At 38.7% G+C, this 288,358-nt stretch overlaps 3 protein-coding genes across 14 annotated transcripts; all 3 read right to left on the bottom strand.

Annotated features, from left to right (window-relative positions):
• Positions 1 to 2,549: 2,549 nt before the first annotated feature.
• Positions 2,550 to 45,888, bottom strand: LOC311078686 (uncharacterized protein). Of its 8 annotated transcripts, none has more exons than XM_084107657.1 (12): positions 45,631 to 45,888; positions 36,813 to 36,899; positions 24,374 to 24,421; positions 23,800 to 23,823; positions 22,005 to 22,118; positions 20,790 to 20,837; positions 18,338 to 18,385; positions 17,579 to 17,692; positions 8,704 to 8,802; positions 8,586 to 8,610; positions 8,131 to 8,213; positions 2,550 to 3,536 (listed from the first exon to the last, which is right to left on the bottom strand). In XM_084107657.1, exons 1-12 carry the CDS (start codon positions 45,683 to 45,685, stop codon positions 3,523 to 3,525), a joined length of 759 nt encoding a protein of 252 aa, XP_083963783.1. In that variant the 5' UTR covers positions 45,686 to 45,888; the 3' UTR covers positions 2,550 to 3,522. The 8 variants fall into 8 exon arrangements, with proteins under 8 accessions (XP_083963783.1, XP_083963782.1, XP_083963787.1 ...); XM_084107656.1 differs by having other exon boundaries at positions 2,551 to 3,536; positions 36,804 to 36,899; XM_084107661.1 differs by having other exon boundaries at positions 2,551 to 3,536; positions 36,813 to 36,894; positions 45,631 to 45,799.
• On the bottom strand, positions 12,912 to 16,224 carry LOC311078687 (uncharacterized protein). 2 transcript variants are annotated; one of them, XM_084107665.1, is made up of 5 exons: positions 16,186 to 16,224; positions 15,947 to 16,028; positions 15,783 to 15,844; positions 15,119 to 15,283; positions 12,912 to 13,207 (listed from the first exon to the last, which is right to left on the bottom strand). In XM_084107665.1, exons 3-5 carry the CDS (start codon positions 15,833 to 15,835, stop codon positions 13,060 to 13,062), a joined length of 366 nt encoding a protein of 121 aa, XP_083963791.1. In that variant the 5' UTR covers positions 15,836 to 15,844; positions 15,947 to 16,028; positions 16,186 to 16,224; the 3' UTR covers positions 12,912 to 13,059. The 2 variants fall into 2 exon arrangements, with proteins under 2 accessions (XP_083963791.1, XP_083963790.1); XM_084107664.1 differs by lacking the exons at positions 15,947 to 16,028; positions 16,186 to 16,224 and having other exon boundaries at positions 15,783 to 15,938.
• Positions 45,889 to 78,463: 32,575 nt separating the features above from the next.
• Positions 78,464 to 264,406, bottom strand: LOC311079576 (protein phosphatase 3 catalytic subunit alpha). Of its 4 annotated transcripts, XM_084109130.1 has the most exons (15): positions 264,123 to 264,406; positions 140,835 to 141,035; positions 127,947 to 128,071; positions 127,650 to 127,761; positions 127,073 to 127,218; positions 125,396 to 125,535; positions 112,795 to 112,872; positions 105,061 to 105,155; positions 96,109 to 96,234; positions 95,948 to 96,019; positions 90,972 to 90,998; positions 89,190 to 89,274; positions 86,433 to 86,530; positions 83,723 to 83,752; positions 78,464 to 80,266 (listed from the first exon to the last, which is right to left on the bottom strand). In XM_084109130.1, the coding sequence occupies exons 1-15, from the start codon at positions 264,181 to 264,183 to the stop codon at positions 80,067 to 80,069; spliced, it is 1,596 nt and encodes a 531-aa protein (XP_083965256.1). In that variant the 5' UTR covers positions 264,184 to 264,406; the 3' UTR covers positions 78,464 to 80,066. The 4 variants fall into 4 exon arrangements, with proteins under 4 accessions (XP_083965256.1, XP_083965258.1, XP_083965257.1 ...); XM_084109132.1 differs by lacking the exon at positions 83,723 to 83,752; XM_084109131.1 differs by lacking the exon at positions 90,972 to 90,998.
• Between the last annotated feature and the right edge of the window lie 23,952 nt (positions 264,407 to 288,358).

The raw sequence follows: 288,358 nt of genomic DNA, 5'->3' as shown, positions 1-288,358 counted from the left end.
AGTTGTGCCATGCGGCGGGAGCGTAGATCACCCTGACGGTTGTGTACGCAACGGTCACAGTGCTGTCCGTACGGACCAGTACATGCTTGCCTAGTAGCGGCATTTTGAAGTACTGCTAACAACTCGAGGCAGTTGATGTGCCAATGCAGTTGAGGCCCCGTCCACAGACCTGAAGCTGCATGCCCGTTGTACGTGGCCCCCCAGCCAGTGGCAGAGGCATCTGTGGTGACCACAGAATGCTACTTGTTCTAGGGGAACACCTGCCCGCAGGAACGAAGGGTCTGACCACAAGCTGAGAGTTTGGCGATAGTGCAGGGTCACTTGGACCCAGCACGAGCCACTCTGCCACGCCCATCTCGGGACTCGATCGTGGAGCCAGTGTTGGAGCGGCCTCATATGAAGCAATCCGAGCGGCGTTACCGCGGCTGCAGATGCCATATGTCCCAGGAGCTTCTGAAAAAGTTTCAGTGGTGTCGCTGTTCTGCATCTGAGCGAGCTCACGCAGTTCAACACTGACTGGACACGGGCCTCAGTGAGGCGTGCTGTCATGTTGATTTAGTCCAACTCCACCGAGAAAAGACATCCTCTGCCCGGGGGTGAGTTTGCTCTTTTCCCAGTTGACCCGAAGCCCTAGGTGGCTGAGGTGACTGAGCACCATGTCACAGTGTTCACACAACTGCACTCTCGACTGGGCCAGGATAAGCCAGTCGTCGAGGTAGTCGAGGATACAAACACCATGCTCGCACATGGGAGCAATGGCCGCCTCTGCGACTTTTGTGAAGACACGAGGCGACAGGGCCAGCCCGAAGGGTAAGACTTTTTGCTGATATGCCCATCCCTCAAACGCAAAGCGAAGAAATGGTCTGTGTTGAGGGAGAATCGAGACATGAAAGTACGCGTCCTTCAGGTCGATCGCTGAAAATCAATCTTGGGGACGGATGCACTTGAAAATGCGTTTCTGCATAAGCATCTTGAACGGCAGCCTGTGAAGGGACCGGTTCAGGACACGCAGGTCCAAGATTGGTCATAACCCACCGCATTTCTTGGGTACAATGAAGTACGGGCTGTAGAAGACGGTCTTCATATCGGCTGGAGGGACCGGCTCGATCACGTCCTTCGCCAGTAGAACTGCGATCTCTGCCCTGAGCACAGGGGCATTGTCCGCCAGAATACGGGTGAACAGAATGCCTCTGAAGGCAGGAGGATGCCGGGCGAACTGAATCGCATAACTGAGTCTGATAGTACGGATGAGCCAGCGAGACGGGCTGGGAAGTGCTAGCCAGGCTCCCAGACACCGTGCAAGCGGGACCAACGGCACCACGTACCCGGGGTGGGGCAGCGCGGCGGAATGCAAGCGGGACCAATGGCACCATGTACCCGGGGTGGGGTAGCGCGGCGGAATGCAGGGACCCGACTCGGACGGCATAGTGGCCCGGAGTGGGGTCTGAGTGTGTGGTGCAACATGTACCTGCTTCCGTCGAAGGGCAGAGTGAGTGTGAGGAGGCGACAGTGCCTTCGCCATCTCCAGAAGAACAGTCTGATCCACCTCTGGGTCGCCCGTCTCACGGTCGTTTGCACCTTCGCTTGCCTCCTGGTTTGGCAGCGGCCTGGACGGACGGGGTCGACTTCCTGCTGCTTGCTCCACGCTGAGACCTAGGTGGTTGCTGCTGCTGAGGTTTTGCGGGAGTGGAGGACGTATATACGTAAATAACGTGAGCGACTGAAAGGGAACTGTATTATTCAACATAACACAGTGTCATAGATCATTATTTTAGCATCAAACCTGAAACAGAAATGCTACCAAATCTTAAACCACAACAGTCCTAAATAGAGTTGTTCCAAAGTGGTGGCTGTAAATTGGGAAAGTGGCTGTCAGAGGGAAAGTCAGTAATTATCATATCATTTATGAAGTAGTTCACAAGCTGCTACTTTTTTGTATAAAGGAAATTGTTTAGTTTTACCAAATATACATCTTCAAATATAATTCTGTCTTCTACTTGTGTTTGACTTGGGGTCAACTTACCCCAGTAGGGGCCATCTTATCCCTGTTTTAATATTTGACATTTTGTGCTATAAGAATTACATGACCAAATGCTTGTATTTATTTCCTATAATAACACATTGGCTGAAGCACCATCATACTGCACATGCTAAACTTATATCTAAATATGTTACAATTTAAAAGTAAATCCACATTGTTCTTAAGGAGAGCAACTTCCCCCGTTACCCTACATCAACACGTAGGTCTATGTGATAAAAATTAAGCTAATTATCCTTTATAATTCAATAAATATTAATATATATAACTAAGAACTGATCAAATCCTTGGCTTGTAATGATTAAACTATGTCGATAAAACCATTATATTCTATAGCATGCTATATTAACAATAATCTGGCCTTCAATAAGTTTGGCACTACTTGTGTATATTATATCCATAATAGCTCACATTGGTAAAAATATCTGCTAAAACAACCCAGGCAGTCAGTTTTAGAAACCAATAAACCAATGTGTCTTTAACTGGAAATAAAATAACAATGACCCCATCATCAGTTTCTCTAATTTATTTTAATGACCCTAAATAATAAGTGCAGTCAGTCACAGTGCATTAAGAACTCAGTGGCAGTAGTGAAAACCCAGGTCCATTTGAAGTTCTAAACTTCCTTTAATCTTTCAAAATCTTAGCAGTACATACAAAAGGTACAAAAACAGTATTATTCGCTTAAAAATTCAGACTATCAAATACTTAAAACAATTTAAAAATGAGTAATAGTATATTGAACAGCATCAAACAGAACAGTCAGTTTATACTAAATGCCCAACAAAGGAGTCAAGGAACAAATTACACTGACCAAAAAATAATAATTGTTATGCACTATTTTATCAAAAATATACAATACTTCAGTAACTTGCTGAAATTAATAATAACAAAAAAGCTAAAATAATGACCAATCAGTTAGTTCAAGATATAAATGCTAAAACAATGGATATGATGATATAAATGCCCAACAATTGGAGTCAAGGAACAAATTACACTGACCAAAAATAATAATAATTGTTAAGCACAATTTTATCAAAAATATACAATACTTCAGTAACTTGCTGAAAATAATAATAACAAAAAAGCTAAAATAATGACCAATCAGTTAGTTCAAGATATAAATGCTAAACCAGGCAATTTTTAATTGTCACAAACTAGTTAAAATTACAAACTAGGAAATTAATGTGTAAAAAGTACTGCATGTATATGACCAACTTTTCTTTACAGCAAAGTTGCAAAGGTGTGAAGAATTAGAGTTTACAATCCTATTCAAATAATGGAGTATGTCCAAACACAATATTTCCTGTTTGCTGTCCTGAAACACAAACACTTATCTTAAAGTAAGAAATCATTTGTTTGTGGGAAGCACTCCTTCATCACTCCTTTCCTCTTCAGTTCCTTTGTCATTATTCTTCATTATTCAGAGTAAGTGAGTGTGGATTCATGGCTAATGTTGAGCCTCTCCTCCTGCAGAACTCCACTTATCTTGCTGCAGCTGTATTAAATGGTGATAGAGACAATAAAAATGTAGAAACAAAAACCCAAATTGCCCAAATCATTGAAGGAACAGTGATAAGTGTATAGCAAACCCGGAACACTTTACAGAGGGGTAACTTTTCCCTTTGGGACATAAGTGTAGTATTTTTAATTTAGTCTTTTAAGAATTTTTTTTTTCAACAACTGTTATCACTGTAGGTACACCGTTAACTAACAGAAAAGTTATATTTTTGTTGCTGTAGGCTTTATAATCTTGAAATAAATTGTCTTTGTATTGAAAGTATTAATTGCAATACAATAATATAATTATTATAAATGAATTGCAAGCAAACCATAAATTAACAGAAAATTTAATTTAATTTAAAGGGATAGTTCGCCCAAAAATGATATTTAAGCCATGATTTACTCACCCTCAAGCTGTTCGAGATGCATATGTCAATCTTTTTTCAGACGAACACATTTTCAGTTATTTTAGAAAATGTCTTAGATCTTTCAGTGGTTATAATGTGAGGCAATGGGGTCCAGCTGATTCACGTTCGAAAATGTACATGCATCCTTCTCAAAAATAATCCATCCGGCTCCAGGGGGATAAACGAAGGCCTTCTGAGGGTAATCCGTGCGGTTTTGTCGTAAAAATATACATATTTAAAACTTTATAAACTAAAATAACTGGCTTCCGGTGGCGGTCGGCAGGGCCGTGCACAGACATTTTGAGGGGCAGTGGCTTAAACCAAAAAAGGGGGCACTATAAGGAGTTTGAATGAGGCAGTATCATCTTAATACAGAAAATTAAAAACAACTCTTTTATATGAGCAATAAGATTACAATTAGGATTTAGTGCAAAATCAAGTTATGTTGTTATAATTACTCTTCCAAATAAATAATTCAATGTCAATGCCAGTTTAACTGTCTGATGCTCAGTGGGCTCTCACTCTCTGAGCTGCCTCATCCTATGGAAGTAGTATAGACATTTAATTTAATATTATACACTTAAAGTATAAATTGAAATGATATACAGGTTACAACAGTTATAAAGTCACACCGGGGTAAAATGCGCATTTGACTTAATTCTCTTTTATACCACTCAATGGCACAAATTCTGCTCAGCACTTTTTTTCATAAACGCTTTTGATGAAATTTGGCTGATCGTTGACTTGATCAAAGTTGATTCTGTGCTAATTTAATCTACTATTTTATGTATATTTTTTTATGTTTTAGACTTATGTAGCAATTTAAATACAAAGATCTCAAGAATCTTGTTTCTGTATTTTTAAAATGAAAATTATGACAGATAGCCTATATTTATTGAACAAACATTTATTATTTAATTGATCAAAATAACTCCAAAATTGTTATAAACTTTACTAAAGTGATTGGTTTGAACAAGTATCAACTTAGACATTATTAAAAGCATATTAATTTAGCTTAAGTATTTTTATCAATACTGTGTGTCTTACCATGCTGGTTTTACCCCGTGTGTAGCCTACCTCCTTGCCACCTCATACATTAATAAGATTTTTAAACAAACCACCTTTCTGATTTATTTTCACACAAAATCTGTTGCTCCATAAATTTTCAAACATATATTGTTCTGCAATCATACACCGGGAGTAGTGAAAATTAGAATTCTTGTTCAATCAAATTATTTAACCTGATCTAATCTAATATAAATAACACTAATAAATAAATCATGAATAAATAAATAACATTTTCTGTTGTTTGCAGATTTTGTAGACAAAAAAACAATGCCTTCACAAAATTAGAAGAACAGAGTGAGAAAGAGCAAAGACAAAGCCTATTCAACATTGCAAAAAATTGAATCAAAGTTCTAGAAAGCCAGAGGGTAAATCATTATAGAATATTTAGCAGACAGTTTTTCTAATCTAAATGAATAGTACTTTAGTATAGTAGGTTACAAGGTGGCTAACGGCACAAAACACATTTGCTTTTCTTCCAAGAACATGGATGTTGCACGAGTTGTAACTTGTTAGCACTATTTGAAGACCAGGAGCAAAACATTTTGCGACAGAAATACAAAAACATATTACCAAAATACTAATTTTGTGGATCGACTACTGTCTGTAATGTGGATTGTAATTTGTAATCGACCTGTGAATGGGACGAAAATCTATTCTGAAACTGTCGTCGGAGAGCGGGCACATGCTTGTCTACGAGTGACGCTGCGGAGCAAGCAGGAAAACACGGAGCGGATTAGCGGAATCAGTGGATCTTTAGCGGAGCGATAACAGAACGTTTTTATGGGAATCTTCTGGAGGGTTAGGGAGGGGGGCGAGAGGGGCACCTCAGCTGATGAGGGCAGAAGGGCAGTGGCTCTAGCCACCGGGCCACCCCCCTGTGCACGGCCCTGGCGGTCGGTGCACGTTCACAGAGATGGATGCTGGCGTATGACGTAAGACGTAGCGTAGGAAGCGTCGTGACGTAGAACGAACGTGACAGCGCAGCCAGAGAGCAGAGCAAAACAAAACTCAACGTTCGTTCTACGTCACGACGCTTTCCATCTCTGTGAACGTAAAGTTATAAAGTTTTAAATATGTATATTTTACGACAAAACCGCACGGATTACCCTCAGAAGGCCTTCGTTTATCCCCCTGGAGCCGGATGGATTATTTTTGAGAAGGATGCATGTACATTTTCGAACGTGAATCAGCTGGACCCCATTGCCTCACATTATAACCACTGAAAGATCTAAGACATTTTCTAAAATAACTGAAAATGTGTTCGTCTGAAAAAAGATTGACATATGCATCTCGAACGGCTTGAGGGTGAGTAAATCATGGCTTAAATATCATTTTTGGGCGAACTATCCCTTTAATTACAGGACAAAGTCAGAGTAATGAGTTGCCAGTATATCTTCTATTATTTTACGGATTTATTTAACATTTGCAGTTTTTATAGGCTACCATTAAATAACAGAAAGTGTCCTGTTTTTTATTGCACTTATATGTATATATACAGAAAGTCAAATTAACAGAAAATTAAAAATGTTTTAACTACAAGACCAAATCCGAGTAATGAGCTGCCAGTACTTAGAGTGATAAGACTGAATAGTTGTAATAAATCATTTACCCACTAGAGAGAGGAATTGCGCCTTAAAGTTGACAAATTCATTGCTTTAAAAAACAAACACAAACATCAAGCTACACACAAACATTCATTAGCTCATTGCAGAAGAGCCTTTCTCAGGAATTGTTTCTGAGGTTTATGAGAAAATGTTCAAAAATAATGTCTGACCATTCTCAAGTTTAATGATAATTAGAATTAGACAGATTTTTTTTTTAACAGAATTTTATATCCCAAAAAGAAAAAACATCTTTTTGAGGAGGTTTGGGTTGTTCATATTGTTTTTTCTTTGTCTATAATATTCTATAGTTTTTGTCTATTATGTATTCTATATAAAATCTCTGTGTTTAACATTTTCATGTGGTAAACACAGACGTAAATTGCACTACATAATGATAATTTTTTTCACATTTATACTTGTATAAAACTATTATGCCAGACATTGGGTAAATAGGAACAAACCACATTGTCGCATTGACATACTAGACACAATAGCTGTTCAAACTCACAGCACTCATTCAAATGTTCTTTTCAACAAAACAATCGACAGCATTTCCTTCATCGTAATCATGGTTTGAAGCATGCAGGGACTAAGTCAAATGAAATTGCACAATTTTAACCGCACACTAGACTAGATCTGAGCTTGCAGAGAAAAATATTTCCATATTAAAAAAGTCTGTGTTTATACACAATGGCATTGCAGGTCTCTAGGGTCACAGTGTTAGTGATAGTGTTTTGCAGTGGAAATGCCTATCTTTGATCTCCCTATTATCTTTACTGGGTGGCGGTTAGGGAAAAGGGGACAGAGGCAGGGGAATACTGGCGTTGTGGAGGTGCGATAAATAGGAGGAAGCACCTTCTATTGCATCCACAATGAGATATTCAAAGCCCTCGGCTTCCTCTGAGTGTTTGGAGATGGGGAATGCGATGGAATGCCAAGAAGGGAAGGGTGTGGACAGATTAAAGCGAGAACAATCTGGGTATGAAAAATGGGATTGGATCTGTCTTATTGCCTGTGAGAGGCTTTTGAACCAAACAGCCGAGTCTCACTACATCTAATCTGGGATTGTTTGCACTACACACTAGCAATAAAAACATATAGCGACCATGCCAAACACACGGGTGAAGAGTGAAGTTATGTAATAATAAATATCCAGGCTTTTGATAGAAATGCTTTTATGTATTAAAGGGACAGTACTCCCAAAAATGAACATTTTGTCATCTTTCTTTTAAGATCATGTTGTTCCAAACCTGACTGTATTTCTAGAACACAAAATTGGATATTCTGAACAGTATTTTCATCAGTTTTTGTCAAAAAAGCTTTTGACAATTTTCATAATATCTTCTTGTGCTTCACAGTGAAGAAAGATAATATGTGCATGGTTTGGAACAAACACATTTGTTTAGTAGAAAATACATCCCCATTATAAACAAGACTATCTAAAGTCTTATTCCTGTGTTCTCAAACATTTATGCAGTGATTATCACAGACAGAGAAGTAAGTGACATACCATTGTCCTCTCCAACTGATGTCTTACTGACTCCTAACAGCATAACACCGTCTTTGTTACTGTCTGTCCTCTGGAAAGAAGCACTGAGTGCCCGCAACAACATAAAAGAACACCAATAAAAACGATAACGTGAGCCATCAAAATATAACAATACATCATACACTTACTGTTAATAATTTTCATATTCAATCAGCAATTTAGTAAAATTAATATTTTTGACAAGGGTAAAGAATTGAATACTATCATACTCTACTGCGGCTACACTGTATTCAACCCACCCAAAACTTAATTTAGAGTTCACGTTTAATACAGGGCGTGGCATTCGCATTTTTTAATCCAGATTTGTGTAAAAAAATATGCAAATAAAATGACTTCCAGTTCAATCAAACTTTTTACAATAACAGCTAACTGGCTGTACATTATCAGATTGAGATTCTGTAAACATATACACTCACTTCTCTGTTCCATTGTCAGCCATTTCTGAAAAGAGGGAAAATATATGATTATCATTTATGGAGTTACTGACAGAAATAAAGGAAGTATTGCATATAGGATTCATTCAGATTTAGTCACCTGGCCGATGCTGGACTTTTTTACACTTGAATTTCAAGTATATCATTGCTGCCAGAACAATACACAGAACAGGCAACAGAATCCACAGATATCTGTTTTCTATGAAGAGAATGATGATTATGATTATCAGGGTTCTTGCAGGTTTCAATAAGTCAAATTTAAGACCTTTTTAAGACATTTTAAGACCATAAAGATTGAAATTTAAGACCTACACAACGCATTACCAAATAAATATTCAAATCAAAGAATTAATTTTATTTCAATGAATTCAGTAATTGAAAAAGCATTAATTTAATTTACAGATAAATCACATTAGTAACCTTCCACACCCAACAACACGTGTCAGAGAAAAGAACAGAATCAGATATAAATTTTTTATAGAAAATTGCATATTATACTGTAAAAAAACACATAATTAGTTGATTTTAGTTGATCATAACTAGAGATGAAATGGCATGAACATTTAATTTAATTATTATAGTGACAAAAATGATCACGGTTATCACAGAATCATGCTCAAAAAGTATTAATACTATACAATGAAATCAATTCACCAAGTTTTATGTCGAAAACCAGCAAATAAATAAATTTAGCATCAATATGCACTTTTTGTTTACATAAACATTAAAATAATACCATTAAAAATGAACATTTTTAAAGTGTCTTGCATGTTATATACTAACATGTACAAGTTAAAATAAAGGTTTGACAAAAAAAGGTTTTAGAAAAAGATAAACCTCACATATTTCAGACTTTAAATCATTTTTTATAAAAAGAATGAGTCAAAAAAGATAAATTACTGACATTTACAATGCACTTTAGCTTATCTTTTATTATTAATAGTAAAATTCGGTCCTATTTTCCCGTCTGGCGTCTGTCGTTGCTATGCAACCATGCCCTGCGTCTCCACAATGACAAAGAAGTTGTAGTAGCTAATGGATTTTCCACCACCGAAAAACGCTTGCTGTAGCTCTGCCACAAGATTTATTTACGGAGAAGAGAAAAACACCCGTAGTGTTTGGGTGCACCCCCATCCTTCCTGTTGACTGAGCTTTCAGACAGCGCCTGGAAAAAACGAGCGCGTCGCTTCACAGGGTGTCTACAGATATAAACAAGTTAAATTTAAGACTTTTTAAGACCTTTTTAATGCCACTTTGAATGAAATTTAAGACCAAACCTGTGATGGAAATACACATTATATAACATGCGTATATGTAATATTTAACCCAAGTAATTGAAATAATTGAATATTCATTACTTGTTTATTGAACTAAAATCAATGTAACATTTGCAATTGTGAGAATATTCAGCAAAATAGCTCCTTTCATGTTATGTTACTCAGGGTTTTTCCTGGCTCAAAATGAGGCGGAGGTGGTAAAATCCTAATAATGTATTTTAATAATAAGATAATTAAATTTGTATTTTTTGTAGATCATCATATAGCCTTATGTGTTTCCCACATTATTTTTGTGGGTGGAGCTTGTGGGTGGAAATTTTGTAAATTTTAAAGATAAATTCATTAATCTGGTGCACTTTGAGTCACCCGAATCCACTGTTAAAAATAGATAATCCACCCGCAAACCGCCTATATTCTTTTATTTAGATATCTGCATCTGATCATCACATTACAATTATTCAAATTCTCAGTGTTAAGCATGATAATATGGTAACATATCACATTGAAGTTAGCTGATTTAAAATTAACATTTATTTAAAATAAAAGTTCTTCTTTTGGCAAAATTACATTTCCTTAATAGCCTAAACAGAGGCTTTACTCCCTTCAAACTTAAATTGTCAATATTTCATTACATCACTGTTTGAAAACACTAATTTTTTGTACCTTTTATAAAGGGCATTTTTCCCCTAATTTTATTAAATGTTTGTTCCATCTTTCATTTCAAATTCTTAAATTTGATCAATATATTCAATTAAAATAATAAGACACTAGGCTGTTATCAATCAAATTAAATGATTTACATTGAAAAATTATAACTGTATTAAATTAGATTATTTTAAATATTTCTGAATATACAAATAAGGAATGTTGGAAAGAATGATACTTTATGAAACTAAACCGCCAGTAGGAGGCGGCAGGCGACCGTCTTAATGAGCGAGTCATTGAGTCATTCATTCAAACGATTCATTCAAACGGCTGATTTATTCAGAATGAGGCAGTTTATGAATGGGTAATTGAATCTTTGACTCAACCGATTCGTTCAAAACGCTGAATCATTCAGTAATGCTGCTGCAACAAGTGTTGCTGTGAGATGTTACGGTTCTGCTGTGATCTTTGTTTGGAACTATTTTCGCTGCTGAAACAGAACAAAAACAGTCATTGCGTCTAAAATGTAAGTGCCTTAATTTTAACTATTTGTTTATTGAACTGTTATGAAATCAGTCTCGGTTTCAATCTTGATGGCATTCAGGAAAACAGCTCTCTGGTCGCGTGTAGCCTAGGCTATAGGCTATATTGTTTCTTAACTATAATATGTTATAAATAACTGCGCGAGCCTCAACAGCGCAACATTGTTACCGCCAGTACATTAGGTAGGACTATATTATTATCAACTATAGGCTATCAATCGCCACTTACATTAAATGAAATAAAACAGAATCATCCTCACGTTTTCGGTGATTCCCATAGTTATTTGTCATTGTCGAGAGCCGGAGGCGGCACGAAATTTGACAGAATATATGCAGGAAAAACCCTGTTACTTAACTATATCACATGTTATAAATAAAAAACTCAACATTTTGAATTTTTACCTCAGTTTGTTTCTTTATGTTTGCCGTTATGCTCATTTGTTTTGATTTCTTCCTTTAAAATCTATCACAGACACAGAGACAAGCAGCGCGAGCCTCAACAGCGTTACCAGAAAAAGCCTACATTATCATTATCAATAGCTGTTTATGTAATAAAATCTGAATCATTCTGGCGATTCAATGCTTTACTGCTTATTTGACGGACATTAAGTCCGTCAGACTGGAGACATTTTTGCGGTAACGTGACCAGAAATATTTAAGACCTATCGAATATGAATTTAAGACATTTTAATACTTTTTAAGGCCTTTTATTAGGAAAACTTTATTTAAGACATTTTAAGACTTTTTAAGGACCCGCGGCCACCCTGCTTCAATTATGAGCACGCTTACCGCGCGCCTACATTTGAATGAACTTGAGCGCGCAAAAGACGCGATATGTGAACGGCCTCTTGGCGAGCGACCTCCAATCAGGCCGCGAGCGACGTGTTGGAGACCCCAGTACTAGAGCTCCGCTTTGTAGGCTACGACTCCATACTTTTTTGCTACTTTGTAATAACTTTCTGCGCGTTTCTGGAAATAAACGAGGGTAAACCCTTTTTAAGACCTGACTAAATGAAATTTAAAAATGAAAATCTGCGGATGAAAATCTGTCCGTTTTTAAGACGTTTTAAGGCCTTAAATTTAAAGTTCAGAATTTTAGACTTTTTAAGACTTTTTAAGACCCCGCGGGAACCCTGGATTATATTCTCACCAAAGATTTTCAATTGAGCTTAAATATAATGGAATTTAATATACCTGAATTATCTGCAAGTTGACCTTACTGTAAAACTTTTCACTGTAAATTTACAGTAAAATACTGGCAGCTGGGTTGCCAGCCACATACTGTATTTTTACAGAACTAGTACTGTAAACAGCATTTACAGTATTGTACTGTAAAACGTTGTACTGTAAATTTACAGTAAAATACTGGCAGCTGGGTTTCCAGCCACATACTGTATTTTTACAGAACTAGTACTGTAAACAGCATTTACAGTATTGTACTGTAAAACGTTGTACTGTAAATTTACAGTAAAATACTGGCAGCTGGGTTGCCAGCCACATACTGTATTTTTACAGCACTAGTACAGTAAACAGCATTTACAGTACTCCACTGTAATTACCAAATACAGTATATATACCACATACTTTTACAATATTAAACTTGTCTACAGCAATAAATTGTATAGTAGTCACACTAGGAAAAAGAAAACAAAATTTTCTGGGTTTTAAAACATTTATTTTGGTTAAAAGCAAAGATCAGAAAATTGCCTTCTGTGAACATGTTGGCTGAATGTTTTTTAAACATAAAATGCAATTTTAACACTTAACAACAAACAGGTAACACTTAGCACTTAATTAAAGGGATAGTTCACCCAAAAATTTAAATTAGCTCATGATTTACTCACCCTCAAGTCATCCTAGGTCTATACGACATTCTTCTTTCAGACGAATACAATCGGAGTTATATTAAAAAATGTCCTGGCTCTTCCAAGCTTTATAATGACAGTGAATTGCTGTTTCTGTTTTGAAGTCCATACAAGTGCAAACGAAATCCTATTCAAAGTCTTCAAGTTTTCGCAGAAGTGAGGACACCTGTAGGCTTACAGTGTTCTTTTTTTGCACAACTTGGCCAGTTTTCTTTGAAGTTACTTGTCCTTTCTTTGTTTTTGATCCACGTTCAGGATTGATGTCAGGAAATCGTCTAAAAGGCAGAAAAGAAAGGAAAAAAAAACAATGAAATATTATGGACTGAGTTTATATATTTTGACATAGAGAGACAGCACAAAAGATGTGTAAATAAAAAACAGATATCGGTTTTAACGACTAATCTGTTTGGATAAAACTGAACATGAAAAAAAAAATGCAATGTTGGATGTTGTGATCAATAACTGATATTTTTTCTGCCCTGGTTAAAATACATCAACTCAATGTGTCTGTTTACATGTGCACTGTCAACTAACTAAACTTTTGGAAGTGGGGTTGCCAGATTTAAAGTTTTATTCTACAACTTTTAATATCATCCCCTCATCAGGTCCCATCAGAGTATCAGTGGAAAGGCAGCCATAGACTCTGTTTATATAGAGCACACATTGCCAGAATGCAGCCCAAACCTTTGTGACAGAAATAATTTAACTTTAATTGCAAGCCTTGCAATGTTTATTGCATACATGACTACATGATAATGTTAAACATGACATTTACCAGACTAAAATGCATGTTTGCACCCAAAAATCACCCTTAAGACTTTCGTTCATCTTGGGAACACAAATTAAGATATTTTTGATGAAATCTGGGAGGTTTCTGTCCCTCCATTGACATCAATGTCATTGCAACTGTCAAAGCCCAGAAAGGTGGTAAAAACATGTAAAAAAGTGACGAGAATACTTTTTGTGCGCAAAATAACCCTAAAATAACGACATTGTTGAATAATCTCTTCTTTTACATGTCATTCTCCTACACTGATTTGTGAGGATGAGTGGGCCGGAGTGTATTAAAGGATAACTCTCGCCAAAATGCAACCTAGGGTCTTTTTGTTAATCTACCTGAGGCAAACTTTTGTTTAAAAGCATAATTAGGATGGAAACGCCACTTTTAAGTTTGACCGTATTTTCGTTTTTGGTCAAATTGCCTTTTGAATGGGAGTGCATGGGGCACTACTATGATAGCATTAAAAATCGCTATTTTTGAAAACACTAAGAAGGCTCGACACAACATGAAACTGTGCTTGAAGTATCACCAGGGGCTCTACACATGAACTCCAGCATTGAGAACATTGTTTGTGTACACAGAGTTTACCAAAAATAAAGATTTTGAACAACTCACGGAAGCTGTGTCCGCCTGCATTTTGACAGTCAAAAATAGTTGATCTAATAACTTTATTCTAGAGCTGCTGTAAAGCCAAAATAATCTATGGTACTGTAATTTCCTATTATCACTGTAAAGCTGCTTTGAAACAATCTATATTGTTAAAAGCGATATATAAATGAATATATAAATGCTGTTCACTACGTCAACAGCGTAGGAGAATGACGTGAAAGAGTAGAGATTGTCGAATAATGTCGTTATTTTGTTTTTTTTTGTGCACAAAAGGTATTCTCATCGCTTCATAATATTAAGGTTGCACCACTGTAGTTACATGGATTATTTAAACAATGTTTTTACTACCTTTCTGGGCCTTGAAAGTTGCAAAGACGTTTCTGTCTATGGCTGGTTCAGAAACCTCTCAGATTTCATCAAAAATATCTTCATTTGTGTTCTGAAGATTAACAAAGGTCTTACAGGTTTGGAACAACATGATGGTGAGTAATTAATGATAGAATTTTCACTAATCCTTCAACTGAAAACAACTTGCACTGACATATCTTAAATATGTGACTGCCACTGTTTTGTCTCAAGATGCACACCAGTAATGTTTTTTTTTTTTATTAGACATTTTTATAAAAGCTGCTTAAATACCCTAATTTTATTAAGGCCTAGACCTGTCTTAAGCTAAGCCCTGTATGGAAACCAGGGCCATATTGTTCATACCAGTAGTCAGCTTAATAAATACTGTCAAGACAAGTCACAATTCAGTCTAATACTTATATGAATGGCAAATATGCTAATGACTAACCTCTGAACAAACTCAAGGTGCTGCCTCTTCCTGTACTGCAAGCTGAAGTTATAGGAGGAGGCAAACAACGCTTCCAGGCCAGTGATGAAGTTAGGCTGTGATCCTTTCCACACACACCTTGACCTTCCAAACGTAATGTCCAGCACTGGTTGCTTAGAGATTGACCTGTAATTGAAAAAAATAAAAAATAAAATGAATTAATAAATAATATTAATAATTAAAATAACTATTGTGGGTTCCACTGTGGTTCGATGTAGTTGTCTATCTATTCCTATAAATTAAATTTTTCACCTAAATATTAAAATTGATTAGGGTTAGAACACTAAAACGCACTGCCATATTATTTTGCTTGTTTTAAGCATAAACTCATTAGTGTTTTTTTCTTGTTTCCAGTCCAGATATCTAAAATTCTTACATGAAGAAGCATTTAATTGACAAGTAAAAATTGTCTTGTTTTCTGAAAGAATAAGTCAAAATTACTTATTCTTTCAGAAAACAAGACAATTTTTACTTGTCAATTAAATGCTTCTTCATGTAAGAATTTTAGATATCTGGACTGGAAACAAGAAAAAAACACTAATTAAGAAAAACATATTTTGCAGTGGAGTGAGTAAATGATGGCTTTTCATTTTAGGTTTAAACTACCCGTTTAATGTTTACATACCAGGAAATAAGGCGTGGACTCTCTGGCAAATGTAGATTGCTGGACATCAGCATTGCAAATTCCTGAAACAATTTTTAAAAAGGACAGCACAACCATGATCAACAGAACCAAAACATAAAACATATTACAGATTAATGAGATTTGTTGAATATCATCTAGCCTACTTATCTGCTTGAAGGATAACACTGTCTAACTTCTCTTTGAATTGTTAGTTGTAGGACCATGGCATCATGGCAATCAGGAATACTAACGTACATTTGAAAACAGCATTAGGAACAAGGATTTTCTTGTGCTAGCAAAATTCTGACAACGATTCAAAAGCACGATCACAGAACTGACAGCATTTGATAGCATTTTTTTTTTACCATAGACTATAACTGTAACACTACTTAAAAGCACTTACATTAGCACTGGACCGTCATCAGATTACAAAGCCTGAAACGAAAAATATATCAAAAGCAGGTCATGCAAATAACATGGTATATGTTGCCTATTATGTGAAATATCGAAATTAACGTTAACGTTACTTGGTAAACAGGTGGAACAGAGTGAATTGTATGCGCGGCCGCGGTAGAAAACCGCGTTCGCAAAATCAAAACAAATAACGTTAAGCATTTGTGAAAACAATGTAGAAATGCGAACGCAAAAAAAACAAAATATATTGGCTTACCGTATCACTCAGTTGAACAATTTTCCATCTTCTCAAACTCTAAATCCCACTAATCGTCACAGGCGCAGGTTATTCAGATGACAAATTCTTCCATCCGTCTTCATGTAACGTTACTGTAGCACGTTAATGTCGCCCATTTTCTGTTGCGTCGCAGGCAACTAATGTTTGAAACACGAACCGAAGCTCACAAAAGCTTAAAAATTGCTCACAGATTCACAGGCACTGTTTATCTTGTTAACAGAAATGATTATTCTGTTCAGTTGAATCCCGCTGACAAATCAAGTTTGCCTGTAGTAGCTACTGTCTGCTCGCATCACATTTGAACTGAATTGAGCGCGAAAAAAATCAATCCCACAATGCAGTGCTTTTACAGTATGATACTGTATTACGAATTTATCGGGTTGAAAACAGAAATGTGCTGTATATTTACAGCTGTTCTGTAAAATATACAGCCTAATACTGTATTATGGAAATACAGTACAATTCTGTAGGAAATTCGCTGTAAATTTACAGTAAAGTTTTACAGTGGTCCTTTAATTGGAAAATAAACACATTTTTACACACAAGTCTATTGTACAAAGCATTAAAGCAGTCACAGACACACAAATTGTTGTATTTTAATTACTGCTGTCATTTAGCTTCTTGTGTGTTGGATAAGAAAGGAAACCATGCTTATCTGATCTACATGCATTAAAATATAGTACATGAAAAACAATGTTAGATTTTTGTAGATCAAAAAGTAGATCATGGTGCTAGCAATGCCAAGATATTGGCTTCAGTGCCCAGAGAATGCAAGCCTTATAAAGTATACCTGCAATTCAATGTAAATTACTTTGGATAAAAGTGTCTGCATCAATTTTCCTCCACAAACATTTGTAAAGATATATAAATGGCATTGAATTAGATACCAAAATTTCAAACTATTCAACCATTTCAAAGTGTGGATTAAGTATCCAAATCGTTTTTGGGGTGAATGTATTAATAGTTGGAGCTCCAAAAGTTGTATTTATAGCAGAAAGAGTGTTTAGAACATTTCATTCAGGAATATTCCCTTTACGAAAGCCATGATTGCAAAACCTACATTTGATTGTCCTTGAAAACTTGCAAATTGTGAAGAAATGCTCACCAGAAGATGCTTTGCTTGATGTTGCACTAATGGTTGGTTGTGGTTGTGAAGAAAGATGGCTGGTAAGAGTGTTGATGTGATTTTGTTTTGTAGTTGTGTTTGGCTCTAGAGTTGCTGATGAGGAAACAATACAACATATATTAAATATTACTTCATAATAGAATAAGTAGAAAAAAAATTCTTACTGGTAGTCAGATTGTTTACAGGAACTGGATTTTGTTTTAATGGTATTGTATTTGTGGAAGAAACAAAAAAGAATTATATATTGACAGAAATTAGAAAACAAATAAAAAATCTAAAGCATATTTCAGAAATGTCATTGTTGCCTACACATTAGCGTCAAATATATAACAGAAGTATATTTTAGCTGAGTTGGTTAAATGAATGACATGAAGAATCAAATTATACAATAAAGACAGAAACCACCATTGTAACTTTTCTGAGAGAAATCAAAATTGATTCACTCTTACGTGAGAATTTATAAACAAAGATGAAACAGTGGTGTACTGCTCCTTCTGCTGAGCAAAGAAACAGTGTCTATCTGCATTTACACATTTAGAAGACATGTGCATTTACATATGTTCCTCAATTTTAAAACTCTGATGCAATAATCTCTGCTTCCAATTATAGAAAACATGTACATTTTAAATTATTTATCAATAAAGAACCAGTGTGGATAAGCCATCATTTCACAAAATCAGACTCAATCAGTGGAAAGAACGATTTTATTAATCTGTGACAAATCAAACAAAAACTCACTGTTGGATGGTAAAGCAGTGGTGTAAGGACTTGGTGCTACACTTGAAGCTGCAAAGAAACAGATATAAACCACACTCTAATGGTCACTGACACCATTTATTGAACATTTTCAAACTGAGCATGTTAGAAACATACTCAAACAGAACATGTTGTTATGTTCATGTCTTTAAACTATTTATTAACTGTGTTTAAAACAATTGTGTATAACAACAAATGTGTATACAAAAGTTCACCAGGTCTGCAAAGTGGTGTACTGTCTCTGTGTTGATTTCTGCTATAGCAGTTTACCGTAGGCTATATTTTTAAGTATGATTTGACTTGTGAAAAAGCTATTTTGCTATAGAGACACCGTTAGTGCCAAATTACTGTTGCTCTAGCGATAAGAGAGGACTAGCCTAATCCATGATGATGCAATGCAACAATCTCTGCTGCTAATAACAAAAACAGAAAACAAGGATCTGAGATTATATGCATGTAGAAGTATGATTCTGTCTTCATCTTCTGTGATATCCACAGAAGATGAAGATAATAATCCAAGTACCAACAAGAGAGCCAACATGCGAAACAGAGTGTCAAACACAAACAACAACCGACAATGAACAGAACTGAGAGGAACTTAAATACACAGTGATATTTAACTAAAAGATGAACAGCTGTGATGAATGGTGTTAGTGTCCATGGTGACAGATTGTAGTGGGAAAATAGAACAAAGGGAGACACAAACTGAAGAAATACAAACTAAAAGTCCTTGAACTGAACTAAACTGAACATAATGGTTGGTGACAGATGCTGCATGTCCTTTCTCTGGTTTTCCATTATTTTTAAAGTCTGTGTTTGAATAAGCTATACACATACACACACACACACACACACACACACACACACACACACACATACACCTAGTTTCTGCCTCACATGACATGCCAACAAACCACCCTCGGACCAGTAACCCTCTGATGCATTCTGCACTCACCAAATGCACAAAATCTAATTGGTTGACTTTAAACAACTTCTGGCAGTTAGGGCACACCATTTTTATGTACAAGGTAACAGACTGATATTATGCATCCATTCGAGGAAAAACTAATCGCTGGATTTGTCAAAGTTCATCACTCTTAAAAGATTTTAAGGGTTGTGTTGAAGGTATTAAGCAAGTTAACTAGATATTTAAACAATGAATTCAATTAGGATGTTTCACAACTGTCTAGCTTAACTAGCATGGATACACTTCTTAAGGAAGGTCTGGTCAATAGTATCAAATAGATGACACACTTACTGATGAATGATGAATTTGGGCAACATTTTTGCCCAGGTTTTGGATAGTAATGAATCAAGTGTTACTACATCTTTATAAAGGAACTACTAATTATTTGGATCAGTATTCTAAAGTGAAGATCATGGGAACACACTAGTAATGACTAAAGTGTTACCAGATCCATAGAAGGAATTGATATTCAAAATCTTACAAAAATCTCAAAAGTTTACAATGACTTCAGTCAATATTAGGTTGTTATCATGTTTTTCACTTTAGAATACTGATCCAAATAATTAGTAGTTCCTTTAAAATGATGTCGTAATACTTGAGTCATTACTAATGGGTTACCATTACCTTTTATTATAAATTGTGCATTATTCATGTTAATTATGAACCTGTAGATAGTAGTTCTCTGGGAGGTATGAAAAAAATAGTAGTTATTGATTAGCTAATAATGAACTACTACATTCATCTGAGCGCGATTACTTACTAATTCGTTAATCAGAGTTTCTTGTTAGTTAATAGTAGTTACGGTACTAGAGTGTTACTAATGCATTACTCATTTGTTCCTGTGTAGTTATTCATTAATGAAGGAACAGTATTCTAAAGTGTTACCGATCTGTCTTATCACTGACTACAGTTACTGAAAATTTTCAAGCAGAGCATAGTAGAAACACATGAAGATCTGTTTTTATATCCATGCCTTTGAACTATTTATAAGATGTCTGAGCAATAATTAGAAAAGTGGTCCTTCTGTGGCTTTCTGCTAGCAGTTACATTAGCAACTTGTCACTTGTTCAATATGGCAGCTGGGTATATTCTGATGTTGTGCCAAATCCTTTCCCCTGTCCTCGCAAGACTACAAGGAGAAGCTATCACATCATATCCTGTTTTTGGTAATCAAGTTGAACCAGTTGTGTTTGATTAGAAAAAAAAAGTTTACTAGTTGGTGTGCCTCCAGAAAAAGGGTTGAGAAACAATGGTTTAGCTTACTAACCATAAACCTTGATTTTATGCGATAAAATCTCTGATGTGATAATCTCTGCTTCCAATTACATAACATTTACAAAAAACATTTACAAAAACATACTTGTACATCTTAAGTTATTTCTCAATAAAAGAACCAGTGTGGGTTAGCCTCAATAAGCGGAAAGAAAACGATTTTATTAATCTGTGAAAAATCAAACACAAACTCACTGTTGGATGGTAAAGGAGTGATGGTAGGACTTGGTGCTACACTTGAAGCTGCAAAGAAACAGATATAAACCAAAGCACAGTGTAACAGTCACTGGCACCATTTATTTCACATAAGCTGAGCATAGTAGAAACATACTCAAACAGAACATGTTGTAAAGTCTTTGAACTATTTGGTAGAAACATGTTGTGATGTTCATTTCTTTAAACTATTTATTAAATGTGTTTAAAACATTTGTGTATAACAACAAATGTGTATAAAATAATGCATCATGTCTGAAGTGGTGTACTGTGTGTAGGTTTCTGCCATAGCAGGCGCTCTGGTTTTCCACTATTTGCAAAGTCTGTGTTAGAATAAGCTACACACAAGTAAGTTAATATTTAAACAATGAATGCCTTTAGCATGATTTGCATAACTGTGTAGCTTAACTAGCATGGATACACATCTTAGATCTGGTGAATATTATCAAATAGATGACACTGTTACTGATGAATGATGAATTTGGGCAACATTTTTATGAATAAAAAAATCTGGGGGAAAAAATTTCCCCCCAGAGCAAGCAGAGCATAGTAGAAACATTGCTACTAATTTTCAAGCAGAGCATAGTAGAAACACATGAATATTTTTCTTGTCATTTTCATGCATTTGAACTATTTATAAGATGTCGGAGCAATTATTCATTATGCCTAGAAAGTGGTCCATGTGTGTCTTTCTGCTAGCAGTTACATTAGCAACTTGTTACTTGTTCAATATGGCAACTGTGTTTATTCTGATGTTGTGCCAAATCCTTTCCCCTGTCAGAACCCCACCCCACAAGACTATAAGGAGAAGCTATCACATAATGTCCTGTTCTAGGTAATCAAAATGCCCTTCTTATTTTCTAATACCATTAATCATTAGTCTATTAAGATGTCTATGTCAGCTGGATAGCTCAGTCTTTCCCAATTCTGTCACATCTCCCTTATCTGACCCATCCATTTTAATCTCTACTAATCTTGGTATTGAAGTCTCTACTAATGAGCTGATGAGTTGAACCAGTTGTGTTTGATTAGAAAGAAAAATAAAATAATGTTTACTGTTGGTTTTTCCCTTAAAAAGGGAAGCAGAAAGAGTGTTTAGAACATTTCATTCAGGAATATTCCCTTTACGAAAGCCATGATTGCAAAACCTACATTTGATTGTCCTTGAAAACTTGCAAATTGTGAAGAAATGCTCACCAGAAGATGCTTTGCTTGATGTTGCACTAATGGTTGGTTGTGGTTGTGAAGAAGGATGGCTGGTAAAAGTGTTGATGTGATTTTGTTTTGTAGTTGTGTTTGGCTCTAGAGTTGCTGATGAGGAAACAATACAACATATACAGTGAGGAAAATAAGTATTTGAACACCCTGCTATTTTGCAAGTTCTCCCACTTGGAAATCATGGAGGCGTCTGAAATTGTCATCGTAGGTGCATGTCCACTGTGAGAGACATAATCTAAAAAAAAAAAAATCCAGAAATCACAATATATGATTTTTTAACAATTTATTTGTATGATACAGCTGCAAATAAGTATTTGAACACCTGAGAAAATCAATGTTAATATTTGGTACAGTAGCCTTTGTTTGCAATTACAGAGGTCAAACGTTTCCTGTAGTTGTTCACCAGGTTTGCACACACTGCAGGAGGGATTTTGGCCCACTCCTCCACACAGATCTTCTCTAGATCAGTCAGGTTTCTGGGCTGTCGCTGAGAAACACAGAGTTTGAGCTCCCTCCAAAGATTCTCTATTGGGTTTAGGTCTGGAGACTGGCTAGGCCACGCCAGAACCTTGATATGCTTCTTACAGAGCCATTCCTTGGTTATCCTGGCTGTGTGCTTCGGGTCATTGTCATGTTGGAAGACCCAGCCTCGACCCATCTTCAATGCTCTAACTGAGGAAAGGAGGTTGTTCCCCAAAATCTCGCAATACATGGCCCCGGTCATCCTCTCCTTAATACAGTGCAGTCGCCCTGTCCCATGTGCAGAAAAACACCCCCAAAGCATGATGCTACCACCCCCATGCTTCACAGTAGGGATGGTGTTCTTGGGATGGTACTCATCATTCTTCTTCCTCCAAACACCTTTTAGTGGAATTATGACCAAAAAGTTCTATTTTGGTCTCATCTGACCACATGACTTTCTCCCATGACTCCTCTGGATCATCCAAATGGTCATTGGCAAACTTAAGACGGGCCTTGACATGTGCTGGTTTAAGCAGGGGAACCTTCCGTGCCATGCATGATTTCAAACCATGACGTCTTAGTGTATTACCAACAGTAACCTTGAAAACGGTGGTCCCAGCTCTTTTCAGGTCATTGACCAGCTCCTCCCGTGTAGTTCTGGGCTGATTTCTCACCTTTCTTAGGATCATTGAGACCCCACGAGGTGAGATCTTGCATGGAGCCCCAGTCCGAGGGAGATTGACAGTCATGTTTAGCTTCTTCCATTTTCTAATGATTGCTCCAACAGTGGACCTTTTTTCACCAAGCTGCTTGGCAATTTCCCTGTAGCCCTTTCCAGCCTTGTGGAGGTGTACAATTTTGTCTCTAGTGTCTTTGGACAGCTCTTTGGTCTTGGCCATGTTAGTAGTTGGATTCTTACTGATTGTATGGGGTGGACAGGTGTCTTTATGCAGCTAACGAACTCAAACAGGTGCATCTAATTTAGGATAATAAATGGAGTGGAGGTGGACATTTTAAAGGCAGACTAACAGGTCTTTGAGGGTCAGAATTCTAGCTGATAGACAGGTGTTCAAATACTTATTTGCAGCTGTATCATACAAATAAATAGTTAAAAAATCATATATTGTGATTTCTGGATTTCTTTTTTTAGATTATGTCTCTCACAGTGGACATGCACCTACGATGACAATTTCAGACCCCTCCATGATTTCCAAGTGGGAGAACTTGCAAAATAGCAGGGTGTTCAAATACTTATTTTCCTCACTGTATTAAATATTACTTCATAATAGAATAAATAGAAAAAAATTCTTACTGGTAGTCAGATTGTTTACAGGAACTGGATTTTGTTTTAATGGTATTGTATTTGTGGAAGAAACAAAAAAGAATTATATATTGACAGAAATTAGAAAACAAATAAAAAATCTAAAGCATATTTCAGAAATGTCATTGTTGCCTACACATTAGCGTCAAATATATAACAGAAGTATATTTTAGCTGAGTTGGTTAAATGAATGACATGAAGAATCAAATTATACAATAAAGACAGAAACCACCATTGTAACTTTTCTGAGAGAAATCAAAATTGATTCACTCTTACGTGAGAATTTATAAACAACGATGAAACAGTGGTGTACTGCTCCTTCTGCTGAGCAAAGAAACAGTGTCTATCTGCATTTACACATTTAGAAGACATATGCATTTACATATGTTCCTCAATTTTAAAACTCTGATGCAATAATCTCTGCTTCCAATTATAGAAAACATGTACATTTTAAATTATTTCTCAATAAAGAACCAGTGTGGATAAGCCATCATTTCACAAAATCAGACTCAATCAGTGGAAAGAACGATTTTATTAATCTGTGACAAATCAAACAAAAACTCACTGTTGGATGGTAAAGCAGTGGTGGAAGGACTTGGTGCTACACTTGAAGCTGCAAAGAAACAGATATAAACCACACTCTAATGGTCACTGACACCATTGATTGAACATGTTCAAACTGAGCATGTTAGAAACATACTCAAACAGAACATGTTGTTATGTTCATGTCTTTAAACTATTTATTAACTGTGTTAAAAACAATTGTGTATAACAACAAATGTGTATACAAAAGTTCACCAGGTCTGCAAAGTGGTGTACTGTCTCTGTGTTGATTTCTGCTATAGCAGTTTACTGTAGGCTATATTTTTAAGTATGATTTGACTTGTACTCAAGTCTGAACTCAGACTTTATATGAAAAAATTGCTTACTGGTAGTCAGATTGTTTACAGGAACTGGATTTTGTTTTAATGGTATTGTATTTGTGGAAGAAACAAAAAAGAATTATGTATTGACAGAAATTAGAAAACAAATAAAAAATCTAAAGCATATTTCAGAAATGTCATTGTTGCTTACACATTAGCGTCAAATATATAACAGAAGTATATTTTAGCTGAGTTGGTTAAATGAATGACATGAAGAATCAAATTATACAATAAAGACAGAAACCACCATTGTAACTTTTCTGAGAGAAATCAAAATTATCTGATTGGGTTGAGAAACACTTGATAAGCTTACTAACCGTAAGTAACAGAAAACAAGAGAAAATCAATTTGTAAACTGGCAACTTGTAACTTATACAGAGATTAACAAGTAACATTTATGGACATAATGCTTCTAATTATATAATGCTCTTCCCAAAAGAGTTCCATCCAAATGAATTGCTTGGAAAGACTTGACAAGACATTGGTTAGACACTTGGATGTGACTTTTCTCTCACATGTGAATAGACACATGTGAATAGTTGCATCCTGTGTCTGACTCTCTGGGGGATTGGGCTACTTTCCTGCTGACATTTCCTGTTCAGCCCTGCTCTCTGCTTGTCTGTGTTTGTGGCCCTTTGCATGACTCAAGGCTCTTAACACAACTGGTGAAAGAAAGATGAGTAGTCAAAGTCTAATAAACTAATACAATCATCCCTTTGTGAAAAAGAAGTACACTTTTACCTACTTTTAAAAAGAGTACTTGTATTATTTATATTTATTATTATATAATATATGGGGGCAGTCATGGTCTAATGGTTCCTGGTTCAATTAATATATATATGTTACCGGCAAAGTGTGAAATCCCGGTATTGTATAGAATGCCTTAGGCAATGTATAGAATTCCTGATGTTTTGTGCAAAAAATACATTACCTAATTCTATACATTACCTAGGCATTCTATAGAATGCCGGATTACACACTTTGCCGGTAACACACACACACATATATATATATATATATATATATATATACATACATACATACATACATACATATATATATATATATATATATATATATATATATATATATATATATATATATATATATATATATATATATATATATATATATATATAACCCCATTTCCAGAAAAGGAAATAAAATGCCAGAAAATGCACAATACGTGATTTGTTAATTCTCTTGAACTTTTTTAACTGACAAAAGTACAAAGAAAAGTTTTCCAATGTTTTCACTGACCAACATAATTGTATTTTGTAAATATAAACAAATTTTGATATTGATGGCTGCAACACACTACAAAAATTTGGGACAGATGCAAAATAAAAGTGAAAAGATTATAAAGATTAGATTATCCCCCTCCTTGAACTGCCACCTTACCGTGCTGGAGGGGTTTGAGTACCTGAATGACCCTAGGAGCTATGTTGTCTGGGGCTATATGCCCCTGGTAGGGTCTCCCAAGGCAAACAGGTTCTAGGTGACGGGTCAGACTAAGAGCGGTTCAAAAACCCTTTATGATGGCATTAAATCTAAGGACCTGAGATTGTGTGTGAGGTTCAGAGATTCCGACTAGAGATAGTTGGGATCACCTCCACGCACGGCTTGGGCTCTGGAACCACACTCCTCGAGAGAGGATGGACTCTTCACCACTCTGGAGTTGCCCATGGTGAGAGGCGGCGGGCTGGTGTGGGTTTGCTTATAGCCCCCCAGCTCAGCCGCCATGTGTTGGAGTTCACCCCGGTGAACGAGAGGGTCGCTTCCCTGCGCCTTCGGGTCGGGGATAGGTATCTCACTGTCGTGTGCGCCTATGGGCCAAACAGCAGTGCAGAGTACCCGGCCTTCTTGGGGTCTCTGGGAGGGGTGCTGGAAAGTGCTCCGACTGGGGACTCCGTCGTTCTACTGGGCAACGCCCATGTGGGCAGCGACAGTGACACCTGGAGGGGCGTGATTGGGAGGAACGGCCCCCCTGATCTGAACCCGAGTGGTGTTCTGTTATTGGATTTCTGTGCTAGTTACGGCTTGTCCATAACGAACACCATGTTCAAGAATAAGGGTGTCCATCAGTGCACATGGCACCAGGACACCCTAGGCCGGAGGTCGATGATCGACATTGTGGTTGTTTCATCTGACCTCCGGCTGTATGTATTGGACACTCGGGTGAAGAGAGGGGCGGAGCTGTCAACTGATCACCACCTGGTGGTGAGTTGGATCCGATGGCGGGGGAGGAAGCTGGACAGACTCGGCAGACCCAAACGTACTGTGAGGGTCTGTTGGGAACGTTTGGCCGAATCCCCTGTCAGAGAGATCTTGAACTTCCCTTATTATTGCTAAGAAGGCTGCAGGGACCTTTTCCTGACGCCCGAGGGCTCAGGCCAGTGAGGGCAGTTCCCCCCGAAGTAGAGCGGTCAACACCTCTTTTTATGGTGCCCATCTCCCTTCGGTGCCCTCAGGGGACCGTTCTGCCAACCCTGCCACCTCGTGTGCTTCAGGGCGCAGCGGTCTCCGGCGAGCACATATCTCAAGGACCACCTGGAAACGTAGTGGCCTCGGGATGCCCGCCCCCTCTGAGGAGGGTCCCAGAGCAGTCTGTTCAGTCGTTCCCTGCCGGTCCACTGTTACAGGGCGACGGACTGACTACTTAATAGGGATGGGAACGACACGGGATTTGGGAAATCGACTGTCGAGGCCCATGTGTCGACTTTTTGTCGGATTGTCGGCCTTTCTTTTTTTTTTTTTAAAGGGGGGGTGAAATGCTCATTTTCACTCAATCTCCTGTTAATCTTGAGTACCTATAGAGTAGTATTGCATCCTTCATATCTCCAAAAAGTCTTTAATTGTATTATATTTATAAAAGACAGATAGGCTGTCCCGAGTCTTTCCGCAAAAAAACGAGCGTCTGGAGGCGGGCCGTGTGGGCGGTATGCTATAGCTGTGCTAACCGAGCTAACAACACACAGAGACATTTTTTTTAAGCAGTTTACTCACTGAATGCGATCGCGAACCTTTATCATTGTGACTGCTCGATCCGCATTAGACGATCTGCAAATCCGTCGATCTGGGCTTTGTTTATAAAACAATCATCGTCAAAATGCAGGGAACAAACAGTCTTACACAGCTCCGTTGATGCTCTGAAAAAACAAACTCCATCCACTGGTCCACTTAACGCTGGGTTCTTTGGGAATCTGTGCAGGGTTGTCTTGCCCTGGCATACAAAAACACTTCTTTGGTGACATTGACTTCCAAAACCCGAGCACACAGCGCTTTGATGGCGTACTGCTTTCGCTATCTTGCTCTGGTCTACGAGTGCGCGCGCGCGTCTTTCCGGGAGAAGTGGGGTCAACGGTCAAGTGGCGATCCCATTTAGAAAAAATGGATTGTTTTATTTAAAATGTTTTATTTCATTATGGGAAAAGTGGCACTTTATGATGTGTATTTGAATAGGAAATGTAATAAATTAAAAGCCAAAAAAATAAATAATGCAATTTGGAAATCCCACAAGCCCCGCCCCCTCGACATGTCGACACTCTATTTTTTTTGTCGAGTGGAGCATGTGTCGAATGTCGGTCGTTTTGTCGAGAAAAAGTCCCATCCCTACTACTTAACAACAACTAAATCCAGAAGCCAGTCTCGAGAGACTGGTACCTCTAGTAGAATCTTTGGCAGCGTGGAAGCTACTGCCAAATGTTTCTCATTGGGTCCTGCAGACCATAGAAAAAGGGTATCAAATACAGTTTGGGTCTCGCCCGCCTCGGTTTATGGGGGTCCTACCCACCGTGGTGAACCCCGAGCAGGTTCTGGTTATGGATCAAGAAGTGAAGACCCTGTTAGAGAAAGGGGCCATAGAATATGTACCTCCCTCCAACAGGGAAACCGGGTTATACAGCTGGTATTTCATAGTTCCAAAGAAGCATGGTGGGTTGCGTCCCATTTTGGATCTTCGAGTTCTAAATGAGTCTGTTATGCAACTAAAGTTCAAAATGTTAACACTGAGACAAATCGTACCACAGATCAGATCCGAGGACTGGTTTGTCATGCTAGATCTCAAGGACGCATACTTCCACATTTCCATCCTTCCATGTCAGGATCCCATGCGCCTTCAGGGTATTCACATTATGAACTACATCGACGATTCTAGCTCAGTCGCATCAGTTGGCGGTTCGGCATCAAGATGTTGTTCTCGCCCACATGAAAGAGTTGGGGTTACGGCTAAACGCCAAAAAGAGTGTGCTTTCTCCACTACAGAGGACCACTTTTCTAGGCGTGGTTTGGGACTCAATGTCAATGCAGGCACGCCTGTCACCGGCACGAGTCCATCCCTTCGGCTGTGAAAAGTATAAAGCTAGGCCAGTCACTCACTGTCAAACAGTTCCAGAGACTGTTGGGCCTGATGGCAGCAGCATCCAACGTGATACCTTTTGGACTGCTGTACATGAGACCCCTGCAGTGGTGGCTCAGGACCAGGGGGTTTTCCCTGAGGTGCAACCTCTTTCGCACGATCAGGGTCACGCAGCGGTGCTTACGTGCCCTGGTTATGTGGAAGAAACCGTGGTTCCTGTCCCAAGGCCCCGTGCTGGGAGCTTCTTGTCGTCACAAGTTGCTAATGACGGATGCCTCCCTCAAGGGCTGGGGAGCGGTCCTAGAGGGGCGCTCAACTCAAGGTCTGTGGAGGGACCACCATCTTTCATGGCACATCAACCGTCTGGAGATGTTGGCTGTATTTCTTGCTCTAAAGAATTTCCTCACAGATCTCAGGGGACACCATGTTCTTGTCCACACAGACAACACATCGGTAGTCGCCTATATAAATTATCAGGGGGGTTTGCACTCACATCCACTATGCAAACTGGCACGCCAAATCCTCCTGTGGTCCAGAATTTAGGAGCAGACATCCTGTCGAGACAGGGGCTGAGGCCCGGGGAATGGAGGCTCCACCCCGAGGTGGTGGAGCAGATATGGAGGGTGTTCGGCCAAGCACAAGTGGATCTGTTTGCGTCTCGAGAGACGTCTCACTGTCCACTTTGGTTCTCCCTCACACATCCAGCTCCTCTGGGACTGGATGCTATGGTACAGACGTGGCAGAGGCTACGTTTGTATGCTTTTCCCCCGATCGCTCTGTCCCAAGCAGGGTGCTCGATATTTCACCCCCGACCAGAACTGTGGAACCTGTGGGCTTGGCCTCTGAGGGGGCCCAGCTCATAGGGACAGGTCTCTCAACTGAGGTTGTAGAGACCATTCTACATTCCAGAGCTCCTTCCACAAGGAAACTTTATGCCTTGAAGTGGAGAGTTTTCACTTCATGGTGTAGTGACCGCCAGTTGGACCCAGTTAACTGCCCGGTTGGTACAGTGCTGGAGTTCCTGCAAGAGTGGTTCACTGCAGGTCTAACCCCGTCCACTTTAAAGGTCTATGTGGCGGCCATAGGTGCTTACCATATTCCTTTGGGTGGAATGTCTTTGGGAAAGGACCCTTTGGTATCTCGTTTCCTCCGTGGTACTCTGAGGCTGAGGCCTGCAGCTCGAACCAGGGTGCCGACTTGGGATTTGGCCATTGTTCTTCAAGGCCTTTCCCTGGCTCCCTTCGAGCTGATAGAGGAGGTTCCTGACAAGTTCTTGACCTTGAAAGCCTTGTTCCTCCTCGCCATATCTTCTCTTAAAAGAATAGGAGATTTGCAAGCACTGTCGGTTGCTCCCTCGTGCTTGGAATTTGCACCTGGCATGGTTAAAGCGTTCCTTCATCCTAGACCAGGCTATGTTCCTAAGGTCCCCACTAATGTGGTCAGACCTATTATTCTGCAGGCCTTTTGTCCTCCTCCCTTCCAGAATTCGGACCAGGAAAAGAATAATCTGCTTTGCCCAGTTTGGGCGATAGATGCTTATGTCCACAGGGCTGCCCTGTGGTGTAAAACTGAACACTTGTTTGTATGTTTCGGGCCCCCTAACAAAGGGTACCCCGCATCTAAGCAGAGTATAAGCAAGTGGGTGGTTGAGGCTATCTCGCTTGCTTATGAGTCGGCCGGACAGCCTTCCCCTATGGCTGTTCGTTCTCACTCTACTAGGAGTGTGGCGGCCTCCAAGGCCCTTATATCAGGAGTTTCTCTTCAAGACGTGTGTGATGCGGCAGGATGGTCCTCACTGCACACTTTCATCAGATTTTACTCTTTGGACTTGGACTCTACACCAGGGTCGCAGGTGCTGTCGTCCTAAGTGCTGCTCGCTTGATTTCACACTGGATAGACACTCGTAGCTATGGTGGCGTTGGTATAGACGTTCCCATAGCGTCAATCTCGGCGCAATGCGAGTTCCCTTGAAAGGGAACGCCTAGGTTACGACTGTAACCTCGGTTCCCTGAAGAGGGAACGAGCGTTGCGTCACCTTGCCATATCTCCTTCATGCCTGTCAGCGACTACTTCAGACTTTTATGAAGCTGGCGCTCTGTTTTCAAGCAGGCTTTATAGCTTCCTGGTTCGTGATGTCACCCGCATCTGACGTTCCGCCACACCATTGGACTGATTTTACATGTGCTTCAAGACGTCATCACGCGAAGCGTTCCCATAGTGTCAGTCTCGACGCAACGCTCGTTCCCTCTTCAGGGAACCGAGGTTACAGTCGTAACCTAGGCGTTTTTTCACCTTTCTACTGTATAGACCTTATGTAGCCCCGCCCCTTTTCAGCGCTGCGCTCGTTGTCTTTTGACTTCCGGTCTGTATTTTCACAGTGATATTGCGTTTTTACGAATGAACGGCTCATTTTAAAATCTTCCCGGTCTACTGACATTTGTTAAGACATCTGCTTTAAACATTACAATCCTCATGATAACTTTCGTTAACTTTACATTAAGTAAATACACTTCAAAAGCTAATTTACTCCTGGACAGCAATGCCATAGGAATATACAGAGCGACTGCAAAAACGGAAGTTCAAAGACAATATTCTAAAGATGGCGGCGCCCTCGTTTCTCTGGCGCATAAGGTCTATAGGCAGCCAAGTTTTATTGAATGCCCATTTTGCCAGCAATGAAGCACCCCTTTAAGTACACTTAAGTGTCATTTTATTTCCGTAATATTACATTATCTGCAAGTACAACTTTTTAAAAATATACTTTTAAGACTTGAAGTACACTACAAGTGCACATTCAACACAATTAAGTACACTTCTTTTTCACAAAGGTCATTCCTGGAGAAAAAAAAGGAAGAACAGGAAAAGCATGAAGATGTTTTAGCATTTCTTCTACACAACATAACTAGGTGTTGCCTTCACTTTTTTAAATCATAAAACAAAACAAACATAGACTTACATGAAGAAACAGGTGCCTCAGAACCCCTATTTGCACCAGCATAAAACAAATATAAACCAAGTCTTATGATCTAAGGACCATTTATTGAACATGCAAGATAAGCATTGTAAAAACATACTTCAACAGAACATTTTTTCATGCCTTACAGTGTGTGGGTTTACATCTGTGTGGGTTTCTGATATAGCAGTTACAGATATCTGCAGATAGCAGATATTATTGTTACTTGCTTTCAGTATGGCAGCTTCACATCCGTTTAGCCAGTAATACATTATACTCTGATGTTATACATGATTAGACTTTTGAAACGCTTTCTCTGTCAGACATCTGTCTGCTGGGGGATTGTGTGGGACCTTTCTGCTGACATTTCCTGTCCTGGCCAAACACAGTTTCTGCTCTCACTCTGTCTGATTTTGTAACCCCTTGCTTGACTTCTGCCTCTTAACAGCTAAAAGAAAAGCTGACACTTGCTGTGGTGTCCTGTCTGCTAAACAACACACAGCATTCACATATCTAGACATATACTCTCACTAAAGTTACCACTTTAGGAGAATTAGCCAGCTCCTATCAAAATTAAATCACATCTTTATTATAAATTATCAGGGTTTGCGTAATAAAAAATGATATCTTTGATAGAGCAAAGGAGTAATTAACTTATAAAGTACGGTGGACAAGAGAGCTCAACGCGCTGCAACTGAAGAAAACACATGCAAATAGAAAAACACCTGCAAATTAATAAAACATCTTTAACAGTTTCACAACACATGTGAAACTCACAACACAACCAAATACAGAAACGTGCTGCAAAAGTTCACAACACAATCAAATACAGAAACGCGCTGCAAATAGCACAGACCACAATGGAAATGTTTCCAGGGGATCCCAATAAGTGACGAACCCGGCTGGGACATGCTTATTGCTCTTGAACATCCCTATGCCCTACTCCCTTCGAAGGGCAGAGCCATCATGTAGCTGTTTGGAACGCACTTGGTGAAGGGAGCAACGAAAGACAACGTAATTTCCTCATTATTTTCACCTGGGATGTTCCCATGACAACGCAGCACCGTGTCCATCAGCTGAATAGCTGTTCTTACGACAGGAATTTCTTATTATTGCTGTTAACATAACTGTTTCAAATAAATATACATTTTATAATAAAAAAAAGTTTTAGTGTTATATATCTGTGTGTGAGTGTCTCAACTTTAAAACGTGCCTTCTCATCTTTACCCTGGACCCTGCATTATTACCTAACATTTCTTATGAAACTTATTTAAACATAACATGACAAAATTTGCACATTGCACGATTTTCAAAGTCGTCAGATCACTGTTCTTTTCACACTGCACGACTATCTGGGGTAGCATTCAGTTGCTGCTGTGTGCACATTGCATGATGGATCAGCGACAGGGGCTTACAGATTGCATGACTTTACAAAAGGAAGAATCACAGACAACTCTGCCTGGTCCGCAACCAAACACGCGAGAAGTCATAAAGAAAAAAAGCAAGATCACACGAGATGGGAATTCTCGAGCGAGACTGGAATTGTTATTATTGAAACAACAAATAGACATGGGTGCTCCTGCCAAAGTTCGACTAAACTTTCCTTCATTTTCTTGTGTCCAAATAGACAGAGAAGGAGCCTTTTTTGGGATCGAAGCCATGCTTGCTGATATTCTGGTCTATAACTCCTCCCTGAACTTCCTGTTGCCCTGTAACTTGCTCTCTCATTGGCTGTAGGTCATCACCGATGTAATTTTTAGTCAGAACACATTTCACACAGTAGGATATTGTATTGCAGACAGGTCCAGAAATTTAGCATGCCAAATATCTCAGGGGTGTCTGCGACGCATCGTTGATTCTCTCAGATCGCGTCTTTGATAATGCACACTGCGTGACTGTCACTCGCACGAACGTGCACAAATTTGCCTCCGATTTCAGACATTTGTCTGCGATTTCACAAAATCTGTCGGCGAGTGAGGATTGGGGCTAAAATTGTGCAGTGTGAACTTGTCATCAGAAAAACAAAATTGTCTGGTAGAAGCCATGCACTTCTACATCTACATTCATCACAAAGGAACCCCAGTAGAATTTAATCTTTCTTTTATTTTTTTGCAACTATGCTCACTACATTTCCATTCTAAGGGTGTGTTCACACTTGGTATGTTTGGTTCGATTAAAACAAACCCTGGAGTGATTGCTTTGTTAAATCGATTCATTTGAATCAGTGTGAACGCTACCATCCGAACCCTGGTGCGCACCAAACAAGCGGACTGAGACCGCTGGAAAGATGGGTCTAGGTCCAGATCGAAATCTGGTGCGGTTCGAATGAAATGTGAACACAACACGGACCAAAGACGGGACATGATGTCACAAGATGCGACCCTAAAAAGGACAGAATGCTCAAGCATACCTGTTTTTTCTCGTCATAGTCATGATTTTGCCCACCACAGTTCAGTATAGGTATCAGAACTGCGTCTCCTCACAGCAGATCTTTGTTTGTATGTGTGACGGAGGGATTACTGCCGCTGTTTTGACTCCTTTACACATTTTATAAGCTCTTTGCGAGTTCTTAGCTGGTCAAAATACTATCATGTGTAGGCTATGCACATACAACAAGCGCGTTTATCTCAGCACACAGCATTGTTTTGGATGTTTGGTAAGTTCCATCATGAAATATACGTAACAAAAGCCAACCAATCAGGTTTTGAACATATCCCTATGCCTTTAGGTTCGGTGTTAAAATGCCAATGTGAAAGCTAAGCAGACCAGGGGCTGGTTGCATAAACCGCTAAGACTAGACTTACAAAGTTAGACATCAAATTTTTTCTTTAAGACTGTTCATAGCTTTTTTAAATCAGTTACATAAAAACATAGATTGGCCTAATTTGAAACCGAAAAGTAAGACTGACTGCCCCTGGCTAACTGCCAGTGGGTCATACTAGAACTTAAGACACTCTCTTAACATAATGGCTATGTTTATGCAGACAGCCCCAGGACTAAATGTTTTTTTTTTTTTTTTTTTTTTTTAACACATCCAAAGAGATCAATGCCACCTAAAGCAGAATGCATAACATTCTCCTGAGTCCCCTTACTAAACATCAGGTGACTTTTAATAATTTAAAAACAATGATGTAAGTTTAGTCATGGGACGCATATTGTACCAATAGGCTATTTAAGTTATACTGGTATTGCGCCTGTTATGTGCTATTCACTTTCACGCTGTTGCTAAAATATGTTACTTTGCAAACTCTTCATATCACTGTCCTGCAAAGATGACAGAAAATTTACTCACATTTGCTGTCCTGCGGCAATACATGAGAGCAGTTGCGTTTTAGACCAAACATATGGTGACTGAGTGCGACCTGGATGCATCAGTGAATAGTGAGATATTTTGCTTAATAAAATTATCCTGCCAGAAGAATTGTGCAATAACTTTATTATTTATTTTTCCATCTGTATTATCTCAGTGAGCTTTTGTGAGGTTTTACGCATGCGCAGTAGAGTGAATTTAGCATTTTACGACTTTTCAGTGTGGATGGGTTTAGGAAAACGGTATACTTAGAATCAGTATTCTAAAGTAAAAAACATGATAACTACTGTACCTAATATTGACTGAAGTCATTGTAAGCTTTTGAGGTTTTTGTAAGATTTTGGAGTAGCTAATGACTCAAGTGTTACTACATCTTTCAAAAGGAACTACAAATTTTTTGGATCAGTATTCTAAAGTGAAGATCATGGGAACACACTAGTAATGACTAAAGTATTACCAAATCCATTGGAAGAAATTACAATTCAAAATCTTACAAAAACCTCAAAAGCTTACAATGACTTGGCTTAATAGCCAGTCAATATTAGGCAGTTATCATGTTTTTCACTTTAGAATACTAATCCAAATAATTAGTAATTCCTTTAGAAGGATGTAGTAACACTTGAGTCATTACTTTTACCGTTACCTTTTATTATGCATTATTCATGTTAATTATAAACCTGTATAGTAGTTCTCTGGGAGGTATGAAAAAAATTGTAGCTACTGATTAGATAATAGTGAACTATACCACATTCAAATGAGCGCTATTACTTACTCATTTGTTAATCAGAGTTTCTTGTTAGTTAATAGTAGTTACTAGAATGTTAATAGTGCGTTACTCATTTGTTCCTGTGTAGTTATTCATTAATAAAGGAACAGTATTCTTAAGTGTTACCCTAGTTTTTTTTGTAATCTGATGCAAAGGTGATACAAAGTAATGTTATACATGTACATACATTTTTAAAAAATGAAAATATAAAAAACTTTGCAGGATTTCTGATGCTGATGACCGTTAAAACACGGCATCACAGTCTGTGAAAAGGGTCCATCAAGGTATTATATTCCTTTAATGGAACTGGGAAGCCATAGAGACTGATAAATCTCTCATAGGTTAGAATATTCCCAGAAGCATCAAATTCAGATAAAATTGTAGCGGCTGGACCAATCAGACACACAATTATTTGTTATATTTAATGAATAATTCAACAGACCCCCTCACCCAACAACACAACTATGTGCCTAGGTGTGTGTGAACAACCCCCAAAAAGCAGAACAGGCCCCTGGTTATCATGGAAACAGAGATAAGACTGATTTTATGGCCCAAAGGAATGTATGGAGAGTTTGTTTTCAACTGCATTTCCAATTGAAACAGACACATAGCCTAAAATTATACCCATTGTTATTGGTCAAGCCAATTTGAGAGGTGTGACTGCAAAAGGTAAAAGGGCCTCTAACCCCAGTGACCTTGGCTCTGCGCTCTTCTTGTTGCTGTTTGTGTGGAAAAGGCTGGAGACATCCGGTCCGACTGCAACATCGCGGGACCTCCCTGCGCTGGTGAAACAAAGTACAATAAGCAATGTTGCAACTTTCCACCTGGGAGAGAACACTCTCCCAATAACAACCAAGTCAGATTGAAGTTCGCCATTCTTCACTAATCCTGGAAGAACCTGAATGCATCTTCACTGCCATTGAACTATCAAACCATTAATCAACTAAACAGATGCTTAGTGTAAGCTGTAGACCCCTTGTTGCCAAAGTGCTTTAAATTAAGAAATTGATGTTTTGGGTGGTTACCTGACTCTTCCATTTCCATAGCTTCATTCTCCTGTTTCTGTTTTGGTTTAATTCATTCACTTACCATTTTACCCATGTATGCATGACTGTATGTATGCGTTTGTTTAGACTAGTTTGTGATTTAGTTAAATAAAACTTTTGTGCACATTCACATGAGTGATGATTCTGTGGCCACTGCGTGCAAAACAAAGTCCCTTTAAAGATGCGATCACAGCAACATGCTCTGTAGCAGGGGCGCGGTAAGATGTTTTAGGTTAGGTTGTTATTTTGACATTACTGATACTGCTTACAATCGTAATTGCATGGACCGGTCTACGGGACATAAATTCAGCAGCTTTACAGTGATAAACAGGAAAATAACGATACTATAATGGAAACAGAATTCCATTTTGCTGTTAAGCAGCTCTAAAAAGACAATAGTAATCAGTCCTTATATTTAGTTGAAATCATTTCAGTTCAATAACTGTGTACATACATTTTGAAATTAGTTCACATCAGCTATAAAGCAGCTTTTCAGAAAACAGTGATGTTTTTATACAGCTAAGTTGAGTTCTTATCCAATAGTGTCAGTGCAGTCAAATCAGTAATAATGTTGAACATTAATATTAATTTTATGGCACAGGAAAGTACACCATTTTTTAATGTGTAGGGTTTATTTTTCCAAATAAAGTCTAAACACATTTTGATATCCTTTATAGCTTTGTCATTAACAAACACACACACACAGAGAGAGAGAGAGAGAGAGAGCTGGATATACAAAATGGGAAAACCCCATAACTCTGCCATACATGGAAAGATCTCTCTGAAGCCAAATATCAAGTAGGTTTTTGTTTTTATCATTTTATCAGAGAAGTTCAAATTATGTTTTGCTATTAGGTTTTTCACAATATAAAAGCCTAAATACTTAACCTTGTTTCTAACTGGAATTAAACAGGCAACGTGAACCGCGAGTTACATAGTTTTTATTGTCTTTTTTGGGGCATAAGAACGATTTTTTCATCAAATCCTTTTATCACTTATCACAGCCTGGTCTGTCTTGAGTATGCTGGTCACATGATTTGCTTCAATTGTTTTGTGATAAATTAGTCAGCCTGACCTAAATCCAACATGGCTACCGGTGGTGCAGGTCATTCAGATTTTGAGGAAAGTAAATATATATTAAACTTACTTTTCTTCTGGAAAAATAATAATAATACTGCAAACATTAATTGTGAACATTGTCTTAAGGTGCTGAAGAAGAAAATTAATTAATATGTTGTTCATGTTGTTATTTAGCACGTTTTGAAATATATGTGACTCCTGAGTCACGTTGCCTATTTAGGGTATAAAAAAAGGATTAACCCTAATTTTGACTATCTTTGTATTTTGAGGTATTTTTTAAAAAAATTTTTTTTTACAAATTATACATTTTACAGGTTAAACTGATATTAGCATGTCTAGGTGACTATATCTTAGTAATTTTAACTGGATATTTTCTTTCAGGGCTTCACACCTAGCTCCTTTTACGGTAGAAGGAATGAGTAGAGAAACGAGGATGCAAGTTATAGAGCAGATACCAGAAAACTCTTCAGATTCTGTGATAAAGTGATAAAACCCACAAAATTGTTTTCAAAACTTCCATGAGAAAATGGAATAAAATGGAAATTTTGTAATAAGAAACCTGACACCACCCACTAGGTGAGGAGCTCGCTAAAATAATTTAAAGTACCATTTTTATGGTAATGCAAAGATCAGGTTAAGTATAGGATTTAATTGTTTTAAACATGCAGTGGCAAGTGAGCCAGTAACAGTTAACAGATTAATGACTTGGTTCTTTTTTATACCCTAATCAGGCAATGTGAACTGGGAGTCACAACTCATAAAATCCAAAATATTATAATCCATATATCAAATATTTAAAAAATTCTTTTGGATATGTTTTACTTAAGTCCAGATGATATAAAAAAAATAACATGAAATGATTTTTTGCTTATCATTTTCCACTCTTGCCTGTTTAAGGGTTAAAGATGTATCGTCAAAATAGTGTTGGGGAGGTTACTTTGGAAATGTAAGCCCAAATAGGAAATAAAACAGTTAACGAATAAGCATGTGTCCTATTCTGTGTGTTGTTATTATGCTACACTCTCAGAAAATAAAGTACATAATTGTACCTTTAGGGGTACAACGGCTTGTCACTGGGGCTGTACCCTCAAGGGTACAATATTGTACCTTAACCTTTAGAAGAAACTATATTTGACACATCTTTCCACCAATCAAAAGTAGTGAGCTGGCAGTCTCCGTTCCCGTCCCAGTAAATTAGGGATAATGTACTCAGGCTATGCAATACAAAAATGTTTCTGATGAAATACACTATAACAGTGAGAATCAGCCATTTGTGTGTTTATGTGTGTTGTTTTTCATTTACATAATCAATATAATATCATAATTTCATCAGCTGGATAATTAATGATTTAATATCAACAAATTGACTTACAAAACTTGTATTTCCTTTATTTCAAGGCTACTCAAATATAGTGATAAGTTAAAATCTACCTTAAATAATTAAGGTATCATTAAAACCTTTAAACAACAACTTTTACAAAAAAAAATTGGCTTAGCAGAGGCTGTCTCTTGATATTGTACCTTAACCTTTAAAAGAAACGGTACATATATGTACCTTTTAATACTTGGGAAAATATATGTACCTTTTTGACCCTCAAAAAGGTACATATATGTACCTTGAGGTCCAATAATAAGCCCTATGGGGTACGCAGTGTTGGGGGTAACGAGTTACAAAGTAACGGATTACAGTAACTATGTTACTTTTTTGGGTAACAAAATAAAGTAACGCATTACACTAAAAATATCGGTAACTACACTACTTTACTAGACTATAGGAACGCGCTTTCCTGCGTTACCCAAGCCGTGTTTGCCTGCGTGTAAGCTCTGATCTGTTTGTGGTGCGTGCATGTCTGTCTGTGTGTGTGTGTGCGCGCGCTTGCACCGTTGTCATAGAGATCGATTTGAGTGACGTAGCTGCTGGTGCGAAGGGGAGCAGGAAATGGAGACGGAGACAGGGGGTTTCGGCCAAAATTACTTTAAGTTTATTGTGTGTGCCAGGGCCAGTCGCGTTTCCACTGTCACTTCCGGGGCTTGATCGGGGCTTACTCGGGGCCAACGGCCAGGATTTCTGGCCTATCGAATACCTTGGGCCAAAGCGGGCCAGCTCGGGCTAGAGGAGTGGTTACCAACAGAGGCGGAGCTTACCGTCGGGAGACGGCAGCGCCGGATGATTCTGTCAGCATTAAACTTTTAAAATAATTTAACTCGCGTTCATGTTTGAATGCCTTCTGTTTGTGATGCAAAAGACTATGCGCGCTAATCATACCATAGTAAACGCTTGAAGATACGCATAGTAAAAAAAAAATATAGTGAACGCTTGAAGAAATCAGACCAATCATAAAGGCTATCACAGTCATGTTTTTATTTTATCTGTCAGTAGCTAACGTCTCGTCTCTTTATACCGGACTATCATAAAATAAAGCAACTTTTTTTCCGGGAGCTTCCTCTGTTTCTCTGACAGAAAATATCTGTATGGGAGTCGAGAGAGTGCTAAAGCTCCTCAGGTCGTATTTTTGGTGGCATAGCCTATATTTGTAGAAATTATCATTCTTTCTAAATGTGATGTAAATATGTCCTGTAACTACCAGATAAACATAAACAGACGTGACTGAAGTAGTAAGTGTGTCCTCTTTCTTTTGTGAAATAGACCTAACGGTAATTTATTTCTGAGTGACTAATGTTCAATTTTGACATAAATTAATTATGATCAATGTATCACGTTTTATTGTAAACCTGTGGTAAAACATCGATGCTTGGGTTTAAATATTCAAGTAAACAACAAAAATGCCAGCAAACGGCCGCTTTTATCATGTTTGTTTTCAACACTGTTTCCAGTGATTTCTGATTAGTTTTCTGATAAAACTTCCATTTGTTGGTGAAATGATGGGTTAGTGTGACGTTGTTCCAGAGAGGCGTGTTACGGGCGTGTTTTAGTGAAGCGCTGTGGAGCTTCTGGCCCGACAGTGGAAATGCAGGCCCGGTGCTATTAGCCCGAGGCTATTAGCCCGGCACGGCCTGTTTAAAGCCCTGGCTCGCACTGGCCCGACAGTGGAAACGCGGCTAGTGTGTATCTGTCAAAATAGTCTGAGAGATGGAGAAGAAACGCAAGGAATGTGCAGAGAAATAGCGTGAAAAATAGACACAGGCCCTTCAAGCAGGCCCTCCAGTATTCTACTGACTACAAGTAACTTTGCAACTACATGTCAACAGTGGACATTTAGGTGCAACGTTACTTATAGTCAACAGAATGTGTTAAAGGGACCATCAAAATAAAGTGAAACCCTAATATTAGATCTGGCATGGTTACCAACTTTATTCCAAAAATAAAATATAGATACATTTATTTTATGCGAAGTATACTACAAATAGACAATATTAATACCCTGCAATTGTACTTTTTGGTATACTAAACTGAAATACATAAAAGTCTGCTAAATTGGAACTAATTTTGTACTAAATGTACTTTATTTATCCGGAAATAGTATTATCTATTAAATGTTACATTCTCCAACCCTAGACAACATATGTAGTCGTAACAATGGCAAATGTAGTATGTCCGGATTACATTCATACTACACACATTCATACTATATAGAACATACTTTTTTAGCGGTCGTGAAGAAATTACTTATTCAAAATAAGTACCTTCTCAAGAGAGTATGATGGGATTCTCCCATCTAGCGGTGAAATTGTTTATGACTACCAACTGAATATTACTTTCTAGCCCCTCCCATTCCGAGGGCGTTTTAACTCCTACGGTGGCCATATTATTTCAAATCTGCCGGCAGTCGCGAGTAATCTCCCCCTCGCATTCGTCACGGTGCCACTGAGTGTAAAAACGCGAAAGGCGAAGCTTGAATTTCCAGGTATGTCCCTCTTTGGCTAATGTATTTTCAAGATGGAGGCCCAACATGGCTGCCGCCATTCGAGCGACTCGCTTGTGTGTATTCTAAATGGCAGATTCTACGCTTACGAGAATACTTGATTAGTTGGTAGAAGTAATTACATATTAATGAGCACATGTCATTTTGAAAGAACAAAGTGTTTTTTGCTAAGAATCAACTTAAAAAATTACACAGTGTAGCTTTAAAACAGAGGCTTGGCTGTACCCAAGGAGCCGCACCTTAAAACAGATAATTTCAGATAGAGGGTCAGAATGAGGGTTGAAAATAGTCGCTTTTCTGCATATATACAGTATATTTATATTTTCTTTTTGTGCAAAAAAACTTTATTACCGTTATACATAAGGAACCTTAACCCTCTGGGGTCGACAAACGCGCCCGCGCGTTTTGCTGGATTTTCGTCACATTGTAGCACAATAAACTTAAATTACTCCGTCATTTATGGTCATACAGAAAAAATATAAAAAAAGAATCTGTGATATTTCTACTTTTGTATGTGTCCACTTACAATCAAATCAAAACATTGTGCTTTTTTGTAAAATAAAGAAAATAAACAGGGTGTGCTTTCTGCCTCCCCGTCGCGGTGAACTTTTTTTTCTTGAGCACGTCTATAAACTGAAACCAAACTCAGCGAATACTTGTCACACATTTATGAGCCATATACCTTTATAAACATTTAAGTGTGTACTTTTAAATGATCGGATTCAAACTGAAAACAAATATTCTCTGTTTAAGTAATTTGTATAAAACCAACAAGATGTCCAGTATCTCAAACGCTTGCTCATTAGTTTTAATTTGACCACGCCCACGCGCGCAAAAGAGTTTCACATGCAAATCTCCACATGGAACGCGAACGCGCTTGTTACCTCAAAAACAAAGCACGAAAAAACTTCACAAGTCTCTGCTTTTCGTTGAGTTTGAAAGACGCGCCGTGAGCTTACATTGGATTTACCTCAGAAGAAGAAGAGCGCGATTTGAAGACAAGAAAGATGTAAGGTAAGAAATTCTTACATATTAGTTTGTTATTGTTGCATACATTTCACATTGCAGTTGAACTGTTGCTAGATATATGGTGAATATTATAATATTTAGACCCGTGTTTACTGTTACTGTGTTTGTGGATATCTGCTCAAACGTAGATATCTATATGGTAACCATAATGTTTCATATTTTGCAGCGCGATCACGTTTGAATGTATCATATTTTGGAACGCGATAGCGTTTGAAAAGCAAAACGCACCAAACGGCTTCATGTTTTTACTATTATCTCATTTCATATCATCATAACGAATGGAAACATTTGAAGTAACATGATAATCAATATATTTTTCTCTAGCTTAGTTGTTACTGAAATCTTTTGGAAGATTTACAGGCTGCTATAGGTTATTGTTATTATTATTTTATGCAGCACTGCGCATACCCTATGCCTACAAGGCACAACAAACCTGGTGTTCATTATATTATATATTGTTGGAAACATTTGTGTGTGTGTGTGTGTGTGTGTATTCTGTGAATTTTAAAAAGCAATTTTAACCAGAAAAATCTAAAATTTATTCCCAAAATCGTGCAGGCCTTTCTCTTTATATCAGTATGTTCACTTTTTTTTTTTTTTTCAGGGCCCAGATGCCACTGAGTCCTGCTGACTTCAACATTCACATGAGTCTCTGTACATGAACATGGTAAAGTGAAAATCAAACACCTTGGAAATGAAAGGTATATACAATGTTTTTAGGAATGGCACAAAGGTCTCTGTCTTTGGATCATTGTTTTCAATAAGTGCTTTTTTGTCATTTGTTTTGTATCTTTGGATTATGTTGTGTTGTAAATAAATCCAAACAATCAAAAAGCCATTCTTTTTTAAATCTCCTCATTCTTTGTGCAAGGTTGCTCAGAATGATAGGGCCTGATAGCTCCTAATAGGGCCGTTAGGGGAGGGTCTTTGTCTTTCTCAGGTGTGAAATATCAATATATTGTCTTATCTGAATGAGCAGTCAGGGTGATTTTCACATAGTTTTGGTGCAAATATTCTAGGCTACGTGATACAATTTTCAAAAGTCTTGTGAAGAAATAATCAGTATGGGTTTCATGGCCTTATTTCAGTGAGAATTTTTTTTTGTATTTTCACAAACCATGCATAAATGTCATTATCTCAAAACTACAAACTTTTACATACATGCTGCTGATATATTATTGTAGCAGAGTTTGTGCTGAATACAGTGTAATCAGACTTTAGCCATGAAAATGTCACAAGTAACAGAAATAAGCACAAAGAGCATGTCAGAACACCTCCTGGGCCCAGAAAACAGCTCAGACCTCAGAGGGTTAAGGATCATATTAAAATAATTAAAAAATCCATGTCATGACCCCTTTATATCCTACACAGCTTCACTCTGATTCTAACTTTTAGTTAGCTTAATTCTCAAATTCTCAAATTGATGCTTCCTTTTCTTTGCCGCTCTGTCCTCCAGCATGTGACCCGGAAACTGATCAAAGAAATCATCTTGAAGGACATCTCAATTCTCTAATTGCACCACGAGGATGCATGGGAAATTCTTTCTTGTTTACTCTGATGCACATATAAATTCTCCTCCCTCTTCACACGTCACAATTGTAATTTATGCTTTACCTTTGCTGTTTAAATAAACCATACATCTAACATAGTTCAAGAGGGCATCTTGCTTTATTATCATTTATTATGAATTTCTTAAATGACCAAAATTCAAATGCTTCAGGACAGTTCCCTTAAGTGCTGATGATACTTTGAAGTGATGGCTTAGCGATATATAGAAGAATATTCCAATAAACAAACAAGATTTCCTTTAATTCCTGCATTCTCATTTTCTTTCCTCGCGTCCTACCCACGCATGCTAACGGGGGTTGAGCTGAGATGCAACAAAGAAAGGAAACAAGGATGCACAAACTAGAAATAAGAAGCACCCTAGTAATCAGTTTTCTTTTAGGTTGGCATGGTATGCATACAAATCCATACATATTTAGATTCAGTAATATCGTCTAATGCTTATGTCACAGTTCTGTGCATGCATCACTGAACAAAAATATGTAAAAGTACATTTTCTGCATTAAAATAAAGTATGTCTGATTCAGGTCTAACAAATAAAATGCAGATTAATTTAAAGGGGGTAATTAAGTGAGAAGGTTTGATTAAGATTAAATTAATTTTAAAATTAAATCAATTAAAACTAAATTTAACATGGATAAATAATGTGAAACATATTAAATATGAACCCTGCTCAGCATTAGCACAACAAACTTTGTATCATGTACAAAATGTTATAATAGCTAAAAAGTTGTTTTATATACCATGTCAAATCATTTGCAACTTTTATAAAGAAAGACCATCATTTAGAGACACCATATGTACATCATCATATAAAAATCACAGCGATCAAACTCAAAACCACCCAGGCACTTTACACAACACCCACTAATCTTTACAGCATGCTATAAAGGAAAAGTTTATTTCACCTGTCCAGTGGAGGAGGATACAAGACCAGATGAAGAATGAAATCCTTCTAACCATGGTGTAGTTCTTCTCTAATTACAAAAAACAACCAGAAAACCAGAGTGTTGAGCGGAGCACTAAAGTGATGAGAAAGAGATGTGTATCCAGCTATTCCAATGCTTATTTTAGAACTTCCCTTAGACAAAGAGGTACAGGAAACAGCAGCTACTGAGGGTGGAGGACCAAGAACCGGGAGATGTGGCGTAGCTTTGGAAGTGGGTAGTGTTTGAGTATTGGTGCTCAGCTAAGGGCTGACATTCCTTTTTTGTCAGGAACTTCTCTACAAGTCTATGTTAGTGTTTTCTACTCTAGCCGCTGACCTGTTTTCTCTGGAGGGACAACCTTAATCCAAAAGAAATGTTCTACTTTTTTTCTGAATGGCTGTGTTAGAATTAAGTAAGTTAGGCAGCATTAGGTAAACTCTCGGATACATGATGTCCACTGCTGTAAACAGAACTTAAAGTAATTTAACTGTTTAGGGTATGATTCCAGACAGTCTAAGACTTTCTTTCTTTCTTTCTTTCTTTCTTTCTTTCTGTCAGGAGTTCTGAGAGGGAGGACCCAGATACAGAATAAGCAAGGATGATGTTTATTAACAGAGCACAGCACAAGAAAGGGTGAGGCAGGAATAGTCCAAACAAAATGGCCAATGGTAAACAGTGACAGGACATCTGTGGGGGACTGCTGGAACCAACTCCAATCTGACTTCTGACCTGTAATGCTGCCTGGATCATAATCATACGCTGTTTGCTCGTTGGCCAGAGGAGAACTGGCCCCCTGACTCAGCTTGGTTTCTCCTAAAAAAATGTCTCCATTCTGTCACCTGATGGAGTTTTGGTTCCTTGCCACTGTTGCCTTGGCTTTTGGCTTGCTTAGTTGGGGACATTTAATATTAATTAATTTTTTCATTAATTTCAATTTTCATTAATTAAAATTTCATTAATTTTTTCCCTTGGTTGAACATTTTTAAAGTTAGAGCTTATTTCGAGATATCAGCCAGATGGCTTAGTGCTAATGGCTCCAAATTTGTATCTCGTAAATTACCCCACTAATAATGCCCAGTAAAATGTAAAACTCCTGGCAGAAAGCGATGCATAAAGATATAGTGTAACGAAACCCAGTTCCAGGAATGCACTAATATTTTGTTGGTAGTACCAGTTTATAACAATTATTAGTAAACACTAAGTTGTCAACACTTCGGAGAAAATAATAATTCGACGTTACACTACATCCTTATGCATCGCTTTCTCAACTTAGTGAAGTGACGTCGGTGTCCGGCTTAGCAGTAGCATGAGCCGTCAGGCAAGTGTTATATAAATAAACTCCTGATGTACTTACAAACTTTCCAATGCCTCGTTTTATGAGTACAGAACCTATTTGTACTACTGTAGAAGTTTGGTACCATTCTGGGCATTATTAGTGGGGTAATTTACGAGATACAAATTTGGAGCCAATAGCGCCTGCACTGATATCTCGAAATAAGCTCTAACTTTAATAATGTTCAACCAAGGGAAAAAATACTTCTGGGGGGGTGGGGGGTTGGGGGGTGTTTGGCTCGATGTCATGGTGCAAAGGACCCTAGGTTGATTTTACTCCGAACCATCCCTTTAAGGTGGACGATGACACAATTTTCTTCTAGAAACAAACTTTGTTGTATTATTTTCATGTTATCACTGTGAAGCTGCTTTGATACAATCTGTATTGTAAAAAGCGGTATATAAATAAAGGTGACTTGACTTGACTTGACAACAGGTCGAAGAACTGCTGTGGACGTGACCGGGCCAGGGAGATGGTTGTGGTGAAGACAGGGCAAGGCACCATGAAGCAGAGATCTGATATTTGCTGCACACAGACTCTGAACCAGGCTAACGGCCAGGCAGAAGGAACCAGCAGGCAGGGATTCTCAGGGAGGAACCAACACACAAGAGCAAAATCAAAACTGGCAAAACTAGACCACCAGAAAACGAAATAAGAAACTAAATAGGTAAAATAAAATAAAAGAAAAAGTTTTTTTTATTTTTTATAAATGAATAACTGGAAATAGCAAACAAAGAAATAAAACAAGACTGCAACCATGCAGGGAAGCTAAAGTGAAAAGAAATAAAAGATTAGTTAACGATAAAAGCAACAACAAGAGAAACTAAAAATAAAGCTTTGGAGAGCTAGAACAAAATAAAGACTAGAACTTGACTGGACTAAAAACAAAGAAAAAACAGAAAAAAATCAAAAGAAAATAAATACAAAGCTATAACTGACAAAGAAACTAAATCTAGCACTGACTGACAAGATAAGTGAGAAATGAACGAACACAATGAATGCACACATTGAACCAGCAAAGACATGAGGGAAAGAGGCACAATATAAAGGGAACATCACATGAGGTTCAGGTGAACACAACCAAGCAAACAAGGACTAGACAATAGGCTTGTTCCACTTGAACCGGCGCTGGACAGACCGATCGGTTCAAGCGCCGGTTCAAGTCGAACAAGCCTAAGGACTAAACAAGGAGGGGGAACAAGAGGAGAACATGGCAAACACAAACAAAGACAAAGCCATGTGCTGACACACATCACAAACATAGGGTGCTTCTCATTTCTAATTTTTGCATCCTCATTTCCTTTCCTTGCTTCCTTTCCTCGCGTCTCACCTGAGTCAGCTCCACCCCCTGAAAGATGCGAGGGAAGGCTGCAAGGAAAGAAAATGAGGACAGAGTCGAAGGAAAGTGTAACAATATTAGCTCAAAGGGGAAATATTAATAATAATCCATAATTACCAATTATGATTAATTATTAATATTTGGGTCAGTTAATTAGATTAACTTTGAGGTAAGCCAAATTAATATTACAATCAATTAATCAGTTCCAACGAACTCTTCGATTATTCATTTATTCTAAGAAAAGTGTATCTTTCAGGGTCACTGAAAAATAATTATTCCTTATCGTGTACAGCAATTAGAGCATGTAACTGGATCAAGATCGTAAAAGGGACTTTGTATGCAAACAGAGGATCAGAAATCAAATTCATAATTGTGCAAAAGTTTTATTAACTAAATCACAAACATAACTAACACTAAACAAACATACATACATTCATACATACATACATACATGCAGGTAAAGGGGTGAGTGATGTGGAACCGGAAACAGGAAATAGAACTATGGAACAAGATCTATTTCAGTATGAAAAGAACCATCAGCTGATCATTTTCAGAACACCTCATTAAATTGATATACTTGCATGGTCAGTTGCAATCGTGGACAATTCTTGAAGTGGTTGAAAAATGGTTGGTGGGTCTGTGAGGGTAAAAAGTCATGGTGCAAGTTGCAATCGTTTCTTCTCTGTTGGATGAAGAAGATAGGATGAACTTGCATTGTCGCTGTTCTCATGGCTGGAGTGCAGATTGTGGCCTACACGCTCTGGGCCGGCAGGACACAAAGAGCACATGGTGCATACCTGCCAACCTTGCAAAAAAAATTTGCGTACCGACGACGGGGTGGGGGTGGGGGGGTTGATTGTATGGGCGGTTTGGACGACGACACACATGCATTATATAATTGCATTGAATATAATGTGTGCTGGTCAACTAGTCTAAAATTAAGAAACCCCTAGAACACAGTAAAAAAAAAATATATATAAAAAAAGATAAAAACATAGGAACATTGTGTACAAATAAGATAGGCTAATTAATTTATTTTTCAATATCCAAATATGATACTAAATAGCACAGGGAAAAGGGCTTCTATTTGTGACGTGCTGTCTTTGCATTTAAACATTGCACATTTTAAACAGGACACGCATTAGCTGAATAAATGTTAGCCAATACAAACATATTTATAGAAAACAGTTGACAATGAATAGACAGGAGTCCAATAATAGCATAACGAATCACTTATTCTAAAAATAATATAAAGTAGCCTATGGGCCCTATCTTGCACCCAGCGCAATTGACTTTTTACACTGACGCATGTATCATTCCTATTTTGCACCCGCGCAAAGCGCGCTTTTCCCTCCACAGAAGCACGTCGCTAAACTAGTGAATGAACTTGCGCTCCCTGGGCGGTTCAGCGCAAAAAAGGAGGCGTGTTCCGGCGCAAACGTTCCTTCATGCTATTTTGCAGGTTTAGAAAACAATTGCGCCACTAACCAGGAAAAAATAGTTTAAAGTCAGTGGCGCGTTGCGTATGTTATTCAGATGCTATTTTAAGGGCGCATGCTTGGCCATAATCAATGTAGCGTGTGCACAACGCGCATACACTTTGATTCTCTCATCTACACAGAAGCAGCAGTTTTCATTTTTGCAAATCATACATTATTATGATAGATAGATAGATAGATAGATAGATAGATAGATAGATAGATAGATAGACAATTTATTATAAAAGCATACATCTAGCTTACACATTTACCCAAATTATCATACACCTTTTTAACCGAAGTTAATTTGGGTGGGTTTCTCCATCCCCAACGTCCCTGACGAGAGCGTTGCTCTCCTTGGCTGTGAACCGCTCCTGGCGCGCGTCTGGCAAATACGCCGTTATAATAGGAATCCGCTTTAGAACAAAGCGCGTCTGCTCTTAAAGGGAATGTGAGATGACGCTCTGATTGGTTTATTTCACGTTACGCCCAAACCACACCTATGAATAATGAAGCTACTTCAGACCAACCCATTTTAGATTTTCGCCTGGCGCAAGAGTCATTTATCCGCTGGGAAAATAGCAACAGCGCCAAGACCCGCCCACAAAGTTACTTGCGCTTTGCGCTTTGACACTTGCGTTTCAGATCGTTAAAATAGGGCCCTATAAGTTCCGAATCCGACATAATGAGGGCTGTGTTAACAGTAAAACGTACGTCATTTAACGAATTTTAAAAGCAGGGATGGATAATACAAAATGCTTTTTGACAAAAAAATCAAGCAAGAACAAAATTTAAACTTAGCCCGTCAATTTTCATTTTACAATTATCTTCTCTCTCTGTGTGCGCGCGTTAGTGAGAGAGAGCTCGCGCAGCACTGATACAACGGTACTTTTTAATCCATAAGTAACTAACGCGCTAGTTTTCATACAAAATAAATATGTAACATAATTAACACAATAACGTAACACATACGTTTCTCAACACTGAGAATGAATGAATAAATAAACGCCTGTTTCTCCAGACTTGCGCTTAGGCTAATCCACAAATCACAGCACTTTCATAATCACTAAGCCATAGCGATTTCAAGATTTATAGTTCAGCATTACTTGAGCATTTTATTATTTGCATGACTGAATGATGTCTTCCTCTTTTCTGAGTGACCATGAATAACTTATTTATAGTATTTTAAGATAATCTATTCGATCTGTGTGATAATCGAATCCACAAGATTAAGTTAACTCAACAATCAACTTTCCACATCGACCCCAGGCCGTTTACCTTCAGGAGTCAGAAGTACCGTACTTTACTGTCCTCGCTTATGAAATCAGTCAGACGGCGCGCCGCGGGAGTGGAAGGGGGATCGAGCGGGAATCTTTATTGGTGTCGATTTTCAGTCTCTTTTTAATGATATGCCTTACGCATCTGTCAATCATCCCAGCTTGCTATTTGGGGAATGAACCCAGCGCTATGATAGGTCGAACTCTTCTTCTTTTGCTGTTGCTTGATTTGAGGACAGCGCGTGCACAGAGGCGTCACCAGGTTTTTGCGTAGTTTAGAGTGACAAATCGTACCAGCGTACTTTGAAGTCAAAATGCGTATCCGCTACGCAAAATGCGTACAGGTTGGCAGGTCTGCATGGTGAGAGTTGCGAGGGACTTCGTCCGTGTTGAATGAAGTCACTGAACTCCTGAGGTTGTCCTTGATGCTGGAGTGAGCACATGTCCTGGATGCTTCGAAGCCTCCTGAAGTGCCGAGAAGGCAAGGAGTTGATTGTTGGAGGATGCGGTGATGGTAGGTTTGCAGTTTTGCAGTCTCCCTTTTTGGTAGCATGAAAGCATGGCAGGCAGTGCTTAGGCCTGTTGGATCCAGGGCCATGGGCCCCAGTGGTGGGGGAGGGGTCCCCCCAACGTGAGGAGTACGGTGGAGGCCAGCAGCACAAACACAAGAAAGTGGGCTGATCTAGTGAAAAGGCCTTTTTAAAGCTTGACAAAGGACAGCCCTATGCAGGCTGGTTCACCCAATGAGAAGGGTAGAATTTCTGGCGGGAGTTTCCTCTGTCACCAGGATTTACAAGCCTTTGTCTTAAGCGTGCTAACTCGGACTGGCATGCTGAATTCGTGTTTGATGACACAACTATGAAAGATTCTTGTAATACTAATATGTTGCACAGCTATTGGCATATCATGTACACAATCATTTCGATCTTCAGAGTACCAATTTATCGAGACCAAACATGGTATAAGTGGGTTACATTGACCGTTGGTCCTGTAATAACTACATAGTTTCAAAGAGATCATAGTATCAACAGAATTATTAAAAGACAAAACACACAACAGTAAATCATTCTCAAAATGTTCTGGAATGCATGTTAATTTCATGTTAGTCAATTCATCAATAAATGAATGCAGGAGAGTCTGTTTTGCAGATTGTTTCCATCTTTCCATGGTCTCTCTCTTGCATTTGGCCACATTCTTTAACACCCATAAAACATTATCTGATTGTGGTCATGACAACTAGGACCATCTTGGCCGGTTTGGGGGATGGGACACAGATCCCAGAGAAGTTTGAAAGTTTTTATGGTACATGTACCAACAATTGTGTCTGATTTGGTCTCATTCGCTACAAAAGCTTATTTGTATATTGGAATATTCTTGATCACTCGAGCTTCACCTCAAAGCATCATCAGCTGTGCTCAAAGGATCCCATATGTTGTTAAAGTTTGGTCATTTAATAAATTAATAAATTAATAAACATAAATCAAGATGCCCTGTTGATATTTGTTCATAGCTCCTCTGGAAGCTTCCTCACTTGTTCCTCGCCTCCTCGCTGTGCAATTCGAGAATTGAGATGTCCTTTAAGATGGCTGAATTCGATCGGTTTCCGGGTCATGGGCTGGAGGACGGAGGAGTGAGGAAGCATCAATTTGAGTATTGAGAAGCACCCATAGAGACATGAAACAAAGACAACACAGACATGCCCGCCAGGGCAGAACCCAGACACTTTCTTTCTTCCTTTATTTATTTATAAAGTACGGTGGCCGAGAGAGCTCAACGCACTGCAACTGAAGAAAACACATGCAAATATAAAAACACCCGCAAATTAGGTGGACGAGAGAGCTCAACGCGCTGCAACTGAAGAAAACACCTGCAAATTAAGAAAACATCTTCATCAGTTTTACAACACACATGTGCTCCAAATACTCACAACACAACCAAATACAGAAACGCGCTGCAAAAGTTCACAACACAGCCAAATGCACAGACAACAACGGAAAGGTTTCCAGGGGGACCTCAATAAGTGACGAACCCGGCTGGAACTGCTTAATGCGCAATGGGCAAATACCAAACGGAAGTGAGCATACCTATGCCCTACTCCCTTCGAAGGGCAGAGCCCTTGAAGTGGGGACTTTAGAGTGAGCAGGACACTTGTGTGCCATTATGTAGCCGTTTGGAACGCACTTTTTTTTTTGAAAGACACAGTAATTTCCTCATTATTTTCAACAAGGATGTTCCCATGACAACGCAGCACGGTGTCCATCAGCTGAATAGATGTTTTTAAGACAGAAATTTCTTATTATTGCTGTTAACATAACTGTTGCAAATAAATATACATTTTATACAAAAAAGTTTTTAAACTATGGGTTAAATATATCTGTGTGTGAGTGTCTCAACTTTAAAACTTGCCATCTTATCTTTGGACCCTGCATTACCTAACATTTCTTACCTATTCTTACCTGTAATTAAGGTTATTCTTACCTGTTAATATTCTTACCTGTTATTATTCTTACCTTCTTCTTCTTACCTATCTTACTTTTTTAAACATAACATGACAAATTGTACAATGTAACTGATGTATAGATTAATATCTTACCCTCATTATCTTTTTCTCTATCTGTTTTTAATTTTAACTTTTTTTTAGTTTTCAGCTCTTCTTTTCTCGTTTGTATTCTGATGACACTGAACATATTAATAATACATTTTGTATATTGTATACAAAGTTGTATGTCATAAACATGTCAAAAAAAGTAAAAATATATAAAATCAAATAAAGTAGATGTCAAGTCAAATCACCTTCATTTATATAGCGCTTTTAACAATATGAATTGTTTCAAAGCAGCTTTACAGTGATAATAGGAAATTACAGTAACAGAGATTGTTTTGGCTTTACAGCAGCTCTAGGATAAAGTTATTGTCCAGCTAAAGTTAGTTTTGATTGATTAATTCACTTCCGTTGCGAAGATCATTAGTTATTAACTTAGGGGCAGCTAACACGACACCATTCTAACAGAAAACCCTCAACACGCTACGGCCGCCCATCCGCACAAAACAGTGCCTGGTGGCTCGAGATTGCACTCCCGGAAATAGGTTCCAAGGTGCAAACGATTATCAGTTATCTCTGCGCAAACACTCTACGCAACCTCTGCGCAAACCTCTGCGCAAACACCGACGCCGCGTTTGAATATATATGTGCGCAGGCGTGCAGTCCTTCTTTACAAATCAACCCTCAACAAACTACTTGTCTGGCCTTAAAAATGTATAACACAGAATTATTTATCGCGTCCGCGTAGCCACGTGGTGACTCTGTACAGATAAAACAACAACGTTTTATCTGTACAGAGGTAAAGGGAAGGGAAGGAGGTCTTCACAGGGGAGAACCTAGTTGACACTTCAGGACGTAGACGCTATCCTTCTTATGATGTAACAAGTACATCAGGATTTATGCGAAGTGTTCCTGGTTCCGGCTGACCTAAACTATGCAGCCTAACATTGAATTACATTGATAATAACCTTAAATTTGAAAAGCAGATATGTGCTATGGTAAAATCTTGTTTCTTTCACCTCCGTCTTTTAGCTAAGGTTAAGCCATTCCTGTCTGCTAAACACTTTGAGATTGCTATGCATGCATTTGTAACATCCAGATTGGACTATTGTAATTCTCTATACATCGGTATTTCGCAGAAATGCATCACCCGTCTACAACTAGTCCAAAATGCAGCCGCACGCCTCCTCAAAGGATAGCGTAAATTCGAACACATCACACCAGTCCTGATGTCGCTACACTGGCTACCGGTCAAATTTAGAATTGATTTTAAAGTTCTGTTTTTTGTTTTTAAGTCGCTACAGAAACAGGCTCCACTGTACTTATCTGAATTGCTCCATCCAGTATCTCAATCAAGATCACTAAGATCGGGGGATTCAAACTCTCTGTCTGTCCCACGAACCAGACTAAAAAATAGGGGTGATCGTGCATTTGCAGCCTATGGACCCAAGCTATTGAATAGCTTAACGCCGCATATCAGATCTGCACAAACTTTGTCACTTTTTAAATCTTCCTTGAAAACACATTTATTTTCATTAGCTTTTAAAATATCTTGATATGTGTATTTTCTGTGTGTATCTCTTGTGTACTATGTTGATATTGTGCTTGCTTTCTATATCTTTTGCCTTGTTAAGCACTTTGGTCAACGCTAGTTGTTTTTAAATGTGCTATACAAATAAAATTGTATTGTATTGTATTGTATTATAGAAGTCTATAATGTGTTATGTGTATACTAGGCCAAAGATATGTTTTTAGTCTAGATCTCAACTGACAGAGTGTATCTGCTTCCCGGACAATGTTACAAACACTGTTCCAAAGTTTCCCTTCGTCAGCTCACTATGACGTGAGTCAGAAGTGATTCTGACGAATGAGGATCGCTTGCGAGAGCCTATCTACTTTGAGTGAAACTAAACGAGCCAATACACAATGGCATGTGATAATTGCACCAGCTGCTGTGCATCGCCGCGCAAGCATATAACGAGCAGCAGGTGCGCTCGCATCCTTGTCTTTCGCTTCGGAGCCAGATGGTGAATGCTGTTCCTGCTCTGGATTTCTTATCTGAGAGTGTTTTAACTTCAAAAGACGAGTCTGCTTCTTCAAGCTGGTGCTGGTGTTACAGTGCTGACAGCGCTGGCCGCGATCTCACAGAGAGCAAAACAGCTGTTTTTCACAGCTCAGAATGTTGCACCTTCAATGAGAATGTGAGTGCTCACATCAGGCTTGCACTATTGTCCTGTTTGTGTAGCCGCGGTCATCCCTGGGTGCTTCAGCAACAGAGAGAGCAGTTTCCTGACAGAGCATACACGGTTTGACTGCGTCTTTTTCCAAGATGTCATTCAAACCGTGTGTTTCTGGATGCAGTCATTTCCTGTCCTGATTTGACGGCCACGATCACTGTTTCACATGCCTGGGCTTAAGCGTGTTGAGACTGCGTTCGTGGGTGGTTCATGTTCTCTCATGGAGTTTGACCACGTCGGCACGTTGTTCATCTCCCCTTTCTCGTAAAGGCTTGAGCTCCTCAGTGTGCCGTGTGCCGTCGAGCTGCCGGCTGACAGCGCCGGTTTTCACGCCAACCCAGCGCACGTCGTTTGGCGCTCTAGATGCGTGGTCGAGACTCAAGTGCCTCAAATGAGGTGGAGTCCCTTTGCCTATTCCCCGATCTAGTTCCTCTTCTGGTGGCCACCAGAAAAGGGCTACTTTGGCTAATAGCACTGGTGATCTGAGGATTACAGTGAGAGGTGGTCTCGTCGGGGAAGCATAACCACCTGAGAGCATAACCACGTCGGCACGTTGTTTGTCTTGGCTTTCTCATGAGGGTTTGATCGCTCAGCGTGCGTCATCGAGTTTGATGGCCACGTTCACTGTCTCGCATGCCTGGCAGCTTTCGGATGGGATTACTGGTCCTTCTCATGAGGGACCAAGCATTTCATTCGGGGTTCCAGGGAGGATCAGATGTCGATCGCTGCATCGGAGAGAGGGCTGTTACACTCTGGAAATGAAGATGATGCTGAGTTCCCACTATAATGGTGTGTGTGCTCATGGTGTGTGTGCTCATGCTGAATCAGATTCAGACTTGACAGCCACACTTTCCCGGGCTACTCTGGGGGCGCTGTGCGACACTTAATCGCCTTGCACCACCCCCGTGCCTGCCCGGATGTGTGTGAAAAACTTTGGCAGTATGGAAGCATATTGATGCCAATATGGCAAGCCAAACATGCCAAAATCTGCAGAAAACGTTTTTCCTCTCTCACTACTCTTGGTGGTGGGGCAGCTTTGCTAATTGCAGACCGCCTCTTCCCTGCATGTGATGGCCACCCTGCAAATCTGTGGAAGGCCAAAACACTATGCATGGAGGTAGTTCTGAGTCAGGGTTGAGCTGCGCATAGTGACTACCGTGGTTAAGTCACAGCGCTGGCCCTCGGTCAGACGATGTCCATGCTGGTGGTCCAGAAGTGCCCCAGGACTAAACCTTGCTGAGGTGCGAGACATCGCCAAAGTTCGCTTTCTCGATGCTCCCATCTCACAAGGTGGCCTTTTTCGGCGACACTGTTGGAGACTGTGCCCAGCGGTTCTCCACAGTTCAGAAGCAGGCTGAGGTAACCAAGAGCTTGTGCTGATTTGCTACCAGAGTCACTCATGGGCTTCCCCTCAGTCTGTTTGTCGCCAAGGGTGTCAGTCCCCTGTAAAAAAAAAAAAAAAAAACTCTGTCGCACACAGCTCTACTGTGACGTCAAGCCTTTGCAGGAAGACAGCACCACCTGTCTCAGCAGCCCTGAGACGGGCGACCCAGAGTCAGCTGCTCTTCCCTGGTGGAGGGCCGGCCGGAGAATCTTTTGTTTGATCAAATTCTGTTCCGCTGCTGGTGTGCACTTTGGGAACGCCACCAGGCCTTCCCACGCACCCTCTGCCCCACCCTGGAACCAGGTAAGTGTTACGTGGCACACTCAGACTCCGCTTCAGGTCTTCTCAGTGCCTCCCGAGCCGAGTCCCTGTGTTCCACCTCGCTGCCCCACCCCGGGTACGTCTGTGGTCCCGTTGGTCCCGCTTGCACGGTGTCTGGGAGCCTGGCTAGCGCTCCGCAGCCCGTCTTGCTGGCTCATCTGTGCCATCAGACTCGGCTACGCGATTCAGTTTGCCCGGCGCCCACCAAGTTCAGGGGCATCCATTTCACCTCTGTGCGGAGTTGCGATGCCCCGGTCTTGCGGGCAGAAGTCTATGTCCTACTGGCGAAGGACGCGATCGAGCCGGTCCCTCCAGCCGATATGAAGACCAGCTTCTCAGCCCATACTTCATTGTACCCAAGAAAAGGGGTGGGTTACGGCCAATCTTAGAACTGCGAACCTTGAATCGGGCCCTGCACAAGCTTCCATTCAAGATACTAACGCAGAAACGCATTTTCGAATGCATCCGTCCCCGAGATTGGTTTGCAGCGATCGACTTGAAGGTAGCGTACTTTCATGTCTCGATTCTTTCTCGACTCAGACCACTCCTGCGGTTTCCATTCGAGGGACGGGTATATCAGTACAAATTCCTGCCCTTTGGGCTGTCCCTGTCACCCCGCATCTTCACGAAAGTCGTGGAGGCAGCCATTGTTCCACTCCGAGAACGCGGCATTCGTATTCTCAACTATCTCGACAACGTCTCGAGATCAGTTGTGCGAACACAGGGACATGGTGCTCCGTCACCTCAGCCTGTTGGGCCTTCGGGTCAACTGGGACAAGAGCAAACTCTCTCCTGCGCAGAGGATCTCTTATCTCGGTATGGAGCTGGACTCGGTCAACCAGACTGCGCGACTCACAGAAGAGCACGTCCGGTCAGTGTTGAGCTGCTTGAGTACAATCAAGAGCAGGACGGCGGTCCCACTCTACTGGGGCATGTGGCATCCACAGCCGCAGTAACGCCACTCGGATTGCTTCATATGAGACCGCTTCAGCACTGGCTTCATGGCCGAGTCCCGAGACGGGTGTGGATGTGCATGTCACCCCGCACTGCCTCCAAACTTTCATCTCGTGGTCGGACACTTCGTTTCTACGGGCAGGTGTTCCCCTAGAACAAATGTCCAGGCATGCTGTGGTCTTCACGGATGCCTCTGCCACCGGCTGGGGGGCCACGTACAACGGGCATGCAGTTTCAGGTCTGTGGACAGGGCCTCAACTGCATTGGTACATCAATTGCCTCGAGTTGCTCACAGTACGCCTGGCGCTGGGCCGCCTCAAAGGGCCGCTACATGGCAAGCACGTACTGGTCCGTATGGACAGCACTGCGACCCTTGCGTACATCAACCGTCAAGGTGGTCTACGCACGCCGTCTCTTATGGAGTCAGAAGCATCTAGAGCAACCATGCTAGAGCCCCCTCAACAAGGTGCCTCTATGCTCTGAAGTGGAACCTATTCGTTGAATGGTGTTCTTCCCACCGGGAAGACCCCCGAAGATGTCTGATCAGAGTCGTGCTTTCCTTCCTGCAAGATGGGTTGGAGCAAAGGCTGTCTCCCTCCACCCTCAAAGTGTATGTTGCCGCTATTGTTGCACATCATGATGCAGTTGAAGGTAAGTCGTTGGGGAAGCATGACCTGATCGTCAGGTTCCTGAGGGGTGCGAGGAGACTGAATCCGCCTCGCCCCCCCTCTATACCCTCTTTGGACCGGTCTCTGGTGCTCAGCGCACTGCAGAGACCTCCCTTTGAACCACTGCAGTCAGCTGAGTTAAAGATCTTGTCACTAAAGACAGTGCTCCATCAAGAGGGTAGGGGTCCTGCAAGCATTTTCGGTCAACAAATCGTGCCTAGAATTCGGGCTGCCAACTCTCACATTATCCTGAGACCCCGGTTTGGATATGTGCCCAAGGTTCCTACCACTCCCTTCAGGGATCAGGTAGTGAACCTGCACGCTCTGCCTTCGGAGGAGCTTTTCTCCCTAGCTTTTCTCTGTCCCGTCCGCTCTTTGCGGTTATACATGGACAGAACGTAAAGCTTCAGGACCTCAGATCAGCTCTTCGTCTGTTACGGAGGCCAGCAGAAGGGAAAGGCTGTCTCCAAGCAGAGGATGGCCCACTGGAAAGTGGATGTCATCACCTTAGCTTATTGAAGCCCAAGGCATGCCTTGCCCAAGAGTTGCTTCCTCCTGGGCGCTGGCTCAAGGCACCTCGCTAACAGATATATGTAGAGTGTTGTGGTTTAATTCTTTTCAGGGAAATGACTTCAGAGATATTTGATATCAGAAATATTAGACTTTATAACAAACAAAGCCGAGTGCCCCTCTGCAGAAAGACCCCTGCAGAAAGACCCTGCTGCAAAATTGTCCAGCTAACATATATACTACATCCTTGTCCCAAATATGGTAATGCATTCTATAGATTATTTTGAGAAATAGTTTGTACCATGTGACATTACTGAAATAGAATTCTCTGCTGTAACAACACAGCTCTCAGGTTGCAAAGTCAATTCAAAGTCACCCTCAGACAAAAAGGAAATAATAGTGTACAAAAAATAGTCAAATTACTTATTTTCTAAATAATAAAATCTTCAACATTCCCTCCTCCGGGGCTTATCTAAGCCCCACATTCACTATCATTTTCCAGAGTGTAGTTTCAAAATCCCTCCGTTATACTACCTTAGTGACTAAATTAAATCACTCATTCTTATTTTCAATGACTGAAATTATGCCACCACACTCCTGGAGGAGCAATCGAGCCAAACATCTTTCTCCATACATTTTTCTTTCTTTCAGTTGTTTATTCTTTTTCTTTCATTGGAGAAAGTAAAAGACTCGAATCCTCCCTAATCAAAAATCAAACATTGTTACAAGTGTGTTGATGAAATTGGTTCAGCATTGTCTTATTGTCACAGTTATGTAAAATATTTCAAACATTCCCTTATACAATTAAAAGTTTTCTTGAGGTGTAGATATCCTCTTCGACCCAAACACCCAGGATCTGGCTCATTTATAATCGTCTTCATCCTCATTCGAGGTACTTCAATCAACGTCCAATGATTGTAAATCTCAATTTGGTATATAAGCTCAATCTTAACAATATATGATTTAGTTGCCCTCTAAAATTAGTTTTCATTATCGTCTTAATATGGGAAGTACACAACAGAATAATAACCCCCTTTCAATATTGCAACTCCAAAAACATTTCTAATTCTTTAAATCAATTTTGCCTTAAATTTTTGACTCAATCGTATTTGCTAAATTAATCTCCAAACATAAGTCCTTTTACTTTTTTCATGTAATTGTTTTCATTATAATAAAGGCAAATCATTATAATAAATCTCTGCTGATTATTAGTAGAATAATTGATTTAGTTTGCGTTTTTATTTTGCATAATCCATATCAATTTTGATTTAAAATAGGTCTGGGTAAAAATAACTTTCTCTCTTTTTTATTCACTTCATATTTTTATGAAGGAATATCAATTCTTAAATTTGAAGAATCAATCTTTTAGTCAGCCATTTTTAGTTGATGAACGAACATAACACTGTAGTGCATCTTCTATCCATTAAATCGCAATATGTTTCATTATAAAGTTTTACATTTCAAATTCTGTCTACTTTATTACCAAATTTAAACAATAAATACCATTTTTAAAATGTTTAATCTCACGTGTTGCAGCTCCTTTTCATTATAACTCCTCAGCTCAAGCACACCTTAACTGAATACCTTTTCTTCCTTTCTACTAATTTCTAAATGAACTATCATGAATAAACTTAATTATGTCACATGTAATCACTCAAACTAAGAAAGCTTCAAGAACAATGTTACATTTACTTCATAAAAGTCATTCAATAACCTCATTAGACAATTAGAAAAAATACTCTCGAAAATAACTTTTTATACTATCTCACATATTCATTGTATGGTCATTTCTTCTTTCTCAACCATTTCAAACATAAAGCATTATAACTTAATTATTGTTAAAACTTCCTTTCTGTAATTTAAGTTTTTGCATATAATTAATTTTAATCTTCAATTTTTCTGGAATGACTGCTGACCCATTATCTAAACTTATTTATGATAGAATTTCAAATCTAAGGAATACTTCTCTGGTAATATTTAATTACTTCTCCTGACCCCCTCTGCTGATTTCATTGCCTTTACCCATCTCTATCTTGTTCATATAATTCATTACCAAGTGTTTTATTAGTGCTTCTGGTACTGATATATGGCCTGTTTGTGTCACTGTTCCTTTCCTACCTTTATTTTTGTCGCAAATTTCACTTGTGTAGTCAAAAATTGCAAAAAATTCCTTTTATTTTTCCTTATTCTTAATTTAGCCTTTTAATTTTTTCCTTATTCTTAATCCCTCCTTACTCCCCCCTTGCGCACTGGTGAAAACCATGCGCATCTGGATTGTGAATATTCAAAAGTATGTTTTTGTGCAATAACCTGTCATTCTTACCCTCCTCTGGTACCATATAACTTGTTCATAATGCCTGTTTGTTATTGAATTCGAACAACTTACAACTGAGGTGGTCGTTCTATTAGCACCATTTAAAATACATTTAATTAGTCAATAGCATATTGAATCAAATCATAATCTTAGAAATTCAAATATTTGTTAATAGTCAGTGTTAATATTTTATTTAATTTTCAACTGCAGCCTTAAATTATGTATACCCCTTTATTGACTAATTACATTAGAGTACCCATTATGATCTATTTTAAAATGTCATTTAGTTCTATTTTCCTTCATGACTTGTCTTAATTCTTACTGTGCTATGACAATTACTTGAGTTAGTCACTTATCATTCATTACTTTCATTTCTTTTCTGATTTTTCATTATCGCTTCTACATTGTTTTTAATATATTCCTTCTGTGGGGTTATTATTAAGTTGCTAGAATATTCAAGGGTTTTAACATTAAATTTAAAGAAAGTTTGGTAGATGTTGACTATTGTTTGAACTTGTACTCATCTCTGTTGATTCTTTCTTCTTTGCACAACTCCTTGTAAGTTTCCCACATTCTGCAACTTTTCATTCATGTGTTCCTGGTTGTTTGTCTTCTCTTTATCACTCTGTTCATTCAGTTTCACCAGGGTGACTCTTTACGAGCCGTTGCATGGACTTTCCATCGGTGGCAAGGGGGGCTGTTACTAGCACGAGCCCTCTTGATCCCTCACTTCCTGTTGTGGAGAGTAGAGGCTTGTTGGTGTATTTTAAGTTGAGAGGCATGGACTTAAATGTCAGTTTGCTGATCAATGTTTAAGCCTCTTCTGAGATGACAGCACTGTCACTGGTTCTTTTTTTTTTTTTTTTTAACTGTCCCAGAAACCTTCCTGGAATTGAACTGTTCCCATCTGTGAATGAAACCTTCATTATTTATTTTAGTTCTGTTAGTGACAACAACATATATTAGATCATCTGCTCATCTGCTCCATTTTCCTTCTTGGTGTCACCTGTAAAATGATCATGTGGGCTGAGTGGTGTTCTGGCCTCTTTTGTGTGTTTTCTGCTCATTAGCAGCAGGGCTTTACCCCTATATTACTTTTTACAATTAGTCAATTCAGCTCAGTTATCTCATTGTTTTGAGTCCCACTATCAGCATACTAGTTATCAGGCATCTTGGACAACACTCAACCCACTTTGCAACAAGAAAAAAAGTTACAATGCAAGATTTCATACTTTTGACAAAATGTCAGTTCCTTCATGATATGCTGAAAAGAAAGTCAGATGTGTTATGCTCCTTCATATTCTGAAAGGAAAGTCAAATGTGTTAGGCGCTGCGCAAATGTGGTACTGTTTTTTCTTTTCTTTTTTTTTCTTTCTTTTTTTTTTTCTCTATTGCCACTACAGTTTTGACCAGGGTATTAAGCAAATCCATCCATGGTCATTATTTTATTGGGCAGAATATGCCCTGTGGGCCCACATATGAAATTTAGATACAGCTGTAGGCAAAATAATTGTTTTGCCTTGGTGTACACCATCTTTCACTCATTCGTACTCAGTCACTCATTGGCCATCACACATTCTTCTTCCGCAGATTGTGCTCTAAATACGGAACTTACAAATTTAGCTGTGGAATTCCAAAGGTCTGACGGACAACGTCACAACAGCTATTCAAACACTATTCAGAAGTGTCAGTGATCTTAATGCTTAGTTTACCACTGTTGTTATAAACCAATTTTTCTTTTTACAAACTCTAATAGATTAAATATTTTTAGAATAATAGGCCTTAGCATGGTGCAGTTGAGAGTAAGGCAGCCAATTGTAATTTCTCAAATGCATTTTACTTTTTCATATTCTTTTATTTCTGCTCATGAGCTGCTTTAAGAAGAACATTGGAGATCTCTACTTAATCTTGGATCCATGGCCAATAACATTTCCATCTCATTATCCCAGATTCGACAGCATTTCTGATTTCATAAGTTTGGACTTTTGGAGTTATTTTTCCTTCCCCAATCTATCTCTAGAAAATTATTAAAACAAGATGGAGTGACCAGTATCAGTTTTGTAAACAAAAATAATAATTCTTTGACATTTTTTTGTCTATCTTTTTCTTTGCCAGATAATAATTCTATCATGCTTTTAGCCCTATTGTTGTCTAATTTAATAGCCCTCACTATACCAAATCCAGCCTCAGTTTTAACTATTTGGTGAGTTGAGCACCCACTTCTCTGTTTCTTTTTCTTATAGAGCTGGACTTGTATTGAAAAAGCAGAGAGGGTTAGTTTAGCAGAGAATATAAAGAATTGCTATGAGACCAGTGAATCATCAGAATAAATGAAGTTAATATAATAATTAACCAAATTTGACGCAGTCTCTAGAGTGATCATAGGTTTTGTCACACCTGTGTGCCCTGTAAGGGTCTGTTCTTCTGTTTTCAGCTTGGTTGTCGCTCTGCATGTTTTGCCAGCCTAGCTGTCACTCAAAGGCCATTGAGTGGAGAATAGGCTCTGTTGTTTCTCTGTCTCTTCTCAGTTTGGGCTTTTGATCAATCCTGTAACAGTTTTGCATCTCAGGATTTCTCTTTGTTCTCAGGAAAAGTCTCAAGTGAAAGATTCACCTTTTCCCGCATTAATTCAGTCTTTCTGAGTCTTTTTGAGTGGTCAACTTCAGGAGGGGAGCTGAGAACCCCTCATCCACTCTCTGTTCTTCTCTCTGCATTTGTGTCTCTGCATTTGTGTCTTTGCCCTTTGCCCTCTTGTTGCTTCCACAGGACATTGAAGCCATCTGCAATTTGAACACTCAGAGATCTGCATGAATCAGATTGAACTTTTACATATAAGCTATTAGCTCTTTATCTACATTCCACTTTTTAACCTGCATCTTTTCACTATTTCTTTTATATAAAAATCTCACTGGTTGACCATAGCATTTCCCTCATTCTATTAGTAAGCAGTTCTTCATTGCAAGAAAAAGCAAGCTAGTTCTGTTTTTCTATATCAGCAATGATATAACTCTAATGATCTGAGAATAATTCAATTAAATAATTTTCCCTATCATAAAATCAGACTTCAATCTTTCTTCTATATTTGCATGCTGTGTTCACAATAATCTAGTATGTTTCTCAACAAACATCAAGGAATTCCTCTTATTATTTACTCTCATCAACTTCTGTAAAGTATTTTTGACTTTTGAAACTTGATCACTCAATCTTGCTAACCTTCAGCACTGCACCAGTTATTTTTTTCTTAACACAAACTTATTCATCTGCAATAGAATACTTTTTCCTCTCTGTCTTCAGGGATAATGAGATGCAAATTTTAGACGTCTTCAGATATAATATACTGTATAATATATTAAGCATGTGCAATCTTATTTATATTCATCTATTAATATTTATCATTACATTTATTGATTAAATATATATCTTATTATTTTAACTTATTTTATACTACAATATTCTTTATAGTTAATATCTTGAAACAATTGTTTTCCCTTACTTTTCTTTCTTTTTTTCTAATACACACCATTTCAGTCCCTTCATTCACAGGTCATTCACACATTCTCTGTCCCTTCAAGCAACCAGGGTCAGAGGTCACTTATTTTCAACCACAGGCACAGGATCCTACAGGCACACCAACATGATCTCACACACTCTTTTTTCTCTACTCTGTCAGATCTGAACAATACATTAAAATATTCACTCCTCAACACAATGACACTTTTAACTATCCTATTCCATAGGATTTAGGTAACCTGAGCAGACCCTTGCACATGCACTCAAGGCGCTTACCGCTACCTAAACCTATACACTTTTAAAACCTCTATTTTCCCAGCTTCACCCGAGCAGACTTTTGTTAAAACTTTGTTTAACAAAATGGTAACCGTGAGCTAACCATCTGTGCACATGCTATACTTAAAGTAAACACAGATAAACCACTGATATCCTTATCAGTGCACTTGCCATCCTCAAGGCCCTCTTGACAAGTAAACTCAAATTAACTTATATCCTTATAAATCCTCTGTGTGCATGCTTTTTGCTTTATCATCCTTCAAGGCCCTCTTGATAAGCGCAAACACAGATCCTTACGTACGTACGTCAAAACTCTTAGCGCTAAATCAGCATCACCAGTAGTTATAGAATCCACTCAGGATTAAACAAGCACTAGCAAACACTATCGGGAGCTCCCCCGCGCTATTACCAACTACTTGACATTTACAAAGACAATGCATGCAATTATTTCTGGCATCAAACATCTCACTTTTTAAGTTCTTTAAATTTGGAGAAGCTTTTTCTTACCACATCCGGGCCACCGGTGACTAACACATACCTTATTCAAAAGCAAAAACTGCTCACCTCAAAGTACAGCGGCCACTGTTGTCTGTGTCAGTCACCAGCGATCCCTTCGTGGCTCCTTCAGCTCCTAAGCCACGTCCCATCTGGGTCACCATTTGTTGTGGTTTAATTCTTTTCAGGGAAATGACTTCAGAGATATTTGATATCAGAAATATTAGACTTTATTAACAAACAAAGCCGAGTGCCCCTCTGCAGAAAGACCCCTGCAGAAAGACCCTGCTGCAAAATTGTCCAGCTAACATATATACTACATCCTTGTCCCAAATATGGTAATGCATCTATAGATTATTTTGAGAAATAGTTTGTACCATGTGACATTACTGAAATAGAATTCTCTGCTGTAACAACACAGCTCTCAGGTTCCAAAGTCAATTCAAAGTCACCCTCAGACAAAAAGGAAATAATAGTGTACAAAAAATAGTTAAATTACTTATTTTCTAAATAATAAAATCTTCAACAAGCGCTGCGGGCTGGGCGACACCTAACACATTCGCTAGATTCTATAGCCTCTGTGTAGAGCCGGTATCTTTCCGTATACTCGCCCCCAGTGGCCAGTAGCGCAAGGGACCCGTTCTTAGTGTCGGCTTGCAACGGCACTCCCACCCCATGGGCCGGATACGTGCGTCTATTGCTCCAGTAGTGTTCCCCAGAAATGGTTAACCCTGCGAGTTCCTCCGTCAACCTTGTGGCAGTCAAACGTTGCGGAGCGTCTGACGCCAGGCCTACACTCGTATGCATTGTGGAACCTGTGTTAGGCTGGGTGTCCATATGTATCGGTCCTTACGGCGACCCCATACTGTATGTGTATTCCTCCACGATCAGCTCCTCTGCCAACGAGCCCGTGTCTTTCCCTCGACAGAGCCCACTCTGTCGTCTCTGCTGGTGTTCTTCCCCCCTATAACTAAGCTGGAACCACCCCAGAGACCACCACCTGCCATATGTTGTACTACCCTGCTCGGCTAGTCCATATGTGTAACCGTCACAGTGCCTCCCTCCGGGGTAGGATGTGGCTTCCGCAGCGTTCCAACACCATCATGCATATTGAGTAGTTCACACCTGAGGAGACAATGGGGCCCGCATACTTAATGAGCCATTCATTCAGGTGTGTCACTGAGCCACAAGAAAGAATGCAAGAGCTGTATGTATGTATGTATGTATGTATGTGTATATATATATATATAAAAAAAAAAAAAAATATATATATATATATATATATATATTTTTTTTTTTTCTACCAAATTGGTTCACAGTTGGAAGCATCTCTTTTTTTTCTTTTTTTTACAAATTGTGCTTGCAAATTGTATAATATCCAAGGAAAACATGTCTAGTAATTGTGCAGTTAATTCTCATACTGTATTTTCAGTTTTGGAATATGTATCCTCTCCCCAAATTTGTCACTAATAAAACACAATAAAAATTATTTAAAGAAAAGGCTTATATTTACCTTTTAATAGTTTGTTTACATCTACCTTGTTAAATATATTTTTTTTATTAAAAAGGTTACAATTACAACAACAATTCAAGTGTAATCTTTCTTTGTAAAAACTAAAGTATACATTTTATCATACATATTTCAAAGTTAAGGATTCATTACTTTGAATATAGCCTAGGCTACATTGGAACAAACACATAATAACATATTATTTGATTACTTTATTTTTGACAAAACATACTATATTTAACATATGAGCAAACATTGGCAAACAAAAGCTTATTTGAGGTGGCAGATATTTTACAGTAAAAATGTATAATCTATCCAAAACTAGTCAAAGAAATGTTGTCTTTCATATGTCTGTAACATAGGTCTTTCGTTTATATAAGAAATATAAATGTTAATTTGCAGTTTAATACGTTGCTTATACAAATACATTTTATTTCAACATATTTCAGTCGATTTTTACTCATCTCAGTATAGCAAAATAGTTTGCTAAAAGCGGATCATTCATTCACACACAGAAACGCGATTCAAATTTAAACCGTCTTTTTGCGAGTTGTGGTAAACAGCGCGCATCTCTGCCGTTCATTCATTCACACACAGAAACGCGATTCACTTGAGAATGAAAAAACTTACTACAGTATTCCATAGCTCAGGATCCCTTGCTCCTCGAAATACCCGCACTTCTGAGGTACATTTTCCATTATTATTATTACGATAGTATTATTCCTCACAGCGCCGCGAGACGGTGTAAACAAGTACAATGATCTGATTAAACTTGATGTGTTTTCTCGAGCTGATATGGGGGCGTTCACAGTTTGCATGGATTGCCTCAGTCATTTGCGTTTGAATAGCTCCGTGGGCGGGGTCACATTAAAACTTAATGAGCTGAGATGAGAACGACTGACATCTCTCTCTTTTCATACAGATTACATAAACTGAGAATATTTGTTTTTTATAAAAATTACTTCATTTAAAAGAAGAGAATTCAAGCTTCATGCCTGTGTGTCTGTATGCCTGTTTGACTGAGTATTCGCTGAGTTATTGTTCATTTTCGGACGCGTTTCAGAATTGACTTCATTGACAGAGAGAAAGCAGAACTCACATCATGTTTATTTTTCTTTATTTGGCAAAAAGCACAACACTGTTTTTATTGTGAGTATACACAAAAATAATACACACTTAACAGGATCGATTGATGTATGAAACTGGTTTGTAAGATCGAAGTCGACAGAGTATTTGGAGTCTCGTTTGAACTGATAAGAAAAAAAGCGAGCAAATCACGCCGGCGCGATTGTCGACCCCAGGGGGTTAACAATGTAGATTGTTCCAAAGCGGCTTTACATTGATAATAGGAAATTAAAGTAACAGAGATTGTTTTGGCTTTATAGCAGCTCTAGAATAAAGTTATTGTCCAGCTAAAGTTAGTTTGATTGATTCACTTCTTAGGGGCCGCTAACACAACACCGTTTTAACAGAAAACTCTTAAGTTCTTTCTGCGCAAACTTCAAAAACACAAACCAGTGAGAACGCCAATGGTGTGCACATGCACATTACAAGTTCAGTCTATAGGTATGCGTGTTTGAATATATGTGCGCAGGCGTGTAGTCCTTCCCTACAAATCAACCCTCAAAATACTACTTGTCTGGCCTTAAAATTTATAATATAGAATTTTAATCGCTTCCGTGTAGCCACGCGAACCGAAATTATCCTGACAACGCTTTATCTGTAGAGAGGTAAAGGGAGGCCTTCACAGGGGAGATACTAGTTGACATTTCAGGACTGTGCTGTCGTCGCATCTAGGCGCAGGTCCTTCATCAGATCTGGATACAGCCTGGATCCGGCGGACTGCGGTAAACCTCAGGATAAACCGAGAGACTAATATTAGTGTAGCCAATGCAGTGTTGACAGAAATGGGCTAATATGGTCATACTTCCTGGTCCTGGTAAGAACTCGAGCTGCTGCGTTTTGGACCAGCTGTAATTTGTTTATTAAGCGTGCAGGGCAACCACCCATAATAGCATTACAATAATCTAGCCTTGATGTCATGAACGCATGGACTAATTGTTCCGTATTTGTCAATGAGAGCATATGACGTCATTTAGATATATTTTTAAGATGGAAAAATGCGATTTTACAGATACTAGACACTTTCAAATTAAAGATTGGTATCAAAGAGCACACCCAGGTTCCTAACAGACGACGAAAACTTGACAGAGCAGCCATCAAGTGTTGTATGACAGTATTCTAGATTACTACGTGAGGAAGTTTTTTGTCCAATAATTAAAATCTTTTTTTCAGAATTAAGAAGTAGGAAATTACTAGTCATCCAATTTTTTATATCACCTATGCATTCCGTTCATTTTGTGAATTGAAATTAAAGAAATATAGAGCCGAGTATCATCAGCATAACAGTGAAAACTAATTCCATGCTTCCTAATGATATCTCCCAAGGGTAGCATGTACAGAGTGAAAAGCAACGGTCCTAGTACTGAGCCTTGTTGGTACGCCATACTGAACTTGTGATCGATGAGACATCTCTCCATTTACTGCTACAAACTGATAACGGTCAGATAAGTATGATTTAAACCATGCTATTGTAATTCCACTAATGCCAACATAATTTTTGAGTCTATTTAAAAGAATGTTGTGGTCAATAGTATCAACATCAGTGTCTGACCTTCTCTGCTTAGAGCTCCTACTCATTATCTGTATTAACTGCACCTGTTTGAACTTGTTACCTGTATAAAAGACACCTGTCCATACACTCAATCAAACAGACTCCAACCTCTCCACAATGGCCAAGACCAGAGAGCTGTGTAAGGACATCAGGGATAAAATTGTAGACCTGCACAAGGCTGGGATGGGCTACAGGACAATAGGCAAGCAGCTTGGTGAGAAGGCAACAACTGTTGGCGTAATTATTAGAAAATGGAAGAAGTTCAAGATGACGGTCAATCTCCCTCAGTCTGGGGCACCATGCAAGATCTCACCTCGTGGGGCATCAATGATCATGAGGAAGGTGAGGGATCAGCCCAGAACAACACGGAAGGACCTGGTCAATGACCTGAAGAGAGCTGTGACCACAGTCTCAAAGAAAACCATTAGTAACACACTACGCCGTCATGGATTAAAATCCTGCAGCGCACGCAAGGTCCCCCTGCTCAAGCCAGCGCATGTCCAGGCCCGTCTGAAGTTTGCCAATGACCATCTGGATGATCCAGAGGGGGAATGGGAGAAGGTCATGTGGTCTGATAAAACAAAAATAGAGCTTTTTGGTCTTAACTCCACTCGCCGTGTTTGGAGGAAGAAGAAGGATGAGTACAACCCCAAGAACACCATCCCAACTGTGAAGCATGGAGGTGGAAACATCATTCTTTGGGGATGCTTTTCTGCAAAGGGGACCGGACGACTGCACCGTATTGAGGGGAGGATGGATGGGGCCATGTATCGCGAGATCTTGGCCAACAACCTCCTTCCCTCAGTAAGAGCATTGAAGATGGGTCGTGGCTGGGTCTTCCAGCATGACAACGACCCGAAACACACAGCCAGGGCAACTAAGGAGTGGCTCCGTAAGAAGCATCTCAAGGTCCTGGAGTGGCCTAGCCAGTCTCCAGACCTGAACAAAATAGAAAATCTTTGGAGGGAGCTGAAAGTCCGTATTGCCCAGCGACAGCCCCGAAACCTGAAGGATCTGGAGAAGGTCTGTATGGCCAAAATCCCTGCTGCAGTGTGTGCAAACCTGGTCAAGAACTACAGGAAACGTATGATCTCTGTAATTGCAAACAAAGGTTTCTGTACCAAATATTAAGTTCTGCTTTTCTGATGCATCAAATACTTATGTCATGCAATAAAATGCAAATTAATTACTTAAAAAAAATCATACAATGTGATTTTCTGGATTTTTGTTTTAGATTCCGTCACTCACAGTTGAAGAGTACCTATGATAACAATTACAGACTTCTACATGCTTTGTAAATGGGAAAACCTGCAAAATCGACTTGTTCTCCCCACTGTGTGTGTGTGTGTATATATATATATATATATATATATATATAAAACTACATAATTAGATTAATGTGGTGTGGATTAATTTCATTGTGTTGTGGCTTAAAGGTCCCGTTCTTCGTGATCCCATGTTTCAAACTTTAGTTAGTGTGTAATGTTGCTGTTAGAGCATAAATAATATCTGTAAAATTATAAAGCTCAAAGTTCAATGCCAAGCGAGATATTTTATTTAACAGAAGTCGCCTACATCGAACGGCCCGTTTGGACTACATCCCTCTACTTCCTTCTTTAATGACGTCACTAGAACCGTTTTTTGACTAACCTCCGCCCACAGGAATGCTCCCTCAACTCTATCGAAATTCGTTTATGTACTTGCACACTTCTTATAACTTACTGTGTTTACTCAGCTCTTACGGTGATTTTCTGAAGTAAAACTGACGCTTCATCTTTTGTGTGATGTACAATAAACTTTATTAAACTCATCAGTATATGTTTGATCATCATTCAGACAGCAGACTTGTAGGCTATTAATAAATAATGGATACATACAAGCAGATGACAAATACGTTATAATAACCGTAATTAAACTACTAAACTATACCCGTTTCATCTCTATACAGCACTCTGACTCTGTAGGCATTATTGTCCGACTCGAAATGAACACAGTTACTGAGAGTTTCTGATATTATCATCATTCCGTGAGATGAAATTGTCCTGACAGACTGAGTGCGAGCTCATGAAGCTCCGCCCCCTGGGTCGTCCAGCAGCAGCTTATTTGCATTTAAAGGGCACACACTAAAACAGCACGTTTTTCTGTGCCCCAAAAAATGACAATTTAAACATGCTGTAAAAAATGATCTGTTGGGTATTTTGAGCTGAAACTTCACATACACACTCTGGGGACCATCAGAGACTTATTTTACATCTTGTGAAAAGGGGCATAATACGGGTTGTTGTCAAACAACAATAACAATAATGCGCGTTTACGACAGAGAAACGCTCGTCACTTCGAATCAACAGTGGGGCAAGAAAACAGCTATTTGCCGATGTGCCTAAGGAATTACAAAGACCGCGGGGGTATCGATGGCGAGACAGCCAGCCCGAGAACGTGGAAAGGCCACGGAGACAACGGCGAAGTTTGTGTTTTTTTGTTAATGATAAGTGGTGTAGGCAATATACTGTACCACACGAGAGACTATCTGTAACCCGGATGTTGAGCTATTATGCTCAAGTCTCAGGCCGTTCTTCTTCCGAGAGAGTTTGGGAACATTGTGATGTGTGTTGTTTATGTGCCCCCAAGTGGAAACGCAGGGAGAGCTGCGGCCCAAGTGGTGGATTGTGTACATAGACATCTTCAACGTACACCAGATGCTCCCGTGCTTATTTTGGCGGATTTCAGTCATTGCAAACTTGAAATGTTTTTACCTGGGTTTGAACAGTACATTAAATGTGAAACTAGAAACAGTAAAACTCTTGATAAATGCTATGAAAACATCAAGAACGCATATACAGCCAGAGCTAAACCACCGCTGTCCAATTCTGATCATAATACTGTTCAGCTCATCCCCATCTATTGCTCAGCCCTTAAGAGAAGCAAACCTCTTATAAAAACTGTTAAAGTCTGGTCCACCGACAGTATTAAAACTTCGAAGGGGTGTTACTTGAGTACAGACTGGGATATCTTCCATGATTCAGATTTGAACAAATCCACAGAAGTCATCACAGCTTATATTAACTTCTGTGTGGACGCTGTGATACCCCAAAAGACAATAAAGCTGTATCCCAACAACAAGTCCTACATTACTAAAGACGTCAAGGACTGTATTAAGTGCAAGAGGCTTGCTTTTAGGAATAAGGACCAAGTGCAATTAAGATCAGCAAAGAGGGAGCTAAAAAAGAAGCTCAGCACAGCTAAAAATCAATACAGGGAATCCATAGAAAAGGACTTCTGTGCAAATAATAATAATAAAAAAAATTGTGGGCCACCATGAAATCCATTACAAATATGACTTCCACCAGGAAACCACTGCACACAATAGACGAAAATACTATGGCAAATGATTTGAATAACTTTTACATTAGGCTCGATTCAGATGATTTCTCTTTATAATGGGACAGTGTCATTAACACCATGACAACTGATGATGGTGTTCCACGGATAGACGTTAGTCCCAGGGAAGTGACAAGACTTTTTAAAGGAACAAACACTAATAAGGCAACAGGCACTGATGGGGTCTCGGCTTACTTTTGAAGACATGTGCAGAGGAACTTATACCAGCCTGGGTCCCTGTTTTTCAAAGGTCTGTTGATTCACATTCAGTTCCATCTCTCTGGAAAACGGCAATCATTACTCCTATTCCAAAAAAAATCTGTTCCCCAAGAAAATAATGATTATAGACCAGTAGCCCTGACTTCTATTATAATGAAGTGTCTGGAAAAGCTAATGGTGGGGAAGCTGAAGTCAAACATAAAGGGACAGCTAGATCAGTATCAGTTTGACTATAAAGACAATCGTGGCACTGATGATGCTATACTAACTACAGTAGACTCTATTTTGCAACATCTTGAAAACCCCAAGGCATACGCTAGACTACTATTTGTAGTTCTACCAGAAAGACTCGGGAGAATAAATACCGTAACAAGTATAAATTTTTTAACAGCTCAGCAAGCAAGTTCTTTGGCGTAGCTCGCATTCCGAGGGTACGGAATCTGCATTTCCTGCCTGAAGATGAAGGCAGGGGCGCAGCCGACCCCCTGTGAGGTATGGGAAGGGACCATCCTGGTGGTGGTGGGGAGGATGGTGGGGAGGATGGAGGGGAAGGGACCATCCTGGTGGTGGTGGGGAGGATGGAGGGGAAGGAACCATCTTGGTGGTGGTGGGGAGGATGCGGTGAATGAAAGCGTCAGTTTCTGCAAACTCAGACATGTAAAAGTACCGCTCTTTTATACTACAAGTATTAGAACATAATTGGATAGATGAGAAGGTAATAAGTGACGTAATAATATAGTCTTCCCGGCAGAACTTACGCTAAAGCTTTCATATTTCAGCTCTGCTTTTAATACTCTGCAGCCACACATCCTTCTCAGTAAACTCAGACAGATGTCTGTTAACCCCTACATCATCAGGTGTCATCACTCATTTTTGTCCAACAGGACTCAGCAGGTCCGAGTGAACCAGACATTATCTGAGTTGAAAGTCATCAACACAGGTGTTCCTCAAGGATGTGTAAGTTCGCCCATTTTGTTTACATTATACACAAACGATTGTACAAGCAGTCATCTGAGCACTTTTATTGTTAAGTTTTCGGATGGCACTGCCATCTTGGGACTAATGGATTCAGACACTGACATTTCTGGCTATTGTTTGGAGGTTAAAAAGTTTGTACAATGGTGTGAGGACCATCATCTCATTGTAAATACTAAGAAAGCAGAAGCAATTATTTTTGATCCAGGACATCTGGGAGATTCTTCTCCATTACTGGTCCATAACATTTGTATTACCCAGGTTTATTCTTACAAATACTTGTGTGTACATACTGGCTGTAATCGGTCTTGGAATGTCCATGTGAGTTCCGTATGCACTAGGATACAACAGCAACTTTACTTTTTGCGAAGACTGTGTTTGGGTGTTCGACAGAGGGTAATGATGTTATTTTATCATGCTGTGATAGAGAGTGTATTACATTACGGAATTGTAGCCTGGTTTGGTAACATATCAGTTAAGTTAAAATCACAAATAAATAGACTGGTTCATACAGCAATGAAAGTGATAGGGGTGAGGGAGCATCCCTCCTTCCAAATTCTTTTTGAGAAGACCATAGTTAAACAGGCTAGGAAAATTATAGCAGACCCCTCTCATGTCCTGCATTCAGAGTATGAACTGCTCCCATCAGGTAGACGCCATAGGGTTCCAATTAAAAACAGGAAAATATATCTGAATAGGTATAAACATTATTTTATCCCTTTATCACTGAATCTCTTAAACTCAGGACATAAGGTGGGTGTGAAATGAGGGGCTGTGTTGTAGGTGCTGAATGCACTTATGTCTGTATTTGTTTTGTGTTTGTTAATGCACTATAACTGTATGTATTTTTATGTGGCAGCCTGTGTGTCCAAGACAAATTTCCCAAGGGACAAATAAATTAATCTTGAATCTTAAGCGGGGTCCCAAGACATGCTCCCTCATGCAGTTTTTTTTTTATTTGTTTGTTTGTTTATTTATTTATTTATTTTTGCAAAAATGGTATCCACACATGAAAAGTTGGTTGATACATAACTGCAAAAAAATAATAGCCGAGTTAACAATTACTTGCTTTCATATCATTTAAAGGCACAATATGTAGTTTTTCGCCGTTAGAGGTCGCCTATTCAAAACAAAGGCGTAGCTTGACGACGCCGCGATTGAGCCTGGAATCATGGGAGTTGTTGTCTTCACTTTACAGCCGGTGGAAAATAATCCGACGGGATTTGGGCAGAAATCATATTCATGGATGAGATTGTTCATCATGAGTATTATGTAGTATGAAGCAGAGCAGGGCCGAGTGCTGTGGGAGCGGAACGAGGCTGCTGGAGCGATTGCTAATGAGAGATGAGCGTGAGACACGGCTCGAGAGCAGCAAAACTTTTATTATGCCGCAGATGCCGCTGCTGCTTCTTCAGGTCTGCGTACTGTGTGTTGAAAATTATGTTATAATGTTACTCTTTGCGTTCGCTCGCCGGCTGCTATGAGACCCTTGTTGCACATTGCAGTAAGCTAGATCAATATTAGAATATCATATTAATAAATGCTGGATGGTTTGTGTTGCTAAATGACATGCAATTAATTTTAAAACATATTGTATGATTGAGAAAATGCTGCATTACTGTTACTAAAAATAAAGCTGCATCTGATTATGCTATGTTAGCCACTTGACAAAATAGTGTTTTTCTCTGGGACATGGTAAAAACATGGTACTCGTGGAAAATCAAGAAAACAAGCGATTCAAACAATAAGACGAACAGTGTTGAACTATTTAACAATTATTCGTTTTCTGTCTATAAATGTATCCAAACAGTTGTTCCCTTGTCTATTATACCTATTAAAGCATCTTTGGTGTTTCCATGGTTTCTGCAAAATAAAACCGGAAATCGAGGGTAACTCAGGTATGACGTCACTGATAAGGCGACGCAATGACACGGTCCGTAAAATAGCTTATTTCTCTGGATTTAAACATTCTTGGAAACATCTGGGATGATAGAAGTACACAAGTCAACAACATATATTACACTGTTCTAGTGGTTTTTGGATATTTGAATCCAAAAATCTTACATATTGTGCCTTTAAGCACCTGGAACCTTATCAGTTTGACAGAATGTTCTAATTCAAAGTACAATGAGAAGTCAAACTACCTTCACGTAACATTTTCTTATTTTGAAATTGTTTATTTTCCTGAATTACTAATTGTTTATTTCCTACAGTTCATCAGGCTCTTAATGATTTCATCTATGTCATCTCTTGTGCAGCTCTTGAAATATCTGCAGGCCAGGGTTTTCCTATCAGTCATCATTAGAACACATTTTACTCATTGTTCTATATCTTGTAGGCTTCTTGCCCTTATGAAAATGTATGACCAATGATGCCTCCTCAGTACAGTGCTGGTTGGGTTGTACTTGATTACCTGCTGATATTTGCAACAGCATGATTGTTAGTGTCATATTGGTTAAAATACTATCTAATTTAATGTTAAATCAAAGCCAGAAAATATAGGAAAGAAATAAATTAATTTTACTTAAAGATTGCAATTCTACAACCATCCATTTAATCCATTAAACGACCACATCACCAATCCTAGGAAGACAAGGTTGGCTCCTTAGCAGAACTTTGCTTAATTCCATCTTATCCCAAAACAGGATGTGATAATCTATTTCCTTCCTACTCTATTGTGCCTCACAAATATACAGGAAAGGGAAATTCAAAAACACACTTCTTCAGAGTAAACAGTTAATGTTCTGCAAAGCCTGAATTCATTTGATACAATAAGTCCAAAGCATATCATCAATATTAATATTTTCACAAGAACACCTTTCAGATGAAAGATAATCCAAGGTTAGGCTCCCATGAAATCACATTACATGCCTTACTTGATGCCATTTATTAAAAAAAAATAATTACTGAAAATTAAAGCACATTCACTGATGTTACGTTCAGCAATTGTTTTTAAAGGAAACAGACTGCACTACCTCACATAAACTTCCTTTCCACCTATTCAGGTGTTTTCATAATGGCTTGAAATGCATCCTCTTGTGTTGCCAGATTTTTATCAAAGAACTTAATCATGTCCTTCGAAGGAAACACCTTATGGTAATGTGGCTGCCAAGTACTCATTTCCTAATCGGTTGTTATTCCTTGTCCAATATTCATGGCCTCCAGGCTCCAGCTTCCGGAGTGTTTTTGTGGACCCTGAGCCAAATTTGTTTCTGTTTGGCAGATGCAAAATCCATCACATGAATGCATTATATATATATATAATTTATTTTTGCTGGAAACTCAGACCAATATCAAAAAGGCAAAAGTCTGCTAAATATTAGTTTAAGTGCATTACAGAAATGCTTTCATGGCAAAAATACCAAGAATGTCCACAATCATTCCTAGTCAAAAAACTCACACAAGCTGTTGACAAGACTGAATTTCATGCACAATTTTATTGAACAGTAATATAAAATACCTTTTTTTCATAGTTGCGAGTGCATGCGTCATCTGCCAACAGTTTGAAAGTTAAATTATAAAAGCAAGGCTTCATTTTGTGTAGTGAATTACTTGGGCACTTAAGCATTTGTTTAAAAAAAAAAAAAAACAGTGATGGAGTTTATTTTTTGTGAAGTATTTAGCAACAATAAAACTGATATACAAAGCAGAATTAATCATAATAATAATATGAAAATTACACTTTTGTCTGTGGCAACTTTACAAAAAAAAAAAAAAAAGAGAAAGAAAGAAAATAAATAATCTAAACCTAACAGCTATCATGCATTTTAAGTTTGACATTAGAGAAGCACAAACCTAGTTTACGTGACACCTAAACATGCTAATTCAGACTACTGGTCTACATGCAAGCATTTGTTTAAAACCATGATTCCTCATCCATATTAATAGTAGATGCTTTGATTACAAAACAAGTTAAAGGCCTGAAGCTTTTCCAAGCGTAATAGCTAAGAATGGCGGTACATTTCCAGGACTTGACCACTAAGGTCACTACAGGTAAAAACAGGCCTTGGCAGCCAAGGTAATTCAAATTTTCTTAGTTAAGTCTTATAAAACATGCATAGGCAGATCAATCACCTTTTACTCTCGCTTTCCTTCTCATTCTTTTTTTCTGTTTCTTTCTTTTTTTTTTTTTTTTTTTTTTTACAGAACATAGGTGCTTTATATATATTTTTTTTGTTTGATCTCATTGTTTGAAAAGCAGAAAAAATAATAATAATAAAATCACACATTTTCCAGCAAGCCACAATAAATCTACCCCCAGATTTACCCAATGAAAACAAAGACATATATGCAAATGATAAATGTAAATTCCAGTTTTTAACTCCAAGAAAATCCATATTCAGCAAGCTAGCTTGCAATTACACAAAAAGTAGGATCCAAGCACACACCAAAGAAACCTGAGGTAAGCATAATCTGTACAAAACCATAAAACGTTCCATTTTTGGCATTATAACAATGTTGCAACATTCTTTTAAGACTGCCTAATTTACTATAGAGCTAGTTTATAAGAGTAGCAAAAAATGTATCAATAAATTATCCTTACTTAGTTTGTACACCCTTTTTGTTAAAAACTTTTTTTACGTTCTGTCCATTTTTAGTGCTGTATTTTTGTAAACGTACAATATTTAGTAAGAAGTTACACACAAAAAGAGAAACTAACAAAAATCTTATATCCAGTAAGTAAAGGTCTTTTCACATAAGATCTCTCTGACACCTGCTGTAATTCTTTATGCCGAAACCCAGATAATCCCCTCTCCCAGGACAACTTTTTATAGTTTTTATGCCCCACCCTCCAAAAAAATTAAAAATTAAAGGCATATCCAAAGTGTCACTCTGTATTATGTTTGAAATGCTGCTCTCCCCCTCACCTCCACTCTCCTTTATCTCTCTTGTCCTTCTTCCTTTTTTCCTTTCCTCTAACTCTACACTCCAAATCCTTCCTTTCCCTCCATCATATATGGCATGGAAAAAGATAGGGAGGGGCTTAATCGCTGTGGCGACCGTGTGGGATTGATGCAGGATCACTGTATATTGTCGCTGCCACTGCTGGTCTTGCCCTCAGTGCCGTTGGTCTCGGACGACAAAGCCTTATTAAGAGAGTTGAGGCTGGCGTCACAGGGCATGGCATTTCGGCGGGGTGGCATTCGTTCATTGATGCGGTCCAGCCCTTTAGCCTCCGCGAAGCTGCTGATCTTGTGCTGAGGTGAGAAACCTTTGATTGCTGTAGCAGAAAAGAAGGAAGATGGTTCAACAAGTACACATTCATTAGTTTATTTAGTAATTTAACTGCTTGAAGTTCACACAGTACTTGAGCAAAGTTGAACTGCAATAATATTTGAGCCAATGGCACAAAGTTTCACTCAAGCCAAGTTGCAATTTTCTAACAAATTTTTTACAAAAAATGTGATATTTTATAACTCTAATTCAACATTCAGTATACTACATTGTGCATATGAATACTTCACAAATCATATATACACACACAATGTCTATGTCACATAGAGAGACCAATATTGAGAAAAAGCAAAACTTCTTGCAAAGTACTTGAAGCAAGGTGTTATAATATATAAGATATATGAAGAGAAAACAAAATATCCACACTGGTCACCAATTGTAGGATTACTGGGGCAGTGCTGGGTGATCTCGGTTCTGGAGGGCCTTCGAATGAAGTAGCATTCTTTGCATCACTCAATGAGGCACTGAACGTTTTCAAGATATCCTGCACAAACCTGAGCATTCACTGGCTATCTAGAACAGAGCTTCCCACCACTCTCAAAAACAAAAGTTCAAGGAGGATGTATAAATGAAAAGCTAGAGGATGAAATCATTTGAATAACCAAATAAAACTCTTGATAAAAGACAAAAAAAAAGGACACAAAATAAATAACTGACTTAGCAAAATACACTAACAAGGAACTTGGTGCTAAGCTAACGTCTTATTATGACTTTAACCCTGATTTCCTGAGTAGGGAACGAGACGCTGCATCAGAATGTTGACAGCTGGTAATTTAATGCGTGTTTACTGATCGGACAGCTACTGTATCTGATTTGTTAAAACAGTTACGTTTACACTTGCCCACTTAAATGTATCTCTGCAAAATGGATATAAATCCGATCTTCAATTCCCGTGAATTTAGTTCACGTCAGCGAATGCAACAGATATGAGCTGCATTTTATTTATCATCAGCTAATTTCAAGATCAAAGACCGCAATAGGAGAGAGAGCAGCATCAGACCATTTAGTCTCACTACTTTTAATGAAGATGATTGTGTTTTGAGCATCTGCGACTTACTTTCTATTTTATTTGCGGCAGTTTGCGCATGGGCTTGCTGAAAAGATACACAGATTCATTTGCAGCGATGTGTGTTGCAGTAGCGCCGTAATATCTGGCTATAATATGTCATATAGCTTATAAGACGCTCTCACACGTTTATTTTCTAACATTTTGGGAGCAGTAAAATTTAAATATGTGGTTTCAACAACCAGATGCATTTAGACTTTGCGGCCGAGACCACCTCCTGATGTGGTTTGAGAGATCGGCAATTTACAATTGGCAAGATCAGGGCATTTACACCTGGTCTTTTCACGATCTGATGGCTATTCAATCTGAGAAAACGCATGAAGTGGACAGGTGTAAACAGGCACTATAGGAACGCTTCCTTATGACCGGTCTCTGAAGCACATGTGAAATCACACTAATTCTATTGACTGCCGGTAGTCATATGACGTAAAATTACTTAAAGTGGCATGACTATAAAATGGCAACTGCATTGAACATCATCAGCTTCTGATTGGCTGATAGAAGACACTCAGGCATGCAGGAATTATGGTAACGAGACACAGCATCTCGTTCACTACTCAGGGAACAAGAATATACTCAGGGTTATAGTCAAAACAAGAGACGTTCCCTTTTGAGAGAACGCAACACAATTGAATGTTGATGCTAAGGGAACGTCAATACCCACTATGCCTCACTGAAAGGATGCCTGCTCTAAGGAAGTGACAAACATAAAGAGCAAGAACCTAAGAACCCATAGAACTAATATTGAGGAACTAATATTGAATATTGAAGGTATTTCACACACCCCATAAGCCTCAGAAATAGCCTGCACAATCTAGTGTGCTAAAGATTGCTTAGAAGCCGCAGAGCCCCTGCTGCGTGATCCAAAACAGACAAACAGTTGTTCTGATTTACGCCACTGGCCTGAGTGGTGGACATAAATACTAAGGGCCCAAAAAGGGCATAAAATATTCAGCCTATCCTGATCTGCAGATTGAAAAAGCGGAGGACAGAAGGCCTGAAGAACCACTGATCGTGGAACTGAGGAAGGTAACATTGGAACATAATCAGGCCTAGGATGTAGAATAGTTTAGACTCCACACTGAGCAAACTCAGAACAGGAGAAAGCAACAGACAGGGCCTGAAAATCCCCTACTCTCTTTAGCGAAGTAATCACTAGGAGAAAACAACAATAAGAGGTTTGTTTTGAGGATTCTTCTGATCTGCAAGGCTAAACTGTGCTAAGCACACACAGCGAATCCTGAAGACAAAAAACTGATAAGGGTTCAATGCAGGCACCATTTGGAGTCATGCGACGAGCCATTTCACATCATATGACTACCGGCAGCCAATAGAATTAACTTGATTTCATATGCTTCAGAAACCAGTCATGCAGAAGCGTTTCCATAGCGTCAACATTCTGATGCAGCATTGAGTTCTTTCGAAAGGTAACCACGTTACACCTGTTGAAAACATGCAGCAAACTACAGGGAAATACAAAGATCAAATTGTTTTTTGTGAATTGTGTAACTTTCCAGTTATTTAGCAGAGGGTCTCCTATGTACAATGAACACGATTTGTGTAGAGGTCAGACGTAGGTTATTAGCGGTAAAGAAACACAAGGACATGACACAGTCACAGAGTAACCACAAATAGAAAAAAAATATGGATGAGAGTATCAACACAGTTGGCACCTCTTCCTCTAGGAGAAATGTTCAAGAACAACCACAGAACACTTAGGCTGTAAATAGCAGTTACAAACCTGCTATTTAGCAAGCAGCTGACATTGTTCTTGCTGAGGATTTTATTTTTTTTAACTGAGGGAGACCCACAAATGTGTGAGTGTTTTGAGTCTAGAGCTAATGTTTAGCAATTTAAATGGAAAATTTGTGCAAGAACAAAGGACAACTACATCAACTCATTGTTTTACAGGGGTCCAGACAGTTTTAGGGTTATAAAAATGCAATTTTACATTAATTAGACTTGTGAATAGGCCAAAATGGTGTTTGTGCCACATTTAAGCACTCTGTGTTTTCAGAAAATATATTCTTATTGTAAATAAACCAATATTGTCAATTGGAACTATTTTGAAATATAACTTATTGTGATTTCAATCTGATGCATTATGTTACCGTGATTTGACTGACCACAGCTTTTTCAACAAAACCTGTGTTTTCCGGAACGGTTTGATCCCCTTTAAAACAATCAAAGCATTTTTCTGTGTGTGTTTCGTCTTTTCTTTTCCTACTTCTGCTCAACACACTAACAGTACAGTGTAATCTGGCCAAACACCCAAAACACTACACAAGCTACATTGACATGAATGAACCCTGTGGAACCCTTTATCTGTTGCACAGATGCAACAGAAAGAGGGGAAGGGGCTGTAGACCTATTTACCTTCATCTGCCTCTATAGCCTCAACAGTAGCTGAAGAGAAGAAGAAGGGGGATTGCAAAACGAGTGAGAACAGGTTACATTTGTCCAGTCAGATGAACAGCAAAAGAGCCCAAATAGACACACAACATCATTATAATTACACTAGGCCCACTACAAGGCCAGGACGGAGGGAAATAATAGGGTAGAGAGAGAGAGAGAGAGAGAGAGAGAGAGAGAGAGAGAGAGAGCAAGACAAATGATGGGTAGTTAGTTGCAGATGAGGCAATGTGACACAGAGATTTGACTTTTACTATGAGAGATGAGTTTGGGAGACATGACATAAATTGGAAATTAACGACGAAGCCAAAGTACATCAGACTTAATGGTCAGTCAAAGCAATCAAAGGGATATGAAGGAGATCAATGATTGTGTCTTCCATTGCTTTGTTTTAAAATCTGTATAATATACCAGGAGAACTACATTTCATTATTTATTGTGAATGGCAACACCAAAGCAAGGGGAAGAAGTGACCCAAAAGCTGGGTTCAAGGGTTTTTAACAGCCACTTGTAAGACTTTGATTTTGTGTTTTGTTGGTAAAAACAATGGCATTCTTTGAAGTTCTATCAGCTTACAGAACAAGAAAATCCACCATCCTTGCATTGTGTATGATTATTTTCAACTTACCTCATTCTACATTCACCTTAGCACAATCATCACAAGTAATCATATAAAACTACAAGAATACACTTTAAAAAGTTCAGAACAGCACACACACACATACATATACACAAAACACATTAAAGCTAAACGCTAAAGACATCAGCTTTGATGGGGGCACAACATTGAAGTAAAAGCACAATGATGTCCATGTACAAGGGTGGGGCATCTGTTGTGATTCTACCAATGCTGTAGCAGAACATCGCTGACATCACTCTGTCTCTGGCATGTTCCCAGACCAGATAGCCACATGCAAACATGGCCACTCACATCAAATTTGGCTTACATGTTGTGTTGTTTAAGTAAAACTAGTATTTAAAACTAAAGCAAAACCTAATAGAAAACATAAGCAATGAAATAACTGCATAGGATCAAGTGTTTCCAAATGAAGTAATATACAGAACATGCCAGTACGACAAGAGCAAGTTTGATTTCTGCCTTGATTTGTGAAAGACAAGACCAATTAAATTTAATTGACATCTTGTCAGTTTTGTGTATTCTGTGTAAAGGGGCATGATGTTACAGATATAAGGTAAGACTTAATGAAGTATCACTAGACAATGTGCTAAAATTACACATTTATTCATGCCTCTTTATGTAATGATGACAAAACAGCATTAAAATGCTTAATTGTGTTATTTTAGGTACATTCTTCCCTTTCTGATTCACTATGTCCAGCATCACAACACTGTCATTTATTTAAATGATTACAAGGAGACCCCATGAAATCAAAAGCAGCTATGTGTTTTTAGTTCCTATCTGTTAGCATGTCTATAAGCTATTGCACTCCAAAAAGTGGAAAAGGTATTTAAATAAAACAAAGATTAATTTAACAATTAAAATTTTGGTCTTTCACTTTCTCTGGAAATTGGAACAAAAATATTCATAACCAATCCTGCATTCTGCATCTAAATTTGTGTAAAATAAATAATTTTCTCTAGAGTGAGAATGTCCTCTTCCTCTAATACCACCTCCAACAACTATCAATAGCAATCAGCAAATCATGTTTGTTTTTTTTTTATTGAGAAAAAAGGGACAGGCACTTCTATTTGTACTGTCCCAAATTCCAGTTTCAGCAGAAATGACAGTTCCGTTCAAAATGTTCAGTAAAAAGAGTAATATGGTAACATATTATCACAATTTGAGACAATTGGTCTCAATATATGAGAAATCAAATTGCATCCATTAACTAATTTAATTTTAATATTGTGGCCTTTAAGAGTCTTGTTCTTATAAAGCAATTAATAAATCTAAATGTGCTAGTTGTGCTGCTAATTTTGCAGCCAAATTCTGTGATCTTTAAGACATCTTCAGTCTTTAAGATTCCTTACGGATATCCTGTCCACCAAAAGCATTGTTAAATCTGGACATAGTAAATCTAAGGTTAAAACATGTTCCCTGAGTCATTATTCGTTCTTGTACAAAAGCATTTATGTTGATTCACTTGGGGCTCCTTTGAATAAATGGTGGCAAAGAGTGAAACTATGTTTCTTAAGAAAAGATGATCGGAATTATACTTGCACAACTGATTATACCTGCAGTTTCTAGGGAGACAGGAGAATGAAGAAGAGGCAATATTTGAAAAAGATTGGAGAGAGAGAGAGAGAAGAGAGAGAGAGAGAGAGAGAGAGAGAGAGAGAGAGAGAGAGAGAGAGAGAGAGAGAGAGAGAGAGAGAGAGAGAGAGAGAGAGAGAGAGAAGCCAAAGGAAAAGAAGCAAAGAGGAAAGAATATAAGTTTCACAACACAACCACCAGGGGGTGCAGAGACTTTACATTGAATAAACCTACCAGACTGTGCATATTTGTACATTACATATTTGTTAAGCTGAAATAGAGTAGACTCGGCTGTAAATGTGAAAACACTACCTGGGGAAATTAAAAGATGTAAATCATCTCTAAATGTACTGATCGATACTGTGAAAATAACAGCCATGGAAAGAGCTCTGATTTAGAAAGAAATATTAAAGTGATTTACATATTCCTGACCACAAAACGAGTGTGTGAGATTCTTACCATTCTGGAGTTTCTCTTTGCCTCCAGATAGAACGCCACTGGGCAGCATGCCAGTTGGAGTGAGACCTTTCAGCGTCAGAACGCTCTCACTCTCTTCTCTGCAACAGAAACATGTTGTTATCTACAATACTAACACACAAAGATAAAAAAAAAAAAAAAAAAAGGCAAAGTAAAAAACACACAATAACTGCCAATGACAAAATAATTTACTTTACCCTCTATAACACACAATTAAGTACAAATTAATTATTTTGCAGATTATTTGATGATCTTTTATTTATCATATTTTATTGTTTGTATCATATTTTATGGTTAAACAAACAAACAAACAAAAAAAAACCTTACTAGATAAATTTCTGATAATAAAGATGCCTTTTCACTATCTCTGACAAATGACAGAGCAGAAGTCATTAATTCCCAATGCAGAGTAGTACAGAATCTGTGTAGAGTTCCGACCAAATGCATATGCGGGAAATTCTGATGCGATTTGAACTTAGGGTGGTCTAAAGTATTAAAGCTTTTGTGGCTTGAACTTCTGCGATCACCCCAACAAATGTGATGTATTCTTCTCAAAACTATGAGCACAAGGTGAACATTACCAATATTTTCCACTTAAATAATTTTTTAACACTATTTCAGTAAAAATGCCGGTTATGAATAATTATGTCCTAAATAACCATTTTATAATTACTGCCAATTATTGCACAAATTGACAGTAATTTGTTTTAAATAAGTGGAGGGTAACAGCTGATTCGCAACCAATTTGAAAGTTCAATGCAAGCCACTAGTGGTCGAAACAATTGTACCTGATTGTCCGAGATAGTAGGCAAGATTAATAGGAAAGGCAGATTAACTCTTCAACAATGGTAAAAGCTGTGACAGATGTTTTCTTTAGTAGATGGTTTGCAGGTCTTTGACTTCACTTACATAAGCAAGAGTCAGATTTTTTTTTTTTTTTTTGGTGCAGTTCCATATGACGTTATTAGCTACTAGCTACTAGCTACTAGTTATTAACTACTACTAAAGCTAAACTACTGTATATGACCTAATGTGTTTCTACTCACGATTGACACTTGTTCTACTAGTTTTCATTTTGCATTTGTACAAAAGGAAAAATTTGGCACACCATAGCTCCATAAATACAGAAATTATTTATTGTAGATTTATCACCAAAAGTGATGTTTCGAACCATATGGCTCTTTGTCAGACAATTAAATGATTAGGCCCTAATACACATAACATATTAGACAACATGACTACATCACCTGATAAAAATAAAATAAATTACAAACATATAATATGTATACATGCAGTACCATAATGATCTCAACAATAGCATTTAAATGAAAGGGCAAAAAACAAAGAAAGTGAAAACATCAAAATTTACTTACAAAACACAAACCTTTAAATCAATCTGGGAAGATATTTAAGATCCGAGGAATGATTTCCTGTAAGACTTGCCCTTGTGGACTTTGCTACATTGGCAAAACTAGCACACAGCTTAAAATCCATATCTCTGAACATCAAAGTGCCATCAGGCCTCATGACCCTAAGGAATCCAGTAGCAAAATATTTTTTTTAGGTTGAGACATTCGGATTCCACAAGTCTGTATATTGGCATAGAAGCAGTAAAATTGCCTTGAAGAGGGTGTGAAATTAACAATTTGGTTTTAAAGCATGAAACTTACTGTACACTTTGGACACAGTATAACCTAATGGTCTTAGTGAACAGTTTGATATTCACTCTTCTCTTTAATAATTTATTATGGCTTTTTTGTGATATTCTGTTCAGGTGCAGTAATATTTCAGTAAGTTGTTTATTGTAACTGCCATAGTAACATCCAACTCAGTCACTTGCATTTATCAATCTTTTTGCACGTTATCCATTCAGTAGTTGTTAGTTACTCTTGTCTATCCTTTTGTTAATTCCGTGTGATAAGGTAAGAGGCTCTACAAGTTAACAATATCTCACAAATCCTTCAGATTGGTAAGATGACGAACTTCCTCCAATTTATATAACTCTAATTCAGTCAACAATCTTCCATGATTGTTCTTTATTTTAAAGGAGAAATTCCTTTGCTGGTGCCCCGTAAAAGACGAAGGACACTCTCACACTCACCTTAAGTTACGTGTGACCAAAAACTCAATATTAATATTGATACTAAATATTAATATTAATATTTAAGACCATAAATCACTACAACCATATAAAGAAACGCATTGCAAATAGCAAAGACCACACTGGAAATGTTTCAAGGGGACCCCAACATGTGACGAACCTGGCTGGGACATGCTTATTGTTCAATGTCTACTCGTCAGTGGTCTTGTTGATGACCCGAAAGCTGAGATTTTTTTTGAGATCCTGATTGTATGTTCGTTGTGAGTATTTGCAGAGCGTTTCGGTATTTGGTTGCATTGTGAGTATTTGCAGCACATGTATTGTGTCAAACTAAAGAAGATATTTTCTTAATTTGCTGGTGTTTTTTCGATTTGCATGTGTCTTCTTCAGTTGCAGCGCATTGAGCTCTCTCGGCCACCATACATATGGCTCGAAACGTCACTTTTGTTGAGAACATGCAATGATTTTTTTATGTTTATTTATGGAGCTTTGGTGTGCCAACCTTTTCCCATTTTGTTACTGTTTTATTTTTTTTATTTTTTTTTGTGTGATTGAGCACCCTTAATGAGCTTTTTGCCTGCAGGATGTGCGCACTTTTGTCTAATTCCATTTTGCACATGTACACAAAGTCATCTTACCGAAGAACCGAGAAAACTCGAGCCATCTTTCCAATGGCACGGATCTTGTTTCGGATTACCTCCTTGCGCGCAGAAGCTGTGGCACCTGTGTGACACACACACACACACACACACACACACACACACACACACACACACACACACACACACACACACACACACACACACACACACACACACACACACACACACACACACACACACACACACACACACACATAAATATACATATGTCAGTGTTACATAACTGTATACAAACAAAAACAAACATGCTTGAAGAGTCCCTTACAAACATGCTTGAAGAGTCACTTCATTAAAACACAACCAGCAACTTAATCTCCAAACCTCACAATTTCAAACGTTCACAAGCCATAATTACATCCTGTCTTTAATGTCCAGAAAGACAAATTAATACATTGGGTGAACACTTCCTTTGGACTATAATTACCCAGACTGTTGACTGCAGGGGAAACTCAGTTGGCAGAACGTGCTGTTTCAGCACACTAAGGGCAGATCAATAGAAATCCTCACAGTGGCCCACATCTCAGGGCTGAAATGCATGCTAAGCATTCTGTTAGCCTGCTATCGATCCTTACAGTCATGGATATGGATATGGTTAGGTTAATCATAGTGCCATACTATACAGATGCTAAAGAAAAGAACCTTGTTGGTTTTAATTGAGAATCTACCTAGTTCGTCAAGGTAAGATTATAGAAAACAGTGTGATGAGAAAATAACAATACAAGGGAGTGTCTTGCATACGAACAGGTTGCAGCACAGAGATTTTTGAGTGTTTGAATAAATGTTATATTTCTTTAAGCTTTGGTGATACAGTGGCCCTAAAATGTAGTCAACTGTTAAAACTATCTCACTTTTAAGTGTGGCTTCTGTGTCCAAATTAGGAGTTACATCCTTCAAAAAATGACTTTTGATTAGTGAGGTCAATTCACTTTAGAGTCTTAGATAGTTTCGAAATTTTAAGCAGAGGTTACAGCCCCTGATCACATAATGATCAGAAAGGCATCTTAGACTGCTTACGACAAATGTCAACTTTATTGTGTTGAGTTAAAAAGAGTTCCACTCTTTAGAGCCCCACATTCTGTTACATACTGTTAAGCTCTGTCCAGCTTTTTTGTACATAAGAACTTATGCAAAGGACCCCTAGGAACCATGGTCGACCACGCTAGTTATCCAGGGCTTGTTTAAAGGTGGGCTTGTTTAAATTAGTTTACCAGTCATTCAAGATTTTTTTTTTAAAGTATGTTATTTTGCACATCACTAGTTTAAATACATTTTGGGATCACTGTATTCATACAGAGGTGGAAAACATGGAAAATGGCAAAAAATGGTAGGGAATGATGACAATTTGATGTGAATTGGTATGAGAGATATAAAAGATGAAGGCACTGTTGAGGTTCTGAGAACTGCAAAGCAATTTATAAGGTTCACATTCTCTTATACTCACATCGGTGTGTTCTATTTTCAGAAAAATGTTAGTGGTCTGCCTGATTGCATACTCACCCCACTTAGTAAACAAAATTCTTGTCTTTTCAAACAGTACAGAGTTCACACGCAACAAGCAATGGCCTTTTAATAGTTTGAAAAACAATGTCAACTACTCATCCAGTTCATGGTGACCAGGGTGCATGAAACATAAGAATTAGTACCTATGGATATTATAAGTAGGTTCATTAGTGAATTTTTGGTGTTAGCTTAATCAACCAACTAGAAAAAGGTACAAACAAGAGGCATGACACCGCATTGGATTGTCGGAGGTTGTACCTTTCTTGGGCCCATATATTAGCTGTCCTTCTCAAGATACACCCCCAGAAGAAACAGAAAAAGAACAGAAGAATGATCAATGAATGGCTGAGGAATGACAGGGAGAGAAAGAGAGAGAAAAGTGGCAAAAAAGTGCATCCATCAAAGAAACAAAAGAGAAGAAATGCTTTAAAGAACTCTGAAAAAAGAGAAAGAGATTCATTAGATGAAGCAACAGAAGTAATATTTGAGAGGGAAAGAGATGGACAAAATGAGTGAGAAAAAGAAAAGACAAAAGAGAAACAAAATAAAGATTATTAAATGGATATAAAAAATAAATAAATAAAAAAAACTGTCGGAGAGAGTGATAGTGTAGCATCAGAGCATGATGAGATGTTAGTGTTTATAATTTTGTGCTCTACCAAAGCTTGAACTCTTTAAATATTTCTGGTCAATCGTTTATTTGTCATCTGACAGTTTATGTTTATTTGGAATGGCAATTAATTGCATTTTTTTCTTACCATGGCTGTATGGTAGAAAAAGATCAAAACAAAATTTTATATTTAATGTAATAATCCAAGTCTTTGCTCTTTGATTATTTCATTCAAAAGTCTGAGACCACACAAAAAAATCTGAATAATCTTTTTAATTTGTAATTAAAAAATGTAAACAAAGTAATGTTATGATAAGAAAATTAATAAGAAATATAAAAAATTCTGCACTAACATTTCTAACTTAGATGTTCTTGCTTCCACACGCTCTGCTGTCAATAAAGCAAAAATATATTCTGAAATGAATACATTTTCAAACCAAATTTTCACTTTGACAAAATTATGTATTGAAAAAAATTCAATTATGAATAAAGTTCAAGATATTTGGAACCCACTATATGTGTTTATTACATACTAAATATTATCATATTCTGTTCCTGTTTTAACATCTGTCCTATTGAATCTTATTTTGCTTGTACCTTAAAGGGATGGTTCGGAGTAAAATCAACCTAGGGTCCTTTGCACCATGACCTTGAGCCAAACACCCCCCCAGAAGCCTTTTTCCCCTTGGTTGAACATTATTAAAGTTAGAGCTTATTTAGAGAAATCAGCCGAATGGCTTAGTGCAGGTGCTAATGGATCCTATGATGTATCTTGTAAATTACCCCACTAATAATGCCCAGAATGGTACCAAACGTATACAGTAGTACAAATAGGTTCTGTAACGAGGCATTGGAAAGTTTGTAAGTACATCAGGAGTTAATTTAAATAACACTTGCCTAACGGCCCATGCTATTGCTAACCCGGACGTCGACGTCACTTCAGTGGTTTGGGAAAAGCACGTAAAAGTCATGGCAGAAAGCGATGCATAAGGATGTAGTGTAACGACGAATTATTATTTTTTCCAAAGTGTTAACAACTTAGTGTTAACTAATAATTGTTGCAAACTGGTACTACCAACAAAATATTTGTGCATTCCTGGAACTGGTCGTCGTTGCACTCAGGCCTGAAGTTAACTTTTTTGACCACCAGCCACTGTGGCAGGTGGATTTAAAAATCCACCCGCCACAGTGACTTTTTACCAGCCAGTTTTTTGTTTTGTTTTTGGCCTCATAAAAGGTGAAAAAAAAAAGGAATTGCACAAACATTTGTTCTTTAACTTGTAAGAATACACATTTAAGTGCTGTCAAGTTATTAACGAGATCCTTACAAGTAATAATGACTCTTAGAATACAGATATAGACCTAGTGCAGCTCGTATGTAAACAAATCACACGCGGCTGTGTTGATGGCTGGGCAGCTGTTAGTTACAGCGTTCAGGAACCGTTAAGCAGAACTAAATTAATATTGTTATTACTGGTAAAGTTACCGGGTAGGCATTTTCTCACCGGTTCCCAACTCCCAACATCTGTGCAACTGTCATTGTAATGTAGCTTATGTCAGCGTTGCATTATCTCATCTCATCTCACCAACAGTTTAATACTTAACTCACATATTATTCAAACGTAGTCAGAGAAGGGCCTCATCGTTCTCTCCGATCACATATACGTTCCGAAACACTCAAACTGCGCTGCTTTCACAGATGCTTTCTGTACTCCAGTAATGTGCCGCCACATTTTTAGCTAAAATCCAACGAAATGGCTGACTTCGTTTAAATGTCAAAGAACAACAGTTAAAAAAAAAAAAAAAAAACGCAAAGACCCGGCCCCTTTAGTTACTGTTGCTATGTCCGACAAGCTACACCGCGCTCACGCCATGAAACCATGATCTCATGCAATGAAAAACACATCGCGCAGCAGAGACACTGACAACACGCTGACAGACAAGACAGTCCAGGTTACTTTTGATATTAAACAAAGTCTCAACGTTAAAATTTGGTAATTTTTAAAGAAATTTAGACAATACCGTTTTTTGGCTCTGTAATGTGTCTTGACAGATCGCTGTGGTGCCTCAGTTAAAGCTGCTCGTGAACCGATCATCTCTTCCTTCTAGTTAATTTATAGCATCAAATAAACATGAATGAACATAAGAAGGAATGTAGTTTTAACTGCGGAAAGATGTCAGTAGGCCTACTCAGTACACTCCGTTTTTTCAAGTTCAAATCATCCAACGTTGAACTCTCCTGACTGCTTTGTCGGACAAAAAAAGGCGGATTCGGCGGATTATGATTTGCCAGATCGCCGTCAATCAAACTCCCCGCGAAGGGTCGATTCTCATTGGCTACCTGCCAATGTGGCAGGTAGATTGACAGTGTTACCCGCCAATTGCAGAATTCACCCGCATTTGGCGTGTGGTCGGGTGTTAATTTCAGGCCCTGGTTGCACTACATCCTTATGCATTGCTTTCTGCCAGGACTTTTACGTGTAAGGGGGGGGGGGGGAGGGGGGGATGGTTTACTCCGAACCATCCCTTTAAAGGTACTGTATGTCATTTTTGTATGCAATATGTTTGCTGAGATCTAGGAAACGTTTCGTCTTATCATTCCGGCAACCCGAGTGTGCACTGAATCTGAGGAGGGCGCGGTAGAAACAACTCTCCAAAATTTTTAATTTTGACTTCGTATCCATTTCAACCACTAGCTGTCAATATTACATACTGCACCTTTAAAATTTGACATAAAAGCTGTTAGGAACAGAAAGGTGCTCCATAAGGTGCATTTCATACTGATGTGTATAAGTAAGTCTATTAAAGGGTCACGACACCCTAAACCAAAATTTCTGAGATTTTAACAGAGGTATGTGTGTTGAACACCATTGAAGACAAAGTTCAGGCGTGTTCCGGCGCAAACGTTCCTTCATGCTATTTTGCAGATTTAGAAAACAATTGCGCCACTAACCAGGAAAAAATAGTTTAAAGTCAGTGGCGCGTTGCGCATGTTATTCATATGCTATTTTAAGGGCGCATGCTTGGCCATAATCAATGTAGCGTGTGCATTCTCATCTACACAGAAGCAGCAGTTTTCATTTTTGCAAATCATACATTATTACGATAGATAGATAGATAGATAGATAGATAGATAGATAGATAGACAATTTATTATAAAAGCATACATCTAGCTTACACATTTACCCAAATTATCATACGCCTTTTTAACCGAAGTTAATTTGGGTGGGTTTCTCCATCCCCAACGTCCCTGACAAGAGCGTTGCTCTCCTCGGCTGTGAACCGCTCCTGGCGCGCGTCTGGCAAATCCGCCGTTATAATAGGAATCCGCTTTAGAACAAAGCGCGTCTGCTCTTAAAGGGAATGTGAGATGACGCGCTGATTGGTTTATTTCACGTTACGCCCAAACCACACCTATGAATAATGAAGCTACTTCAGACCAACCCATTTTAGATTTGCGCCTGGCGCAAGAGTCATTTATCCCGCTGGGAAAATAGCAACAGCGCCAAGACCCGCCCACAAAGTTACTTGCGCTTTGCGCTTTGACACTTGCGTTTCAGATCGTTAAAATAGGGCCCCTAATGTGTGTGTAGCAACCATTCAACGGGAGAATGGTGGACTTCGACCTTGTACACCAATACAAGTTTCGTCTTGCGCGTGATGCGGTCCCGAGGACTTTTCTATCGCTTCAGAGGTGTGTGTGTGTGTGTGTCTAAAATGTAACCCTGACCGTTTTACTTGCCTTTTGTTAAATAATCACTCGTTATTAAAATTAAGATATTTCGATAATACCTCAATTGTATGGAACGTATGCTTAATTTGTGCAAATTTCTATGTCACTATCCATCTTTATTATGTGGGTTTAGGGGGCGCGTAGATCTAGGCTATGTACGGAACGTTTTTTTTTTAAGCGAATTTTTTTTTATTTTCAAATATATGCATTTATAGTGTGTATATAAACAAATATATATTTTATAATGACATAATTATACATACATGTGCATTTATATGTTTTAAATACAATTATAAGGTATCAGTATATTTCATTAGACTATAACTTTGCCAGCTATAAAAAAATCTAGCATTTCCTCACGTGTTACCACTGATTTTTAGTGACAGTCGGTATGCATGCATGGGCCACTGGCGATGACAGTCCCCCCTCTCCCCTGCCGTGCCACACCACACCCACTCCCCTCCCTTCTTCTCACAGCCACCACGCCCAATTAAGTTGCATTTTTCAAAAAGATTGTGAGCTAGACTTGAGCTGAAAGAGGGGGGTGTCGTGACCCTTTAATGTCTAACATTTTGTTGGTATGCTTTGCACAGGATTTAAACATCAGCTAGCTACTGACTGTCATTTAGCAGACACTTTTCCCTGAAAGTAAATACTTCTCTCCAACATGGAGATCATAAAATAATCATGTCCCTTTGAGTGGTAAGATCAGTAGCATCTAAATAACTTAAGGGCAAAAGGTTCAGTAATATTCCAGATTTATTTAGAAGGAATAGATGTAGGGCACCCCCATGTGAACCCAACCATGCACTTTAATTTCAAACTTTTTGTAATGTTATATAGAAACAGGACGATGCATGTGCTTGCTTTGCGTATGACTGAATTTCTTACCATCTATCTCTTCATCAGTGGTCAGCTCATCATTGGAGCAGATGCTCAAGACATTTACCAGCATCTCAGTCACTACGGGAACAAGAAAAATAGAGAGTTTGTTTGCTGCATTTATTAAGGATTTTATGCCACATAAAATCTGTTGAAGGCAAATGGTTTACCTTTCTCCCCAACGAAGGGCAAAGACCAAGTGAAGACATCCATGAAGTTAGGCAGCCAGTAAGGATGAGGAGAACAGTTAAACTGTCGAATGTTCATGACATTATTCTCATATTTCAGCACAGCAGCTGTATAAGGAAGAGAGGTACAAAAAAAGAGAATACATAAAGAGAGAGTATGGGAAAGTGGTGTAAATGATACAGCTGGATTCTGCCAAACGCTACATCAGATCTCAACACTGTCTCAGATGTACAACAGACTCCCTCCCTCCCTCCCTCCCTCCCTCACTCACTCACTCACTCACGTTTAAATGCCAAAAAACTATAATGGATGTGGAACTCCATCTTCAAAACATATTTTGAGGTTGAATGATTTTTCTAGAACTACCAAAACAAAGGAATTTGAATCTCTTAAAATAATGAAAACAGTACCATCAAGCACAAGCTATTATCATCAATGCTTCAAGGTACAGCCACACTATGTTTTTAAGGGGAAATACTATAAAGATCTCCACATATCATTTGACTAACAAGAATATGAATTTTACTTTTAGCTCACATGTCATGTATTTTTAATGAAAACTTCCTGGAGATGGCTAACTCCATGTGATCAATCCTGTCGATGTGGCGACCAATGTGCGCATGTCCTAGATCAGTCGAAAGTTGACACCACACATTACAACTCACGGAGGGGGACTTTCCTGTCCCATCATCTTAGTGGTGTTTGAGAATAGCAGGTCATCAAACATGGAGTGGCAAGCAGGTGTCAATCACATGTCAAATACCAGACATAAAAGACCTGAAGATACAGTACGCTGAACATAAACACGCCTTAAATGTCACTCACGGTCCACGGCCCATACATCTTAGCGATATATTTATTATTAGATAATGCAACATTGCTATTAATTAATTAAAAATCCACACCATAAATGCCTCTGAAAAGCTGACCTTTAAAGTCCACCCACAGAAACTGCAGAGGTTGTGCCTGACAGAGTTAGAGAAACACCTAACTTCCCTCCAAACAACACAAACTTTAAAAATGAATATGTTTCCATGGAATAAACTAGAAGGGAAGAGGAAAAGGGGAAAAGTCAAATTAAAGGATTTTATATACGTATGCAGTCCACTACCACTAGATGTCTCTCCACATTTTAAATCACAAACCAACTTTGTTTATGCACCATTTTAATCACCACTCAGTGTTTTTTGCAATTCACTTACGTTGCGCAGTGATATATATATATATATATATATATTGTGACGAGCGTCCTTGGAGGAATCAGCGTCGCCCTGGCAACCAACACAAAACACCTGCACGTCCTCACCGCCGGCTGATCGGTCACAGCTGCTCCCAATCAGCCCACAGCAACATAAGCAGCACATGCTGAGCAAACAGACAGACTCTGGTCTCGAGCCGAATGAAACGCTGGTCTAACCTTTCTCTCTGTTCTCCCGAGAAAGCAGCGAGTGACCGACAGCCCACCACTTTGGAGCACGTTTTGGACACCCACTTTCGTTTGGATTGAGCACCGCAGAGCACTTAGAGCACCAGCCATCACGCACCGGCTTGCCTTCTTTCACCAGTTTTATTTTATTGTAAATAAATCCACCCTCCGGGGCCTTTTCACGAAGCCTGCCTTGTCGAGTGATTCTTCACCCCGTGACTATATATATATACAGTGAGGAAAATAAGTATTTGAACACACTGCTATTTTGCAAGTTCTCCCACTTAGAAATCATGGAGGGGTCTGAAATTGTCATCGTAGGTGCATGTCCACTGTGAGAGACATAATCTAAAAAAAAAAAATCCAGAAATCACAATGTATGATTTTTTAACTATTTATTTGTATGATACAGCTGCAAATAAGTATCTGAACACCTGTCTATCAGCTAGAATTCTGACCCTCAAAGACCTGTTAGTCTGCCTTTAAAATGTCCACCTCCACTCCATTTATTATCCTAAATTAGATGTACCTGTTTGAGGTCGTTAGCTGCATAAAGACACCTGTCCACCCCATACAATCAGTAAGAATCCAACTACTAACATGGCCAAGACCAAAGAGCTGTCCAAAGACACTAGAGACAAAATTGTACACCTCCACAAGGCTGGAAAGGGCTACGGGGAAATTGCCAAGCAGCTTGGTGAAAAAAGGTCCACTGTTGGAGCAATCATTAGAAAATGGAAGAAGCTAAACATGACTGTCAATCTCCCTCGGACTGGGGCTCCATGCAAGATCTCACCTCGTGGGGTCTCAATGATCCTAAGAAAGGTGAGAAATCAGCCCAGAACTACACGGGAGGAGCTGGTCAATGACCTGAAAAGAGCTGGGACCACCGTTTCCAAGGTTACTGTTGGTAATACACTAAGACGTCATGGTTTGAAATCATACATGGCACGGAAGGTTCCCCTGCTTAAACCAGCGCATGTCAAGGCCCGTCTTAAGTTTGCCAATGACCATTTGGATGATCCAGAGGAGTCATGGGAGAAAGTCATGTGGTCAGATGAGACCAAAATATAACTTTTTGGTCATAATTCCACTAAACGTGTTTGGAGGAAGAAGAATGATGAGTACCATCCCAAGAACACCATCCCTACTGTGAAGCATGGGGGTGGTAGCATCATGCTTTGGGGGTGTTTTTCTGCTCATGGGACGGGGCGACTGCACTGTATTAAGGAGAGGATGACCGGGGCCATGTATTGCGAGATTTTGGGGAACAACCTCCTTCCCTCAGTTAGAGCATTGAAGATGGGTCGAGGCTGGGTCTTCCAACATGACAATGACCCGAAGCACACAGCCAGGATAACCAAGGAGTGGCTCTGTAAGAAGCATATCAAGGTTCTGGCGTGGCCTAGCCAGTCTCCAGACCTAAACCCAATAGAGAATCTTTGGAGGGAGCTCAAACTCCGTGTTTCTCAGCAACAGCCCAGAAACCTGACTGATCTAGAGAAGATCTGTGTGGAGGAGTGGGCCAAAATTCCTCCTGCAGTGTGTGCAAACCTGGTGAAAAACTACAGGAAACGTTTGACCTCTGTAATTGCAACCAAAGGCTACTGTACCAAATATTAACATTGATTTTCTCAGGTGTTCAAATACTTATTTGCAGCTGTATCATACAAATAAATAGTTAAAAAATCATACATTGTGATTTCTGGATTTTTTTTTTAGATTGTCTCTCACAGTGGACATGCACCTACGATGACAATTTCAGACCCCTCCATGATTTCTAAGTGGGAGAACTTGCAAAATAGCAGGGTGTTCAAATACTTATTTTCCTCACTGTATATATATATATATATATATATATATATATATATATATATATATTATTATTATTATATATTTTTTTATATATATATATATTTTTTTTAATGATACATATTCTGTTTAGCAACTCGGTTAATAAAACTACATGTAGAAAGACTATTTAAAAAAAAGTTTTTCAGATTAAGAATAGCATGTAATACCACTGTCACAATTGAATGTGATGTCATGTTTTAAATATACACTTACTGAAAGATGTCCATGGTTGATGAAATTTACAGACTGAAATCTAGAGATGTCATAAAGAGACGGCCGGCCATAGGCTATATTTTAATTATTTCATGATGAAATTTTAAGAAAAATGAAGAATAAATTTAGGCTCCACTTTAAATTTCTTACATATAAGATCAACATGACTTTAAATGATCAGTTAGATTACCGCATAGCTTCATAAAAAACAGGGTTGCTGAAATCTGTTCCTATAGGGGAAATCACTGGTGTGAGGAGCTCCCACTTCAGAGCAACAATCAGAATGAGGACGAGAGTTCTCCTCTCTTTCATCTGGCATCTTCACTTTATCCTTACCTTCATTCCTGCATACGAGTAACAACCGACCCTGCTGTGCCAAAACCTTCCAGGCCCACACAAACTTTACCAGTGATCCATGACCTGCTACACTGTCATGGTAACATGACCTATGCATTGATAAATGCTTTAAGCAATAGTAATGAAATCAAAATCATGAAATACAGAACCATGACATTCGGATCATGTTCCCCTACAGCTTTCTTCAATATCCTACATCTGGCAATTTCAACAAAAATGATCAAAGGAAGGAATCTGCAAAATTTCTTATTTGGATTTGTCAGGACTGTGCCATCAACAGATGAAGGAACCCTCTGCATTGTAATCAATACTCAGAATAAGCTCAGCGGGCCAGCAGAGACAGTGTCCATCACCCTGCTGCTTTCTATTATATTCTCCATTATGAGACCCAAACAACGGTTACGTGTTCAACAACGCTAAAAAACCTTGCCAGAGCAGTGAAGAGCTGACTGTCATTTGTCATTTGTTCTTGCCGCAGAAATGTTTTGTGCCGTGTCAGGGGTTGCTTGATTGACTCTATTTGCACAGTCAGGACTGTGGTGCTCATGGTCAGCAGATGATGGACGGCTGGTGCTCAATCTGGCAACCCTTTGGAGTGATGGATATCCCGGGCTTCCCCCCACCGTGCTCGAGTTACAGCGCCAGTCGATTGGCCATCAATCTCCTCACACGCTCGTGTCCAGACTTCATTTGGTGTATAAAAAGGTTCAATCTTCACCCCTCCTCCACACTCATCTACTTAATTCAGGCTTGAAGGAATTATGCTGGTCCAACTTAGCCTTGAAATCCAGACCTAAATCTGAAAGATTAATAGTCTGGCATCGACTAATGAAAATCGGCCAGCTCGAGGGGCGGCAACAAGCATGCATTTGAAAATCTCACTGCACGCAATTGGATAACACTACGACCAATCACAACAAGTCCCATACGCTTAGCTACCAGCGGAGCTAACAGGTAGATTAGACTCTTGCCGTATCCGGTCGGCAAAACGGCAAAAACACCCTTCTTGCAAAGGAACGATTCGAGCGCCGTCTTCTGTTCCTCTTTTAGATAAAAAGCCAAGTCTAACTCGTTCATTGTAGCAGCCAAAGCCGTTTCAAACAACTGGTGTTCATCCATAGCCATCTTGCAATGTTTACTAATGACTTCGACGTCACAGTGCTGTCGTCATCTGTTTAGCTCGCCTCTGGCCCGCCTATCTTAGATAACCCGATGTGATTGGTGCAGCTCGGATACAAGGGCATATTTAAAGAGCATCATTACTCGACGCCAGAGTAAACTCGCTGAGCAAATTCAACTTGTGCTCTCGCGAGAACTCTGGATTTCCATGGTAGGTCCAACTGGCCTTCAGAGAGGAAAATCGAGGGAATAGCAGACCAAAAACGCAGCGAAAACACTGAAATGCACATATCTTTGCTTATAATCCATCTATAAAAATGAAGAATGGTTGAACGAATTGGGGTTTTCAACCCATGATGCATGATGTATCTAAACAAAATAGGGGTGGATAAATAAAATGTATACACTGTTTAAATAAATTTTAAAAATGCTGTTGTTTTGAACTTCATATTCATCAAAGAATCATGAAAAAACTATCACGGTTTCCACAAAAATAATAAGCAGCAAAGGTTTCAACATTGATAATAATAATACATGTTATTTGAGCACCAAATCAGCATATCAGAATGATTTCTACTGTAAAAGATTGTGTGACACTGAAGACTGGAGTAATTGTTGTGTAAACTTACCCTTATATACTGTAGGTTTGATGAGATGTGTTAAAAGGGCTGTCAATGTTAACGCGTTAAAGCATGCAATTAATAAAAAATCTGTGTTAAACGCGTTAAAACAATTTAATGCAAATAAATTACTGAAGCACGTGAAATTGCATCATTAATGTAATTTATGGCACACAGTTGCTGGTCAGGAGTTTATCGCAGCGTCAACAATGCACCTGTTACCCTGGTAGGCGGAAATTTCTATTCTGACCCTTTAACTCAATTTCACTTCTCTGTTGCGACCAGATCATTTTAAGCAGCTAAACTCCAGGAAAGTTTTCAGTCCAATGATCCAGTACAATCCAAAACAATCTGTCCAAAACAGCACTAATGTAAAGAAAACCTAGAGAATGGAGAATAGAGAATCACTTTGCAATTTGCTTCCAGGGGTCATAGATCCTCTTCTTAATATCATTAATTAATCTTTGTCATTAGGATACGAACCAAAAACATTTAAGCTGGCTATGATTAAACCGCTTGTTAAAAAAACACAACTTGATCCTACAGAATTAGTCAATTACAGGTCGATCTCGAATCTACCTTTTCTGTCAAAGATACTAGAAAAGGCAGTATCTTCACAACTATGTTCCTTTTTAGAAAGAAATTATATCTGCGAAGATTTTCACAAATGATTTGTTCTTATCATCCGATCGTGGTTGTATCTCTCTATTAGTGTTACTTGATCTTAGTGCTGCATTTGACAACATTCTTTTAAATAGACTTGAAAATTATGTTGGCATTAGTGGAATTGCATTAGCATGGTTTAAATCATACTTATCTGTCCGTTATCAGTTTGTAGCAGTAAATGAAGAGATGTCTTATTGATCACAAGTTCAGTATGGTGTACCACAAGACTAGAAGTCTTGAACCGTTGCTTTTCACTCTGTACATGCTACCCTTGGGAGATATCATTAGGAAGCATGGCATTAGTTTTCACTGTTATGCTGATGATACGCAGCTCTATATTTCTTCACACCCTGACGAAACTTACCAAAAAAAGTTGGATGATTAGTAATTTCCTACTACTTAATTCTGAAAAAACAGAGATTCTAATTATTGGACAAAAAACGTCCTCACGTAATAATCTAGAATACTGTCTAACACTTGATGGCTGCTCTGTCAAGTCTTCGTCGTCGGTTAGGAACCTGGGTGTGCCCTTTGATACCAATCTTTCATTTAAAAGTCACGTGTCTAGCATCTGTAAAACCGCATTCTTTCATCTTAAAAATATATCTAAATTACGTCATATGCTCTCAATGAAAAATGCAGAACAATTAGTCCATGCATTCATGACATCAAGGCTAGATTATTGTAATGCTATTATGGGTGGTTGCACTGCACGCTTAATAAACAAACTACAGCTGGTCCAAAACACAGCAGCTAGAGTTCTTACCAGAACCAGGAAGTATGACCATATTAGCCCGGTTCTGTCAACACTGCATTGGCTCCCTATTAAACATTGTATACATTTTAAAATATTGCTGATCACTTACAAAGCACTAAATGGTTTAGCTCCCCAGTACTTGAGTGAGCTCTTAACACATTATAGTCCTTCACGTCTATTGTGATCTCAAAATTCTGGCCAGTTGATAATACCTAGAATATCAAAATCGACTGCTGGCGGTAGATCCTTTTCCTATTTAGCACCAAAACTTTGGAACAATCTTCCTAACATTGTCCAAGAAGCAGACACACTCTGTCAGTTCAAATCTAGACTAAAAACACATCTCTTTGACAGCATACACATAACACATTATAGACTTCTATAATTCAATATTAGGCTGCATAGTTTAGGTCAGCCGGAACCAGGAACACTCCTCATAAATCCTGATGTACTTGTTACATCATAAGAAGGATGGAGTGGAGTCCGCCGGATCCAGGCCGTATCCAGATCTGATGAAGGACCTGCACCTGGACACGATGACAACGCAGTCCTGAAGTGTCAACCAGTCCCTCCCTGTTTACCGAAGTCAGCTGGATCCCGGGCCGTATCCAGATCAGATGGTGGACCTTCACCTGGACCCATCCATGAAGTGCCAGCCTCATCAGCCCTATGAGGTCGATCATCCTCATCAGCCCAGATTGGTTGATCATCGACATGACCAATCTGACTTCTGACCTGTAATGCTGCCTGGATCATAATCATACACTGTTCGCTTGTTGGCCAGAGGAGAACTGGCCCCCAACTGAGCCTGGGTTCTCCCAAGGTTTTTTTCTCCATTCTGTCACCTGATGGAGTTTTGGTTCCTTGCCACTGTTGCCTTGGCTTTTTGGCTTGCTTAGTTGGGGACATTTAATATTCAACAATATTATTGATCTGCCTTACTTAGGGTGGACGATGACACAATTTTCTTCTAGAAACAAACTTTGTTGTATTATTTTCATGTTATCACTGTGAAGCTGCTTTGATACAATCTGTATTGTAAAAAGCACTATATAAATAAAGGTGACTTGACTTGACTTGACTTGACAATTTCAGTGAATTATTCATTCCAGTGTGTTTCATTTTAAAACAAGCTGTCATATTCTGTGATTGTTTCACAGTAAGTGTGCGATTAACCGTGATTAAAATTTTTAATCTATTGACAGCCCTAGTTAAAAGTAATATTTAAGTGTTTATTTATGTGTGTACATTTTGATTTTAGACTGTATAAGGGGCAGAAGCAGTGACAACTCTTTATTATATAATTTTTTTGAAGTTTCTTTCCTTTATGTTTTGGTTTATTTTTTGGTTGGGTTGCAACTGCAACACATTTTGTGAGTTCCTGTCTTGAAAATAACCCCCTAAAATGTTGTTTTGCAACACTTTGCTGCCTGTGTCCTTTTCCACCCATACACAAAAGAAATATATTTGAAATATATTTTCAGGATATATTTTGGAATATATGCAAATATTTGAAATTGGCCCAATAAATATATCTCATACTTATATTTCATATATTTTTGTTATATTTCAGAATATATTTCAATGTATTTTTTTCTGTATGGGTCCCCAAAAGTGTCAAAAATATATGTGGCATATATTCCAAATACATTGAAATATATTCTGAAATATAACCAAAATATATGAAATATAAGTATGAAATATATTTATTGGGCCAATTTCAAATATTTGCATATATTCCAAAATATATCCTGAAAATATATTTCAAATATATTTCTTTTGTGTATGGGCATACTGGCCACAACCATCACACTGACTAACTTGTGTCTGTCCATCTTGTAGCTCAGCAGAGACACTGCATGCCACATTTGGACATCTGACCTGCTGTCACGCACCATTCAGAGAGATGTGTGCATAATACCTTTGTTATTGTAGACATCTAAGTAGTTGGGAGCTGAGAAGATAGTGATGAGAGAGGGGAAGCCCGTAGTTTGACTCTTTCTGTACATGCGATAACTGTGGGCAAAAAAAGAAAACATCATCATCACCATCACTTTTCTCAGAATAAACATCAAGACAATGATTACATTTCTTCATTAGGTCCACGCACCTAACGTGTAAGGGCATCAGAGACCGTAAATTGTGTAGACCCCCAAACTTGGCAGGATGGTCCCAAGCGTGCACCACTACTCAGGCGCATAGACACACACCTGTCTGACACTTGGTGGTGCTATAACATGGTGATTTGCATTTTGGGTCATAACTTTGAACCATAAGGGCTAGAAATTTTTTGAGTGGTCGAGTGGTTACGTCAAGTCCGTAAACAGAAAGAAGACTACTATATGGCGTGCTGAGGATACAGTTGCTTGAAAAAAGATGGTACCTCTAGGTCAGGGGTGAGGAACGTTGGTCCTGGAGAGCCACTGTCCTGCAGAGTTTAGATCCAACCCTGAAAAAAAACCCTCACCTGATTGTAGCCTAGTGAACCTGAATACATTGATTAGCTGGTTCAGGTGTGTTTGATTAGGGTTGGAATTAAACTCTGCAGGACAGTGACTCTCCAGGACTAACGTTCCCCACCCCTGCTCTAGGTGGTTTCATACGGATTACATAATTAGAGAATATTTGTTTTTGTTTTAAGTTGGTTAATTTTAAAGTATACATACATATTTATCATGTCTGTGAGGCACGTATACACTGGGTTTCAGTTCATTTTTATGAGACACTCCAGAAAGAAGTTCACGGACACCGAGACGGAAGAGAGCGCACTTTTTATTTTATTTTACAAAAGCACAACATTTGTTATTGTGAGTGTGCACAAATAAAAGTACAGTTTTGAATGATGTCTTACTCTTAACTGAATGACCAAAAATGAGTTTTTTTCTTTTTTTACGTTTTTTACACAGTCAGGAAAGAAACCAAATGATTGCGCAGGTGTGTTTGTCTACCCCAAGGGGTTAAACTTGTCATCTAGATGGCTGATTTTAATCTAGAAAGGTCAAAACAGCAATCATTGTTGACATCTGAGGAATCACCTATAGTCAAAAAGGGAAAGCGACAGAGCCCGTGCTAAAATGAGAATAAATATCGCCATGGCTTTTGAGAGGTAGTAACAACTCCTAGATCTGAAGGGATTGAAGAAGAGTAATGCAGAGACGGCTTTTCCCCCCATGAACAGGTAAGACATTTCAGTAGCCGCATTTCCATTACCCTTCAAATTGCGAATTGAAAATACACCCAATGGAAACACGTCAATTTCGTAAAAACTCCCATTTATCGCAAAAAAGTTTTTGCGCTCGCATGAGGTGGTTTTTCAGGCAATTCGAAAAAGAAGTATTTCGCGAAACTGCAATGGAAACAGTTTTTGCGCATTTACAGGTCACCTGACATAGATGACACGGTATGCTTGGACAGAATAAGAGACAGAGTTATTTATTAAATTCATAAAAGACAGAAGAATTACAGGAATACTGGTTTCTAAACCTCAAAGAAATGCCACAATCAAGACCTCGAAGCAGAAATGAGGGAGAAACACCCAGAAACACCTCATATGTGCCGCTCTCAAGTAGCCTATAAGGGTCTTTCCTTGCCATTAATGATTGGATAACACACATACGTCTCCTTTGATTAATAATAACTGAATAATTATTATTCAGTTATTGGTGGCTGAGATACATAAACCTACCAACGTCAGTTGCTATGATTTTTGGAATGACTTATCGTGAGAGGAAAAAAATAAGTTTTAGTCGCATAACATCGGTTAATGGAAATGCCGTCATTTCGCAATAGTTTTTTGTCAATATTTAGAAAAAAAAAAAAATCGCAAGAGTTTTGCGCAAATCTGTAATGGAAACATGCTTACTGTCTCAATTGGCAGCTAATTTGCAATGTGTGAACTGATATATATGATCAAATGCTAGATCTAAACAATCAGTAAAATGCTTTATTTTAAAACATTTATGCTTTCATTTGGTCAGAAGAAAACTTAAGAAGTACTTATTGTCATGTTGATATGATAGATCCGCACTGATGTGGTGGATCAGATTCATTCACGCAGAGAAGCAGTCCGAAACACATACGAATACACAAATACAAATACACCCCACGTAAAAAAAATAAAAAAATAAAAAAACTCACAAGTAACTTGCAATTTCATTAGCGGCCCCTAATTTAATAACAAATGATCGTTGCGACGGAAGCGAATCAATCAAAACTAACTTTAGCTGGAAAATAACTTTATTAAAGAACCGCTATAAAGCCAAAACAATCTCTGTTACCCTAAATTATACGTTTGTCTCTGTAAAGCTGCTTTGAAACAATCTACATTGTTAAAAGCGCTATATAAATGAGGATGACTTGACTTGACTATAATTTCAACAAAAAATATTACATGATTTAATTATTAAATTGTTTACTTGGTTTTAGTTTCAGTTCTACAAAACTTTTCACATTAGAGTGAAAAGCTTAAAGCACAAAGAAAAAGGTTATACACTTTTACACTATAGGTATATAAACAATACACATTATAAAAATAAATGATAAAAAATAAAAAAAGCCCTGAAGATAAATGCCTCAGCTGCAGATGATAACTTCAAATTTATTTGAAATTGTCCTGTAACTTCTTATGAAGTTTACACAAGTTTACACAACCAGTTGCATTTTTATTAACTCACAAAGGCATAACCAAAATATATAACATGAACGTTTAATTAAACTCTTTGAAAATTGCACACCCTCTCCCATTTGGGACATTAACAACAGATAGTCCGTGAGGCGGGCAGAAAATTGGTATCAAAAAGGGCACCAATTCTAATGTTTATTTTTCAAAACAGGCATGCCCCCTGACCACAAAAATGCATGATAGCAGTGCCATGTAGGTAGCTTAAGGTATGAAAATTACCAATTTTACATTTAAACGTGCTGAAAAATTCAAATTATGCAAAATAAATCTCAACATTGATAAACTATGTTATATTGACATATCTATTGCTTTAGATCTTCTCTTTTATGATGAAATATCAAATATCACTGTGAAATGAAATAAAGTAAAATAAAATCATTTATAGGATTATAGTTTCTCTTTAGGACAGAAAATATACAAAAAACTAAGGAAAATATAATATTTTGAATATGAAATATGAAAATAATATTTTGTGCAAATATGGTTCAATCTATCTCCCTAAATTTTTAGGAAAATATTTTCATGAACATCCACCTAGTTGGATGTTAGCCCCAAGAATAACTTTTAAAGAAAACTAAACCACAAGTCCAGTGTATCAAATCCTAGAGTGTACAAATGAGCAGCTTTAAGAACCCCTTAGTCTAAGAGTTTATTCACTGTTTCCTCCGCAGCCTGGTCAACAGGAATACGACCAAATGGGTTTTCTGATTTTATCTGCACTGAGAATCCACCATTCAGAAGGTATTCTTCTGCGCCTGGATGATCCCTGTGGAGTAATTGCATTTGTGCATAATATACTGGCAAATATCTGCCATAATTTAAGTGGTCATAGGCCACACCCATGGAATCATTCTCCTTATTGATGCCAAATGAAGATGACAGTCCCCTTCCCTTGAGGTTCTGAGTGTTGGCAGTAAAATTTATACCATGTCAATGTACGACATCCAGAATTTGGAGAGATTACCATTTGTGTGCCGCTGTATGTCCATGTACTTAAATTCATCAAACAGCAGGATCAATGATGGGCTTTGGACAACCATCTCATATGTGTCTGGTGAAATGTCATCAGTGAGGTCTTTCAGTAACTTGAGTGCCTCTTGCTCTTCAGAATTTAGGTTTTCCTGTTCACTGAAACGTCTCCAAAGTATTCTCAAGAAGGCCTCATAAACCAGTTTATGAACTCTTACACCTCTGTTGTAGCTTCGCCCTTCCAGTGTTTTTGAAGCTGAGCCTTCCGCAATCAAACTTGCTTCAATGCATAAATCTCTCAAACCTGCATCCTGAAAGCATTCCCACTAAACTTGTCCTCATGCTTCCACTTAATTTCCATAGCCTTGGCATATAAGGCCTGGTCGAATACAAGTATTATCTCTTTCAGATCGAGGGTTTTCATGATTTTGTGAGACTGCACAAATATCTCATGTACGGTTTCCATATCAGAGGCAGGGCCATTGATGGTAGGAATATATCCAATGCTACTTTGAGTAACTGTCATATTCTGTCTAGTACGTATGTTGAAGCCAGTCCACCCAGGAATAGGTTGATTCTGCTGAGCATGCAGTCTGGTGACTAACCATTCTAAATTCTTCATTCTGGCCTTGTTCCAGCATTCTTGATAATCTACTTCTTCATAGACCATGGTAGGAGCTGAGGCCATAGCGACGGCATTGTACACAAGTAGATTCTCAGGCATGACATCTTTGATACTTCTTTGCCTTTTGGGCACTTCATAGGACATTGGACACGTGGAAGTGATGGACCCTCTGTCAAAGGCTGGACTGCAATTCCATTGATCCTATGTGACGTTCCCTGTCCAGTCAATGTCTCTTCGTTTCTGTCTATGTTGTCCCAACCTAATGTCGTAGGCGCATTGGGCTTTATGTTGCTAGGAAGAACAGCCAAACCTGCAGTATCTGCCATGGTTAATTTCTGCAGGCACAAGGCTATATCTATCTCCTCTAACAAAGTGTAAGATACAGAGTGTCCCTGGCGATTCATCATTTGGATCAATTTGACATTTGCTGTAAGCGCCTTAATAGCATAAGAAATCAAAACATAAAGGGTCATACATAAAATTGCTGATTTTTGTATCTTAAGCTACCCACTAAGAATTGCTATCATGCATTTTTGTGGTCCAGGGACATCCCTCTGTTGGATAAAAAAAGAGTAGCATTGGTGCCCTCTTATGATTTCTGAAATTTGGGGGTCTGCCTCACGGACTAAGAAGAGTTAATTTGCAAAAAACGGATAGCTATTAATCAAACTGCAGCTGGGTTGTTTTGATTAAGTAATAATAACTAAAAATTCTGGTTATTTACAAAATTAAAGTTCACTCAAAGTATGTTTTTTTAATATATTAAAAGTTAGTTTTTTTAGCAAAAGCAGATAACTTCACATTTTGTGTTCCAGAGTTAAACAAAACCAAGTAATTGCTATGATATATAATAAAACACTCAGTTAATCTTTGTAATGTTAATCTCCTCCGCTGACATAGATGCCTTACAAACTTTATTGTTGTGATTACACGCAATACAGGGGGCTTTTCCCTCACCATTGTAACGTGCTGCTTTAACAAGGTTCCTGACTAGCAGCCTTGACACCTCACCTGAATACTGCATGCTGATTCGCTGAAACGGACTTATTGGGTTGTGTGTTCACAAACAACAAGGGTGCTTGTCAGTTTCTGCTATAAAACATGAACACGCGATGCCTTGACAGTGGACAATACCGACTTTTGTGACAAAACGTGTTTAGGGTTCAGTCAATCTTGTCAGGCGTCTATTTCAGCTGAGGAGATTAACGTTACAAACTGACAGCGGCAGACAGTATGGTGAGTAAACGAAAATGCGCGGTTTGGCGGAAATGCTTAGACGAACGTTATGTGAGGATGTGGAGAGTGTCAAAATAAAGGTACCTGATATAAATATTTTACGTGTGGCATCGATGGATCGTATCGTTAGACGTTTGATCGATATATTAATCCATATCAATGTATTTTTACAACCCTAATATATATATATATATATATATATATATATATATATATATATATATATATATATATATATATATATATATATAAACAAACAAACAAACAGAAAACAATCAGTCTCTTCCTGTCAGAGTGTCTGTTTGTTTTAGCCAGAAAAGGCTGTGAAGTGGACCTAACTTCTGGCTATCAATTAGTCATGAGACTATAATCACCCAGCAATAAGCATTATCTCCATCAAAAATGTCACAGTCAAAATCTAGATTTGTCTTCATTTGTCTGCATTGCTTTGATGTCTCTTTTTATTCGTATGAGCTCTAGTCTCAGTTTGCTTGTAGCATAATAATTATGAATTATCTGTGCAGGATTGCTAAAGAGACTTCCGTTCCATGAGCACTAAGTCTGGATCTCTGCTCTCAGTCCTTCTGCTTCCACTGTACTGTTAAAGCAAGAGATCTTGGGCCAGAGCTGCACTAGAGGGACTCTCCCTGCAATTAGTGCATTGTAAGTAGGGTGAGCACCATCAAACAAACCAAATGTGGGACGATTATAAGTTTGTGTGGGACAATGTGGGACATGTTACCAACACTAAAACATATCCTGAAACTGTTATATAATGTTATCTAACTGTTTTTATCTAACTTAATACAAACATTTGTATTCTGCCTTTCAGCTTATAAAAGTTCTTTGTTCTTTAGTCCCTTCCAGAAAACACAATTACATCACAATGTAACATAACATGTCTTTATTTTACATGTCATTTAAATTCAACATCACTGAGCCCAAAGGCAGCAGGCATCATGCAGATAACTATTTTTGAAACAGTTCTGACCAAGTCCAACTAAAATCCAACAAAATAAACAATAACAAATAAAATATAAAACAACATGGAATTAGATCATTGACAATCTTATATATTAAGAATATATTAAACTAAAAACTCATATTTTTAGAAAGGATGTGAATTAAAACAACCACAGCAGGCAACAAGTTGATAAAATGGATAAATTAAAATTTTAATTTAACAGAATTTAATTATTATCATGAGATATCCGAATTATCCATTTGTTTTCTGACAGGGAACACATGGAACGAATCACAGGTCCACATTTTGATTGACAGCCGTCACAACCTACTAGTGACCGTGTTTACTCCTTTCTTTTCAACCACTGGATAGGATTTAAAAAACGGCTGTTGTATTTGTACTTCTGATGAAGCGCTGTTAAATAGGTGAAAAACTACGCCGGAAAAAGTATAAATAAAATGCTTTCTTAAAAAGGCAAAAGAACGCATACACGTTTTCTTAATATGATAATTAAAAACCAATAGACTGTTGAAAATGTGGGACATTTTCCCAATATGCGACGTGCGGGACAAGGGGTGAAAATGCTGTGCGGTTCAATGCAATGCGGGACGGGTGGTCACCCTAATTGTAAGTAGCTCTGAATCTAGTGTCTACTAATCAGCATGTAACTTCTATTGATGTTGATCTAATTTTCACCACCCTGCTGCTATAATCAGGGACCAAGAGACTGGCAGAGTACAGTCTAGTCAAACAACAACTCCACCATAATCAATGAACATGCGGAAAGCTCTTACACTCTGACTCAACAAAATTGGACAGTAAGACCAAGGTCCATTCTCAGCTGGAAAAGCTAGGCTGGTCCCATAATACTGTGTTTAAAGGTCTATTCATAAGATTTCCATCAGGTAAAAACACAAACATGCTTTGTGGGCAATATGCATCAATCTCATCTTGAATGCCGTGTTGTGTTGTGAGAATCACAACACCAACAAGTTCATCTTCCTTTTATAGTCAATATGTTCATTCAATTATCACAGCAGAGCATAAACTCATTCAGGGGACCATAATTAACCACATCTTATAAAAGAACATTTGCAATGTTTGCATCTCTCCAGTCTCTCAAACCTAAACAGATGCTACTAAAAACAACCTAAGATATATACTTTTGTGCCAGACTTACCCAGCATCCTGTGCTTCATGGGCTCGGATGATAGATAATAAGTTGTTGTGTTGTAGAAAGTCACACACAGCAGGATAACTACAAGAATGAGGAAAGAGAAAAATGAGTTGTAAAATACAGCATAAAGACAAATGGACTTGGCTTCTAGATTTAGTTCTGGGGAGCAATTTCATTTAATACCGTTCAAGATACAAGAACACCGTCATCATACTACTGTCGCAGTAAGGACATTTAAAAGATGGCCAAAGTACTGTATGTGTGTAAAGGATGTAAAAAAATGCTATAAAACCCTTGCTATAATTTACCTCCTCCCTCAATGGGCAACAACACTGTTGAATTCCTTTTATTTAAAAGTATGTTTATGAATACTGATCATTTAAAGTCCCCCTGTATTCAATAATTGTATCCCTTAATACTCATCTTTGATCACCAAAATGACATATTTCGAAAAAATTTCCCTGTGAAAAAAAATTCTTCATGCCTTAAAATAGCTTGAATGCAACTACACCCTTGCTTCATTTAGTACACGGATCCATGAATATGTAAATTAGCCCCGCCTCCACTCAATCCCACGAGCTCGGACTACCTGATCCACTCAGTCAACTTTACTTTAGTAAATGCTACACAATGCCAAGTGGAAACTATGGGTTAATTCAGCCATATATGTTTGAACCAGAAACTGATTCAGAAGAAGTGGAAGAGTTATTTATACAGGATTGTCTGCAAGTCAAAATATCAGAATGGTAATGCATTTTATGTATCGCTCTCTATAATGTCACATTTTTGCTTAACTACATTATCAAACAGCTAATAATGTGTTGTTACTGTTACACAAACAATGTTCCCGTTCGCCATCTCAGTCTGCCTTCTAAAAATGATAAATGCCATCTTAGAATGTGAGTGGAGAAAGGCATATAGTATAGTTCATTATAACATTGTAATATGCATAATATACATAATTCCCCCGCTTTATTGCTAAATGTACATGATTTTTCATATCAACAGAAAAATACCAGGATAACCTGGCTTCACTTGAGACTCCCCTGCTTTGCAGCCTAGGTTAGCATGATATGCTAAAGGCCGCCCGCCTTGTCAAGAACAAGGGTGGTTTCAAACCACATTTTTGAGACTGTCTTTGGTTCACTGCAGTATTAAGGAGAAAATACTCAGCAATCGAGTTGACATGAATTTACACATGGTTTGTCTTAAAGCATTTTAAAAACACCACACAGACATATAAACAACATTAAAAACTTGATTTTCACCACAGGGAATCTTTAAGCCTTTGTGAGTGATCTGAAATAAACATTTTGTCATATGATCACTCTTGCATCTCATCTGGACAAATTATTGTATGCTCACGTGACATTGCCATGCTGCACTGTCACAAAAACGATGAATATGGTTTTAAGCTATGCAGTTTAAAAACAGGAGATTTTAAACCACTAAAGCACAATAAGCAGCAAAAAATAACTAATTTCAGTATGTGCATGCTCTGTCTGACAGATGGTTTAAGAGCGCACACACCTGAAACGTGCACACATAAAAAAGCTGCTCATACAGCTTGAATTGAATTGAATTTAGTTCTTTTTGGTGCCTTATTGGGCTTGAACGGTCAAATACCCACAGTTATGTGTCAAAAGCCCATCTTTGTGAGTATCCTAGTAAATACAGTCGTTTATGACTTAAGTGAACGTAAACAGTTGAGAAAGAAAATGAATGTGTATCAGTATATTAGATCAGTGCATTCATTGTTAGTGACAGCAGCCTAATATTCCTGCTGAAGTTTGTCATGTTAATCAAACAACAAAATTTCTCACTGCTCATGACTGAATCACTTTGGTAACTTAATAAGAATAAACATACATTTAATTTACACAGTGAATACTATGCAGTGTTTTTGTACATGTGATTACTTTATACATTGTATGTAGTATTTCTTATTTCTTGTGTTTTAAGTTTTTTTCAAGTAGGTCTATTTCATAACTGACTGTTCAAGTTTTTAAAACTTATGTTAGTTAGGCTAGTATTAGTTCTCTTACGAGAGGTTCTCTCGTATTGCGTAAGTTGCTTACGCTACGGGAAAGTCTTCTTTCTTCGAGATCTGAAGCCAAAAATTATCCTTAATTTTGTATTCATTGTCAACGCAGTGCGGCAGCCGGCAGACCAAGGCAGGCTGTATAAGCGTGCTCATTGGCTGCTCGGCGGCAACTGCTTAAGCCTATCAGTGAGCCTCGTGAAACGTGGCCTCCAATGAGGGCGCTTCGCGCCCTCCACACCCTTCTAACCGTCAAGATGGGTGTGGCCAGTGTGTATATAACGAGGGCTCACAGGCTGAATATCTGATTTTTCTAGTCTTCAGCGAAGCTCTACGCATCGCTGGATCTTGAGAGCCGCCGCCGTTGAAACCAGCGACCAGCAAGCTTAGGACAGCGCCTGAGGAAGCCGGCCGCCTTCAGCCATCCGTGCCTGCTACGCTATCCGGCGACATATCCTTTTATTACTGCTGTGTGTGTTCGCCCTGCGACACACACTTTCTCTCACTGTTCTAAAAGAGCACGAGGCGTTTTTGTCAAAATGCCTCGTTTTTCTTGCGGCTCGTGCCGCGCCCCGCTCAGCAACGGAGACCGCCACCTCATCTGCGCTCTCTGCCTGGGCCGCGAGCACGCCGCCACCGCACTCTCTACGGGCGGCTGCCCCGAGTGCGAAGAACTTTCAATGTCGACCCTACGGGCTTGACTTGAAGTTTTCGACCAAGCTGTCGCTCCGCCTGTCCCTGCCGGGCCGCGCAAGAAAAAGCGCCGCTCGCAGAGACCACCGGAGACTGATGTGACTGAGGAGCTCGCCGGAACCTCTCCCTCGAGCTTCTCTCTCGCCCTCTCCGCCCCCCCTCCCGGCCGCTCAACCGCCGGCTCTCGCCCGCGCCGCCGCCGCGTCAGGGGATGAGGCGAATGAGATAGACACCCTCCCTCTGTTCGAGCCGCGCTACTGCGCCGCTCACAAGGGATGGCAGAAGCGGACGGTCTCGGAGCGAGCTTCCTCTCCCTCTGTTCGAGCCGCGCAAACTGCGCCGCTCACAAGGGATGGCAGAAGCGGACGGTCTTGGAGCTCTCTTTACGTTACAAGAAAGCTACTCCGTCCTCGCGCGTCACTCACCGGCGAAAAGGAGAACAGAGTGTTTTCGTCCCGCTGTGGCCGGACCTACCTCCATTCTCACACATTTCTCAGTCCCCTCTTAAGTTCAGGCGACTGGAATTGTTCATATCGCAGTATACGAGCCTGTTATAAATACACGCACGCCTGCAATCAAACGCCGTCACAAGACATGATGACGCTCTCTTATATCCTCGCTCTAACCGAAAGCTATTGTATTCTCCCCTGTGGCTCAGTGGCGGAATCTTAGGCTTTCGCGCCAGAGACCCGTGTTCGATCCCGGCTCTCGCGGCAGTTAAAAATGTATGCTGTTCGCTTCTCCGAGCTCGCGGCCAGCTTTTCTTACATACAGAAAGCGAACCCGCTCTCCCCCTTGTTGGGCCGCGCAGATTGCGCCGTTCACAAGGGATAACAGAGCGGACGGTCACGAGCAACGTTCAGCGCGCGCGCCTCACTCACCGGCGAAAAGAGGAGAGAGAGTGTTTTAGTCCCGCTGCGGCCGGACAAACTGCCAATTCTCACACATTTCTCAGTCCCCTCTTAAGTTCAGGTGGCTGGAAATATTACTATTGCAGTAAACAAGCCTGTTTTTTATACACGCACGCCTGCAAACAAACATGAGGTCGCTCTCTTATATCCTCGCGCTAACTGAAAGGTAATGTGTCTTCCCTGTGGTTCAGTGGCAGAATCATAGGCTTTCGCACAGGAGACCTGTGTTCGATCCTGGCTCTCACGGCAGATAAAAATTTATGCTGTTCGCTTCTCCGAGCTCGCGGCCAGTTTTTCTTACCTACAGAAAACGAACCCGCCTCTCGTACCACTCCTACTCATGGTGCTCGAGTATTTATGAGCGTCTAAACACGAGGGAAGAAAAGACGGTTAAGTCCCGCTGCGGCTGGACCACTGTCAAAGCTTCACGCTCTGTCAGTCCCCGTTGCCACGGCTACTGCAGATGTTTACCTCGCAGTCAACGAGCCGGTATATCTACCCGCTCGCCTGCGTGCAACCACCGTTCTCACGGTGACCCAGAGAAATCTCAAATGAGCATAATGTCTGGTTGCACGGCTCACGCCGTATGTGTTTCAAATGCAGTGAATGTGCCCACGTTTCCGTGTTCACCCCTGCACACAAGCACTATAAATCCCGTGTCTCTCACAGAGCCCACTCTCATAAAGCAGGCAGAAGCCGCTCGAGTGTTAAAAGTAGGTCACGTGTCCACCTCACCGTGCCCACACCTACTCACTGCCCGCTCTGTCACACGGGCTCTCACGACCGGTCATGTTTTAAATGTAAGTCCTGTGCCCGCCCTTGAGCGCTCACACATACTAACGAACATTTCGCGCCTCACACTATATGTTCCCCGTCCAAGCCACCGGGACACTGTGTGTAAAACGGCCAGCTATCGCTGCGTGCGATCCGCCGTATCTAAGCACCAAGAGCGCGCGCGCTGCGCCCACCCCTCCGTTTCAAGCTCTTGAGCCCGCGACGCGCGACGATCAGAGCCTGGAGGCCATTCTGCCCCTGGCTTCACACTCAAAAGCGTGGGAAGCTATTCCAGGCGCATCAGAATGGGTGCTAAGCACAGTAAAAAAGGGCTATACTCTGCAGTTCGCTCGCCGCCCCCTGCGCTTTCAGGCGCGTACCGAGACGAGAGTGAATGGAGAAGTAGCACATCTACTTCGAGCAGAAATAGCTACACTTCTGTGCAAAGGGGCTATAGAACCGGTTTCCCCTTCTATGAGCGAGTCGGGCTTTTACAGCCGTTATTCCTCGTTCACAAGAAGGACGGAGCTCTCAGACCAATTTTGGATCTAGACGTTTGAACAAGGCTCTTATGAGAAGACCGTTCAAAATGCTCACAACCAGGCAAATTCTCGCGCAAATTCGCCCGAGGGACTGGTTTATATCTCTCGATCTAAAAGACGCGTACTTTCAGATCCAGATAATACCCCGTCATAGGCCATTCTTGAGATCCGCCTTCGACGGTCAGGTATATCAGTACACCGTCCTGCCTTTCGGCCTGTCGTTGGCACCCCGTACATTTACGAAGTGCATGGACACGGCTCTCGCTCCCCTGAGGGGTCGGGGAATGTGAATTCTGAACTACTTGGACGATTGGCTAATTCTAGCACAGTCAGAGGCCGAACTCATCGCCCACAGAACAGTGCTTCTAAGCCACCTGGACAGCCTGGGGCTCACGGTCAACTGGACCAAGAGCTCATTAGTGCCCAGTCAATCAACCTCTTTTCTGGGTTTGGATCTGGACACTGTGGCAATGACGGCCCGCCTGTCGACACAGCGCGCGCGCTGCATTCGACACCTGGCCGCGTCCTTCCAGCCGGGCAGCACCGCACCTCTCAAGACATTTCAGAGGATGCTGGGTTGTATGGCTTCAGCTGCAGCAGTGCTTCAGCTGGGTCTGTTACGTATGCGCCCGCTACAACGCTGCGTCGAGAGACAACGCTCACTGCCCGAAATTTTTCTCGAAAAGCGAGGACGCGCTGTCCCAGACATGGCCCAGCCTCCCGCTGTACGCTTTTCCCCCGATCTCCCTGTTACCACAGGTCATTACGAGGATCAGGGAAACGCACCACCCAGTGCTTTTTATAGCCCCGCGTTGGGAGAACCAAACCTGGTACCCAGAGCTAGTGAGGCTGTCGCACTCATCCCCATGGCCGATCCCGGTGAGAAAGGATCTCCTCTCTCAAGCCGGTGGATCGATCTGGCATCCCCATCCAGAACGATGGTCTCTGCATGCATGGGTAATCAACGGATACCCGTTGACCTGCCAGAAGGGGTCGTGAACACGATCACGCAGTCTAGAGCTCCCTCCACGAGACGGCTCTACGCGTCTAAATGGTCGGTGTTTTCTAAATGGTGCGCTACTAAGAGCTTGGATCCACGTGCATGTGGGGTCCCACGGGTGCTCTCCTTCCTACAAGAGCTGTTGGACAAGGGCAGGTCCCCTTCCACACTCAAAGTGTATGTGGTGGCTATTGCAGCGTTCGCTCAGACGACGCGCGGCCAGGCAATAGGAAGGAACGAGCTTATTATCTGCTTCCTCAGAGGAGCTAGACGGATGAATCCCCCGCGGCCCCCCTCGGTTCCTATTTGGGATCTGTCCTTGGTCCTGGAGGCCCTGAAGGCTTTTCCCTTTGAACCGCTTGAATCCGTGGATTTAAAGTACCTGTCGCTCAAAACCGTTTTTCTGATAGCTCTGTCTTCAGTAAAACGCGTGGGGGATTTGCACGCGCTATCTGTTAGCCCTACATGTCTTGAGTTCGGACCGAACGACTCGAAAGTCATTCTCAGACCGAGACACGGTTACATCCCTAAAGCGATTGGAACCCCTTTTAGGGCACAAATCATTTCCCTTTCGGCTCTGCCAGCATCCGATAATGGGGACAGTGGTAACCTCCTATGCCCTGTCAGGGCGCTGAGAGTTTACATCACGCGCTCCGCCGCTTTCAGGCGTTCCGAGCAGCTCTTTGTTTCCTTCGGCGGACGCACCAAGGGTCTCGCCACCTCGAAACAGAGCCTGTCCAGGTGGATAGTGGACGCGATTGCTGCAGCTTATGCCTCCAAACACCTGCAGTGCCCTCTGGGTATCAGAGCCCACTCTACTAGAGGCATGGCCTCTTCGTGGGCCTGGTCCAGTGGAATTTCTATCCACGATATTTGTATGGCGGCGGGCTGGGCCTCCCCATCGACATTCGTGAGGTTTTATAACCTGGAAGTTCCCGCCTTACAGGCTAAATTGCTGTCAGTATAAGTGACATGTATGCTCTGCCCAGTCGCTTATGTGCAGACTACGTTCACATGCTGGCGATATTTCTGGTATGGTACTTAGGGTGAAGTGTTTTATACTCAGACCGGCTGGGCCGCTCTGTTTCTCATTCCCCGTTACGCGCTGTTTACCGGTGCTGGCCCGCGCTGCTGGCCGCCCGTCTTCCACTCTGTTGCGCGGGGGGTTATTCTCTTCGTAAAAGACCGATGATGTCGCTCTTTTCTTACCCTAATGTGTGCTTATGTACTGTGTGGGCTCGCGCTGCCGGCCCCACTGTTTTGCACTGATATATACTTATAGACTTATATATACTCTATTTTATACACTGAGTGAAGTGCTTTGTACTGTGTTGGCCCGTCTCTCCGACCGGCCACCTGTTCCAGCAGAATGTTTTTCCCCGGTCTCCCTGGGATTCATGTGCTGGATGCTCGGCGCGCACGGCGTTGACAAGGGGTTCCTGTAGCGTAAGCAACTTACGCAATATGAGAGAACCTCTCGTAAGAGAACGTACTCGGTTACCTAATGTAACCTCGGTTCTCTCTAGAAGAGGGAACGAGTATTGCGTAACCTGCTGTGTCGCGCCACGAGCTTTTGCGCTTCAGAATACGAAAATCAGATATTCAGCCTGTGAGCCCTCGTTATATACACACTGGCCACACCCATCTTGACGGTTAGAAGGGTGTGGAGGGCGCGAAGCGCCCTCATTGGAGGCCACGTTTCACGAGGCTCACTGATAGGCTTAAGCAGTTGCCGCCGAGCAGCCAATGAGCACGCTTATACAGCCTGCCTTGGTCTGCCGGCTGCCGCACTGCGTTGACAATGAATACAAAATTAAGGATAATTTTTGGCTTCAGATCTCGAAGAAAGAAGACTTTCCCGCAGCGTAAGCAACTTACGCAATACTCGTTCCCTCTTCTAGAGAGAACCGAGGTTACATTAGGTAACCGAGTACGTTTTTTTGGAATATTCATATTTAAAGCAAAACTAACTAGAGGGAGCATCAGTAACGGAAGTAAACCTTAGAAGTAGCTTAATAAGTAACTTAACTTTAAATAATCACTTGGACATGTACTACACAATCATAGATTATGTGAGTTGATGTCAAATACAAAAAAAGAATAATCATTTTGAATAAAGTGAACAATTTAAAGTGACAAAAACATTAGATTGTTTTACTTTCAGGACTTTAAATTTAGCACAAAAACAATTTCTTTTTCTGTGTTTGTGTTCGTGTTCTGTATTGCTATGTTGCCATCCACCTATTTTTATGTAAATTTGGGAATATCACATAAAAAAAAAACACAGGATAGAAACAGATGCGTTTTAATTTAAATAATTTCTTTAATTAAGAAAACATGCTCATAAACTATGATGAAAACACATTTAGCACATAAATCCAACAAAAAAACTTTGCATGTCTTTGCCTCAACAGGGGTTGTTCTTGGATAACTGGACTCACTGTACTTGGTTACAACTACTGTACAACTACTGTTACAACTATCCCCACCCCAAGCAGCCATAACTTAGCTAAATGTTTTAACGTGGATTTGATGTTGGCAAGCATTTAAAGCATCAAATTAAACTAGAGAAATGGCCACTACTGGTTTTGCAAGTCAAATAATTGTATCTAAAATACAAAATTAATCTTGATTTTTTTTATATATTTTTTTTTACTTCCTTTCCTGAAAATCAGTTTTTTGTTCCTCAAATGTTCCTCACAGCCACATGTCACTTATCCTGTAAGTTCAAAAAGGTGATGGTGAATGCATGCTACTCTTGGTTACACTTTATTTTAAGGTGACATAGTTACATTGTGGGCAGCACTGTGGCTCAGTGGTTAGTGTTACAAGAAGGTCCCCAGTTTGAGCCCCGGCTGAGCCAGAAGTCCTTTCTGTGTGGAGTTTGCATGTTCTCCCTGTGTCAGCGTGGGTTTCCTCCGGGTACTCCAGACACATGCAGGTGAATTGGACAGTCAAAATTGCCTGTGTGTGATTCTGTGTGTGAGAGCCCTGTGATGGACTGGCCATCTGTCCAGGGTACTTTTCCCTGCCTCTGGCCTAAGAAACTGGGATAGACTTCAGCCCTATGACTAGAAAGGTTTTATAAGGAATAGAGAGAGTTATATTGTACTTACTCAAATAAGTACTGAGTAATATTAATTAACTATGTACTTACTATAGAGTTGCGTTTAGGGTTAGTTACTTTTAATTATGCATCATTTACTGTTTTTACTATAGTAAGTACATGTAGTAACGTGTAACTACGTCACCTTAAAATAAAGTGGGTTACACTTTATTTTAAGGTGTCCTTGTTACAGTTTAATCATACATTTAAGCACTGAGCAATATTAATGAACTACATGTACTTACTATAGGGTTAGGAAAATGGGTTGGTTTAGGGTTAGTTGCATGTAATTATGCATAATTTATAGTTATTACTTCAGTAACTATATGTAACATCTGTAACAAAGACACTGTAAAATAAAGTGTTACCATAAAGTGTAAGCCAGCTCTTTTCTGACTTGTCAAACTAACAGTGTCACAACTGACCCTGTGTTGAAACGCTCCCCCTATGTCGTGACATATTGTTGCCGTGAAATAAAATTGCTCATATCGTGATATACGGATTTTGGTCATAAGCAAAACTGGCTAATAGTTATGCACATCTGAATATGAGGTGTTTTTTCTGTTAAGCCCTCATCAACATTTACATATCGCCTATTAATAATATGCAAGCACATAATAAACTGCCAATGTAAGCAGACCATCTAAAAAAAACACACACATAAGACACATTTTTTCAAACATTTGTTCTCAGGATCCAAATCTGAGCTGATGTGTGGACATCAGATGTAAGAATTAAACCTGCTATTCTTCTCTTGCATTTACTGCTTACAATCTCTTTTCTATCGCCAACTAAAGGCCATATGAATCCGCGTAGGCCTATCATTCGCTCAGTCGTTTTTTTATTTAATATTTAAAGTAGAAAAATGAGAAAACAGCTCCTTTTTTGTTTTTTCATTTTTTTCCAAAAAAAAAAAAAAACGAAAAACAAGATTTCAGCTTGATTTTTCGTTTTTCGTTCTGAGGTAGAAAAAATAATAAACAGCTGGAATATTCGATTTCTACACGTGGGCGGGAATGAAACGCCCCTTTCCCCTGATTTGTCAGCCGAAGAAGATCAAACTGTTCCGTCATCAGTTCTTCCCACAGCAGAATAAAAGTCCTCCGTTGCCTGCAGTTGTACGGATTCTTAACGCGTTTATTGCTACATTAACTACATTTAGCTACATTTCATGTTTTTCTCATCAAACAACCAGACTAACAAATGGCTCGACACAATCCGTACCAGGGAATAGGCTAGACAGGGCTTTCTTCTGTGTAGACCAGGAGTTCTCATGTGCCAGGGGGTCTGTGAAATAATTTGCTATTTTCCTATTTTCCGCACTTTAAAGTCACATTTTTTTTATCATGAAGCATGCTGTGATTTATTCCTAAGTGACTTAGGCCTATATAATGAATTTTACTTCAAATAATCTAAAAGTTGACTTTCAAAAGTAGGCGCGCCAAGAATGCTATTCGCTGTATTTTGGTTAATTTTTGGTGTGCAAGGCAAGGCAAGGCAAGGCATCATGTTGATTTCTTTATTTTTCAAAGGCATGACATTTTGTAGTCATTTTGAATGTACACAAATACAAATATAAATGTTACTGTTTCGAATGACAGAGTATTAAAGGACAGAGTATTAAGTTATTTCCCCTGCTGAGCAACAAATCCAAGTGATGGCGCCGGTGCATCGCACTTACACAACATATTATCAGTTCACTTCTGACATTGCTAACTTGACATCGCAGCCTGTTCATTATTAAAATAAAACAGTCAACCAAACATATAAAAAGTTATTCTGCTTAATTTAATTGGTCTGTTGTACAATATAACGGTTGTGCCGTCAGTCACCATACCTACTTGCTGTTATTCCAAACTCATTTCCCTTGCTGTGAAGATGCTGATTTAGCATACGTGTATATTGGGACTCGACTGAAGTACGAAGCCTTCTTTACATTATTAGTTAGCATCCAAATGTTACATTGCAAATATGGAAACTCAGGACCAAATGAGAGATGCGCGAAACCAACGTCGGTACAGTTTCAGCTTCGATTAAAATAAATTTGTTTAGGCTTGGCGTTTAAAATAGGCTAAATGTTGTTTAGAATAAAGGGCACAATAGGCTATTTTTATAAGCTATTATATTTTTATTGTACGTGGCTACTTATTTTTCATTCTTGTTTTCTGAATACCATTCATTTAAGGATTTGACATAGGCTACAGTAAGGGGAAGTAAAATACGCATAGCCTATATGTTATTAATAGTGTTTATAATGTTAATGTTGTATTTTATATACTGGTCTTTTACACTATTTCTGAATAGGCTAATAATAAAATGTTTCCCTCTCAAAATAACCCGGTGCGCCGTTGCAAAAGCATTCTCTGTTCTCTGGTTGTTTGATAGTCAGTCTGAATGACAGTTCATGTGTTAACATTAATATAGGCCTATTATATAGTCAATGCATTATTCTTCTCTTTTTGTATTAGTGTTAAGAATATTTAATTTACAACTAATTATATTGATTTATATCTTAATTTATTATTATTTTTTAAAATTACTGGGAGAGGGTTGTGTCGGTAATTTCCCCAGTACGGGTTGTGTCGAGTCATTTGTTAGTCTGGTTGTTGATGAGAAAAACATGAAATGTAGTTGCAATAAACGCATTAAGAATCCGTACAACTGCAGCAGCGGAGGACTTTTATTCTGCTGTGGGAACTGAGGAAGAACTGATGACGGAACAGTTTGATCTTCGGCTGACAAATCCGTTTTAATACTGTCTATGGACAAATCAGAGGAAAGGTTGCATTTCATTCCCACCCACGTGTGGAAATCGAATATTCCAGTTGTTTATTAATTTTTCTACCTCAAAACGAAAAACGAAAAATCAAGCTGAATTCTTGTTTTTCATTTTTTTTGTGGAAAAATAAAAAAAAAAACGAAAAAGGAACCGTTTTCTCATTTTTCTATTTGCAATAGTAAATAAAAAAAACGACTGAACGAATAATACACGGATTCATATCAAGCTTCCAAGTCCTATTTACACCTATTGAAACTATGTAGCCTATTGAAAATCTGACCTCATATCATCTGATACAATAACTATTTTTCTATCAACAGAGACAGTGATATTTCCATCAGTCCTTCCTGAATTCACACAACCAATTTCATTCTACAGCATGACATCCTCCTTATTGAGGCAAATCCAACACACAACATAAATCATCTTTATTTAACAGTCACTAGAGAATCAAACAATACAGCACCACTGGGTAATGGTTCTTATATTCGTGCTCATAGACACATGTATGCCATTTCTATTCTGTGATATGGAGGGTTTCAGAAAGACGAAGAGGCAGGAAATATCTGAATACCCAATCTTTTTAATCTAACTGGCATGTCAATTCACTAATTTATCTCATTGTGCAATATGCTCACATAACACACTATAAGAATTATTACAATGAATCGCATGTCTAGGAATGCATAATATTTTATGTTAAAAGATGTTTTTGTGTAAAGTGCTTTCTGGTTTCCTCTTTGATGTGCTTTTGGTACCTGTAGAAATAGGAGCAGCCTCTCACTGTGTTGTGTGTGAAATGTTCCTGGGTCTTCTCGTTCCCAAAGTCCTCTAGTGGATCCGACCAAAGCAAGTCACACATTGGTCCATATGCGGGGGGCTCTTTGAATCGGTCTAACTGGAAAAGGTAAATACACTATATACTACAGAGTACTCCAGGGTTAGATAAAGCATCATAATTAACCGAAAAAAACAAACAATCAGAATAGAATAGATAAAATCTGTATATTGATATATATATATATATATATATATATATATACTTTTTTAATTACTATATGGCCACATAAGAAAAACATAGCATTTTGCAAGATTAAAGAGTCCAAACCCATTTTACCAAAGTTTTATCTGATTTAGGACCAGATAAAAAGGGCAAATTAGCGTGACAGTGTAATTCCAAAACAGCGCCGATGGGAGTGGAAAGTTCTGCGCATGATCTACTGACATTAGCGTCTGGTTTAAGACATGTTTTTTTTTGGGTGGTAAATAATGGCACAAATACCAGTAAATTGTCAAGCGCAAACCTTAGTAAATCACCTTGTGTCATGATTAATTTAAATACTCTCCTCCCATAAATTTTGCGCCTGAAAGGGAAACTCATATAATAATGATATATAATTTTTCACTGTGTGTCTTTGGTAAATCCTGACAGTAGTTTTTATTGCCAAAAGAAGGTTTGCACTGGTGCAAGCTCTTAGTAAATCCAGCCCCTTATACTTTAAAGATATACTATAGAGGTAATGCTGTTGGACTAAGGCTAACATACTGCCAGTCACTGCCAATGAAAAAATAATGTTTTTCTACAAGGCTGATCCGTCCTTTTTGAAAACAGCTTGGGCATCTAATAAAAGATTCCACTGCATATAAACTACATAAGCAGTGGAACAAATTATTCTAAATAATCCTCAGATTAAAACTAAACTGAATTAAGAGCTCAGTGTAGATGATAAGAACAGAATTGGTTAAGGACTTCCCCCCAATCATCAGAGCCTTGGATCTCAGTCAATGATAGCAGCTGGGCTTTTACTATAATCACCTCATATTTTTTGTAGTTGCTTTTCTAATAGTATTTATTTTTTCACTTAGCAAGGGAATGGGGAGGGAAAGGTAAACATTTTGCTCCTACTGATAAAAGTCATATTTAAGAGAAAGAAATACAATATAATGGCTTTTTAAATGAGAACATTTAATAGAGAGAAGGACATTGACTTAGGAACTTAGGAAAAATACTTTAGAGAGGTAGGGAGCAGTAACCTGGTCATTTTGAAAGTTTATTCTCCATAGGAAACAGATTATTGAAATCAGAATTTCTACATTACAGTCAGTGATGAAAATAACAAATATCAGATTCATCATTTGTGCTCTGAACTGCAGGACCCTGAATATAATGTTTTTAAAAATGGCCTCTTTGTGGAAATGAACATGATTAACACTGTATCTTTTAGCTAGAGACTGATCATGTGTTAAGGTCTAAAATGAGAGTTAATAATGTTAGAGTCCCTTTTTGGTGGACTAACAAGTAGGAATGTTTTTTCCTTGATGATCACTACTTGCACATACAATAACATGTAGCACTCCAAAGCACTGGTGTTAATAGAATTATAAATCAAAGGCTGGTTCGTTAAACAGGGAAATTACACTAGTTATATACATACTTTCCTGATGTCATCAAGGTTTGTGATTTCAGGGGACAGTCCTCCGTGCACACACAGGAACTGCTGGTTCATGAGTGCTGCCAGGGGAAGACAGTCAAAAGCATCCATACACGCATCATACACCCGCTCCGAATACTTAATTCTACCTGTCAAGGGATGAAGGAGGAACGACCAGTTGAGATGGAGGGAAAAGAAAATGACCACACATTAACACACACTCTCACTCTTAGATGGAAAGTCTTAAAAAAGCCATCCAAACACTTAATTTAAAAAAATAAAAAAACATAGCTTTAATATGAGGTGAAGGCTTTTTGTTCCAGTCCAAAAACAATTGTTTTTACATGTGTAAACATTAAGATAAGCCAATAAAATGTCTGAATTCAAATACTGAGCCGGGAAGTGGCTTTACTTCTAACTAGAAATCCCAGAAAATAGACGGTAGTATATGATCTGTGACCAGACCCAGCTCCCATTTATTTTTCTTATGGATGACAGTTTCCTTAGGTTTTATATTGCAAAATTCAACAGTCAAAGTGTTATGTACTATGGTTATCGATGATGTGGCAGTCATACTTACATTCCTGTTTAAAAGTGAAATACTCAGTTAAATGTCTACATTCGTGGTTCCCACGCAGCAAAAACAGTGTTTTGGGGTAAAGGATTTTTAAGGCCCATAGGTACAGCACACACTAGGGACACAAACAAACAAAAACAAGAGTAAAACAAAATGATTAGATTTAAAAGTACATATACAACTGAAGTGGATTATATCTGAAAACAATTAGACAGATTTGGGTCAATGTTTTTTAATTATTAAAATTAATAGAATGTATGAAGTGCATTATTTAGTTTTCAGATAATAGCAGTGACTTACTTCAATACTGAAATATCCTCTGTCCACATAATCGCCCAGAAAAAGGTATCGTGTGCTGGCTGGAGATCCTCCTACTTCAAAGAGCTTCATCAAGTCAAAGAACTGCCCATGAATGTCTCCACAAACTAGAGGAAACATACACAAACAGTTATTCTCTGTGCATTTCTATCATTATTAGCGTTATTTCATCATCATTATTTGTGCTGTGCTGAGTCTGACCCAATTATGTACATATTGTGATGCGTCTGTACGTTAGTACAGTACTTACATAAGCTGACAAAAACATGAATAAAACATTAGTTGATAAAACATAATACAGATTTGTGCACAATACCACTAACCATTACAGTACTGTGCACATTACTAAACATTTTCTTCCCGTGTCAGGACTTGGAACAGGCACAGTAGACATCCAACCTGTTTCTGAACAACACTGCTGCAGGCTTTTTAAATAAAATGCGTCACCTGGTTCCCTGTTTTATGAATAATAAATAAATATGTACTGTGTGGGCTGAAAGACAGCTTTGTGTAAAAACATGTGTGTTGGCCCCTGGTAATATATCCAGTAACGTAGTTTTGACATCCTAATAGAGCAGGTGGAGAGAAGAGAAAGGTTTGCTGGTGTGAGCTCTGGAAACACAGGAAAAAGAATGTTTAAATCCCTCCTGGAAACCTAATTTTGACCACTGCTGCTCTGCCCTAAAGCAAGGCAATAACACTTCATCTCATCCAGCAGTGACTGTGTTTGTGTGCCTTTCCACCCTCCAGACCACTCTCACTATATTAAAAAACAGATCTGCTATGCACCTGTCCAAAGCACTGAAAAGAGGATTTATTTTACAGTGTTTGTATTTAAAATATGCTTTATCTAAATATTTAAAAGTATAAAAACATGTTAATATATACAAATATTAAACAATTATTATTATTAACAACTGCCACAAGGAGCATAAAACAAATACTGTTTGAGGAAAGTAAATAAACGAGGAGTTATGTATATTTCCTGTCACAAAATGGGCAAAGAGATCTCGAAATCTGATTCAAACAATAATACAGTTTATGTGATATTTTACCACATAAGCTATCACATTTAATCCCTAGAAATATAAAACACATGATAATGAAAAGTAAACATAAAATTACATCATCGGGTTTCAATTAGAGTATTACTTTGTCAATTTAAAGGAATAGTTAACTTTAAAATGAAAATTCTGTCATCATATACTCACCCTCATGTTGTTTCAAACCTGTATGAATTTCTTTCTTCTGCTGAACAGAAAGGAAGATATTTAAAAGAATATCAGTAACCAGACAGTTTCTGGGTCCCATTGACTTCCATAGTATATTTTTTTCCTACTATGGAAGTCAATGGGACCCAGAAACTGTCTGGTTACTGATATTCTTCTAAATATCTTCCTTTCTGTTCAGCAGAAGAAAGAAATTCATACAGGTTTGAAACAACATGAGGGTGAGTATATGATGACAGAATTTTCATTTTAAAGTGAACTATTCCTTTAAGGATGACCATTTAAGAATAGTTGCCCGGTAGTGTTTAACATGGATCACATCCTCTTTGCATCAAAACACTCAGTGGACTGATACATTACACAAGTTTAACCCATACCCATACCAAGTGAACCAAAAGGAAATGTTTTATATTCTGAGATCAAAAAGGCAACAATTCAAAAAGAGTAAATTTCCAGGTGTTTCTTTAAGATAATGTACTGTCTGATTTGTTGGTATTCTTCATTGGCAATCATTTATGCTTAAAAATTACATGTGTGAAATCAGCCTCAAGACAATAGCGTGCAACAGCAGCACATCACTGTGACTGATGTAACATACTGTCACGGAGAGACACTGAGATATAATTTCTCCATGGTAACTGAGCAGAAAGCTGGGTTCTATTACCTTGTCAATTTGGAATGCAAATGTTATTAAGAAAACTGTCTTTCGCCTTCATACAACCAATCAGTGTTTTCACTCTTCTTGTCAAAATTACTAGATCTCAGTCTCCAGATACAGGCTCCATCGACACTTTGTGCTATCCTGATTACACTAGGGCCAGTGCTAAAGTCATTTTGTTTACATGTCAATATTAGTCATTCCTTCTTTATTTCTTATTCATAGGAATGTAATGAATTTTATAAAGAGCGCTTTCTCAGTTATGCTTAATGTCATTTGCTTGAGCATGCAAATTCATGACTCATTCACTAGGGATCTTGCATTTAAAGTATTTCATGCTACTGCAACGAGAGCTGAGAGCTTATGCAGGCCTTTTTGGCAACTCATATAAACAGAGTTATCAATTATTATATTATGTGCACCAAGATCAAATCTTGTCTTCTTTTTTTCCCTTTTTCCCCCAACAAGCACCACTACTACAATAGCTGTAGCTTCTACTCGGTGATGGAGTATTCTTGAAAAAGTCTATCCACCATATCACCAAAATGTAATCACCACCTCTTGTTAGAATAACCAGTCGGGTAACAGGTTACAACTGTTCTTCTCAGTGTGATTTTGACATGATTGCCAGAACTAACACATAGCCTATACTGAAATCCTAAATTTAATTGGAACACAGTGCAGGTACATTGTGGACTGATTTTAGGGATATTCCAGATTTTGATTGCCATGATGCATCTTGCACATTTCACAACACTAAATGAAATGCCCAGTGAGTGGAGCTAAAACCATGTTCAGATTTATGCGAAACGTGAATCCTGCATTTGTTCATTATGTTCTCAAGCATGCGTCGTGGCACTCTCGTGAACTCAGGTCAGAGGCCCACACAGAAGAAAATGAATAGTTGAATAAAGTCAACTAAAGTCAACTAAAGAATTTATTTTATTATTTTTTTTGCGCACAAAAAGTATTCTCATCGCTTGATAAACTTAAGGTTGAGCCACTGTAGTCACTTGGACTATTTTAACAATGTCTTTAACTTTTCTGGGCTGGCAGATGCAATTACCTAGCAGCCAATGAAGGAGTGAGACAGCTCTCAGATTTTATCAAAAATATCTTAATTTCTGTTCCCGAAAATGAACGAAAGTCTTACGGGGTTGGAACAACATGAGGGTGAGTATTTACTGACATAATTTACATTTTTGGGTGAACTAACCCTTTAAGGTTTGGGCTGTTGTTTATTAGCAAGTTGCAAGATTTTAATATTTTGCCTTCAAATAGGCCTAGGCTATGCCTGTTGTGGTTGTATTTGTTTGTTGTTAAGTAAAATGAACTAGAGAACAGTCAGGAATTCTGAATGTGCATTTAAGTCTTTTCATATCTACATAACATAACATAACATAGGCCTATAACAGTTGCTTAATGTCTTTATAATAAATGCATCAAAACTATGATATTGTATTATTTGTCTGATTATGTTCATTTATCCATGTTTCATCCATCCATAATCATGAATCATGATTTGTTCTTAAAATTGTATGCAATGCACAAGTTTGTGCATATGCATGCTTAGTGAATGAGACCCAATGTTTTTTATATACGTTTTCATATCTGAATAACGATAGGAAAAAAACAATGAAAATGGAGCACAAGAGACCTCTGCCATCAGCTCCATGACATATGCTGTCATTTGAATACAAATTGGACACATAAAAAAAGATTTTTTAACTTTAATCCACAACTGTATTTGTACGCACACAAGCACATGTCTGTGTGTATGTGTGTTGCTTTCTCCTGTGACCAGGAGAGTAGAACAGTCAAATGTCTTGTGGAATCGACCAATTAGCATCTGTTGAAGAGACTGTGGCAGGAAGCAATTAGGCAGACTTATGAGACTCCAGAGACGACATTATCTGTAGTGAATCTGCCTTCCTCAGACTAGCTGTCCGTAAACATGTCCTTTAACAGAAAGATTCTTTAAAGAGCCTTGATGTCAGCAAATTGTGACTCACACATCTGAAGGAAATTCTGTGAAATGTTGTTAAGGTGCAGTCATTCACAGGAGAATGACTATTATCAAATTTCTGCCAATAAAAAAATAAAAATGGTCCAATTTTCAGAAGTAACAAGAAGTATAGCATTGTTTGCGCATAAGTACATACGTAAAGGGACAGTGTCTGAAATGTAAATATGACTAATAGATTTGTCAAACAAATAAACAATTAAATATTTTTGTTCAAAATAGTTATAGGGTACAATCTTAGAGGAAAACCGTTGATTCAAATATGTATTGTGTCAATAGTTATTGAAAATGACATTAACATAACAAGTGCTGAGAATAAATGTTGTTTTTTAAGTTTGAAGTTTTTCCAAACCAACATCCTCAAATTCTTACTTTCTCTCATAAATACACTGCAAGGCCAAAACATACATTACCTCACTCACGATGTTTGATCTCTTAGCCAATAGCAGTCAAACCAGTGGTTACCATCACCATGGAAACATTGCTTATTGGCATGGAAACAGCCAACCAATGAAGTTCACCCGAGCAGTGCAACTTTTTGCATTCAAACTTTACATTATCTCCGTACTGCTGTTTAGAAAGGCTGCAGTTGAGTTTTTATAATGCTTTATATAAGAGTGCATGGATAGTAGTACAAAAAGAGCTTGTCTATAAACTCACTCAAAAAGACTGAAATGTCCAGCTGTAAATGAGATGTTTTGGACAGATAAAAAGTGATATTCATGATATCCATGATAGAGGTAATATCCCGGCATCAATGTTTCACCCTGCGTTGTTTTGTCTGGTTAAAGGAAAGAAAAGCCATAAAAAGATATATGTACATCCTTGTATTCGTCTGGTAAAAGTGTAATGTTAAGGCATAGCATGAAAGCACAAGCGGCAAACATATTATAATTGAGAAAACCACTCAAAAAGATTGGTACTGAAATGTACATATTCTCTGAGTGCTGCAGTTTGTGTAATACACATTGTCAAGGCAGAGTTAAAAGCACACACTCATACTAACATACAAAGCAGGAGTCACAACCAGATCCTACATGAGATTAGGGAGTGGGAGTACATGAGAGGGAAGCGGAGAGATTGTTCTGACTGCACAACTATCAGCAGGCCAGAATGTGGGTGAAACACATTACACAACACAGACCCACTTGCTTTAGCCCACATGAGGCCATCACAGGGGTGCGCGCACACACACACACACACACACACACACACACGCACACACACGCACACACACTCGTGCGCACACACACACTCGTGCACACACACACACACACACGCACACACACTCGTGCGCACACACACACTCGTGCACACACACACACACACACACACACACACACACACGGTTTATGGCGACTCTCCATAGGTGTAAATATTTTTTATACTGAGCTAATTATTGTTTTTTATCCCCTAACCTTTCCATCACAGAAAACTTTCTGCATTAAAAAATCATTTAGTCATGTTAAAAAATCATTAGTATGTTTTTTAAGCCATTTGGTTTACGAGGACACAGTAAGTGTTATGACATAACAAAATCTGCATAAATAAACAAGCAATAAATAAACACACTTTCCAACTTATAATCTAAAGAGAATTTCATGAACAATGTTGTTGATATGAAATATTTCTGGATTAAAATATCCAAAAACCACTAAAACAATGTTATTTGTTGACTTGTAAACTTACATTATCTCAAATGCTTCCAACAATGTTTAAATCCGAGAAATCAGCTATTTTAACCAGTGTAATGACCCATGTCATTGCGTCGCCTGTCAATGACATCATATCCACGCTACCCTTGATTTCCGTAGAAACCATGGAAACACCAAAGATTCTTTAATATATTATGTGTTTTATTAGACAGATGAGTAACTGTTTGGATACCTTTATCAAGAGAAAACTAACATATACTGTTATATAGCTCAACTTATATACTGTAGGTTAGCCTTATTGTTTGAATCTCTTGTTTTCTTGATTTAGGCATGTCTGTACCATGCCTCAGAGACAACACTATTTTGTCAACTGGCTAACATAGCAAAATTTGTAGTAACAGTAATACAGCATTTTCTCCACCATACAATATATTTTTAAATTAACTGCATGCCATTTAGCAGAACAAGTCATCCAGCATTTATTAATATGATATTCTAATATCGATCTAGCTTACTGCAGTGTGCAACAAGTCTCATAGCATCCACCGAGTGAACAAACAGAGTAACGTTATAACATAACTTTCAACATAAATGTATTTTCAGTATGACTATTTTGACCAAGTAAAACAGGGCTGCGTTACCCCAAATTCAGCACTTGTGGCTGTTTTATTAGGGCCTGTTTACACCTGGTCACTTCATGGGTTTTCTGTGATCGGAGAGCTATCCGATCATGAAAAGACCAGGTATAAATGCCCTCCGAAACGCTTTAGAGACAGATTTAAAGCAGCATTATGTAGCTTTGCCGATTTCTTCGCTGTTTTCTCGCTTTTTGCTCGCGGGTTTCACTTTAGAGCTCCCCCTACAGCTTCGGAATAAATATTTGACAACACTGTCGTCAAAACTCGTTGGCGACTCGCCCCCCTACCATCTTCTCCCGCTGGTCCTGAGCATTTGTTTTCAAAGAAGACGGCGAACACACGGAGCCATGTCCACTGAGGTATGTATGATACACAGAAGGCCAGCATATAAATGTTTAGATAGTGTATGTGTGCAGTGCCGTAAAGCAATTCGTTACATCACAAGACCTGATATCACGCAATACTAAAAGCCGGCCCAAAGTTGCAAGTGTGTTTTTTCCGCTCACAGGCACTCGGGGGGTGCGAGAAGACCACCATTCAACCCGAAAACAGTCATATAACCATTCCAATGACTCCGAAGCTGTTCGGTTAAGATAAAAAAGTTACTTAGAGCACCTTTAAATCCAATCGCTAAAACTACTTCAGGAGATGGTCTGAGACACATTCCAGACAAAACTGGACAAGTGTAAATGCATCTGGTTGTTGAAACCACATATGTAAATATACTTTTCCCAAAATATTAAAAAAATAAACAAGTGAGAGTGTGTTATAGGCTATTTGACATGTTATAGCCAGATATGATGGCACTACCGCAACACGCATCACCACAGATTAATTGCTGTGTATCTCTTCAGCAGATGTGTATGTGCTGTGTATCTCTTCTCTTCAAATGAAACATCTTCATTAAAAGTAGTGACATTAAAAGTAGTGAGACTGTTGCTGCTCTCTCTCCTATTGCGGTCTTTGATCTTGAATTTAGATAATGCTAATTAAAATGAAGCTCATATCTGTTGCTTTCGCTAACGCGAACTCCGTTAAATTTGCATATAGCGTGGATATTGGAGATCGGATTTATATTTGTTTTGAGGAGACACATTTATTTGGGCAAGTGTAAAATGGAACCGTTTTAACAATCAGTAAAAACGCATGAAATGTCTAGGTGTAAACCAAGCGTGCCGCACAAGCCCTGAAAAGTGAAGCCAAAACGTCTCGATCGCCCCCCGGTGACTGGTCCTAGTATAGGTCACAAACCCCGCCTCCCCATGTTATTCAACGGGACGTGAGACCAACTAAACAATTAAAGTACACTTCAAATATCTTTTTTCCAAAGGTGGTTTCTTTCATTTGCTGTCGTTTTTATCACGCTGATGTAAGTTCAAGTGTGTTTCAAAAATAAGTTTGTTTTTAGTTAGTTACATGATGCTATAAAAACGGTGGTGTAACGTCATGATTGACAGCTGTGATTGACAGGTTCTCTGAGCGAAGTTGTCACTGAAGCACCAACGGACATTTTTTTCGGGATCTTCGGAGGACTGAGGAGATTGTATTTACTTTATTTTAACAAGCCTCTTGTCGTACTGCAATCAATTTTTAAAAAAGTGCACTCAGGGAGAGCGCATTCTACGAGAGTGAGGGCGAAGCGTTGATTTCGCGGCTTTACTTCCTGCTCACTACTGCGCAGGTCTGGTCCCGAGATCGCTACTGCGCAGACTCAAGTTCCAAGATGTCAGCGCCATATCGGGACATTGGCGGCTTCAGTTCTCACCAATTGAAGAGAGCGAAGGGGCGTCGTCCATCTTTTTTTTACAGTCTATGGTGTAAACAGGCCCTTAGAATGAAATAAAATAATGTGAATTTAAGTGATAAACCGTAGCTAAAAAAAATTATGTTCAGGAAAGAATGTGGCGGAAATTTAATGTAACCTTAATTGAAAATAAACAAACAACAAAACAAAAGGAGCGGGAGCGGCAGCTGCCGACTGCAGCAATTAAGCATAATAAAAACAGCAACGTAAAATGTCCCAGGCTCTCGGCACCGCCCTGCTTCATACCATAGTACTTTTAATAAAACTTGAATACATTGGCTCACCCACGAACATGATTTCTGCCTGAGTCCTATCGGATTGCTTTCTATTTGACGTGGAGGTGAAGACAACAACTCCCATGATTCCACGCTCATTCACAACATCATCAAGCTACGCCTTGGTTATTTTTTTAAATAAGAGACCACTAGTGGTGAAACTTACATACTGTGCCTTTAAACGGCAATCTACAATTAATGTAGATAGTGTTGTAGTTGTTTTTATTACTGCAACACTAGATAGGGTTATCCTAATTGGCTATGTAAGGTTGTGGTACAGTTGTGTTATGCACGGAATGATTAATAATCAATCCACTTCAGGAAGGGACATACAGCTGATACTTTTGTGAAACATCCACATCCTCAACAATAATCACCTCCAAAAGCTGTTTGATGTTTTCAGTTTTACTTTTGCCTATTGTATATTACGCATTTCCTCCAGTGTGGTCACTTAATCCATGTCTTAGATTCTTTGGCACTTTTTATAAAACTAAGAAGAGAAAAGCCAAGTCAATACCAGCTCATTTACATTATATTTTACAAGGGTTTTGCAGCTCAATGTAAGGTTTAAAACCTAAATTTAAAACAGGAACATCTGATTAGTGTAGTCTCAGAGGTTATGATGGGAGATTATCTCAGCCAGGTGTCTCTCATAAAACAAATAGGTGCATTATATTATTGCCTTCATATACAACCATTAGTATGTACAGTATTAACAGTGCTGCTCATTGGATATTAGACAACAAAAAGCATTTTGGAAACCTCAGGATAACTGGAATTGCTTTTTGAACCAAATGAGATCATTCAAATAACTGAGATCATTCCCAACATGAAAAAAGTATAAGGTAATATGAAGGTCTGGCTCCTAAAAGCCCAGAAAAATTCATAGTTTCAGCTCTCTTTAGCAGCTTACTAACATCCAATCACGTGTCATTTCCACTAAGAACACACCATTAAGTTTGGGAGACATCATTTAACAAGGCCCATTTGGTGTCTCTAGACGGCCTGAGAAGGTTGACTTAATATTAAGTTGATAATTCCATTCCACAACCAAAACATTTAAGATACAACAGTTAGGTCCTGTGAAAGGCACTTTAAAGTCCAGATGCACTGCGACTGAACTCTGTTTAGCAGAGATAGAGAACACCTTTCTAAAGCTTCTAATCTGGAGGAGTGCTTTGGGAAGAACATGTCATTGATAAATTTAGACTTAGCTGCGGTGTTTGTAGTTTCTTTAGGAGTTTGCCATCCTTATCTCAAGCCATGCTGAAGAGATCATACATATAAATGTGTCTTCCTAACATAAATATGACTGGCGTTTATAGTAGTGTTTACAGTCTGGAAGCTTGTAAACCAGATTATATACATATATATATATATGACCAAAGGTAATGTCTGACCTACGAAACTTGGCTTTTTCACACTTTATTCAAACTTTATAAATTATTAAATATTTATGAAAATAGCCAGATGGAAGAAATTGACGAAAATTTCCATAATTGTGAGAAAACTATGGTGGCCCAGTAGTCCACAACACAAACGAAATTTAAAAAGCAAACATAAGTTCACAACGCAACGGAATTAAGCCACAACACAACGAAATCAAACCACAACACAACGGAAGTGAAGTGACAACCACTGAAGTGACGTCGACGTCCAGGTTAACAGTAGCATGAGCCGTCAGGTAAGTGTTATTTAAATAAACTCCTGATGTACTTACAAACTTTCCAATGCCTCTTTTTATGAGTACATAACCTATTTGTACTACTATATAAGTTTGGTACCATTCTGGGCATTATTAATGGGGTAATTTACGAGATACATCATAGGACCCATTAGCACCTGCACTAAGCCATCCGGCTGATTTCTCTAAATAAGCTCTAACTTTAATAATGTTCAACCAAGGGAAAAAAGGCTTCTGGGGGGGTGTTTGGCTTAAGGTCATGGTGCAAAGAACCCTAGGTAGATTTTACTCCGAACCATCCCTTTAACTGACTAACTGGGATCTCAATTGGGTAACGATTGGGATTTGTATCGCGCACCCCACATCGCGACGCGGATATATAAGGAAGCGCTCTTGCACTCGGACATTCAAGTTTTGCACTGAGAAGCCGAGACGGTGTGTCCCGGCCGTTCAGCGGTGGTAGAGCAATTGTGGCAATAGGACGGACTGACGAATTGGGATCCCTACCAAAACGCCACAAATGCTGCCCCTTTCAGCACCCTGCGTAAGCTGCCTAATCCCCCGGACCTGCTGGGGCAGAGAAAGGACAGGGCTTAAACGCAGAGAGAGTACCGATCACTGCTGTTCCTTCTGACCCATACAGTGGGACCATTGGATAACACTGGCAAAGCGTACCTATGGAAAGGGACGCTAAGGAGACCACATGTCTAATGTCATAATCTAATGAGACCACATGTGGATTAACAAATATGGACTGCCCAACAGGGCAGTGCTACATATGGGAGTTCTCTGTGATAGATAGAGACAGCAGGGTGGGCTCTGCCAAGGGAAAGACACGGGCTCGCTGACAGGGAAGCCATACCATGGAAGAATACACATGTGGGATCACCCACAACACATAGGCACCTAGTCTAGTACAAGGGCTGACCTTCTGGGCGAGTGCTAGACCTAGTTTCGGATGTCTTTGCCGCGTCTGACTGCAGAGGGTGCTGGAGGATTCCCTGCAGGGTTTGCAAGGTGGGGAACTCACCTGTGGAGCTCCCGTCCTGGGAGGGGAGTGGCACTGCAAGCAAGACTCTGAGCGGGTCCCCAATGTTACAAGCTACTTGTGGCGAGTACACGGGAGGTCCTGAAGCTCTGCGTTTGGTCCATGCAAAGCACGAATGGGACAGAGCAAAGCAAGGGCTGGGTCTGCCTCCTCTGGGGACAGTGCTTAAAGGTTCACCACCTGATCCCTAAAAGGAGTGGTGGGAACCTTGGGCAAATATCTGGGCCGGGGTCTCAGGATAACGTGAAAGTTGGCCACTCCGAATTGTGCCCCCACTGTGATCCTCAGGTCGCCTAGTGTATTTATCGAACTAGATCTGGGCATAGCAGAGGGGACTCCACCTCGTTTGAGGTCCTCAAGTCTTAACCGCAGCACCACGATGGCCATCTTCTAGCAAGGGGTACATGACTCATCCACGAAAGCCACATTAGACTGCTTTAAGCCCAGACACGTGAGGCAGCCCAGACACATGACTGTCAGACAGAGCCAGGAAACGACCGCATACAGAAAAACACGGGTGGAATGACATCTTTAAAAAAGCTCTTTTTAGATCTGAAGTGCACAGGGAATGGACGCTGCACTTTTAGTTCACTGCAATGAATGCAGAGAAAATGCTCTTTTAGAGTGTTAAATGCGTTTAAGTGAATAATCTCCAATCCGGTCATTTTGACATAGGCTATTTTTGTGTGTATTTGATGGTTTAGACACGGACATGAAGCTTAAAGTATAAAGTGCTTGTCTAAAGTATAATTTGTTTGTCTAGTTGCGGTCCATTTCGGAGCGCACACACAAAGCATTGAAGTTGGAAACAGCATCTCTTACGCGGATTATTGTGCTCTTTTTATTATCAAACACGTCTCGCAATTTAGTAACTGTAGAGACTGCATTTTACAACAATCACAGATTGTACAGATTCTGACATTAAGTTTGAGTTTAAGGGAGGAAAGAATGTGCAACCGCTGTGAAGGGAAGAAAGCTGCGCTAGACTGAACGCGGCTAGTTTTTAATAGTTCAACCTTAAATATCTTCTTTTTATAATCCTTGGAAGCCTAAATCGAAATTGAAATTAAAATTAGATTAATATCACAGCCCAAGTGTAACCAGACTAAACTTTTGTTTAGTTCCCTCGTCCATCATCACTAATTAAGCAGGGGCTTTCATGTCGTGCGCACTGTAGCTCCACGTGAGAGAGATCTCTCTCTCCTGGATTGCAAATAGCAAAAATGCCTCACAGCACAGACAAACGGTTTATCGCATTATAGAAACAGCTGGCAAGATAGAATTTGCAATATAGCATCTAGCAATAATAAATGGTAAGTGTATTTTCTTAATTTCTCCAGTATGACAGCAGAACAGGTAACGTCTGAGCTTATTGATACTGCGGTCTTTTATAATTTATCGGGGCTCATTTAATACCGGGTTTCAGTACCCATCCCTATATACAGGTGGAGCTGAGAAAGGGGGAGGGTTTCGGAGGAACTCCGCAAACGGCTATAGTGAATGTTAACCAGCCATTTAAATGTTGTGAGCAACAAGCTAATTGGCTGCAGATGCGACATGAACCAATCAGCTTGTTCCAAGTAGTTAACGCTGTGAATATCATCAGGTTGCGTTAAATACCCATCAGCCTGCGCCATCTAGAGTTTAATTACAGATCTAGCCATTTAAATATGCATGTATATATCTGTATACACATACATATACACAATTAACTCAACTAATACAGAGTTATACATAGAGTTAGATTTTTCCTAAAATCATTTAAATTTGAAAACTTCAAAAGAACTCAAATGAGTTCAAATGGGTCTCTCTCTTCACTGGCGTCTCAGCACAGAATCTGAAAGAGAATCACTCACCTGTCACCGGGGCCTCTATGTCCAGGAGGTTCTTCTCAGAACGAAGGATTGCTGCTCCATCACCAATTAATCGCAGTGCCACACTCTCCTCCACACGTCCCTCTTTGGTGAGGTGTGCCTTCAGGACATCTACTTTTGGTTTGCCCTCACTGTCAAACACCTCCTTCACAGTCAGTCGGTGGCTTGGGGGAAACGGGACAGCTTGAAGGAAAAGATATAGAAAGCACATTCATTTAATTACTGATTTGCTTAAAAGGGAAGAGTGGTTAGCAAATCACTGATTTTGTGTTAAAAAATATCAGTATCAGTAGAAAGTTTTCTTGTTTACTCAGGCTTCCCATGGTCTCACAAGTCCAGGATCTCTTCCTATCATGTATTTAACTGTTATGAAAAAGTGGTGGGGATTTAAATTGCACATTACACAATTTTTACATCATTTAAAAAAATATATAATTATCTTTCTACTCCAATTGGTTGATGAAATATAAACATTTAAATGGTGTCTATCATAAAAACTCCACAATACATGAGACATCACAAACAGGTTAAAAGGGTCATGACATGAGAATTCAAATTTTCCTTGATCTTTTGACCAAAATATTTAGCAAGTGTCATACTTAAAATGCCCTCAGAATAAAATAAAATAAAATAAAATAAAATAATACGTACGTACGTACATACGTACATACATACATACATACATACATACATACATACATACATACACAGCCACAGCGATCTGCTATGCCACATTAAAGAGCATCAAAGTGTCTTTTATTGTTTGAATTTCAAGATAAAATCTACAGAATTTGAAAGCTGACATTTGCAAAGTTACAAAGCTTATTGTGATCATTGGATGATGTTTGTAGCAAAGTTTTGTTCACGCTATCAGTATAAAACAGCACAGACCAAAAGATTGAGTTTAGAACTTAAGAAACAATATCAGTTAATCAAAATGAATATTGATTAAAATATATTAACCAAAATTATCACACAGCCGTAATATGTTGATGGGACACATTTCTATATAGCTTCAATCTGGAAAACTTGATTATCTAATCAAAATATCAAAATACACATTAAGGCAAGTATAAAATACAGATATTGCAAATGCATCAGATTTAGATTCAGATTTAGAAGGAACTGGGTCATTTTTATATTTCATATGTAATACTGAAATACTTCCAAAGGATGTATTTATGATTGATTAATATTAGCAAAAATGCAATGTTTGACATCAATAAAATTCCAATCACCCACATTAAGCATTTTTTTCTGAAATAAAATATGTTCAGTACTATACAAACAAAGCATATGCAGCTGCAGGGGTGACTACAATAACGCACACAAACACAAGCGCAAGCAGCACGATGTCTGGAAGTGACAAATAGGCATTTTAACCAAAGCTAATTAGGGCTTTGAATTGGGGAATTTGGCAAAGATAAGACTGGGTGGATTGGAAGAAGTAATTGTACAGAGTAGAACAAAAACAAAACCTCCCTCATTGACTTGACAACTGGTTCACTGCTTTCTGTCTCAATACAACCAATGGATCAATCATAGAAAATTAATGAAATAAAATGTTTGTTTTTTTAAAACTTGAAGAGTGAGCATAAATGCAAATGTTACATTTAAGATAAATTAAAGTGATTCTTGCAGTACAGTGGTGATTATTTTCTGTTCCTTTCTATGCTGTAATGCTATTGTACATTCTGTATTAACTCTTGCATCCTGATTCCCTCCTCTCCAATTATCATCCACTTATTCATAACAAATGGATAGAAAATACTTTGGTAAATAGCAAATTATTGGAGATTCCACAACAGTTTCAGCTTCACTGAAGCAATGGTAGGTGAATATGACAACATTTTTCAGAAAAAATAGAAAGCTATTTATCAGCATTACTGGTATTCATTATTTTTGTTGGGATTTCATTTCAGATAAATACAGGTACAAGAAGAATGCAATTTACCAGTGCAACGTCCAGAAGCCTGTTTGGTTTACCATCACCATTTTACAGACCCTTTTACACAAAAGCATTTATATGAATTTGTCTAATTTGCTCCACACTCAAGACATAGGCACATTCCGTCATCTCCATTATATAATAATCCTATAGTGGCCAGCTGAATACATTAATGTGTTAAATAATATTTGTAAAATTGAAGGCCAATGTACAGTATTTCCCCCCCCCAAAAAAAAAAATCAGAAAGGATTTTCTTCGGGTTCATGCTATTATAGTTGAGATCTGTGGGCTTGTGGAATACGTTTGAATATGTTAACACAATCATCCTATTTTCAGTTTGAATGGATTGGATAGAAAATTGCCCAATTTATTGACTGAACATCTAGACAAACCTTTCAATCACTATGGTATTGGGCAAAGAGCTAGGCTGGATGACCTTCAAACCTAACCTATGTGATATTTGGTGTAATTTAAATCTAGCATCTCCCATCCATCAAGCATGAATCACTCTTAATATACAGAGCAAAATGAATATGTCTCAAAGCCACATTGTAGTCCCTGCCATAACTCAACAGGAACGTTCTACATACATTTTAGAACTGGTCCATCATTAATTTTGGACCTTTATTCTCCAGATACAAATTGTATTGGTATTGATTCTAACTCTGACCTTTTATTATTTAAATGATTTTTAATTTAATCTTTCCCTATGATACCATGGCCCAGTTTCACAGACATGGCTTTGACCTGGAAGTTTCTAGAATGCTTAGTAAGACCTTGATTACCTGGTTATAAGGTGTTTTAAATTGGGGTTGGAGCTAAACTCTGCAGGACATTGGACACCCCTGCCCTAAGCCCTTGATCACTGGAATCTGCAGTGTAGCTGATTTATGTATGCTTGGACTGTTGGAGAAAATGTAAAAAATTACACAAACGAAAGTGATAACAATAAAATAAACTATAATTGTGTAAAAAAAAAAAAAACAAAAAAAAACAGTCATCTTAAGGTAGCAACAAGTATTATGTGGTTAAATGTCAAAATAACTCCAATATCATACACTAGAATTTTGAGAGGTGGGGGTAAATTAAGTGCAATCAGCTGTGACGTAAAATCATGTTGCATTGTGGTCTGTGGATCCGCCTGAAGTGTACAGTACATATTGAGTAGACTCTAAATTGAGGGGTCGAGGGTCTGTCCATTTTACATTTACATTTATGTATTTGGCAGACGCTTTTATCCAAAGTGACTTACATTGCATTCCACGGTACACATTTTGACATTCTTATCAGTTCTTGCTTTCCCTGGTAATCGAACCCATGACCTTGATGTTGTAAGCTTCAGGAAAGCTAATAAAAAGCCTCCAAAAAATAAACTGTCCAAATAAACTTCCCTCGCCCACTTAATGAACACACTTCAAAATGTCGACAAGGATTCCCCTGAGAGGAAGTGCTTAGGGAAGTTTGCAAGTGTATGGCTGCGTCTGAAATCGCATACTCTCTTGAGTAGGTACTTATTTTGAACAATTACTTCACGACCACTAAAAAAGTACATTCTTCACTGCCCGACCGGAAAAAAAAAGTCGCTGTTTGAATTTAAATAGGCAAATACTTAAGGCATTTAAGTAGCTTTTATACACGTGCCCTAGAAAAAAAAAGGAAAAGAAACATTACTAGTGTGCATATTGAGACAAAATGGCACTGACATATTTTAAGATGTCAGTGCAAGTTGCTTTTAGTTAAAACAGCTCAAACAATCATTTTAGTCTGGGACTAGCTTAAGCCTTGTCTGTGAAACTGGGGGTTTCATGTGTCTCATAGGTGACATTTGCTGGCTTTACAGCTGCTAGAAAAAAAGCTATTATCCAAGTCTCGTTCAAACCTGATTCCAAATCTTCTGGATTAGATCCTGTTTAGGGGATGCACCGATCATGATTTTTCATGGCAGAGAGGATTGGCATTTTTTTCTTTAAGTAAATGTATTTGTTATTTATTTGCTCTATTACAGGCCAAACTGGCCTAAAAAAATCTGAGTGGCAACCACTGCATTTTAATCACGATCCAAACAAAGATGCTCTACAGTATGTACAGTAGGTGTGAGAAGTTATTTTTTCATACACACACATATACATATACACACACACATATACACACACATAAACATATACACACACACACACACACACACAAATATATATATATATATATATATATATATATATATTTGTGTGTGTGTGCCATTCTGAGTGCCATTGGTGTTCGTGAAATGACCATAAGAAAAATACAATCCTAGTCCAGCGGTATTATTGAATGACAATGACACCTTTATGCACCATTCCCATGACTGCCAATTTCCAAAATGCTGTAAGAGGATGAGGAAAAAGTAAGCACACTTTCACAAGCAGGAATTTCAGAATAAAAGAGAAGATTTTTTTTTCTTCAGTAAACTTTGTGTGTTGAGAGGATTTCAGAAGGCAGGGTAATGCTACACATATAAAAAAATCATCCAACTGTTAGTTCCCATGGATGCCAGGAATTACCCAAGATCCACAAATTATATACCCATTTAAACAGGAACAGTGAACAACTGCAATAAAAAGTATTTGAAATCCATGCAGATTTCTTTCTTTCTATGTCTGTTAAAAATCCATTGCCTACATGTTTCACATAATGAGGTGACCAAAAGCAGTTGTCTGAGAAGCACTTGCACAACGAAATTTATTCTGAGAAATGTGCTTGGAGTTTAAATAGAACCAAATCTAATAGAGTGATAGACACACAATGGCTATAGGCTAAAATATGTCTAAAAATAATGTCAAAACTGAGTCAGTTTGGGTAAAAATATATGGGTCAGTATCATATAAAAAGATTACTGAAGCTTGTTTCTAATAGTGAAATGTGAACACCTCATGTGTTCTGTTGTCAGGATTATACAGCTTTATTAATCCACAATGGCTTATGAACAGATACTATGAGGGCTATTCTGATACATCATGCTTTATAAAGTCATATAAAGAACAGCCCTTGTTCCCTTGTGACATACACAAACATGCTAATTGAATGCAAATTCAGACACAGGCTGTGGTATTTGACACTGAGGCTTAAAAATGTTCTTCTGTTCCTCCCTGACTGTTTCTTCAAGAGAAATTATCTCGTATCACTGCAAGCCAAAGCAGCAGCTCGTTTATAAAATATCTTGCTGGCATTATGGCCAGACAGGCTCTAAGAATTTCCTCTTTATCAGAGAGCACTATGTACTTTTGAGTGTCAAGGTATTTAATAACAGATTAGATCAGGTGAGAACATACTAGACAATGTAATGTTGTTTTAGTTCATGTCAGGCAATCCATCAGTGTCTCAGACGAATACAAGAGAACATTATTTCTTCATATTTCTATATTTGAGGCATGGAACCTTGTGGCATTTGGAGAAAACCAGTGTGGATTGTCAAAACTAGCCAGATAACTAGAAAGCTATTCAGACTAATCGGGGGAAATACACAACTCATTGTAATTTATCCCCATGCTTGCAGAGTATCTTTTATTGCTAACTTGGCATACACATAACACTATCACATTCCTATAATTCACATCCGTCGGTTAAAGGATTGTTAGGTTGCATAAATTAGGTCAACCGGAAACAGGAACACTTCCCATAATTCCTGATATTACATCGTAAGAATGGCATCAACGCTAATATTAGTCACCCTGTCTATCCCGGGGTTACCGTAGTCAGCCGGATCCGGTCCATATCCACATCAGATGGTGGAGCTGCACCTAGACATGACCTCAACGCAGCCCTGAAGGCCAGCAGAGATCCTGTAAACTAGACAATCCCCTGTGAAGGCCTTGTCGACATGACAGCCATCAGCACAGATCCTCACTAGAGACCACAAGAAACAGACAGGTCCTCTGCACAGACCCTATGGCCAACTTCGGCTCCATGACGAATCTGATCTTCAAGCAAAAGGAACTGGATGAATATTTAAATGCTACTGATGCCAACCTGAATTCTGTCTTGTGATGCAGCCTGAATCATAATGACACCGTGTTCATTCATTGGCCATAGGAGAACTGGCCCCTGACTGAGCCTGGTTTTTCCCAAGGTTTTTTTTCCTCCATTCTGACACCTGATGGAGTTTGGATTCCTTGCCACTGTTGCATCTGGCTTGCTTAGTTGGGGACACTTAATATTCAATAATATTATTGATCTGACTGCACTGACATTGTTGTATGAGAACTGAACTAAGCAGGACGATGACATCATTTCTTTGCAGAATTTCATAGATTATATTAAGTAATTTAGTAATTGATGATCTTTACTACGGAACTGAATCAACACTAAACTGACTTCAGCCGAAATGCATTATTTTCCTGTTATCACTGTGAAGCTACTTTGAAACAATCTGTATTGTATAAAAGCACTATATAAATATAGGTAACTTAAATTAAGATTTGAGGTTTCTTTATGTGCACTAATCTCTACATAACAGGATTTTATTCAGGAGAAAAAAATCACAATGTAATAAACCATATCATCAGAGTAATAATAATAATAATAATAATAATAATAACAATAATAATAATAAACCATCAGAGAAGCAAATGCACAATAGGCACTTGCTAAACCCTGCAACTACAAGAATGTCCACCTCCTTGATCTGCGTTAGGATTTATTACCTTCACACTGGATCATCCTGATCAGAAAGCCATGGAATTTAACTATCAGATCATTATCAAGGACACTAAGCAGACATTCAGGCTACGTTCAGACTGTCAGTCCAAATCCGATTTTTGTGCATATCCGACCAGATTTAGCAAGTGTGCACGGCAAAATAAAAATTAAAAATCACATGAAATGCGATTTTTACACATTCTTTCGAGCTACATTCATCTGTGGTTGAAATCCCATTCAGATCCCATTTCTGGAAATCTGTTTCAGTCTGACTGCTCTGATCAGATTTCGCATGGTTTATGTGACTTTCTCACACCACGTAAAACGTAAATGTTAGATGTTGTTACAAGAAACAGGCTGAAAGTCGCCTCAGAAACAAGGTTGTGTTGTTGCAAAGTGCCGGCCGAGCAGAAAATGACAACATAACGGAGACATGTTTTGAATCCGGTGGAGATGACAGCACAGAATAAACTCATGCATACCAGCCTCCTACGGTTATGCCTCCTATGTTGTTAATAAGACAACATCTGTATTGCAAACCCCATCCATGTTGCGGTTGTTGTTGTTTTTGGAGTGTGCCTACCAACGCAATGTCATTGCCATAGAAACCAATGCAGCTATTCTGGAAAACGAAAGAGCTGCATGGACACACAAATCAGATCTGAACAGTTGCGATACACAATGTGGACAGTCAATAATTTTAGATCAGATTCCAATAGGATACACAAATAATCGGATTTTGCCTCAGAGAGCCCAGAGATGCAGTACACAGCCATACAGGAGAAAGAAGAGCAATCTTTATTGCACTAGTTTGTGGTATATATCTAGTTCATTAATTTATCAAAAGTGTTCTGAGGTGAGAAAGGTTATTTAAGTTTACATCCAGAAACCAGTTTCTTTTTTTGAATTCTGAGAACTGCTTAATGTATTTGCTTTACTTTAATGATACTGAAACATCATCTTTGCCCAAGGATTTGTCTAAGAACAAGAAACTACTATCAAACACAAACTGACTGCTACTGCACAACGCCTAGAAAGACAAACATACTCCTGAATAACATGACTAAGACCTTACCAGGCACACCGAAAGACTAGGTTGGACTCCGACTGAAACCAAAATGTTGGCTTTGGTACGATATCAGCCTGTAGTACCTCACTATCAACACTGAGGTTTAACACAAAAACAACTAAACAAGCTGAGTGTGACTGATCAGACTGCACTCACGCAGCAGCGACCAGAATGAGAACTGAACTGAGCTGGATGATGACATCGGTTTTTTTTGGGTTTTTTTTTTTTGCAGAACTGCTTTATAGATGAATGAACTAATTAAATAATTGATGATCTTTACATTGGAACTGAATCAACACTGAACTGACTTTAGCTGAACAACAGCTGAAATGCATAATTTTCCTGTTATCACTGCAAAGCTGCTTTGAAACAATCTGTATTGTACAACATACTATATAAATAAAGGTGACTTGACTTAAATTTTTATGTCTATTTTGCCCTGTCTTGTTGTGTGGACTTTCAATAGATGGACAAATATAATGGGAGAATATTAAACCTGTTCATTTGCATTCCAAAGATGAACAAAAGTTTTATGGTTTGAAACAACATGGCAATCTTTTTAAATAGCAATAATACATTTCACATTGATTTTAACTATGTAACAGTCACTGCCTGTCACAAGGTTTCTTCTTTTGCAATTATGGTTGCTATGCTCTTCCTAGCCACTAGGGGGACACAACAGTGCACTCTGTCTGATATAAAACAGGAAGCAGTAGAGTAAGTGCTAGGGTCTGTTTGATGCTGCTTCATGTTGTTTGCTACCTGTTTCCCAGTCATGTTTGAGAAACTGTTTGTTTCTTGCTCAAATGTAAGTTTAAATGTTTGTATGAATTGGTTGGGTGGACTTAAGTGGAATGTATTTAGTTTAATTGGTGTATTTGATGTTTTTCCTATTTTTTAGAGGATTTGTTTGGGATGTAGCTAGCTATTGCTCATCAGCTGTTAATTTCTCTGCTGTGGAAGGACTTAACCTACTTCTTTTTTTACAGATAATTTCTCCAGCCTTTGAAAAAATCTTCTCACAAGGGACACTTGTTGCTGGCATGCAAATATATTTTTTAGCAAGGAGGACATACAAATAATTATATTTCAAACAATGCATACCTTGCTTATATGGCCCAGCAGTGTCAGTAGCAGGCCTGGGTACAGGGGGAATGCTACCATCCTCTGCACCCTGCAAAATGGCAGGATGAGTGCTCCTCAAATGGCGCATCATGGATGATGTATTGTTGCAGTAGGCTAACTGCCGATCACTAGGGGTGGGCGGTATGACCAACATTCTGTTTCACGGTATGACTAATTTTATTTCACGGTAACGATATATTTCACGATATAGTTATTTATATCTGTAGTTATTCTCGAAAAATCGGCTTTGTATAATAAATAAACCCAAATAGGCTACTTTAGAAATTTTCACTTTGTTGAATTTTCTTTTTCTTTTATTTGGTAAATTATTTATTTGGTAAACTATTTTTAATAGCTAAATATAGTAAACAAAACACTCTCATCAACTTTTAGATGAACTTCCCCCAACTGATTGATATTAAATACAACTCATATGTGCAATTAAACTTTAAAGTGTTGCTGAATAATTTTTCAATCTCATGTTATTGCTTTACTTCATCAATCAGTTTATAATATCTAAATATTTTATATTGAACTATTCTATTCATAATAAATTAGTTACTTCCTTTTAATTTGGTAGGATATTAGTAGATAGTTATGTTTAAATGTTTCCCGGTACATTTTTGCCATGTCTGCTTTTAAAGGGCTTGTTTTGTTCTTTTTGTGATATCTGGCAACCCGTCACCTAAAGCTTTAACCAAGAGAGGTTCAGATCAGAAGTGTCAAGTTCATCAAGTTCAGAACAGAAGTGACTAGGAGAACAGCAGTATGAAAACCGAACAGCAGCTACTGTTAGTGTTGACTAAGTAGTGTAAATTATACACACCTTGTTGTAACTGCGTCTTATTTTACATAGCTCGGTGAACACCGACACACCGCGCTCCCTTCTCAGTGCGTGTGCACGCGCGCGTCTTTTCCATCAGTAAAATGCGATTGGAATTTGAGTGACACGTTGTAATCACGAGTCGAAGCAAGATTTTATCAGCTGTTTCAGTGGCCAATTGTTTGGAGTTAGAAATATATAACTCGCGATGCATATTTAGTAATTTTGCCTCAGATACAGGATTATACATTTGCTTTAACAAGCAGGTTGTTCATTACCACGGCAACCGCTCGCGTGTCATGCTGAATGCTTTCGTGTTTAAAAAGTAACTATACAAAAGAGACAGAAAGATGCAGATAACTATACATAATTTAAGGTTATTTCTATTCGTTACGATATTGATATGAACTGTTGTTGTCAAGTAAGCTTCATGCTTTCCCCGTTGCGATCGTGCACTCCTCTAACTGTAGCCTACGGGTGCCGCACTGCTCTAGTTGACTGCTGCGCCTTTTCCCCGAAAATATCATGTTAACAACAACCCTTTAGAAAACGTAATTCCTTTGTGGATCCTCTTGATCTGCTTTCTCCATGTTTCTTTGACAAATCTCAGTGTCTCATTCTCACGCACGCTGCACGTGAGTTAACCACGCCCACTTACATGTCGCAGTATCACGGAATAAAAAAATCTGTTACGGTTGACATTTTCTACCGCGGTAACGATATATACCGTCATACCGCCCAGCCCTACCGATCACAATACATACATCTCACTTTATTTGGGGTTTCCAAATGGAAATGCTCCCACACCACAGACGTACGGCATCTCTTCTGTGGAGCCTCCATTTTTATTTATCTATCTCTTAATCTATCTATGCATATATGTATCTATCTATTAATCTATCTGTCTATATATATTTCTATCTATGCATCTATTAATGTGTCACTATATGTATGTCTGTCTCTAGCCCATCAGTCAATGTGTAAATTCAAATGTAGCCTAAGCCTAAATATAACTAAACAAATCGCACTATAAATGTCACTATATCACCAAAAATCCGCTATCTCAAAATCAAACTCCTCTCACAATAACCCACGAGGTCAAGATGCGTTGACTACACTTTTATACAGATGTGCGATTGTGTGGTCTGTTCCCGACCCTGTCAATCAAACGCTGATTCGGCGGACCATATGCCACCTGTCAAAACACTTGTGAAACGCTCCGAAGCTTCATTTAGCCGTAGTCACGTGAAATGGGTGTTTTGAATCACGCTTCGGATCAGTGTTTCGAAACATCTGCGCTTCGGGATCTCGAAAAGCTTCGGAACGTCAGTTTCGCGTCAGCCATCCCTACTGCTACGTATTCATGAACAAACACCCTGCTTATACTGTTGAAGCACTCTCTTGGTTCGTTTGTTGTGAAACCTTACAACTGACCAAATAGCCAAGTGTTGGAGAACCTTCTACTTCATCACCATCAACCTTTGTACCTCTGTTAAGCTACAGATAAGACTGTTTTCCTTAATTTTCTGAACCGTTTATGCTCTAACAGCAGTGGACTGTGCTGGACATTCCGATGCACCACACGTACATATACTTGCACATGACAGAAAACAATGAATTGTATCTCTGTATATATGGGTGTATGATGTGCAATATATTGGGTTTGTGAATAATGAATGTGTAAATATTTTGAATACATGCAGAAAGAAACACCACTCTTGTTTGTACAATAATTTATTTTGTAATAGACCTCTTTCAACTGAGGCCAACTTAAGTATTTGAACAAAAGGTAATCTCCCCTTTGAATCCTGTAGCTTGACCAGTGCAAAGAATCTGGGACTGTTATAACTCATTTAACACAACCATTCAAGACACCATCACCACACTATGCGGAAAAAAAATAAAAGAAAAAAGGATAAACTACATAACCTTAAGTGTTGTTATATGTGCCTATTCATAAAATAAATGAAAACAAAAATTGTTGTTGCTCTTGAAAGCAGTGGTCTGTTGGGTGTTTACAGTTCTATACCAACAGATTTTAGAAGGAATGAAGTGCTGCGGAGGCAGAGGGAAGTTTAAGCTCCTCGTGGTTGAGGCGTGGGTGAGGGCACCAGGCTGGCAAGGCAACATTCCTGTCAGCACTTTTCCAGCACACCAACGGAGGAAGGAGAAGCAGGGAAAAACAGATTATTTCCCACTACAACAGCAAAAGCATAGCTGCAACAGAAAAGGGGATAGCTAGCTTAAAGAGGTCATGACATGAGAAGTCAAATTTTCCTTGATCTTTTGACATGTGGAGGTCTTTGTACCAGTAAAACATCCTGCAAGTTTCATAGCTTAAAATGTCCTCCTCGTTATAAAAATGCATTTATGTGATCAAGCTCCAAAAACTGCTTGTTTGGATCCTGTAGCCTTAGGAAATACATTTGAATATGACTGCCTCTAGAGCAAGACATTGTAAGATATTTGTATTTGTAGTGATTCGTCACTTTAGCTCAAAGGAATTATTAATTCATTTATAGGGAATTCGAAAGAGTCACTTATTACAACCGAGCAAATGACTCGTTCGCGGTTCATTTGAACTGGCTGTAACTATCAACTCTGCAACGGATATAAATATCCGAACTATAGTGAAACACTATGGTTAGCAAGGTAACTTAGATCAGAAGTTTAAGACATTAAATTCGTAAGCACATAACACAAGTAATACTTCTCTTTAAAATACAAACATGACTTTGATTATTCTAACACATAAAACTAATATCTAACACAAACACACGCACACACACATTCATACGAGTTGCAGAAAGGAAGAGAGTGAGGAAAGATTGAGATGATGATGAGTGAGATGATGAAATCTCAAGATTCTATATGCACTTAAGACATGACCTGGAACGAACCATCAATCATTAATTTAACCCTTCTATCGTTTCTTAGACAGGTTATTAAATTTATATCAATACACCAGTTCAGCTTTTAGTCTGGAGGTACTTGCTTGTCTTTGCGTTCCTTTTTGGGAATTCCCTTCCTTGCCTAAAAGGGGGTTTCCCCGGGTTCGTTGGCTGGTCTCCTTGTGCCTGGATAGATGGGGCAGCCAGTCACGTGGTGTACTGGCGGATGAATGAAAAGTCTTTGAAGTTGAAAGCGTGCGTTGCAGCCGTGAATCGTGGACCGAAACTTTGCAGCAAAACTTAACTTAGAACCGAGACTTTCAATCGGAAAAGGAAAATAACACAAAGAAAGAAATAAAATGAGATACGGAGAGTTGTAAGATGGCTTGAATAAAGCTGTTGAACCCGTTCTTCTGATCTTAATTTGGGTTCTTTGTCTCTGCGGTTACATGGTTGCTAATCTGGTTTTAAATCTTCATCTTTTTCTGCCCATCTCTCTTGAGAGTGATAGCAGAGAGTTTCTTGAGGGTGAACCCAGAGAGCGAGAGCACAGAGATAGAGCAGCACAGAGAGAGAGCTTTGTTTCGTGTCTAAGATTTTAAACTCAAAGTTTGTCCCCCCTCCTGAAGAGATCGGACCAATTAGACACTGGCTTTGTTTGTCTCATCGTAAATCATGCATTATCTGGGATCTCCTTACTTCCCAAGCTCTAGCAGAGAGTGCAGAGGCCACAGTTTAGACCTCATTACTACTATAAGAATATGAAACATTTTACACAGATTTCAATCAAGCCATCTTTTGAATTAAGAACATACGGTCATGCTGACAGGAAGCACGACACACTTTCATTCAAGCCTCCAATAGTTATAACAATTACATGAATTATATGGGATCTAAGCATATTAGACACACATTTATTGTAGACACAAAATAGAATCATTGTAGTTGCATGATGTTTGATTTATAAATCCGTTGAAAATTGTTCTTGAATGATTTTATGTATAGTTAGGTAAAATCTCAGTTCTCTGGTTTGAAGAGAAGAGAATTGGTTTGGTCATTCAGAGGTCCTTAAGGAGGAGGGGTCAGGAATGTTTGTGGGGTTCAGCAACATCTCTGGACCGATCCGTCTTTTAAAAACCCCTCACATTGACAAGTTATTCCGTTAGTTTTGGCCATTAGAAGGGTCTTTTGCAGACTCTCTGGCGCCGGGATGGGTGACTTATGGCTCTGGGTTTGGTGATTTGACCCTGGTATGTGAGGACTCTGTGTGGGACCTTGGTCTCTGTCTTTCTCTTAACCAGTCAGTATTTTGGCAACAAAGCTAGCATTGACCAGTTATGTCGTTAGTGCTGGGGGCTCTTTTAATTAGTCAGACCGGTGATGCCGGACCCGATGGCAAGATTGATGACGATCATGAGACGTTCTGAATTTTATATAGATTTATATAGATAATAGGGATACACCGATCCAATATTCAGTCTCAGCGTCAGCTCCGACTTAGCATTTTTTGCAGGATTGAGTACCGATCAGACGGCAGATTCCAAATCCGATACTATGTGTACTGTGTTGTGTTCTGAAGATGAACAAAAGTCTTACAGGTTTAGAACGACATGGGGGTGGAGTAATTAATGAAATAATTTTCATTTTTGCGTGAACTATTCCTTTAATAGGCTATTTAGGACAACAACATTGACTGAAAATGTTCTGATTCTTTGCTATTCTTCAGTAACACTTTACAATAAGGCTTTAGTTCATTAACATTAGTTAATTCATTAGGTAACATAAACTGACAATGTAAAATATTTCTAAAGCATTTATTAATTTTAGTTTCAACATGTAATAATACATTATTAAAATCGAAACCTGAGCTAACATGAACTAACAATGAACAGTTGTATTTTTAACATTATCAAAGAATAATTAATTGTTAATGCATTAACTAATGTTAACTAATGATCCCTTACTGTAAAAGGTTACCTATTGTTCTTTATAATTCTGTTTGAAACATTTGTTTACTTTATAATTTTTTTTTAAATTGTATATAAATGTTCAGTTCTTTTTGTTAAAAGTTATAGTACCTATATAAAAGTATATATAAATACCTGTTATAGTATGATGGTTTTTTTTTTTGTGCAACTTATTTCAATATTGTGATAATACCATATACCATATACGTGATAAAAGCTTCAGCAATTATTGCAACATGAACATTTTTCACTGTCACATGCCTACTTGCATGGTTGTGCACAAAATATCTATTTCCTTTGTGCCCTGGATGTTTCAATGCAGAGCGCTGCATGCGAGTCCATCATTCTGCACCCAGGACATGCAAAAACGGTTTGTGCTGCTCTGTACCGGAGCCTTTAATATTATAGCATAGTTTTGTGCACTGAAAGATTATTAATAGCCTATCTTGTTCTGTCGCATCTATCATATCTTGTTGCCTCATTAAAAAGCTGCAATACATTTAAAAAATGTATTGCAATTTTTGCATTTTTGCATATTGCATACAAAAAATGCAATACATTTAAAATAAACGTCTTTTAATTTGATAGTATTTATTTTCTACAAATGGTTTCTCATTAAAGGGTTAGACCCTCATGTCATTCCAAACCCGTAAGACCTTCATTTTCGGAACACATATGAAGATATTTTTTATGAAATCCAAGAGCTTTCTGACCCCTCCATAGACCGCAACGCAACGACCACTTTCAAGGCCCAGAAAGGTAGTAAAGACATTGTTAAAATAGTTCAACCTTAAGTTTGTTTTTGTGCGCAAAAACATAACAAAAATAACGACTTTATTCAACAATTTATCTCTTCCCTGTCAACAAATTATCTATATTTTTTTCTGAATTACCAAACATCTACAAACATACTAGATGGAACACATCCATCCACAGAACTCCAAAAGATTAGGCCTGTTGCTTAGTTGTCCCCTGCTGAAAAATAGGGCCATATTTTTGGAACTGAATTAAGCTGCTTTGAACCAGGCGATATTATACGCATCACAATACAGAGGTTGCAATACAATATTTTGCAATACTATAAGAAAGGTGATATATTTTGCGAAGATGATCCTTTTTTTTTTTTTTTTTTTTTTTAAACTGTCAAAGAACACACCACCATATGCATAAAACCTGAGCAAAAACTTTGTTTTATTTAATCAAAACAGTGGGATCTGCATTTGCATTTATATACCTAATCCCTATTTTATGCAGTCTAAGTAAAGGGAAAATAGTAAAGTTTTTAAGCAGGATTTAATAAACATAGTTTGTATATATTCTTGGATCCTGCGTTAAAGGGTCACAGTTTTTAATTTCCCAAGTATTTAAAATTACATAAAAAAACAAACAAAAAAAACATATTTATCATGTTTTGGCTATGCTTCCATTATTGCAATGGCCACTTCTCAGGTCTTTCATTTCCCCAATCAATAATTCTGGAATTTAATGCTCAGAATTAAAGTTAGTTCACAAATTCTTAGGAAAACCCTCATTTTCGAGGAATCCATTCACTTTTCCGACAAGTGTTTTCTGGTAGCACATTCAATATGAATAATATAAAGAGGATTAGTAGAATATTTAAGCCAATGATTGTGGTTGCCAGTTTTCATTTAGTATTAACTACAAGGGAGGCAAAGCCAAAGCACAAATGAGCAGTAATCCTTCTTCAAATCCCTCTACCCATAAACACAGTCTGCCTGACATCACCCTGGTAACCTTAACCAGAAGTCTTACTAATTCACCAATCACCTAAAACAGAAACACAACTTTCATATAAACCATATGAGAATACGTAAGCAAGCATCTAATTTTATTTGTTTCTGTGGATCTAAATCTACAGGGCTTTTGGAGATTTTGGTTTTATCTTTCTTGCTTGTTCCTGTTTTTATGCAGAAAGACATTCATTATTATATTTATAAAACTCAAGCAGCTTAACATAGAAATATTCTCTTAGTCCTCTTTCTGAGCACCTAAATTCCTGTGAAAGGACTCCTGCTGAGGAGAGCCAGAATCAGAGGATTGCATAATAACTAATAACAGAGAAGAGCTTAAAGGGGTGATGAACTGAGAAATCTAATTTTCCTTGAGCTTTTGACATATAAGAGGTCATCATACTATAAGAATATCCTGTAAGTTTCAGAACTGAAAACGTCCTTGTTAGTCCAATAAAAGCTGTTATTGACACCAGGCACAGCGAACGACAGGTTTTTCAAAGTGGGGATCTATGACATCAAAGGGTATCAAACACCGCCTCCGCAGAAGAAGATCAACGCCTACTTCAACACTGCCTGTTTAGCCCCGCCCACCGATTCGCGCATTACATGAAACTCATTATAATATGCAAAACTGTTATCCAATCATAGCAGTGGGTGTTTACTTCCAAGTCTTCAATGCGGCACGCCCATAAAAACCGAGCGTTTCAGGAGCTAGGCTCAAAACCAGGGTAGAAAATAGCCTATTACTAGGGCTGTCGCGGTGAAGGATTTTCCCTTGCGGTAATTTTGAGTGGCTCAATAGCGCGATATGCGGTTTTACCGCATTTATTAATTTATTTTGAATTATTTATATTTATTTGTTGCTATATAAATAAGTGTTACGATGTGGTCAGCATGCACAAAAACGAGTACAATTTCACTTAACCAATAAACCGAAACTAAACAGCGTCTCTCCACATTGAAAGCCTGTCACTCAGCGCGCAGTTGTTACGGCAACGGACTGTCTTTGAGTGAGTCATAAACCATTCATTCAACAACACGTTCAAAAACGCTGATTGATTCATTAAAAGATAGTAATGAAACAAGGTTAATTATTTTTAACTTTGAGCTCCACTTTTCAAGGCTCAGCTGACCACTTCAATAGAGACAAATGGCAATGCGTGACTCACTAAGTTTTGTTTCCCGTGGCCGCGAGTTCCTCGCGCTGTGGATGCTGACCAGCGCTGACACTGATGCCATTCATGGTAAATACCCTTTATTTTAAACGTTAAAAGGATGACAGGACAAATATTTAACTTTCCTTGGCCACGGCAACCTTTTCACGAATATGACTTGACCTCAAAGACAGACGCAGGTAATCGCACACGCTCATTCGATCTCTCTCATTCACTGTCTGTTTAGGCTTAAGTGCAAATCCACGAAGCCTCTGTACAAATCACCATGATAAAACCATGATCGCCGCGTCTTATTATCATTATTAACTTATTTAACATTCAATACACATGCACGAAGTTCAAAACAAGGAGGGAATAGCCTTATGAAAAAGAAAACATGCGAATATCACGGTTGCTGCGGTTACTTGAATTCCTCTGCGGTTGGCTTGTCAGTAGCGCGGTACTGCGATATTGCGGTTATCGCGACAGCCCTACCTATTACTTTTTCATTTTTATGTTTTTGAATGTAAAAACCAAGCGAACGTCATAAGTTGACCTCAGACATCAATATAAAAAATTAAAAAAGCCAGTTCATGACCCCTTTAAAAGAAATAGCCACCATATGAGCCTTTAACTTTGGGTGTGGGATATCAATATGCACAAAGAAAGAATTAAAAAATGATGTATGACAAGTGCATAAAATTAAAGCCTATAGTTATGCCATTATGACATGATTAAATTAAAGCACAAACAGTGCTGGGTGGTATACGGTTTCATCTGGTATACCGGTTTCAATTTTGTGTATAATATGTATTTTTCAAAAACCGCCATACACAAACCCATTGACATTGAAACAATTGCTTCATCTATTCGGAGGTCATGAAGAGCACTAAGTAGAGTGTACTGAGAGGGGACCCCTATTAACTGCATACACTTCTTACTAATGGTTATCTTTATAAGACAACAATAAACTTTCTCTTTTTAACATGGCAAATACCATGTAGAACCCTACAATTTCTGCAATCAGAAAACTTGGACAGAAACATGGAATCCAGTCACAAATGGAACTCATTGTATAAAGCCGACTGTCACAGAATGTAATGCTGTAATGCGAAAGTAATGCTGTAAAATGAGAAAGATAAAAGATAACCGTGAGACCGACGGTTATACAGTAGTTGAACACCGTCATTAGAACTCTATAACCGCCAAAACCGTGTTATTAAAATATTTTTTACAAACATTTTTTATCATAGAGAATGTTAAAATAGGCTACTAATTAAAAACAATTGTTAACAGTCTGTGTTATTAATGGTCTACGTCGTTTCCAACTGTATTTGATTCTTTGCCAAGTACCCCTTGACCAACCGCCAATCATTTGAGATAGAAATAAAAGCTATGATATAGTGATGTGCCATCATTATGAGATTTATTAAACAAATGAAAAACATTTGCAATAATAAACATTAGCAATGAACATTTGCAATCGGGAGACATGGTTTTTACCAGTTAATGAAGTTTTGTTTTGTAAATCGTCAGACATGATTTTTACCACTTCATTAAGTTTTGCTTTGTAGAAAACCTTTCTTTAAAGCGAATTTCGTTTTGTACAAATTGTATCTTAATTTTAATAAATGTTTCATCAACCAATTGTATGTATTTAATAAATAAAAAGCAAATATAGTAGACAATATAATAACCGTGACATCGAGGCTCTGATGCGCCGCGTTCACTTGCATTGCATTGTGAAGTTGAACTAGAGCGCATCTCATTGTAAATGAATGAAACTCAGCGTAGGCCTATGCCTCATACATTAGCATTAAATATCTTTGCTGCATCCTTTCTAGAACAGACAAGGGCTTTCTTGCGGCTCGCATCAGCAGAGCATTGCATCGTCCATAGACCGCAAAACAATCAGCGGGTGCGGCTTTGAAATCTGGTCAAAAAACTTTGGTGCGGATGATAAGTTTTGTGATGCGGTTGCGGATGAACTAATACCCCATCCGCGTATCTCTATTGATAACAACATTGAACACTACACAAATATTAATTTTATTCAAAAAGTTGTCCTATAACAGACGAACGTCGCAACCCCCCAACGCAGCAGCTCGAGTTCTTACCAGAACCAGGAAGTATGACCATATTATCCCAGTTCTGTCAACACTGCATTGGCTCCCTATTAAACATCGTATACATTTTAAAATATTGCTGATTACTTACAAAGCACTAAATGGTTTAGCTCCGCAGTACTTGAGCGAGCTCTTGTCCTTCACGTCTATTGTGATCTCAAAATTCCGGCCAGTTGATAATACCTAGAATATCAAAATCAACTGCTGGCGGTAGATCCTTTTCCTATTTAGCACCAAAACTTTGGAACAGTCTTCCTAACATTGTCCGGGAAGCAGACACACTCAGTTCAAAGCTAGACTAAAACACATCTCTTTGATCTAGCATACACATAACACATTATAGACTTTTATAATTCAACGTTAGGCTGCATAGATTAGGTCAGCCGGAACCGGAAACACTTCCCATAAATCCTGGGCTGCGTTCAGCCCCGACAAAACGTTGCACAACGTTTTTTAAACAGAAACTGTGATGTGTTGAACACACTGTTCTGATGACGCAAGAGTTGCAACTATGGCAGCTGAGAAGGCCATTCTTTGTGTTCTTTGTGAAGAATTTTCGGAGCCTGATGAAGTCGGTATAAATATGTGTTTAATACTACAAAATATGCCTGATGTTACAGTTATTGCACTTGCCGCCCAGAACAAAAGAGAACATCCCAATCGAGTGAAGGGATTGCTGAAACTGAAATGGAAGCACACATCTTACCTAATTCAATTTTAATACCCTGTATTTTCTTTCTAATTTTTAGGAAAAGCACTTAATTACCATTGTTTATTTCTATACCAAATGTCATACACTTGCAATGAAGCTAAAAATATAAACAACTACATCATTATGTTGATATCCTATATTTTTACAATAAAACTTACGACAAACATGTCTTCTAATATCCTCAGTTGTTGCGTATACCGAGCTGCATCGAACACATTTGTAAATTACTTTCCTTGAACCCATTGTGCGAATTCACTTTAATACCGCATGCTTTATATACATGTTGCTGCTGATTGGACTGCAGTTCTGACACACCCACCAAACAAGAGAAAACGTATCTCAAACCCCGTTGCACACCGGTGCACGTCGTTTCCAGGAAACATGACGTTCAACCCGGAAACCGTAGCAAACCGTTGCGCACCGTTTTGAACTTGAACGTGCCCCTGATGTACTCGTTACATCATAAGAAGAATGGCGTCTCAGCTAATATTAGTCTCTCTGTTTATCCCGAGGTTTACTGCAGTCCGCCGGATCCAGGCTGTATCCAGATCTGATGATGGACCTGCGGCTGGACGCGACGACAGCGCAGTCCTGAAATGTCAACTAGGCTCTTCCCTGTGAAGGCCTCCCTCCCTTTGAAGTTTGCGCAGAAAGAACTTAAGAGTTTTCTGTTAAAACGGTGTCGTGTTAGCGGCCCCTAATAACTAATGATTGTTGCAACGGAAGTGAATCAATCAAACTAACTTTAGCTGGACAATAACTTTATTCTAGAGCTGCTATAAAGCGAAAACACTTTACTTTAATTTCCTATTATCAATGTAAATCTGCTTTGGAACAATCTACATTGTTAAAAGCGCTATATAAATGAAGATGACTTGACTTGACTTGAGTCTCACTATCTGAGGAGGACACAAACACATCTGCTCTGAGATTCACTTCACAAGCATTTCACTATTTTGTTTGATAAAACTTATCATCAGATATATACAGAAACTAAAAGGTCTTAACGTCAACCTAACAAAATAAAAGTTTGGTTTAACTTATATAGAATTTAGGATATATAAATTTTCACAGAAATATATTACCACTGCACAGTTGACTGTACTTCTAGTAGTAGTAGTAGTAGTTGTAGTAGTTTTATACAAATACATGCAAATGCATAAAAGTTTTTTTATTTTTTTATATTGGAATATTTTCACATTGAATATCCCAAATAATGCAGAAACAACATAAAGACAGTATATTTTAAATATTTGTTTAATGGCATCTTTTTACTAAGTACTATGAATGAAGGCCTGTATCACTGATCCCAGTACTGATACTAATGTCTCTATTAAATGGATTAATTATATTCAATATTATATTATAATTGAAAGCTACCCATTTCTGACCTGCCAACCTTGGAATTTTTTTTTGAGTACCATCAGTGTGACGGGATACAGAGTTTCTGCCCGGAATTTACAGAGCTTCTGCCCGAATTGGTCTAAAATCTTGTCTTCTTAATTCTTACTTAAAAAATGTATTTTTTTTGTTTGCAATTTCAAGTATTTAAGGATGTGTGCTATGACTAATTTGACAGTCGTTTAAACAGAGGTTTTGTAATTATGTATGGATAATACGAAATGCTTTCTGACATTTCGACAGAAATAAAACAAGCAAGAACAAAATTTAAACCTAGCACGTTAATTTTCATTTTACAATTATTTTCTCTCTCTGTGCGCACGTATGTTGTTTGTGAGACAGATAAGTAACTAATGTGCTAGTTTTCATACAAAATAAATATGTAACATAATTAGGTACTTCAGTTATTATTAACACAATAACATAACACATGTAGGCTATGTTTCTCAACACTTGAGAATTAATAAATAAACGTCTTTTACATCATCTGTAATATGATGACTGACATCATCTGTTTCCAGACTCGTGCTTGTCAGTCATCCATAATTTCAGTTTTCTTTCAATCTTTGCTAACCTGCACATTATGTTGTGCTGAAGAAAGTGGATGTCTTCGACTGGAAAGTGATGTCTAAATTATGGCCAAATTCCTGTTAAGGCAGTATGTTCGAGTAAACACTGGTCACTAACCAAAACTAGGACAGTACTCATATTTACTGTATGTCTGTCAATAATTTCTTCATTCTGCCAAAAAACAAAACAAAAAAACACTTACTACAGTACAGTAAATTGTAAAACATCCATCCCAACCCGTTTACTTTAAGGATATAGAAGTACCATGACTACCGTACTGTCCTCGCTTAAGAAATCTCTTTTTAATGATAAGCCTTACGCATTAGTCAATCATCCCTGCTTGCTATTTGGGGAATGAACCCAGCGCTATGACTGGTCGAACTCTTCTTCTTTTGCAGTTGCTTGATTTGAGTTACCAGGCTTTTGCAAAGTTTAGAGTGACAAACGCTTTGGTTACTCACGTGACCTCGGTTCCCTGAGATAATGGGAACGAGTATTGCGTCAGAGAATTTTCTCTGATTGCTATGGGGAAACTTTGTTTTCTCCGAATACTGAAGCCTGATTGGTTCACGTCTGTGAATTTCACAGACAAATTGCCTTTCAGCCCCCCAAGATGGGCGGGGCCGACTGCCTATATAAGTCGCACTGAAAGGTTATTTAGTCAGATTTTCTCAACTGAAGGCAACAGTGTCGACTTGTGCATATGTGCAGTAGCACAGCATGATACGCAAGGTTCATTCCCGTTATCTCAGGGAACCGAGGTTTGTTGTTTGTCTGTGCTTCATAGCTGGCAGCCCCTTAGAGCAGCCTCCAAAACACACTGGCTGGAGCGCTCAATGTAGACCCTAAGGGCCCGGACCAGGCAGAGTGGGTGTGGTGACTGATCACCCTCAGAGGAGTGGAGAGCAGATAGCGATATAATCTGTACTCTAAAGGGCATGGAGAGCACTTTAGGCACATAGCCTCGTTTGGGTTTAAGGACTACCTTACTGTCGTTAGGCCCAAACTTAAGGCAGGAAGAGTCCACTGAGAGAGCCTGCAGATCACCAATACGCCAATCACCAATACGCAGAGCCAGCAAGAGAGCAATCTTTAGCGAAAGAGGACAAAGGTCGGCTGTCGAAAGCGGCTCAAATGGAGGGCTTCTGAGTGCCCTATGAAAGCCCTATGACCAATGGACAGATCCCAGGAAGGGACTGTGTACGGGTGGGTTTAGCCTCCTGGCTAAGAAATCTGACCATTAGGTCATGTTTCCCAATTGACTGGCCAGCTATAGGGTCGAGGTAAGCAGCGATAGCTGCTGTGTATACTTTGAGTGTAGACGGAGTGCGTCCGCCGTCCAACTGCTCCAGGAGAAAAGATTCCCGAGCCTCAGAGATCGGGTTTATAACTCTCCGAGGGAGGCTTGAGCGTAGGTCGAGGCTCCACAGCTCGGGCTGGGGATGAACCCTTTTCACTTGGGAATGGAGATCCCTTCTCAGAGGGATCAGCCATGGTGCTGCAGACAGCAGCTGGACCATTCCCGGGAACTACCAGAGTTTTGCCACGAGTAAGACCGAGCATCTGTCCTTCCTGATTCGGCTGATGACCTGAGGGAGCAGTGCTACCGGCGGGAAGGCATAGAGGCGCAGAGGAGGCCAACTGTGGACCAATGCATCCTTTTTCTTTTGAAAAGAATATCAGATAGTGGGTATTCTCTTCTGACGCAAAGAGATCCACTTCTGCCTGTCTGAAAATGCTCCAAATCATGCAGACTGTCAGGGGGTGGAGTCTGCATTCCCCTGGACGCAGTCAGTTCCAGGACAGAAAATCTGCCCCCGTGTTCATGGAGCACGGCACATTCAGAGATCTTATCAAGCAGAGATTGTCCTGTGTCCACAGGAGGCGGCGTGCCAGTCTGCTCAGAAGACGGGACAGCGCCTTGACGATTTATATAGGCTATCACTGTCGTGTTGTCCGACCGGACCAGGACATGGTGCTCCCTGAGCCCCTGTTATAATTGCTTGAAAGCTAGAAGTACTGCTATCATTTTCAGGCAGTTGATGCACCAGCTGGACATTGGTTCTGTCCGCATGTGTAACAGGCCCAAGGGAACTACTGAGGAGGCTGCTGTCATGAGGCCCAGTAGCTTCTAAAATGTTTTTAAAGGTATGTTGCTCCCTGGTTTGAAAGCAGACGCTAGCTGCAGAATTTTCCGGGAGCGATCCGGCGATGTCTGCAAGCTGAAGCTCATTTGATCCACTGCAGAAGCTGTTCTCGATGGCGAGTAGAGACTGCTTCTTCTTCCGAGTCAGCGAGGAGATGAATCTTGGCGCTGAAGGAGAGTAAATCTTACTAGATGGTTGTTCAGTGCGATTTACATAGGCAGACGGCCCTGCCCATCTTGGAGGGCTGAAAGGCCATTTGTCTGTTAAATTCACAGACGTGAACCAATTAGGCTTCAGATTTCGGAGAAAACTGAGTTTCCCCATAGTGCTCAGAGAAGATTCTCTGATTCAATGCGAAGTGAACCGTATCGAAATGGAATCGGAGATTGTCTTATATTGGGGAGATGAGAGGGTCTGGGGCAGAAAGCGTAAAGGCTAACTTGGATCACGTAAGGCACCTCAGCTCAAAGTTTTATCATGACAGTCAGTTACAGCTTACATTAATTAGTTTCTTGTGGATTAGCATGCTGGTCTTGTGAATGCATGTTCTATATTTGGTGTTATATTGCTAGTAAACGTACAGTAGGACTATGTTTTGTGGAATGTGCTTTACTGCGGGAAAAAAGAGTGCAAATATCTCTATTAGTCAAGTCAAGTCAAGTCAAGTGTATTTATATAGCGCTTTTCACAATACAGATTGCATCAAAGCAGCTTCACAGTATTAAACCAAAATAACACAACAAGGTTGTTTCTAGTGTAAATTTATTGATTGATAAAATTAAATTAATATCCCCAAAATATCCCCAACTGAGCAAGCCAAAGGCAACAGTGGCAAGGAACCGAAAACTCCATCAAGTGACCTAATGGTGTCCTAAAACTCCATCAGGTGACCCAATGGAGAAAAAAAACCCAGGCTCAGTCGGGGGCCAGTTCTCCTCTGGCATTTATGAACTAGAGGCCAGATTGTAGTTTGAACAGTAAGATTTAAAATGTTATATGAATGCCTGGCTGAAGAGATGCGTCTTTAATCTAGTTTTAAACTGGGAGAGCGAGTCTGAGCAACGAACAGTATCAGGAAGGCTATTCCAGAGTTTCGGAGCTAAATGTGAAAATGCTCTCCCTCCTTTGGTGGATCTGGATATCCTAGGTATGACCAAAAGCCTCGAATTTAGTGATCTTAAAGAGCGCGATGGATTATAGGACGATAGAAGATCCGTTAAATAGACTGGAGCTAAGCCGTTTAGGGCTTTATAAGTCAGTAGCAATACCTTGTAATTGATACGGAACTTTATAGGTAACCAATGCAGTGATGATAAAATCGGTGTTATATGATCATATTTTCTTGATCTAGTAAGAACTCTAGCGGCTGCATTTTGGACTAACTGTAGCTTGTTTATTGAGGATGCAGGACAACCAGCTAATAAAGCATTACAGTAATCTAGTCTCGAGGTCATGAATGCATGAACTAACTTTTCTGCATCGGAAACTGATAGCATATTACGTAGCTTAGCAAGGTGGTTTCTAAGGTGGAAAAAGCTGCAAAGTACTCACTGAGGGCGCATAAAACTAAATTTAAGATTACATTAAAAACGTATTATTTAATTCATTAAAATTATATGTATTTTTTTACATTTATTCACTAAAAAGCATTATATCATCATCAATGTGGAGCTGGCGTGCTTTCTCAAGCCTGATGTACACTTTCACCTGGCTCCACAGCGCGAGCCTCCACTGACAGCGCGCGCACCTCCTCAAATGGACGAGGCATTTATACTTGACATGCTTGCCGTTGTACTATTCTTTGAAACGACAGGGGTGACTTGGATTAGTTATCCTTTAAACCATCAGGAATCAGCAGTGAGAAGAAGAAAGGTACACACGTGATGATGTTTGTTTTTGTACACTTCAAAACAACACTACAAACGAATCTTGTAAAACCCAGTAAATCTTGAGATTATTACTTGTGACATTAGAACAAAATATATGTACTGTATATGAGAACATATGTATACAACAAAATTACACAACAATCTCTTATTTTCTAATTTCACTAAACATGGACCTTTATTTTCAGTAAAAGGGCTCATGTCTGCTATTGTAGGCTCATTTTGTAAATAAGCAATTCATTTAGACAAGTGCAAACTGGGTGCAGGGACAGACGTACATGTTTGGCCAGTTTCGTCTTGAAGACATGCATCATCGAAAGTGGAGCTGAGCGTAAAGTAAAAAAAAAAAATGCCGTGCACACCGCCATGCGAAATGGGGTCGTGCACATTTACTGCGCACTTCCGCCACAACGCCGTAATGATGTCATTTTTGCAGCACGCACCCAAGAGAACTTGCGGACATGTCATGCCTTGAAGCGGCATTCTGTGCACGTGCTTCAGGTGTTTGTTCACAGAGAGCAATGCCACAGAGGAGTAGCAGTACAGATTGGCGTTATTCTTTTGTGTCTTATCGAACTTGAATGGTTTAATAGCACTTGAATGAATGATAGCGTGATCATATACTGTAGCGCAGCCAAAGGATGATAGAAAAAAAACCGGATGCTGCGTTAATAGCGTTCAATATTTTTAACGTGTTAAAATGAAAAAAATTAACCGCATGCGTTAACACAATAATTCCGAAATTCCTAAATAATAATAATAACAACAACAACAACAACACAGTTACTATAACACAAAAACTCAATGTTCTTCATTACAATCTGCTAAAATAAAGTTTGGTCTAACTTATAGAAATTACGAAAATATATGACTATTGCACAAATTAATGTACTTATAATACAATTTCTTATTTTTAAGGAATATCACAAGTTTTCATATGTTTTAATTTAAACTATGTATGTATGTATGTATCAGTGGGGATTTCTTTAAGACTGCAAGGGAAGCTCGGCTTCCCCTATAATGTCAAAAAAATTATGGTCAAATATGTACTATTGTGTTAACATTTTATTGACTAAAAATGCGTTAGAACACGGTCATCTCAAAGACGAGTTCGTTCAGAATCAGTTACATATAGCAGGTCGGCTGACTCAATTTCCTTCTCATACATTCCCGTAGAGTCACAGTGCACTTCCCTGTTGAAGCCTAGCGTCCATTGACTTCAATGAACAGTTGAACAGTTTTTTTTTTTCAGTGCTTCGAAACTAGATGGTCATTGGATAAATGCTGCGATTATGTCCCGCCCACGGACGCTCAGCGTCTCTGGGAGTGAATGGAGGAGTGGGTTGGCCTGGACTCCGGGCTTCTGCGTGATGATTGGAGGGTCTGTCGAAAGGCTGCATCTCCTTTTGATTCACAGCGATTTCATACAATAAAAAGTCGCTGACGCTGAAGCTATTCGAGCTTAGTCCCATCGCGGATTTTGCAAGTGTAGTCGAAAGACAAACTGCTGCAACCTATTTCTTGGTATTTGCTTGTCGAAATTGCTAGCCAATTTTCATAATACATTTCACACAATTATACATTTATATCTTTATTATTATATTATTACTTATTATATATTTTTATATTATTATTAGTAATAATTAAAAAATAATTATTAAAATAATTAAAAAATATTATTATTAGTAGTGTTGTATTACAAATTTATTAAATGTTTAATTTAGATTCCAATATAAACTGAGAAAGTTCAGCAGCGGTTATGATGATTATATCAAGAGATTCCTGCCAGTCCTGTTCTCTAAATGAGTCAATGGCTGAGACTCTCACCCTCACCCTTTGTCTTTATGCATTTCCTGACCATTAAGCTCAATGTACAGCTGTGCTTTTGTCTCTGTGATCATGTGAAGATATGGGTGATACTGTCAGGCTGATTGGATCATTTGAATGATAGTGTTATGCTGATTAGGTCTGTTTCTCTTGAGCAAGCCAGATAACCTGCCAAACTGGTTTTCACTTGATTGAATCAAATCATCCCTCTGCTTTGTTTGAATTTTGTCTCCACCTCCAAAAGTCCCAGCAGCCGCCACTGGTATGTATGTATGTATGTATGTATGTATGTATGTATGTATTATATATATAATTTGATTACATTTTGAAAGGTAAACTAAATTGATAGATTTATACATTTATTTGATTACCACAATGTTTTTAAATTCTATTTACTCCTGACAGCAAAATAAGCCACCAAAAACACCATGAGACATATTTTTGGTTATACCGCTCAGCACTAAGCACAATAGATCATCGGTGTATTGACGGAGTAATACAGACCATCAGGTGGTCTAGTTCCTATTCAGGATCCTATTCAGAATTCAATTCTACCGAACAACTTCATAGGAAAAACAACAGGTTTAAGCATCAAATGGAAAGCCAACTGAAAGGCAAAGTGTAAAACTGCCATTTACACACTATCCTGGACCTTTTTAACCATACGTTAGTAAACTTGAAGGCTGGGAAGGACAAAATAGTTTTCATAGGGGGAGGCTTTGAGTTCTGTTTAACCGTTAATGACACTGGAAATGAGACAAACCAACACACAGGCAAAGCAAGGGTGGGAGAAAGATGGCAAGGGACAGAGAGAAAGTATGGCATGCCCACTGGCAGGTTTGAAGGCTGGCTTACAGAACTGTACCAATGTCAGGCAATACCCACATGCCTCTCAGTTTGCGTTCCTGGCACAGTAAGGTTAGGAGGAAGTGGAGAACTCAAAGACAAGAGAGAAACAGAAGAATGGACCTTATCCAGCTGGACATTTTTATATCTGGTTGCATGAATTCAGTTGGTGAGAGGGAAGAATTGAAAAATCACAAACACAGCACGAACAGTATTTTATTATTAGAAATACTAATACTATGTAATACTAATCTAATACTATTATAAATTCTAATACTAATCTAATACTATTAGAAATTCTAATACTAACTAATCTAATACTATTAGAAATTCTAATACTAACAGGTTTTTTATTCAGTGTGAATAAAGTTTGTCTTCAAAAGACGGCAATTCTCTAATCAGAGTGACGGATTCTCACAACTCTTCTCATCTTTTAAGGATATCGTATCGGTTATCCAAAAGCACCTGTTTTTCTTATGATGTTTTTGTGTAACGTAAAGCAGCAGCAGGTCATCCATTTTCGTTACTTTGAAACCGCAGCGCGGGCGTTCTTAGAATAAAAAGCCCGTTATCATTCGTTGGTGTGGATGTAAATATCAGTTATCGTTATAGTTATAGTTCTTGGTGTGAACGGGCCTTAAGACTGGTTGCCCACTGAAGCTGAGCAGGGCTGAGCCTGGTCAAACCTGGGAAAACCAGGTAGCTGCTGGGGGTGTTAGTGAGGCCAGTAGGGGGTGCTCACCCTGTGGTCTGTGTGGGTCCTAACGCCCCAGTGTAGTGATGGGGACACTATACTTTCAAAGAGCACCGTCCTTCGGATGAGACGTTCAACCGAGGTCCTGACTCTCTGTGGTCATTAAAAATCCCAGGATGTCTTTGGAAATAAAGTAGGGGTGTATCCTGGCCAAATATGCCCATTGGCTTCTGTCCATCATGGTCCCCTCTAATGGTCCCCATATATACTGATTGGCTTTATCACTCTGGCTCCTCTCCACCAATAAGCTGGTGTGTGGTGGGCGTTCTGGCGTGGTATGGCTGCCGTCACATCATCCAGGTGACGCTGCACATTGCTGGTGGTTGAGGAGATTCCACCTTCCATGTGTAAAGAGCTTTGAGTACCCAGAAACTATATAAATGTAACAAATTATTATTATTATTATTGCTGGCCAGCCCGATGTCATCTGGTAAAATAAATTTAATTAAATGAATAAAAACGGTAAATTAATAAGTCAGTATAGTGTTGGAAATTATGGCACATCACATCACAGAGCCGAATTAAATAAGGTTCGAGTGAAATTGGTTGCCATGGGTAACTACGACAAAAAACACAGATAAAAATAATTCTGTAAAAATAATAAAACCATGCTACAGCCTACATATGTGTGTGTGTGTGTGTGTGTGTGTTTTTTTTTTTTTCCTCAATACTGTACTACCAGGAATGCTCTAGGCTGCTGTTATGAAAAAATCATAAGACACCTGTTGAAATCAGTAGACACCTGTGAGGCTGTTAATCCTCTATATTATTGCCTATCAATGCAGAGTAACAAAAATTGTTATGTAAATATTCTGTGAATGAATAAATGTATGAAAACAGGTGGCTAGACATCTTGGCACAAACAGCTGAAGTGAAAACTGGAGTGAAATTGGTTCTGTTGTGTGAAGACTGGCTGCATACACACAGCTGAGGAAAGCATACAGCAGGCAGTTTAAGAGCGAGTTGAAAAAGAAAACTGATGCACTGTGCTGTCTGAAACATCCTCAGTAAACGCTCTCCTCTCAACAGCAGGGACTCAGACTGGACACTAACAAGAACTAGAACTGTCCTGCTGATTGACAGTGTGACTTCATGAACATCTGCTTCTTACCTCATCCATGACAGCATTTCAGAATCAGACAAAAATCCTTGAGTTTTGGTTTGGGTGTGCAGTCATGCTTTGGGTTTGTTTGTTGGTTTGTGTGCAAGAAAATTATGCATGGAGACAAATGTTTGAACTGGGGAATCACTTTGTGTTTGCAAGGGTATTTCGTGTCTGGCCCTGCAGACATGAATATAAAGGAAGAAAGGCCGATTTCATGGCACCAGCTTCCCCACAATTCCTTGACACAGGATTAGGAAACATTACGACAGAGAATAAAAATCTGCTTGTACAGTGGAACCAGCCAAAACAATGAATCAGACCTTAGAGAAAAGGGAAGCTAGCAGATAAAATTAAAGACCATTTAACAACGAGAATACACACACACACACACACACACACACACATATATACATATATACACACATATATATATATATATATATATATATACATACACATAGTTAGAACTCAAAGATTTGACAACAGAGAGAAAGATTTGTTACAACTGTCAGTCAAATGCAAGAAAAATTCATCTCTCATTTTTTTTTTTTTTTTGAGTAACTAAAATTTGCTGGACATTTCATCAGATTTCATCTTTCATCCATTCACTTTCCCTGTGGAAAAAAATAAATAAAAAATTCAAGGACTCGGCTGCAACTTTTGGTTTGCCCTGCCACTAACTTTGAGATGAATTGATGGATGTTTAGGCAAGAGGAAATAGGCTACCTGTACATCCCTGGATAGAACCTCAGATTATTACGTTCCAAAGTGCTTTCAATATTTGGATCAACATATATTTGTGAATGTATGGAGCTTAAAATATGACAATATGATTTGAATTTGAATTGTGTAAATTTGAATTATTTACAAGTGAAATCTGACAAAATTGAATTTTAGGTGGTAGTTTAAATAGTTCTGAATTTGATTTTTTTTAAACGAATATTGAACATTTGAAATTTAACAAATTGAAATGTTTTTATGGCTGAATTTTATAGACATGTATTTTCAAACAGCTAGTTTTTTTGTTCTGAATTCGTATACTGCAAATATTCAGTTTAAAAAAATACAGATTCAAGTTTTCAAGATGAAGAAATTCGGAACTTCAAATTCAGTTTTCTAAAATTCAATCTCAAAAATTCAAGTTCAAAAATTCAGATCTTACAGAAAGTAGGTCACAGGTCATCCACAGGGAAGAGTAAAGGATCTCAGATAAGTCAAACAGAGCATTTTGGCTGCACTGCAGTAGTTTTCTGCCGCAAACGCGGTGGTGGTTTAAGAGAATCCGTGTATCTTTCGTTCAGTCGTTTTTTTATTTAATATTAAGAGTAGAAAAATGAGAAAACAGCTTGAGTATTAGATTTCTAATATTCTAGTAATAATAGTCCGCTGCAGCAGTTGCACGGAGCTTACAAAACGCGTGTATTGCAACTATAGGCTACATTTAATTTTCTCATCAAACAACTAGACTAACGAATGGCTCGGTACAACAGAAGAGCCTAGAAAGGGCTTTTTCTCTGTGTAGACCAGCAGTTGGTCTGAATTTGCTATAACCTATAGCCTATTTTCTGGACTGTATAGGCTAAGTCACGTTTTATCATGAAACACGCTGTGATTTATTCCAAAGTGACTCAGGCATATATATATATATATAATGCATTTAACGTTAAATAATCTAAATGTTGACTTTCAAAAGTAGGCGCGCCAAGAAGGCTATTCTCTGTATTTTGGCTCATTTTTGGTGAGCGCCAGAAAGATCTAAAGAGACCGAGACGCGCTAAAGCAGCGCATCATGTTGTTTTATTTATTTTTCAATGACATGATATTTTGTAGTCATTTTGAATGTACACAAATAAAAATATACATTTTACTGTTTCGGATGATGTCATATTATCTGTATGACTATAAATAACAGAGTATTAAGTTATTTCCCAGTGGAACAAATCCAAGTGATGGCGCTCTCACACAACATAGTAGGCATCAGTTCTGGCGTTGCTTCATATCGCAGACTGTTCATTATCAAAATGAAACACAGTCAACCAAACATATAAAAAGTTATTCTGCTTAATTTAATTGGTCTGTTGTACAATATAAAGGGCAAGCTGTGTCGCACACAGTCCTACTTGTTATTCCAAACATTTCCCTTGCTGTGAAGACGCTGATTTAGCCTATACGTGTATTTTGGGACTCGACTGAAGTATGAAGCCTTCTTTATATTAATAGTTAGCATCCACATGTTACATTGCAAATATGAAAACTTTTGACTGAATGAGAGATGCGCGACCGTTTCGATTTAAATAAATTTGTTTAGGCTTGGCGTTTAAAATAGGCTAAATGTTGTTTGTAATAAAGGGCACAATATAGGCTATTTTTATAGTCTATGTAACCTATATTATTTTATTATACATGGCTACTTATTTTTCATTCTTGTTGTTTTCTGCATTAATTTGTCATACAGTAAGGGAAAGTAAAATAGGCAACACATAGCCTACATGTTAATAGTGTTTATCATGTAAATGTTGTATTTTATTTACAGGTCTTTTACACTATTGCTGAATAGGCTAATATTAAAATGTTTTTTTTTTATGACGCGTTTCTCTCTCAACATGATCCGGTGTGACTTGCACTCATGTGCATGCGACTTATTTTCTGGCAAATACGGTCAGTTAAAAAATGTTGCTGTATTATTACAAAATGCATAGAGTGGAGACCATTTGGGCAAAAAAAACACACAAAAAAACATATTGTGTTCATTACCCCCACCCACATTTGGGCTTAATCACTGTTATTATTAGGAAATGTATTTAGGTGTAGACAAAATCAGTTATGTTTATTTATAAATATGAACGTACCTCGCATTTCCCGGACACTAGCCGTTAGTCTACTTCTTTGGCCTATTTTTTTTAGCTGGCCAGTTCTCAAAATCTGTGTGGAAAAGCTGTGGAGTGCGGAGAGAACGCACAATGGCTTTGCTTTGGAAGTTTTTTTTTTTTTTTTGGAATTTAGTTGCCAGAGAAAATAACACACCGTTTTGTTTAACATCAATTGATACTCAATATTAATTAAATAAATAAATATAATGTCAGAGAATGTACAAAGCGCATCCTTTTGAGATGTAAATTATAATACATTTTAATAAAACACACAAGGCCTAGGCTACATCATAAAACTCAGAAGATTATGTATTTTAATATATTATATTATAATAAAAAGGCGTCATACTTCAGTCGAGTCCCAAAATACACGTATAGGCTAAATCAGCGTCTTCACAGCAAGGGAAATGTTTGGAATAACAAGTAGGACTGTGTGCGGCACAGCTTGCCCTTTATATTGTACAACAGACCAATTAAATTAGGCAGAATAACTTTTTATATGTTTGGTTGACTGTGTTTCATTTTGATAAATAACAGTCTGCGATATGAAGCAACGCCAGAACTGATAGCCTACTATGTTGTGTGAGAGCACGATGTGCGAGCGCCATCACTTGGATTTGTTCCACTGCTGGGAAATAACTTAATACTCTGTTATTTATAGTCATACAGATAATATGACATCATTCGAAACAGTAAAATGTATATTTTTATTTGTGTACATTCAAAATGACTACAAAATATCCTATCATTGAAAAATAAATAAAACAACATGATGCGCTGCTTTAGCGCGTCTCGGTCTCTTTAGATCTTTCTGGCGCTCACCAAAAATGAACCAAAATACAGAGAATAGCCTTCTTGGCGCACCTACTTTTGAAAGTCAACATTTAGATTATTTAACGTTAAATGCATTATATATGCCTGAGTCACTTTGGAATAAATCACAGCGTGTTTCATGATAAAACGTGACTTAGCCTATAGGCTACAGTCCAGAAAATAGGCTATAGGTTATAGCAAATTCAGACCAACTGCTGGTCTACACAGAGAAATAGCCCTTTCTAGGCTCTTCTGTTGTACCGAGCCATTCGTTAGTCTAGTTGTTTGATGAGAAAATTAAATGTAGCCTATAGTTGCAATACACGCGTTCTGTAAGCTCTGTGCAACTGCAGAAGTGGACTATTATTACTAGAATATTAGAAATCTAATACTCAAGCTGTTTTCTCATTTTTCTACTCTTAATATTAAATAAAAAAACGACTGAACAAAAGATACACGGATTCTCTTGAACCACCACCGTGTTTGCAGCAGAAAACTACTGCAGTGCAGCCAAAATGCTCTGTTCAACTTATCTGAGATCCTTTACTCTTCCCTGTGGATGACCTGTGACCTACTTTCTGTAAGATCTGAATTTTTGAACTTGAATTTTTGAGATTGAATTTTAGAAAACTGAATTTGAAGTTCCGAATTTCTTCATCTTGAAAACTTGAATCTGTATTTTTTTAAACTGAATATTTGCAGTATACAAATTCAGAACAAAAAAAACTAGCTGTTTGAAAATACATGTCTATAAAATTCAGCCATAAAAACATTTCAATTTGTTACATTTCAAATGTTCAATATTCGTTTAAAAAAATCAAATTCAGAACTATTTAAACTACCACCTAAAATTCAATTTTGTTAGATTTCACTTGTAAATAATTCAAATTTACACAATTCAAATTCAAATCATATTGTCATATTTTAAGCTCCATATGAATGCACATTTTCTGCAACATGCGCATCAAGTCACGCTTCCATGCGTGTCTTACAGACTGAAACTTATTCACAACTTCATTGTACTGCAACTACTTTCGAGACTAAATTAACCAAATTGGTCAGCTCCCGACAACAGCAGGTGCCCTATTAATGGTGAGTAGAATTTTACTCTCTAATAATAATAATAATAATAATAATAATAATAATAATAATAATAATAATAATAAATTTAATTGTCTAGGTACCATAATATTTATAATATTATCTGCTAATACCATCACATTAAATCTGGTTGGTTTGCATTAGTGATGTCATACGCAAATTATATTCAGCTCATGAGATTTGCACTTGGACCATAGTGTGGCCCAGTGGAAAAAAAGTTTGAGAACCACTGTTCTAAAATAACACTGGACCACAATGACTCTCATTGTATAGACAAAATAAACAGACTTTTTTTTTAAAATATATTCTTTTGTGTCCAACAGAAGACAGTCATGCAGGTTTGGAATGATATGAGATTAGTAAATGGTGAGAGAATACACATTTTTGTGGTGAATTATCTCTTTAAGTCCTTGAATAATAACGGAAATTTTATTCTGATCTGACTCTATATTATTAACATGTTTAAATGTATCAAATCACAGATAGTACTGTGGAAAAATACTGTTGTGGCCTGAGGGAATCTAAGCTCTTTCAAAAACAGTGACACACAATGGCAAGGTTCCCTTTTCTTTTCTATACTTCCAAGAGGTGGAATTCTGCTTTCAAGTATGCTTAAATTCCACACAGTCACGTAAATGAAGCCTGACATCTAGTTGTGTCCAAGAGTTTCCCCTCGCTTCTGACCCTCTCAAGGGACTGCAAAGGGAGGAAGTGGACGTAACATGATCATACGGGATGAGGAAATGTATGGCAAAATGATTTGTGTTTATCCCTACAGGACCTCAACCAAGTTAAAAAGCTTAAAATCCAAATAATCCAGCTTTAAATAGGACACACAAAGTACAGTATTACATCAATGCATTGTAAAAAAGGATTTTTTGGTGAAGTAAATACTACTGAAAAAAAACAATGTAATTTACATGAAAAAGTTAGTTCAGGCAAGAATTAAAAAAACTAAGTAAATTCCATATCAGTACTTAATTCAAGCGAGTAGAAATGAAAGCGTAAATATCAACTCAATAAAATTAAGTAAAAATTACTCAATGATACTGGGGTTCCCATCATGCACTGGACCTTGAATAATTAATGAGGTTCATTTTTCACTGTTTTCCAGCTGTATTTACACTGTTTTATCATTGCTTTTGTTGTCAGGATTAGTAACTTGCCATTTTGTGACATTTCGAGTACATTTTCTGCTCAAAATGACACATTCAAACACAAAAATGATCCATCAAATGTTACCGTCATTGTGTATTGTCTACCAAGTATTGAGGTCTTTGCATTCACATGAGGCTTAACATCTGACATGATGAAGTATAAATTACTTAGATAATCTAAGTAAAGCACATACTATAAATGACTGGTATAATTCAATATTATTGTTTGAGTGAAATGTAATGCAAAGGAAATTTCAACTAAATCGATATTAAATCAACCTTTTACTAGCCAAGTTAAAATTACTTATTTTCTTTGTTACTTTCACTTAACTAGGTTAAGTGAAGTTTACTTAATTCCATATTCCAAGTAAATTTAACTTAAAGATTTCTAATTAAAGCTACTGATAAATATGTTTAGGTTTTTACTTGGCAAACTTTGTAAATTTACTAGCATTTTCTGAGTGAAAAAACTTAGCAAGCTTTTTTCAAGTAAATCCTACTCCAAATTTTTTTCAGTGTGGACTTCAAATTGAGTATGGCTGAATATGGCTTAGAGTTAACTACAACATTTTTACACAGTTAATCGACACTGAATTCAATTAGCGATTAATCTTTCTGCACACAATGCACAAAAAACATTTTCCAGTTACCTCACTTTACAGCAGTGAATAATGCATTTCTTAAACCTAATGTGTGAAACACATTTTCCTCAGTGCATGACTCGCACCTGTTTCACACTGGATGCATAAGCACAGCAGAAGCTACAAATGCCCATTGTGCTTTCACACTGGCAGCATTTGTCATGAGCAGCAGAACTGCTGCTCTCCATTCATTCTCTTTGTTTTCCATGTAGTGTTAGTTGTAGAGAAAAAAGACCATATCACTTTATCTGTAGCTCCGAAGGTTGCGAAGACGATGCAGTGTTTGGGTGTACTCAGTCAATCACAGTAGGTGAAAATTCGACTTGAGGGGCACTTGAAATACTTCAAGATGAGCGCAGAGCAGATGGTAAACATTCTTTCTCTGATTGGAGCCAACCTTATAAAGCAAAACACAACTTTCAGAATTGTATTACACTTTATTTTAAGGTGTCCATTTTACAGTGTAATTATGCATTTAAGTAATAATAATTATTAACATACTTGTAACATGTAGGCTACTTACTATATGATTAGGGTTAGGATTGGGGTTTGGTTTAGGGCAGAGGTGGGCAATAACAAAGTAGATTTACCTGAGTAGTGTACTTAACTACACTTTTTGAGTATTTGTACTTGAGTATTATTTTTTCGGGAAACTTTACTTTAACTGCACTACACTTGAAAGACAAATATCATACTTTTTACTCACAAGCAAAATTATCTGCCAATGAGGTAAGAAAAATAATCTTAATTCAAACGGAAACACGATTATTTCTCTTACCCCATTGGCAGATAGTTTTGTTTGTTTTAAGCAAAAACTCACTTCATGTAGATTTTTCCCCAAAGAAAACAAGACATAATATCAACTTGCATCTTAGTCATCTAGTAAATGCCTCTTGATTTAAGAATTTTTAGATTTTTTTTTAAAATCTTTTTTTGCAATGTACTGGAACTGTGTTCTAGAAATAAATTTGATATTGATATGAGGGTAGGCAGGCATAGATTCAGAGGCATAAGGTACTGTAAGTATTACATACAACAATGCAACAATAATAAAACAATGCATTGACATTTACTTTTTACTTTTGATACTTAAGTACTTAAACGAGTACTTCTGTACTTTTACTTCAGTAAAAATCAGTCTTTACAACTTTTACTTGTAACGGAGTAATATTTGACCAGTTGTATCTGTACTTCCACTCAAGTAAGGAAGTTGTGTACTTAGTCCACCTCTAGTTTAGGGGTAGTTACATGTAATTATGGATAATTTATAGTTATTACTACAGTAACTACATGTAACATGCAACAAGGACACTGTGAAATAAAGTGTTACCCAGAATTGTGTACACAACCACCCTATAATAGTAAAAATCCACTCAATCCTTTTTTTAAATTCCCCATAAATCAGAAACAGTTTCTAAAAACTATTGTTCGTGTTTTCAACCCATTGTAATGTACAATGGAACAGGCCCCACTCACGACTGGTAATGAACTCTGCCCTATTAGAATAGTTCCTCTCCAGAGTGAACTGCACACAGTCCACCATGTTTTTCTTCTCACTAGAGCAGCAACTGTTAACACGAAAATGTCTCAGATACATGTTAAACAATTAAAATGTTGGCTGTAACAATTATCATAACAGTCTTCATATATTCCCGGCTTCTGAGCCACGGAAGAGGAAGTGGAGTAATTTTATTTACCAAAAAAAAAAGCTAAATACTTATAGTTTCTAACCATTTTATGTCAGACTGCTTCGTAAATGAGGGTTAATACAAAGCAGGATTTGCGGACAGTATGAGGTGTAAAGGCACCGCCCTCTTCTAAAAAGTGGGGTGGGGAGCAGCAGCTCATTTGCATTTAAAGACAAACACAAAAAACCTAAAGGGCCCAAAAAGGGCCCTCTACCCAAAAAGGTCCATTTAGGGAATGGTATAATAAATTATAGGCATAATAGGTCATGAAACCCCCCGTTTTAGCCTGTTCGTTTACACCTCAGATTTTAAAAAGACTTGTGTAAAACACATACTTGCATCCCACTCGTTATTCAGACAAATCAAAAACTAAAATATGACTGGACAAAAAAACAAAAAAAAACAGAGTTTTAAACTATAACCCTATGACAAAAACTCACACAAATCATAGTAGAGACTACTAACAATTATCATGAACAAATAAAATACTTTTGATAAATTATTCTTAGAAATAACAACAAATCCGAATTATAACTTTGCAGAGCTATTGGTGTATATGACAAGACAAACAAGGAAGAACATTTAAAAGGTCAAAAATATTGTCATTACGTTTACAAGCACTACAATCTCTCAACAAATAATACACATCAGTTTTACACAGAATAAAGGCATAGCTAATTTTTGATCCATTCTTCTTTTCATTTTTGGTCTACATCATTGCCTTCTGTTTATCATAATAATGCATTGTGTCACTGCGTTCATGATCATACGAACCGCTGTATCATTGTCCTTCTTTGCACATCTATATTTAATTTGAACAAGACGTGATGAAATATGTGCACATACACAGTGTTGGTTCATATTTGGAGCTAGCCTAGAAATCTAGACGCACCCTAGTGGCAGCAAAATGTATTTTGCAGCCAGGGTAGTCTAGCAACTCTCCATTGACTTTCGAGCTGCAAAAACCTAAACTGGGTCAGGCCAATCACGTCGTGTATAGAGTAGGCAGGGCGGGCTTAACATAATGACGACAGAGTTGTGACGGTTCCTTGCTACTTGAAAACAAAGAATGGCGGCTGCTGGAGAACAGTCTTTCGAATCGGCTTTGGCTCTGGAGGACTTGGAGTTAAGTTTTTCTTTGAGAAAAGAGCAAAGAACGGCACTTAAGTCATTCTTAAAAAAAGGAAGATGTGTTCGTAGTTTTCGTAGTTCGTAGTTTGCCGGCCAGATATGGCAAAAGTTGAATCTATCAACTAGCTCCGCTGTTGGGAAAATGCTCTGGTTGGTTGAAGCGCTGTCCTATTGCGTGCAGAGGGAATTTGAAAGACAGCCGTTTATCCCGCCCCTCGGATTGAGCCGTGTCTATGGTGAGTTGCCAGACCTACATCTTGAGGCTAGTTTGGAGCAGGAGAGTATCTGAAATCTGTCCATAAAAACTAAAAGCCCACTTGCTCCGTTCCAGATACTATATGAACTGTGATCTGCGTTGCAAGTGTTCTTAAACTCATCACTGTGTTCTGCATAGAAACTGCTTTCATGCATGTCCGTGTGTTGTTACATATTAAATAGTGTTACAGTCGTGTTGGTAGTCAAACTCCAGGTCTGACTGCATCAGGTCACCGTGATTTTGCCAAGTAAGACATGTTCCTGGATCAACATATTTTGTTGATCCTGGATTAACATTCCTGCCCCAAAATTTAGTCCTAACCCTATCCCTACCCCTAAACCTAACCCTACCCAAACTTTTCCCTAAAATCTGAGGGAAATGACAGGTGAATAACACTGATGTTGAAGCACCTCACCCTGGTTTTAAGCCTAAACTTGACATAAACTGTAAACTTGTTCCTCAAATCTGATTGGTTGATTGGAAAGTTGTTCCAGGATCAACAAAGATGTTGATCCAGGAACATGTAGTACTTGGTGAAATCACGTTCACCGACTGCATCATGGGGAAAATGCAAACACACTGATAGACTTATGACTCATGTGTCCGAACGCAAAGCTGAACAGACAGAGGTGAATGAACAGCCCTGAGACTGAAACGGTCTTCTGTGACATTTGAATTTTCCTCTGTAATGCGATCTCATGCAGTGATTGAATTAAAAGAGTTTATTCTCATGAATAATGCAGAGAAATGCTCAGAAACTGATGACGTATACGCATACTCTCCAGCCACAGCAGGCAATCACTACTCCAAATTAATGCATTTACCTAATTTTCGTGAAGTTAAGTTCAACGACCTCAGAGGGTTAAACTGGTAGAACTAAATAGCTTAGAAAAACAACCAAAAAATAAAAACAAATTCTCTTAATAATGAACATCATGAGTGGTGTTGTTTTCATTGATGTATTATATTTTATTTTATTGATGTATTATATTTTATTTTATTGCGACACTGCCACTTCTGCTCCTCATCTGCTACGCATTGCAACTCACTTGCTCGACGTGGGCACCAAAAAAATAAAATAAATGCTGCTTCTACGTCACTGCTTACACGTCAAGTGTGGAATGGGCTTTAAATTTTACGGTTGTGTCCTTATCTGTAAATGTGACGCGCTTATTTTATTTTTGTATAAAGGCCCGTCTTGACAGCAAGTGAGTCTCCATTAAACTTCACAGTGAATGAGCTCCGGAATGCACATGCACGTCAAACAGACAGAGCGAAATACAATGGGAGCACAATAATTCTGACTAAAATATAACGTTTTCTAAAATGGATATTAAAAGCAAGTAGTAAGCAATTAATGCAATCAGTTTTTTACCTTTTGCAAATAATGCTTAATTGCACATAGCCTATAGATACATACTGTTTGGAGGATGTGGAAAAACAATTTAGTAATTGTATTCAAATTTGTATTTTGTAATTAATATTATGATTTTTTTCATCCAATTAACCGAAAAAATTACCAGAAGACTATATTACCAAAATAATCATTAACTGCAGCTTTAATGCAATCCCTGGCCCGCTCAATCCTGCACTAATCTACTTTCCTTCAGTCACATTATGCTTTGAGTAGGGCTGGGCATTGACACCCATTTCACAATTCGATCCGATTTCGATTCAAAAGCTTGGCATATACAACACATAATCACATTATTATAATTCAAATCCATTAAAGGATTGTTATAGGCTGCCTAAATTAGGTGAACCAGAACCATGAACACTTTAACACCAGATGTGCTTGTTACATCGTAAGAAGAATGACATCTACGCTAATATTAGTCTGTCTGTCTCATCCTTATACCGAGGTTACCGTAGTCAGCCAGATCCAACTAGAACAATCCCATGTGAAGAACTCGTCGTTACGACAGCCATAGGCCAGATCCTCAGCAAAGCCCACAATAACCCGACAAGTCCTCTGCACAGACCAGCGTGATGAATCCGATCTTCAAGCAGAAGGAACTGAATAAAATAGTTTGAATGCTACCGATCCACAATCTGACTTCTGACTTGCGATGCAGCCTGAATTATAATCACACTGTGTTCGTCTGTTGGCCAGAGGAGAACTGGACCCTGACTGAGCCTGGTTTCTCCCAAGGTTTTTTTCTTCATTACTGATTGGACTCTACTGGATGAAAAATCAACTTAGCTGGATGACGAAATTACTGTTTGCTGCAGAGCAGAATGGATATTGGATATCTTGAATTATGTTGCCATTGCGAGGGATAAAATGAATGACAAAAAAGAAAGTCTCTCATATGTTCTAAGTGCCTTTGTGCATTGCAAAATTCACCTCTAAATGATACACCACTTCTACATAAAATACAAATATTAGAATTTTTTCAATTAATACAGTACATTTTAATGAAAAATGGGCAGATTAGTGACATCTAGATGAAATAAATAAAATCAAATACAAACTTTTTATATGTATCGCACTGACAACATAGTTTATATATTTAGTTTAATAATTAGGTTAATAAAAATATTAAAAAAGACCTTAGGATAAATACTTTTTGTATTTGAAATTGACCTATGACATCATATGACATGAAATTATCTAAATTTAAATGATCTCATGGATATGGCATTTGTGGTTTGCGATCATAGTGGCACCAGCTGGCTGCAGTAAATGTGGCATTTTCAAGTCATATTTTATATTTACCTGCTTTAACTGTTTTTCTAAATCCACCAGGGTAGTGGTGGTGCCAATGCTTGGGCCTAATCGCGGCTTGCAGCTATTTTCATTTTAATTTTGTCAGCTGAGACAAAAGTAACAAAGCATATTGCGATTTGTTGAAGTTTGCGCAGAGATAACCTTGGAACCTATTTCAAGGTTTGCATTCTCGAGCCACCAGGCACTGTTGTTGTGCGAATGAGCGGGCCGAGCGCGTTTAGGGTTTTCTGTTAGAACGGTGTCGTGTAGAACCCCCTGAGTTAATAACTAATGATCTTTGCAACGGAAGTGAATCAATCAAAACTAACTTTAGCTGGACAATAACTTTATTCTAGAGCTGCTGTAAAGCCAAAACAATCTCTGTTACTTGTTGGATGGTAGGTGTGCTGCAAATAATGTTTAGTGAAGTTTTGTTTACACATCAACTGAAAACAGCATAGACTAAAATATTGATTCTTGGGATTTAAACGGATAGTTCACCCGAAAACTTTTCCTCTTTAGTAGAAATGTAAAAAAGATATTTAGCTGAAACCATGGTTCTTAGTGATTCATATAATGCAAGTCAATGGTTATAGTCACTTTGTAAAAAAAAAAAAAAAAAAAAAAAAACATATACAGGCAAAACATTTACCTCAATGTATTGTCAGGAGCCACGGGATTACCACGGTATTAATTTTGTTTTGTCTGTATGTTTTTTTTGACTCTCAAAGTGATGGTAGCCATAGACTCTGTATGAATCACCAAGGACTATGGTTTCAGCTAAAAATCTTCTTTACAGTTCTACTGAAGAAAAAAAGAGACCTACATCTTCGAGTAAATTAACAGCAAATTTGCATTTTTTGGGTGACCTAACCTTTTAAGAATCAATATCTGTTCATAAAAATGAAAATCAAGAAATCAATATTTTCAACCCAACCCAAGTTTTGAGCATGCAAAATTTCAGACACTGCCGTGAATACGGTACACAGGATATGATGTCACAATATAGGACTCCTGCAACACTGCAAACCATGCAGCTTTGTGTATGCTTGTGCTCCTCTCTCTCTCTCTCTCTCTCTCTCTCTCTCTCTCTTACTTTAAGTTCAAAAATAATTGTGGAATTTTAATGCTTTTAGCATTTTTAGGACCTTTTAGTGTCAACCACACAATACTGTTCAATATTTAAAGATCTTTAGATCTAGTATCCGATTGAAGATATGTCCTGCCCAGGATACTCTTTGTTGCTGAACAGTATGGCAGCTTCAGGATTCTGGACCAGATTACAAAGCTCTGTGAAATTTTTGCTCAAGCTGAGTGGAAGTTTTGTTCAATATTATTCAATATTTAATATTTAATCCTTTTCGCGTGCAGCCGTCATAGGCAGCCGTGCACGAGCGCAAAACCTCACAACACCCACCCCTGTTGGTGATTGGTTGGAACACTATTTATTTTGGTTTTGAGTGGTGGTGAAACCAACTGTTTTTGTGTGCAGATCTCAGAGCCTAGGCTGCCTACAGAGACGCGTTTTTTTGACGGCATGCTTATGGGGCGGGCAGCTAGCGGATCGTTAGGAAAGATTAGATGAATGTGATCATTTATGTTTGGGCCTGAAATCGCTGATACAACCTTTAAGCCAAAGCAGACTTTACCAGCAGGAGGGAAAGTGGGAAGAGACAGAATAAGAGAGATAGGAAGACTAACACAGAGTGAGTGAGTGAGTGAGTGAGTGAGTGAGTGAGTGAGTGAGTGAGTGAGTGAGTGAGTGAGTGAGTGAGTGAGTGAGTGAGAGAGAGAGAGAGAGAGAGAGAGAGAGAGAGAGAGAGAGAGAGAGAGAGAGAGAGAGAGAGAGAGAGAGAGAGAGAGAGAGAGAGAGAGAGAGATTTTAACTCCCGAGGAACAGGGACCTCTTCAGCCTGGTGTCTCCTGTGATATATGTGAAATGCTCTTTTAGCCTCACACACTTAGCGCCCACAGTGGCCCGATACTAAGCCCACGCAGTGACTGACCCACATTAAGCAGAGTCTGAACCACTGTGTGTCTACAGCAGCTAAGGTAATTACAGCACTCAGTCACTGACAAGACCACAGGTGGAAAGTAGAGCTGTTAGCTGCCTTGATATAGCTGCTAGGACATGCTTGGCATTAAGGGAGCACTTGTACCACCCAAACCAGGCGTGGTACTATACATTTTTTTATTCTTTAATCTTTAACTATATTATGTAGGGGTCGACCGATATATCGGCCGATATTTGGCTTTTTTTTTTAAGGGACACCAGGCAAGCCTGAGTGTTTTTTTTCTACGAAGCACCCCCTAGTGTCTGGTAGTAAATGCTTTCAAACACACTGTCATAAAAACAAACTGTTGTCCCTCCCCCCTCGCCACGAGCAACCCAGCTGATCAGCTGTCAACCCAGCTGAGCAGAGGAACCGGCTATTTCAAAACCAGTTATGTCTACCGAGGTAAGTAAAGTAATATTTTCTTTCCAACTGATGGCGAGTTTTTTTACATTTTTTTTATTGTGTTGTCACGCATACTAGTATTTTTACCAGGAACGAATGATATGAACGAGGCAAACTACTGCTTTCGTGTTCTGTTTTTTTGGGAGAGTGGGAGAGAGAGCTTGACCAATGTTGATACGTGTGCAAGCCCTTGCTCGGTCTGAAGCTCTTTTCCTTTTCTTTGCATCTTCCATCAAGGGTTTTCGCTGCTTCTTCCCCGGCTCTGCCATTATACACACGTTTGCAACAATCGCTAGCCGGGTTTCGTTAGCCTGCCTCTGTGCTGGGGATGCTTGCCGTAAACTGATCCTGCTTCTCGCGATGTCTGAGACTTTGTGAGACTGAAGGACGCGGGTAGGATACACCGAACTTGCAAGCGGGATATTCTTCCTACAAGCAGTAGGGGCGGGCGAGAGAGTCTTCATTTGCCCTGTAATGAGTCATTTAACCATATACCGACTTACAAAGATGATTAATTAACACGAAAACGTTGCCTGGTGTCCCTTTAAATATCGGCATCGGTCGATTAGTTTTTCTGATAGGCCGGTGTTTTAGAAGTGGGACTTTTATTTTGACGAGCGTTGCTGAGAATGCCAGCACCTGATCACACAGCACTCACATTCTCCATCTTCATTTAGTCTCTGTTTAACCGTCATATCTAATACGTTATTAGACCACACTGCTAAACAAAGAAAGTAAACGGTACGCGAAAAAGTAAAGCATTTGCTTTTATATTATTAGTAACAGAAAGGAAAACAATTAGGCTATAATGTCAACATTCAGCAAATACACATCTATATAATTTAAACACATCTGTGAATATCTAATAAACATTTATTTTCACAAACATTGCAGATTTAATTGAATCCAGCCATTTGTAGCCTGCATGAACATGTTACTGTGTGTGACGGTCGGTTCGTGCAAAATGGACAGCAGAGTTCAGCTTCACTGGAGATGCGATCGACAAACTTTAAAATAAGCTCCGCTATATCCAGTTGCCCACTGTCATGTTCATATAGTTTTCACTGTGTGCTGTAAGCAAAATTAGTGTTACCTTGTCTTTATTTGAAAAAAAATATGATTTTATATATATATATATATTAGGGCTGTCAGTTAAACACGTTATTAACGGCGTTAACGCAAACCCATTTTAACGGCGTCAATTTTTTTATGGCCAGCAATAAAAGGTGTGTGTACACTCATAGAGAATAATGTGTACGAATTTTAAATACGAGGCGCTGCGCTTCGCTTCTCGTCCAGTGTGCGACCCCCTTTAACATTATGTTTTGAGTGGATGAATGATGAGCGCGAGACGCCGAAATGGATGCCAATAAGATTCTGAATGGAAAGTTTAATTTTAAAAAAGTGGCCAAAATGTTTCAGTTGACAAGACCAAAGTGATCTGTGTGTTTTGTCATTGTAAACTGAGCTATCATTGCAGCACGTCCAGTCTGAAATGGCCTACTACTTGATGGCCAAGCACACTGATTCGCTGATGCGAATTCTCCACCCCCTCGTCAATATTAGGACCTCGTCAGTATTTCTTTCACCCTTTTATTGATGGACAGTGTTACATTGTGTGAGAGATTATTTGCTCCAAGTGAGAATGTTAGTGTGAAATTGAACACTACAGTATGCCAATGTTGATTTCAAAAAGAAACATTTGCTCAAAGCAAGCCGATCCACTTTTCCATGTTGATAAGAGCATTAAAATGAGAAAAAATAATGGGACAAAAAGAAATCAAGAGACATTTAGAATAGATAAAAATGTGCGATTAATTGCGATTAATCGCGAGTTAACTATGACATTAATGCGATAAATCGCGATTAAATATTTTAATCGTTTGACAGCACTAATATATATATATGTATGTATGTATGTATGTACAGTGAGGAAAATAAGTATTTGAACACCCTGCTATTTTGCAAGTTCTCCCACTTAGAAATCATGGAGGGGTCTGAAATTGTCATCGTAGGTGCATGTCCACTGTGAGAGACATAATCAAAAAAAAAAAATCCAGAAATCACAATGTATGATTTTTTAACTATTTATTTGTATGATACAGCTGCAAATAAGTATTTGAACACCTGATAAAATCAATGTTAATATTTGGTACAGTAGCCTTTGTTTGCAATTACAGAGGTCAAACGTTTCCTGTAGTTTTTCACCAGGTTTGCACACACTGCAGGAGGGATTTTGGCCCACTCCTCCACACAGATCTTCTCTAGATCAGTCAGGTTTCTGGGCTGTCGCTGAGAAACACAGAGTTTGAGCTCCCTCCAAAGATTCTCTATTGGGTTTAGGTCTGGAGACTGGCTAGGCCACGCCAGAACCTTGATATGCTTCTTACAGAGCCACTCCTTGGTTATCCTGGCTGTGTGCTTCGGGTCATTGTCATGTTGGAAGACCCAGCCTCGACCCATCTTCAATGCTCTAACTGAGGGAAGGGGGTTGTTCCCCAAAATCTCGCAATACATGGCCCCGGTCATCCTCTCCTTAATACAGTGCAGTCGCCCTGTCCCATGTGCAGAAAAACACCCCAAAGCATGATTCTACCACCCCCATGCTTCACAGTAGGGATGGTGTTCTTGGGATGGTACTCATCATTCTTCTTCCTCCAAACACGTTTAGTGGAATTATGACCAAAAAGTTCTATTTTGGTCTCATCTGACCACATGACTTTCTCCCATGACTCCTCTGGATCATCCAAATGGTCATTGGCAAACTTAAGACGGGCCTTGACATGTGCTGGTTTAAGCAGGGGAACCTTCCGTGCCATGCATGATTTCAAACCATGACGTCTTAGTGTATTACCAACAGTAACCTTGGAAACGGTGGTCCCAGCTCTTTTCAGGTCATTGACCAGCTCCTCCCGTGTAGTTCTGGGCTGATTTCTCACCTTTCTTAGGATCGTTGAGACCCCACGAGGTGAGATCTTGCATGGAGCCCCAGTCCGAGGGAGACTGACAGTCATGTTTAGCTTCTTCCATTTTCTAATGATTGCTCCAACAGTGGACCTTTTTTCACCAAGCTGCTTGGCAATTTCCCCGTAGCCCTTTTCTTGTGGAGGTGTACAATTTTGTCTCTAGTGTCTTTGGACAGCTCTTTGGTCTTGGCCATGTTAGTAGTTGGATTCTTACTGATTGTATGGTGTGGACAGGTGTCTTTATGCAGCTAACGACCTCAAACAGGTGCATCTAATTTAGGATAATAAATGGAGTGGAGGTGGACATTTTAAAGGCAGACTAACAGGTCTTTAAGGGTCAGAATTCTAGCTGATAGACAGGTGTTCAAATACTTATTTGCAGCTGTATCATACAAATAAATAGTTAAAAAATCATACATTGTGATTTCTGGATTTTTTTTTTTAGATGTCTCTCACAGTGGACATGCACCTACGATGACAATTTCAGACCCCTCCATGATTTCCAAGTGTTCAAATACTTATTTTCCTCAATGTATGTATGCATGCATTGGCAGTGATGACTGGTATTTTACAGGACATCTGGCTTATGTTCTAGGGACTAATGATGGATATATAGAGTATATATCAAATACTGAATGTTAGGACTGTCACAATATCTTTTCACTACACAACTATTGTGGCGAAAAGAATTAATGATATTATAAAAGATGGAATTTCAAAATATATCACAATATTAATCGCAATATCTACATAAATTCGGAGAAAAATAAAATAAAATAATGCTATCAGTCATTAAATCTTTGTTAATTTTGTGTTTTCTCTATTTTGGACAATGAATCAAATCAATCAAAATATGAGTAAGGAAGCAGAGAGAGAGTTTATAACCATAACTGTAAAAAAAAAGAAAAAATTCCCAAAAAGTAAACTTACTGTTGATCTGCACTTCATGCAGTATGGGGTGTCTAAAACCCTGTTTTTTAATGTAATTTATGGCTTTTGTTGGTCATCTCTGTAATTATTTTGTGCTGCAGTAGTAGCAGGATTATCAAATTTCATAAATAATTTTTACATCAGTGCATTCCTTTTATGTTCTGATAAACTTATTGACAAACAACATTTAAATATCACCATGGAAACAAAAACCTTGTGCTAATTTTGCAATGTCAATAAATAAATAAACAAACCAAGCAAAGAGTATTTTTATTGGTCATTTGGTTTGTTTCTGTTGTGTAGTCCTGCCATTGGTTCCAAATGTTGCTGCACATAAACATGTAATTCATTAAAATTTGTTATTTTAATTCTTGAGGAGGAATGTTGACTTTTTGAAGGACAGAAAAAAATGTTGCCTGGTTAGGACACAGTGTACTAAAATGTTTACCCAAAGGGAGATATGTACAATATGTCTGCAGAGCAGCTTTGTGAAATGGTGTACATAATTACTGAAATAAAGAAAAACAGACGAGGAACCTTTTCTTATGTAGAATCATCATCAGGTAGCCACAACCAGTACAATCTATAATTGATGAACATCACCATGTGAACCCCACAGGAATTAACTTAGGGTTTTAAACCAAATGGCTGGAGTCACAGTTGATAACGTTCCAAATGTGTTGTATTGGTAGGGGTGTAACGGTTCACAAAATTCACGGTTCGGTTCGGTACGTTTTCGATACAGCAAAAAGAAAGAAATGCCAGAGAAATTTCCTTGATTTTTTTTATTTTTTTATTATTAAAACTAACATCATAAAGTATGATCATTTTTTACTTTGAGCAATGATGGAGCTATACTTGACTCTTGAAAACAAAAACAGCTCCTTGCTCCTTGAGAATGTAATATTGCATGTAATAATATGTAAGAATGAAAAATGAAATGTAATATTGTAGTATAAACAAAGGTTTATTTTATTTCAGATTTACATTTGAGGGCAGCAATTTTATTAATAATGTCGAAATAAAACCGACGTAACGTTACTTGAAAGCATTGTAGCCTACTATTCCTGCCAAACTTCCATGGTTACAGTTAGTGTTACTACAGTAAATCCATGGTGAATGTTGCTGATCTGTGGACACTGGATAGTTCATTCATGGCACAATGTTTCTCCTGGTTTCCACGTCAGCGCTGTTTGATCCGTTAATAACGGAGAATGTGAATGCTTCTCACTAGATCTCGCAGCGATGTTATTACTTCTGTGGCGAATTCAAATGCTTTCTTTACTGGATCTCTTAGCGCTGTGTAGTAACAGTAGCTATGTTTCCATCCACACGTTTTTATCCGAATTAAGTGATATCGAATGAAAAATGCCTTATGAAAACAGTAAAATTCGATTGAATTTCATGAATATCGACTCAAATCAAATACGTTCGGTCTCATCGGATTTTATCTTGATCGATATACGGCTTATGCGATAAACGCTGATGGAAACGTTATTTGCCGAATAAATAATGAATTGCGATTAAGTTTTAGGTCATTTTATGGTTGCAACCCGCCACAAAACATAGAAGAAGTTGTTTTAGTTCATTTCCGCCCAGTATTTCCGCTCTGTGTGCACCTCTTATATACTGTCTATGGTTTGCACAAATGGCGGGCGTCAACAAAGACAGATGTAAGTGGACAAACGAGGAGACGAGATACTTTTTGAATTTAATTTACCAGAAAAATATAACGGATATTTTAGATAGCACAAATCTAAGAAATGCCAGAATTTATCAGGAACTCGCAAAGGAAATGGCCAACAAAGGTTACGACAAGCCGTGGAATGTCCTCCGGAGTAAATGGAAGGCGCTCAAACAGCGATACATGTGTCAAAAAAAAGAGTTGTCTCACAGCGGTGCCGGAGGGAAAATAAAAGGGTTTCCGTGAAGTGTCTCTGAACCACGATCTCCCAGAACTGTTTGGAGCGCTGTCGTTCCCACACCACAGGCCGCCTCCGTTGTCGACGTGCATCTGCATCATCATAGCAATGTGTTGATAGCGTCATTGTTTTCTTATTATAGCTTGATATGTCGCTATCAGCTGGCACATAAGCACTATTACAACTTGTGCAATATTGATCATTTGTTGGTAGATGGCGCGATCCATTTTGTCTAGCAAAACTTTGTTTGCAAATGTTTGCTTGAATGTTGTGCGATTCAGTGCGAAAATGAACGGAAACACCTTAAAATGTCTCAAATCAATTCGATATACCAATTTGATCGCAAAACAGCATGTGATGTCATTACGCACAGGTTTTTATTCGATTTAAAGCCGTTGGATGGAAACACACTTTCACCAGCTTCATTCGCATGAGTTTTTTTACCGAACTATAATTACTATAATAAAGAACTAAAAAACTATAATTACTAATTACTATAACTATAACCGAAGATAATTTGATTGACAAGTGGATAGAAACTTAGCTAGTGTCGCTTGATCAAGATCGGCTCACGCTGCATTGGTCCAAACTGATAAACGGTCCGTGAAGCACAAAATAACGAGTAGCGCAGTTTCGTTCCGCTTTCATTACGTTTGCCATTTGATGTTAGGCAATATTGTGGTCGCGCCAGCATCTCTTACATTATGAGCGCGCTTGCACGTGCCTACATTTGAAATAACGAAATTTTGGTCGGCAGGAAAAATGGTCCAACGAACCGCTCGGTTTGTAATGTGTACCGAACCGAAAGCCTCGTACCGAACGGTTCAATACGAATACGTGTATCGTTACACCCCTAATTTCTGGTATTTGTATATGAAAAAAAGAACAGATTTTAGATACAAAAACAAACCCACAGTCAAACCCAAAGCAATTAAACCCAAAATGAGAGAGAAATAGACTAACAAGAGATGACTTAAAAGGCTTAAAAAGTCTACTTAGAGTGACAGTTAAGATAGAGGGTTAGACTGAAGGTGAGAGAGAGATCTCTCTCAGCATGACTTCTACTCTGACTCAGCAAAAGAGTTCACTTGCAGAGTATTTAAAGGCTCCTGACACAGTGCTAGAGGCATTCACCATTATTATGTTGCATTTTAATGAAAGACAGGAAGCATGCAAATTTAATCCCTTTACAATATCCTTAAGTCAAAGGATATGTTAATAGACTGTATCTGAACTAGCGGCATAATACACACAAATGACCATACTGCAGATACACACAAAATGCATTTCTTGCACTTTATAGAATTGACTTAGGCAGTGTTGGGCAAGCTAATTGGAAAATGTAGTGAGCTAAGCTAGCAGTTACTCTACATTAAATGAAGCTTCACTACACTGAAGCTACCACCCTGGAAAATGTAGCAAGCTAAGCTACAGGAACATGGCAAAAGTAGTTCACATCTAAGCTATTTTATAAAATTACATTTTATATTGAACCTACTTCATTCCAAATCAATGCTATCTCAGTGATCAATAAAACTGTAAGTCAAACAGATAGGCAAGCATAATTGTTCAGTTCAATTGTTTATTCAACAACTGTTACAAACCAATTTGGCAACAAAAACAAACAAACAAAAAACGTGATCCACATAATAACAAAACCAGGTGTCGAGAGTGTGTGTGTATTCATCTGTATCTGTACGTATGCATATGCACATGTGTTTGCCTGGGTATGCACAATTTAGACTTGGGCACATTTGCAGGACTAACTGTAAGTTAATTTAAAACTCAACTCAGCTCAAACCACAGTAGCAAAAGAATTAAGACCTGCTCCAAACAGTACCAACATGGCAAAAAAAACATGTCCTCTAAATCAGGGGTTCCCAAACTTTTCCATGACAAGGCCCCCCAGGCCAAGGCCCCCCTTTTGCAGGATGTCTTATTGAACCCATGGACAATTACTACGGCAAATGTAGAAATAAATAAATAAAACATCTAGGTGAACATCAGATTATGTGATGTTTGATACCAGCCAATCAGAAAGATTATAGAGATGCACCGATTACAATTTTCTAGGCCGATTCCGATTTTTTCATTGAGTTTGACCTGCCGATACAGATTTTAGCCGATTCCGATTTCATTTTTTAACCACTTTACAGCACACACAAATATTTATTTTCTATATATATTTTATAAAACACCATTTTTACAAAAACTGATTAATAAAAACAAGTTTAAATGGGTACATTTTCTATAAATATTTTTGAGTCTTTCTGATTTCTGACATAGCCTACTCTAGTTCTTGTTAAAACACACACACTACATGCAAATTATGTGCATTTTAGGTACTTTTAGTGTGAAATCATATTTATTTTGTCCATCAAAAGTTTTGTCCACTTTAATTGAACGTGAGCTCAATGTTGAATGAAAAATAGACTCGACGCCGAAACCCTCTGCTTCAAAACCGGAATATTAGCAATAACCCGGTCGCGCACGGCCATGTAAACACCGGCAAAAACCCGGATATGCTCATATCCCGGTTTTTAAAAACCCGGATATGATCCCTGGGGTACCCCTTTTCTAACCCGAATATTTGGTCATGTAAACGCGTATCGGCATATCCCCATAAAAAGGAACATTGATTTGTGTTCTGCACATTTTCTATTCGCAAGGAATCTTGGTCTTTTGAGGAGAGACGGCGCATACAAAAACCCGCGTGCAGTATACCGGAAGTAAACAAGAAGTAGAGGTAAACATGGCGAGACGCAGCACAGCACCACACTTTTGGAGCGAGGAGGAAAGCGCAAACAAAGGCGATCGCTATCTGCCCCGAACTATTCACTATCTGCGTGCTGCTGCTGTTGTTGTTGTCTTTGGATACAGGAAGAAGAATCGGAAATGACGCATATTGCGTCTTAAGGTTGTCTGTACGTCCAGACGCTAACCGTGCGTAGCCGTTTACATCGGGATTGCCAAATGATTACAAATTCCATGTAGGGTGACCATACGTCCTGTTTAACCAGGACATGTTTGGCCAGGATTTCGAGATCGCCCAAAATGCCCGGGATTCGGCTTTTGCTTTCTACAGTCACCATTCATTATGTTTACATTATTACATTATTTGACACTGACACGTACGTGCCAGCTTTGCAGGTCATGCATTCTGCTTCACACGGATCCCGATCGAGACGAAAACACAGGAATTTTCTTAGCAATGCTAAAACGCACATCAACCGATCACTTGTTTAGCGTTCATGTAAACACTACATTCAGATTCACCAATCGGAATTAATTTAGTCCTACTGAATCAAAAGGTGTGCATGTAAACAAAATGAATGGCGACGATAAAGCAAAAGCCGTATCCCGGATATTTTGGGCGATCTCGAAACCCCGGCCGGACATGTCCTGGAATATGGTCACCCTAATTCCATGTATACAGGAGTAACTCTCTCTGCTCACGCATGTAAACGGGTTATTCCGAATGTTTCAGAAACCCAAATAGTGACCTTAACCCGACCATAACCCGAATTTTAACAGCTTGTAAACGTAGTCACTGCTCACGCGCTGCTCCTTCTCGCAGTGTGAATGCACTCATTGAACATGCACGCCGAAAACAATTCGCGCTGCTCGCGCTTGCGGTCTGAAACGGCCGTAATTCACAAGGTTTCCTTCATGTGCGTTCCGTGTGCACGTGTGATGCTGATGTTGCGCGATGTTAATCATGCGGCGCCCGAGTTGAGCTTGTGCTTCAGAAAATGTAGCTTCAGTTTGAGTGGACGCTACCGCACTACTTGATCAACAAAAGAGCTTCGCTACTGAAAAGCTATTTGATTCAGAAAACAGCGACGCTACCACCACGCTATTGAGAAATGTAGTTAAGCTAGTAACGTCACTACTTGTAGCGACGCTACTGCCCAACACTGGACTTAGGCAAGCCTTCACTGTCTTATGGCTGTACATGTGTGGAATTACAATGGTACGTAGATCAGGTAAATAGCTGTGTGACGGTAAATGGTCTGATTTTTGAACGCCCATTTGTGCTCAAGACTAAATGAAAGAAGAGGATCTAAGGCAGGTTTTCCTCACAGCTGACCCTGCTGACCTACCTCAAACCCCCGAGAATTGCGCAATACGGGGCTTGACACTTAGTTTTTTCCCCAAAGTGTGCTTGCAAGTTGAAAAATTTAGGAGTGCATTAAAAAAACGTTAGGGATGCAATGCTATTTATCAAAAAAAAAAAAAAAAAAGTTTTACATAGATAAAAGGAGACATTTCCACGCAAATTATTTAATTTAACAGAATACAAAAAGGTTTTCAAACATTTCTCCTTCAGACTGTATTTAATTATGCAATTATTTAAATAACTAGCCTACTTTAAACTGAATCTATATTAAGCATGTGATAGTATAAAATTTTCATATCACGATAATTGCTGAAGCTTCTACCATGGTATCTAATTAAGTTACAAAACTATTATTTATGTATCTTTGTTAACATTAGTTCATAAAAATACAGCTGTTCATTGTTAGTTTATGTTAGCTCAGGTCCAATAAAAAATATTAACATATACAACTTTTGATTTTAATAATGTTTTAGTAAATGTTGAAATTAACATTAACTAGGATTAATAAATGCTTTATTTTAGAAGCGCCAGCCATATCGCGAAAAAAATGTTTGAATCTGGCAGTTATGTCACGTCACTGTACATCCGCTCTTTAGTGGTCAGCTGCTGCAGAGCGTGCCAAAATCGAAATTGCTGATGAGATGTCGAGGAAAATGAGAATGTTACGTTACCTGTGTGTTCTCTCTCTTATTTGTGTGTGTGTGTGTGTGTGTGTGTGTGTGTTTTTGAGAATTTCCTGGCAGCGCTCTCCTCCTACACGGATCAATCGTACTCAGCCAGTCAGATTTAAGCTTATCAATTGACCAATCAGCATCACATGAGGGCGTGTTACGTCATCAGCTTTCGAACACAGTTCATGTGCAATTGATCGGTTCATGTCTGTGTGTTTACTGAAGTTAAAGAAGTTAGAGATCAGTTGAAGCAATAGTTAATGAACTATTAACTGATGTAAGAAAGTGTTGTGCTTGCCAACAAAGGCTTCTCTATGGAAGTAAAATAATGTCAAATGTTTTTGAAATAAAAAGCCTGTTGAATTGCACTACTTGAAAAAAATAGGCATTGCATTAACCATGCTTGCATTTGAATGCATTGTATTTTTAGGGCTTGCATTTTTATGGGCTGAAATTCAACATGGTTGAATATTTAAGCTGTGCATATTTCAATTAAAAACATTTCAAACACCGTCCTTTTCATTATTAAAAATTCAATAATCCATATTCACCTTTCATATTTCACTTCCAAAATATTCAAACCGTTTAAAAATACAACCTATAATATTCAACAAGGAAATTTTCGGTCCATTTTATTTCGCTTTGCAAATTCGCTTCCACAAATTCAGTGGTTCAAATTCGACAGTAAATTCAACATCGACGTCCAGGAACTGCAGGAAAAGCAGAAGATTGCCGAGCATACTCTCCATCTTCTGTTAGTCGACCTCACCATCAGATGGTGCAAAAGCGCGTGTTGTAGACGAAGACCAGCAAAATTAGAGCAAGTCATTCTTTCATAAAACTCATTTACAGCAATGTAAGTGTATTTGTGATTATTATGACGGCTGTTTTATGTTAAATTCAGTGCCTTCACGGTTACTTTTCCTGTGTAGCCTACATGCATCTTTCTCTACCGTGAACGAGATTATAATGTTATTCCCCGATGCAGATGTACAGATCCAATGTTACATTTTTGAGGTTGACATATTTTTCTCTTGGTTGTTTAGTTGCCTTAACTTTATATTATGGTGATGTGCTGCATGCAGTCTATTAGGGTTTCCCTCAATACTTCAGGATTCCCCTGCTGGACATATACAACGCTTAACGTAGCTTAATGGACTACAGTGATGTAAAAAACCAAACTCGCAGGCAAGCAGATGGACTCAGAATAACGCGCAAAGCTTAATGCTGAGCGTTTCCCAGTAATAGACTGGCATAAAGATGGCTTGATGTTGGACATTCGCACATTTAGGGACCGTCTCTAAAGTGTATATGACTTTGGTATACACGTTTCTAACTCCGATAGCATTTGAATAGAACGACTTACAGTCATAAAACCAACTGTAAAGTGTTCATGTAGTGTCAGGCATAATGCGCTCCCTTTGGATTTTTGATATTTATTCAAATAAATGTAAGTTTGCCATTGAAGTTAGAAACGTGTATACCAATGTTGTATGCAACTTTAGAGACGGTCCCTAAATGTGCGAATGTCCACTGTCAAGCCAATTTTACATTTAGTCATTTAGCAGAAGCTTTTATCCAAAGCGATTTACAGTTAACAATAGGACAACAATATGCAAGTGCTATGACAGTTTAAGCTAATGCAATACACGTAGGCATACTATATATATATATATATATATATATATATATATATATATAGAGAGAGAGAGAGAGAGAGAGAGAGAGAGAGAGAGAGAGAGAGAGAGAGAGAGAGAGAGAGAGAGAGAGAGAGAGAGAGAGAGAGAGAGAGAGAAGAGAAGAGAAGAGAAGAGAAGAGAAGAGAAGAGAAGAGAAGAGAAAGTGTTAGTATTAATTGATCAAGTGTTGATTTTATGCCAGTATATCACAAAACGCTCAGCATGAAACTTTGCGCGTTAAGTTCATATTCTGAGTCCATCTTCTTGCCTGTAGCCTATATAGTAGCCTACAGCCTACTTCCCTAATAAGGTGCAAGATTGGTCTTTCATATCACTGTATTAGTCCATTAAGCTACGTTAAGCGTTTTGTCCCAACGGAAGGGAAATCCTTGAGTATGAGGTATTGAGGGAAACCGATTATAATCCTGTTCATGGTAGAGAAAGCTGATGACATGTAGGCTACACAGGGAAAGTAACAATGAAGTTATTGAATGAAACATAAACACAGCTTTTGTGTGTTTATCATCTTTTCCGCATATACTGACAGAGATAATCATTTTCATTTTATGAATGAATGTCTTCGTCAACAACAAGCGCTTTTGCACCATCTGATGGTGAGGTCGACTAACAGCAGATGGAGAGTATGCTCGGCAATCTTCTGCTTTTCCTGCAGTCCCTGGACGTCAATGTTGAATTTACTGTCGAATTTGAACCACTGAATTTGTGGAAGCGATTTTGCAAAGCGAAATAAAATGGACCGAAAATTGCCTGTTGAACATTATTGGTTGTATTTTCAAACAGTTTGAATATTTTGGAAGTGAAATATGAAAGGTGAATATGGATTATTGAATTTTTTATAATGAAAAAGTGTTTGAAATGTTTTTAATGTTTTTAACCATGTTGAATTTCAGCCCATAAAAATGCAAGCCCTAAAAATACAATGCATTAAAATGCAAGCATGGTTAATGCAATGCCTATGTTTTTTCAAGTAGTGCAATTCAACAGGCTTTTTATTTCAAAAACATTTGACATTATTTTACTTCCATACTTCTCCACCAAGTACTACTAAGTCATGTTTTGCTTTGTATTGAAAGTTAATGTTCTAATTAGAATATGGCTTAAATGGCTTTTAAAATACAGTTATTTGTAGCTATTTTGTGATGCTGTTTAATTTTTATGAGATGATTTTAACAGTTGAAAGACTGAACATTTTATTTTACCAGTAAAAGCCTTGCAATGCCTTGCTGCCAGTTTTAATAAACATTTACATGCATCACCCTTGGCTTGGTTTTTATTAATTTGTAAATATATTCAGATAGTGTTCATCCTAATGCATTTGTATCAATGTATTACAGTTTACTGTTAAGATTACTTAGATACTGTTAAGATCTTAACAGCATTTTCAGTGTTAAACTATCACAACATAATCTTGGGTTTTGTTTACAGGATTTTATTGGCAACTTTAGTAAATACTGTACTTTAGTGAAATAAAAAACTGCTGTAAAATATATTTACGGCACATTTTTATAGTGCATTTAAGATACTTAAGACATTTTATTCACTCTTGTTCACCTATATATATATATATATATATATATATATATAATATAAAATGTCTTAAGTATCTTAAATACTAAAGTTGCCAATAAAATCCTGTAAATAAAACCCAAGATTATGTTGTGATAGTTTAACACTGAAAATGCTGTTAAGATCTTAACAGTATCTAAGTAATCTTAACAGTAAACTGTAATAACAGTAAACTATATATATATATTTTAATTTTTTTTTTTACAGTTTGCACATATCTATTTTTAGTCGTAAATGCGAGTGAAGCACTCACACTGTCAAACCTTGCACTATAAATAAAGATGTCCTCTGATAAACACTTTGCACAAGCTTGTGCTTGTGTCTTGTCCAACTGCGGTCTTACACGTATGCAAGTTCATATGCAGAAAGGGACATCCAATCCTTCAGTTTAGAGTCCAATGCTGGATTTGGCTATCCCACAGGCCTGAAACATACCAACCACAGCTCAAGTTACCTGCTACAGCGAGCAGCAATGTAACAAGTACTGAGCTACAAAAGGGTTACTAGACATAACAATATCTACCATTGTCTCCACAAATACCAAAGAACTCCAAAAGTAAACATTTTTTAAATTGTATTGAACTTTACTAAGATAAGTGGTTACCCAAGTCTCTTGACAACCGAATACAAAACACTACAGGGTTACTAGCGAGTGCAAACTTCAAGATTACAGATCCCGACTGCATGCTGCGTGATTAATAAGCGAGTGAAAGCTGCAGGATCACTGGATATGCTAGCAAGGGTGTAACAGCCTTTTGCAGAATGTAACATCGCTGAATGCTAAGAAAGGATATGGCAGTGAACTAGCTTGGCTAAACAGTACAGATATGAACTATATCAGGCAATTAACCACTGCTTACAAGTCACTGAAGCTGTTTGGTAAGCATGTATAATTCTAAGACTCACTCAAGATGTGCTATATCAGGGATCAAGGTCTCTACAAAAAAATGCGACCCATGCTGGCAAAAGAAGTCGGAATGTGCACAGGCTAATTTCAAGCTACAGGCAAAACAAGTGAAAAATGTCAATTTTGGTTGATTTTGAAGTTTTTACAAAAATTAGTTCATTAAGCCCTTGGCTAGCGATCCCAGTGCTCCAAATAGCAATTGAGCATCTAAAAGTATCCCTATTTGTGAGTTTTCAGAGAGGAGTACCTTTCCTTTGTCCATGAAAAATGCAGTTTTTTCTCTGCTCGCTTCTCAAGCGCAGTATTACAATTGAATATTCATGGCGAACTCTCAATGCCATTTTTATGGTGATTTTCAAACTCATGCTGATATAAACAAAACGATCTTACTTGCGCTGACTGACAGAGCCGAAGCGTGCGCACAAAGACGCCTCAGACACCGCACGATTCCGATCTACACAGAATTACAGTATTTCAAAATATCTGTCTTGGCGAGTATTCATGCAAACATTATCTCTTATGTCTTAAATAACTGTTTGGTTAACTGTTGGAGAAAATCATCTGATGTGTAACATTATATTACATCCATGCGGTGCAGTAGGTCTGAATATATAGGCTGTCTTTTAAATAAATTGTTAAAATAAATAAATAAATTTTAATCAAACAACAGTGGTATCATGGAAAAAAAAGTTGAATATATATTTTTCCAATAGATATTTGGTTTTGACTTGGTGTGTGCCAAATTTGGTGTTATTACCATGGATTTTAAGGGATGGTTGCTAGGTGATTTTGTTTTGGAACCTTGTTTTGGAAAACTTGAATGCGATTTTTCTCAAAATTGACTTTGCTGACTATTGAATTCAAACAGGTGTAGCTCATTATTTTTTGTCTGATTCCAACAAATCATAAATCATTTTGAAGGTTTTATATATAAATAATAACAACAAATTTTTGAAAATTTGCTCATTGCGACTCATTTCGCCAGCATGGGTCACAAATACAGTTAATTTGATCAGGGTTTGAGCTAAACTCTGAAGACCAGTGGCCCTCCAGCGCCACATTTGAGGAATAAGAGCGATTACCGTCAAACTGACAGATATGGTCTGGAAACCAGATAACCTCAGCATTTGCTTCTACATCAAGCAAATAATCTGGACTGTAAGGGGTTTGCAGAATATCTGGGCATTCTGGGATCTCAATCATTCGGTGTTATGTAGAACAGTGGCTAGAGCTAATATACAGTGAAGATTATATGAAGTGTTACTTTACATTTGATTACTTTTTTCAAATTCTGTACCTGAAAAAAACTGAAAAGCACTGTTTATTTTATTTGTATCTTTGCTCTATTGTATTTATTTGTGCTATGCAGTTTGATTATTTGTTCTTATTTCCTTTACTTTTATTTGACAATAGTCCTTATTTTATTTGAACATAACACATACTGAACCCTACCGAAACTGTGACCCTAAAACCGTGATACAAACTGAACCGTAATAACTGTTATACCCCTAGTAAATAGAAGTAGAATATTGTGTGTTGCGTTTGTTTGTGGAGTTTTGGTAACTAGCAGAGAAATCAGCTTTGTGACATACAAAAATCTGCTGTCTTTCACTGAAGCTTCTCCCATTAGTTTTGTGGTCTGTGCACAACACAAATGGGGTGCAAATGTGGTTTTGATAAAAAAAAAAAAAAGCAAAGACTGAATGATTAAGACTTGACGGATATCTGTAAATAAATTTCAATTGTAATATATATATTTTTTTATATTATGGAAGTTGCCATTTTGCCATTTAGTCACTGTCATTCCGGTTACATGCATGGCTTTTGCAAGAATAGAAAAGGGGCTTAACTTTGGATCATCATTTATCTTCGAGCCAGAGTCCTGCAAATGGGTGGGTATCAGGTAGGTAAACTGCTAATATTTGATGTAACTGGTGGAAAAATATTTACATTGTCATTTGTGGTGCTGATCAGGAGTGCTGATAGGCACGGGCGTACTGCGAATTAAACAGCCAAGGTTATTTTTTTTAAATTGTCAAATAATTTCAATATTTATATTATTCACATGCATATTTATGCAGTTCAAATGTATTTATTTGCCTCTTTCTTTGATAACCGCATTGCATAGGAGCCCTTCAAAACTCCCTCCCCCATATCAGTTTTTGTATACTGGATGTAGTAGATTTATTTTATTTTAGGTGTGGATCGGATCAAGGTCTAAATGTTAAGCAGGTCCGGTCCAGTACAAAATTTAAATTGTATTGCTGTTGAATAACGAGTGGTTAAGCATTGTGGGTGCGGGGCAGGTGTGGTTTTACCAAACAGTACCTGTACAAGAGTCCCCCCAGTTAGTAAATACAGTTAGTTTGTTGCTTTCATTCATCAATGTATATGTAATGTATACAGTGAAGACTATGGAGTGTTTTATTTTTACATTTGATTATTCAATTTCTTAATTTAAAACTGTTTATTTTATTTGTATCTTATATTGTATTTCTCCAATCATCTCTAATTTGCATATGTCATTATTTTTTAATGACAAACAGAAAAAAATTAAACAAAATAAAGCGAAATATGATTTTAACCCACCCTTATTTGGCCTAAATAGTCTGTCATCACTGCAAATTTTGATTTAGATTTAGTCATAGTCTTTTGACTAAAATGCTGTTTAGTTTTATTCAAATTTTAGTCATCTGACTTGTTTAAGTTTTAATTGACTAAATAGCACACCTCCCTCAGAAAAAAAACAAACAAAAAAAACAAAATAAGGGGGAATTCCTTCACACTTTCCAAAAGGAAATTCAGGGTCTGGTCTATAAATGTCAGGGTTAGAGATGTCTAAAATAGTGTGAGAGGAAAAAGCGTAGGAAGAGCAAAGACAGATAAAAACATGGTGGAGGGAATCATCTTTTTCTATCTTTAAAATATGGAGCACAGTAAAAGCTAAAGAAAATTAACTAGCATCAATGATGATAACTAGCATCAAGTACTCTTTAAGCATCTCTGTATTGAGTGTTGCAGCATTGTAGGCTGGGCTACAATGTTGATGTTGCCCACACTGTTCTGCATTCACTATAGGCAGCCCTCCCACGCTCACTGTGAGGCCGACGCACTCCGCTATATCTCAGCATATGGAACAGCATCCGCTATCACAACCCTGCCAGTCCCACAGCTAACAGTTAACAGCTAATTAGTCTGTGACAAGCACATTAATTACACTGAACACAACAAATCTCCACACAGGCCTACTGGCAATAATGTGCTGAGAGTGTTAAACAAAGGGTCAGACAAAACTGGGGTAAGTAAGTAAGTAAGTAAACTTTATAGCACCTATCACAGATAGAAATCATAAAGTGCTTTACAAAGTGCAACAATTTAAATAAAGAACAATAAAACACAGATAAACCTATCAGAGCTAAAAACAAAACATAAAATCCCAATCGACTAAAAGCTTGTCTAAATACTTTATCTATTTTTTTTTTTTTTTAGATATTTGATACTTTGTCTAAATTGTCTTCAGCTACTTTTTAAAAGAATCAACAGATTTGACCACACGCAGCAACAGAGGCAGGGCGTTCCAGAGTTTGGGGGCAACTGCCTGAAAGGACAGGTCCCCCCCGAGTTTTAAAGCGGGTTTTGGGGACCATCAGGAGGTTTTGACCTGAGGACCGCAGAGTGCGGGAGGAGGAGTAGCGGGTCAACAGGTCTGTGATGTACTGTCCAAGTAGTGCTCTACAAGTCAAAACTAAATTTTTTGTTTGACTGGAAGCCAATGGAGTGTGGATAAAACCGGTGTAATGTGGTTCCTGTTAAAAGCCTGGCTGCAGCTGCAAACTTGCCTTTCCATTTTTTTCAACCTCGATCTACTTTCATCCATATATATATATATTTTTTTTTGTTATATATATATATATATATATATATATATATTAACAAAATATTTGTTGACATACTGTATAACACAAATTACAAGACAAAATTACAACACAAATTGTATTTTCTCATGAAGCTCAAAGTTGCTTTCTTTGATTAGTGATGAGGAAATCAATGCAATATTTTGAATTCAATGCACTGCTTTTTAATAAGAATACAAGTCTTGTATACAAACTAAAAATACAAAGTATTCTGGTTAAAACAAAAAACAAAAATTAACCTCAAATAAAATACAAAATAAAAGGTTTCACTTGACAATAAGGATTACTTTATTAATATTATTTAACTCCATTAGTTTACGTGAACTACACATGATCAAAACTTCTACAGCAATCATTTACTAATACATACTTAAATCAAAAGTTGCATCTGTTAATAAATAAACCGTAAACTAACATGAACAAACAATGAACAACTGTATTTTTATTAACATTAACAAAGATTATGAGCTAAACTATCTTTGCAATATTATAAAATGGTTAAATTGTACTTAATATATCAGTGTAAAAACTGTGAAGTTTATAGTTCAGTTCTAGCTTGGTGCACAGCTGTATAGGGACATGGCTTTAACACACAAAATGTATGAGTCTAGTCTCAGAACTGAACGGACATTAGTATCAATTCAGGAGGCAGCTAAAGCCCAAGCTGAGGCGTTCTTTTGAATTGAAGTCCCTGCAGTGTTTAATCGATGAAGACAGACATACAGGCATCAATCTCACCTTCTTTGGCTCTCAAGTGCACAGCCAGCCTCTTATTCTCCCTCTGTTACTGAGACCAGAGCAACTGCCAGAATTCAACAAATGCCATTAGATATCCAGCTCCTTCTTTTAATGATCCTCTACAGACCACAGATTGGACGGGTCTGAAATATATAACTCCCAAGTGTGGGCATTCAATCAACAGCACTGGATTGCTTGGTTCATGAATTGTATCTGGGGGACAACTATGTCATCTCTAAGGATATTGGTATCCTAATCCAACAGCTCTGGAATGAAGGGCACATACTGAAAGTGAGGAGGTTACTTTTAAGAAATGAGCTGTGGAGGAGACTGGTCATGGGGTCAAAACAGTTAATTTGCTATAGCAAAATTTGTGACAAATCAGAAGATGCTTGACATGTAGGTTGATACAGGTGTCGCGATTCGATTCCGAAGTCAGTATACTGACCTATATTGATAAAACAGACTGTACAGACCAGCTCACGTGCAAAGTTTGCCAAAGGCCAAAGAATAAAGACTGAAAGCTACACTCATCGCTTCTTGAAACATCATCTGGAGACTATGATTCGTCCTCAAATACCCCAACAAGTAGTCCTCTTTAAAAAAAAAAAAACTGTCAGGAAGATGACCCTAAAGTCTTGAATAATGATATACTTTGTGCTGTCAATGCCCTCTGTTATGATTTTGTGAAATGATGGTGGTGAAATGAGTGTGCAACAGCATGAAGCCACCCTGTCTCCAGACCCAGAATTGTTTCACAACAACCCAAATAACCACATTATATTTCACAAAAGAAAGTAGTTTTTATTTTTAAAAAAAGGAGTATCAGATTCAGAAGGGGGTATTGCCAAAACAACAAACATAAATCAATCTAAATCCTTATTAACCAAACTACCTAAGCTTAAAGAAAAGAAAAGAAAAGTACAGCAAAAAATAAGCTAACTCCCTAGCTAACATAAACAGGAGAAAGTTATATTCAAAACAAAAAAGCACTCACCTCCCTACTAACCCCATAATAAAGAGATGATCAAACTAGTAAACTTCAAGTAAACCAAAAACAGAACAGATGACTCAATACATTCAATAAATAATCATAGAAGTTAACACTCACTTCTACCTTTTAACTCTCAATCGTGTAAAAAGAGAGACAAAGGAAAGAAACTCTACTTCAATAGGTTCAACACAAAAGAGGTCAAGACAAATCAAGTCACCTTCCTTTATATAGCGCTTTTAACAATATGAATTGTTTCAAAGCAGCTTTACAGTGATAATAGGAAATTACAGTAACAGAGATTGTTTTGGCTTTACAGCAGCTTTAGGATAAAGTTAATGTCCAGCTAAAGTTAGTTTTGATTGACTGATTCACTTCCATTGCGAAGATCATTAGTTATTAATTTAGGGGCCGCTAACATGACACCGTTCTAACAGAAAACCCTCAACACGCTCCGGCCTGCTCATCCGCACAAAACAGTGGCTCGAGAACGCACACCTGGAAACAGGCCCCAAGGTGCAAACGATTATCAGTTATCTCTGCTCAAACACCGAAGTCGCGCACATGCGCATCACGTGTTCAGTCCATAGGTATGCGCGATTGAATATATATGTGCGCAGGCGTGTAGTCCTTCTTTACAAATCAACCCTCAACAAACTACTTGTCTGGCCTTAAAAATGTATAATACAGAATTATTTATCGGGTCCGTGTAGCCACATGGTGACTCTGTACAGATAAAATGACAATGTTTTATCTGTACAGAGGTAAAGGGAAGGGAAGAGCCTAGTTGACACTTCAGAACTAACGTTGTTGTCGTGTCCAGGCGCAGGTCCTTCATCAGCTCTGGATACAGCCTGGATCCGGCGGACTGCGGTAAACCTCGAGATAAACAGAAAGACTAATATTAGTGTAGACGCCATCCTTCTTATGATGTAACAAGTACATCAGGATTTATGGGTGTTTTAAGTATTTCCAGTTCCGGCTAACCTAAACTATCCAGCCTAACATAATGTGTTATGTGTATACTAGACCAAATATATGTTCTTATAGTCTAGATTTGAACTGACAGAGTGTGTCTGCTTCACGGACAATGTTAGGAAGACTGTTCCAAAGTTTTGATGCTATAGGAAAAGGATCTACCGCCAGCAGTCAATTTTGATATTATCAACTGATCTGAATTTTGAGATCACAATATTTGTGAAGGACTATAATGCGTTAAGAGCTCGCTCAAGTACTGGGGAACTAAACCATTTAGTGGTTTGTAAGTAATCAGCAATATTTTAAAATTTATACGATGTTTAATAGGGAGCCAATGCAGTGTTGACAGAACCGGTCTAATATGGTGATACTTCCTGGTTCTGGTAAGAACTCGAGCTGCTGCTGTACCAACTGTAGTTTATTTATTAAGCGTGCAGGGCAAACACCCATTATAGCATTACAATAATCTAGCCTTGATGTCATGAACGCATGAACTAATTGTTCCACATTTGTCATTGAGAGCATATGACCTAATTTAGTGTAAAAATGTGGTTTTAAATATACTAGACATGTACATACTGTACTTTCAAATGAAAGATTGGTATCAAAGAGCACACCCAGGTTCCTAACCGACGATGAAGAGCAGCCATCAAGTGTTAGACAGTATTCTAGGTTATTACATGAGGAAGTTTTTTGTCCAATAATTAGAATCTCTGTTTTTTTGTTTTTTTTAGGATTAAGTAGTAGGAAATTACTAGTCATCAAGTTTTTTATATCAGCTATGTATTCCGTTAATTTTTTGAATTGGTAAGTTTCGTCAGGGCGTGAAGAAATATAGAGCTGAGTATCATTAGCATAACAGTGAAAACTAATGCCATGCTTCCTAATGATATCTCCCAAGGCCTACTGAGCCTTGTGGTACGCCATACTGAACATTTGATCGATAAGACATCATCTACTGATAACGGTCAGATAAGTATGATTTAAACCATGCTAATGCAATTTCACTAATGCCAACATAATTTTCGAGTCTATTTAAAAGAATGTTGTGGTCGATAGTATCAAATGCAGCACTAAGATCGAGTAACACTAATAGAGAGATACAACCACGATCGGATGATAAGAGCAAATCATTTGTAACTCTAATGAGAGCAGTCTCAGTACTATGGTATGGTCTAAATCCTGACTGAAAATCCTTGCAGATATCATTTCTTTCTAAAAAGGAACATAGCTGTGAGGATACTGCCTTTTCTAGTATCTTTGACAGAAAAGGTAGATTTGAGATCGGCCTGTAATTGACTAATTCTGTAGGATCAAGTTGCGTTTTTTTAACAAGCGGTTTAATCATAGCCAGTTCAAAGGTTTTTGGAACATATCCTAATGACAAAGATGAATTAATGATATTAAGAAGAGGATCTATGACCTCTGGAAGCATCTCTTTCAATAGCTTAGTCGGTACAGGGTCTAACATACATGTTGTCGATTTAGATGATTTAATGAGTTTAGTAAATTCTTCCTCTCCTATAGCAATGAATGAATCGAATTTTTCCTCAAGGACAAGGAGACTACAATGCACTGCCTAGTGCAATACTGTAGTAGACGGCATAGTTATAATTTTCTCCCTGATATTATCAATCTTGTAAGTAAAGAAGTTCATAAAGTCATTACTGCTGTGCTGCTTGGAAACATCTGAGCTTGAAGCTTTATTTTTCGTTAGTTTAGCCACTGTTTCAAATAATTACCTAGGGTTTTGTTTATTTTCTTCTAATAAGAATGAAAAATAAGCAGATCTAGCAGCTTTTAAGGCCTCTCTGTATGCAATCAAACTCTCTTTACATGAAATGCGAAATACCTCTAGTTTTGTTTTCTTCCAGTTGCGCTCCATTTTTCAGGCTGCTCTCTTAAGGGCCTGAGTGTGCTTGTTGTACCACGGCGTTGGACTATTTCCTTTAATCTTCTTTAAGTGCAAAGGAGCAACTGTGTCTAAAGTGCTGGAAAAGAGAAGTTTCTGTCGCAATATCGAGTTATTCTAAGCTATCTGGAATGCTGGAATACGCCTATCACTGTATACATATATCAGCAGCTATTCGCGTAAAATTCTCTAATTATGTTGTACATTAAAATTAATTAATGACATCTGCATATTCATGTTTGTTATGTTCTGTTTACCATAAGGGGGGTTATTGCTGCTCTCCCTGCTCTTATCCATGCTAGGCTGCATGGATGCGCAGGGAGTTCTTGCCCAGAACAGAACCATACCGCCAATCCTAACTGTATGCAAATTGTCAATCGTATTTGACGATAGTGGTCCTGACAGAAATTAAGAAGTGGGGGATATTTAAGTTTAAAGTTAGGCAGTCAGCTATTTACTTTAGTAAACAAGTTAAAAATCATAATTTGAATAGGGAACAGGCACTTAGGACAGAATTAGACTTTTATCTGAAAAAAAGATAACCTTACAGAGGAAGAACAAGTTAAACTGGAGCTTTAAAAACTCAAATTGATCAAAAAAAGCAAAAGGCGCATTTATTAGTTCTAGAGCTAAGTGCAAAGAAAAAGGGGGAAAATATGAGCTATTTATTTTCGCTAGAAAAACAAAACTATTAAAGACAAATGATCTCCTCTCTTAAAAATGATGTACTCACTTCAAATCCAAACCTGATTACAAATTATCTAGAATCTTTTTACTCTGTTTACTCTCAATCTGTATTTGAAATGGATAAATGTTCTAAATTTTCTGAGTCAGTTAAGGTATCTGTCTCACCCATACTCAATTTCGAGACCTTTGTGATGAAGAACTAAGGAATAGTGAGATGGTTACAGCTATCCCCGTTCAATGAAAAATAAATAAATAAATCGCCAGGCACAGATGGTCTGTCAGTGGAGTTTTATTATATAATTATACAGTGGAGTGTTATATAATGAAATGTATAAGGAATGTATTGGATCAAACGAATTATCAACTTCTATGAAACAAGGATTAATAACCCTATTCCTAAACCTGATAGAGATAATTTGATTTTGGACAACTGGCATCCTACAACATCTTTCCATAAAAATCTTGAAATCTCCAACTATTCAAGGAATTACCATCTTCAGTAAAGAAATTAGATTATCTCAGTTTGCGGATGATACCGTTCTTTTTTTGAGAGATAAAGAACAGCTGCACTGCAGCATTGCAGTTAAGAGTTTTCTGGTGCTTCTGGATTAATGCTAAATGAAAAAAAAAAAAAAAGTGCAATAATGTGCCTTTATGATTCAAAAGAAAAACTTTTGTGTAGGGTTGTTCCGATTCCGATACTAGTATCGGAAATGCCGCCGATACCAATAAAAATTCTGGCATCAGTATCGGCGAGTACATCTACCCATGTACCGATCCGATACCATTTTATTAAACAATACCTAGTTATGCACGCTAGCTTTGCTTTACGCTGCAAATCCATAGACAGTAAAAGAAATGGACACAGCGACCCCATTGGAACTCAATTGAGACAAGTGAAGCCCATTTTCAGCGATTTCTTAGCACTTCCTTTCCTGACGCGCAGACTCAAACCGAGCAAAGCGTTACACGGACCACGTGAGCAACCCGTCTGTCTTCTAGTAGCTGTGCCAAGAGAAATCTGAATCATTCCCTTCCGAATCTTGCAGAGACGGAGAGTGTGAGTAGGAGCTGTCCATAAGCTTTGAGCAGGAGAAACTTTTGCTAGGTATTCTGATTAATTATATTGTCATTTTGCCTCCACGTCCCCCCGATTGCCCGCGAGCTTCTCCTCCCGTCTATACGGTAATCTCTCTAGTGTGCGACAGAGAGTCGCGTGGTTATGACGCAATCGTTAGCCTACTTTTACAAAAACTGCTTCTACGGGTCCATAACATAAGCTACAAGGTAATGGAGCATTTTATACATTGTCGTGTATCTTTAGAAATAAATAATGGACAAATGGAGTCTTTAAACGCCTCAGATGTAAAGTTATTCGCTGTCAAAGTGACGCCAAAATGAATGGGAGTCAATGGGATGCTAACGCAAGTGAAGTTCTGCTACAAGATGTCGGCACCCGGCCGACTTCAACTTCCGGTCGACTTCCTTCCCGCCTGTGCAAATCGGAGATCAATTCTTCTTCGCTGCTCTAAACAGTGGTTGCTTGTGACAACACAGGAAGTTGTGCTGTTGCCACAAGCAACCACTGTTTAGAGCAGCGAAGAAGAAATGAAAACGCAAATTTTCAAATGCAGGCGCGCGGCAAGCGCATAATGTAAGAGACGCTGGCGCTCAACATCAAATGGCAAACGTAATGAAAACGGAACAAAACTGCGCTACTTGTTATTTTGTGCTTCGCGGACCATTAAACAGTTTGGAACAATGCAGCGCGAGCCGATCTTGATCAAGCTAACTGTTACACTGTTGCTACACAGTGCTAAGAGATCCAGTGAAGAAAGCATTTGAATTCGCCACTGAAGTAATAACTTCGCTGCGAGATCTAGTGAGAAGCATTCACATTCTCCGTTATTAACGGATCAAACAGCGCTGACGTGGAAATCAGGAACATTGTGCTTTCAAGTAACGTTACGTTGGTTTTATTTTGACATTATGAATAAAATTGCTGCCCTCAAATGTTAATCTGAAATAAAATAAACCTTTGTTTATAACTTAACTACTACAATATTACATTTCATTTTTTTTTATAAGGAGCTGTTTTTGTTTTATGTGTCAATTATAGCTCCATCATTGCTCAAAGTAAAAAATGATCATACTTTATGATGTTAATAAAAAAATTAAAAATGTAAATCAAGGAAATTTCTCTGGCATTTCTTTCTTTTTGCTGTATTGAAAACGTACCGAACCGTGACACCAGTATATGGTATCGAACCGAACCGTGAATTTTGTGGACCGTTACACCCCTATTATTCATATATCATTTTTTAGATTCCTAGATTTATTTGTTGCACTTTTTTATACAGTTATATTGTAAAACTAAAATACCTTTTATAAAATAATTCTATCAATTCATACAGGGCTAGTATGAAGCTGTATACACACTATCGGATTAGTACTCGGTATCGGCCGATACCCTGAGTCCAGGTATCGGAATCGGTATCGGGGAGGAAAAAAGGGTATCGGAACATCTCTACTTTTGTGCAATATCCCAGTAAAAAACAAGATTAAATATTTAGGAATAAGTTTTACAAAGGATCTAGCAGAGAGGAAAGTGTTGCATTTTTCCCCTGAACTCGCTCAAACGCATGCTTTTGTCAGCTGTTTTAACCTTAGAGGCTTGCTTTAAAGCAGCTTTGACAAAACCGACTGTTTAGGTGAATACTTGCCAAAATGTGAATTTTGACATGATTTTGTGTGTATTTGACTGTTTAAGTGCAGTGAGCCATGAAAAAAATAACTCAATTTGGTACCCGCGAGCTGTTTAACAGGTGGCATTCTGTGTGCGCGCTTTAGGTGCAAGTGCGAAACCTGTGGGAATGAGTAAAATAATGCGCAATACCTGCAATGCTGTGCTGAAATTCAGGCCTTGTAACTATTCGAATGAAATGAGTGAGAGGTTATGTGTCAACTCGCTGTCGAAAAAGAGAAAGCAAGAAAATGCAGCTGGTGTTCGTGTATCGATACTGCGAAAATGAGTATTGGAACTGTTTAAGATATTTCAGTATTAATATATATTGAAAAATTAGTTTAGACAACAATTAATTTAGACAACAATAACACAGTTTACTTTGGGCAGAATGGATAACAAGTAGACTAACAATCAACTACTTAATTAGTGAGTTTGACTACTTTGTCTATATTTTTATCTTTGGGTTCTGTGTTTTAAACTAAATTAAATTACAGATGCAACTTTGCGGCAAAAGTTTAACTGTGGGTTAACATGTAGCACTCCCCAAGAGGCCACCTGATGTGTTACATTTATACTTTCAGTTCTTCACAGAAACTGTCATACCAAAGCATATAGCCAAATACAATCCATAAATCATATTACTAGAAGGATATGCATTGTGTCTGCCAGGGTAGGCATTCCTAAATGCCAAAAAGAAGATCCCAGTAACCCCAAATATACATGAAAAATATACATAAAAAAATACATGACAGCGTTCTTCACGGCAAACTGCGATGTCAGGATGAGATGTATGTGAATGTTCAGCTCGATTTGTATACGCTGCTTTAGTCAAGGTTAAAAGGCATACAAAATTACGGTGACACAATGCTGCCACTTACATATTATTTTTCCACTCAATTATGTCGTAATAACGAGATGTTATGTCGTTAAAACGACATAATATGTCGTAATAACGAAATGTCATATTAACATCTTTTCTCGTAATAACGAGATCTTATGTCCTTTTAACCACATCTTTTCTCATAATAACAAGATGTTAGGTCGTTAAAACTACATATTTTTCTCGTAATAATGAGATGGTATGTCGTTAAAACGACATATTTTCTTGGCCTTATAAGGACATGTGTAGTCATGTACAAAATATGCCTTTATCCACATAAAATGTATATAGCCTATCACGCCTTTATCATACTTCTACGTTGAAAAAGCTGAAGCATAGCAGCCCCTAATCAGAGGTGAACCTACACTGACTGGGGGCCCCAGGCACAATTAATCAAGTGAGGCCTTTTTTTAAAATATATTATAAATAAAAAACTCATAGGCCGATATAAAATACATTAATATCTAAGATTTATTTTTGTTAATAGGCTATATCTTCATTACCTATAATTAAACAGTAGTCAATATAATAAAAGTAGTCAAAACACATCTAACAGAACATAGATACAGTAGCCTACAATCTTCACATGTATAACGGATTGTCACATTAAAAACAGTCCTTGTGGTGGAATAAGCAATGCTATATAGAAATATATGGTTAGCATCTTAATTTAAACTTTATTTTATTAGTTCATTAACTAATTATGCTAACAACTAATTTAATGTAAAGAGCTGGACTAATTACTAATTAAATAATGTCAATTATTAAATTTAGGCTATTGATTAGAGTTTCCATAGACTAAAGATTTTTCTAGTCGACTAGTACCGTATTTTCCGGACTATAAGTCGCACTTTTTTTCATAGTTTGGCTGGCCCTGCGACTTATATTCAGGTGCGACTTATATATCAAAATTAATTCAGACTGAGATGAACCAAGATAAAACATTACCGTCTACAGCCGCGAGAGGGCGCTCTAGTTGGCGGAGTTATTCAGAAGCGACACCATATGAAGAAAATTTAATGGATTCAGTGATGTGGAATGAGATCGCGGGAGCTTGTTGAACTTGTTTACTGGTAACTTGCTTGTTGGACTCCCTGGCTTATGTTAATTTAGCCTATTCAGCCTCCCAGGTATATGTTCTTTATGCTATTGTGTAGCTGAATAACTGTTAATGTGTTGCGTTAACACACCGGACACCTACTCAGCCTGTTGTTCTGTGTGCTACTGTGTAGTTAAATAACTTGCCTTTCCAGATTAAATGTATGTTCTTGGTCTTGGATTTTGTGAAATAAATTTCTAAATAAATGCGACTTATACTCCAGTGCGACTTATATATGTTTTTTTCCTCTTCATGACGCATTTTTTGACTGATGCGACTTATACTCCGGAGCGACTTATAGTCCGGAAAATACGGTAGTTATTCATTTAAGCAATTAGGACTAATCGCACGTTTATATTCAATCCTGGGTGCATGTATAGCCTATTCCGCGCTCAAGCGCATGCATAAATCTTTAATGCATAAAGCACCAGCAAAAGTAGGCTAATGATAATAAATGTGTCTGAAAAAATAAGAAGCATTTTAATTGTTTATTAATAAACTAGTGTTTTCTAAATCAGTGTAGGCTGCTAACATATCTCCATACATCTCTGCTGTAAAGTAGATGCACCTTTAGAGAGAAATGCATTTCGATTGCTTTCGATTCGATTTTTTTCGTTGGTGGACATTTCAATCTTTATATAGATATATTTCTCATGTCTGTGAGGATATCTATACGCTGTTTTTCAGTTCATTTTTGAGACGCGCTCCAGTTCACCATGAAAGCGGGTCCTGTTTGTTTTCTTTTCTTTTACAAAAGCACAACATTTTCTTGTTATTGTGAGTTTACACAAATAAAAGTAGTCGAATGATGTAATATTATTTTCTGTTTGACCAGAAATTGAGTATTTTAAGTTGTTTCCGTCCAATGCTTAAAAAACCGAACCTGGATTGTTTTGACAAATTTTAGGCCAATTTCTAATTTGCCATTTATTTCTAAATTTCTGGAAAAAATTATTCTGTTACAGTTACAGAGTTATTTAGCTGAGAACTCATTATTTGAAATATTTCACTCTGGCTTTCGGAAATGTCATTCCACAGAGACCGCATTGGTCAGAGTTCTTAATGATATTTTAATTACTTGCGATTCTGGTGATATTACAGTACTTGTTCTTCTCGATCTAACAGCAGCGTTTGATACTATTGACCATACTATCCTAATTGACCGTCTAAGGCACTATGTTGGTATAGGAGGTACAGCTCTGAAATGGCTAATATAATTTTTAACTAATAGGAGTTTCTCAGTTAAGATGGGCGAACATTATTCGAGTAAAGCACATCTGCACTATGGAGTTCCACAGGGCTCTATCTTAGCTCCATTATTATTTTCTCTATATATGCTTCCTCTTGGGTCCATTTTTAAAAAACACGGTCTATTTTTTCATTGCTACGCAGACGACACACAGGTCTATTTGCCCGTGAAACGAGATTCTTTAAGCCTAACGTCTCTTACAGCATGCCTAGAGGAGGTAAAGGCATGGCTTTCTTTAAATTTCTTAATTTTTAATGAAAAGAAAACCGAAATCATTATTTTTAGCCCATCTGAGCTATCAAAATCTGTAAACTTGAATCTGGGTGAGATGTCCGTGTACCTGAGACCCTGGGTGAAAGATTTGGGTTTTGTTTTGGATGATAATCTAAAATTTGATCGCCAAATAAACTCTGTGGTAAAATCGTGTTTTTATCAGCTACGTCTGCTCGTTAAAGCAAAACCGTTTCTCTCATTTAAAGATCTTGAGAAATTAATTCACGTTTTTATTTCATCGAGACTGGACTATTGTAACTCATTATATCTGGGAATTAGTCAGCAAACACTATCTCGTCTACAATTTGTCCAAAATGCTACGGCACGTTTTCTGTGCGGAAAAAAAAGAGAGAGCATATCACCCCGATTCTAAGATCATTGCACTGGTTACCAGTGTGTTACAGAGTAGAGTTTAAAGTATTACTTTTAGTTTATAAATCTTTAAATGGATTAGCTCCAACGTATCTATCAGAATTACTAACGAAACAAAAGCCTGCAAGGTCTCTACGCTCTTCAAATCAGGCCTTACTGTCTACCCCAAAATCGCGGCTAAAGCACAGAGGAGATCGAGCGTTTTGCATCGCTGCACCAAGACTTTGGAATACTCTCCCAATTAGCTTAAGACAGGCTCCATCTCTTATTATTTTTAAATCCAAACTAAAAACATTTTTATTTTCAAAAGCTTTTGACTAAACACTGTCTTTTTGTATGTGCATACATGTGTTTTTTTAAAGTTTCTTATTATATGTTGTTATTTGTGAGTCTATGTGGAAAGCACATTGGTCAACAGCTGTTGTTTTTAATTGTGCTTTACAAATAAATTGTCATTGTCATTGTCATTTCCACTGTTGATAGGAAAATGCAAGTGTTCGTGCCGGCGCCTCCATGTCATGCAGTAAGTGCGCTCCACACTCCGCACAAACACTTGGATATGTGCCTAATAATAGCGAACATTTATCTAGGTTAACATTAGAGCGAGGGGCCATGGCAGACGATAAGTCCTCTTCATGTTTAACAAATCAAATCATGCATTTTCTACCTTGGGCGATTAAGCGCTGGGCCAGTTTGAAAAGGGCGGCTGAAACAAATACAAAACTTAGCCTATTACAGATAAACGCCCAACGCTGTTGTTTTGCTTTAAATAAATCCGTTTAGGCTTTAAAATTAATATTGTTTGTGGGCTAATTAATGCCACAATAATTTATGTTTATTTTATAGGCTACTTATATTTTTCATTTTTGTTTTGCATTGAATACCATTTAAAGGATTGTGCACCGCAATGCCATCCTCCCATATAAAGCCACGTTAAGAGTTTTCTTTATAATAACGGGTTTCTATGGGAGGAAAACGCAAAAATGTAATTAAATGCGTTGCGTTCATATTCTGGGCTCATCTGCTTCTGTAGGATATGGTTTATTAATAAGGTGTGTACAGATCTTTTGATCTTTTAACATGAATGTCCATTGGGGGCTGCTATTGCTTCAGCTTTTTGAATGTGATAAAGGCATGGTAGGCTATATAAATTTTATGTTAATCAAGGCATATTTTGTACATGACTACACATGTCCTTATAAGGCCTAGAAAATTTCTCGTTTTAACGACATAACATCTCGTTATTACGAGAAAAGATGTTTTAACAACATATTATGTCATTTTAACGACATAACATCTCGTTATTACAACATAATTGAGTGGAAAAAAATAACCGAGGTTAGTAGACTTTCAAACTAATTAATATATGAACAGATTTCTGTTGCAGAGCACATAAAACAGCTCTATTCACACCATGCCAACTCTCAGAGTTTAATTAGCTGTGGATAATCACCCTGAAATCTTAAGCATCAAACAAACTCCATAAGCAACACGCTGTCTCCAGAAGCTCAAAATAATCTAGACATGGCCCTGAAAAATCAGCAAAATCTCTAGAAGTTTAGGCCATGGAAGTGTGCCCAACAATTTTGTGAAGCATTACAAATGTACAGCCTTTTATTAGTTGCCCTTCATAAAGAGCCCATAACATGACAGGGACATTTAAAATATATATATAATAATGCAACAGCACATGATACCAAACTGTGAAAACCTGCAAGGCTTAAGTACAGCTTAAGATTTTAGTGATGTTATTCAGACTGAATGTGTGTGCATTGAATGCAGACGCATTCCTAAACATACACAAGACTATAACAGCACGCTCCTTTCAAGGACTCAACCCTGCTTGTGGTTTAATGAAGAAAGCAGGCGCACACCTGTTAACTTATGTAATGAATGTAAACAGAGGCCAATCAAGTTGCAATCAGCGCAATAAAAATATACAAAATAATATTTGACTCAGCAGCTGTATTTACAAAGCTGTAATGGAGCAGAATAATGCGAGCTTCTGAGGGTGAGAGGTGACGGAAGACTGAAGTATGTAGCTCTGGAAACTTGAATTGGGGAACCAAAAGATGTATTTGGAAGATGGAAATTTAATGATTTTTTAAATATGCATGAGAATTTTACAAAGCAGCATAAAACTGTAATTGTTATTTATTTATTTGCCACAGGACTGGTACTTTTGTCATTTCTAGCACTGATGCAATCATATATTGCAGTCTTTTCCTCACAATACAGCACAAATTCTTCTCAGTGCTTCACTATTCAGTGTTTCAACCACATAATGTTTATTTGAGGTTTCCGAGATTTAAATAGACATTTAAATGAAGTACTATAAAAAAAGACATTTATATTTAGTTAAATTCAAATTCCATACACTCTGTCTGATGTCTATGGAAGCTACAAAAATAATCCTTCCAAATTCCAATTATATAATTTGACAAAGTGTTTTATTCATATCAGATGCACATAAACAATAAAGTTTATTCTTCTCCCATGTTCACTGGCCACTTACTTTTATGTATTTCGGGAAACATTTATGAATTTACATGATGTAAATTCAACAGATCCTCTTAACTGCAAACTCATCACGTGTTATATCAACAAACATGATCATTATAAAGGTGTTTAAACGACAAAACACATTCAATTCCTCATAGAATATATCATAATTCATGATATAGTTAACAAGTTTGTGAATATTTTGAATAAAAGAAAAGCTAAACAGATCCAATACATATCTGTAGTGTGGCTGCATGACGCATCGGCATGGAAATAATACGTTCTAAAATAACGATCACCTTTAAAAAACTCTCGCTGGGAGCTCAGCTAGAATATAGACAGCCGACTTCAAGCGTTTCTTTGGTGGAAATAAAGCTTCACTGCTATAGTTAATCAAGTGTGTACAGTAGTAGTCTCCTTGTCTCTGATAAGTACGGCATAACGGCACATTTTAGACTTAATATTGTTAATATTCTATTTTTGCTCTATTTCGCCAACAACAATAGTACAAGCCACAGCAAAAGAGGTACGCAGGGTTTTTGTCCCTAAACAAATCTGGGGTTTTGAACGAAACCGTTCAGTGATTCAGTGACCCAGTGACCCAGTCTCTTGCTTCGTTCCAGAATGAATCTGCCGTTTTGAACGAATCAGTTGAATGAGTGCTTCTATACTACTCATTTATTCATTAAGATAGTGATGATTCAGTGATTCAGTGACCCAGTCACTTGCTTCATTCCAGAATAAATCAGCCGTTTGAACGAATCAGTTGTATGAATGCTTCTATGACTCATTCATTAATTTGGCGCCACCTACTGCTTTTGAATAATTTCATAATTAAAAGTATAATTTATCACCCCGCCCCCTCCCCCATGTCATTTTTTCTATATTCAAATTTCTATATTTAAATTGTTAATCTCGTAACATTATTTATACAGTTGTAACTGCAGTGTAAATGCATTTAGCTCTAAGATTACGTATTAACAAGGTTAGAGAAAAAAATGGAAATCAATTTAAGGGGTCAAATATTAGCCCTTGATTTCTGTCACATAATATAATTATAATATAATTTTATATATATAATTATAATATTTTATTTTATTTATACATGTAAGCAAAGTTAAACATATGACATTTACTATAAAACCAATATAATTAATGCATCACACTTGTGAATTTACCTTCAATGTTTTATCTTCAACATTTTTCATATAATTGTTATTATAATAATAATTCCAAAATATAATAATTATAAATATGTAATAATTATAAATATGTACTATAGTAAATTATATTTTTATTGTTTACATTATGGTATAAATGTATAATTAAGAAAGTTCATTTCTGAGGGAAAAATAAATGGTCAAGGCCAATAAAAACTCTACTTTTTTCTGTTTGGTATTGTAAAGTAACGACTTGACTTGATCCTTAGCAGTACTTGACTTGCTTTGGTTTTTCTGCACTGTGACTTGAGACTTGCTTAAGACTTGATGGTAGGGACTTGAGACTTGTGACTTGCTCCCACCTTTTCTAAACAATATAGGTAATGAGGTACCCAACCAAACACGGTACACAATACACAATAACGGTAACAATCAGTGGATAGTTTTTGAGTATGAATGGGTTATTTTGAGTAGAAAATGAACTCCAGATGTCACAATACAGCAAGTTACTAAACCTAACAACAAAAGCAACAATAAAAGCGTAAATGCAACTAGAAAACAGTGAAATATGCAAGCTTATTAATTATTCATGCCCCAGTACATAATGGGAACACCAGTATCAGAAAGTTGAGTAGGTTTTACTCAATTTTAGAATAATTGGAAACAAACAATTTCAAGTAAAATATATGTGCAAGTTCAAGCTTTAATTTCTACAAGCTTGAATTGAGTACTAATATAGAATTTCTATATTTTTTCTTTATATATTCAAGTCTTGCCTGAACTTACTTATTCAAATTAGAAATTACTTTTGTTTTTTCTGTAGAATTTACCTCACCACAGAATCATTTTTATCAGTGTATATGAAGTTGAAACTGCTCAATATTTTACTGCAAACAAGTAAAATCAATGAACCTACTTTAATCTAGGGCAAGATACTAGTATTATGATTGAAAAAAACAAAACAAAGTTAGTGCTTTTGTTTAAAGAATTTTTTTTTTTCCGATGGTTTATTATTAAATTGGTTATTCAATGGTTGTTTATTAAATACAACAATGTTTGATTTGTTGTGCTTTCTCATAAGACTTCCCAGAACAGCCATGTGGAAGGTGAGACTACCTTCAAATATGGTTTCAGTGATCCAATCACAAAATATTTTAAACATATAGGTGTTTACACTAGTATTTAGCCCCGACAACTTGTGATCTGAACATAAAAAGATGCCAAATATAAACATGGTGTAAATTGGATCAGATTCTTCTGAGTTCAGCCATGACAACATGCTCAGTAAGTCTAATTTCTCTGCATTCCACAGATATGCTGTCAGAGCGATGCACCATTGCCAGCCATCCACACACACTTGTGTTTATTGTATTAAAATGTATGTATTTGTAAACTACAATACTGAAATGTGTTTTTAAATTAATACTTTAGGGATACTGTGCTCGTGTACTCGTACTCATAAAATTGCTCTGATACAAACAACCGATACCACACAACGTTTGCACAGTGTTTGTGTCCAGACAAAGAAACACTGACAACAGAGAGTGTAATGGGGATTTACTGTTAATCAAACTACAAAAGATAAAGTAATCACTCACTGCTATTGACTGAATAACTTCTGTAACTTTATAAAGATTAATCTAGATTTAATTTATACAGTGATGAATATGCAGTATTATTTCACATTTGATTACTTTATTTAAATTATGTACCTAAAAACTACTGTTAGACCTACCTGAAAGACCCCCAAAACAGCTGTTTATTTCATTTGTAGCCTTTCTTTGTTCTATTGTATTTATTTGTGCTATTTTGTAATTTGATTATCTGTTCTTATTTTATTACTGACTGTTTGCTTGTCTTTAATAATATTTTAAAATTACATTAATTAGGCTAGTAGTTTTTGCTGTAGTACGAAATTTGGAATAGAGAATTGTGAAATTTCAGTGGTCTCTAAACATTTGAACCACTGACCCAATACTTAGCATTGAGCCCTTGCTTTTATTTAATTGAAATATTAAATCCTAGCCTATACCCAACTCCAGACACATGCAACTTTCAGAATATGAAACTTCAAGATTCTCTGCCAACTTAAAAAAAAATAATGATATCCAAAGTGCTCAGCTATGTACTTCTTCAATGGAAAGCTGAGATTCTGATCTAGGAAGCATTTGGAACAACTCGGAATGGACATGTTGCAACACTGCTTCAGGAACGGGAGCTTGGCCCAGAAAAGAACAATTTACAACACTCTACAGAACACAAAGATAATGCTTGTTTGTGAACAACAGAAAAGAAATCCACTGGACCGCTGCAGAAAGTAAGCAGTAAGTTTTATGTTGAATATGGGCTCTAATGGGCACTCAAACAAGCATGTACATAGGTTTGTATCTTTCCGGCATCTGTTTTTAAAACTTAAACTAAACTATTTGCCTGCCCTTTTACCGTTATAAATTGCTGACTTTAGCTAATTTAGACAAACTGCAGAGCTCAAAGCTGCCCACTCTCTCTTCTGCTGCCACACTGGTTTGGCATGAGTTCCAAACAGCTCTCTGCTAATTTACATACACACATACTCACTCACAAATGTATTAGCTGGCAGGGCTAAAAATTCTGTTTTACTTCAGGTTTTAAAAGTCTTTTTAATACATTGTGGCCTTGATTCATTGGACTGGTGTGTGTCATATTCCATGTCCATTTGTAGTAGACTTATTCATTCAGCTCTATGTCCGTTTCAGGAGCAATAGCACATACTGTAACAAGCTCTTCCATACTTTTTTGTCCCAACTCTTATTAAAAGATAGAGGTCTTTTCATTAAGAGGGCAGTTCAAAGTGTCCGCATCTGAAAAGCCCAAAAAAGTATGAAAAAGCAGCAAAAGAGCTACTTGAAGATTTTTCCAAATTTGACATTGTGTTCCACAGAAAAATAAAAGCATACAGGCTTGAAATGAAAGTAAATAATAGGGAACAAACAGAATGTAGGTTGTTTTTCAGACAAGTGCTCTATTTTTCTTGGTAGTGCTGAAATGAGCGACTGTTTGAAGCAAAACAGAAAATCAAAACAGACTGTGTGCAAGGGATTGCATCTGTTCCCACATCCTAATATTCCATGAAAACAAACCAAAACAGCAAAGAAGTGACAAACGCAACATAATAAAGAAAGAGCCTTTTTGTTTGGGATGCACCGATATCATGTTTTAAAGACAGAGTACAAGCACCGATATTTTTTTCTGGTACTTTTAATGTAATTTGGCAGTTTTTCAAGTACAATACAGTGAGAATAATGATTTCAAGACAGCTTTTTTATGATTATGAGCAACTGTAACTCAAAGTACACTGTGTAGTTTTTTTATATTTTATTAGCTAAAATCAATGTCTTTATTCATAAATATGTCCTCATTGGTGTAAAATTACCTCTGCCAATGATCTGACTCATCCTCGTAAGCGAAGAATTTCTTATCTTTATTTAAATTGGACGGGTAAGTCCAAGGAGTCTTTCATGTCATTCCGCCATTTTGAAAAACTATAATTGCAGAGAGGGACAAAAAGCATTAGCCTACCTCAACGCGTTTTCGTTCAGAGCCAGCGTCACGTGACTGAAACGGACAAGGAGATCAGTGAGAGGCGCTTGTCACCACCCCGGCAAATTTAAAAGGCTGCACTGCACGGTATGCAGGATCATACTTATGCCGAGCCACAGGAGAAGGAATCCTCGTCGCCAAAAAAGTAAAAAAAAATTATTTAAAAGGAAACGTGACCGGCGAATTCAAAAAATAAGAATAAATATCGGGATAGCTTTTCCCAGGTAGAAAGAGCTAATGAAGGAGAAAGACTTTGAAAGGGACGCTGCAGTTGTCTGCTTTCTTCTCGACAGGTAAGTCAATGTTACGGGCTAAATTACAAGCTTTTTTTTTTCTTGGTTGTGTAATTCATTATATAGGCAGCATAACAGTAGAACATGTATAGTTAAACTCGATGAAGTGCTATTGGAAGACATGTTGTCAGCTTCTTGGTACATAACAGCTACCGTAGTTGCAACACGCATTTGAAAAAGCGAGGCGCTAGAGAGCACTATTCGTTTGAATGCAAAATACAATTTCACCCCTAGATGGGAGAAATTCCTACACAGTGTACCTTTAAAGCAGAAACAAATTCCACAGTATCAAATTACCTCCACTACCAAACCAAGGGCATAAAAAAAGAAAAAAAAAGAAAAAACTTCTAATCATATTTTATCTGCCTGTCACAAAGTTCTCAAAAACCTCAAAACAAATTTAATAGAGCATTACATTTACCTCAGGCAGTTAGTGTGGACAGCAGGTTAGTTCACAAGAAAAATTAACTCAAGAGGAGCATTTCGTAAATGCCCTTTATTAGCCCATTATATTTACTTAACCTGTTAGCAATGTCTTGATTATTTAATGTGTTTAAATAAATTTGTATTGAAAACAAGTTATGACAGTCACTGTGTTTACAGTACTTTTTTTATTTGATTGTTGATTATTATATCTAAAAATAAACAGCAACCAATTTAATAATTTGGCCTCTATTGTAACTTTTAATATTACAGTAATGTGTACTTAATATAGTTTACAGCATTAGCTAAGATATATATTTTTATCCTTAAGAAATTTATAATTATAATAAAATGTATTTAAACACATACATTTGTTAATAAAAAAAGAAACAAAACAATTTAATTAAAAAAGAAACAAAATTTTGTGTTTTGTTTTTTCCCCCCTGCCGTCCCGAACCTATACCGAACCGTGACTTCAATACCGAGGTAAGTACTGAACCGTCATGTCTGTGTACCATTACACCTCTAAATAACAACCAAGAGTGTAATAAATATATAACTGTACTGTACTAATAATGGGAATGAACACTATAATTGTAGGAGTATTCATAGGAATTAAGCTATATAAGCTAAGTATGTTCCTCAGAGCAATTGTACAGTATGTTTCTGAAGATAATTTTGCAAGATGAGAAGCATAAAAGGCAGTATATCAATTAGTATTATTTTTTAAAGTAAGTGGCAGGTTCCTTTTAAGGAACAGAAGCATCTCAGCATGTTTAGCTATAAGCTTGTTTCTGCTTATATATTCTGCTAGAATCTGAGCAGAACAATCTTTTATTTTCCACAATACTACAAGGGGCTGAAAGATGTAATTTGAGCCAGAGCTGGAAATCGCAGATTATCGCCCAGTACTTGAAGGTTGTGGTTTGTCTGTACGAAACACAGTGGTCTATCCAAGGTATGCTTCCAGCTGTGTGGGAGCAGCTGTTGGAGCACTGCTCTCAGATGTAGAATCTGCAATTTCTTCAAAAACACTGTCCAGACTCAAAAGAACATACATTGTTCGTTCTTGGCGCATTTTCTTTTTTTCTGCTCCCCAAAAGATAGCTTCATTTGGAAGCCATACGTCAAGATGAATGCCATTATCTGCCGCACTGCGCGAGTCCAAAAAAGTAATTAAATAAATATAAATCATTAAGTATTAGAAAAAAATACATTTGCACATGACTTTACCATGAAATCACCATCTATCCATTTGCGCCGTTAAGCTGATGAGAGACTCTGGCTTACACTACTGATCTAAATGTCAGTGGTAAAGCCAACTTCTTTTATGTCATGCAACAAGCTCACACAAGCTTGTTGCATGACATAAACAGCTCCAAAACAGCTTCAGCTCCAAAACATTAGCTTCAGCTCCAAAACATTAAAGGCCCCCTATTATGGATTTTTGAAAATGACCTTTCATGTAGTGTGCAACATAGCTCTAAGTGAATGAAAACATCCTGCAAAGTTTTAAATCTGAAAGTGCACTGTATATAAAGTTATTGTCTTTCAAAAGTAAGAGTCAACTCTGAGTCAATGAAATTAACTGTTTTTCAAACAAGTCATAAGCCGTTTCGTTGTGACGTCAAGACGAAACATTAGCATATTGCCCGCCCACTTATCGCGTGCGCAGACACCAGGGGAAACTTGAACCTCAAACACTGCAGCTGATTCATGTGGATACTGGACAGCATCACGTCGAGAAGACGTTCATTCCAGCATTGCTTTAGAGGTTGCAGAAGCGGAAGGTCAGCTTGTCAGTGCTCAGACCATACACCACACACTGCAACAAGTCGGTTTGCATGGCTGTCGTCCCAGAAGGAAGCCTCTTCTGAAGCTGGCTCACAAGAAAGCCCACAAACAGTTTGCTGAAAGCAACCTGTCCAAGAGTATGAACTACTGGAACCATGTCCTGTGGTCTGATGAGATCAACATAAACTTGTGTGGCTCAGATGGTGTCCAGCATGTGTGGCGACACCCTGGTGAGGAGTACCAAGAAAATTGTGTCTTGCCTACAGTCAAGCGTGGTGGTGGTAGCATCATGGTCTGCGGCTGCATGAGTGCTGCTGGTACTGGGGAGCTGCGCTTCATTGAGGGAAACATGGATTCCAACATGTACTGTGACATTCTGAAGCAGAACATGATGCCCTCCCTTCAGAAACTGGGCCGAACGGCATGATAACGACCCCAAAAACACTGCCAAGATGACAACTGCCTTGCTGAGGAAGCTGAAGGTGAAGGTGATGGAGTACCCAAGTTGTGTCTCCAGACCTGAACCCTATTGAGCACCTGTGGTGATCCTCAAGTGGAAGGTGGAGGAGTGTCATGTGTCTAATATCCAGCAGCTCCATGATGTCAATATGGAGGAGTGGAAGAGGATCCCAGCAACAACCTGTGCAGATCTGGTGAACTCCATGCTAAGGAGGATTAAGGCAGTGCTAGATAACAATGGTGCTCACACAAAATATTAACACTTTGGACACAGTTTTGACATGTTCACTTAGGGTGTACTCACTTTTGTTGCCAGCTATTTTATAGTCATTTTCTATAGTTATTTTCTATAGAGTTATTTTCAGAGGACAGTAAATATATACTTCTATAAAAGCAGCACATTTACTACTCTAAAACATATCCAAGTTTCACTTCTATAGTATTGTCCCTTGAGAAGATATACTAAAATGTTTGCTGAAATGTGAGGGGTGTACTCACTTTTGTGAGATACTGTATATATATATATATATATATATATATATATATATATATATATATATATATATATATATATAGTGAGGAAAATAAGTATTTGAACACCCTGCTATTTTGCAAGTTCTCACACTTCTTCTCACAAGGTCTGAAATTGTCATCGTAGGTGCATGTCCACTGTGAGAGACATAATCTAAAAAAAAAAATCCAGAAATCACAATGTATGATTTTTTAACTATTTATTTGTATGATACAGCTGCAAATAAGTATTTGAACACCTGAAAAAATCAATGTTAATATTTGGTACAGTAGCCTTTGTTTGCAATTACAGAGGTCAAACGTTTCCTGTAGTTTTTCACCAGGTTTGCACACACTGCAGGAGGGATTTTGGCCCACTCCTCCACACAGATCTTCTCTAGATCAGTCAGGTTTCTGGGCTGTCGCTGAGAAACACGGAGTTTGAGCTCCCTCCAAAGATTCTCTATTGGGTTTAGGTCTGGAGACTGGCTAGGCCACGCCAGAACCTTGATATGCTTCTTACAGAGACACTCCTTGGTTATCCTGGCTGTGTGCTTCGGGTCATTGTCATGTTGGAAGACCCAGCCTCGACCCATCTTCAATGCTCTAACTGAGGGAAGGAGGTTGTTCCCGCAAAATCTCGCATTACACAGCCTCTCCTTAATACAGTGCAGTCGCCCTGTCCCATGTGACACCCCCAAAGCATGATGCTACCACCCCCATGCTTCACAGTAGGGATGGTGTTCTTGGGATGGTACTCATCATTCTTCTTCCTCCAAACACGTTTAGTGGAATTATGACCAAAAAGTTCTATTTTGGTCTCATCTGACCACATGACTTTCTCCCATGACTCCTCTGGATCATCCAAATGGTCATTGGCAAACTTAAGACGGGCCTTGACATGTGCTGGTTTAAGCAGGGGAACCTTCTGTGCCATGCATGATTTCAAACCATGACGTCTTAGTGTATTACCAACAGTAACCTTGGAAACGGTGGTCCCAGCTCTTTTCAGGTCATTGACCAGCTCCTCCCGTGTAGTTCTGGGCTGATTTCTCACCTTTCTTAGTATCATTGAGACCCCACGAGGTGAGATCTTGCATGGAGCCCCAGTCCGAGGGAGATTGACAGTCATGTTTAGCTTCTTCCATTTTCTAATGATTGCTCCAACAGTGGACCTTTTTTCACCAAGCTGCTTGGCAATTTCCCCGTAGCCCTTTCCAGCCTTGTGGAGGTGTACAATTTTGTCTCTAGTGTCTTTGGACAGCTCTTTGGTCTTGGCCATGTTAGTAGTTGGATTCTTACTGATTGTATGGGGTGGACAGGTGTCTTTATGCAGCTAACGACCTCAAACAGGTGCATCTAATTTAGGATAATAAATGGAGTGGAGGTGGACATTTTAAAGGCAGACTAACAGGTCTTTGAGGGTCAGAATTCTAGCTGATAGACAGGTGTTCAAATACTTATTTGCAGCTGTATCATACAAATAAATAGTTAAAAAATCATATATTGTGATTTCTGGATTTTTTTTTTTAGATTATGTCTCTCACAGTGGACATGCACCTACAATGACAATTTCAGACCCCTCCATGATTTCCAAGTGGGAGAACTTGCAAAATAGCAGGGTGTTCAAATACTTATTTTCCTCACTGTATATATATATATATATATATATATATACACACTCACCTAAAGGATTATTAGGAACACCTGTTCAATTTGTCAATGTCAAGTCAAATCAACTCAAGTCAAGTTTATTTATATAGCGCTTTTCACAATACAGATTGTATCAAAGCAGCTTCACAGCATTAAAGGTCCCGTATTATGCCCATTTTCACAAGATGTAAAATAAGTCTCTGATGTCCCCAGAGTGTGTATGTGAAGTTTCAGCTCAAAATACCCAACAGATCATTTTTTACAGCATGTTTAAATTGTCATTTTTTGGGTCACAGCTGCTGGACGACCCAGGGGGCGGAGCTTCACGAGCTCGCGCTCAGTCTCTCAGGACAATATCACCTCACGGAATGATGATAATATCAGAAACTCTCAGTAAAGGTGTTCATTTCGAGTCGGACAATAATGCCTACAGAGTCAGAGTGCTGTATAGAGATGAAACAGGAATAGTTTAGTAGTTTAATTACGGTTATTATAAAGTATTTGTCATCTGCTTGTATGTATCCATTATATATTAATAGCCTACAAGTCTGCTGTCTGAATGATGATCAAACATATACTGATGAGTTTAATAAAGTTTATTGTACATCACACAAAAGATGAAGCGTCAGTTTTACTTCAGAAAATCACCGTAAGAGCTGAGTAAACACAGTAAGTTATAAGAAGTGCGCAAGTACGTAAACGAATTCCGGTTGAGGGAGCATTCCTGTGGGCGGAGGTTAGTCAAAAAACGGTTCTAGTGACGTCATTAAAGAAGGAAGTAGAGGGATGTAGTCCAAACGAGCCGTTCGATGTAGGCGACTTCTGTTCCATCTCGCTTGGCATTGAACTTTGAGCTTTATAATTTTACAGATATTATTTATGCTCTAACAGCAACATTACACACTAACTAAAGTTTGAAACATGGGATCACGAAAAACGGGACCTTTAAATTAAAATAATACATTAATGCTTGTTTCTAGTGGAAAATATCCACGTTTGGTAATGCTGATCAATAGTATTGTTGATTGATTAATTAAATTAAATATCCCCAAATATCCCCAACTGAGCAAGCCAAAGGCAATAGTGGCAAGGAACCGAAAAACTCCATCAGGTGACCTAATGGAGAAAAAAAAAAACCTTGGGAGAACCCAGGCTCAGTCGGGGGCCAGTTCTCCTCTGGCGTTTATGAACTAGAGGTTGGATTTAACTGTAAGATTAAAAGTAATTATATGAATGCCTGGCTGAAAAGATGCGTCTTTAATCTAGTTTTAAACTGGGAGAGCGAGTCTGAGCAACGAACAGTATCAGGAAGACTATTCTAGAGTTTTGGAGCTAAATGTGAAAATGCTCTCCCTCCTTTGGTGGATCTGGATATCCTAGGTATGACCAAAAGCCTTGAATTTAGTGATCTTAAAGAGCGCGATGGATTATAGGGCGATAGAATATCCATTAAATAGACTGGAGCTAAACCGTTTAGGGCTTTATAAGTCAGTAGCAATACCTTGTAATTAATACGGAACTTTATAGGTAACCAATGTAGTGATGATAAAATTGGTGTTATATGATCATATTTTCTTGATCTAGTAAGAACTCTAGCGGCGGCATTTTGGACTAACTGTAGCTTGTTTATTGAGGATGCAGGACAACCGGCTAATAAAGCATTACAGTAATCTAGTCTCGAGGTCATGAATGCATGAACTAATTTTTCTGCATCAGAAACTGATAGCATGTTACGTAGCTTAGCAATGTTTCTAAGGTGGAAAAAGGCTGTTCTTGTAACATATGAAATATGATTTTCAAAAGACAGGTTGCAGTCTAGTATAACACCTAGGTATTTTACTGTAGAGGATAAAGTAACAGGACATCCTACTATGTTAAAGTTGTAGTGTGAGAGGTTTTGTGGGCGGTTTTTTGAACCGATGATTAGTACCTCTGTCTTGTCTGGATTTAATAAAAGAAAATTGCGTGTCATCCATTCTTTTATATCTTTAACACACTCTGTCAAATTGGATAATTTAATTATCCAATTAATGCAATTAATGCAATTAATTAATTAATTAATGCAATTATCTAATCAACCAATCACATGGCAGTTGCTTCAATGCATTTAGGGGTGTGGTCCTGGTCAAGACAATCTCCTGAACTCCAAACTGAATGTCAGAATGGGAAAGAAAGGTGATTTAAGCAATTTTGAGCGTGGCATGGTTGTTGGTGCCAGACGGGCCGGTCTGAGTATTTCACAATCTGCTCAGTTACTGGGATTTTCACGCACAACCATTTCTAGGGTTTACAAAGAATGGTGTGAAAAGAGAAAAACATCCAGTATGCGGCAGTCCTGTGGGCGAAAATGCCTTGTTGATGGTAGAGGTCAGAGGAGAATGGGCCGACTGATTCAAGCTGATAGAAGAGCAACTTTGACTGAAATAACCACTCGTTACAACCGAGGTATGCAGCAAAGCATTTGTGAAGCCACAACACGCACAACCTTGAGGCGGATGGGCTACAACAGCAGACGACCCCACCGGGTACCACTCATCTCCACTACAAATAGAAAAAAGAGGCCACAATTTGCACAAGCTCACCAAAATTGGACAGTTGAAGACTGGAAAAATGTTGCCTGGTCTGATGAGTCTCGATTTCTGTTGAGACATTCAGATGGTAGAGTCAGAATTTGGCGTAAACAGAATGAGAACATGGATCCATCATGCCTTGTTACCACTGTGCAGGCTGGTGGTGGTGGTGTAATGGTGTGGGGGATGTTTTCTTGGCACACTTTAGGCCCCTTAGTGCCAATTGGGCATCGTTTAAATGCCACGGCCTACCTGAGCATTGTTTCTGACCATGTCCATCCCTTTATGACCACCATGTACCCATCCTCTGATGGCTACTTCCAGCAGGATAATGCACCATGTCACAAAGCTTGAATCATTTCAAATTGGTTTCTTGAACATGACAATGAGTTCACTGTACTAAAATGGCCCGCAGTCACCAGATCTCAACCCAATAGAGCATCTTTGGGATGTGGTGGAACGGGAGCTTCGTGCCCTGGATGTGCATCCCACAAATCTCCATCAACTGCAAGATGCTATCCTATTAATATGGGCCAACATTTCTAAAGAATGCTTTTAGCACCTTGTTGAATCAATGCCACGTAGAATTAAGGCAGTTCTGAAGGCGAAAGGGGGTCAAACACAGTATTAGTATGGTGTTCCTAATAATCCTTTAGGTGAGTGTATATACACACACACACATACACACACACACACACACCATAATTAGCAGTGACATGATTTCTTTATGTGTGTGCTGAATGGAATGTAATCGCAGACTTATAAACCTGTCCTAACGCGAATGAACCTGCAGCCAGAAACCACTCACTCAAAGCCATTCTGGCTGTTTTAGCCAAGCCTGGTTTTGTGAAAGAAATATGTTTGCCTAAATCCTTTAAGGAATGTTAACCTAAAATTGCACAAAAAAGTCTTACATTTACATTTTTATTATACATATTTGCTATGAAATGGCTAAAAATTTGATTTTTCTAATCAACTCAAACAGCCATTGTTGCCAAGTAGATTCTAAATATTTTAATGTAAGAAATAAAAATAACAATGTAGTTAATCATAATAATCAAGGCAAGTTTTCACACTGAAACATAAGGAAAATTAATAGTATATGACAAGTAATATGACAAGGCACATCGCTGAACATCTATTACTAAACCCTGAACTAATTTAGAAAATAAAACAATGCATTTTGTCCTTTGTTGTGTATTTTGTTGTAGTAGGGTACAAGTGTCAGTTTTAATTTTGGTGTGTGTGTCCTGAATTTTACATTCCTGCAAAATGTTCCTTTCAGTGCATCTCTAATCGCGGATATTCAATATTGTCTAGACCTACGGTGTGTGCACATCATTTACACAAGAAAAGTAATTTAGTACAGTCAATTTAGTTAGGTTCTTCTGATGGAGATCAATGTACTGTGACCTGCAGGAGACAAACATTTTTAACTGAAATATTTATGAATATGATTCTTGGTTCACATCTGAACCAGGGCTCATCACACCATGTTCTTAATGATGTGGATTTTGGTGACAACTGGTGCCACTAGTTGCAAACGTCACAAAGCAGCTAATAAGTTACCAGAAGCCCTAAACACTTCAGTGATTATGAGATGAAGACGACAAAAAAATAAACACCACTGATAGCGGTCTTGATGACAGAAATAGACGGGTCTTAAACGCACACACACAGGACACAAATCATATTTCACAGAGCTGAACCAAATGTTCTTTCCTTTGAAATAATTTGCATGAACCATTTGTATGAGCCATTCGTGTGCAGACTTTTAGAAGAAGCTAGTCTATCAGGCTTATATCATTCTGCAATATTAAATCCAGCTCTGTCAGGACATTTTCATATACCCCGTTTACCCAGAATTTCCAGCAATCATCAGGGTAGCATTTGTAAAAAGGATAGCAAGGTGTAATGCTAGTAAAAAAGTGTGAGATAGGTCCCATTACATCTAGTGAAGTTGAAGCGCTTTCATCCATTCAAATGGTCCATAGTATGGTCAGGCTTTCTGCTTTCCTTTGCTCCATATCAATAACCTGTGCTAAAGTAATGACAACATCATCTAATAAGGGGTCATGGTATGCTCAGGTGGTATTAGTGGCTATGGAATGAGAGGTTTCAGTACCAAAGGTAGAGTCAACCACATTGCTGATGTCATTTGCAGGGCAACACAAACCACCATGAAGAGCCTCAGGCTGAAATGCATAAACTAGCTCACATTCCACACCTCTTGCAACCATTAAAACCATGCTAGCCCCACAGAGACATACTAATAGGTTGAACAACAAGGCTGAGTACACAATCTTTATGGTATGAAGTAAAAAGTTAAATACTAGTGGATTACACTAGTTTTGAAATGATCAAAACAGACAAATAAAAAAAAGTAATTGACCAATAAACAAGAGGATCCTTTTGAAGACGTTTTGTCTGACATCAATAGGTTACAGTGAACTATAAGATGTGCTGATAAGTTGTAACATTGTTGTTGTATATCTCAGTAAAACTAGCAGAAGTGGTAGGGGTAACTCGATTTGTGCATCGCCGTCACCCTCCTGTCGTCATGTGCGTATTACGTTGCTTCCTGCACGTGCACAAACACATATAACCTATATTTATATATATATATAAAACAGTTATGTCCGGTCGAACAATGTATTAATTAACTTCAGATTGGATTGTGTTGGTAATAGGCACTTGCCTAACCCTAAAAGATGTTTCGTACCTCTAACAAGTGCTTTCGATCTTCTTTCTGATCTCAATGGTATGTGGAAAACACTTGAGTTTTGCCACAGACTTGTCCCAGTGTCTGACTAGAACATCTCCATACTTGAAAAAACGCGGAAAACTACTTTTAAACAGGAAATGACTAAATATTTACGTACATATTTACAGCAGGTCTATTCGCACGGGATTAGTATTATCTGAGGTAATTTTTCCGGACCTTTTTAATGAAGGTAAAAGTTGCCGTAATCTTTACTGACATTGTCCGTAATGATTACTGAGATGGCACATTCGGACGGGACTAAAATCACAGAGAAGATCTGGTAAGTATTACTTTACCCCACCTCTCCATGTTAAACTAGTCCCATCCGAATAGGGCTTTTGATTGTGTCACTATAGTTACCCGAGTTTGAATACAGCTGTGACGTCAGCTGTTTGTTCATACAGATATGTAGTCAAACAGCTACTTTAAGCTGTTGAGAGAATTGGGATACATTAAAGGGATGGTTCAGAGTAAAATCAACCTAGGGTCCTTTGCACCATGACCTCGAGCTAAACACCCCCCCAGAAGCCTTTTTTCCCATGGTTGAACATTATTAAAGTTAGAGCTTATTTAGAGAAATCAGCCGGATGGCTTAGTGCTGGCACTAATGGATCCTATGATGTATCTCGTAAATTACCCCACTAATAATGCCCAGAATGGTACTAAACTTATACAGTAGTACAAATAGGTTCTGTACTCATAAAACGAGGCATTGGAAAGTTTGTAAGTACATCAGGAGTTTATTTAAATAACACTTCCCTGACGGCTCATGCTACTGCTAACACAGACGTTGACGTCACTTCAGTGGTTTGGGAAAAGCACGTAAAAGTCCTGGCAGAAAGCGATGCGTAAGGATGTAGCGTAATGACTAATTATTATTTTTTCCGAAGTGTTAACTAATAATTGTTGCAAACTGGTACTACCAACAAAATATTAGTGCATTCCTGGAACTGGGCGACATTACACTACATCCTTATGCATCGTTTTCTGCGTGTTATTTAAATAAACTCTTAATTACAAACTTTTCCAATGCCTCGTTACAGAACCTATTTGTACTACTGTATAAGTTTGGCACCATTCTGGGCATTATTAGTGGGGTAATTTACGAGATACATCATAGGATCCATTAGCGCTGCACTAAGCCATCCGGCTGATTTCTCTAAATAAGCTCTAACTTTAATAATGTTCAACCAAGGGAAAAAAAGGTTTCTGGGGGGTGTTTGGCTCGAGGTCATCGTGCAAAGGACCCTAGGTTGATTTTACTCCAAACCATCCCTTTAATTCTAAACTCGGATACTATTTTGAGTGGACAGTATACTAATTCAGTCAGATAAATCCCATCACATAGAGCCTCTTTCATCTGGATATCATCATATAGAGACTGTGTCTGTTCCCCGAATTAGGACATACAAAAAACTCCTAAACCAATTCAAGGGTACAAATTAAATTGATGTTCAACAAATAAAAAACAGATATAATATGAAAACAGATCCCTTACTTCAAAAGCACTTATTGTTAATGATATGACTATAATCTAGATGTGCTGTGTTTGACAGAAACCTGGCTAAAACCAAACAATTATATTACTTTAAATGAGTCAACCCCGCAAGATTACTGTTATAAACATGAACCTCGTCTGAAAGGCAAAGGAGGAGGTGTTGCTGTAATTTATAGTAATATCTTCAGAATTACTGAGAAGTCTTGTTTTGAATATAATTCTTTTGAAGTGTTGTTGCTTAATGTAACATTATCTAGTGTAAAAATGATAAATCACGTTTAACATTTGTGCTGGCTACTGTATACAGGCCACCAGGGCACCATACAGACTTTATCAAAGAATTTGCTGATTTTCTATCAGAGTTATTATTGGCTGCAGATAAAGTCCTAATTGTTGGTGATTTTAATATACATGTGGATAACGAAAAATATGCATTGGGATTGGCATTTAAAGATATTCTGAACTCAATTGGAGTTAGACAACACGTGTCAGGACCTACTCATTGTCGTAATCATACTCTAGATCTAATATTATCACATGGAATCAATGTTGATGCCGTTGAAATTCTGCAGCAGAACGATGACATCTCAGATCTCGTGTAAACTTCATTTAGCCAAGGCTGCAAAGCCTTCTCCGTGTTTCAAATATGTTAGACCTATCACTTCTGCCACTAAAGATTGCTTTATCAATAATCTTCCTGATCAGTTTCATCATCTCAGCATCCCGGATAGCTTAGAAGAACTAGATATTGCGACAGAAACTCTTAAGTCTCTCTTTTCCAGCACTTTAGACACAGTTGCTCCTTTGCGCTTAAAGAAGATTAAAGAAAATAGTCCAACGCCGTGGTACAACGAGCACACTCAGGCCCTTAAGAGAGCAGCCAGAAAAATGGAGCGCAACTGGAAGAAAACAAAACTAGAGGTATTTCGCATTTCATGGAAAGACAGTTCGATTGCATAAAGAAAGGCCTTAAAAGCTGCTAGATCTGCTTATTTTTCAAACCTATTAGAAGAAAATAAACAAAACCCTAGGTATTTATTAGGGCCCAAGCCCTGAAAGGCGAAGGCCCTATTGTTTTCGGTAGGATTATTTATTATTATTATTATTATTATTATTATTATTATTATTATTATTATTAGGGCCCAAGCCCTGAAAGGGCGAAGGCCCTATTGTTTTCGTTAGGATTATTTGTTTTTATTATTAGGGCCCAAGCCCTGAAAGGGCGAAGGCCCTATTGTTTTCGTTAGGATTATTAGGGCCCAAGCCCTGAAAGGGCGAAGGCCCTATTGTTTTCGTAAGGATTATTAGGGCCCAAGCCCTGAAAGGGCGAAGGCCCTATTGTTTTCGGTAGGATTATTTGTTATTTTGCTATTGTTTTCGGTAGGATTATTATTATTATTATTATTTTATTTTTATTTTTTTGTCAAGGTTCCGGGCACTTTTGGGGCCCTTAACATACTCGAAAACTCTTGAAACTTTGCACACGGGTCAGAACCCGCGGCCATCAGGGCCGGGCTGAAGCTGGTACCCGGGCGTGGCAGGGGGGCTCGACAGCGCCCCCTGGAACGGGATCCGAACACGTGTCCATAAATCAAACACGCTTGCATGTAATATATGAAACTCGGTACACATATAGATCTCATCGGGCCGAACAACTTTCGTGCTCCAAGTTTTACACCAGCCCAACAGGAAGTCGGCTATTTAGGGTTGTTTGGAAACGCATGCTGTGGAATTTAATGTACTCCTCCTAGGGAATTCCACAATTCGCCACCAAACTCGGTCAGCGTGAAGTCAAGACATTGAGGATGCTAAATTGCGGACGGATTTTTGATATCTCGAACGGTTTTGCCTTGGCGAGGAAACAAATTTATGGCGAAAAAATGAAACAGGAAGTGTATTATAACACGGATTTTTGATATCTCGAACGGTTTGGCCGTGGTGAGGAAACGAATTTATGGTGATAAAAAAGAAACAGGAAGTGTGTTATAACTAGTGGTCGACCGATATTGGTTTTTTGATGGCCGATGCCGATGCCGATGCCGATATCTTGGAGAGCAGGGTGGCCGATGGCCGATATAAAGCCGATATTTTTATATATATTTATTTTAATCAATATTTAATGAATTATAAATAAATTATAAAACAAATTTTTAAAATAAACATGCTTTTATACTTTAGATGGCAACTTCTTAAATTTGCAATCCTATTACAGTATTTTTCACAAAGTAATTGTTTAGAAATATATGAATATGTGAATAAAAAGTATGTAAACGGGGCACTCAGTAATCTGGTAATTTCGTGCTGGTAATCATATTTTTTCAAATAAAGACAAGGTAACGGTAATTTTACATACAGCACAGTGAAAACGATATGAATATGACACAGTTGGCAACTGGTTATATATAAGCATATTTTAAAATGAAGGATTTAAAGTTTTTCGATCGCGTCTCCTGTGAAGCTGATCTTCTGTTCGCATTCACTCACTTCGCACAGACCGACCGTCACTCGCAGACAGTAATGCACACTTCACAAGATATCACAGTTGGATTCAATTAAATCTGCAAGGTTTGTGAAATTAAATGTTTATTAGATATTCGGAGATTTGTTTAAATGACGTAGATGCGCATTTGCTGAATGTTGAGGGCAAATGAGAAAGTATTTTAGCCTGATTGTTTGCCTTTTCTGTTACAAATAATATAAAAGCAAACGCTTTACTTTACTTACTTCGCATAAGTTACCATTTACTTACTTTGTTTACCAGTTCTGTCTAACAAAGTATTAGATATGACTGACAGAGATCGTAAATTAATGAAGACGGATAATGTGAGTGAGCGCTGTTTGATCTGACATCATCTGAGGAGCTGCCGTTGCCGTTCTCTTCTGGTGCTGGTGTTCTCAGCGCCGCCCGTCAAAATAAAAGTCCGGAGCGCCGTCAAAATAAAAGTCCCGCTTTCAACACATCGCCCAATCAGAAAAACTTATCGGCCGATGCCGATATTTCAAAAATGCCAAATATCGGCCGATATATCGGCCTTGGCGATATATCGGTCGACCACTAGTTATAACTTCTGCATACATTGACTGATCTTGATGAAACTTCAGCAGTGTGTTCGTTGTCAGAGGCCGATCACATGGATGTGACTATTGTGAGTCAAAGTCATAGCGCCACCAACTGGCAGCAGGAAGTGTGTCACTTTCAAAATGCTTTGAAATCACCCTCTTAGTTTTACCCGATTTGCTTCAAACTTTGTGTATAATGTAAACACACGGCAGATGTAGACCTATGAAAGGATTATTGATATCTTAGATACTGTTGCCGTGGCAACGCATCAAACTTTAATATTCTTTTCGGATGCTTTTGAGACTCTTAGCATGCTTGAAATGGGATGAAACTCGACAGACACATCACATTTATTAGCCAGTAGACATGTGTAAAGTTGTCTACTGGCTAAATGGGCGTGTTAAGGGGCTCAGTAGCGCCACCTTTAGTCAAAAATGGGGGCTTAGTTTTTCCTAGAATCACAAAAATTGGTATGTTTATTGTTCTCATCGAGCCGGACAACTTTCTAATTTACACTCATTAGCTCCGACCAACAGGAAGTCAGATATTTTGGTTTGAATGTGATTTTTTGGAGAATTCTCTCTCTCTCTGTATCTGTGTCTCTGTGTGTGGGGTGTGGGGAATTTGTCTGTTAGAAGAAATTTGCTTTTATAATTGTTTTTCAAGGTTTCAGGGGCTTTTGGGGCCCTTAACATGCTCGAAAACTCTTGAAACTTTGCAGACAGGTCAGAACCTGCGGCCATCAGGGCCGGGCTGAAGCTGGTACCCGGGCGTGGCAGGGGGGCTCAACAGCGCCCCCTTGAATGGGGTCTGAAAACTTGGTCCATAGATCAAACTAGCTTGCATGAATTAATATGAAACTCAGCACACATATAGATCTCATCGGGCCAAACAACTTTCGCACTCTTAAGTTATACGCCAGCCCAACAGGAAGTCAGCTATTATGGGTTGTTTGGAGAACGCTTGCTGTGGAATTTGAAACACTCCTCCTAGAGAATTAATTAAATCGCCACCAAACTCGGTGTGCATGAAGTCAAGACATTGAGGATGCTAAATTGCGGACGGATATTTTTGATATCTCGAACGCTTTGGCCATGGCGAGGACATGAATTTTTGGCGAGAAAAGAGAAACACGAAGTGTTATAACTTCTGCACACATTAACTGATCTTGATGAAACTTCAGCAGTGTGTTCGCGGTAAGAGGCCGATCAGATGGATGTAACTATTGTGAGTCAAAGTTATAGCGCCACCAACTGGCAGCAGGAAGTGTGTCACTTTCAAAATGCTTTTGACAAAAGTGGGGGGTTCATTTTACCCACAGTTACAAAAATCAGTACGTATATTGGACTCATCGAGCCGGACAACTTTCTAATTTACAGTCATTAGCTCTGACCAACAGGAAGTCAGATATTTTGGTTTGAATGTGGATTTCTTTGCAAAATCGGCCTCTGAATTTTTACCCACTCCTCTTAAGTGGTTTATTTTATCCCCACCAAACTTTTTCAACATGATGAAAATACATTAAAGATGCTAAATTGTGAACGGATAATAAATATCTCAAACGGTTTTGCTATGGCGAGGGATTAAAGTAATGTCAAAAAAGGAAACACTAAAAGCCTCATATCTTCTAAAAATGTAGCCTAATTATACACCATTTATTTCTATATAAAATTATATAAATATCAGAACTAAACCCATTTTATTCTTTTTTTTCAATTGAAGAATTGTTTAATACAATTTGTACCATTCACGGTTAGCATCGCTCCACTGTGATGTTTCCAAGCACATTTTTGCGCGTGAAGAGGATGATTTTTTCCGTCGATATTGGAACATGACTAAAGTACAAAGCCTATAATAAAGAAAAGTTTAGCATCCAAATACATCGCAAATGTTGAAACATTTTGATTCTAATGAGAGAGTTACGTGAGCCCAACACTGCTTACTTTCGTTTTTATTTTTACATTAAATTTAAAGGATTTGTTGTGGAATATTTTGAGTGTATCATAAAATCAGAATAAGGTAAAAAAAAAAAAAGATATATATATATATATATATATATATATATATATATATATATATATATATATATATATATATATATATATATATATATATATAAATATAGCTGCGAGCAGCGATGGAGGGCCCAAGCCGGTGACACCACCACCCCGGTGCCTTTAGTGTAACTAAAGGCACCAGGGTGGCGGTGCCACCGGCTTGGGCCCGCAATCGCTGCTCACAGCTATATTTATTTTTTTTTATTTTTTTTCTACTTCTCGGGCACTTTTGGGGCCCTTAACGTGCTCGAAAACTCTTGATCTACATCTGCACACAGGTCAGAACCCGCGGCCATCAGGGCCGGGCTGAAGCTGGTACCCGGGGCGTGGCAGGGGGGCTCAATAGCGCCCCCTAGAACACAATCTGAAATCTTGGACACATACAAGAACGTATTAGTATGAAACTCGGTACACATATAGATCTCATCAGGCCGAACAACTTCTGCACTCTATGTTATTAGCTCCGCCCAACAGGAAGTCAGCTATTATGGATTGTTTGAAAAACGCAACCTCTGGAATTTGATGTACTCCTCCTAGAGAATTCATCCGATCCCCACCAAACTCGGTCAGCATGAAGTCAAGACATTGAGGATGCTAAATTGCAGACGGATTTTTGATATCTCGAACGGTTTGGCCGTGGCGAGGAAACAAATTTATGGCGAATAAGGTACACAGGAAGTCTATTATAACTTCAGCATACATTAACTGATCTTAATGAAACTTCAGCAGTGTGTTCGTTGTAAGAGGCCGATCACATGGATGTGACTATTGTGAGTAAAAGTTATAGCGCCACCAACTGGCAGCAGGAATGTGTCACTTTCAAAATGCTTTGAAATCACCCTCTTATTTTTACCCGATTTGCTTCAAACTTTATGTGTACAATGTAGACACACGGCAGATGTATACCTGTGAAAGGATTATTGATATCTTAGATACTGTTGCCGTGGCAACGCATCAAACTTCAATATTCTTTTCGGATGCGTTTGAGACTCTTCACATGCTTGAAAATGCATGAAACTCGACAGACACATCACATTTATTATCCAGTAGACATGTGCAAAGTTTCAGAAATGGGCGTGGTGAGGGGCTCAGTAGCGCCACCTTTAGTCAAAAATGGGGGCTTAGTTTTATCTAGAATCACAAAACTTGGTACGTATATTGTTCTCATCGAGCCGGACAACTTTCTAATTTACAGGCATTAGCTGCAACCAACAGGAAGTCAGATATTTTGGTCTGAATATGGATTTTTTGTTAAATCAGCCTCTGAGTTTTTAGTTACTAGGTTTATTTTATTCCCACCAAACTTTTTCAACATGATAAAAATATATTAATGATGCTAAATTGTAAACGGATATTGAATATCTCAAACGGTTTTGCTATGGCGAGGGATTAAATTAATGTCAAAAAGGAAGCAGAAATCTCATAACTTCTAAAAATTTAATTATACACCATTTATTTTTATATAAAATTATACAAATATTAGAACTAAACCTATTTTATTCTGTTTTTGCAATTCAAGAAGTATGAAAAAGTTAAAAACAGGCTATTTAGTGCTATTTGGTTCAACAAAAAAGCAAACATAGGGCTATACTGCCCTCTTGTGTCCAAAAGGATATCAAAATAGTATGTAAAACGTTTTACTAGGTAGGCCTATTGTATTTAAATATAAATTTATTAGGTATATGACTGTGAGGATATTTTCCCATCGGTTAATCGACGTGTGACACGAGCGGGTGCTTTTAAATCGCTAATATAAAAGTGAAAGTAAAAAACGGACGTCCGCACGGACATTGATAATGGTGCACGTTGGAAAGAATGATACTTTTAAACATAACACTAAACCGCCATTAGGTGTCGCCAGGCGACCATCTTAATGAGCGAGTCATTGATTCATTCGTTCAAACGATTCGTTCCAATGACTGAGTCATTCATGATTGAGACAGATGTTTATGGATTGACCATTGAATCTTTGAGTCAACTGATTCGTTTCAAAATGCTGAATCATTCAGTAATGAGAAAACAAGTTGCTGTGAGATGCGCGATGGTTCTGCTGTGATCTTTGTTTAACTATTTTTGCTGCTGAAACAGAACAAAAACAGTCAATATTGCATCTAAAATGTAAGTGACTTAATTGTAACTGTTTATTAACCTGTTGTATGAAATCAATGTCACAGTTTCAATCGTGATTGTATTCAGGAAATAGTTGCCTACTCGTCAAGTGAGGTTGCTTAACTCTATCATATGTTATAAAATATATAAAAACTCCATATTTGTAATTTTTATAGTCAGTATGTTGTTAACTGGGTTGCTTTTTTGTGTGCTGCGCTCATTTGTTTACAATTCTCCTGGAGAAGCAGCATGAGCCTCAGCAGTACAACCTTGTTACCATTGATCAGTAATACATTTATTATTAACTGCTGATTGCAATTTAAAATGAATGTAATGAAATTAGAATAATCTCTCGTTTTAGTGATTCCCAAGTTATTTTTTGTTATTGACGTTCTAATCAGGCTATACTCTGGTCGGGCAAGTAAAATTCTCTTTCAGGTAGGCCTATTGTATTTATATATAAATATATTAGGGATGTGACTGTGATAAAACTTTCCCACCGGTTAATCAACGTGTGACACCGCTGAGGGCTTTTAAATCGCTAACTATAGTATACTATATACTAGTAAAATACAGACGTCCACACAGACATTGATAATGGTGCGGAGTAGAGCGAGCATTTTCAATGTATTCCTATGGATGTAGGAATTAACTAAAACATTTTATTTATGTTTTTGTGTCCACTGTTTAACCGCAACCGCGTCACACACACACACACATTCCAGAGTTGCAATCTTGACATCGCAGCCTGTTCATTATAGCCCTAATACAATATAATAATAAAAATAGTCAACCTAACATAAACGAATTACACTGCTCTGTTTAAATAGTCAGTAGTACAATTTGTACCATTCACAGTAAGCAGAGCTCCACTGTGATGTTTCCAAGCACATTTTTGCGCGTGTGAAGAGGATGATTTTTTCCATCGATATTGGAACACGAGTGAAGTACAAAGCCTATAATAAAGAATAGTTTAGCATCCAAATACATCGCAAATATTGAAACATTTTGATTCTAATGAGAGGGTTACGTGAGACCAACACTGCTTACTTTCGTTTTTATTTTTACATTAAATTTAGAGGATTTGTTGTGGAATATTTTGAGTGTATCATAAAATCAGAATAAGGTAAGACAAGTAATATTTTCTGTCTTATATATATATATATATATATATGTGTGTGTGTGTGTGTGTGTGTGTGTGTGTGTGTGTATATATATGTATAGATATAGATAGATAGATATAGATAGATAGATAGATAGATATTTATATATACATATATATGTGTGTGTGTGTGTGTGTGTGTGTGTGTGTGTGTGTGTGTGTGTGTGTGTGTGTGTGTATGTATATATATATATATATATATATATATATATATATATATATATATATATATATATATATATATAGCTGCCCGGGGTTGCGGTGCCACCGGCTTGGGCCCGTAATCGCTGCTCGCAGCTATATTTTTTTTTTTCTTTTTTCTTTTCTTCATTATTATTATTTTTGCCTTTTTGCCACTTTTGGGGCCCTTAACATGCTCAAAAACTCTTGAAACTTTGCACACAGGTCAGAACCCGCGGCCATCAGGGCCGGACTGAAGCTGGTACCCGGGCGTGGCAGGGGGGCTTGACAGCGCCCCCTGGAATGGGGTCCAAAATCTTGGTCCATATATCAAACACGCTTGCATGTAATAATATGAAACTCAGTACACATATAGGTCTCATCGGGCCGAACAACTTTCGTGCTCTAAGTTTTACAAAAGCCCAACAGGAAGTCGGTTATTATACGTTGTTTGGAAAACGCATACAATGAAATGTGAAATACTCCTCCTATGGAATTCATCCGATCGCCACCAAACTCGGTGTGAATGAAGTCAAGACACTGAGGATGAATTCTTGTGAACAGATTTTTGATATCTCGAACGGTTTGGCCTTGACGAGGAAACAAATTTATGGCGAATAATGGGACACAGGAAGTGTGTTATAACTTCTGCATACATTAACTGATCTTGATGAAACTTCCGCAGTGTGTTCGTGGTAAGAGGCCGATCACATGGATGTGACTATTGTGAGTCAAAGTTATAGCGCCACCAACTGGCTGCAGGAAGTTTGTCACTTTCAAAATGCTTTGAAGTCACTCTCTTATTTTTACCCGATTTGCTTCAAATTTTATGTGTATAATGTAGACACACGGCAGATGTAGACCTGTGGAAGGATTATTGATATCTTAGATACTGTTGCCGTGGCAACGCATCAAACTTTAATATTCTTTTCGGATGCTTTTGAGACTCTTCACATGCTTGAAAATGCATGAAACTCGACGGACACATCACATTTATTATCCAGTAGACATGTGCAAAGTTTCAGAAACGGGCGCGGCAGGGGGGCTCAACAGCGCCCCCTTGAACGGGGTCTGAAAACTTGGTCCATATATCAAACACGCTTGCATGAATTAATATGAAACTCGGTACACATATAGATCTCATCGGGCCGAACAACTTTCCCTCGGTCAAGTTTTACGCCAGCCCAACAGGAAGTCGGCTATTATGGGTTGTTTGAAAAACGCATGCTGTGGAATTTGATGTTCTCCTCCTAGAGAATTCATCCAATCGCCTCCAAACTCGGTCCGCATGAAGTCAAGACATTGAGGATGCTAAATTGCGGACTGATTTTTGATATCTCCAATGGTTTAGCCATGGCGGGGACACTAATTTATGGCGAGAAAAGAGAAACACGAAGTGGTATAACTTCTGCACACATTAACTGATCTTGATGAAACTTCAGCAGTGTGTTCGTGGTAAGAGGCCGATCAGATGGATGTAACTATTGTGAGTCAAAGTTATAGCGCCACCAACTGGTAGCAGGAAGTGTGTCACTTTCAAAATGCTTTTGACAAAAGTGAGGGGGTTAATTTTATGTACAGTCACAAAAATCAGTACACATATTGGTCTCATCGAGCCAGACAATTTTCTAATTTTCAGTAATTAGCTCCGAGCAACAGGAAGTCAGATATTTTGGTTTGAATGTGGATTTCTTTGCAAAATCAGCCTCTGAATTTTTATCCACTCCTCTTAAGTGGTTTATTTTATTCCCACCAAACTTTTTCAACATGATGAAAATACATTAAAGATGCTAAATTGTAAACAGATAATAAATATCTCAAACGGTTTTGCTTTGGCGAGGGATTAAAGTAATGTCAAAAAAGGAAACACTAAAAACCTCCTATCTTCTAAAAATGTAATTATACACCATTTATTTCTATATAAAATTATACAAATATCAGAACTAAACCCATTTTATTCTTTTTTTTACAATTTAATAATTGTTTAAGTTTAAAAACATCCAGAATGTTTTTTTAGTCCAAAAAATAAATAAATAATGTCATTCATAGTGCTATACTGCCCTCTTGTGTTCAAAGTCAGGTAGGCCTATTGTATCTATATATATATATATATATATATATATATATTTTTTTTTACATATATATATATATAATGTATATATATATTTTTTTTGTTACACATATATATATATATATATATATATATATAATGTATATATATTTTTTTTTTTGTTACATATATTTTTTTGTTACATATATATATATATAATGTATATATATTTTTTTTTTGTTACATATATATATATATAATGTATATATATATATTTTTTTTGTTACATATATTTTTTTGTTACATATATATATATATATAATGTATATATATATATATATATTTTTTTTACATATATATATATATATATATATATATATAGCTGCGAGCAGCGATGGAGGGCCCAAGCCGGTGACACCACCACCCCGGTGGCTGGCGCAATCGCTGCTCGCAGCTATATTTTGAAATTGTGGCTAAACTAACGAAAAATAAATCTTCAACCCCAAATGTTTCCAAGCAGCACAGCAGTAATGACTTTATGAACTTCTTTACTAACAAGATTGATAATATCAGGGAGAAAATTATAACTATGCAACCGTCTACTACAGTATCGCATCGGGCAATGCATTGTAGTGTCCTTGAAGAAAAATTTGATTCATTCGTTGCTATAGGAGAGGAAGAATTTACTAAACTCGTTAAATCATCTAAATCGACAACATGTATGTTAGACCCTATACCGACTAAGCTACTGAAAGAGATGCTTCCAGAGGTCATAGATCCTCTTCTTAATATCATTAATTCATCTTTGTCATTAGGATATGTACCGATAACTTTTAAGCTAGCTATGATTAAACCGCTTGTTAAAAAATAGAACTTGATCGTACAGAATTAGTCAATTACAGGCCAATCTCGAATCTACCTTTTCTGTCAAAGATACTAGCAAAGGCAGTATCCTCACAACTATGTTCCTTTTTAGAAAGAAATGATATCTGTGAGGATTTTCAGTCAGGATTTAGACCATACCATAGTACCGAGACAGCTCTCGTTAGAGTCACAAATGATTTGCTCCCATCATCCGATCGTGGTTGGTTATCGTGTTACTTGATCTAAGTGCTGCATTTGACACTATCGACCATAACATTCTTTTAAATAGACTCGAAAATTATGTTGGCATTAGTGGAATTGCACTAGCATGGTTTAAATCATACTTATCTGACCGTTATCAGTTTGTAGCAGTAAATGAAGAGATGTCTCATCAATCACAAGTTCAGTATGGCGTACCACAAGGCTCAGTACTAGGACCGCTGCTGTTCACTCTGTACATGCTACCATTAGGAGATATCATTAGGAAGCATGGCATTAGTTTTCACTGTTATGCTGATGATACTCAGCTCTATATTTCTTCACGCCCCGACGAAACTTACCAATTCACAAAATTAACGGAATGCATAGCTGATATAAAAAAATTGGATGACTAGCAATTTCCTACTACTAAATTCTGAAAAAACAGAGATTCTAATTATTGGACAAAAAACTTCCTCACGTAATAACCTAGAATACTGTCTAACACTTGATGGCTGCTCTGTTAAGTCTTCGTCGTCGGTTAGGAACCTGGGTGTGCTATTTGATACCAATCTTTCATTTGAAAGTCACGTGTCTAGTATCTGTAAAACCGCATTCTTTCATCTTAAAAATATATCTAAATTACGCCATATGCTCTCAATGACAAATGCGGAACAATTAGTTAATGCGTTCATGACCTCAAGGCTAGATTATTGTAATGCTCTACTGGGTGGTTGCACTGCACGCTTAATAAACAAATTACAGCTGGTCCAAAATACAGCAGCTCGAGTTCTTACCAGAACCAGGAAGTATGACCATATTAGCCCTGTTCTGTCAACACTGCATTGGCTCCCTATTAAACATCACATAAATTTTAAAATATTGCTGATTACTTACAAAGCACTAAATGGTTAACTCCGCAGTACTTGAGCGAGCTCTTAACACATTATAGTCATTCACATCTATTGCGATCTCAAAATTCGACCAGTTAATAATACCTAGAATATCAAAATCGACTGCTGGCGGTAGATCCTTTTCCTATTTAGCACCAAAACTTTGGAACAGTCTTCCAAACATTGTCCGGGAAGCAGACACACTCTGTCAGTTCAAAGCTAGATTAAAGACACATCTCTTTGACCTAGCATTCACATAATACATTATAGACTTCTATAATTCAATGTTAGGATGCATAGATTAGGTCAGCTGGAACCGGGAACACTTCCCATAAATCCTGATGTACTCGTTACATCATAAGAAGAATGGCATCTACGCTAATTTTGGTGTCTTTGTTTATCCCAAGGTTTTCCCGCAGCCTGCCGGATCCAGGCCGTATCCAGATCTGACGAAGGAATTCTGACTTTATAACACGCAATTGCGAATTTATTTCACGCAATTCTGACTTTATAACTCGCAATTGTGAGATAAAAAGTCGCAATTATCTTTTAAAATGTTTTATTCTGTGGCGGAAACAAGCTTCCATAGGAAAGACCAGTACTTTGTTTAGGCTTGGTCTGTAGGGAATTCCAAACCTGCGCACATATATTCAAACGCACATAACTATAGAACCAATTCTTAATGCGCATGTGAACGCCATCAGCGTTTCTCACAGGTTCGCATTTAAAGTCTATGTAGAGAGAATGGTGTCGTCTTAGCGGCCCCTTATTTAATAACAAATGATCGTTGCGACGGAAGCGAATCAATCAAAACTAACTTTAGCTGGAAAATAACTTTATTAAAGAACCGCTATAAAGCCAAAACAATCTCTGTTACCCTAAATTATACGTTTGTCTCTGTAAAGCTGCTTTGAAACAATCTACATTGTTAAAAGCGCTATATAAATGAGGATGACTTGAATTGACTTGACTTAATTGGGATGGAGAGACAATGAAAAGCATCAAATACTTTGAAATCTGCTGTGATGCTGCATTCTTCATATGAGCTCAGGAGTATCTCTAGCATTAGTGAGAACACAAACACATTTGGGAGGTACATAACACATTTTTTGACACTGCAGTGACTGTAAGCACTCTTCTCTGAATTTGTACTGCAGCTAAGCAATTTTAGACACACACTTCGCCATCTCGCCAGCCTGAACAGATGGACAAACCTCCTCTCGCTGGAGGACCCCTGGGCTGACTATGTATTGCCTGAGGAAAAACCTCCTCACGCATTCTGTCTGAGGCCAAAAACAGGATGAAAGGTACAGTATTATGTCCAGCTCTACTAGAGGGCTCGGGGGGAAAAGTGCACACTGGTTTGAGTGGGAGTGAGCCGAGGTCACCATGTGCATGTTGAGTGTACTCTGGTGGTGCTGTGATAGAGGTGAGGAGAGGGTACATATCTATTTTAGAGAAACACAGCAGAGGTTGGACTGTTTTGGAACTGCAGTGACTGAGTAAGAGAGCTGTCATTGGGTGAAAGTGTCAACACAGAAAAGGCTGCTTGCTCTGCAACCTTCTTTCTTTTCTCTCCTTCCCTTCCTGTGGATCTCTGACAGAAAGACTTCCGCATGCCTGTCGCTTTAGCCCTCGTATCTTGGCAGCAGCGGAAGAGTGTTACAAACTTCCAACACCTCCACCACATGAAAACGCTGTGACACTACACTCTCAGAAACTGTCCTGCCACTGACTGCTAGGTAAGTGGAGATCTCAAGTAATATACCTACCCAGCTGACGCCTCTGAGCAACTGTCACCCAAAGGCTCTTCTTCACATCAAAAAGGGCACAGTACAAGGGGTAGTCGTAACTGATGAAATAACACGCTTTCTACAATTCTATACCTTTTATGCAACAATAACCCCCCCCCCCCCAATTTTAACTGTTAGGATATGCAGTTAAGTTACAAGTACTTGTATCTAAGTAGGTGCAATTTTCTGTATCTGCCCTCTGACAAAATGACCAAAATGAACCCTTTTAACAAAAAAGTATGTATACTAGGGCTGCCCCCTAATCGTCAACTAAATGTTAGGCCGGTGACACACTGGATGCGTGGCGTGTCCGTTTTTATTTCGGCTCCCATGTTAACAGTTTAGAGTTTGCACACTGCCTGCGTGAGACGCGCGTCTCAGGTGCGGCACGAGCCGCGCGGAAAACGCGTGCATGCTAGAAATAGAACCGACGCCTATTTTTCACGCGACACGCAAGCGTCTTGGAAGCGTTTCCATGCAAAATTGAATAGGAAAAGATGTTTATATGACATTTTGACATGAATACATATTAATAAATGTCATTTTGATGTTTGAAAGTGTCTAGGGTTTGACATAAATGCAAATATAAATGCAATTTAAAAAAATATTATCGATTTTCAAATACTGCACCTGTCAATACAGAACGAAATATTCTATAGCCTATATTGCCGTCAACACTGCCGACGTTGTCTTTGCTGCTATATATTTGTGTTTAACATGAAGTATAGGCCTTCCACAACTCTCTCCCCATATGTCAAATATATCACCAATGAGGCTCATCATATGTCACCTAGCAGCAGCAGCGCCGCGTCAGACACGCTTCTGGTGTGCAAAGACATGGAAAACGCCACGCACACGCCACGCAGCTGACACGCAACAGAAACGCCACGCTCACGCCACGCAGCCAGTGTGTCACCGGCCTTAGTCGACTAGAAAAGGCTTAGTCGACCAAATTTTATTGGTCGGTTAGTCGCAGAAAAAAAAAATTGTGGAGAAGTCATGCAGTTCGCGAAGGACAGATCGTTAACGCCAGGTCCTTGTGTAACTACAGTATGTCAGGCAGGAAATACAAACGTTCACCTATCATACATCGACCTCAAATATGGCTTATCGTTTGAAACATGTAAGTAGCAACTTGGCTGCTCGCTCTATCATTAACCAATAAATGTGTGCTATTATTAGGCCCATATCCAAGTCATGTGTATGTGCAGAGTGTAGAAGCTAAAGTATAGCGCGCAAAGAAAACAAACAAACAGGATGCACTTTCTGCTGTTTCAGTCTCCGTGAAATGGAGGAGCGCATCATTTAGAAAGCTTGAAATGTCTACTTTTAAACGAATCAATTAAAAATGAAAAGAAATACTCTCTGCTTATCTAATCCATATAAAAGGTGCATTTCTCTCTAAAGGCACGTCCACTGTACAGTGGAGATGGTGAGTCAGCATTGTCAACTTCATCTTTGCAAAATACATTACAAAAACCTTTAAAATAAAATAAAATAAAATACTACTGATATGTTCAAATTAAGAAGAGAGCCAGACTATTATGTTCAATTGCTATTACTTTCAGATAACATAATTTTATATCTACTTTCTAATGATATACTTTTGTTTCTACTCCAATTCGTTGTTGAAATATAATCATTTAAACTGTGGCTGTCATAAAATGTTTTCATGATAGATTTATTCAAACATATTAAGACACCAAAAGGTTAAGTAAAAATATAATGAATATAGCCTATAATATAATACATATATTTTTAAAAATGCTCCTCTCTAGAGTTCATTTCTCTAGGGAAGTAACGAGTGGCTTCCCTGAGGTGAAAAGCATTCCGTGACATGTTATTCACAAGCTTTATTATGACGTATTCCTGCAGTTAAAAAAAAATTACATTAGGCTATTACATTTCGGCAATTTGCATCTTTCGACATACCGTACTTTCTGTTTCTGATGTACATTCATGTTTATTTTGTGCTATAACTAGTAGTAAAGTAGTAGTTCACATGCATTCCATTTTGCTGTGTGAACAGATATGCAGTTACAGCGATCTGTCACGCCACATTAAAGAGCATTAAAACAGTGTGAGTTTGGCATGAGATTGTGTTGGCAATTGAGGTGTAAAACGTACTCGGTTACTAACGTAACCTCGGTTCTCTCTAGAAGAGGGAACGAGTACTGCGTTTTTATCAAAACGCTACGGGAAAAAGTCTCTTTTCACGAAATACTGAAGCAAAAAATTATCCTTAATTTTCATACATGTAAAGCGCGTTGCAGCAGTAGTCAACTATGGCGAGACGGCTTGCTCGCTCATTGGCTGCTCTGCGGCAACTGCATAAGCCTATCGAGCGAGGCCTGAGGTGACGTCAGGCCAATGAGGGCGCTTCGCGCCCTCCTTGCCATTTCCCGCCGAGACGGGTGTGGCTAACCTCTATAAAAGGAGCTCGAAAAGGCTGATTCACTTGATTTTCATAGCCGAAGCAAACCAGAGTGAACCGTACGCACGGCAGAGAACGCAGTACTCGTTCCCTCTTCTAGAGAGAACCGAGGTTACGTTAGTAACCGAGTACGTTCTCTTACGAGAGTCCTCTCGTACTGCGTTTTTATCAAAACGCTACGGGAACCCCTTGTAAAACGCCGTGCGTGCTGGGATAAAAACACCGATCACTGGAAGCTAAGCCAGATGTACAGTGCATAATCACCAGATAGACTCACAAAGAATCCGGGATTAAGGGATGGGGGACCTTAATTCCCTAAACTGTAACGTCCGCAGACGTAAACATGACCTCACAGAGAGAGTCTAGAGACAAGAGGGTATTCCCTCCGTCCTTATATGGTCGCGCCAGCAGACGCGAATATGACATCACATAGACAGGGTGGGGAACCTGAACTGAATGTGGGAAATGTGGGTCTTACACAATTCTGCCCATAAGACAGTCGGTAGCGCGTTGCGCATGCGATTTCAGTGTTCTAGTTAAACAGCTGAATCGACTACACCGATAGTAGCTTAGCCTGCAAGGCGGGAACTTCTAGGTTGTAAAACCTGATAAATGTAGACGGCGAGGCCCAGCCTGCCGCCGTACATATATCCTGTAAGGAAATCCCGCTGGACCAAGCCCACGAGGAGGCAACGCCCCTCGTGGAGTGCGCTCTGACTCCCAACGGGCACTGAATGCCCTTGGCAGTATAAGCCAGCGCTATGGCGTCAACTATCCATCTGGATAAGCTCTGTTTCGAAACAGCCATTCCCTTGGAACGTCCACTGAACGAGACAAAAAGCTGCTCAGTCTGTCTGAAGACAGCGGAGCGGGACACGTAAGCTCTTAAAGCCCTAACAGGGCAAAGAAAACTTGAGTCCCCTTCCTCACTTGACCCCGGCAGGGCAGACAGGGAGATAACCTGAGCCCGAAACGGCGTGTTGAGGGACTTTGGCACATAGCCATGCTTAGGTTTGAGTATGACTTTAGAGTCATTAGGTCCAAACTCTAAGCACGCTGGGCTCACGGAGAGCGCGTGCAGGTCGCCTATGCGCTTCACCGAAGCGAGAGCCATCAAAAACACTGTTTTGAAAGACAAATGTTTGAGGCTAATAGATTGGATAGGCTCGAAAGGGGCACCTTTCATGGCCGTCAAGACTGTAGAAAGGTCCCACATAGGAACTGAAGGAGGTCTGGGTGGATTCAGCCTCCTAGCTCCCCTGAGGAAGCGGATGACTAAATCGTTCCTTCCTAGTGACTGACCCAGCTTTGTTCCGGAGAACGCTGTAATAGCCGCCACGTAAACTTTGAGCGTGGAAGGGGATCTGCCCTTATCCAACAGCTCCTGTAGGAAGGAGAGAACCTCCGTCACCTCACAATCGAGAGGTGATAGGCTCCGAGCTGTACACCAGCCGGAGAAAACCGACCACTTTGAGGCATAAAGCCGCCGAGTCGACGGCGCTCTGGCCTGAGTGATGGTATTTATCACTCCCTCTGCGAGGTCAACGGATATCCGTTGAGCACCCACGCATGAAGGGACCACAGCTCTGGGTGTGGGTGCCAAATCGAGCCCCCGGCCTGCGAGAGGAGATCTCTCCTCAATGGCACTGGCCATGGAGCGAAGTCTGCTAGCTGCATCAGGACTGGAAACCATGTTTGGTTCCTCCAGAACGGTGCTACAAGCAGCACTGGGCATTCTGTTTCCCTGACCCGCTCTAACACCTGTGGCAGGAGGGAGACGGGGGGGAAAGCGTATAACGGGCAGCGCGGCCACATCTGGGACAGCGCGCTGTCGTTCTTGGAAAAGAATACGGGGCAATGAGCGTTTTCGCGGGACGCGAATAGGTCCACCTCCGCTCTGCCGAATCTCTCCCACAACAGCCAGACTGTTTGTGGGTGTAGAGACCATTCGCCCAGGGGAATGTTGTTCCTGGACAGTCTGTCTGGGCCCACATTCTGGAGCCCAGGCACATGCACTGCTCTCAGCGAGCGCAAATTGTGCTGAGCCCATATTAGGAGGCGTTTCGCCAGCCTGTACAGGGATGTGGATTTCAGACCGCCCTGGCGATTTATATAGGACACCACGGCCGTGTTGTCCGAACGGACTACGACGTGTTGGTCCTTGATATGGGGACAAAAACGCGTCAGCGCATTGTGCACTGCCAGCATTTCCAGGCAGTTGATGTGTTGGAGCTTTTCTCGTTCCGACCACAGGCCGAAGAACGGTCTGCCCTCGAGCAGCGCTCCCCATCCCGAGGTGGATGCATCTGTCGACACCATCCTCACTCTCGAGGAAGTCCCCAGGCTTACACCTGATTGGTACCAGCCGTCCGCCAACCAAGGTATCAGGGCTGTCACACAGCTTTGATTGATCTTGAGGCGTAACCGGCCGGACACCCACGCTCCGCGCGTTACTCGCGCTTTCAACCAGAACTGCAGCGGGCGCATGCGGAGCAAGCCCAGCTGGAGAACTGATGATGCTGAGGCCATGAGACCCAGCATCCTTTGAAACTTCCTGAGCGGGGTGAAAACGCCGCGGCGAAAAGACTTCGCCGCGCGCTGAATGTGCAGCGCGCGCTGTGGCGACAGCCGCGCCGTCATAGACTGCGAGTCCAGAACGATACCCAGAAACGAAATCGTTTGACTGGGGTTCAGTGAACTCTTCGCCCAATTGACCGTGATACCAAGATTCTCGAGGTGATCGAGTAAAATGGTTCTGTGCTTCACGAGCTGAGATCGTGATTGAGCTAGGATCAACCAGTCGTCCAAATAGTTCAGCACTCGCATGCCTCTGAGTCTGAGAGGAGCGAGCGCTGCGTCCATGCATTTCGTAAATGTACGAGGTGCCAGGGACAAGCCGAAAGGCAGGACTGTATACTGGTATGTCTGACCCTCGAAGGCGAATCTCAAGTATCGCCTGTGATGTGACGCTATCTGTATTTGAAAATACGCGTCCTTCAGATCTATCGACATGAACCAGTCTTCTCGGCGAACATGCGCGAGAATTTTGCTGGTCGTGAGCATTTTGAAACTGCGTTTCACTAATACTCTGTTTAGCCGTCTTAGATCCAGAATGGGTCTGACACCGCCGTCCTTTTTGGGGACTAGAAAGTATCTGCTGTATAGCCCCCCTTCGCTTTGAGCTCGGGGAACACGCTCTATCGCCCCTTTGCTTATCAGTTTTGATATTTCGGCGCGAAGTAGGTGTGCTACTTCTGAAACCACCGTAGTCTGGACGCGCGCTGTGAAGCGGGGAGGGCGTCGACAAAACTGTAGCGAGAAGCCTCTCTCTATAATGCCTAGCACCCAGTCCGAAACCCCTGGAAGCGCTGCCCATGCTTCTGCATGGCTGGCTAAGGGCTGGATGCGAAGCGCGCTCTGCTCGCCGTGCGACAGAGGCGCTTCGGGGCGCGATAACGTAGGCATTATGCCTGTGGCATTCGAGGCGGGGGGCGCGCTTATTACAGCGGGCAGAGCGCTCGTCCTCGACCTTACTACAGCGCTTGACTGAGTGAGGGAGGGCTGAGCGGGTCCCGTGGGACTCATGTCTGCGAGTAAATGTGGGCGGGAAGCGGGCACATTCACTGCTTTGGGCGCACTGTCTGACTGAGCAGAGCGAGCGCGCACAGGTCTCGTTTTTACAGAGAGCCTGTGGCCTGTGAGACATAGTGTTTGTGCGGGCACTTTCACTATGTTGGAAGCGCAATCGACCTGAGTCGATTTTATGTGCGCGAGCCCTAAGTGTAGGGCTGTGCTTGTGTGTAGAGATGGGCACTGAGGAGTGGGCATAGACACTACACTTATAGCACCATCGGCCGTGGCCGGGACACCAGAAAATACACTCTTTTCGGGATATATCTGGGTAGCCGTAAAAACGGCTTTTGTGTGCAGGCAAGCGGGCGGCTGAGCAGGCTTGCATCTTGCAGAAAACGCTGGAACAGTCGCAAGTCTTGGGACTGAAACAGCGGCGCGCTTGGGTGAGAGACCGGCCGCAGCGGGACTCACACACCTGCGCTTTCCTAGGCGAGCTAGGACTTCTTCGGGGCTTCCGGCTTCACCACAATCCTCGACCGCGGCCCGCGCGGAGCGGGGCGTCGGCTGGTTGAGCGAGAGCGGGGCCCGGAGCTGCGCTGCTGTCGCTGCTGTGAGGATTCGGCCGAAGGCGGGGGCTGAGGCTGAGAGCTCCGCGGAGTCTGTTTTTGACGACCCGCTGCAGAACCAGAGCGCTTCGGGAGGAAGTGCTTGAAGGCTTGAGACGCTTTCTGGGCTTCAGTAAATCTCTCCACGAACTCGGAGAGAGAAGAACCGAAAAGGCCAGCGGAAGACAGCGGGGCGTCGAGAAACGCGTTGCGCTCGGAATCAGCCATCTCCGTGAGCGTCAGCCATAGATGCCTCTCAGCAACAGTGGCGGAAGCCATACACTTTCCCATGGCTTGTGCAGCAGACTTGGTAGCGCGGAGTGTTAGATCTGAAGCACTCCTCAAATCCGCGATGCAGATAGCCTCAGGTCCCATCTCGTCCAACTTACGGAGGAGATCACCCTGAAATATCTGCAGTGTAGCCATGGTGTGTAGCGCTGACGCGGCCTGCCCAGCGGCGGAGAAAATTCGCGCGAGCAGCGTCGACGTCATGCGGCAGGCTTTTGAAGGCAACACCGGTTTAGTCCGCCGTCCAGCAGAGGGCGGGCAAAGGTGGGTTGCTATCGCCTGTTCCACCGGCGGAAGTGAAAGGTAGCCTCGGTCTTTCGCATTATCCAGAGAGGAAAATGCTGGTGACACAGACGAGCGCGTTCGCGCAGAGAAGGGCGCGTTCCAGGCCTTCGCAACTTCTTCATGCAGCTCAGGAAGAAAAGGAGCGGGCTTTGAATCCGGAGAAGTGCGCTCACCAGGGAGGAAGCTACCATCCAGCCGGGTGCGAGAGGGGAGCTCCGGAGCAGACCACTCGAGGCCGAGGCTCGCCGCGGCCAGCGCGAGTACTCGCATGAGCTCTCTCTCAATGTTGGCTCTCGTAGTGGGCTTGCGGGCAGCAGGCGCGAGATCCTCGGAGCTCGCCCAGTCCTCGCTGCCTGAAGCTAGCAGAGAGCAGGAATCCTTTTCCCCCGACGCGGCCTCGGAACCGACTTCCTGTGATGAAGCGGCGGCAGACTGCGGGCGCTGAGCATCAGGAAGTGATTCGGGAGAAGCCGGTGAAGCAGGCGGGCAAACCGGCGAGCTTAGTCGGGCTGGAGCGGGTTCCGGGACCCGCTGCGAGCGGCGCTTCTTACGGCGCGGCAGCGCGGCGGGGAATGCAGGCTCTGAGAAGAATGCCAGGCGAGTCCGCAGAGTCACCATAGGCAAAAGCTCGCAGTGAGGGCAGCCGCCGTCAGCGAGCGCGAGCGCTGCATGGTCCTCACCCAAACAGGAGACGCAGATGACATGGCGGTCTCCCTCGGTGAGTGGGGCTCGGCACGAGCCGCATGAAGGCATCTTTAAAAAGACGCAGCTCTTTTAGGGGGTGAGTGTCGCAAGGCGAACACACACACACACACACAAGAACAGTAAGGATAATGAAAGGATATGCGTCGGAAAGCGCAGCAGGTACGGCTGTAGAAGGCGGCGTAGGCCAGCGGCTTCAAGTGGCTCGTCCCGCTGAAGTGCTTGCCTCAGACGACGCTTGCTTCCTCGTGATCCAGCGATGCGTGTGCTTCGCTGAAGAGATGAAAATCAAGTGAATCAGCCTTTTCGAGCTCCTTTTATAGAGGTTAGCCACACCCGTCTCGGCGGGAAATGGCAAGGAGGGCGCGAAGCGCCCTCATTGGCCTGACGTCACCTCAGGCCTCGCTCGATAGGCTTATGCAGTTGCCGCAGAGCAGCCAATGAGCGAGCAAGCCGTCTCGCCATAGTTGACTACTGCTGCAACGCGCTTTACATGTATGAAAATTAAGGATAATTTTTTGCTTCAGTATTTCGTGAAAAGAGACTTTTTCCCGTAGCGTTTTGATAAAAACGCAGTACGAGAGGACTCTCGTAAGAGAACTAGGAACGTTTTTTACGTTGAGGTGTAAAACTAGGAAAGACATGAATATTCATGAATATCAGTAAATAAATAATGTCTTTTGACCATTGTTGTTTCGACCCAATGAAAACAATAATTTTAAAATAAGTAATATTACAAAAGTAAGGCAACACTGGCATTCAACATAGGGATTGTTAGATATCTTATCTATTGAGGGGAAAAAGACAACATCTGGGTCAGTTTGAATTCCTTTGAAGTCTCAGAGTAGTCACCACCTCTGAAAAGTCAATCCGACATTGATAGCATTTGTATTTTGTTTGTTACTTTCCCAAAAAATATTCATTATTTTGTTAATTGTGCCAATTAGTTGTAGCTACAAGCTGCCAGAAATAACACACCTCCCACCGCACACTCTTTATTTATGGAAGTGACATAACAATACAAAGATGAAAGACGTGACTCTGACATTTCCCATGAAAAAAAAAAGGCTAAAAGTTGAAAAGAGTATCTAACTTGATACTGATAGTCAGAATACAAGGCAAACTAACACAAGGGTCTGTTCCCGCAATTAATGGTTTGTAAGAGGTTTAATACATAAATCATCTATAACATATTCTTCTCTAAAGTAAAAAGTGGTTTGATCACATATATTAAAGGTGCAGAATAAAAAGTTGAAAGCAGAACTGAGTTTGTGAGTGAAAGTCAACAGAAGGGAGTCTTTCTCTACAGGTGTCTCAACATTGAGGTATGCCGTGTTACTTAAGGTTCTGTTGCTAAAAATGACTCAGCTATCCAGCAGGGATCAGCTACCGAGATGGTGGTTCCCCTCCTCACTGTGTGCAGTGCCCGCGTTCAAGAGTCAAATGTCACATGCTATTCGTCTTTAACTGCAGCATAAAACCAGCAGACAATGGTCTCACGCTGAGTTTAGATGGACTTCACAGGGAGAAGTAAAAAACTATGTTGTCTACTTTCCAGACAGCCTGTGCTAACCTTATCAAAGTGGAATACTCTAAAAAATATATATAATCCAGCCCTGACCTAAGTAAAGAGAAATGTGAAAAGTAAACAAGGCACTATCTTATCTTGTCTTTTCATGGTACACAGTTGTTGGAATGCTTAAAAACAGTGATCACTGAAAACACAAAGTAAGAGCTTCTACTACTTCTGTGCCTGATACTCCTAAAACAATCTGTGAAGATTTCTTTGTACTGAATAAAGCCAGTCCAATCTGAAACCGCTCTGTGCTTTTCCACCGCATACATATAGCTGGTTTCAAACCAGGAACCACTAATGTCAGAAGCCAAGGGCTGGATAATAACCGTACCAAGATTTAAAATAACAATCCCTCACTGAGAGACTGACATGAAACAATACTAGATCACCCTATCCAAAAATAAATAAATAAATAAATAAAAAACCTCTGTAAACTGCAAGTAACCTATGTGGCTAGGAATGAAAAATAGACTATCATTCAAAAGTTTAGGGTTGGTAAGATTTTTTTTTAAATAGAACAAAAGCAGCAGATATGTTACTTGTTCAGATCACATTTTTCGTCGGATATATGCCAAGTAGGATGTACTTCTTATTGTCGTCAATATCCAATGCCAGGTCTGCTCTGATGTGGTGATCACAGAGGAGAAGTGCTGAAGCACAACCCATGTAAAAAAACAAAAACTCTGCAAGGAATTGCAATTTTATGTTTCAAACCGATATGGTGATAGAGAGGCAAAAGTGACATACTACAGCTTTAAAATAAGTTATTGTTAATTAATTTAAAATTTGAACTGATTTAAAACTGTGTTAGCAAAGCTTATTTTTCAGAAGCCATAACTCCGGTTCACATGTCACATGATCCTTCAGAAACCAGTCTAATACTGCATTGGTGCTCAAGAAACATTTCTTATTATCAAAGTTGAAAATGGTTGCGCTGCTTGATTTTTTATTTTTTTTTTATTTTTTTTTTTCGTGTGTGTGTGTGTGTGTGTGTGTGTGTGTGTGTGTGTGTGTGTGTGTGTGTGGAAACCATAACACATTTTTTAAAGGACTCTTTGATGAACAGAACATTGAAAGAACAGTATTTACTTGAAAAAAATTGTAGCACTGCAAAAGTCTTAAATGTCACTTTCGGCCAATTGCAAAAAAAAAAAAAAAGTACTTACCCCAAACTTTTAAATGGTAGTATATATCTGTATCATAAACAGCTGATATTAAGTATTTCTGTAATTTATCAGTATTAGCCGATATTTCATAATATTAGTATTTCCCATTTTTACATTTAGATTACCTGAGCCACAATCTAATGCTCACTTAATCTTTAAAAACACACACAAAATCTTTTAAGAACTGTTAAGTGTTATATTTAATCGCAAAATAAATATACATTTTTTCATACTGTATATTATAATGTTGTGATGCCCAAGTTTACTTGTAGCATTTAATATGGTTGATTTTTATATATATATATATATATATATATATATATATATATATATATATATATAAAAGAAAATATAACAAAATAGTATTATTAATAGTATATTATTAAATATATATTATAGAGTTTTAATATTGGCCATTTATCAGTTATTGGTCATTCTAACATTACTGGCATATTAGTATTGGCCAGAATTTTAATATCGGTGCATGCCTAGATGTGGCAATATGAACCAGTTTTGACATCCAAATTATTTTCTCAGTTTGTCAAAAAATTATTTTTATTAGCAAATATCAAATGTGTGAATTGATTGCTATGAATATTATTCCTTACAATATCTGACAGTTGCACAGTGATAGTGAATAAAACTACTCTGGATTTTAAAACATTCTCTTGGTTAGTAAAGTCACTAGTCATTTTCAGATCTCAAGTCAAAAGAAACGTAGGGGTTTGTAGTACAAGAACCAACAACATTTTGTTGGAAATGGGCTAACAGAGCGCAAAAACAAAGTCTAAATGAAGAACAAGCTTGAATATTGAAATTTGTCCCACAGTGAGTCACCCAAGGACCATGGAAGTGTCTTTCCCAGCGTCTGTCTGTTTCTGTACCTCTTTCCTTGTCAGTCAGCCTCTGAAAACATAAAGGCTCTATTAGCATTAGGAGTGGTGGGTGAAAAAGTGGCATTACATAAAAGCTCCTTGCCTGGTGAAGATCATTTAAAAGCAAGGGCACCCGACTAAAAGCTTCATCTCTCAACAGCTTAGAGCGAATGTAAGATAATAGATCTGTCTGATTGAGCGCTGCTCAGTCAGAAGCTACAAAAGAAATCACCAGTGCTAAACTGTTCACTTAAATTCAGCTTCTCTATCTGATCAAACTGGCCCAGAAGCCCTTCTTGGGTTATTACAGTTAAAAAAATAATAAAATAAAATAAAATAAAAACACTAGGAAAGGATTTTTATTAATGCTGTGAACATGTAAAAAATGTAGCTATATATATATTCTAATTATCAATAGACAAAACAAAACCATAAACAAGAGACAGGCCAAGCTGTGGCAGCTGAATAAACAATAATAAATGATGCAGCGCTCACAATACAAGATTGGACTTTCCAAAACAACATATTAAACTTAGAAAACATTTGACACTAAAAGCATGGGAGTCAAATGATGTGTTGAATAAAAAAAAAAGAGAAATAGCTGTGCTATGCATTGTATTATATCACCTAGGCCTATATTTAAGGCTGAACAACATACTGTATATTATAAAAAATATAGCATAAACACACTATTTCTCATACAGTCGTATGAGAATTTATTTCTTAAAGTGCTGCAGATAATTAAACACTCCTGACCTAAGCCTGACTGCCTTAAGCCCCTTAACACCATAGCTGAGCAGTAAGGACTTCTGGAGCTCCCATTACTTAGATTTCCCTTATCAAGCTGACACATTGTGCAATATTCTCATTAAACATTTAAGTGCAACTCCTTCCTAAGGCACTCCCAGCCCTTGCCTTTTCCATCTTCTAACCAGTGAGAGGAAACTGATGTTTCACGGGGGCCACCCTAAGAGCTGAGGGGAAGGTAAATGAGTTATCTGAGCAGCCCATGCTCCTTTATGAGAGCAATCAATTCATATCAGATCCCCACACTTATAAAACCCCAGTCTGGCTACTGAATCACATCAGTGAGAGAATGTTTGTTAGGAGTAGGAAGCTGTTGTATGGTTATGGCTGGGAGGGGAGTTGTCCGAGCTTTTGAGTTGTGTGATCCCTTACAGCTGGATCTGCTGCAGTGTTATGCCTGATGCAAAAGCCATTACAAGCCAGAAGTTAATAAGCCATTCATAGGATATGTGCAATAATGTTGCTCTTCGTGTGTTTTGGTATACCAAAGTACAGCAGAGTGCTGTGTGTCAGAAAATTAGATACACTGCAGTGACAGTAACAACAATATGATAATGATAGCAATTGACTTGATGAGGAAGAACAAATGGGACATGACGGCAAGTGTGTCTGTTGCACTGAATGCACAGAGGAGCCACATGGAGAGGGATTGTTTCCAAACAGTCAGGGGCCCCAACCTGTCATATGCTGCCTCATGGCCAAAATGATCATCAGGCAGTTAAAACGAGCATGCAAAATTCCTAAACCCAGTGTTACGTTGGCTCCTTCAAGCAGTCGATCAGTATTGTGCAATATCTACATTTTGTCCAAAAGAACCAGCGCGCAATAACACGTCCATTAAAACTCACGAGCTACAACTGTTGCAAATATAAAAACATTTTGTTGACTTTAAAATTGAGGCTTTATATTGCGTTTCTTTGGAAAAATAAGACATGCAAACGCTCTGTCATTATTACAACTACCTTTACTTCCTACTTTTACCAATACAGCCCGTCTACCACCCATTTGTCCATGGGCATATCTCACAGCCTATTATAGAGCATTACCAAAGCATAGGACGACTGTTCATTCCAGGTACACGCATACACTCAAATCTCAATGTTTTCTCACTTTTAATAGCCCGTTAGCCCGATCGGTCTTGAGTGGCATGGGATTTCTACTTACATTTAACCACTCTGTCCGTCGTGGATAACTTCGGATCATCATTCGGTTTGTTTTCAGACATTTCCAGTCAAATTTGTGTCGATTCTCTCTGAAACTGTTCTTTAAAACGATCCGATGTACTTCCTTGCTCAACAACTCAACTCTTCCCCAAACGGGAGACGGCAGTGATATCGATCGCTTGTATCACTTGCCAAAAATACTTGCAACAGGGTGACAAATTTCAACGCTGTTACTGTAGCTCTGTCTGATTTACTGCAACACTGTATCAAGTTCTCAGCGAGCACAACCAAACATACAGCCGTTAAAGGACACGCCCACTACCCTGATGGCGCCACTTATTGGTGGAGAGGACCCTCCCGCCCTGAAGATGTGCTTCCCCTATGGTCTGCTGTGATGTCAATCATAAGTGTCTGCGTAAATATTGTCATATTACGATTGTGTACTGGACTCTGAAGAGGGGAGCATAATTACAGTGTTTCATTTAACACGTGCAAAACTACTCTTGCGGAGAATTTTCTCTCTCTCGTTAGCTTCATGTTTCATGTCCACATAAGTGCATTGCATTAATACCCAGGCTAACTGTGTAGGAAATTGCATGCGCACATTTTCAGACGTCCATCTCTTGTATTATCTGGATAAGTAATTCTACTGTCACTGCCAATATGATCCGCCTAATGAACTGTATATATATAGAGAGAGAGAGAGAAGGTTCCATGATACTGAACGAACAAGTTCAGATTTGAACAGATTTGCCCCACTACCACTACCAAATAAAGATTTTGTTTGTTTGTGTGTGTGTGTGTGTGTGTGTGTGTGTTTGTGTGTGTGTCAAAAATAAATCGACATATATTTTATTCATTAAACGTTAGGCTTTCTTGACTTAAAACAAGTTACAACAAACAATTAATATGAGGATTCATATGATGCAGCAGCCATGTAACTCACTGACAGTTACAGATTTATAAAAACACTTCTGCTAGAAAACAATGGTATATGTTTGTTATAATTTTTAACCCATTCTAACCAAGGTTATCACTAATCTATCGCCTATAACTTGTCCCATTCAACATGGGTGGGTGGATGGATGGATGGATGATTATGCTAAGTTTATGTTACTAAACATTGCTGCAGATCTCTCTGAATCCACCGTATAGGTAAATTATGGCCTATTACCTGAAAATTTGCAAGTGGCTTGCATGGGTCTAGCATGATCAGCTGCAGTTGCACACACACTATCATTCAGATATGATGATGCTCTAAAAGTTACTGTGGATCACAGCTAACCTGCACACACAGAGCTGTGAAAACACTGATAACAATGACACTATCACATACTTGTCATCGAGGTCCCTAAAGCCATGGCCATGGCATTTCAAACAGCAGTGTTAAACAATTGCATGGTTATAAAGCCTCATAAAAACATTGTTCCATAGGAAGGCAAAGAAAGAAATATATATAATTGTATAGGCATAACCTATTCCTATACATCTTGCACCTGTTATCCCTTTACAGCAGAAAAATAAATTCTTCCCAGAAAAGGTCTCCATGGATACATTCCTAGCAATGCAAAACACAAGAGGTAGTCCTCTGAAACTTTCTTTTTCTTTAGCAGTCATTGATTGCTAGTGTCAGGGATGAGACCGTGTAGAAACTGCATTTCAGCTTTATCTCGGCCAATTCTTCGGGAATTTGCCTCTGGCTCTTACGAAGATAGTGGTTAAACATAAGATATAATTCGTTTTGTGTATATCAAATAGGCAGTTTTTGGTTTTATATATTACTTGTTCCAGAGCAAATCAATTTGGCTAAAGGCAAAGTTCAATTTCATAACTTTATATATTTTATGAGTACTGTGAATTCAGGCATACTTTTGTCACATACTGTTTTTCACCCTACTATACAGTAGGGAAGCATGCGATTTCACATGCAGCCAAAGTGTACATAGGGCCCTAGTGTCTTGTTGTGGTGAGTGCGGTTCAGAGTTAGCTCAGGACGTGCACTCCTCTGTCCATGTGAGTTGTGTTGTGTGCTGAGCATGGTGCCGATCGTGGTAAGTTTGCCCACTTACAAAGAAATGAAGGGTCAATCATTTTTATTTTTATGGATAGCGACAGATTATCAACCAAAAAATCCAGAAAAAACATTATTATTATTATATATAGTTTGTAAATTGATTTGCATTTCAGTGAGTAAAAAATAATTATTTGATCCCCAAGCAAAACATAATTTGGTACTTGGTGGAGAAACCCTTGTTGGCAAGCAAAGAGGTAAGACATTTCTTGTAGTTGGTCACCAGGTTTGCACACATCTCAGAAGGAATTGTGGTCCATTCCTCTTTACAGATCCTCTCTAAATCCTCAAGGTTTCTTTGCTGTCACTTTGTTTCGCTCCTTCCACATATTTTCTATAGGATTAAGGTCTGGAGACTGGCTAGGCCACTCCAAGACCTTAATGTGCTTCTTCTTGAGCCACTCCTTTGTTGCCTTGGAGGTATGTTTTGGGTCATTGTCATGCTGGAAGACCCATCCACGACCCATCTTCAGTGTTCTGGCTGAGGGAAGGAGGTTCTCGTCCAAGATTTTACGGTACATGGCCCCGTCCATCAGCCCCTCAATACGGTGAAGGCGTCCTGTACCTTTAGCAGAGAAACAGCCCCAGAGCATAATGTTTCCCCCTCTGTGCTTGACTGTTGGGATGATGTTCTTGGGGTCATAATCAGCATTTCTCTTCCTCCAAACACAACAAGTTGAGTTGATGCCAAGCTCAATTTTGGTCTCATCTGACCACAGCACTTTCTCCCAAGCCTACTCTGAATCATTAGATGTTCGTTGGCAAACTGTCAGAAGCTGATGATGCACCCTGAACCGTGACACAAACTTCAGACGGGCCTGTACATGTGCCTTCTTGAGCAGGGGGACCTAGAGGGCGCTGCATGATTTCAATCCATTGCGGTGTAGTGTGTTACCAATGGTTTGCTTGGTGACTGTGGTCCCAACTGCCTTGAGATCATTAACAAGCTCCTCCCGTGCAGTTCTGGGCTGATCCCTCACCTTTCTCATGATCATACTTACCTGCATGGAGCTCCAGACCAAGGGCAATTGATGGTTATTTTGTATTTCTTCCATTTCCGAATAATGGCACCAACAGTTGTCTCATTTTCACCAAGCTTCTTGCCGTTGGTCTTGTAGCCCATTCCAGCCTTGTGCAGGTCTACAATCTTGTCCCTGATGTCCTTTGACAGCTCTTTGGTCTTTCCCATGGTGGTGAAGAGGCTGGAATGGAAGATACAGATTCTGTGGACAGGTGTCTTTTATACACATAACAAGCTGGCATTAGTACTTAAAGTGACAGGACTAAGGGTTTGGGGTTGTTTTTTAGGGGTTGGGCTTGGCCCCTTAGTTTCAGTGAAAGGAACTCTTAATGCTTCAGCATACCAAGGCATTTTGGACAATTTCATGCTCCCAACTTTGTGGGAACAGTTTGGGGATGGCCCCTTCCTGTTCCAACATGACTGCGCACCAGTGCACAAAGCAAGGTCCATAAAGACATGGATGAGCAAGTTTGGTGAGGAGGAACTTGACTGGCCTGCACAGAGTCCTGACCTCAACCCAACAGAACACCTTTGGGATGAATTAGAGCGGAGACTGTGAGCCAGGCCTTCTCATCCAACATCAGTGCCTGACCTCACAAATGCGCTTCTAGAAGAATGGTCAAAATTCCCATAAACACACTCCTAAACCTTGTGGAAATCCTTCCCAGAAGAGTTGAAGTTGTTATAGCTGCAAAGGGTGGGCCAACTCCATATTAAACCCTACATATTAAGAATGGGATGTCATTAAAGTTCATATACATGTAAAGGCAGATGTCCCAAAACCTTTGGCAATATAGTAATATATGTCAGTTTGAGAGAAGACTCAAACAGGTGAGTAAATATAAACAATGTTTATTTAGAACAGAAGCACGGAACCAGTAGATGTAATGGTGAGTAGGTCATGCAAACTTGAGATGAAGATGGAACTTAGCTGAATAGTAATATGAATGTCTTTGCAGGTGGAGTGGAAACCAGAGTGGAGAACGGATGATGAAGATGATCAACGGAGAAGGCAGATGGTAGATCGGAATGAAGATGAGTATCTCAGGTTGGTAGATCAGGTAAATAACAGGTAGTGAGTCTTGTGCATCCATGTAAAGACGAGACCAGACACTGAACAAAAGGTGAAGAGGTCTATATGGGAGTGAATGATGAGGTGATGATGAGGTGCAGGTGTGGTGAATCAGTATTCCAGGGAGAGTGAACGAGTGGGCGGAGTGTGCAGATCTGGTGGATCCCTGATAATATATATATATACTGTATATATATATATATATATATATATATTAGGGCTGTCAATCGATTAAAAAATGTAATCGCGATTAATCGCATGATTGTCATGAGTTAACTCGTGATTAATCACATTTAATCGCACATTTTTTATTTGTTCTAAATGTACCTTAAATTAATACTTTTCAAGTTTGTAATACTCTAATCAGCATGGGCAAGGATAAATATGGATGCTTTATGCAAATGTATGTTTATTATTGAAACCATAGTCAACATAGAGCATGAAGACAGACATGTTTCAAAGGTCATAGATGTTTTCATGAAATTGTTCATGTCTGTTAGACACATGTAGAAAGAACAAATAAATACCAGGTTCCCATTACTTCTCTTTCTTTGCAATGAGCAATTTACTAACACAAACATGTTTAGATTTTTGCATGACAGGGCAGCTCTTCTGAAAATGCTAAATGTACATTTATTATTTATTATTACATTAGTTTGTCTCTCTCTGTACCCATTTTGATGAAGCTAAATTCTCAATAAAACTGTTTTCTTTGGTATATTTTACTGTTTCTGTTGTCAAACAGCGGAATGAATATGAAATGGTGACTTAAACGCGACCCAATAAACATAACCAGCTCTCCCTTACAAGACGTTAATCTGCACAACAATTCTGACAATCGAGCCGTCATCTGATGAAATCAAGTACACATAAAATAAAGACAATATATGTGCTGTGATTTCGGCTATACTTGCATGTAAAATTAGAGAAGCAACATAATATCTGTGTTTAACTGAATATCTGTGTTTATCTGTGTTTAACTGCGTCTCGCAGAGAGAGAGAGAGAGAGAGAGAGAGAGAGAGAGAGAGAGAGAGAGAGAGAGAGAGTATGGAACGCCAAAAGGGTCAAATTTCGCCACTAACGAAACGCCTTTCATTCACAAAACGCCGGTGTTTACGGCGTTTAAGACGAAAAGACGCCGCAAAGTACGGCATTCTGTGGTACAAACGTCGCAAATTACGGCGTTTGCAAAGCAAAATCGCTGTCATTATCGCCGTTTTTTTGATCCAGTCAACAACGCCGTTTCTGACGCCGCAGGCCATCCACAATGCGCCGTAAATTGCGGCGCTTCTGTCTGACATAGACGGCGTAAAAAGCGGCGTTTTGTATAATATTATAATCAGCCCCTCCCTTTTCTTCAAAGTTCAGCCCATCTAATGAAGCAAATGGAAAGACATATGTAGTAGATTGTCGATCTGAATGATAGGGTTCTGTTTTTCTAACGTTGTTAGGACTAGGTGTTTGGACTTTTATCGTGTCATATTTTTTATTTCTTCATTAGGCGCGTGTATCCCCCTTTTTCCTTTATCATATGTGGGCTGATTTTAGCCTCTGTTTACATTCATGTCTGTGAAATACATTAGATTTCCCAGCAAACTTACTACCTTCAATAGGGCATTGGTCTGCGTGCACAGGCAGTGGTGTCATTTTGCTCTTAGTGACAGGGGTATTATTCCGACCGTATTATTTTCTTTCCGTTTCGTTTCTTTTGTATTGGTCTGTTGGTGTATGTCTTTTAAATTTCGGAAGACTACCCGATAGCTGACAACTGATTGAATAGCAGGCGGTAGGCTACTTATTACGGAAATGACAGCTTGTATAAAACTTTAGGTGTAGCAACTGTTTTAAACTCATACTTTAAGCTAATTTTAAGCTCAACTGTTTTGTAGAAACGCTTTTTAAGATCATAAAGCTCTGGACTTTTAGCAGTTCCCAGGATAGCTAAGTCCACGAAAGGAGGTAGAGCCTTCCTAAACGATTGAACTATTAAAACAAGAGATGACGCCAGCCCAAGCGAGGACTATACCGCTGCTCTCTTGACCATCATACAAGACTAATATATTTCACATATAAATGATTTATTATCACGCTGCCATTGCCTTAAAATGGACATTAATATTGCTAACATTGAATAAAATATTTTGTACCTTTAACGGTTCATTCTGATGTCATATAATATAACGATTAAGGCTGGTTTTTTTTTTTGTAGTCCTAACAATAAATTATTCGTTTTCTGTAGAATCAGAATCAGAATTTCTGGCGTTATTTTTAGGGGACCATTGTGGAAAAAGGGGCTAGAGATGGAAAATGTAATGGTCATTTTTTGCCAAGACTTTATTCAGTAATTTTACGGAATTTTCCATTAACCTTAAAACACAACACAATACAATGCCTCAGTAAAAATACATGGGAAAACTGTAAGAAATATCTTCTCGTATTATAGCCTAATACATGCCCTATTTTTATGGACTGTAAAAATAAAGAGTTGTGCGATGTCTGTATTTCCATAATGGCTAATGCTTGTATTAGGTTTTTCTTTTAAATGTGTATTTAAAAAAAAAAATTGTATTGTATTTTTCTAAAATAAAATCTTGAATTTAATTGTTTCAGTCAAACTTGAACTCAGCACATTTGGAATTGCCTATTTACTGGAGCGGGATCTGCGGACGTCTCGTTCAAGCCATACAAAAATAAAAAAGTCTGGTCTGATCATATAGTGATGTGGACCATCTCTGCAGTTCAGCACTCTAGCCTAGTCAAGTCGCACCACGTTTATTTATACCACTTTATACAATACATCATATTGCTTTAAAGCCACAAATATCATAACTTCCTAGGCTGACAATAATTGAGACATGCAAGAAATTCAATAAAATCAGAAAGACAAATGCTATTGATTCGGCCTCAAACTAAGGCCCCGGAAACATGGTTCGTTTGTTACAGGCCTACTTTAATCCAAACCCGATCTTCTTGGTTTGCTTCTTATTTATTAAATCCAGGCCATTGGTTGATGAAACATTGAATAAAATTAAGATACAAATTATACAGAACGAAATTCACTTTAAAGAAAGTCTTTCAAAAAACAAACTCCTAATGCACACTATTCATAATCACATAATCACTTGGAGAATAGCCGATAAAAAAAAAAAAATTGTTACACATCAATATACTACAGATGTAGGCTACATATTTTTTTGCTATTTGGTATGTATTGTTTTTATCATTGTGTTGTTGGAGGAATTGAAAGTTTTTGTTCCTCGTTTTTACGAAGTAGGCTAGGCAATAGCAATATTAATGTCCATTTTAAGGCAATGGCAGCGTAATAATAAATCATTTATATGTGAAATATTTTACAGTCTTGTATGATGGTCAAGAGCAGCGGTAGTCCTTGCTTGGGTTGGCGTCATCTCACTGGTAATGGTTCATCTACAGTCTTCATAAGAGGATGGATCTCGACGGGCATCCCGATGCAGAAACATAAAGGCCAGGGCTGGGTTTCCCGAAACCATCTTAACGCTACGTCGTTCTTAAGTTACACCTTAAGCTGTACCTTATCGTTAATACGTGTTTCCCGAAACGTTCTTAGTTAAGTATACCTTCTGTAAGTCATACTTTCGGAAGGTTGGTCTGGACCACTCTTAGCTTTACCTTATCACTGTTGCAGGTCTATATGAATATAATTCTGAAGTTTTAATACACCCAGACAGTGTTCAGTTAGGCTAATTCAAGTGTTTTCATGCAAAGAATAAAATTGTCATTACACTGATTGTTAATAGAATTTTAATTATATTATTATATATAAGAAAATTGTATATATTTATTTTAATTAAAGAGCGCTTTTAAATGCCAGTAAGAGCATAGGCTACTGTCAGTTAAGTCCTATTCGGACGCTAATATTGTTTCTCATGGGCTCGTACAGTAAGTTGATTATTTTAGTGCCGTCCAATCCATAATATCAGTGTTTTTTCTCACCCAACCCGCGTAAAAATCCCTGGCCAAATTAGTACCTACTGTTTTTTGACAAACAGGTCGTGTGGGAATTTAATTGCCGTCTGAATCCACATCTCCGAGTTTACAAGAGGAGATTCAAAATCCACTGTTTAAATCCTTTTTGATCACTGCCGAGCACCGTACTGTAACGAGGACGCTGAGGCGGCATTAGAATCCATATGCGGAAGTTTATTGCAAATATCAAACAACAAACACGTAGAAACAGGCAGAGGGTATAACTGTCCCAGCTAATTTAAACCAGGCCTGCTACAGAAGAATGAGGGGGAATCAATTTTGCACTCTATCCTACTGGATTCTGTGTTCAGGGTATACATGTATCAACAAAAGACAAGAAAGGAAAATCTTTTCACAGCATATATTGAATTTTTTTCATGAACAGTGCACCATAAACACCAAACAAACAAACTCAAACATTAAATAAATCACATAAAAAGTAATGGTGTGAGTGGATGAGTGTGAAATGTCCCAAAAAGATGTTGAAGAATAATGGAGTTGATCAAGTGAGCAGTCTTTAGAATGAACAGTCTTATCTGCAAATGGTAGGTATTGATGAAAGGAAGTATTTGTTCTTCTGGTTGTAGTCCGGGAGTCTTTGAATACAATCCTTGGGCAGTTGCTTTGTCCTAAGCACCCAAGCAAACTCTCAATCCAGCACTCAAGGCAATGTAAGTTCCATGTAATACAAAAATCCTCTACAAAACAAAACAACTCATTAACATTTTTACAAATTCTTAGACAAAGCATACACAAGATGAAATAAGAACTACAAACTCACAGCTGAGCAGCAAACAAAACGTTTCTCAAGCCAGGATTAAAGAAGAGAACAGCCATTAACCATGTGGTTACTCAAACTGAAGCTACCTCTTACTCTTCTGCTTCCTCTTTTATACACAAGGTATAGATGCTACTGGTGCCCCCTAGTGGATGGGATGAACATAGCATTGACCATAAGGACAAGTAAATAATGTGACAGACAGAGACTGTTACAGTAAAGCTGTCCGATCTTTCGACAATCCAAGGAATAATCCAAGAGACGTTAGTGAGAAACCAGGCAGAGAAGTCAAACAGTGGATCAGTCCACACAAGCAAACAATCCAGAAAGGGAAATCCGTAAAATCAATGGTCAGAGAACGAGGCAGAATCATACACATGCAGACAATCAGAATATCAGGAAAAATGCTTGGTAAGGCAGGATACTTCGCGATGTGAAAGCACATGGTCACAGCTTAAGTAGTCCCAAACAGGAAGTGAATGTAGAAGCAGCAGAGGGAGTGCTCAGTCAGTACTCGGGTGATGGCTCCCTCTGCTGGCTTGGCATTACAGAACCCCTCCCTCTAGGAGCGAATCCTGGAGCTCGGCGAGGACGTCCCCGCGGTCGGGGTGCTGGACGGTCAGGTCTGGCTCGATGGAACTCCTCCGTGAGAGATGGATCCAGAATGTCGTTGGCGGCCACCCATGACCTCTCCTCAGGTCCATAGCCCTCCCAGTCCACCAGATATTGGAGCTGACCCTCTCTACGCCGAGAGTCCAGTAACTCTTTTACCTGGTAGGCGGGCATACCACCTACATCCAGGGGTGGTGGTGGTTCTGGGGTCATCTGGCCGGGGTCAGCCTCCGGGTGGACCGGTTTGAGAAGGGACACATGGAAAGAGGGAGAGATACGGTAGTTAGCAGGAAGCTCCAGCTGGTACGTTACCTCATTAATTCGTCTGAGAATTTTGAAAGGGCCTACGTACCTTGGGCTGAGCTTCCTGCTGGGCAGCTGCAGCTTGATGTCCCTCGTAGAGAGCCAGACCCGCTGTCCAGGTTCGTAGGGAGGATGTGGACGTCGGCGTCTGTTGGCCTGGATTTCCTGATTCCTTACAGCCCGTTGAAGACGCACGAGCACTGTCCCACACCCTCTCACTACGTTTAATCCAGTCGTCAACTGCCGGAACCGAGGAAGGTTCACCCGACCACGGGAACATAGGGGGCTGATACCCCAGGACACACTGGAAGGGGGTGAGGCCTGTAGATGCATGAGTGAGTGAATTCTGGGCATATTCGGCCCAGGGAAGAAACTCTGACCACCTATGTTGTTCCCTACTACAATAGGTTCGTAGATAACGGCCAATCTCCTGGTTGAGTCTCTCCACCTGGCCGTTGCTCTGAGGATGGTATCCAGACGTGAGGCTAACGTTAAAATCCAGTTGTTTGCAGAACGTTATCCAGACTTGGGAGGTGAATTGTGTTCCTCTGTCGCTGACAATGTCCTCAGGTAAGCCATAGATGCGGAATACATGGTTGAAGAGAGCTAAAGCTGTTTCCATGGCTGTAGGTAATCCCTTTAATGGAATTAACCGGCATGACTTTGAGAACCTGTCGATGATGACTAGAATGGTTGTGAATCCGTCGGATGGTGGCAGGTCAGTGATGAAGTCAATAGAGAGATGAGACCATGGTCGTTGTGGGATGGGTAATGATTGAAGTAGGCCTGAGGGTAATTCCTTGGGGGTCTTGGATTGAGCACAGATCTGACAGGATTTGATGAAGATGGTTGTGTCTTTGGTCATTGAAGGCCACCAAAATGAGGTTTTTAACAGATGTAGGGTGCGTGATATACCTGGATGTCCTGAGCTGATGGATGTATGAACCCATTGGAGTACTTGGTGACGCATGTCTTGGGGTACATATTGTTTGTTTGGTGGGCATTGTGGTGGTGGCGGATCTTGTTCTTGTCTGCGTTGAATTTCTTCCATGATGTCCCATGAGACTGGAGCCAGAATGACAGTGGGTGGTAGAATGGTTTCGGGTTTGAAATCCTCTATAGGAGGGTCATGCTTACGGGAGAGTGCGTCTGCCTTACTGTTCTTGCTGCCTGGTCGATAAGTAACGGTGAAATCAAAACGAGTGAAGAAGAGGGCCCATCGAGCTTGGCGAGGATTAAGTCTTTTTGCTCCCTTTATATACTCAAGGTTCTTGTGGTCGGTGATGACTTGGAACGGGTAGCGAGCGCCCTCCAGCCAATGTCTCCACTCTTCAATGGCTGCTTTCATGGATAATAATTCCTTATTACCAACATCGTAGTTCTTTTCTGCACTCGTGAGTTTTCTGGAGTAAAATGCACATGGATGAAGCTTGTCTGGTTGTCCATGACGTTGGGAGAGAACGGCTCCTATTCCGCAGTCTGATGCATCCACTTCCAAGACAAATGGCAGATCAGGATCAGGATGTTTCAGGATGGGAGCTGAGGTGAAACTTGACTTGAAGGTGGCAAAAGCATGACTTGCTTCTTCATTCCAACCGAGTTTTTTGGGTTTGTCTTTCAAGAGTGAGGTGAGTGGAGAGGCGATAGTGCTGTAATCTCTGATGAAACGGCGGTAGAAGTTGGCAAAGCCTAGAAATCTCTGAAGCTCCTTAATGGTAGTAGGTTGAGGCCAATCCGTGACTGCTTGAACCTTGGTTGAGTCCATCCTCACTCCCTGGTGACTAACTTGATAGCCGAGAAAAGATGTCTGATGGACATGGAACTCACATTTCTCAGTTTTGACAGAGTTGGTTCTCCAGTAGACGGGATAATACTGCACGCACATGAGTAACATGTTCAGTCTCTGTCTTGGAATAAACCAAAATGTCGTCGATGTAGGCAATAACAAATTTGTTCATGAAGTCCTTGAAAATTTCATTTATAAAGGACTGAAAGACAGCTGGGGCGTTGGCTAACCCATAGGGCATTACCTGGTACTCGAAGTGCCCCCTAGTGGTGAGAAATGCGGTCTTCCATTCATCACCTTCTTTGATCCTGATGAGATTGTATGCGCTTCGTAGGTCTAGTTTGGTGTAAATGGTGGCCTCTCTTAGTTGTTCCAGAGCCGGAGGTACCAAAGGCAAGGGATAGCGGAATTTTACTGTGACATTGTTAAGTCCACGGTAATCTATGCAGGGTCTTAAACCACCATCCTTTTTACTCACGAAGAAGAACCCAGCGGCTGCAGGAGATGTGGATGGACGAATGAACCCAGAGTCTAAAGCTTCCTCAATGTATTCCTCCATAGCCTGATCCTTAATCCTGGACAATGTGTAAACTCTGCTTTTGGGAGGCATGGCATTGGGAAGCAAATCAATGGCGCAATCCCATGGACGATGTGGAGGAAGTTGTGTGGCCTTAGTCTTGCAGACAAATCTTGATATTGACTGGGAATGGATACTTTTACCTGGGTTTCGGGACTCTCAATGCTTGTGGTGAGACATGGTTGTGGCTGAATTGAAAGGCAGTTCATCAAACAAAATGGAGACCAGTGAGTTAATTCCCCTTGGAACCAGGAAATGGAAGGATCGTGGATGGTGAGCCAAGGAAATCCTAAGATGACTTCGTATTTGGGTGAATCAACGACATACAAGGTGATGTTTTCTTGATGGAACAAACCGGTTTGAAGTTTCAAGGTTCTTGTTTGACATTGGATACCTTGATTGATGAGAGTGTTGTCGATAGCTTTGATCTGAATGGGTGGAATTCATGGTTGGGTAGGAATATTATACTTCTGAATTATGTCCTTGTTGATGATATTCAGAGCTGCTCCAGAGTCAATCAGCGCTGTGAGATCAAGAGACAGAGTATCAGTTCTTATGGTGACGGGTAGTTTAAGCGACTTATTTTTAAGGACAGTGAAATTGTGAATATTTACCCCTGTTGAAGACTTGGCCTTGAGTGGGCAACCGGTACTGCGATGGCCTGGTTCACCGCAATAGAAGCATAGATGATTTTGTCGACGTCTTGCTCGTTCCTCCTCCGTCAATCGAGAAACGTTAAGTTGCATGGGTTAAACAGATGATTTTTCAACTGTGAGATGGCTGATAGGGGAATTATTATAAACTGTTCTGTTAGTACGTTGCTTGGGAGTCTGTCTCATGAGATTGTCGATCTTGATGGTGAGATTAACAAGTTCTGAAAATGATAAATCCTCTCTACGACAGGCGAGTTCAGTTTGCAGATCAACATTGAGACTGTTGTAAAAGGTAGCTTTAAGAGAGACATCATTCCATCCACTCTGAGCTGCCAGTGTGCGAAACTCAATAGCATAATCAGCTGCGGTGCGGTTACCTTGTTTTGCATTAATAAGTTGTGTTGAAATATCCCTGCCCCCTGCGGGATATTCGAAAACTTCTTGAAGTTGATCCAAAAAATACTCAGTGGATTTCTTGAGTTGTGTATCGCTATCCCACACCGCTGAAGCCCAATCGAGGGCTTTTCCCGTAAGCAAAGTCATGAGAAATGCACATCTCTTCTCCTCAGATTCAAATCGAACTTGTTGGAACTCAAAATATAGCTTTACTTGGCGAATGAATCCCTTGCATTGTTCAGCCGAGCCATCAAACTTATTAGGAAGAGCAAAGCTTACCGTTCAAGGCGAGGGAGGAGGAAGAGATCGTACATAGTGCGTCAGGTGTTCGTTGACTAATTGTAGCTTTGCAAGTTGTTCCTGATAATTCTTCAGAACCTCGCTTTGGTAAGCGAATGCGGCTTGCAAGTTGGAAACCTCCGCTGGATTCATGGTAGGTGAAGTATTCTGTAACGAGGACGCTGAGGCGGCATTAGAATCCATATGCGGAAGTTTATTGCAAATATCAAACAACAAACACGTAGAAACAGGCAGAGGGTCGATAACAGTAAAGCAGTCCGATCTTTCGACAATCCAAGGAATAATCCAAGAGACGTTAGTGAGAAACCAGGCAGAGAAGTCAAACCTTGAGATCAGTCCACACAAGCAAACAATCCAGAAAGGGAAATCCGTAAAATCAATGGTCAGAGAACGAGGCAGAATCATACACATGCAGACAATCAGAATATCAGGAAAAACGCTTGGTAAGGCAGGATAAACTGGCAATACTTCGCGATGTGAAAGCACATGGTCACAGCTTAAGTAGTCCCAAACAGGAAGTGAATGTAGAAGCAGCAGAGGTAGCGCTCAGTCAGTACTCGGGTGATGGCTCCTTCTGCTGGCTTGGCATTACACGTACGTATGACGTACACTTTTATTACTGAAATGCTGTAAAGTATTTACAAGAACAATATTTCATCACAGCTCCATCTCAGCGAACAAAAATAGGAAAGAGAAGAAAGCACATAAATAATTGAAATGGTATGGCAGCAATATATGATACAATTTTAAAATATGTCGGCAAGGATATTAAAGGCTATTATAGTTTGGGTTATTTTTTATATCCCATGAGTCCTAATAAATGCATATTTATGAAGTGCTTATTTTATAAAGAACACCGCTTTCTCACATAAACAGCCCCTGCACGAGAGAATAATTGATTCTCGAGCCATCGATATCAACCAATTCAGCACCATCGCCACGGACAGCACCCGGTAACGTCGCACGTAAGAAGGTATATCTTAAGCAGCTTCCTAATGTATCAGGGAACACACCTAGAAATGGTATACCTTCAGTTAAGTTATACCTTAAGAGACTTCGTAGCGCGCTAAGAGACAACGTTATCGGGAAACTCAGCCCAGGTCTACTGGATATTTCCCGCCACTATCCTCTGGCCAGGCTGGGCCGGGCCGGGCCCTTGATCAAGAATTGTTACAAAATGCAACACGTCATGTGTCATGCGCAGCATCTCCTCCACTAGCACGCATCACACCGGGGCGGGATACTAGGCTTTAAAAATATTTATTTTGTTTAAAAAAATATTCTATTCTAAAACCTTGTTGAATTATATTAGAGTAGCCGGCCTACTCCGGCCATTCAAAGTTCATTCTTGTTCATTTTCTGCATTGTTCTGCATTGTTTTCTTTATTCGGATCCATTTGCAATACATTCCATTCTGAATAAACAAAGCAGTTTACATGCTTCGTCCTTGTTGCATTATTCATTAAGATAATAATTAATAAATGCACGCACATTTATCCGTGAACTTGATAAATGTTGCAGATATGTTTTACTATGCACAAACAAATGCCTTTCAACTTATGTGTGCAAAATTCAGAAGTAAATGAATGTGCAGCAATTTGTACAAATTGAGTATGTAGGCCTACTACAGCCATTCAATTAGCGCGTTTAGTTTCATATTTGTTAAAATATTATAATGTTATTTTTTTCCATCTATGTTGATTATGAAAAGTGACGACCAAAATATGATGCGGAATATATCGGGAGACATAGAGTGGGGCAGACATGATTTTGACCACTTCATTAAGTTTTGTTTTGTAGAAAGCCTTTCTTTAAAGTGAATTTTGTTTTGTATAAATTGTATCTTAATTGTAATAAATTTTTCATCAACCAATTGCCTGTATTTAATAAATAAGAAGTATAGCAGTATAGCAAATATAGCAGTCAGTATAATCCTGACTGAGCCGCCGGCGCGGTCATTGCACTGCACGTGAACTGGAGCGCATCTCATCATATAAATTAACCGAAACTCAATGTATGCCCATACAGACATGAGAAATATATCAAAAAAAAAAAAAGTTTGAAATGTCTTTAAAAGACACAATTCAAAACGAAAAGAAATCTCTGATCATGTAATCAATTATGTGCATTTCTCTCTAACCGCGTTCAGAGATGGCGATCGTCAACTTCATCTTTGCAGCCACTGACAGAAAACACTATTAATAAAAATCAATGCACGCGTGTCAACGGATTTACAAATGCACATCTTGTTTATTTCACGCACACATATTAAGTTGAAATAACGATATATTATGTTGAAATAACATAAGAATATTTGATTGAATGCTGAATGTTGTGCCTGTTCAATTCAATAATTGTGATCATTAAAATAATTGAATATTAAATATTAAGTGGCCAATGTTTGCTCATTTATTAATAGTATTATATAGCCTAATATATCTAGCACCCCCTCAGCACGTTAAAAATTATCCGGCGCCGCCCCTGGTTATAAAATGGTCGAGTTTAAATCAGTCTCGGGCTCATAATTACAGTTTTGTGTCAGGCCGGGCAGGGCTCGGACACAACGTGCACGGACTCGGGTGGGGTCGGGCACTCGGGCTTGATTTTTTGGGCCCGATCTAAGCTCTAAGATGGACTATATCGTGAAGCATCTACCTAGGCCTATCCATTCCAAATCATTATAATCAGCAATACAAACATTGCACGCGCCAGACGGAGGATCCTGAATAAAAAAACAGCAAAAACAAAAACAAAAACATCCAAAAACAGCATACACTCGATTTCCTTCATTGTCCTGTGTGTGTGGGTAGCGGGTGTGGCTCGCACGTCTCGCGTAAAAGATTAAATCACGGCAGTTTCCTGCGGCGTCGCTATGACGACCAGGTACTATTGTGGAGGTACTATCTGCAATGGAAAACGGAGCGAAAAGCGAGCCGAGCCGAGTCGAGTCGAGTTGAGCTGGTACTGGTAATGGAAAAGCGCCATAAGAGCAAAATGACACCACTGCCCGTGCACGCAGACCAATGCCCTATTGAAGGTAGTAAGTTTTTGTATTTGCTTCATTAGATGGGCTGAACTTTGAAGAAAAGGGAGGGGCTGATTATAATATTATACAAAACGCTGCTTTTTACGCCGTCTTTGTCAGACAGAAGCGCTGCAAATTACGGCGCATTGTGGATGGCCTGCGGCATCAGAAACGGCGTTGTTGACTGGATCAAAAAAACGGCGATAATGACAGCGATTTTGCTTTGCAAACGCCGTAATTTTTGCGGCGTTTGTACCACAGAATGCCGTACTTTGCGGCGTCTTTTCGTCTTAAACGCCGTAAACACCGGCGTTTTGAGAATGAAAGGCATTTCGTTAGTGGCAAAATTTGACCCTTTTGGCGTTCCATAAGAGAGAGATGCCCTGTCCCAAATGGCGCACTTCATACGGACTTTCAGTCTCATAGACTTGAATTGCGCGTGCTCGCTGAGTCTACGAGTCCGTAGGCCGTCCCTGCATTTTACCGCTCTGAAGTGTGCTCAGCAGCGCCCCCTTTGTACCCTTGAAGCGGTCTTCCGCGAAGCCCGCATAGAAGCAGGCTCCACGCACTTTAACTACCCAGGAATCCTTGCGAAAGGCCAATCAGACAACAGATGGGAGGAGATTTCACTCACGGATAATTGTTGACATGGCTGAGAAGAAAATATTACGGTTTTTATGACCTAAATGTACATTTTACCAGTTGTTACCTACAGTTTATACAAACATTATGGTCATCGACCAGTGGTTGATGTCTCAAACATAATAATTGCGCGTTTAATAATACGATCGCATTATGATTCATTAAATAAACAGAACCGAATGTCAGGGCTTTACTGAGTCATATGTAAACATAGTATGAATATTGAAACCTGTAAATTGAAAAAATTATGTTAAAATTATGTTTTAAAATTGTAATCTTAGTTCAAATGGAACATTAGCCTATTATTATGTACATCTGTATACATCATTTAAATAAGCATGATATATCTATTGTTTAATGCCCAGGTGATATGCACAATATCAAAATATAGAACTGTAAAATTAGGATGTGTAGTTGACATGCAGATAAGACGGCGGAGCGCAAAAATGTGATTTCTGAGAGAGAGATGTGAGTGAGAGAGAGAGAGAGATAGAGAGAGAGAGAGAGGCGCGCGACCGCGTGCCCTGGGAGAGCAGTACCGGCGGTACCGGTAGATTCTCAGAAACTAAATAAGGTTTGGGCGCTTTTTTGAAGGGAAAATATCGCTAAGTTGGCAACACTGTGTATCTCCATTTCTCCAACTAGGGGTTGGGCCAAGGGTCAAACAGAAAATACGCGCTGCGTTAATCGCACGTAAAAAAAAATTAAGTTATTAACGCGCTAACTTTGACAGCACTAATATATATATATATATATATATATATATATATATATATATATATATACAATTAACATTACCTTGTTTTAATAGTGCTTTATATATCTTTATAACTATATACATATAATATGTTGTGCAATCTGTCATGCCCACTGAAGCCTCATCAATAGGGCACGCATGATCTGAACACCACTGAAGTAAACTAAATCTGGAACAGAACCTGCTCCGGAGCAAGGTTATGTTCAGAGAGTAAGTTGCTACGACTACTTACATACCCTGAAATTTACCTCCGTTTTTGGAACCAAAAGTTGAGGTTATCTGCTTACCTTTAAAGGTGCATTGTGTAATACTGTATTTAGGAGGATCTGTTGACAGAAATGCAATATCATGTACATAACTATGTTTTGAGTGGTGTATTAAGACCTTACATAATGAACCGTTATGTTTTTATTACCTTAGAATGAGCCATTTCTATCTACATACACTGCGGGTCCCCTTACACGTTAAGTCGCCATTTTGCGCCGACATGTTTCTACAGTAGCCCTGTACGGACAAACGCATTTCGTCACTATTGTTCTTCGTGCAAAGAAGCTAGCCAAAGTCAGCCAATAAAACAGTGACACAATGATGAACAAGTAACAATAATATTAGCAATAACATATCGTTTTACTGAATAATTAAGTAAACCTAATTTCTTAATTTGTCTTTGTAAAGAAACCTCATTGCTTAACTGGCTACTCAGACGAAGACATATTTTCCTGTCACCCACCGTAACTTATGTTGGTTGCAATTCGCAACCTCACCACTAGATGCCGCTAAAAATTACACAGTGCACCTTTAAAGATACCCGGGTATGTCACATTACCAGTGGCCTATTGCAAAAAGCCAGTTTCAGTTTCTACCCAGGTAAGTTCAAGATTAGTTTACTAAGCAAACTATTAGCAAACTAAGTTTTTTTGGGCTCAAGAAGGTGGATGGGTTTTAGCGGGTTTCATTGCTATGGTAACTTACGCCTCATGGCTAACCTGCTCCGGAGCAGATTTTATTCTGGGTTATTCTTGGTCTATGAGTAAAGATGAAATAAAGCTACTCTTCCTGTATCTCTCACTCCAAATTAAAGCAGTTTATAGTGAGACAAAATTGCTCATTTTTTGCTGCTATTTATATGAATTTTAATTATGTGTATATAATTATATTAGTTGACAATATTAAACTATGCTTTTAAATTAAAATTACTCTCCATGTTTCAGTCCACTTTCAGGTGCACATGCTTCAGTTAATTACAAACTCTGGGTTAAACCTGAGTTGACAGAGCCTGTTGAACCTGATGTAAACCAGGTTGGATTTATAAACTCCAAACCTACTATGAAACTCAGAGTTCGTTTAACTAGCTTCGTGCAACAGACCTCTGCTTTCTGGAATGTTTTTTATAGACACTCCGTTGTTGTTTCTTATTTAATTACACACTTGTGAAATCAAACTGTTGTATAAAAACACAAACACTCGTAGTTGTGCAATATGGCTCTATATGTAGCTAGTATGAATAACAAAATGCTTTCTGTGTCCAGGGGCCTGTACCATGAAGCCGGATTAGGTGGCTAGCCAGCTATGTTTCAGCTTAGTTTCCGCCAACCCTGGGTTTTAGGTACTATGAAAGTAGCTCGGCTTTAATCGGTGTTCGTTGCCATGGTATCTTACGCTGCACGGCTAACCTGCTCCGGGGCAGGTTATGTTCTGGATTCAAGATCTCAGACCGAAGTTTGACCAATCAGCTGAGAGCAAATAAACATATAGGTGACGTAACTTATTCCAAATGTCTGTTACAATGACTTCACCTTTTCTTCCAAATCCGGTGGACATCTCAGCGCAAATTGTTTTACGAGCACTTCGTAGAGAAAGAGTTTTTAGCCAGACAAAATCCCCTTGCCTTAACTGATAGTTATGAAAGATACAGATTTTCCGCGGAAGGAATGTCTTATCTTTGCGAACTTCTTGAGCCGCACATAAAGAATTTAACACGTCGAATTCATGCACTTACTGTGTACCGCAAATATTGCGTTGCATTTTTTTTTTTTTTTTTGCAAGTGGTACATTCTTGCACGGTGGCTGACGCACAGAAGCTAGGGGAAAACATATGTTTGTCGAACCATTCGCAAGGTGGTCCTCGCTCTGCAGGAGTACATGAAAAGTTTAACTAATAATGTTCCCCGGATATTTATCGACCATGTCCATAAAAGAGGGCTTTTATAAAATTGCCGGTAAGATATATTGATAGGGTGACATCACATCACACAAATTTCACAAATGTACTATACAATATAATACATGTTAAGAATTATTTTGAATCTTTTTTATTATTCTTCTGATAATCTTATGATAGGATTCCCAAGTCATTGCAACATGTATGCAGTCTATTGCTCCAATCTCCACTGCTCTAGGGGAACATGAGGCAGATTATGTTAATAGGAAGTCCTATCACAGCCTTAATGTTCAGGTAGAGATGATGTGAATATGTGAGATGATTATTTTCTGTGAGATGAATCTTTAAATTAATAGTAACTTTAACAGATATAACAATGATCTACTAAACATTTCATCTGCAGACGACTTGTGGTGGTCATGAACATATGATCAAGTTTGGATGCCAAATGGCCTGGCTCTCAGTAAAACCAGAGTGAAGATAGAGATGACCTTTGGCATCCTAAAGGCACATTTCAACTGTGTTCGGCGCTTCAGTGTCACCAGAGCGGGCATCACAGATAGTGGCTGTATGTGCCATTCTGCACAATATAGCCACCAGTAGAAAGGAGCGAGAAACAACACAAAACCAGCTTCTCCCCGATGAAACTGACCCGATCACACTTGACCACCCAGCTGGTGCAGATGTAGATGCAATCACCATACAATATTACACTTAATAAAAGCACATTGAAACTGCAGATATGTCTCAAACTGTTTTATTGGTTTTGTGGGATGGGAGGGAGAAAGAGAGCAAGAGAAAGTTGCATTAATAAATATTCATACTAAAGTGTTACTTGGTTAAATAAGTTATACTAATATATATATATATATATATATATATATATATATATATATATATATATATATATATATATATATATATATATATATATATATATATATACTGAGATCAGTTTTATCCAGCGGTTTGATTTTGTTTGGAGCCTCCTCAGCTCACAGTCAGCTCCTTTAGTGTGCAGTCTAGTTCAAGTCTCCTTTAGTGTGCAGTCTAGTTCAAGTCTCCTTTAGTGTGCAGTCTAGTTCAAGACTCCTTTTGTACAGGGCCCTGACTGAGTCTGTTTCCACCTGAAACATAATTCCACCACAAACATGATCATTACAAGTTTTCTGGAGGCTCATCAAATCACAAAAAGTTCCTTGACTTCCTACAAACACAGGACTGACTGTAATTTATGTCAAGGGTTTTAAATCCTTACACATTTCTTCTGAAGCCCATTGAGGTAGAGGCCTCAGTTTCTGGGTCAGGTTGTGAAAAATCCTACAAAAGAGATGTGTAAGGGCCAGTCTCTTTTTTATGCCACACATTCAAATGTTTGCCATAATAAAAAGCCCAGTGCATTCACATCAGCAACTGTCTGAGAACACACAGACAGAGTGTCTTCATCATTTGCTTCACCCTAATAGTGTGTGTGTGTGTGTGAATGTGTGCTAGCTTCAACAGGGACACTGTATTTCCCTGCAGAACATACAGTCAGCCATATTTAAAACTTAAAAAAAGTAGTAATGTATTGCACACGTACCCAGTGTTACTTGCTTAGAGGAGCCAACACCAGGGTCAGATTGTACAGCACCTGTAATCCCATCCATAATCGGCCGTCCCTTATTGCCTACTCAGAGCCAACTCCTCCACCACAGTGTATTCTGGTTTTCTGAATTTAACTCTTTATTTCTGTTTGCTGCAAACAAGTGTGATAAAATGTTCACAAAAGTAATAAAAGGTTGTGGTAAATACTCTTTGAATTAACTCCTTGAAATAACCTTTGAATTATATTTTTATATTTTGTCTTTATCTGCTGCCAAGAACATTTGGAGTTGGGGTTGCATCTAAAAATCTAAAAATCAATGAATATTAATCTTTCTTAGTACATACATGCACATTTTTTATATATTATAAAAATAAGCTATAGGCTATATTACACATATAGGCATACATATACACATACATAATTTTACATAAATATAGAACGTATTTGTTTAACTTACACATTAACAATCAGCAATCTTTCTCCAACAGTCTTCTCTTGCTTTGGCAGCAGAGAACGTATTGTTTCGAGCTTGAAATACATATTTAAATTCATCGCAATTATGAATGATTATCTCTTGCTCCTCTGCAGAAAAATATATCGCTCTCGCTCTACCCGCGATTGGTTGTTCAGTGTCGACGTCACTGTTTTATGTGCACGCGCGCGTGGAGTAATCATAGCTTGAGGATCAAAGCCTGAGTTGACAAAGAAAGTTGATGAGCTGCATTATGGTACCAATAAAGCCTGATTGCATCGGTTTGGTTTTGTCAACTCAAAACTAATCCTGTAACCCCGAGTTTGTTCAGCTACCTTCATGGTACAGGCCCCAGATTTGACTATGCAAAATTGATAGTTCAAAAAAACAAAAAACAAACACTGACAAAAAGAAGTCTTTAATGTCTAAATAAATATACATATCCAAATGCAAAATCAAACACAAAGTAACCAATTATGTCTGGATAAAATCCCAGCAACCTGTCACAACACAGGAAACAGACATATGTTAAGGTGAAACAGTGTTTATTAAAAGCAGAGTGTTGGGGAAACAGCGGGAACCAGATGATGGTGAAAGGATGGTGACTTAGCTGGCACTGACTGATGTGGAATCTCTGTGCAGGTGAAGAGGGAACACAATGGCAGAGGATCTGGATGACGGCTGGAGGACAGACAGGACGGTCACTGGTGAGTAGAGTAGGTAAGAAATCTAACTGTAGACAGTCATCATAACAAAGAAACCAGACACTGAGGTAAATGTGAAGCATGTGTATATATAGGGCAGTGTTGATGAGGGAGTGCAGGTGCAGCAAGTCAGTAATCTGGTGATTGTGAATGAGTGGGCGGGTCCTGGTGATTGGGTGATGATTGGGGCTGTGACGGTGCAGCTGACTCTGTGACACAACCAGCATCTTGATATGTTTATACAGCCATCTAGTAGTGGTTACACGATGGCATTTCAGATATTAAATGTCACATACTTTTGGGATGCCCTTAAAATACATGTTAAAGGAAAATATTATTATAATTCATTTTAGTGAAATAATAATAATAACAAAAACAAAATATAGCTGCAAGCAGCCATTCAGGGCCAAGCCCTAATGGCTGTTTTATTTTTTGGCTTGTTTGGATATATGATTTTTAAAAATAGGAATCTTTTGAACATTGCACAATTCACATGTTTAATGTTACACACTTGATTAAACAATCTTCAAAGCTATAGCCTGTTGCTTTAAACAGCATGCCACTCCTACAACGGTTAATTAAATTTTCCAAGAGACTTGAGCTTTTGAAGGCAGAACCGCTGCTATTGGCTCTAAATTACACAATTTTATAAAGTTGCCCTGCACGGGACTTGAAACGACCTGAAAGATTTTGGCGCTGATTCACCAAGCTGCCAAGGAGAGCTTTCAGTGTGAGAATGAGCCCACCAAAGCATTAGTTAGCATCTTAACCAATTAGCCATCTAATGCTGGGTACACACCAAAAGATTTTTTACATCTTATAAGACTTTCAAAATGTGATAGACCACAAACATGAGGACAAAAAATCCTAGATTTAAGCGTTTTGCTCCTATAGTGTGTGGTGTGCCATGATGTGACAAAGACAGCACACCACACACAAACAGATTTTCAACTAGAGTCTCGACTGTGAACACAGGAAATCTCGCAAAATCTCGCAAGACTTCAGAATAAGCATGGCGGACGATATGCAGGAAGAAATTGCGATAGTGTTTGGAATGATTTTCACAGAAAATTCACGTGAAAAAAACCATTGTACCCACCATTATATATAACCTTTTATACAGAAATATATTAATTCTTTATTGTCTTTATTGGATTTATTGTCTCTTTAGAAAAAGTTATTTAATCCCTCTATAGAACCTCACTGAACCCTTAACACTCAGCTTCCTGCAAGTGTGTGTGTGTAAGAATGACCGTGTCTTCCATCATCTCGCTTTCTGATTGGATATTGTTTCGTTTCACGTGATAACCTCC

The sequence above is a fragment of the Abramis brama genome (assembly GCF_963993115.1).
Source record: "Abramis brama genome assembly, chromosome: 3".
NCBI classification, from domain to species: Eukaryota; Metazoa; Chordata; class Actinopteri; order Cypriniformes; family Leuciscidae; genus Abramis; species Abramis brama.
Note: the sequence above shows the minus strand (reverse complement) of the source record. Positions and strands in the feature narration are given on the sequence as shown.

Bases quoted from the DNA above. Each gene is read 5' to 3' on its own strand.
- LOC311078687 (XM_084107665.1), bottom strand. From the start codon at position 15,835: ATGCTGATGTCCAGCAATCTACATTTGCCAGAGAGTCCACGCCTTATT. The intron at 15,284-15,782 runs GTATGTAAACAT...TTTCAATTACAG, and splicing joins AGTCCACGCCTTATTTCCTG to GTCAATCTCTAAGCAACCAG. The intron at 13,208-15,118 runs GTTAGTCATTAG...TCTGCCTTTTAG, and splicing joins CACCTTGAGTTTGTTCAGAG to ACGATTTCCTGACATCAATC.
- LOC311078686 (XM_084107656.1), bottom strand. From the start codon at position 45,685: ATGGTTAGAAGGATTTCATTCTTCATCTGGTCTTGTATCCTCCTCCAC. The intron at 8,611-8,703 runs GTGACTAAATCT...CCCTCTTTTCAG, and splicing joins AAAAGTCCAGCATCGGCCAG to AAATGGCTGACAATGGAACA. The intron at 8,214-8,585 runs GTGAGTGTATAT...GCGGGCACTCAG, and splicing joins GCTGACAATGGAACAGAGAA to TGCTTCTTTCCAGAGGACAG.
- LOC311079576 (XM_084109130.1), bottom strand. From the start codon at position 264,183: ATGTCTGAAAACAAACCGAATGATGATCCGAAGTTATCCACGACGGAC. The intron at 112,873-125,395 runs GTACCAAAAGCA...TCATTCTTGTAG, and splicing joins GGCTGCTCCTATTTCTACAG to TTATCCTGCTGTGTGTGACT. The intron at 90,999-95,947 runs GTAAGAAATTCA...TATCTTGAGAAG, and splicing joins CACTGATGAAGAGATAGATG to GACAGCTAATATATGGGCCC.